Source organism: Haematobia irritans, chromosome 3 (genome assembly GCF_050003625.1).
Source record: "Haematobia irritans isolate KBUSLIRL chromosome 3, ASM5000362v1, whole genome shotgun sequence".
Classification (NCBI taxonomy): Eukaryota; Metazoa; Arthropoda; class Insecta; order Diptera; family Muscidae; genus Haematobia; species Haematobia irritans.
In genome coordinates this window covers 30,739,455-31,027,812 of record NC_134399.1, presented here as the reverse complement: position 1 = coordinate 31,027,812, position 288,358 = coordinate 30,739,455, and the positions used below count along the sequence as shown (strand labels likewise).

General features: G+C 29.3%; 4 protein-coding genes across 8 annotated transcripts in view; 3 read left to right on the top strand and 1 right to left on the bottom strand.

The window, feature by feature from the left end:
* Positions 1-14,107: 14,107 nt before the first annotated feature.
* LOC142230824 (uncharacterized) lies at positions 14,108-19,438 on the top strand. Its single transcript, XM_075301449.1, has 2 exons — positions 14,108-16,626; positions 16,687-19,438. Exons 1-2 carry the CDS (start codon positions 14,108-14,110, stop codon positions 19,436-19,438), a joined length of 5,271 nt encoding a protein of 1,756 aa, XP_075157564.1.
* Positions 19,439-62,984: 43,546 nt separating this feature from the next.
* LOC142230823 (uncharacterized) lies at positions 62,985-63,866 on the bottom strand. Its single transcript, XM_075301448.1, has one exon. The coding sequence runs from the start codon at positions 63,864-63,866 to the stop codon at positions 62,985-62,987; it is 882 nt and encodes a 293-aa protein (XP_075157563.1).
* Positions 63,867-65,711: 1,845 nt separating this feature from the next.
* On the top strand, positions 65,712-260,260 carry LOC142228986 (uncharacterized protein CG43867). 5 transcript variants are annotated; one of them, XM_075299518.1, is made up of 13 exons: positions 65,712-65,773; positions 209,616-210,830; positions 223,415-223,652; positions 229,608-230,152; positions 232,867-233,289; positions 233,360-233,639; positions 236,891-237,003; positions 237,084-237,293; positions 246,248-246,259; positions 247,133-247,193; positions 253,829-253,968; positions 254,138-254,479; positions 257,972-260,260. In XM_075299518.1, exons 2-13 carry the CDS (start codon positions 209,625-209,627, stop codon positions 259,280-259,282), a joined length of 4,881 nt encoding a protein of 1,626 aa, XP_075155633.1. In that variant the 5' UTR covers positions 65,712-65,773; positions 209,616-209,624; the 3' UTR covers positions 259,283-260,260. The 5 variants fall into 5 exon arrangements, with proteins under 5 accessions (XP_075155633.1, XP_075155632.1, XP_075155631.1 ...); XM_075299517.1 differs by lacking the exons at positions 246,248-246,259; positions 247,133-247,193; positions 253,829-253,968 and having other exon boundaries at positions 230,016-230,152; XM_075299516.1 differs by lacking the exons at positions 246,248-246,259; positions 247,133-247,193; positions 253,829-253,968 and having other exon boundaries at positions 229,653-230,152.
* A 21,761-nt stretch (positions 260,261-282,021) lies between these two features.
* The window catches only part of Ns3 (nucleostemin 3), a 15,546-nt gene continuing 9,209 nt past the window's right edge, over positions 282,022-288,358 (top strand). Inside the window, exons 1-4 of the mRNA XM_075299605.1 lie at positions 282,022-282,213; positions 282,279-283,520; positions 283,829-283,982; positions 284,045-284,250. Of these exons, the coding sequence (XP_075155720.1) occupies positions 282,115-282,213; positions 282,279-283,520; positions 283,829-283,982; positions 284,045-284,250 (1,701 nt within the window). The 5' untranslated portion in view covers positions 282,022-282,114. The remainder of the gene's footprint in view (positions 282,214-282,278; positions 283,521-283,828; positions 283,983-284,044; positions 284,251-288,358) is intronic.

The following is a 288,358-nucleotide window of genomic DNA, read 5'->3' as shown; positions in this document are numbered from 1 at the left end:
GGGACTATATATAATTATGGACCGATGTGGACCAATTTTTGCATGGTTGTTAGAGACCATATACTGACACCATGTACCAAATTTCAGCCGGATCGGATGAAATTGGCTTCTCTTAGGGGCCTCGCAAGCCAAATCGGGGGATCGGCTTATATGGGGGCTATATATAATTATGGACCGATGTGGACCAATTTTTGCATGGTTGTTAGAGACCATATACTAACACCATGTACCAAATTTCAGCCGGATCGGATGAAATTTGCTTCTCTTAGAGGCCTCGCAAGCCAAATCGGGGGGGTCGGTTTATATGGGGGCTATATATAATTATGGACCGATGTGGACCAATTTTTGCATGGTTGTTAGAGACCATATACTGACACCATGTACCAAATTTCAGCCGGATCGGATGAAATTTGCTTCTCTTAGGGGCCTCGCAAGCCAAATCGGGGGATCGGTTTATATGGGGGCTATATATAATTATGGACCGAAGTGGACCAATTTTTGCATGGTTAGTAGAGACCATATACTAACACCATGTACCAAATTTCAGCCGGATCGGATGAAATTTGCTTCTCTTAGACGCCTCGCAAGCCAAATTTTGGGGTCCGTTTATATGGGGGCTATACGTAAAAGTGGACCGATATGGCCCATTTGCAATACCATCCGACCTACATCAATAACAACTACTTATGGCAAGTTTCAAGTCGATAGCTTGTTTCGTTCGGAAGTTAGCGTGATTTCAACAGACGGACGGACGGACGGAAGGACGGACATGCTCAGATCGACTCAAAATTTCATCACGACCCAGAATATATATACTTTATGGGGTCTTAGAGCAATATTTCGATGTGTTACAAACGGAATGACAAAGCTAATATACCCCCCATCCTATGGTGGTGGGTATAAAAACATAGGAAGGGGGTATATTAACTTTGTCATTCCGTTTGTAACACATCGAAATATTGCTCTAAGACCCTATAAAGTATATATATTCTGGGTCGTGGTGAAATTCTGAGTCGATCTGAGCATGTCCGTCCGTCCGTCTGTTGAAATCACGCTAACTTCCGAACGAAACAAACTATCGACTTAAAACTTGGCACAAGTAGTTGTTATCGACGTAGGTCGGATGGTATTGCAAATGGGCCATATCGGTCCACTTTTACGTATAGCCCCCATATAAACGGACCCCCAAATTTTGCTTGCAGACCCTCTAAGAGAAGCAAATTTCATGCGATCCGGCTGAAATTTGGTACATGGTGTTGGTATATGGTATCTAACAACCATGCAAAAATTGGTCCACATCGGTCCATAATTATATATAGCCCCCATATAAACCGATCCCCAGATTTGGCTTTCGGAGCCTATAGGAGAAGCAAATTTCATCCGATCCGGCTGAAGTTTGGTACATAGTGTTCGTATATGGTCTTTAACAACCATGCAAAAATTGGTCCACATCGGTCCATAATTATATATAGCCGCCATATAAACCGATCCCCGGATTTGGCTTGCGGAGCCTCTAAGAGAAGCAAATTTCATCCGATCCGGCTGAAATTTGGTACATGGTGTAAGTATATGGTCTCCAATGACCATGTAAAAATTGGTCCACATCGGTACATAATTATATATAGCTCCATATAAACCGATCGCCAGATTTGACCTCCGGAGCCTCTTGGAAGACCAAAATTCATCTGATTCAGTTGATATTTGGTACGTGGTGTTAATATATGACCTTAAATACCCATGCAAAAATTCGTCGAAATCGGTCCATAATTATGTATAGCCCCCATATAAACCGATCCCCAGATTTGACCTCCGGAGCCCCTTGGAAGAGCAAAATTCATCGGATTCGGTTGAAATTTGGTACGTGATGTTAGTATATGGTATCCAACAACCATGCATGAATTGGTTCATATCAGTCCATAATTATATATAGCCCCCATATAAACCGATCCCCAGATTTGACCTCCGGGGCCTTGTGGAGAAGCAAAATTCATCCGATCTGATTGAAAATTGGTATGTGGTGGTAGTATATGATATTGAACAACCATGCCAAAAGTGGTCCATATCAGTCCATAATCATATATAGCCCCCATATAAACCGATCCAGAGATTTGGTTTTGGAGCCTCTTGGAGGAGTAAATTTCCTCTGAGTCAGTTTAAATTTGGTACATTGTGCTAGTATATGGCCGTTAACAACCATGCCTAACTAGGTCCATATCGTTATATATATAACCCTCAGATAAATCGATCCCCAATCACACAAAAATTGGTCCATATCAAGTTCATAATTGTATATAGCCCCCATATAAGCGACCCCCATATTTCAATTCTGGCTCCCTACGTAACGTGCAAAAGTCCATATTGATTCGTAATTATTTGTAGACTTACATACCTTTTTGTTTAATATATACCACGTGTAGAATAACTCACAATTTAGAAAACGATTTAAGATACCACAACCCAAGTAATTCGATTGTGTATAACAAGTCTTTCGTAGAAGTTTCTACGCAATCCATGGTGGAGGGTACATAAGATTCGGCCTGGCCGAACTTACGGCAGTTTATACTTGTTTTTTTTTCTAAATTAGTGTTTAAAACTCATTTCCACAATTTTTTATTTATATTTATTTTTTTTTTTGGGTTTAACCGGTTAACCGGGTTTGCCTTTCGAGTAGGCATCCTATCATTTCGATGCTAGTTCTAAGATAAATGTCTATCAACCTCTCCAGAGTCTTAAGAAGGAAATCCTTCACACGCTAGTGAAAGAATTTCCCTGCTTTAGGTATGAAATCGACTTTTGTCTCCTTTCCATTTCCTGGAATATATGCTAACTTGACATAGGCATAATATATTGGCGTAGAATATTTCTGTCGGTCCCTTTTTGCAGTTTCGACAGGTTCGGGGGAATTTAAATGGCCCAAAAATATTCAAACTTCTTTTTGTTCTAGATTCCGATATTATTGCCAAAGGAAATAACCGTTGAGTCTCTAGGGTACCACCATAGGACGATTCGGCCATCTGATTTCCTGCAAAATGTACGCTTGCTTTTTTCAAAATAAGTTTTACGTGCAAATTATTTCATTTTTTCCCAATTTTATTGAAAATAATTTTTTTACAACATTGATTGAAGCTATGACTTTGTTAAATTTCCTTTCCAATCATCTTCCCAGCCAAGATAAAAGCATAGCATTGAATCACTCTTTTACTCCCTCCCCTAATTGTTTTCGCCTTTGGCATTATTTTAAATGCCTACCGCCTTTTCTTATCGAAGAAGAAACAAAAAAACATTTCCTTCAATTCACTGGTACTTGATAAACATTGAAACAAAGACATTGAAACAAAGACATTTTGTATATATCTCCTTGAGGAAACCCCCATTAATTAACTTTCATTAGAAAAACAATACGCTGTTGTTAACATCATCTCACCATCCCCCTAACCAATCAACTCAAATCATTTTGGATTTTCCAAGGCACATTTGCCTTAGCCTTGGTGCTCTTAAACTACTTAAGATTTCCAGTTGATGACTTTGCTCTCGCTTTGTCATTTCATTCTTTTCCTCATTAAGTATGTATTTACTTCCTGTTTAAGGCGAATTTTTAGGAAATTAAGCCCGAAATTGTATTTCCTGTCATCGTGTGCCATTGCTGTGTCGTCTTCATCGTTTAGGATGTTACTTTGACAGTTACAAACGGATTTTCATTTATTCCACTTTTGTGGATACACTTCACTTAGTCCACAAGGGCTGATTGTGGGTGTTCGACATGGGTTAACAAACAATTGACAAACATCAACATACCTCAGCCCACAGCCCACTCGGCAACTCACTTGCCTGAGTTTTGTAATTGGGGTATAAACATGAGCATAAATAAGGCCAGCTAAATTCTTTTGAAAAAAAAAAAAAAACAAACTTCAGCCAAGTAGAAAACAAAAACAACGAAAAAACTCTCTCTCACACACACAAATAAAACAAAAGAACTAATCTTGGAAGTTTGTAGTTGCCACCCAATCTATTAGACATTTTGTTGTTACTACCACTGTTAATATAATCCATTAATTGTTTGACAAATGTAATCGCAGCCGTATAGACGCTTTGGCAGCTGACATTGGCAGTTACAATGCGTTTGTTAACATTTCCTTTCATTTATGCCCATGGGTGTATGTTTTGCTTTTGTGTGGTCTCTCCCTCCCCCTCTCTCTCTCATGTTTTTTATTAGTCTCTTGTAATAGCAAGTGTTGAATATTGTTTTCACTGGTCACTAAAACCAATAAAGGAAAAAAACATACACACTAACATAATATTACATTCATATACAATATACATTAATTATGGATAACATTGGCCACTGAAATGTGTGAAAGGATTATGTGATAGATACACAGAAAATAATATTTTTGCTTTTGGGGACAATTTCAAAAATAATTTGATGTAATTATTATTTCATAGAATCACAAATTTAAGGTTAATTGACTTTACTAAAAAGGTTATTGATTCAATAATAGCAATCATAGATTTTATTACAAATATGCTTTAAAAATTAATTATTATTAATTTTTTGGTACATTCTTTTTTTTTATTAATACAATTTTCAAAATTTAACATCCTTCATCAAAATGATAACGCGTAATTTAATTTCCGATTTAAAATGCATTTTAGTCGATTGTGAAATGGTAAATTTAAGTTATACTAATTCCACCATTTTATGAATTTTTAGTTTATACTACTTAGAAACAAATTAAATAAGAAAATAAACTCAATTTTGGTTCTCATTTTTGCTCACAAAGCAAATTATAGCGTCTTGAAATAAGTCGTAGTTAAAATGACGAAGGATGCCGTTTATGTGCAAAACTTAAGGATGACTTTCCAGGGTTAATAATTATACCCTCCACCATAGGATGGGGGTATATTAACTTTGTCATTCCGTTTGTAACACATCGAAATATTGCTCTAAGACCCCATAAAGTATATATATTCTGGGTCGTGGTGAAATTCTGAGTCGATCTGAGCATGTCCGTCCGTCCGTCCGTCCGTCTGTTGAAATCACGCTAACTTCCGAACGAAACAAGCTATCGACTTGAAACTTGGCACAAGTAGTTGTTATTGATGTAGGTCGGATGGTATTGCAAATGGGCCATATCGGTCCACTTTTACGTATAGCCCCCATATAAACGGACCCCCAAATTTGGTTGCGAGGCCTCTAAGAGAAGCAAATTTCATCTGATCCGGCTGAAATTTGGTACATGGTGTTGGTATATGTTCTCTAATGACCATGCAAAAATTGGTCCACATCGGCCCATAATTATATATAGCCCCCATATAAACCGATCCCCCGATTTGGCTTGTGGAGCCTCTAAGAGAAGCAAATTTCATCCGATCCGGCTGAAATTTGGTACATGGTGTTAGTATATGGTCTCTAACAACCATGCAAAAATTGGTCCAGATCGGTTCATAATTATATATAGCCCCCATATAAACCGATCACCAGATTTGACCTCGGGAGCCTCTTGGAAGACGAAAATTCATCTGATTCAGTTGAAATTTGGTACGTGATGTTAGTATATGGTATCCAACAACCATGCAGGAATTGGTTCCTATAAGTCCATAATTAAATATAGCTCCCATATAAACCGATCCCCAGATTTGACCTCCGGTGCCTTTTGGAGAAGCAAAATTCATCCGATCTGGTTGAAATTTTGTACGTGGTGGTAGTATATGATATTTAACAACCATGCCAAAAGTGGTCCATATCAGTCCATAATCATATATAGCCCCCATATAGACCGATCCCGAGATTTGGTTTTGGAGCCTCTTGGAGGAGCAAATTTCATCCGAGTCAGTTGAAATTTGGTACATTGTGCTAGTATATGGCCGTTAAGAACCATGCCTAACTAGGTCCATATCATACAAAAATTGATCCATATCAATAATCGTATATATCCCCCATAGGTTAGGTTAGGTTATGTGGCAGTCCGATGTATCAGGCTCACTTAGACTATTCAGTCCATTGTGATACCACAGTGGTGAACTTCTCTCTTATCACTGAGTGCTGCCCGATTCCATGTTAAGCTCAATGACAAGGGACCTCCTTTTTATAGCCGAGTCCGAACGGCGTTCCACATTCCAGTGAAACCACTTAGAGAAGCTCTCAGAAATGTCACCAGCATTACTGAAGTGGGATAATCCACCGCTGAAAAACTTTTTGGTGTTCGGTCGTAGTAGGAATCGAACCCACGACCTTGTGTATGCAAGGCGGGCATGCTAACCATTGCACTACGGTGGCTAACTTTTTTATCTAAATAAATTTTCAATTGTTATAATTATTTTAATTAAAAATATAAGAAAGTTGCAATCATTTCCTTAATTGACTTTGACATTAATTTAATAAAAAAAATGTTAATAGTATTAATTAGCAGATTTTAATTAATTTTTTTAACTAAATACGTTCAACTTTTAAATTAGAGATATTTAAATTATTTGTTAAAATTTTTATTTTAACAAATAAATTAATACTATCAGTAAATTAATGGAATGAATATTACTTTTAATCAATTTTTTATTTGATTGAATTTAAAATTTAAATAAATTTGATTGCAAAATCTTTTAATAGAGGTTTAATAAAATTAGTTTGTACAACTCAACTTATTATTATTATTAAAGAGAACTTAAATTTAATTTTTATTTTTTTTTTTAATTGATTTAACGAAAAAATGAATGAAATCATGAAAACCTTATTTGAAAATTACAAATTGTTAATTATATTTTCAGCTAAATATAATTGTTATTTATCTAAATATTTAATTATTATAAAAATTTTAATAGTATTTAAATATAAATAAGTAGTTTAATTAAATTAACATATTAATTAAGATTGTAAAAATTTTCAATCATTTCCTTAATTGATATTCTATATTAGATTAATTAAAAAAGTTTATAGTATTATTTAATTATTGAAAACGTTTGCAACTTCAATCAACTTTCTAATATTTTGGGTGAGAACAATTTTTTCCCACTCGTTGTACTCGAGGAGCCACAGGGACGCCCATTACAATTTATACACATAAATATTTTACTTGCTTTAAAGACAGGGTTTGTATCAATAATTAAAAAAAAATATTCATTGTATTGTAATCTAAACTTTTTATGTAGCAAATGGGGAAATGCCATAGTATTTCCAATTCGATTTAGTAGAATTTCGCCTATGCTATTTGACATCCCTCTTATGAATTGGTTGTATAAAATATTTGTCTAATAGAACTTCAACTTCTGTTTGTATCTAATATCAAGACCAGTCATATTACTTTTTTGTTCTTATAATTGTTTTTATTTTTACTATTAATAAATATTACTTTTCTCTTATATTTTTCAGGTACTTGAATTTTAATATGATGCCCCTTGAATTAAAAAAACAGGTATTATTTCGGCAAATAGCCCATACTAAAATCTATTACCCTAAACGCACATGTTAGGTGAAGTAAACCTGTGATGGAATTCAGATATTTATTTTACTTACGGCCATTTTCATGTAGCTCCGTTAGGCTTTAACTGGCTGTTAACAGAAAGCGAAATGGAAATATATTTTCTCCGGTTAACTTTAACTGAAAAATTTTCAGCAGTTAAGTTTCTAACTAGCATATGGAATATATACGCAAGATGACAGATATGTAGATATCACGGTTTAAAAGTTCGTTAGCTAACGTAGTACTAACGGAGCTTCATGAAAATGGGGTTTAATATGATATATACAAAAGTGAAAATGGGGAAAGGGAAAATACCCAAAATGGTGTTTGAATAGCTTATAGACTTGTATAGATTCAAAAACTAAAATCAACTGAATAATCTGAAATAAGATCAAGACGGTCAACATTAAAGCGTACAACAATATGGCTGGTAAACAAACGTATATACTTTATGGGGCCTTAAACCGCTATTTCACAACAGAATCAAAATGTTAGCAGTAGTGTAGGGTATACAAAGTCCAATACTTTACCACCATTGCGTATGGCTAACAAACAATCATACGCTTCTGTGTACAATAGAATATATATTACTCATACGATGAAAGTATATTCATACGTTTGCATCCTACAGGGTGGATACAGAGTTCATTTGATATTTTTTTTTTTAATTTATTGTTCAAGTGCTACAAATGTATTATTTTTCTAGACATTTTTTCCAAAGTTTCCTTATAAAAATTTTTCCAAAATTTTTTTATAAAATTTTTTCCCAAATTTCTTTATAGATTTTTTTCTTTCAAAATTTCTATAGTTTTGCTATTGTCGAATGGGTAAAATTGGCATATCTGTATTATTTAAAAAAGAAAAATCCCTCATCAAAGTGATATAGACTTTTTATAATCGTAATCGAAAACTGTAGATGCCTTTTAAATTAATTAGAAAATGTTCTCACTCCTTCCAATGATGGAGGATATAAAAATGTACCTTAGTTTTATCACACATATTATCCTTTTGTTCTCCAAATATGGTATAATTCAGTTCTGAATGAAAATAATTATTAATGTTCCCATATTGCGTATACAAATAATAAAATGTATTTATACGCTCTAGTGTACAACCGAATTAATATCACTTATACAACCCATGGACCCCATACATACATTCAAGAATTCGTACAAAATTGAAAATACATTGAAACTTCTGAAAGGTGGACACCCACAGCCGCTTAAATTTTGTCCACGTTTCAGAGATGTCCAGGTATGAGATGTTAACTTGAATGTGTTAATATAGCAAACATCCCCAGAAAACTGTCCATGTTTGGGAGGCGTCCAGTTTTCAGAGTGTCAAAGTTTGAGATGTTTCGAATTAATCACTGTATAAGCCTTTATTTTTCAATGTAAGAATTTATATATAACTTACAATACATATCGCCGGCATGATTTCGCCAAGATCAAAATTATTAGAAAACAATATAAATAAAACAAAAAAGATTGTTAAAAAATCTTCGACTTGCCCGTAGTCTAAAAAAACAACATTTTTTGTAACTGTTTAATTAAAAAAAAATAATAATAATCGGTATTCTTGCTACTGAAAGCTGGCGAATGACAGACATATCTGTATTATTTACAAAAATTTCCCTTATCAAAGTCATATATATTTTTTTAGGATTGGAATAGAAAACTGTAGATGCGTTTTCATTAAATTAACAAAATATTTATAACCGTTCATATAGTAATGGGTATATAAATTTATATTCGACTTAAAACTAAATAACCATTATTTTTCCCCTATTGCGTATAAGTAACAATTAACTAAATAAGCATTATTTTTCCCCTATTGCGTATAAGTAACAAATAATAAAATATATTCATACGCTCTAGTGTACAACTAAATTAATATAACTTATACGACCTAAGGCCTATACATAAATACATTTAAGAATTTCTACAAAATTGAAAATATATCTCTTTAGTTCTCTATGCAAAGCAATTGTAATCCCAAGCTCTTGGAATTCAAAATGTTCTTTAATGTATTGGCAAATAAATTTATAGAACATTGCCTTAATTATTCTAGCCCATCTAGCAAAATGTCTATTCCGGCTTAAGGTTTTATTAAATTTACACAAAACTCATTTGGTCCTATTCATTGCGTACCATTCCCATTATATGTATATACATATACGAGTATAGGGGATAACACATACATGACCATATAATGTACATGACAATGATAAATTATTACATGAGTTTGTTGATGTGTTTGAGAGAGAGAGAGAGGGGATCGATATGTTGATATACCTTTTCTATGTTTTACTTGTATGCTTGGAGTGAGGTAATAAATGGGATATATTTTGAGAAAAGTCTAGGATTACTTGTGGGATATTTAGTTTTGAGCTTGTGTTGCCTTTGTATTTGTGTGTTCATGGGACAGGTCATTTGTGCTTGTCTCTATCCTTATTGGATAACAGACAACTAATGATTTGCCATAAAATTTCGCAATTTGAAAAATCCTTATTTATTTTGTAGCAATGACAATTTAAATAGTTTATTGGAGTTTAAAAAGAAGAAACATATATTTTTTTTTTTGGAAGAAATAATATTTTTAATTTACCAAAAATAAATTAATAGTAAATTTCTTTAATAGTTGTTAATGTCATGGTTATATATAAATCTTCCAATATTATTGTTATTATTATGCAAAAGATTGCAAACTCTGCGACCACTCTATGCATCGCATGCATCCATTTTCACTGTGGCTGGCAATTTAATGCTGTCAATAATTTTAATTGCCATGACAACTGTTCTACAACTTTCATTTCACGAAAAGGCCATTTCCATGAAACAATGAACATGGCCGTAAAAAAAAAGCGTAAAATAACAATGGACACAAACCGACAGTCCTGCAAACAAGAGCTTCAACATTCCCAATCAACAATTACCACCAAGGATATGCAACACAACCGCTTCAACCACCACAATCCGGTATATCAGCAACATTGGCTGCTTCAACATGGCCCATCATAATCAGAACTTTATTGTCTCATAATAAAGCAACTCATGGTCATTTAATTTTTAATTAATCTTTGGTTTTTTGCGTGTTTTTGGTTTCCTCTTTTTGGCTGTGCATACATTCAACTTCCACCCACAATTAAAGAGACTTTATGTGAATATACATATTTTCCTTTGGTATCCTAGCAGGAAAAGGATATTTGGTTTTATAATATAAACCTTTAGGAAATTATCTTCTCCTCAGCCAGTATATGCATTATACTGGGAACTCTGGAAAAAAAATAATATTAACTGCGTATACAACAAAAAAAGCTAAAGGAAATGTATCATAATCAAAGGCAGTATATCATTAAGATATTAAATATACCCACAATTGTGGTTACAGACTTGGACATTATTGTCTTTACTATCCTTTTTTTTACAGATTTCTACGAAAATGGGTTCAATTTTATTTTTTCGGGAAGAAAAAATTAAAACAAATCCCAAATATACAACTATGATTGAAGACCATTTCAGAAGTATTTGTATCAAAAAGAATTTAATCTCCTTCATCCATTCCAAGTAATTAAAGTATGATTGACATTAATGAGACATTTATAAATTAGGCCAAGGATTGATATGAAATGTGAAGCATATAAGAGAAACAAAGAAACTTTTCTTTGCCTAAAAGGTATTCATACGCTCTAGTGTACAACCGAATTAATATAACTTATACAACCCATGGCCCCCATACATACATACATACATTCAAGAATTTGTACAAAATTGAAAATACATTGAAACTTCTGAAAGGTGGACACCCACAGTCGCTTAAATTTTGTCCACGTTTGAGAGTTGTGCAAGTATGATATGTAAATTTTAATATTTTAATATAGCAAACGTCCCCAGAAAAATGTCCATGTTTGGGAGGCGTCCAGTTTTCAAAGTGTCAAAGTTTGAGAGGTTTCGAATTAATCACTGTTTATGTCTTTATTTTTCATCGTAAGAATTTATATAAAATTTACAATACATATCGCCGGCATGATTTCGCCAAGATCAAAATTATTAGAAAACAATACAAATAAAAAAAGACTGTTAAAAAATCTTCCACTTGTCCGCAGTCGAAAAAACAACATTTTTTGTAACTGTTCAATAAAAAAAAAAAAAAACAATAAAATAAAAATCGGTTCAATTTTATTTTTTCCAGGAAGAAAAAATTAAAACAAATCCCAAATATACAACTAGCGTATGATGGAAGACCACTTCAGAAGTATTTGTATCAAAAAGAATTTATGATTTTTAGGAATATGACATGAGAACTCGAACCAAATATAATCTAACAAAGTTTGAAGAAAATTTTATTAAACAGCTACCAAATACAAAAAAAATATTTTGTGTTTGATCAAATTATTGTGGTTGTTTATAACAAATGTTTGAAATGAAATGAAATGTTTCTTCAAAAAAATTATTTTTTGATTACTTCTAATAGCGACGATTTATTTGCGTCTATAAATATACTTTGAATATATATTTCTATAGAAAATTTTGTCAAAGTTTTATTTCCAATGAAAATATTCTAAAAATTTTATCTCTATAGAAAATTTAGATAAAATTTTATTTCTATAGAAAATTTAGACAAAATTTTATATCTATAGCAAATTTTGGCAAAATTTTACTTTTATAGATAATTTTTTAAAAATTAACCCCCATATTCATAAAAGTTAACGTAAACTACTATTACTGTTTAAGTTCAAATTCGTAAGGTCAAAATTTATTCGTTAGATGGGGACTTAAAATCTTGTAAAATGACAATTTCCCCCTCGTTAGAAAATGTACCCTAAGCTCTGGATGCAGCTCTGTGCTTTCAGCACAATTCGTTACATTTTTCTAACGAGTCGCGCCATTACCGTCTTGCGGCGTCTAGCTGTTGTTATTATTCGTTTCTGGATTACGTCCGTCCAACGATTGTTTTGTAAAAGGTAAATAATAATCTCCCAAAAATTCAATAAAATTACGTTTTATTGAAACATCATTGAAAAGAAAAACTAAATCCCTTGTGTTTTTATTTATTTTATTTTTCGGTGCTACGCATTCATTGGTCCTTCGAGCCGGATACTTGCTTACAGCAATTAATAAAGGATTTTGTTTTGTCTTTTTTTCAAAGGAAAGTGCTGATATTGTGAAGCAACAACAAAAAAGCAGCCAGTTTGCAGCCATATTTGTGGAGAATTTAAATTGAAAATTTATTTAAATAATTATATATCAACACACAGGTGCGTATGTCAGTGTTTTATTAAAATAATTGAGCAAATCGCGAGTGTTTTAAATTTAAACCGCGGTCGTTTTACAACATTGATTCAATTATTTCGTTTTGCCGACGGCAAATTGCATTTCAATAAGCACATATTCGTTGCTACATACGTACGCACATTTCTTTCGTTTGTTTAATTTCGTTTTGTTAAATGATATTCAAGTGAAAGAATAATCAAAATAAAAAGTGAAGAATCTATTGTATATATTGGTGTTGTGTGGTGAATTTAAACGTTGACAGTGCTTATTTACTTCAAAACATTATTTGCAATTACGTTGCCTTTAACTTGAAGTAAATAAAACAATAACAAAATACACGCAGACTGCAAAGGCTCTGTTGGTCGTATTACTATTGTAAACAAACATCAATCGTCACTGCAGTCAACGTTTGAATTACATACCTACGTATGATCAGTGATACACACACGTATATACATACATATTTTTCTTGAGCTGTGTTTCTTTGGTTTATTTGTTAACCCTCACGGGGCCGCGAGTTGTAAATATTTTGAAGAAAATTATAAAAATTTTTGAAATTGAGTTTTTTGGGTTATCGTGTTGTATGACCCCTTAGCGTTACGCGCATTAGTAAAAATTATCGTTTTGGTCACTGTGCACCCTACAGGCGGTCCGGTACGATCGTATAATTTTTATTTTATCGTATATATTACGTATATATTTTTATTTCTATATTTTTTATTATTTGTGATTTTTAATTTTTTTTGGGAGATTATTTGGCGTGGAAGTGTAGAGGTGTATTTTACAGTCCGTGCACCCTACATTTGGTCTTACAGACATTTTTTTATAATTTCTTATAATTTGTTGAATTTTTTTGATCATCTGGTTTTCGTGTGTGAAGTTTTGATACAAATTGGCGGCAGTCAGTATTCTTCGGTACACTGAGCGTAATTTTCGTAAATTCATTCATACACTGAGAGAAATAGTTCGAAGATTTTAGTAGAATTTTGAGATTTTTAGAATTTGACTTGAATAATTTGCCTATTTTTTGTACAAGGGGAAAATATTTTGTGATTCGGTACACTGAACGAAAATTAATTGTTTCTACACTGAGAGAAAAATAGTCCAATAGTTTACAAATTGTTTGAAATTTTTGATTTTAAGTTTTGAAGTGGTTGTTTTACGAACAATTGTTTACACTTCAAGAAATTTTGTGGTAATTTTGGTGCAGTGTGAGAATTTGATACACTGAAAGAAAAATTTTGTAAATTTTTGTTTTTGCATTTTTGGGCATTTTGTGCAAATTTATTGATTTTTCGGCCAGTTTTCGCTGTCGATAAGTGCGTGTTCACATACTTTACGAGTTTTTGTGAATTTTTGTGACGCTAAATTATTTTCAATATGCCAGTTAATACATTCGCGCGATTCATTAGAGCCGCTGATGCGGTTGTGAAGTTTGGGACACGGGTTAGCTCTTTGAAGGAGGAGAATTTAGATGTTTATTCTCTAAGGGCTCAGGTCGAAGAGGCGAAATCACTCTGGGAGAAAGTGAAAGAGAGGTATGAGGAGTGTTTAGACGATCTTCAGGAGGATTCAGATAAGGGAAAGGTAGAATCTGCTGACGGCAAGTATGAGGCAACTTATGATGCCTATATTCGTATTGTTTCCTCTATCGAAAGGAAGATAGACGGTCTAAAAGCCGTTCATAGGGCGTCAACTCCTATACTGCAGGCCGATGTGGCGGATATTTCTGCTCGTTCTGGTAATGTGGATGTATCGGGAAATTCTCTTTTGTTAGGTGTTGACCATGGTGCGGTCCATAGTTTGGCTTTACCACCATGCGATATTGAGGTTTTCGATGGTGACTTTCAGTCTTGGCCAACATTTAGGGATTTGTTTACTGCTGTTTATGTAAAAAATTCCCGTCTGAGTGATATTGAGCGCTTGTGTCATTTGCTCAAAAAGACTAGTGGCGACGCCCGTGAAGTTGTAAGAAGATTTCCTCTCACTGATAGGAGTTTCGAGTTAGCTTGGAGGACGTTAAGGGAAACTTATGACAACTTGAGAATTTTAGTCAGCAATCAGTTGAAGCTTCTTTTTGACCTTCCGGTCTTAGACACTGAGACAAGTTCTGGGTTGAAGAACTTGCAACGTGGTATAAACGCATGTATTTCGGCGATGGCTGTGAATAACGTTCCTACGAACGATTGGGATCCGATTTTGATATATTTGTGTGTGCAACGTCTACCGAAGATTAGTGTTACTTTGTGGGAACAGGGTATAAGTGATAAGTCTGCGTTGTCGTCTTGGGTGGACATGGATCGTTTTCTTACGGAAAGGATTCAGACACTCACGTGTCTGCGCGATTTGAAGGGTATCGATGCTTCGAAGAGAACTGATGGCAGGAAACTGCGAACGCATTTTACGAATGCAGCTCCGAAATCTTCGCCATCTAGGTCGCGTAATTCGCAATACACTTCTCATTCTTCTAGAGATTCCGTCGATAAGATGTGTGTTCTTTGTCCACGACAAAGCCATCATCTTCGTGTTTGTCCGAAATTTAGGAATCTTTCTGTGAATGATCGGTTGACTGCTGTGAAACGGTACCGCTGTTGTTTCAATTGTCTATCTCGTAGACATGACGTTAACAACTGTGCTACATCTCGCAGTTGTGAGAAGTGTCAAGGAAGGCATCATACTTTGCTTCATCGCGATTTTTCCCATTCTACGAATGTGGCGACTACGTCTTCGACGGTTTCGGCCGCTCGTCCTACGGATTCTAGCGGTTTGATTGACCCGCAGCCTTCCACTTCGTCTGGAATCGTGTCTGGCACTTCGGCCAGGCAAGTATTTCATGTTTCCCAGAACAGGTCGGTACTATTAGGGACGGCTATGGTGAACATCGTTCATCAGGGTATGACGTACCCAGCTCGGGCTCTTATTGACCCAGCATCGGAAGCCTCCTTTATTACCGAAAAAATGCAAAAGTTGCTTAGGATTTCGATAACGAGTGCGACGTCTTCGATATCAGGCGTGAATCAATCGGTTTCGATAACTTCTCGCGGTATTTGCTCTCTGAGTATAGGGTCACCAATAGATGAGTCGGTCTTGGTAGAGGCGACTGCGTTGGTCCTGCCTAGGATTTCTGGGAATTTACCGTCTTTCCAAGTGAGTCGGAATTATATGTCACGTTTGCCAAATTTGCGTTTAGCTGATCCTAATCTGTTCGATAGTCGTCCGGTTGATCTATTGTTGGGGGCAGACGTGTATCCCAGAATTATATTACAGGGGGTTCGCTCCGGTATTTTAGGTTCGTTGATTGCTCAACAGACAGTCTTCGGTTGGCTCATTACTGGTTCAATTCCCACTTCCAGTGTGACAGTTTTTTCAACGACTGTAGAATTTATGGAGGAAGATGGTCTTGACAAGACTCTTCTTCGCTTTTGGGAATTAGAGGACTTACCAAGACGGGCAATTTGTTCTCCCGCAGATAAATTTTGTGAGGAAAATTTTAAGAATACCACATATAGGGATTCCGATGGAAGATACGTAGTGACTCTTCCGATAAAACCCGAATTAAAGGGACACGTCTTGCTTGGACATTCGCGGACAAGTTGTTTGAAGCAGTTTATTCGTGGTGAGGCTTCGCTTTTACGAAAGCCTGAAACAAAATTAATGTATGACGGGGTGATTAAAGAATATTTGGACTTGCAACATATGAGACCAGTGTTGTCGACTTCTCTTTCAGACCAAACTTTGTGTTACTTGCCTCACCACCCGGTAATCAATCCGGACAAATTGACGTCCAAACTTCGAGTTGTCTTTAATGCTTCGCATAAGACCACAAATGGTAAAAGTCTGAACGACATTCTTTATGTGGGACCCACATTACAATTGGAATTGGTTCATTTGATTTTGAGGTGGAGATTTTTCAAATATGTTTTTAATTGCGACATCACACAGATGTACCGCCAAATTAGGGTAAATTCGGCCCATACTTCTCTGCAGCGAATCGTCTTTAGGGACTCCCCACAAAAAGATGTACAAGACTATGAGCTGCAGACCGTGACATTTGGAGTGAATTGTGCTCCCTATTTAGCCATACGGACGTTATTGCAATTGGCCGATGACTCCGAAGATGACTATCCCCACGCGGCACATATTCTACGAAGGTGCATGTACGTGGATGATGTTTTGACAGGATACCATGACGTGGATACTGCTGTTGAATCTAGGGACCAATTGATTAGAGTACTATCATCGGCAAAGTTCGAACTGAGGAAGTGGACTTCTAATGAGCTAGCCATTTTAGAATCGCTTCCGGCTGACCATTTGGTTGACGCCAAATTACTGGAGTTTGTTGAGGCCAGTAGTTCGAAACCGTTGGGCATTAGGTGGAATGCGCAGTTAGACTTGTTTTATTTTGAGATGAAACCGATTGAGCAAAAATCTCGGTTTACGAAGAGAGAGGTTTTATCGGCTATAGCTAGGCTATTTGACCCTGTTGGCTGGCTGGGGCCAGTTATTATAGTGGCGAAGATAATTATGCAACAGGTTTGGTTGGATAAGATAGGATGGGACGAGTCTCTTCCGTTACAAACTGAGCGACAATGGCGAAAGTTTGTCGAGACCTATCAGGATGTGAATCACGTTCGTATTCCTCGATGGGTCAATTACTCCACAGACTGTGAGGTAGAATTACATGTTTTTTCCGACGCCTCGGAAAAAGCATACGCGGGGGTAGTATATGTTCGTGTGGTTACGCCGCAGGGACATTTGCTATCTTGTAAGACTAAGGTAGCCCCCATCAAATCTATATCTTTGCCACGTTTGGAGCTTTGTGGGGCAGTTTTGGCCTCAGAACTTTACAAGTCTATAGCCAGGGAGCTAGATATTGAGTTTCGCCGTGTTTATTGTTGGACGGATTCTACGATCGTCCGCTCTTGGCTTCGAAAGACGCCATCTGCGTGGTCTACTTTCGTTGCGAATCGCGTATGTAGGATTCAGGAGAATACTGGGGGACAGAATTGGTACCATGTTCGTTCTGAGGACAATCCGGCCGACTTGGGAAGTCGCGGAGTGTCGCCTGCAGAGTTGGCAGTTTCAACGCTTTGGTGGCATGGACCAGAGTGGCTGTGCTCAGCTAGTTCTCAGTGGGATATTAGTGATTTGACCCCTCTTGAGACTGACGTTGAGGTACGGGCGGTCAAGACTCACGCATCGTTTTTTACGAACTATGAGGACATTTTAGAGAGATTTTCTTCGTTAGATAGGGCTCTACGAGTCATCGCGTATATATTTAGGTTTTATCAAAGGACCCATTATTCACATGCTAGTCGAAATGTGTATCACGACACGACGTTGACGGCAACCGAATTAAAGGCAGTGAGATTACGTCTAGCTGTTCTTTCTCAAAGGGCTCATTATCCAGATGAGTACGGTTGTTTGATGGAAAAGAAACCGTTAGGTTCCAGGAGTTCGTTGTTGTCATTGAATCCATTCCTGGATGAGGAGGGGGTTATGAGGTTGAATGGTCGTTTGAGTAGGTGTCCTACCCTTTCGTATAGTGAGCGACATCCAATTATAGTGCCGTATAATAGTAGATTCGCTAGGTTACTGGTGAAATATGTTCACGACATATCTATTCACGGAGAAAACCAGTTGGTTCTACGTCTTATTCGGATTGAGTATTGGATTCCTCGTTTAACATCTTTGATTAGATCGACTATTAACCGGTGTAAACGGTGTCTGTTGGATAGGAAGAAGTCTTGTACGCAGATCATGGCGGCTCTCCCACCGGAGAGAACTGTACTTACCAGACCGTTTACTACGACTGGCGTTGATTTTGCGGGGCCTTTCGAAATTAAGTCATTTATAGGGCGCGCATGTAAGATAACAAAGGGTTATGTTTGCGTTTTTGTATGCTTTTCGACGAAGGCCATACACTTGGAAGCCACATCAGACTTGTCTACGACAACGTTTCTGGCCGCTTTTCACAGATTTATATCTCGACGCGGTTGTCCCAAGACCATTTTTTCGGATAATGGTACAAATTTTGTAGGCGCTTCACGCGAAATGGAAAAGGATTTGAGATGTGTTTTTAAGGAAGGACGTGATAAGGTGTGTTCCGCATACCAGTTTCAGCAGCTTTCCTGGCAGTTTATCCCTGCCGGGGCGCCACATATGGGTGGTCTCTGGGAGGCTGCTGTCAAAAGCTTCAAGACGCATTTTAGGAAGCATGCATCAGGATTCAAATTTACATTTGAAGAGTTTTCGACTGTTCTTTCGAGAATTGAGGCTTGTTTAAATTCTAGGCCGTTGTGCCCAATGAGTGAAAGTTCTCAAGAATTGGTAGCACTTACGCCTGGCCATTTCTTGGTAGGATCTCCGATCTTGGCGCCTCCTGAACAGTTAGAGGAGGAATCACCACTTCATTTGGTGCATCGATTTAGGAAAATGAAGGCGCTGTCGCAACAGTTCTGCTTACGGTGGAAAGATGAATATTTGAAAGGCTTACAGAAAAGGTATAAATGGAAATTTCCACAGCGTGATATCGAAGTAGGGGACTTGGTAGTAATTCGTGATGAGCAATTGCCTCCTACATCGTGGAAATTAGGTCGTGTGGATGACGTCCACCCAGGATCTGACGGTCGCGTTAGAGTTGCAGACGTGAGAACGGCAAACGGTGTTGTAAGACGACCGGTGGTAAAATTGGTCATACTGACCGAATAGTTTTCGATCGTTCATATAGTAAGCGTCATCTTTCTTTTCGCAGTACAATGGAAAGTATGAGGGAAATTGTTAAGACTCTCCCTGACTACGAAGATGACGTCCCGATGTCCGATGAGGAAAGAGAGATTATAGAAAGTGATGTTGCACCGGTTCTTCGCGAGCCGTTACCAGCCATCGAGCAGGTCCCTGACGTCGGGATGACCCCAGTCGTCGCCTCTTCACAAGAGGTAGTACCGACACAAAAAGTTGTCCCTCCGTCGGGGGCTGATACGGCTCCAGCTGAAGTATCTGCAACTAAGGCAGCAGAATCTTCGTCTTCCCCTACGGGGACTGCCCAAAGAAATTCGGACTCGAGCCCAAAGCTTCATTTGAACAATTGTGTGTTATGCAGGCGGAAGCATAATCTACGGTCGTGCCGCAGGTTCTTGAAAATGCGGTTGGAGCAAAGGCTGCGCACCGTAGTTCTTCATCGGGTGTGCTCCAACTGTCTGGGCAGGTCACACATGCGGTCGACCTGCAATAGTCGCGAAAGGTGTCGCGAATGCGGAGAGAGCCACCATACGCTTCTGCACTCCTTCGAACAGCAACAACGTCCTTCCGCTCCATCGTCCGATTTGTCTAAGAGAAAGTCAAATTCAAGTCCGTCCGTTAATTCGTCCGCGTACTGCATTACAAATGCAACCCCCATATTTAGTCCGTTGTTAGTTTTGCAACCAACTGTTACGCTTGGTCCCACTATTGTGTTGATACTCGTCTTGTCCGGTCGTCGAATTCCCGTCAGAGCTGTCCTCGACCCATGTGCGGGGTACAGTATGATATGCAGTAGTCTTGCCCAAAGCTTACGGCTTACTTCGGCAATGACAGCGCAGAACGCCTTTTGTCCGCTGATCGTCGTATCCCGGCACAACGCGGAAAATAAATTGATTTTTTCCGCCCGGGTGACAGATTTATCCCGTGTGGTCACCCCATCGGCGTCGGCTCCAGACTCCATACGAGAGCATTTTGAATGTCTCCAGCTGGCCGATCCAGTGTTTTATCGCCCTTCCGGGTGGGGTTGGTCCTGGGGCCCGACGTATACGCAAGGGTTATTAAGCCTCAAATGTTTTCGAGTCCGGGATTCCCCTTGGCGCAGCTGACGATATTCGGCTGGGTGATTTCAGGGCAATGTCAACCATGAATATGTGTCGTAGGTCATCCTGGCCAATAACCCAGACACTGCAGACCCTCCGGGTCAACGGCTCTACGAGCATTTAGTTAAGAATTCATGAAGTTTGAAAAAAAATTAAAAGAACTAATAAAAAAAAAAAAAAATTGCTCAATTTGAAAATGAAACTGACATCGCATTTTATATTTATTTTGATATTAAAATATTGTATGTAATGTCTATGTATTAATGAATTTCAATTACAACATAGCTGGATGTTGCAAGGCGGGCGGAATGTTTAAGTTCAAATTCGTAAGGTCAAAATTTATTCGTTAGATGGGGACTTAAAATCTTGTAAAATGACAATTTCCCCCTCGTTAGAAAATGTACCCTAAGCTCTGGATGCAGCTCTGTGCTTTCAGCACAATTCGTTACATTTTTCTAACGAGTCGCGCCATTACCGTCTTGCGGCGTCTAGCTGTTGTTATTATTCGTTTCTGGATTACGTCCGTCCAACGATTGTTTTGTAAAAGGTAAATAATAATCTCCCAAAAATTCAATAAAATTACGTTTTATTGAAACATCATTGAAAAGAAAAACTAAATCCCTTGTGTTTTTATTTATTTTATTTTTCGGTGCTACGCATTCAATTACCATACAAATTCCTTCGATAAACTGTCAGTAAAATATTATGAATATGGACATTAATATCTATAGAAAATTGTTATCTTAATATTTTTAAAATTTTATCAAAATTTTATTTTTATATACAATTCGGGCAAATTTTTATTTTTATAGAAATTTTATTTCTATCGACAATTTTCACAAAATTTTATTTTTTCAAAATATTATTTCTATAGAAAAATTTGTCAAAATGTTATTGCTATAGATTTTTTTTTTTCAAAATTTTATTTCTATAGAAAATTTTGTCACAATTTTATCTCTATAGAATTTTTTTTCAAAATTTTATTTCTATAGAAAATTTTGTCACAATTTCATCTCTATAGAAAATTTTTTCAAAATTTTATTTCTATAGAAAATTTTGTCACAATTTTATCTCTATAGAAAATTTTTTCAAAATTTTATTTCTATAGAAAATTTTGTAAAAATTTTATTTCGTTATTGTTGTTTTTTTGATCTCAGTTTAAAGCCATGCATTGACTAAACTACAAGTGTAGCTTAACCAACAGAGGAAAAGTATGCTTGTCAAATTTATTTGGGCAAAGCCCTATAGACTGCAAGATGGTTGGATGTACAGCTGTTTCGGAATTACCACATTCCTCATCAGCATCCTCTACTTGCAGCAAAACTATCAACCAATTATCAGAATAAATTCGGGTAATTCACTCAACCCAACGTGAACTACACTTGAACCTCCCGAAAAAGGGTTTGATAGTCGGCTACTGCCTAAACAAATTTGCCAGCATATCTCTTTTCCTTTGCCAAACTCAAATCATCGATTTGTATGTATTTGGCACGCTCAAAAACAAACCCAGCCAAATACATACAAATCGATGATTTGAGTTTGGCAAAGGAAAAGAGATATGCTGGCAAATTTGTTTAGGCAGTAGCCGACTATCAAACCCTTTTTCGGGAGGTTCAAGTGTAGTTCACGTTGGGTTGAGTGAATTACCCGAATTTATTCTGATAATTGGTTGATAGTTTTGCTGCAAGTAGAGGATGCTGATGAGGAATGTGGTAATTCCGAAACAGCTGTACATCCAACCATCTTGCAGTCTATAGGGCTTTGCCCAAATAAATTTGACAAGCATACTTTTCCTCTGTTGGTTAAGCTACACTTGTAGTTTAGTCAATGCATGGCTTTAAGCTGAGATCAAAAAAACAACAATAACGATTGAAGAGAAGCCAACAATAACAAACAAAACGAATGAAAATTTTATTTCTATAGAAGGGAGCCACCGTGGTGCAATGGTGAGCATGCCCGCCATGCGTACACAAGGTCGTGGGTTCGATTCCGGCTTCGGCCTAACACTAAAAAATTTTGCAGCGGTGGATTATCCCATCTCTGTAATGCTGCTGACTAGAGGTGTGCGCGTGACACGCGTGATTCACACGTGAATCACGTGACTCGTGAACAAAATCTGAAGAAACTTTCGTGAATGTGCGTGAATGGAAATAAAAGTAATATGTCGTGCGTGAGAAATAAAATAGGTTCGTGAATGTGCGTGAATAAAAATTCTGCAAAATCACGCCCACGAAAAAAAAATCAAGATTTAATTCTTTCTGATATGATAACTGAATTTTATTTAGCTGTCGAACTATATCCTATTTAGTAATTTTGTTACCTTTTCTCTTTCCCGGTTGAAAAATGTCGGGAGTCTCGTGAATTTGTAGCGAGTCACGTTAATTGTCGTGAATCGAGCGTCGTTAAAAGAAGTTCGTGCGTGAGCATACGTGAGTACCGATTTTGTTTTCGTGAACGTGCGTGAGTGTGAGTGGCTACCAAATGTATCGTGCGTGAATAAACAGTTTGCTTCGTGAATGGGCGTGAGTGTGAATGAACTTTCACTCAAGCGAACACCTCTATTGCTGACATTTCTGAGTGTTTCAAAGCTTCTCTAAGTGGTTTCACTGCAATGTGGAACGCCTTTCGGACGCGGCTATAAAAAGGAGGTCCCTTGTCATTGAGCTTAACATGGAATCGGACAGCACTCAGTGATAAGAGAGAAGTTCACAATCACAACGGACATAATAGTCTAAGTGAGCCTGATACATCTGGCTGCCACCTAACCAACCTAACCTATTTCTATAGAAAACTCTCTCACAATTTCATTTCTAACGAAAATTTCCTCAAAATTTTATCGCCATACACAATTTTCTCAAAAATTTACTTCTATAGAAAATTTTGTCAAAATTTTATTTCTATAGAAAATTATCTCACAATTTTATTTCTATAGAAACTTGTATTTCTAATGAAAATTTTCTCAAAATTTTATCTCCACAGACAATTTTTTCAAAATTTTATTTCTATAGAAAATTTTATCAAAATTTTATGTTTATAAGAATTTTGTCAAAATTTGATGTCTATAAAAATTTTGTTAAATTCTTTGCCTATAGAAAATGTTGTTAACATTTTATTTCTATAGAAAATTTTATTTCGAAAAAAATTTTAAAATGTATTATTTCTATAGAAAAAAAGTATTTCTACATTTATATAGAACATTTTGTCAAAACTTCAATTCTATAGAAAATTTTATGAAAATTTTATTTCTATAGAAAATTTTGTCAATATTTTATTTCTATGGAAAATTTTGTCAACATTTTATTTTTATAAAAAATGTTGTCAAGATTTTATTTTTATAGAATATTTTGTCAAAACTTCATTTCTATAGAACATTTTGTAAAAAATTTATTTCTGTTGAAAATTTTGTTAAAATTTTATTTTTATAGAAAATTTTGTCAAAATTTTATTTCTATAGAAAATTTGTTAAATTCTTTGCCTATAGAAAATGTTGTCAACATTTTATTTCTACAGAAAATTTTTTTTCGAAAAAAAAATTTAAATGTATTATTTCTATAGTAAAAATTATTTCTACTTTTATATAGAACATTTTGTCAAAACTTTATTTCTATAGAAAATTTTGTCAAAATTTTATTTCTATAGAAAATTTTGTCAAAATTTCATTTCTATAGAAAATTTTGTCAAAATTTTATTTCTATAGAAAATTTTGTTAAAATTTTATGTCTATAAAAATTTTGTTAAAATTTTATGTCTATAGACAATGTTTTCAAAATTTCATTTCTATAGAAAATTTTGTCAAAATGGTATGTTTATAAGAATTTAGTCAAAATTGTATGTCTATAAAAAATTTGTTAAATTCGTTGCCTATAGAAAATGTTGTCAACATTTTATTTCTATAGAAAATTTTATTTTGAAAAAAAAAAAAATTAAATGTATTATTTCTATAGTAAAAAATTATTTCTACTTTTATATGGAACATTTTGTCAAAACTTTATTTCTATAGAAAATTTTGTCAACATTTTATTTCTATGGAAAATTTTGTAAAAATTTTATTTTTATAGAAAATTTTGTCAAAATTTTATTTCTATAGAAAATATTGTCAAAATTGTATGTCTATAGAAAATTTTGTCAAAATTTTATTTTTATAGAAAATTTTGTCAAGATTTTATTTTTATAGAAAATTTTGTCAAAATTTTATTTCTATAGAACATTTTGTACAAATTTTGTCAAAATTTTATTTCTATAGAAAAAATTATTCATAATTTAATTTCTATAGAAAATTCTGTCAAAATTTCGGAATTTAGCTTGCTTCCGCACTAAACAGTTCCTGCGTCTGGACTGGTTTTTTGCAAGTAGATTGCTTCCGCTTCAAGTTCTTTGGCATTTAGATTGGTTGTGCTCTTATTACTTCGCCAGTTGGTATGTTTCTGGTTTGTCGGCAGTTAGCATGCTTCTGCATTTTGTGGGTCCCTAAAAGTAATCCTACACAGAAAAAAATAACACCAACATATTTCCAATTAAAAAGTTAATTGAAGTTAAATTTTTTTCAATTAATAAATTAATTGGTACAATTAACTTTTTAATCAAGATAGAAACATTAAGTTAATTAATTCAATGATTGAAAATTTTTAAATTTTTAATTAAAAAGTTAATTGATACAATAAACTTTTAATCAAATTTGGAAGACTAAGTCAGTTTATGATGATGATGAACATTTTTTTTAAATTTTTAATTACAATTTTTTTCAAACAATCAATTGTTAATCCAAATAAAAATTCTAAGCCAATTCAGAATGTAATTGAAAATAGTTACCTTTTTTAATTGATAAATTAATTGAGTTTTGCAATCAACATCAATTAAAATTTTAATTGAATCAATTAAAAAATTAATTGAAATTTGGCAATGCAATCAATTAATTTTTTAATCAAGAATTAAAACTGTGATTGATACTATCATTTTCGTGATTGAAGACATTTCAATTAAAAAATTAATTGGATCAATTAATTTCGTGATTGAATCAAAAAAATTTTTTTGTGTGTAGACGAACACAGGTTTTCCTCAGTCGACTACTAAACCATCTTAAAACATTACAATTTATTTATTTAACATTGTTCGTGCGTCCGTATTCTCAAAATATGATTTTTTTATATTACAAAAATGTTTGCACATATTTAAGCTGCTGCTGTTTGAAACTTATATCTTTTCATTTCAATAAATTACATGCAATCACAAACTTTCCACATCTGAATTATTTGATTTGCACTTCACCTGACTGCACTGACATACAAAAATTTCTACACACAAATGTGTGGTAATTTACAGCAATTGCATTGCCTTGTGATGAAAGGCAAAGTCGTTTAGATTGAATGTAAAACTATTTTATTTATAATAAATCATCGTCATCACCATCGTCATCAAACAAACGAATGCAACGTAATGACCTGGGAACTAGAAATGTTACTCAAATGCACCAAATTGGAATTCATTGAACAAATGAAAATAAATTTCAATCAAAGCCGCTATCAAATCAATGACAAAATCAATTTTTGGCCTTTTTAGTTCATTCAATCGAACCATCATCAAAAAAAAAAAAAAAAACAAGTAAACAAATGAAAAGCACCATGCATTAATGTTTAGAAGGGTAAAGCTAGTACATGTCAATGTTTTGGGTTCTGAGGAGGGGGTGTTAAAAACCATAAAAACTCACCTCACTCACCAATTGAAGAATTTAAATGCATGCCACTGCATTCATATTGAGAGTGGGTTGTAGTTGTGCTTGAGTATGTACATATATGTGTGCGTGAGTATATTTGAATACCCATGAAGTTTATGCAAAAACTCATTTGAGTGTGTTCAGGTGTGAGTATGCGTGATGTAAAACATATGACATCAACACAAACGTGGTGAGGGGAAAACGTATTAAAATTGCATTTGCAAGCCGCACAATTGAAAAAGACACATGTCGTATGTGAAAAATTACTTTAAAATGAATTGGTTACACACAGAGAGAGAGAGAGAGCGAGAGGGAATGGGTGAACAGGAAGAGTGAGTACGAGAAATGAAAAGAGAGAATCTACATATATGTGTGAATGTCAGAGTTTAGCAGAATATAGGCTGCCAGCATAAAGTGCTGAATGTCGATTAAACGCAAAAATGTTTCAATGGCAATTTCAAAACGACTGAGCATTTATCAAGAGCAATCCTTAATTGCAAACCGAAAACCAAACAACTTAGTATAAGTAAACACTTGATTATAAGCACAAAATGAATTTAACCAAGGTGGGCATCACATTGAGATAACAGGGGCCGAGAATAGAGAAATAAATCTGGAGCCAACCCCACATTAAATTGAGACAAATATAACATGTCAAAGTGTGGCTGGAAAGAAGCTTATACAATGTGGCTAATAGGAATTGCAACCAACTTCAGGTTGTTATAATTTCGCAACTGTTCGTCTGAGAGGGATTTACTGCAATTCTTTTTATTGTTTAAAAGCTTACAAAAGCATTCTCATCAACTGCATTCAGAAAAAAGTGTTTCGTGATGCAACTCAAGCATGATAGTGTGATTGCTTTAGACACAGAAAAAAGTAAACGGTTAACGGTATACAGAAAAAAGTAAACTGAAATAACACAAAAATTAAATTTTTTAATGATATAGAATTTATAGAAAAGTATCTAAATTTTTTATTTACATAGAAAATTTTGTCAAAATTTTACTTTTATAGTCAAAAAATTTTGTCAATTAATTCTATAGAAAATTTTGTCAAAATTTTATTTCATAAAAAATTTTGTCAAAATTTTATTTTGATAAAAAAGTTTGTCATAATTGTATTTCTATAAAAATGTTTCTCAAAATTTTATTTCTATAGCAAAATTTTGTCAAAATTGTATTTCTACAGAAATTACAGTCAACATTCTATTTCTTTAGAAAATTTTGTCAAAAATATAATTCTATAGAAAATTTTGTCAAAATTTTATTTCTATAGAAAATGTTCTCAAAATTTAATTTCTATAGAAAAATTTGTCAAAATTTTATTTCTATAGAAAATGTTCTCAAAATTTAATTTCTATAGAAAATTTTCTGAGTGGAATTTCTTTGTTTACATCATATGTCTCTGGAATAATCTACCTAATAATTTGCAGTAAACTAACAACACAATGAAATTTAAAAAAATAATAATTTTTGTTAATTTGTCTTTGCAAACTAATTAATCCAGTTATCAATCATTTACACATATTATATTTTAACTGTTTTGTTTTGTATTTTTTTTACTTGATACTAAAAATTTATTTATTTAATAATTAGCTTGTTATAAACACACAAATGTTCAAAACTTTTTTCAATTTATTAAACCTTTCAATTTAATTTTAATTTTAAACATATTTACATTTTTATCAAAATTTTGTAATCATCTCACTATGTTTTAATATAAATTATTATTATGATGATTCATTTTTGCTTTTTATAATTTATAATGCCTATTGTTTTTTTATTAAAAGTACAGTACTTTAATTATAAGAATTTAATATTGTTGTACAGGATATGATTAAATAAATAAATAAAAAATTTTATTTCTTTAGACATTTTTTGCAAAGTTTTATTTTTTATACAATTTTTTTCAAAATTTTATTTCTATGGTCAATTGTTTCAAAATTTTATTTCAATAGAATATTTTGTCAAACTTTTATTTCTATAAAAAAATTGCAAAAAATTTCTATAGAAAATCTTGTTAAAATTTTATTTCTATAGAAAATCTTGTTAAAATTTTATTCCTATAGACACTTTTTGCAAAATTTTATTCTTCATAAAAATTTTTTCAAAATTTTATTTCTATGGACAATTTTTTTCAAATTTTTATTTCAATACAAAATTTCGCCAAAATTTTTTCTCAATAAAAAATTTGCTAAAAATTTTACTTTTATAGAAAATCTCGTTTAAATTTTTTTTCTATAGAAAATCTTGTTAAAATTTTATTTTCTCTAGAAAATTTTGTCAATTTTTTTAGAAACTTTTGTCAAATTTTATTTATATCAAAATTTTGTCACAATTTTTCTATAAAAAAATTGGTAAAAATTTTACTACTGTGGAAAAATATTGTAAAAATTTCTATTAATATTAATATTAATAATATTTCTATAGAAAAATTTGTCAAAATTTTATTTCTATATAAAATTTTCTCAAAATTTTATTTCTGTAGAAAATTTTCTCAAAATTTTATTTTTATAGAAAATTTTGTCAAAATAGCATTTCTATAGACAATTTTTGCAAAATTTTATTTATAGGGACAATTTTTTCAAAATTTTATTTCAATAGAAAATTTTGTCAAAGTTTTATTTCTATAAAAAATTTGCTAAAAAATTATTTCTATAAAAAATCTTGTTAAAATTTTATTTCTATAGACACTTTTTGCAAAATTTTATTTTTTATAAAATTTTTTTCAAAATTTTATTCCTATGGACAATTTTTTCAAAATTTTATTTCAATAGAAAATTGTGCCAAACTTTTTTTTCTATAAAAAATTTGCTAAAAATTTTACTTCTATAGAAAATCTTGTTAAAATTTTATTTGTATAGAAAATCTTGTTAAAATTTTATTTGTATAGAAAATTTTGTCAAATTTTTTTTTATAGAAAATTTTGTCAAATTTTATTTCTATAAAAATTTTGTCACAATTTTTCTATAAAAAAAATGGTAAAAATTTTACTTTTGTGGAAAAATATTGTGAAAATTTTATTTCTATAGAAAATTTTGTCAAAATTTTATTTTTACAGAAAATTTTGTCAAATTTTTATTTCTATAGAAAAATTTGTCAAAATTTTATTTCTATAGAAAATTTTCGCAAAATTTTATTTGTGTAGAAAATTTTCACAAAATTGTATTTTTATAGAAAATTTTGTCAAAATGTTATTTCTATAGACAATTTTTGCAAAATTTTATTTTTATAAACTTTTTTTTTTCAAAATATTATTTCTATGGACAATTTTTTTCAAAATTTTATTTCAATAGAAAAATTTGTCAAAGTTTTATTTCTATAAAAAATTTGGTAAAAAATTTATTTCTATAAAAAATCTTGTTAAAATTTTATTTCTATAGAAAATCTTGTTAAAATTTATAGAAAACTTTATCAAATTTTATTTCTATAAAAAATTTTGTCAACATTTTTCTATAAAAAAAAATTGGTAAAAATTTTACTTCTGTGGCAAAATATTGGGAAAATTTTATTTCTATAGAAAATTTTGTCAACATTTTATTTCCATAGAAATTTTTTCGATAAAATATTTTATCTTCCGGTATTCATTGCATGAACCACCTTAAAGCTAGCAACGTTGTAAGAATTACAAGTTTGGACATTTCGGATAAGAATTTTTCATTTCCTCATTATAACCCCAAAAACTGTTCGTCTCTCAAGCCAGTTGTAAAGTTTCGGTGATTGCAATTAGCAAAGCAATCTATGCCAAAGACCAACAAGTTAATTTGCCCAAGTAAAGTAATGTGTTAACGCAATTTATCGTTACGAAATGGGGTAAAGCTTACCTGAAATGCTGATTGGAGTGCATCAAGGGTGGTAGCGAAAGTTTATTAGGTCTATATTGGAAGTAGCATAGAAGGATTGATTGAATAGCAATTAACCCTTATGCATTTTGTACTTTAAGATGATGGAAAAAATATTTTTTTTCCAATATTCCTAGCCACATAAACCAAAAGTCGAAAAAAATTCTGGAGTAAAGAAGTTTTAATGTAAATTAAATTTGGTTTTGACTTTTTCATAAAAAGTCAATGACATACCCATACGACAATTTTAGATCTCCTTTTTTTAATTTTTGTCTTTTTTTTCTTTAATATAATTAACAAATATAAATGTTTGTTTTGAACATTTTAAATGCACAATGTGAAAACTTTAAAATAGTGTTAAAATTATGTAAATATTCCGGAAAATAAAAAAGTTATCGAACAAATCTCAAACCAACTCCATAATTATTAATAATCATACGCACACTGGTACCTTAAAGTGATATTTTTCATTTCCTATGATAAGGTGAGTATTAAGTTTGAGTTTAGCCGCTAAAATCGGCATTTTTTCACTAAAGTGAAAACTTAATCAGTAAAACAAGGCATAAAATTATACATATTTGTTGCAGATTTCATTATAACTTGATGGGGAATAGGCCAAAGTAAATTTTCACAAAGTGTGTATTCCTTAAAAGGGATTATTAAAGAAAAGTAATCGTGAAAAAATGAAGATTTTAGCGGCTAAACTCGGACTAAATACCCACTTATATGGGGGAAGAAATTTCTTATTTTACAGTATGAGGTGTTAATTGAATTTCCATTAAATTACTTGGGAACAGAAATATTAAAAAAAATCTTTACTAACAAATAAACATTCATGAATTTATAATTATCTATATTAGAAAGTAAATTGGGAGAATTGTTATAGAAAATTTAGAGTTCTTCTCACATAAGCTACCATTGTTTTAAGTCTTTAAATAATTTCAGAAGTTAATAAATATTATTGTACATTAAAATTTGCCCATAACATTTTTATGATTTTGTCATTTTCTATAGAAATTCACAACTTTACAGTTCTATACTTCATAACATTCACCATTTTCCTTTAACATAATTAACAATTATAACTGTTTGCATTGCTTATTTTAATTACTCAATGTCCTTAATTTCAAATGGTGTTAAAATTATGTAAATATTCGAGAAAATAAAAAAGTTATCGAGCCAAACTCAAAACAACTGCATAATTATTAATAATCATACGCACAATGGTACCCCCTAAAGGGATAAATTGCCTACTTCATGGTTTGTGGTATTCATATTATTTTTATTTACAATAAATTACCATATTACATAGCAAATACATATGCAGCGATATAATACACATTTTATTAGGCCTAGTGTTTGTTTTGCTTTTTTTTCGTTGTGTGTTTCAAATAAATTGTTCCGTCATATGTAATTAAAATGTGATTATGATTAAAATGCATGGTGAACAAATGTCAGAATTCATTAGTGTTTAAAACAATCTCAGTCCCTTATGGCAAGTTGCTAAATGAACATATCGTTTATTTATATATTTGCATACATATGAGATTGTATGAGTAATTGCATATACATATACATGGAGTCTCATACACTTCCATATATGTCCCCATATGTGTTATATTGATTTGTGTTGTAAACATTAAATTGTTATTTAATTCACACTTTATATGTGGTATTCAAGTGTTTGTCCACAAATTTAAATACATTTAATTATTATGTAATGCAAACTGTATAGTAATTGTATAATGACCATTTTATTGTATGATTAATTTCTATATAAAACTTTTGAGTGTTACAACTGTATTAATTTATTGAATTATCAAATTATTAATTTATCACACAATACAGGTTTGCAGAACATCATAATTGTGATTGATTTTAAGGATAAAATGTAAACACATTATAATAAGCAACTTCAATGGCTAGAGATTTGTAATATGTACACATATCGGGGGGGGTATAAATACAGAAATATGATCATATATGAAGATGTGCTATTAAACATAGTTAATGGAATAGACCAGAAGGATTTAGACGTAATGGTGTCTCTCACCACAAGATGAAAACTAAGCCAAAAAGAATGCCTGCAGTACAGATTGACCCAAGAAAAATCAAATGATTTTCTTGGAATTTACTTAGATTTATTAGAATTTGTTGATTCGAATTTTTATATCCTTAAATTAAACTTTATATCCAATATTTTTTCAGTAATCAGTATTTTTGACTCCTATTAAACAAATTGAACTTTTTTCGGCATTCTTTTAATGGCCTATTTGCTTAAGAACTCAATTTTTCTTTTGTGGACCATGGTGCGGATAATTGATATAAATTATTGAGCCTTTCCATAAAAACCTCTATAACTTCCATAATTTTCAAGATATTTCAACGAATCAAAGTGATGTGATATAAGAACAAAATAGCCTTCAAGATACAACAAAGAAAAATTCTATATTTTCATCATTCTTTTGAATTTTATTGCTCCAATGCAAAAATTTTCAGAAATAAGTTTTAGAATCACTTTAGATTTGTTCGAATTGCCTTTTTTTGATACGAATTATGGCCTTCAAACTGCAGATAAAGCCATTACACGCAGTACGAATGTGGCTCTGCGCAATTTTTGCCCATTCCCGATGAAGCGCCGTCTTGAGTTAATCGGCACATTGGTGCAAAATTCCAACGAATTGAGATGGGATGATTTTGGTGGCCATTGTGAGGTAGAAATGAAGCGAGGAACTTCGTATTCAAGCTATTCTTGACAGTTGAATTTTCGTCAGCCTTGGGCTTCACTACTGTATTTGGGACATCTTCCCAATAATATTCAGTATTCACTATCACCCCAAGGGCGATGAATACGAGCGACCATAGGCCGTTCTGAGGGAGACTCGAAAGTGTTAAAGGTTAAAGTGGCAGCCCGATTAAGTTGCAGGCTCACTTAGATTATTCAGTCCATTGTGATAAGACTATACAGACTCGAAGGTATACATTTTCAGTTGATCTTTTTGGCTAGTAAACCCAATTTGGAATGTCTTCTCATCGGAGAGAACCAATTCAATGTCAATGGTGTACGGCAGCTACGCACTTTTTCCCAATAATATTCGGCAATTACTTTGAGCTCACAGTCGGTGAATAAGAGCGAGAAGAAATCATCCGATCACACCATTACCATCGGCTGGGCCACCGTGGTGCAATGGTTAACATGCCCGCATTGCATACACAAGGTCGTGGGTTCGATTCCTGCTTCGACCGAACACCAAAAGTTTTTCAGCAGTGGATTATCCGACCTCAGTAATGTTGGTGATATTTCTGAGGGTTTCAAAGCTTCTCTAAGTGGTTTCACTGCAATGTGGAACGCCGTTCGGCTATAAAAAGGAGGTCCCTTGTCATTAAGCTTAACATAGAATCGGGCAGCACTCAGTGATACGAGAGAAGTTCACCAATGTGGTATCACAATGGACTGAATAGTCTAAGTGAGCCTGATACATCGGGCTGCCACCTAACCTAACCAAACCTATCGGCTGGGTTTGGGTTCTGGAGGCCACTCCAGATTACCTCTTTGGAAAGTAAACCAAATTTGAATGGCGTAGAAATCAAAATTCGGCAACTGGTCACTTTTATGCAATCAACTCATCGGCTCTTTTCAGTCTGATCTTTTTTAGGCGACGGTGAGCTCTTGGAACTTCAATAGTTTTAGTCCAAGCTTATTTTCCGATATGTGTTTCATCCGTTCTGGCAATTTGTTCACCTCAAGAGCAAGTTTTCCACCACTACGGCATACGTTTCGTTCAAATCGGTTCTACAATTTTCGTATCATTTCTGGTGTCGTTATCGTTTTTATACCTTCCACCATAGGATGGGGGTATATTCACTTTGTCATTCCGTTTGTAACACATCGAAATATTGATCTAAGACCCCATAAAGTATATATATTCTGGGTCGTGGTGAAATTCTGAGTCGATCTGAGCATGTCCGTCCGTCTGTTGAAATTACGCTAACTTCCGAACGAAACAAGCTATCGACTTGAAATTTGGCACAAGTAGTTGTTATTGATGTAGGTCGGATGGTATTGCAAATGGGCCATATCGGTCCACTTTTACGTATAGCCCTCATATGGACGGACCCCCAAATTTGGCTTGCGAATCCTCTAAGAGAAGCAAATTTCATCCGATCCATATACCAACACCATGTGGGTTGGTATATAGTCTCTAACAACCATGCAAAAATTGGTCCACATCGGTCCATAATTATATATAGCCCCCATATAAACCGATCCCCCGATTTGGCTTTCGGAGCATCTAAGAGAAGCGAATTTCATCCGATCCGGCTGAAATTTGGTACATGGTGTTAGTATATAGTCTTTAACAATCATGCAATAACTGGTCCACATCGGTCCATAATTATATACAGCCCCCATATAAACCGATCCCAAGATTTGGCTTGCGGAGCCTCTAAGAGAAGAAAATGTCATCCGATCCGGCTGAAATTTAGTACATGGTGTTAGTATATGATCTCTAACATCTATGCAAAAATTGGTCCACATCGGTCAATAATTATATATAGCCCCCATACAAACCGATCCACCGATTTGGCTTGTGGAGCTTTTAAGAGAAGCAAATGTCATCCGATCCGGCTGAAATTTGGTACATGGTGTTAGTATATGGTCTTTAACAACCATGCAATAACTGGTCCACATCGGTCCATAATTATATATAGCCCCCATATAAACCGATCCCCAGATTTGGCCTGCGGAGCCTCTAAGGGAAGCAAATTTCATCCGATCCGGCCGAAATTTGGTACATGGTGTTAGTATATGGTCTCCAACAACCATGCCAAAATTGGTCCACATCGGTCCATAATTATATATAGCCCCCATATATAAACCTATTCTCCGATTTGGCTTGCGGAGCCTCTAAGAGAAGCAAATTTCATCCGATCCGGCTGAAATTTGGTACATGGTGTTAGTATATGGTCTATAATAACTGTGAAAAATTGGTCCAAATCGGTCCATAATTATATATAGCCCCCCATATAAACCGATCCCTAGATTTGACCTCCGGAGGAAGACCAAAATTCATCCGATCCGGCTGAAATTTGGTACATGGTGTTAGTATATATCTTTAACAACCATGCAATAACTGGTCCACATCGGTCCATAATTATATATAGCCCCCATATAAACCTATCCTCCGATTTGGCTTGCGGAGCCTCTAAGAGAAGCAAATTTCATCCGATCCGGCTGAAATTTGGTACATGGTGTTAGTATATGGTCTATAATAACTGTGCAAAAATTGGTCCACATCGGTCCATAATTATATATAGCCCCCCATATAAACCGATCCCTAGATTTGACCTCCGGAGGAAGACCAAAATTCATCCGATCCGGCTGAAATTTGGTACATGGTGTTAGTATATATCTTTAACAACCATGCAATAACTGGTCCACATCGGTCCATAATTATATATAGCCCCCATATAAACCTATCCTCCGATTTGGCTTGCGGAGCCTCTAAGAGAAGCAAATTTCATCCGATCCGGCTGAAATTTGGTACATGGTGTTAGTATATGGTCTCTAACAACCATGCAAAAATTGGTCCACATCGGTCCATAATTATATATAGCCCCCATATAAACCGATCCCAAGATTTGGCTTGCGGAGCCTCTAAGAGAAGAAAATGTCATCCGATCCGGCTGAAATTTAGTACATGGTGTTAGTATATGATCTCTAACAACCATTCAAAAATTGGTCCACATCGGTCCATAATTATATATAGGCCCCATATAAACCTATCCTCCGATTTGGCTTGCGGAGCCTCTAAGAGAAGCAAATTTCATCCGATCCGGCTGAAATTTGGTATATGGTGTTAGTATATGGTCTCTAATGACCATGCAAAAATTATATATAGCCCCCATATAAACCGATCACCAGATTTGACCTCCGGAGCCTCTTGGAAGACCAAAATTCATCTGATTCAGTTGAAATTTGGTACGTGGTGTTAATATATGGTTTCAACCACCCATGCAAAAATTGGTCGAAATCGGTCAATAATTATATATAGGCCCCATATAAACCGATCCCCAGATTTGACCTCCTGAGCGCCTTGGAAGAGCAAAATTCATCCGATTCGGTTGAAATTTGGTACGTGATGTTAGTATGTGGTATCCGCCAACCATGCAGGAATTGGTTCATATCAGTCCATAATTATATATAGCCCCCATATAAACCGATCCCCAGATTTGACCTCCGGTGCCTTTTGAAGAAACAAAATTCATCCGATATGGTTGAAATTTGGTACGTGGTGGTAGTATATGATATTTAACAACCATGCCAAAATTGGTCCATATCAGTCCATAATCATATATAGCCCCAATATAAACTGATCCCGAGATTTGGTTTTGGAGCCTCTTGGAGGAGCAAATTTCATCCGAGTGAGTTGAAATTTGGTACATTGTGCTAGTATATGGCCGTTAACAACCATGCCTAACTAGGTCCATATCGGTCTATAGTTATATATAGCCCTCAGATAAATCGATCCCCAATCACACAAAAATTGGTCCATATCAAGTTCATAATTGTATATAGCCCCCATATAAGCGACCCCCATATTTCAATTCTGGCTCTCCACGTACCGCGCAAAAGTCCATATCGATTCGTAATTATTTGTAGACTTACCTATACATAACTTTTTTGTCTAATATATACCACGTATGGACTAACTCACAATTTAGAAAACGATGTTAAGAAGAGTTAAGATACCTTGCCATCGGTAAGTATTTCCACAACCCAATTAATTCGATTGTGGATGACAGTATTTCGTAGAAGTTTCTACGCAATCCATGGTGGAGGGTACATTAGATTCTGCCTGGCCGAACTTACGGCCGTATATACTTGTTTTTATTTCTTTTCGTGTACTTTTTTGACACCATGCAAAACTGCCAGCATCACAGCAACTACCAATGGTACGGGAAACAAACGCTTTATGCACATATGAATGCTGAAGGTCTCTAACGATAGCCACTTGTGGTTTTCAAGCCACACTATCGACGCTTGAATTATATAACGAATAATTTTATGTCTGAATGCAATAGAACGAACTGCTTCTTTAAGCTCTTACTGGATTGACTCTGTCAGCTCTCAGACGAACTGTCAGCTCTAAACGAACTGAATTCGGTTGCAATACATATCAGCCACCCGGAAGAGTGGCTTTATAAGCCTTGGCCCTAGAAAGTTCAATCCAAGATTCGACCAAAACGTTTTTTCAGCGATGGATTAGGTTAGGTTAGGTGGCAGCCCGATGTATCAGGCTCACTAAGACTATTCAGTCCATTGTGATACCACACAGGTGAGCTTCTCTCTTATCACTGAGTGCTGCCCGATTCCATGTTAAGCTCAATGACAAGGGACCTACTTTTTATAGCCGAGTCAGAACGGCGTTCCACATTGCAGTGAAACCACTTAGAGAAGTTTGAAACCCTCAGAAATGTCACCCGTATTACTGAGGTGGGATAATCCAACGCTGAAAACCTTTTTGGTGGTCGGTCGAATCGAACCCAGGACCTTGTGTATGCAAGGCGGGCATGCTAACCATCTCACCACGGTGGATCCCCAGCGGTGGATTATTGCCTCTCAGTAATAATGGGACGTTTATGTGTTTTTCAAAACTTCTCCAAGTGATTTGACCTCAATGCGAAATGCCGTTTGGATCCGACTATAAATAGGAGGGGCCCTTGTCATTGAGCTAAACATGGAATCGGCCAGCTCAGTGATAAGAGAGAAATTCACCACTGTGATACCACAATGGACTGTATTGTCTAAGGGTATGGTCACACCCGGCAAATATTTGACTAAAATTAGTGTCAAACTTTTTTTCAGGATCACTTACTTCAAACTGGATACCGGTTTTCGGATAATACTCTTATCGCGATTCAATATGAGCTAAAAATTGTTATTGGTTCAACTATGGCGTTCACTCCTGTTTGTTTTGCGTCAAACATTTGCCTAAGTGAACCTAAAAATACGAATTGGTCTTAAACGAGAGTCTAATGTTCTCTTAGACCACCGAAAATATTGACTGTGGTTTTTGTGGGAGCATATATTGATGGATCTCTTAAATATATCAATCTTTCATTTTTTTAATATCGGGCACTCGCTAATTCACTAATATTTCGACCTGCAATTTTTTTTTATTGTGTTTTCATATTCTTATAATTATTGAAGAGCTTAATACCCCATCTATGGTTGAGTCTAACTTCACCCCCGTAAAACTGAACAAATTCTTAAGAATTCCTACATAATGCTCCATTTAAAGGCTTTATACTGACCTATTGTAAGTATGTTAGTTTCTTCAGAGAATTATTTCATTAAACCCTCTCTACTTTATGTGCAACCACAAAGTTTTCATTCCAATTGTTAAGCCACAAAGCAAACACTTTTGTAGATGCAGTGGAAACTGTGTTAAAATAAATCAATATTTGAACTCTTCTCTCTCTCCCTCGCTCACACACACACGCACATACTCTTTGCTTTCCTCCCCACACATTTATTACTTATATTAATACCACAAAGCACTCGAAAAATAGTTTCAAGTATGCGTTCAACAATGCGTATGATTGATATTAAATGAAAGCATCTCAATTAAAAATTCACCATAACTTCATATATCAAATGAAAATGGAATTCAGTAGAAACAAATCGAACTTCAACTTTACATACACAAGGCACTACATAAAATAAACCACAATATTACAAAGCTATTTTACCAGAAACAAATACAAAAAAAAAAACAAACAACATGATTGATGTTGTATGATAATCATCAACTTAAATGTCCATTTCTATATGACAAGGGAAATTGAGTTGAGGGAATGTTTGTAACTAGTTTGTAAACGTTGTATGTGGTCAGTAGATATTTTATTGCATATGACATCTATTAGAGTAAAATTTAAATTTTATTCCAGACAGATATTTGTGGTTGCATTGAGTTGTAGAGAAATTCCACAAGTGAGGAAAATTTTGATTCATACAAAAATAAAGTGGGTGCAAATCATAAATCTCCTTTACTAACTAAAATGGGTTCGACAAACTAAATTTTTACGCCAGGATGAGAAAAGTCATAACGTCTTGTGATCGTTTAACCCATCTGTGTATGATGAGGTCCCGTTAGACCTACCCACGGTTGGCACTCGAGCCATAAATAAACTACCAAAATTGGGAATAATTTCCAACATTTTTTCCCAAAATTTTATTTCCATAGAAAATTTTTTCTTAATTCCTAAAGAAAAAAATTGACAAAATTTTCTGCAAAAATAAAACTTTGACAAAATTTTCTATAGAAATTAAATTTAAAAAAAAAATTTTATAAAAATGAAATTTAAAAAAAATAAAATTTTGACAAAATTTTGCTAGAGAAATAAAATTTTGACAAAATTTTTCTATAGCAATAAAATTTTCTGCAGAAATAAAATTTTGGAAAAATTTTCTATAGAAAAAAAAATCTTGCAAAAATTTTCTATAGAAATAAAATTTTGACAAAAAATTTAATTTCTATAGAAAATTTTGTCATAATTTTATTTCTATAGAAAATTTTGTCAAACCTTATTTCTAAAGAAAAAATTGACAAAATTTTCTACAGAAATAAAATTTTGACAAAATTTTGTTATGGAAATAAAATTTTGGAAAAATTTTCTGTAGAAATAAAATTTTGCAAAAATTTTCTATATAAAAAACAACTATATACGGCCGTAACATATATATAACAATAGACCGATATGGACCTCGTTAGGCATGGTTGTTAACGGCCATATAATAGCACAATGTACCAAACTTCAACTGACTCGAATGAAATTTGCTCCTCCAAGTGGCTCCAAAACCAAATCTCGGGATCGGTTTATATGCGGGCTATATATGATTATGGACTGATATGGACCACTTTTGGCATGGTTGTTAAATATCCTATACTACCACCACGTACCAAATTTCAACCAGATCGGATGAATTTTGCTTCTCGGGGGCACCGGGGGTCAAATCTGGGGATCAGTTTATATGGGGGCTATATATATTTATGAACTGATATGAACCAATTCCTGCATGGTTGTTGGATACCATATACTAACATCACGTACCACATTTCAACCGAATCGGATGAATTTCGCTCTTCCAAGGGGCTCCGGAGGTCAAATCTGGGGATCGGTTTATATGGGGGCTATATATAATTATGGACCGATTTCGACCACTTTTTGCATTGGCGTTTGAAGCCACATATTAACACCACGTACCAAATTTAAACTGAATCAGATGAATTTTGGTCTTCCAAGAGGCTCCGGAGGTCAAATCTTATGATCGGTTTATACGGGGGCTATATATAATTATGGACCGATGTGGACCAATTTTTTCATGGTCATTAGAGACCATATACTAACACCATGTACCAAATTTCAGCCGGATCGAATGAAATTTGCTTCTCTTAGAGGCTCCGCAAGCCAAATCGGGGGATCGGTTTATATGGGGGCTATATGTTATATTATTATGGACCGATGTGGACCAATTTTTGTATGGTTGTTTGATATCATACGCTGACACCATGTCCCTAATTTCAACCGGATCGGATGAAATTAGCTTCTCTTAGAGGCTCCGCAAGCCAAATCGGGGGATCGGTTTATATGGGGGCTATATATAATTATGGACCGATGTGGACCAATTTTTGCATGGTTGATCGGATGAAATTTGCTTCTCTTAGAGGCCTCGCAAGCCAAATTTGGGGGTCCGTTTATATGGGGGCTATACGTAAAAGGGGACCGATATGGCCTATTTGCAATATCATCCGACCTACATCAATAACAACTTCTTGTGCTAAGTTTCAAGTCGATAGCTTGTTTCGTTCGGAAGTTAGCGTGATTTCAACAGACGGACGGACGTGCTCAGATCGACTCAGAATTTCACCACGACCCAGAATATATATACTTTATGGGGTCTTAGAGCAATATTTCGATGTGTTATAAACGGAATGACAAAGTTAATATACCCCCATCCTATGGTGGAGGGTATAAAAATCTTGCAAAAATTTTCTATAGAAATAAAATGTTGACAAAAATTTTTATTTTTATAAAAAATTTTGTCAAAATTTTATTTCTATAGAAAATTTTGTCAAACTTAATTTCTAAAAAAAAATTGACAAATTTTTCTACAGAAATAAAATTTTGACAAAATTTTCTATAGAAATAAAATTTTGACAAAATTTTCTATAGAAATAAAATTTGGACTACATTTTCTACAGAAATAAAATTTTGACAAAATTTTCTATAGAAATAAAATTATGACAAAATTTTGCTATTGAAATACAATTTTGACAAAATTTTGCTATTGAAATACAATTTTGACAAAATTTTATTTCTATAGAAATAAAATTTTGGAAAAATTTTCTATAGAAAAAAAAATTTGCAAATATTTCTATAGAAATAAAATTTTGTCAAAATTGTATTTCAATAGCAAAATTTTGTCAAAATTGTATTTCAATAGCAAAATTTTGTCATAATTTTATTTCTATAGAAAATTTTGTCAAAATTTTATTTCTGTAGAAAATGTAGTCAATTTTTTTTTTTCTTTAGAAATTAAGTTTGATAAAATTTTCTATAGAAATAAAATTATGACAAAATGTTCTACAGAAATAAAATTATGACAAAATTTTCTATAAAAATAAAAATTTTTGTCAAAATTTTATTTCCATAGAAAATTTTTGCTAATTTTTTTTTCTATAGAAAATTTTTGCTAAATTTTATTTCTACAGAAAATTTTTCCAAAATTTTATTTCTATAGCAAAATTTTGTCAAAATTTTATTTTTTAAAAATTTCATTTTTATAGAAATTTTTTTAAAAATATAATTTCTATAGAAAATTTTGTTAAAAATTTATTTCTGTAGAAAATTTTGTCAATTTTTTTTCTTTAGGAATTAAGACAAAATTTTCTAAAATTTTAACAAAATTTTCTATAGAAATAAAATTTAAAAAAAAAATCTATAAAAATGAAATTTTTAAAAAATAACATTTTTATAGAATTAAAATTTATAACATTTCTAGTTCTATTCCTCGCAAATATACGTATGTACTAAAATTTTCACATATAAACAGCACTTTTGAATCCACAAATTCAAGTTCAAAAACAAAAATATTTTGTAAAGTCTTTACAACATTTTGAACTACTACCCATAAAAAAAGCGTCGCCAAAAAAGTAATGAAAATGTTCTTTTTGGATCCGGAAGTGGTGCAAAATTGATGCAGAAGCGATGAATTTAACATGGGCTTGTCATAGGACGGAAATCCTTCATTTCAACAGCCGTTGCAATGAATTTGTATCACTTCGATGACCCGATTTCAATGTTTTGGATGTAAATTAAAACACTCTGTGATATTTTGTCAAATAAATAATTTTTATAATTTTTTATAATTTTTAATGGATTCTAACGCTTGTCGGAAATATTTTCAAATATTTTCAAAATTTTCAAAAATTCACAATTTTTTCAGATAGGATTTTGCATTTTTTTTCAACAAAATTTTAATAATTTGTACCATTTTATGAATTCTTAAGCTGTTTTTAACCAATTTGAAATAAAAAAAATTACCCATTAAAAATATGAAAAAAGCATGTTATAAAAAATTGAATGAAAAGAACTTTCTTTGTAGTTAAAATAAAGAACATCATTGGGAGTACATCTTCTGGAAGTGCTTTTGGATGAACTTCCAAATTTTGTTTTTGCTGGGTAAGCCTCCTCTTAGAATCTACATTTAAAAGTTTTCTTTATTCACTTTTATTGCGAAAAAATTAAGCCCGAAATTTTTTAATTTTTATTCGCCTTGATTACACGCAACTTGCATAAATTTTGGTAAACATTGGCAGCCTTTTTCTCCTGAACAGGGTTGCCAAGTTTTAAATTAACTTTCGATTTGTACTTTCCAAGATGTGCTATAGTAATTTTAATTGGAACATCCAATAATTTTTCATTTTGAAAATTTGACTTTTTGCCGCTGTTTTGCGATTTCTGCCCATAGTGCAGCGTATAAAAATATAAATTTTATCGCTTCTTTGAAAGTATCAATTTCTCTTTGTTTCAAAATAAACAAAAAATTAAATTTTAATTTAATGTCATTCAAATTGTTATGATATTAATCTGTTCATATAAGTGATCTGTACTGTAATTTATTAGACCTAGAGTCTTTTTGTGTGAGATGAAAATTAAATAAATGAAAAATGCAATATTTTCGTAAAAATAAATCGTAATACACATTGGAAGCTTTTTTTAAGTTTTCCCAAAGCCTTTTATAAAACCTATTTAGTATCATTGGAAGAGCATCTGCAAAGTGTTCGTTTTTAGGCTAACTAATTATGGAGTCATCCATAAGGTCTTGAGGAAAGTATTTTTCTTTGAGTGCAATACTACCGGGGGTTTCATGAAAGTGACTTAATTCTTAGGATATTCCTCCATTACTAGTATACAAATTAGTAATGTTAAGCCCTGATATCGCCATAGTTTTTGTCAAAATCTCAAAATTTTCCTTTAATTTTCCTCATCTAATTGTATTCTTACTTCTAAGTCCATTTCAAGATTTTATAGTCTTTCATTCTCTTTCTAAATAGAATTTTATTCCTTTACCTATATCACTTTTTATTTGCTATTCCCCACAAAAAAAATATGCTAATATATGGACTATATTTCTTTTGCCATTTCTTTATAAAAAGAAAAACCCCAATTGTCTTGAAATGAATTCCAGACTCATTGAAAGAAAACCTCAGCCGACAGCTAAAGTCTGTCGGCCATTATGTATTTGTAGCATATTTTTATTTTAACCTTTTTTTTGGTTTGCTCTCCATTCTGTGGTAGAGTATAAACGAAAACCCAGTTATCCATTAGGTTTTCAGCACATTCAGTTGGTGTTGTTGTTGTTGTCGGGAGAATATAATTTGCCTTATAGAGGTATACTTTACGCATTCTTAAACTCTCAACTAAAAATGAATATTTAATAAGATTCTCTATATATGGTCTTCACTTATATCTCTCACTCATTATCTCACTCTCGCTCTGGCTCTCCCTTGTCTATCTAACCAACAAAAGGAAACTCATACACAGAACTAAATATTTTAACCATATGGGGGATACATACGAGTGTGTGTTTTGCTGGAAAAAAATATTCATAACTCTGGCAGACAGACTAACTTCACGTTATACACATATGAGCTATATGAGATAAATATCAATTCTTCAAACAAAAGGAAACTAGGAAGAAAATCTTATGAATTATTCATTATTTGAAACTAATAGATCTTGATAATGTTCATACTACACTTACTACTAAACTTAAGGGCAAAGCGAAGTTGTTGTTGTTGAAATTTTACTTCTTACGGTTTTCTATGTATATTTTCATATAGGAGAAATTATTTAAAGATGTCATGTCGTAAAAGTTGGTGGAAAACATCTACATTTTTTTACATGAATTATTTATGAATTTAATAAAATTTTGTATGAAATACTTAGGTTTTATCACAGTCATCAGAAAATGCTTGAAGTATTTTTCTTTTGACTTCAATTTACATTCTACGTACCAAGGACATTCAGTTAAAGATTTAAAACTCAAGAAATATTAAATTTTGACAAAATTGTCTATAGAAAAAAAAATTGTTAAAACTTTCAATAGAAATAAAATTTTGACAAAACTTTTGCTATGGAAATACATGTTTGACAAAATTTTCTATAGCAAAACAAAAAAATCACAAAATTTTCTATAAAAATAAAATCTTGACAAAATTGTGAATAGAAATAAATTTTTACAAAATTTTCTAAAGAAAAAAATTTTTACAAAATTTTCTAAAGAAAAAAAATTTCGGCAAAATTTTCTAACGAAATAAAATTTTGACAAAACTTCCTATAAAAATAAAATTTCAAAATAAAAATTAAATTTTGACAAAAAAAATCTACAATTTTAACAAAATTTTCTATAGAAGCAACATTTTGACAAAATTTTGCTTTGGAAATAAAATTTGACAAGATTTTTCTATAAAAATAAAGTATTTTCACAATTTTCTATAAAAACAAGTAAGGAAAGTCTAAAGTCGGGGCCGACTATATTGTACCCTGCACCACTTTGTAGATCTAAATTTTCGATACCATATCACATACGTGTTGGGGGCTATATACAAAGGTTTGTCCCAAATACATACATTTAAATATCACTCGATCTGGACAGAATTTGATAGACTTCTACAAAATCTATAGACTCAAAATTTAAGTCGGCTAATGCACTAGGGTGGAACACAATTTTAGTAAAAAAATTTTGGGAAACATTTAAATCTGAAGCAATTTTAAGGAAACTTTGCAAAAGTTTTATGATTTATAGCTTGATATATATGTATTAGAAGTTTAGGAAAATTAGAGTCATTTTTACAACTTCTCGACTAAGCAGTGGCGATTTTACAAGGAAAATGTTGGTATTTTGACCATTTTTGTCGAAATCAGAAAAACATATATATATGGGAGCTATATCTAAATCTGAACCGATTTCAACCAAATTTGGCACGCATACACCCTCACAAAAAAATCGCTTCTGTAACATATACTCCCAAACATATTTTGCTTCAAGCATATACATTTTTGGGTATTGCCCAAACATTTATATGTTTGATCTCTTCCAATATATAATATGTTTGAAAGCATATTGGTCTAAACAATATATGTTTGGGTAGTCTAAGTTCCAAACATTTTGTATTTTTGCATCCAAATTCAATAATGTTGTCTTCCAAAAAAACAATATGTTATTATGTGAACATATAATATGTTTGGAAGCATTTTGCGCCCAAAAATATTATATGCTTAAAAAAATTCTCCCAAACAATATTGTGCTCAAAATTTTATTTATTTATTTATATATTTACAATCATAATGAATTATGAAAATAAACAGGTAATATAGGTGCTAACAACATAGGTTTTCGACCTGAATGCTCAAAATTTTGTTTCTGCCTAATTGTATATTCCCTCACATCTTTCTCACTTCCACGAGATTTTTTAGTTCTTAGCACCTTTTTCTGTAATACAAACATTGTAGAAGAAATTATTCAATTTTATGATTTTTTTTTATTGTAATTTTACCTTTTGCCGGACGGAAAAAAATGTTAATTTTGTAATAACAAGCAACAACCACCAACTTAATTCAATATCGCTCCCTGTTAAATAGCGCTCCAAGCTACTCAACACATATATGTTTATAGGCTATTTCTAAATTAATATATGTTTGCATCCAAGCATATTATATTTACAAACATTTTATGTCCCAAACATAATATGTTCTAACATATTAACATATATGTCCCAAACATGTTATGCTAGTTTATGAACATTATATGCTTGCACTCAAAAATATTGTGTTTAAAAATTTGTGTTCCAAACATATAATGTTTATAGCCAAACATATGAAAAACAGTCTTTTTCATCCGTGTAGCTACAATGCTAATTCTACTCCCTGTGCAAAATTTCAACTAAATCGGAGTTAAAAATTGGCCTCTGTGGTCATATGAGTGTAAATCGGGCGAACGATATATATGGGAGCTATATCTAAATCTGAACCGATTTCAATAAAATTTGGCACACTTGACTACACTAATAATTGTACTCCTAGTGCAAAATTTCAACCAAATTGTGGTAAAACTCTGGCTTCTGGGACCGTATTAGTCCATATCGGGCGAAAGATATATATGGGAGCTATATCTAAATCTGAACCGATTTCAACCAAATGTGGCACGCATAGCTACAATGCTAATTCTACTCCCTTTGCAAAAGTTCAACTAAATCGGAGTTAAAAATTGGCCTCTGTGGTCATATGAGTGTAAATCGGCCGATAGCTATATATGGGAGGTATATCTAAATCTGAACCGATATCAACCAAATTTGTCACGTATAGCTACAATGCTAATTCTACTCCCTGCCTAAAACTGCGACCTATACTTTGATTACAAAACTGTGTTCACGGACAGACGGACATGGCTATATCGACTCAGGAGCCCACCCTGAGCATTTTTGCCAAAGACACCATGTCGTCTCCTTCTGGGTGTTGCAAACATATGCACTAATTTATAATGCCCTGTTCCACAGTGTGGCGCATGGTATAATAAACTGTTGTAATAATTATCTGTAGAAATAAAATTTTGACAAAATTTTGCTATAGAAATAAAATTTTGACAACATTTTCTATAGAGGTTAAATTGTGACAAAATTTTTTATAGAAATAAAATTTTAACAAAAATTTCTATAGAAATAAAATGAAATCCCAAAAATGTCTCCGTTTAGTGCAGATTTTAGGTTAGATTAGGTTAGGTTAGGTGGCAGCCCGATGTATCAGGCTCACTTAGACTATTCAGTCCATCGTGATACCACATTGGTGAACTTCTCTCTTATCACTGAGCCCGATTCCATCTTAAGATCAATGACAAGGGACCTCCTTTTTATAGTCGAGTCCGAACGGCATTCCACATTGCAGTGAAACCACTTAGAGAAGCTTTGAAACCCTCAGAAATGTCACCAGCATTACTGAGGTGGGATAACCCACCGCTGAAAAACTTTTTGGTGTTCGGTCGAAGCAGGAATCGAACCCACGGCCTTGTGTATGCATATTCATATTTACCCAGAGAACACTGCCTATTCATCGACCAACGATTTTGTGGGAATGGTAAGGTAGAATCCGCTTTCGCTATTGCCGATAATAAAAGCAGGGCTGAAATAATATCGCTTTACTCACCGATTGAATTTTTTTATTACTTCTAAAATTAAGGAGATTTTTGAATTTTTCTATTGCTTCTAAAATTTAGGAGATTTTTTGTGAGGGTGTGAAGGAGCAGGCCTCACATAGCTGAAAGCCATAACACAAAGGACTTTCTAGCTAACCAAGTTAAATCACATAGTCAGATGTAAAATATCCATGCACAATTGTATCATTAACCTGAATCTTTTACAGTAGATACATAGAAAACCATCTAAAAATAGGAGACAATAAAGCACCCCATAGTTGTCACACAAAAAAAGTGTCAACAGTGGACACACTCTCATTTTAATATCCTTAAATAAACAACAGAGTTTTAGTTTAGATTTACATGCAATGGGAGGGTCGCCTAAATGTATGCTACACAAAAAACAGCACATATGCGAATCGCTCAAACATTTACACATACACTCAGTCACCTAAGAAGAACTATCACACTCAAAGCCTTAGGCCAAGTGCAATTTCTTATGAAATGAATGAACTATGGGCTCACTCGTCGTTGTTGTTGTTTTTTTTTTTTTACTTTTGGATGTTTATATGGAGAATGACATCCTTTTCTGGGCACTACCATACACGCATGGGGGATTGCTCAAAGAAACAAAAACAAAAAACGACAACAGCAACCTCCAACCCTAAAGCGGGGGGAGACAGAAGTGTAATGGTGTCAATTGTTTTGTGACTTGTTTGGCTCTGACATCTACATTTAGAGGGGGTACCCTATGCAAATGAAAAATAGTTGCTCATGTATAAAAAAAGAGGCTACAAAGGCTAAAAGAGAATTTTTGTATAAAATGACAGTTTTAAAGGTATTTAGAAAAAAATGGTAGAAAGTCAAAGTCGACTACTTGTGGGCACTACAAAGAAAGCTAAAATTTTGACAAAATTTTTATAGAAATAAAATGTTGACAAAATTTTCTATAGAAATAAAATTTTGACAAAATTTTCTATAGAAAGAAAATTTTGAAAAAATTTTCTATAGAAATAAAATTTAAAAAAAAAATTCTATAGAAATAAAGTTTTGACAAAATTTTCTTTAGAAACAAAATTTTGACCAAATGTTTTAAAGAAATAAAATGTTGACAAAATTTTCTGTAGAAATAAAATTTTGACAAAATTTCCTATAGAAATAAAGTTTTGACAAAATTTTCTATAAAAACAAAATTTTTACAAAATTTTCAATAGAAAAAAAAATTGAAAAAATTTTCTATGGAAATAAAATTTTGACATATTTTTCTATAGAAATAAAATTTTGACCAAATTTTCTACAGAAATAACATTTTGACAAAATTTTCTATAGAAATAAAATTTAAACAAAATTTTCTATAGAAATAAAATTAAGAGAAAATTTTCTATAGAAATAAAGTTTTGACAACATTTTCTTTAGAAATAAAATTTTGACCAAATTTTCTATAGAAAAAAAAAATTTACAAAATTTTCTTTAGAAATAAAGTTTTGACAAAATTTTCTATAGAAATAAAAATTTGAAAAAATTTTCTATAGAAATAAAATTTTGAAAAAATGTTCTATAGAAATAAAGTTTTGACAAAATTTTCGTAAGAAATAAAATTTTGACAAAATTTTTTATAGAAATAAAATTTTGACATCATTTTCTATAGAAATAAAATTTGGACAAAATTTTCTATAGAAATAAAATTTGGACAAAATTTTCTATAGAAATAAAATTTTGACAAAATTTTCTATAGAAATAAAATTATGACAAAATTTTCTATAGAAATAAAATTTTGACAAAATTTTCTATAAAAATAAAATTATGACAAAATTTTCTATAGAAAAAAAGTTTGACAAAATTTTCTATAAAAATAAAATTTTGACAAAATTTTCTATAGAAATAAAATTTTGACAAAATTTTCTGTAGAAATAAAATTTTGACAAAATTTTCTATAGAAATAAACTTCTCTATAGAAATAAAATTTTGACAAAATTTTCTATAGAAATAAAATTTGACAAAATTTTCTTTAAAAATGACACAATTTTCTATAGAAATAAATTTTTGACAAAATTTTCTATAAAAATAAAATTTTGACAAAATTTTCTATAGAATTAAAATTTCTATAGAAATAAAATTTTGACAAAATTTTCTGTAGAAATAAAATTTTGACAAAATCTTCTGTAGAAATAAACTTCTCTATAGAAATAAAATTTTGACAAAATTTTCTATAGAAATAAAATTTGACAAAATTTTCTATAAAAATAAAATTATGACAATATTTTCTATAGAAATAAAATTTTAACAAATTTTTCTATAGAAATAAAATTTTCACAAAATTCTCTATAGAAAGAAAATTTTACAAAATTTTCTATAAAAGGAAAATCTTGACAAAATTTTCTATAGAAAAAAAAATTTGACAAAATTTTCTATAAAAATAAAATTATGACACAATTTTCTATAGAAATAAAATTTTGACAAAATTTTCTATAGAAATAAAATTTTGACAAAATTTTCTATAAAAAAAGTTTTGACAAAATTTTCTATAGAAATAAAATTTTGACAAAATCTTCTATAGAAATAAAATTTGACAAAATTTTCTATAGAAATAAAATTTTGACAAAATTTTCTATAGAAATACAATTTTGACAAAATTTTCTATAGAAATAAAATTTTGACAAAATTTTCTATAGAAATAAAATTTAAACAAAATTTTCTATGGAAATAAAATTATGAAAAAATTTTCTATAGAAATAAAATTATGACAAAATTTTCTATAGAAATAAAATTATGACAACATTTTCTATAGAAATAAAATTTTGACAGCATTTTCTATAGAAATAAAATTTTGACAAAATCTTCTATAGAAATAAAATTTTGACAAAATTTTCTATAGAAATAAAATTTTGACAAATTTTTCTATAGGAAAAAACTTTGACAAAATTTTCTATAAAAATAAACACACAACACAATTCACAATTTTCTGTGGAAATACAATTTTGACAAAATTTTCTATAGAAATAAAATTATGACAAAATTATCTATAGAAATAAAATTATGACAAAATTTTCTATATAAATAAAGTTTTGATAAAATTTTCTATAGAAATAAAATTATGACACAATTTTCTATAGAAATAAAATTTTGACAAAATTTTCTATAAAAATAAAGTTTTGACAAAATTTTCTACAGAAATAAATTTAAACAAAATTTTCTATAGAAATAAAATTTTGACCAAATTTGTATAGAAATAAAATTTTGACTAAATTTTCTATAGAAAGAAAATTTGACAAAATTTTCTATAAAAAAAATCTTCACAAAATTTTCTATAGAAATAAAATGTTGACAAACTTTTCTATAGAAATAAAATTTTGACAACATTTTCTGTAGAAATAAAATTTTGACAAATTTTTCTTTGGAAATATAATTATGACAACATTTTCTATAGAAATAAAATTTTGATAAATTTTTCTTTAGAAATATAATTATGACAACATTTTCTATAGAAATAAAATTTTCCTAGTTTTAAAATTTTAAATAGTCGAAAACTCGATATGTCGACCTTTCCAAATTTAGAATAATTGAGAGAACTAAAAGACGCTTCTTTGATTTTGATTATAATCCCTCTATCTTTGATTTTGATTATAATCCTGAATAATTATTTTAGGTTTTTAATTTTTAATTTTTTGTGTAAGTCGGAATTTAAGGCAATATCTTCTAGAAATTTTTGTCTTAGTAAACTTTTCTAAACCTTGTTAAATCCAGAACATACAAACCCTCTAATATACCTAAAATACCAATTTCATAGAGTGTACTTCTTCATTCATTACCAACGTAGTTAAAGGCGTATGGCGTATATTTGTGTGAAGCCGCAACAAAATACTTGACAATTTTAAAAACATGTTTGTTTTAATTGAGGCTGCTTGTTTTGACTCATGACCGCTTGCCATAGCCAACATGTTGTTAATTTTTTTTGCTTTTGTATTTTATAAAAATGGTCGCTTGAAATATTTTATAAAAAGCTATGCGTTTTAGTTTTTCGTCTACTCGTAAAGCCTTGTACTATTTGCACAAAAGTAATAAACACTTGTAAGGGTAAGTCATAAAATACTATACGCGTTCTAATTACACTTTAAGTATGGTGTACTTCAGGTTTCGTGAAAAGTTTAAATATTAAAGCATACTTTTAGGGCATACAAAAATGTAAATGATAATAATTGCGATAGTTTAAAAATAAAATTTGTGGGAGAAATGTATGGTTTATCGTATACAAAAGCTTTCATTAGATTTTCCAACGAAAAACAAAAAATAAGAGACCAACGTAGACCAGAAAGACAATTTCTAAAATTTGTTTATGAATTATCAGGTCAAAAAATTTAAAAATTACTTATTTTCGAAAAACGAATAATACTTTCAAAAATAAAAGAGCCCTAATAGATACGAATTCAAGTGTCGTCTTTTACATATCGCAATTTGTCCTTAATATTTTGTGAATTCCGCATCCTAAAATTTATGTTGCGTAATCTTTAATATCACGTAAATATTTTTTTCAGTGTAGGTATTTTAAAAATAGAATTTGTGGGAAACAATGTATGCCCTGTTCCCCTCACTCAAAAATCCCTCCACAGTCAATTCAATTTTTTTTGTCCTCGAAATAATTATTTTTTATTTATATAAAAAATGTTGACAAAATTTTATTTCTATAGAAAATTTTCTCAAAATTTTTATTTATTAGAAAATATTGTCAAAATTTTATTTATTAGAAAATGGTGGCAAAATTTTATTCCTATAGGAGATTTATTCAAAAATTTATTTCCAAAAAAATTGTCAAAATATTATTTCTATAGAAAATTTTGTCAAATTTTTATTTCTATAGAAAATTTTGTCAAAATGTTATCTGTTAGATAATCTTGTTTCTATAGCAAATATTGTCAAAATTTAATTTCATTAGAAAATTTTTTCAACATTCAACATATTTCTATTGAAACATTTATCAAAAGTTTGTTTCTATTTTGTCAGAATTTTATTTCCAAAATTTTGTCAAATTTTTATTTCTATAGAAAATTTTGTCAAAATGTTATCTGTTAGATAATCTTGTTTCTATAGCAAATATTGTCAAAATTTAATTTCATTAGAAAATTTTTTCAACATTCAATATATTTCTATTGAAACATTTATCAAAAGTTTGTTTCTATTTTGTCAGAATTTTATTTCCAAATTGTCAAAATATTATTTTCATAGAAAATTTTGTCAAAATGTTATCTGTTAGATAATCTTGTTTCTATAGCAAATATTGTCAAAATTTAATTTCATTAGAAAATTTTTTCAACATTCAATATATTTCTATTGAAACATTTATCAAAAGTTTGTTTCTATTTTGTCAGAATTTTATTTCCAAATTGTCAAAATATTATTTTCATAGAAAATTTTGTCAAAATGTTATTTCTATAGAAAAATTTGTTAAAATTGTATTTCTATAGAAAATTCTCTCAAAATTTCTTTTCTATAGAAAATGTTCTCAGCATTTTTTTTCATAGATAATTTTCTCAAAATTTTATTTATTAGAAAATTTTGTTTCTATAGAAAATCTCTTCAAAATTCTATTTCTATAGAAAATTTTTCACAAAATGTTAGTTTTAAATAAATTGTCAAAATATTATTTCTATAGAAAATTTTATCAAAAATTTTTTTTCCAAGAAACAAAAACGTCAAAATATTGGTTCTATAGAAAATTTTGTTTCTATAGAAAATTTTATTTCAAATTTTATTCAAATTTTCTCAAAATTTTATTTCCAAAAAATTTTTTAAAATATTATTTTTATAGAAAATGTTATCAAAATTTTATTTCCAAGAAAAAAATGTCAAAATTTAATTTCTATAGAAAATTTTGTCAAAATTGTATTTCTATAGATTTTTTTTTTTCAAAATATTATTTCTATAAAAAAATTTCTCAAAATTTTATTTCTATGGAATTTTTTCTCAAAATTTTATTTCTATAGAATATATTATCAAAATTTTATTTCTATAGAAAAATTCTCAAAAAAAAATTTGTTTATATAAATTTTTCCCAAAATTTTATTTCTATAGAGATTTACAAAAAAAAAAAATACTATTTGTGGTAGAATTCTACCAACTGTGGCAACCGTGGTGTGGTGGTAATAAAAATTTTGTTTCTAGGTTATATACGTTGCATTTTCATGTTTTAAGATAATAAAGAACAATTTTTGTTTTGAAAAATTTGTTTAAATTTAACGAAAATATTGTAGGGAAAATTGTTTGGGAATGTATGGGAAAGTAGGGAACTTTTTTTGTCCTTGTAGGGTAAACCGAACATTTTCCCTGGCAACACTGAATATGAGCTATAGACAGATTGAGACAAAGCACCCATGCGGTTTATCTCCCAGACCTATATCAATGTTACCGCACAAAGCTTATGATTACTAATTCAGTAAGTGTGGTTTAGGGTATGATATAGTCGTCCCCGCCCGACTTTCTACTTTACTTACTTGTTTTGTATAGAAAATGTTCTCATAATTATATTTCTATAGATAATTTTCTCTTTATTTTATGTATTAGAAAATTTTTTTCTATAGGAAATCTCTTTACAATTCTATTTCTATAGAAAATTTTTTACAAAATGTTAGTTTTAAATAAATTGCCAAAATATTATTTCTATTGAAAAATTTATCAAAAAAAAAATTTTTTTCCAAGAAACAACAACGTCAAAATATTAATTCAATAGAAAATTTTGTTTCTGTAGAAAATTTTATTTCTATCGAAAATTTTCTCAAATTTTTATTTCTATAAAAAAAAAATTCTCCAAATTTTATTTCCAAAAAATCTATCTAAATATTATTTTTATAGAAAATGTTATTAAAATTTTATTTACAAGAATAAAACGTCCAAATATAATTCTATAGAAAAATTTTCCTATAGAAAACTTTCTTAAAATTTTATTTCTAAAAAAATATGTCAAAATATTAATTATAATAATATAGAAATTTTGTCAAAATTTTGGTTATATAGAAAATTGTATTTCTATCGAAAATTTGCTCAAAATTTTATTTCTATAGAAGATTTTGTCAAAATTTTAATTCAATTGAAAATGCTCTCAGAATTTTATTTCTATAGAAAATCTTCTCAAAATTTGTTTCCATAGAATATTTTCGCAAAATTTTATTTCCAAAAAAATTGTTAAAATATTTTTTCTATAGAAAATTTTAATTCTGTAGAAATTTTTCTCAAAATTTTATTTCTATAGAAGATTTTCTCAAAATTGTATTTTCTCAAAATTGAATTTTCTCAAAATTTTATTTCCAAAAAAAATGTCAAAATATTATTTCTATAGAAAAATTTAATTCTTTAGACATTTTTCTCAAAATAGTATTTCTTTAGAAAATTTTCTCAAAATAGTATTTCTTGAAAAAAATTCGCAAAATTTTATTTCTATAGAAGATTTTCTCAAAATTTTATTTCTATAAAAAAGATCTCAAAATTGTATTTCCAAAATATTATTTCAAAGAAAATTTTATCGAAATTTTATTTCCAAGAATAAAACGTCCACATATAATTCTATAGAATTTTTTTTCTATAGAAAAGCTTCTCAAAATTGTATTTCTAAAAACAAATATGTCAAATATTAATTCTATAGCAATTTTAACGAAATTTTATTTCTAATAATATGTCAAAATATTAATTCTAATAAAAAATATGTCAAAATATTAATTCTATGGCAATTTTGTCAACATTTTGGTTATATAGAAAATCTTTTTGGAAATAAAATTTTGAGAAAATATTCAATGAAACAAATTTTGAAAACATTTTCAATAGAACTAAAATTTTGAGAACATTTTCAATATAACTAAAATTTTAACAAAATTTTCTATAGAAATAAAATTTTGACAAAATTTTCTATAGAAATAAAATTTTGACAAAATTTTCTATAGAAATAAAATTTTGACAAAATTTTCTATAGAAATAAAATTTTGAAAAAATTTTCTATAGAAATAAAATTTTGACAAAATTTTCTATAGAAATACAATTTTAGTAGATTATTTTTGGCTCGAGTGGCAACCATGATTATGAACCGATATGGACCAATTTTTGTGTGATTGGGGATCGGCTATATATAACTATAGACCGATATGGACCAATTTTGGCATGGTTATTAGCGGCCTTATACTAACACCACGTTGCAAATTTCAACCGAATCGGATGAATTTTGCTCCTACAAGAGGCTCCGGAAGACAAATCTGGGGATCGATTTATATGGGGGCTATATAATAATGGACCGATATGGACCAATACTTGCATGGTTGTTAGAGACCATAAACTAACACCTCCTACCAAATTTCAACCGGATCGGATGAATTTTGCTCCTCGAAGAGGCTCCGGAGGTCAAATCTGGGGATCGGTTTATATGGGGGCTATATATAATTATGGGCCGATGTGGACCAATTTTTGCATGGTCATTAGAGAACATATACCAACACCATGTACCAAATTTCAGCCGGATCGGATGAAATTTGGTTCTCTTAGAGGCTCCGCAAGCCAAATCGGGGGATCGGTTTATGTGGGGGCTATATGTAATTATGGACCGATATGGACCAATTTTTGCACGGTTATTAGAGACCATATACTAACTCCATGTACCAAATTTCAGCCGGATCGGATGAAATTTGGTTCTCTTAGAGGCTCCGCAAGCCAAATCGGGGGATCGGTTTATATGGGGGCTATACGTAAAAGTGGACCGATATGGACCAATTTTTGCATGGTTGTTAGAGACCATATACTAACACCATGTACCAAATTTCAGCCAGATCGGATGAAATTTGCTTCTCTTAGAGCAATCGCAAGCCAAATTTGGCGGTCCGTTTATATGGGGGCTATACGTAAAAGTGTACCGATATGGCCCATTTGCAATACCATCCGACCTACATCAATAACAACTACTTGTGCCAAGTTTCAAGTCGATAGCTTGTTTCGTTCGGAAGTTAGCGTGATTTCAACAGACGGAAGGACGGACGGACGGACATGCTATAAAAATAAAATTAATAAAAATGTTTAAAATTCAATTAAAATTTTAATTGGAAATATTTGGTGATATTTTGTTTCCTTAACGTCTGGATTTTGCCTCATCCATAGATATTTGTATTTTTCACTATCAAGAGCCCCCTAAATGCATGCTACACAATATAAACTTTTTTTTTAGAAATTTAACTTTTACCGATAATGTATAAAATATTCTCTCTAAAATTGGAAATATCTTTTTAATTGTGTCAATTAAATTTTTAATTGACATTGGCACAATCGATACTATTATTTCTGTGGTTATAGAAATTTCACTAAAACATAACTCATTTTCCCTTGCGTTTTTCGAAGTTTTTTGCATATTTCAGCCAAAGTGTTAAAATTTAGTTGATCATGTCATACAATATGAGTATTGGCTGAAGTGTTTTATCTACAGAATAGTTTTGCCCTTAACGTCTAGCTTTTGACTTATCCACGGATAACAAAATTTTTGGATTTTTCTCTATCAAGGGCCCCTAAATGTATGCTACACAATCAAAACAATTTTTTTTTTGAAATTTAACATTTGTCTATAATTTATAAAAAGCTTCTCTCTTAAAATAGGCAATATTTTTACATAGAAATCAGCCTATTGCTATTGAGTTGAATTTATTTTACGAAATTGAATTTCACATTGCATTAACTTTTACCAATAAACCATAAAAATTCAATTATCTGTGAACTCCTTTCAAAACAAAAGTTAAACAATTTGAATATTTTGTCAATTCAAATGTTAAAATTTAAATGCCAAAGTTTATGGATCGCAAGTTTTTGGCCTATTTTCTTAGAATTCTTTTGTCTCTGAAAATTGGAACATTTCAGTTTCATGTGTAAATTCGTGGGAAATAAAATATCATGTTTTAGGTAAATAAAGTTGTGTTAAGTTTAAATTACATTTCCAGTTACAGGGGAGGTTTTTGTTTTAGTATCAAAAGGGGGGGGGGGGGGGGTTGAAACGAATTCAATTGATTTTGTGGATGACTTTTACAAATTGAATTTAAAAAAGTTTGTCAAACACACATTTGCATAGATAGGAAAAAATTTTATCTTAACCCCTCAGGTTTCAAGAAGCTAAGTTAGAGCCCAAAAGCCCATGGATATGTTACAAATATCCTGCCTATGATTTCAGATATCAGAAACTTAACAAATAAAGTGTTTCCTTCTAAAATAACCCGACAAGGAAAATATTTTCAAACGTAACGGAACTCTAAGAAAATGTTCGTTAAAGTTAATGTAGTCATCTTAAAAAAGTAGGTGTTTCTTATAACAAAAATTTGATTATATATCCTTGCTTTTGTGTTTTTGGTTTTCTTGAGTCAAGGACTTTGTTATCATGATGATTACCATTTGAGGTATACACTTTAATAATCTATCATTATTTTATTTTCTCTTTTTTTTTTTTGGTTGGAATATATTTTGTGCTAAATTGTGCCCATAACCTTTAATACGAAAGACTGCCTTATCATAAGTTGTCATAAAACACAAATATAATGGCATATTTTTAGGCTTATACATTGGCTTGCTAGCTAACACCATAAGTGTGGGCGTTTTAATACACAAGCCCCATCACCTCTCATATTGCCATCGATATGTATCAAAAGCGTTGATGTGAAAGCACATTCACCGTTTGAAACTCACGCAAATTGTAAAAAATATCCTCTGGTATGGGGTAAATTACTAGAGCGCGCCTTAAAGTAGTCTTTGCCTGGGGGTCTCGAAGCCAAAAACGTTTACATGCTTAGCTCAAATTTATTTTAATTTAAATTTCGTGTTCAACGCTTTCTTTATGGTTCCTAAGCATGTTTAACATACTTTTATTTAATCCTCTGTCTGGGCAATTGGAGGGTCGTTTCTTCGTCTTCTTCGTGTTCACATGACATGTCAGCTTTCGGTGCCTAAATGTCTGCTCTAATATTTTTCCATACCGAACTGACATAGATTTTTGCTGGTCATGTTATTTTTGTGTGGCGTTTTTGATGAAAGCTTTTTGGTTTTTGCGTTTTCCACCTCTTAGTTGGACTATTAACATGCCAATAAAGGAAATTCCAGTTTTTAATGGTTCTATGTCCCCCCTCCCACACACACACACAGTGACAAAGGGCCCATCAATATTGGCTCTTACCATTTTAAAAGTTGCTATCTATCATGGCAATGTGTTACCAGTGAAATTGCTTAAAGCAAAGCCATCAAATGCTATCAATTAATCACTCAAGTGCCAGTCACATGGAAAGTGTAACAATAACTAGCAAAATTTCGATGGAAATGCCTTAGGATGTGGGGAGGGATAGGGATTAGGATCACTTCTGTTGTGGCTTGAAGCATACATTGGGAATCTAAAATCATTTTGGCTGGAAAAAGGGAAGCAGTTTTGATTGTGGTTTTAAAGATGGCTTTAAATTTTCTACTAAAAGTATGCTATGATTTTTTGAATAACATTTTTACAAAATCAGGAATTGGGAAGGAACTTTTTTAAAGGATTTACTATATTTTTAACGGGATCACTCCCGTTGTGGCTTGAGGCAAACATTGGGAATCTGGAAGGATTTTTCTTTGCGGTTTTAAAGATGACTTTAAATTTGCCATTAAAAGTATGCTATGATTTTTTAAATAACATATTTACAAAATCAGGAATTGGGAATTGGGAAGAAACTTTTTTTAAGGATTTAATATATTTTTAATGGGATCACTCCCGTTGTGGCTTGAGGCAAACATTGGGAATCTGGAAGGATTTTTCTTTGCGGTTTTAAATAAGGTATGCTATGCTATGCTATGCTTAAAAGTATGCTGCACACAAAAAAAATTTTTCTGATTCAATCACGAAATTAATTGATCCAATTAATTTTTAATTGAAATGTTTTCAATCACAGAAATGATAGTATCAATTAAAAAGTTAATTGAGGGTCAATTAAAAAGTTAATTGATCCAATTAGAAAATTAATTGATACTGTTATTTTTGTGATTGATTTTTGTTTCAATTAAAAAATTTTTTGAATCAATTAAATTTTTAATTGAATATTTTTTAAAACTCAATTAAAATTTTAATTGGAAAAAATTTCGTGAAATTTTTGTGTGTGTGTGATTTTTTTAAATATAATATTTTACTAAATCAGAATTGGGGAGGAGATTTTAAAACGCTATCGAATTTTTTAAAAGTGAATAATATTACAAAATGGATTTACTATTTTTTAACGGGACCACTCCGGTTGTGGCTTTAGGTAAGCAGTTTGACTGGAGGGATATTTATTTTTTTTTTTTTGTTTTAAAGGAGGCTAACACAAACTTTAATTTTGCTACTAAAAGTATGCTATTATTTTTTTTAATAATATTTTTACAAAATCAGGAATTGGCAAGGAAATTTTAAAAATTATTATTGATTTTTTAAAGTGGATAATAAATATAACACAATGTATTTACTATATTTTTAAAGGGATCACTCCCTAGAGGTAAACACTGAGAATAGAAAATCAGTTTGACGGGAAAAAGGGTTTTAAAAAAGCCTTTAAATTTGTTACTAAAAGTATGCTATGTTTTTTTAAATAAAACGTTTACAAAATCAGGAATTGAGGAGGAGATTTTAAAAATTATTATTGAATTTTTTAAAAGTGGATAATAAATATTACAAAATAGATTTACTATATTTTTAACGGGATTACTCCCGTTGGAGCTTGGCGCTAGCAGTGGGAATCTTAAATCTGGTTGACTGAAAGAATTTTTGTTTGCGTTTTTAAGGAGGCTAAAAAATAAACATTAAATTTACTACTAAAACTATGCTATGATTCTTTAAAAATAATATTTTAGTAAATCAGGAAGTAGGGAGGAAATTGTAAGACTATTTCAATGTATGGCATTTTTTAAAGGTGGATAATAGATCCAAATTGAAATGTCTAATAATGCATCCTTTAAAAAATAATTAACCCTGGCGGGACACCAAGAATCCAAGATCAGTTTGGGACTTCAGTTTAGGAATTCTAATTAAGTTGGGAGTCACCCTAGTGCAATGGTTAGCATGCCCGCCTTGCATACACAAGGTCGTGGGTTCGATTCCTGCTTCGACAGAACACCAAACAATCTGGTTGTTTCAACAAAAAAAAAATAATAGAGAAGGTTCAGTGGTTAAAACTAGAAGTGTCCATATGTAATAGGTACTTTTAGTTAAATGTGGTATCACAATGGACTGAATAGTCTAAGTGAGTCTGAAACTTAATCGGGCTGCCACTTTAACCTAACGTAACCTATGACCAACTAAATTTGTGAGTGATGCTATCATTTATGTTATTTCCGACGTTTTGTGCATTTCAACAATATAATGTGAAAAAGTAAACCGCTTTCATTTGTTTCATTACATATCAGCCACCCTGTAAATATTATTTAGTTCAATATTTGTGTATGTATTGTATTTGTACTTATTTCAATTTCATTCACTATATTGGAGTACTAAACAATGCCACCTTGCGGCAGATAGTAACATTATACTAATCGGTTGTTGTTGTCTCCGCTATTGTCTATACGTAGCCATTTTTTTTTTCAAACACCGACAGTTGAACAACAGTTAGAACTCAACTCACTTTCAAATTATAACATTTGAAACTGTGTTGGAGGCAAGCCTTTTTCGTTTTTCTTTGAGAAAAACATGCGAACTGTTATACGGCAAATATTTAGTAAAAAGATTGATACACAATTTTAACTGGTTGGTATTAAGGAAGTTTTAAGTTATTCGGTTTTTACTATTTATCATGTTCGTGATTGAAGAATTTTATTTTTATAGAAAATTTTGTCAAAATTTTATTTCTATAGAAAATTTTGTCAAAATTTTATTTCTATAGAAAATTTTGTCATATTTTAGTTCTATAGAAAATTTTGTAAAAATTTTATTTCTATAGAAAATTTTGTCTACATTTTATTTCTATAGAAAATTTTGTCAAAATTTTATTTCTATAGAACATTTTGTCAAAATTTTATTTTTATAGAACATTTTGTCAAAATTTTGTTTTTATAGAACATTTTGTCAAAACTTTATTTCTATTGAAAATTTTGTCAAAATTTTATTTCTATGGAAAATTTTGTCAAAATTTTATTTTTTTTCTGATTATTAATTTTGTTCGGCTTGAGGTCATAGAAACAATCGATTATTGAATTGTTTTAATATTTATTTCCAATATTTCGGTTAGTGCCACTAACCATCTTCTGGGATTTTGTATCTACATAAAATACAAAAATTAAATTACTTTTAATGTTCACAAATCACAATATTATTTTAGATATAATATATTGGAAATAACTAACTTGAGTTCGTGTGATGCTGTTCGTTCTGCAAGTCGTTTGTGTCGATGCTTGTTTATGATGTGTCGATACATTCTCGCGCATTCTTCCGTGTCTTTTTTGAAATTCATTCTCTTGTCAGGAGAGAGATCTATTATATTAAGCATCTCAAGAGTGTATCTACGCCTATGATTATTCTCTTGAGCAAGTATCTCGACGTCTGTGAAGTTGGGCTTGTGTCCTGTTGTTGCACAGTGAGCTGCAAATGCTGTTTTTTGCTCTACTGATTTGTCTACAGCTTTAAGGTCTGATTTATGCGACGAAAGTCTTGTCTTAAGTTTGGTCATTGTAGTGCCAACATATGCCATTGGGCATATGTTGGACTTGTCTCCATTACATTTAATTTTGTACACTATATTACTCCTGTCCTCATTCTTTATTTTTGACTTTGTATTGCTGAATAATTCCTTTACTGTTCTCGATGTGCGTGAAGCAATTTGAATCTTGTCCTTGTTATATACGTCCGATTTCAAAAAAGGCTCTGAGAATCCTTCAACGTAAGTCATGGATTTGTATGACTTATCCTTTTTATGTTCCGGCTCTTCAATAGCCTTAGTTTTAATGTTTTCGTCAAGTGTTTTATTTTTAATGCGATTTATTAGTCTGCTTATTATTATATTTGGAAAATCGTTTGGGGTCAATATTTGTCTTATCTTTATTTCATTCTCCTTGTGGAATTCTGCATCACTTATCCTTAAGATTCGATCTATAAAATTGATTGCTGTCATATGGATTATACTTTAATTGTGTTTTGAATTATAATTTATTAGTCGTCCAGTTGCTGTTGGTTTTTGATACCAATTCAGCCTCAAACAATTATCATCTCTCAGTATGTTACAGTCTAAATATGGTAGCTTGTTATCCTTCTCTAACTCCATTGTAAATTGTATTTGACTGTGGAATGAGTTTAATGCGTCAAGAGTACTTTCCATGTCGGTTTTCTTTACTATCGCAAATATGTCGTCCACATATTTTGTTATAGTTCGAGGTTTCGGTATCTTGCTTAAGGACACGTCTAGTAGCTCTTCCATGATGATGTCAGCAATTATTGGAGATGCTGGAGATCCCATTGGCATTCCTTTCAATTGTTCATATGTTTTATCTTCATATTTGAAGTACCTACTGTCTTTGATACAAAATAGTGCTAGTTCCTTGAAAATATCACGAGGTATTTTTGTATGATTTTTGATTAAGTCCCATTTCTTCTCAATCATTGCAATGGCTAGGTTTGCCGGTATACTGGGAAACAGTGATACAACATCAAACGATATCAGGATTTCATCATCTGTTAGCCTTACATTCTTCATCTTTGTTTTAAAGTCAATCGCGTCTTTTACATTGTATTTTGAATCTTTGGTGACGTTCTTTAAGATACTAGATATATATCTGCACATCTTATACGATGGTGCATTGATCGATGAGCAAATTGGTCTCAATGGTGTTCCTTCCTTGTGTACCTTCGGAAGGCCGTAAATCCTTGGGGCTATGGCAGTTTTACTCGTCAATTTATTCTTTTCCTCGATGCTGATTAAGTTTTCTTTATATAATTTTTCCACTAATTTATTATTCTTGGTTTGAAATTTCGATGTTGGATCAATTTTTAACCGTTTGTAACTACACATGTCGTGTATTACCGCATGCATTTTGGATTTGTATTCTTTGCTGTCCATAGCAACAGTTTTTCCGCACTTAATATTAAAACATCCTTGTTGTCTTTCAAATATTTCTTCGTCTGAGCCACTGTACCTAGTATAAATTTATCTCTTTTGTTTACGTTTGTCTTGTGTAAATGGTCATCTATCAGTGTTGTGAACTTTGTTCTTGCTATTTCTTGCTCTTCTTTGTCATCTGTAGTTCTCACCAAGTTTTCTCCTTCTGCGATGACTTTCAGTAGAGGAAATTGAGCTCTCGTCAAAGGGAGCGAATACTTCGGGCCTAGTGAGAGAAGCCACTGCACATTTGTTGGTATGTGTTTGTTCGTTGTATTTACAAATCATTGCTCGTTGAACTTTATGTTGATCTCTTTGTTGTGCTGTTGTAGTAGATTCTCAATTTTCTTTCTGTGTGTGGTTTTGTTTTTGTTGATTTGACTGTTGAAAAGAGAAAGTTCGCTGTCGATAAATAGTTTAAGATCCTCATTGATCAAGAGGTCTCTCAATTGAGTATGTATTGATGTAATTTTCTCACTATTGAGCTTGATTTGTTTGTGTTTTTCTCAATACAAATCAAACAAATCAATACTCGATTGTTTCTATGACCTCAAGCCGAACAAAATTAATAATCAGAATGAACATAAAATAGGTCAACAACACTCAAAAATAATTTTATTTCTATAGAAAATTTTGTCAAAATAAACCCAGTCGACTGCACTCAAATCGATGATTTGACAGTGGCATAGGAAACGAGATATGTTTGTTTCGAATTTATTTCGGCATAAGCCGGCTATAATACAAAACCTTTTTTCGGAAGGTTCAAGTGTGGTTCATTGTTGGGTTTAATGAACTGCCTGAATTTATTCTGATAATTGGTTGATAGTTTTGCTGCAAGTAGAGGATGCTGATGAGGAATGTGGTAATTCCGAAACGTGCGTCCATCCAACCATCTTGCAGTCTATAGGGCTTTGCCCAAATAAATTTGACAAACATTATTTTCCTCTGTTGGTTAAACTACACTTGTAGTTTAGTCAATGTATGGTTTTAAGCTGGAATCAAAAAAACAACAACAATGCTTAAAATTTTATTTCTATAGAAAATTTTGTCAAAATTTTATTTCTATAGAAAATTTTGTCAAAATTTTATTTCTATAGAAAAATTTGTCAAAATTTTATTTCTATAGAAAATTTTGTCAAAATTTCATTTCTATAGAAAATTTTGTCACAATTTTATTTCTATAGAAAATTTTGTCAAAATTTTATTTCTATAGAAAATTTTGTCAAAATTTTATTTCTATAGAAAATTTATGAGATGAATATTTCCCAAAATCTATCAAAACATCAAGTATTCTACCGATCTACCAAACAAAAATAATCTGACATTTTTAATAGAATTCTACCAACTGTGGCAAACGCGCATATGATTTCAATAATAAAAAGTTTCTTAGTATTTATGAAATAGTTTCGTTAGCTTTATTTTAATGATAAATTTCCTTAATAATACAAAGGCTTTTCTATCAGTGTATTATTCTAGCCCTTAATCTTTATCATACATAGCTCGCTCAAACAATTTTGCTCTACCTTTTTTGTTTTTTTTTCGTCTTTAAAATTTCATTAATAAATTTCAGTCATAATTCTTTTGTAAGACGCCAACATATTCAATTATTAACAAGAATTTTATCTGAAAGTTTCCACATGACTTCCTAGCCTACCCATGAAAATCACTCATCATTAACATTAAGCTTTTTGTTCTCTGTTTTTCTCTTTTCTTCCCCAAAACATTTTTTTTTCTAAATACCATGCTTGCCTCTTTAGCTACTGGAGTTGGAACAAAGAGTGATAGAAGCCGAGGAACGAGCGGAAGAAGCTGAAGATAAGGTAAGTAAATTTAAAAATGGGGAAAACTGCACAAGAAAAAAAAAATAAAATTGAGGAAATATTTTAACCGAAACTTATGAGGATGAAAGGGGGAAACATAAAAATCCTGGCGTTAAAAGCAAGAGAAGTTTCAACTTCCGATAGTTAAGAGCAAATAACCCAGCATACATTGTAGTTAACGAAGTATGGTAAATTTTTGAAATTAAGTTGGAGTTTAATATAATCCAAGAAACTATATAAATACTATGTCTAGGGTAACAATTACCCATGTGATGTTTTAGTGGCTTAGAATTCAACCTGAAGTATTTCCATTCTCCTTCGGCATGAAATGTTTGGATTATCACCAACTTTTGTTCTATCTACAGGTTACTTTGGGTTATAGACTATGAAGCCAACCCTTAGAAGGAGGGTTTGGTTTCCAATTAGACCATGTTGATCCATTGTGTTTCCTCATAGTTGTTTTTTCTCTTATTCATCAGTCGTATTCGAGTTTCGAGACGAGTTCCAAAATGAGCTTTCTATGTCTTCTATTCCGAGGCCTTGATGAAGGCAAGTATATTCTTCAGATTGCACTTCCTTAAATCGTTAATATCCTGAAAGAAAAAGTGGCCCAGTATCTTGTTTCTTCAAAACGATAATTATGGGCATTGGCATAGAAAATGGTAAGAGTCTTCTTTTGCCTACGGGTCTAGACGGTTGCCACAGTTGGTAGAATTCTACTCAAAATGGTATATTTCTTACTGTTTGGTAGATTGATAGAATTCTTGAAGTTTTGGTAGATTTTGCAAAACATTCTTCTCCAACTAAGAGATACTTCAATTTTCTGTAGATATAATTTTCAGAAAATTTTCAATGGAAATAAAATGTTGACAACATTTTTTAAGAAACATTATTTGGACAAAATTGTCTACAGAAATAAAGTTTTGACAAAATTTTCTATAGAAATACGACTTTGAAAATTCTATTCAAGAAATAAAAAATTTTAATAGAAATAAAATTTTAAAAAAATTTTCTATATAAACAAAGAGAATTTCTATAAAAATAAAATTTTTAAGAAAATTGTTATACAAAATACAACTTTGATAAACAATTTTATAGAAATACAATTTTTGAAAAAAAATTTTCTATAGAAATCAAATTTTAACAAAATTTTCTACAGAAATAAAATTTTGAAAAAATTTTCTATACAAATAAAATTTTGACAAATTTTCTATAGAAATAAAATTTTGACAACATTTTCTATAGAAATAAAATTTTGACAAAATTTTCTATACAAATAAAACTTTGACAAAATTTTCTATAAAAAAAAAATTGACAAAATTTTCTATAGAAATAAAATTTTGACAAAATTTTCAATAGAAATAAATTTTGACAAAATTTTCTATCGAAATAAAATTTTAGCACAATTTTCTATAGAAATAAAATTTGGACAAAATTTTTTATAGAAATAAAATTTTGACAAAATTTTCTATAGAAATAAAATTTTAGCACAATTTTCTATAGAAATAAAATTTGGACAAAATTTTTTATAGAAATAAAATTTTGACAAAATTTTCTATAGAAATAAAATTTTGACAAAATAGAATTAAACAATTTGTCAACATTTGCTAAAAATTCTTTAAAACTTTTAATCTTCGTGTTAATTCGTTTCTATCAACCGAAGCAACGAGTTCCGTGTGCCGCGTTTCCAGGCTCTCCTATACAAATAAAATTTTGACAAAAATATCTATAGACGTAAAGTTTTGATAAAATTTTCTATATAAATAAAATTTTGACAAAATTTTCTATAGAAATAAAATTTTGACAAAATTTTCTATAGAAATAAAATTTTGACAAAATTTTCTATAGAAATAAAATTTTGACAAAATTTTTTATAGAAATAAAATTTTGACAAAATTTTCTATAGAAATAAAGTTTTGACAAAATTTTCTATAGAAATAAAATTGTGATAACATTTTCTATAGAAAGAAATGTTTGGACAAAATTTTCTATACAAATGAAATTTTGATAAAAATTTTCTATAGAAATAAATTTTGGACAAAATTTTTTATAGAAATAAACAATTTGTCAATATTCTTAAAAAAAAAATTAATTTTCGTGTTAGATCAGATTATCAACTGAAGCAACGAGTTCCGTGTGCATGAGTATCACCCCCGCTGTTTTCCTGATATGCAGATCAAGTGGGCAGATTTTATTAACACAGTAATAATTAGCAGGGGAGCCACCGTGGTGCAATGGTTAGCAAGCCCGCCTTGCATACACAAGGTCGTGGTTTCGATTCCTGCTACGACCGAACACCAAAAAGTTTTTCAGCGGTGGATTATCCCACCTCAGTAATGCTGGTGACATTTCTGAGGGTTTCAAAGCTTCTCTAAGTGGTTTCACTGGAATGTGGAACGCCGTTCGGACTCGGCTATATTTAAAAAGGAGGTCCGTTGTCATTGAGCTTAACATGGAATCGGGCAGCACTCAGTGATAAGAGAGAAGTTCACCACTGTGGTATCACAATGGACTGAATAGTCTAAGTGAGCCTGATACATCGGGCTGCCACATAACTAACCTAATAATTAGCAGAGAACAGTAGTGCCGTAGACTTTAAATTAAAATATTTTCTTGCTGATTCATCACTTTCGCCTTTTCTTTAAAGTTTCGCCAATAATAAAAAAATTTTGCTGGGATATTCTACCATAAAATCTACGTTCTTCTAAATATGACTTGCTAACAACTTCTCAATGTAGTTAATTTCTAGATTTTGTGGTTGTAGATTTTGAAACCTAAACAACAACAAAAAAGAAAAACTGTCTTCCCTTATGAGTTTATTTATGATGATGACAATACATCGCCTGCAATATAGATGCGAAAATTTGCCCAAACAGGGTTAATATACAACCACACAAGTAAGAACAAAATGGGGAAAAATGTAATAAAAATCAAGGACCAACACGTGGCGATAACATTAAAAAAATTCTTTTTTATTTTTTTCGGATGATTTCTCTTCTTTCGAATCCTTCTTCTGAAGTTAGTTATGTAAAAACCCAAATTTTAATCAGATTTCTTTAAAATGAAAAAAATAAATAAATAAAATATGTAAAAATATATCTAGATTATTAATATTAAGCTCTTTTCACTTTATATTCATAAAGGACTAAATAGAGTTTTTTATTTTATTTGAATTTTGTCTCGTCTTCTTAATACAGACATAAAGAAAACAGCAGGATAGTCTGGTCATTGGCATTTTGTGCCGAAATAAATTATAAAACTGTTGACAGCGCCACAATTTGCTGTAATTAGAATTTATGAGACGGTGTCCATTACTCAAATTATATGGGATTAATGACAAAGAATATGAGCAACAAATTTAAATTGTAATTGATTTTTAATAGAAGAAATAATAAATTATAAATGATTGAAATCATACCTTAGGTTAGGTTAGATATAATGGCAGAAGGCTCACTTCGACTAATCAGTCCATTGTGGTAGCACGGGTGATGAACTTTTCTCTCCAAAAAATTCGATTCGAAGTTCGAAGGGACAAAGCATTAGCAGAGTGCTTAAAATCATTGCTGCCTTTGAGAATTTCTAAAACGTGGCTTAATAACCCAGCAAAAAAGTGTCGGTAAAAAATAGTGAAAATGATCCGGAAGTGCTGCAAAATACTTCCTGTGGAATTAAAATAAATATCGTCTGCTTTTAAAGTTGTGCCTTGAGAACAAATTCCAATTTTTTGTTTGCGGAACACATATTTAAAAAAAAAAAGTGCCCAAGTTTTTATAATGAACAAATACGTATTATATAAGTTAATTTTTAAAAATTATAACGTCGGGCTTTTTCAAATTAGATCAAATAAACCCAACAAACGTTTTATTTCCATTTCATCGAAAATCAATGAGAGAATCCAGTTTACCTACTACAGGAAAATTTTCTTTGCATGTTTTCAGGCGTTTCAATCGTCCAGTTGATAACAAATTAGAGCATAAAAATCCACCAATTCCATTTCATCGAAAATCAATCCTTGAAATTAACAATTCACCTACTATAGCAAAATTTATCTGCATATTTTCAGGCGCCACAATTGTTCGTTTGATTACTCTATGATTTGGAGAAGGAAAAAGAGCTCGACTCTATAGTTTTGGACGTATTAGTTCGATTATATGTTAAGGCATCGATCACATACGTAATTTTAAAGGAATCCGGGACCAAAATTTACGACAACTATAGCACTTAAAACGGAATTAATTACAAAATGGCACAAAATAGTAAAGAGGTGGCACAATAAAATCCGGCACCAAAATTTGCGAAAACTATTGTAGTAAAAACGTAATTAATTAAAAAGTGGCTCGAAATAATAAAAAGATGGCACAATAATGTAAAAAGTAAGACATTTGGTGGCACATTTGTTTTTGTATATTTTGGTTGGTTATTGATATTATCATGTCCATAATCAAATCAACTTTTTTATAAATTTAAATAAATCAAATTAATTTCGTGATTGAAATAAAAAGAGTATTTTTTCCAGTACTCTTTTATTTTAATTGTGGCTCTAGTATTAGAGAATGACATTTTTGTGTTGGAAATCAAATGAATTTATAATCCAATAAAATTTTAATTAAATATTCAGTAATTAAATTCTTGAATTCAAGAGGATTACATTCGCATATTTCTAATGCTACTTCTCCATATCTCTATCTCGTGGAATTACATTCATATCAAAAACGAAAGAGTAAATCTAAGTAAATTTAATAAACAAATTCTCAATACTGCTAAAGAGGGAGAATTTTGAGAATGCAAACATGAAGCCAACTCCCCCTTCTTCAATAAATCGTTAAGCATTGTACATGTAAATAACCATAGATATCATCCGTATCATAAACCAACCACATTGTATGGATATATTCATCACCATCATCCTCATCATCATCCTACAAGCAATTGGCAAACTGCTCTTATCTTGTCCCTTTTATGTTTGTTTCACTGGAAGGGAAATGTCGAGGATAAAAACGAACAAAGGTTTGAACATATTTTAAATACTTTTAAATCATGCTGAAATTGAATTTGTTACGGTGGTTGTATGGACTCCAACTCAAACCAAAACATAACGCCTATGCCTCGGTTATACCACCCACTCATTCACTCACTCTCTCGTACGAAATGAAAGAGTCATTTAACAAAGCTAAGGCTTCATATCTGCCTGCGTTTAGATGACCGTGGTTGGCATTACGATTTTTACGATTAAATCATATCCTTAGAGCATACCACAGTGTTATCAAAATTAAAGAAAGAGGATATTTATTCCAATACACACATACACACAATCAAGGAAAAACAAAAATACACCCCCACTCTATAAAAAACAAGAGATTTTCAAAACATCTGCAACAACATCAAATGCCTTTTACTAAAGCCTTAAATCCACTCTTCTACTAACTCTCAGACCATTACTACATTAGCATTGCTACTACCCAACACACACCTACACTCTCTTCAACTACTAAATCTCAACCAAACAACTCCTAATAGAAGCATTACTCCCCAGTTTAGTTGTATGATTCACACAGCAACACTACTACACCTCTCCCATATATCCCACTTTAATACTTCACTTCTCTACTCATATCATGCTAAATATCCACCTCTCATCATTTTGCATAATTTGTTTGTGCGTGTGTGTTTAGTTCCGATGTGTTTTTCCATAGATGCTAGTGTTGTTGGTTGATTTTTGTTATTGCTGTTCACGTTGTGTATTTGTGCTGTGTTTGCTCAAAACATACCCTGGGGACGTGTTAATAAACGTAAGATACAAATTCATGTCCATACTCCTTCATCTCTCAGGGATTTGCAATGTTGTGTTTATTCTCCACAACAACGGCAACAAAAACAACATCACCTCCATTTCTCATATATCTCAGTATATGATATTCACAAAGGGGGATAGAGGATAAAAATGTGCGTGTGTCAATGTCTCTCTGTGCGTGACTTGTATTTGTGCAAACAAATGCAAGATTGAACATTAATGCTTGGGTGTTCTTTCATCTGCTCTTGCAAAAGTTTTAAAATCGTGTATTCGTGCGTTGAGCCTTTCGAGGGTGGGTGGTAATTGTGGTGATATGGATGTAGTTGTTTTTGTTTTTTTTTTTTTTTTAAATCTCCCAGCATTATGTCAGCCCACGTATCCTTAGCAACAATGGCAAAGCAACGGTAGCATCACCATCAGTTCAAATTCACTTTCATTTCATCGTTGCATGTTAACACCACATCAATTCCTCCTTATTTGATTGAAATTAATCTCCATCGGTTTTTCACAGTCATAGTAGTTGGTAGAGGACATGATAACTACTATTTCGGTTAGATCATGATGGATTTAAAGATGCCATTTTTGTGGGATTTATTTTACTTAAATCTGAAATGATTATAAGAGGAAAATAAAACTGCATTAGTTGGGAGATATTCTCACAAAATTAATAAAAACTAACTAATTTGGTTTTACAGAAACTGTAAATATTTCAATCTCTTTATTTTAATCAATTAAGTTTTTAACTGAATATATGAAAATTAAAAATTAATTTTATTGGAAATTTTTAACAAAGTTGGGTAAATGTTTAATTGTCTCAATTATAAATTTAATAAAAATCATTTTCATTATCAATTAATTTTTTAATTGAAAAACATAGAGATTAAATTTTTCGGTATACAATATCCTATTATATCTCTTCGACACTATGTCATAACCCAGCAAATTTGCCAGCAATGCCCCTTTCACACTATACTTTGCCTATCTCTCTCTCCAATAAGAGAGAGAGAGACATAGAGAGATCAAAATTAACAAATGAGCAATAGAGAAGTTTCATGCTTTTTCTTAGTAAAAACTTGCAAGATCTCGCACATAATTACCGGATATTTTATCTTAAAAACATCAAATGTGCAATATCATAATATCAATTAGAAGTGTAGTAACTAATATCAATATGTTTATTGTTTTAATTGGTTAAAAAGCCGTAAATTAGTTCATGGTAATTTAGTACTGCAATGTGTTCGCGTACATCTCTGCTAGTTTTAGAAAGGAAAGTAAAATCCATTCCTATGCTCTTGCAAGGGTTGAGCACAGAAACCTTATGTGTCAAGGTTTAAGATTTGTCTCCAATAAGATAAAAATCTATAAATGCGTAATCGATCACATGCACTCAAAGAAACAATGCTTTCATCCGGAACAAAAGTTTGGACAAACGAAATTCCCGTTTGAAGGCCAGTACTATGTACGGTTTTCGAGTTGATTAATATTTAATATTTCACGATTAATATTTCAAAAACAATTATATATATCAACATATTTCGAAATCTAGACAAAAAGAATGTGTGCACAGATTGAGTTACATTATTAGCTTTGATTCGAACTATTTGAATAATGAAAAACATCTCCTATTTATGAACGCTTTTGAGCTTTATAGTCAAGAAACAAAATGTCAATAAATTTAAAGACGATTTCACTAATTTTGAAAATTTTTTTTAGAATTATTAAAACCAAATCTACCTTAGCCAAACAAAAGTTTCTGTCATACCCATTTTTAAGTCGAGTTATAGGCAAATAAGGACAGAACTTCATTGAAACTTTATGTCAGTGAAATGCGCTTTCTATGCTAAGCAAAATTCACATTCGCATTTTATACACAAGAAATCTTTGGCCTTACGACAGTATTTTTTTCTGTGTGGGAAATCATGCAATAATTTTTATTTATTTTTATTTTTTTTGCTGTGGATGAAAACTTGGTTTGTCTAAAATTTCATTCCTCTGAAAACAAAACTCTTCTTTCAGTGTAGGTTAGCTGCAGTATCGAAAGTATTGGACAAATAAACGTACACTGAAAAAATATTTATTTAGATCAAAAGATTGTGATTTTTCTTTAAGGATTTTGATATTGATTCCGTGTCGCATCTACTTTTTAAAATAAAGCCATTTTTAGGGAGCTATTTAGCTTTTCATTGAGGCTGTATACAAGGTGGCAGATGTCTTTCTATAGACAATTTTGTCAAAATTTTGTTTCTATAGAAAATATTATTAAAATTTTATTTCTATAGAAAATATTGTCAAAAATGTATTTCTGTAAAAAATTTTCTTTCTATTGAATATTTTCTAAAAATTTTCTTTCTATTGAATATTTTGTCAAAATTTATGTCTATAGAAAATTTTGCCAAAATTTTATATCTATAGAAATTTTTGAAAAAAACTTTATTTATAAAGAAAATTTTGAAAAAAATTTTTTTTTTTAAAGAAAATTTTGTCAAAATTTTATTCCTACGCAAAAAATTTGTCAAAATTTTATTTCCATAGAAAATTTTGTCAATATTTTATATCTATAGAAAATTTTATCAAAATTTTATTTCTATAGAAAAATTTGTCAAAATTTTATTTCTATAGAAAAATTTTGTACAAAATTGTATTTCTTTAGACAATGTTGTCAAATTCTTATTTCCAAACAAAAATTTTGTCAAAATTTTATGTATTTAGAAAATTTTGCCAAAATTGTATGTCTATAGAAAAAATTTATTTCTATAGAAAATATTGTCAAAATTTCATTTCTATAGAAAATGTTGTCAAAATTTTATTTCTAAAGAAAATTTTGTCAAAATTTTATTTCTAAAGAAAATTTTGTCAAAATTTTATTTCTAAAAAAAATTTGTCTAATTTTTTTTTATAGAACATTTTGCCAAAATTCTATGTCTATAGAAAAATTTCATTTCTTAAGAAATTTTTTTCAAATCTTATTTCTATAGAAAATTTTGTCCAATTTTCTATAGAAAATTTTGTTAAAATTGTATTTCTATAGAAAATTTTATCAAAATTTTATTACTATAGATATTTTTGCAAACATTTCATTTGTGTAGGAAATTTTGTCCAAATTTTTTTGTCCATAGAAAAATTTGTCAAAACTGTATTTCTAAAGAAAATTTTATCAAAATTTTATTTCTACAGCAAATTTTGTCAAAATTTTATGTCTATAGAAAAATTTTGTACAAAAATTTATTTCTTTAGACAATTTTGTCAAATTCTTATTTCTATACAAAAATTTTGTCAAAATTTTATGTATATAGAAAATTTTGCCAAAAATTTTATGTCTATAGAAAAATTTTATTTCTATAGAAAATATTGTCAAAATTTCATTTCTATAGAAAATTGTGTCAAAATTTTATTTCTAAAGAAAATTTTGTCAATGTTTTATTTCTAAAGAAAATTTTGTCTATTTTTTTTATAGAAAATTTTTTCCAAATCTTATTTCTATAGAAAATTTTATCAAAATTTTACGTCTATAGATATTTCTGTAAGCATTTCACTTGTATAGGAAATTTTGTCAAAATTTAATTTCTATAGAAAATTTTGTCAAAATTTTATTTCTATAGAACATTTTGACAAAATTTTATTTCTATAGAAAATTTTGTCAAAATTTTATGTCTATGGAACAATTTTGTACAAAAATGTATTTATTTAGACAACTTTGTCAAATTCTTATTTCTATACAAAAATTTTGTCAAAATTTTATGTATATAGAAAATTTTGCCAAAATTTTATGTCTATAGAAAAATTTTATTTCTATAGAAAATATTGTCGAAATTTCATTTCTATAGAAAATTTTGTCAAAATTTTATTTCTAAAGAAAATTTTGTGTAAATTTTATTTCTAAAGAAAATTATGTCAAATTTTATTTCTAAAGAAAATTTTGTCTAAATTTTTTTTTATAGAAAATTTTGCCCAATTTTTTTCTCTATAGAAAATGTTATCAAAATTTTACGTCCACAGATTTTAACAAAAGTTTATTTCTATAGAAAATTTTATCAAAATTTTATGTCTATAGAAAAATTTTGTACAAAAATTTATTTCTTTAGACAATTTTGCCAAATTCTTATTTCTATACAAAAATTTTATGTATATAGAAAATTTTGTCAAAATTTTATTTCTAAAGAAAATTTTGTCAAAAATTTTATTTCTAAAGAAAATTTTGTCTAAATTTTTTTTATAGAAAATTTTTTCCAAATCATATTTCTATAGAAAATTTTGTCCAATTTTTTTCTATAGAAAATTTTGTTAAAATTGTATTTCTATAGAAATTTTTATCAAAATTTTACGCCTACAGATATTTTTGTAAACATTTCACTTGTATAGGAAAATTTGTCAAAATTTTATTTCTATAGAAAATTTGATCAAAATTTTATTTCTATAGAAAATTTTGTCAAAATTTTATTTCTATAGAAAATTTGTCAAAGTTTTATGTCTATAGAACATTTTGACAAAATTTTATGTCTATATAACATTTTGTCAAAATTTTATGTCTATCTCAAATTTTGTCAAAATTTTATTTCTATAGAAAATTTTGCCATCATTTTATTTGTAAAGAAAATTTTGTGAAAATTTTATTTCTAAAGAAAATGTTGTTAAAATGTTATTTCTATTTCGTCAGATGAGTGAATTAGAAATGATGGTGCAATGGTTAGCAAGGCCGACTTGCTTCCAAAAGGGTCAAGGTCGACCAGACACCTATAAATTCAGCAGTGGATTATTCCCTCTCACTAATGCTGGTAACATTTCTGGGTGTTTCAAATTGTCTCTAAGTGGTTTCACCGCAATGTGTAAGTCCCTTCGGACTCGGCTATGAAAAGGAAGTCCCTTTTCATTGAGCTAAACATGGAATCGGACAACACTCAGTGCTAAGAGAGAAATTCATCACAATGAACTGAATAGTCGAAGTGAGCCTGGCACAAAATCTAACCTAATCTATATTAACCTAACCTACACCCAGAGAAGGAATATGATCACCTCAAACATGTTTTAAGAGCAAAATATTATTTTTGGGTGGTGACCATGTAACATGGTTTTCGCAACCATGTTATTTTCTCGGAAATCATGTATCTGATTTCGGCAAGCAGGTTATATTTGACGAGAAAATAACATTTTAGTGACAAACATGTTACATGGTCTCCATACAAAAATAACATTTTGTTCTTAAAACATGTTTGAGGTGATCATATTCCCTCTCTGCGTGTAACTCATAAATCACTTCCCTTCATCAATCTCCCCAATCGTCTCTGGCAACAATATAATATTTCATTTAATTTCCTTTGAATATCAAATTTCCACTATAGTTTCGAGTACTTGGTGTCTCCAATTCGGAGACTAACTAAAAATACCCAAACAGTTATGGATGGCTCTCATAACATCAGCGACAAGGATATGGGGGACAATTTGCAGTTTAATGCTTACTTCCGGTTTGGCTTTCCTTAACAAACGAATGGCAAACAAATTCAGCTTAAACCATTAAGAGGTTACCAACGACTATAGAATGACAGAAAAAACGACATCTGCAAAACGGAAATGATGGCAAGTAATGCCATTAGCCAAAGGGTTGTTTTTACCCCAAAGGACGATGCAACAAAAACGACAATCCAGGATCCAGGATGCTGTGTCTATGGGAGTTATTAACATTGGCATATCAAAATCATCGCTATATGCAAACTCATCGCCAAGCATTGGCAACACAAAGCAAAGAGAGGGAGTTACACTCCCACCTAAGCTATTGACTTTTGTTATCCTTGCACACAATGTTTTTTGTACCATAAATAAAAACAACATAAACACTGAGAGACACACACACACAATGACAACCCTAGAGTAAATATTTTCATTTGCAGTCAACGATATCGTCATGTGTGTGTGTGGGCTGGTGTCTATAAAAAGGACCTTTGCTAATGACAAAAATAAGGAAAGGGTGTTAATGACTATGGCAACAAAGTGTCATAATGTTGGAGTATGTTTGAGATTTAAACCAAAGGATGTTAGGGGGGCACACCGGCATCGAACGTGATGATGGAAGCTACCAAATGATGATTACGATTATAATGATAATGGACCCGGCATTAGTGCACCCAAGTGAATATGCATGAGTCTGGGTGGATATTAACTTTCACTTGCAGGTTTCTTGTTTTGCATACCTGGGGAAAAGTTTAGAGACAAAAGACTAAAGGCCACAATGATGACTCTTTAATCACTGGCTGTGAAAAATAGAAAACAGAAACTTAAAAATATAACATTTCAATGTGGTCTCTTCAAGGTCTTCCTTCCACCCTTTCCCTTATTTTTTTTTTTAAATAAACAAAGACATAATCAATAGACCGAAAAAAACCATTTGGTCCTTTCGACCGCTTACCAATTGGTCTTGCAAAATAATTACTTTCTGTTTTCAATGGCCTTTTGTTTGGTCCTTTTCCATATTACAATTAAATACGCTTTTCTTTTTTTTTGTATTTTCTTACTTGAAGTTATTTATGTAAGATGTTTCCAAATCCCATAGAATAAACGTCATTATCAAAAACCCCTCTTTAGAATCATTCATCTGGGGGTTGTTTAAAATTCGCAATCATCTCAACTTCAAGAAGTCTTACAAAACAATTTTAATAAATGAAAAAGCAGCCAAACAAAAAAAAAACAAGACTAATTGAAATTTTAAAGAGAAAATAAGGATGAACCATAGACAGACTAATGGGCTAAGGAGATCTGTAATGACAAATTTTTCAATTTGTGCTTATAAAAAAGAAGAAACATTTTGGCAAAAAACGTTGAAAATTTTTCTCAATATAGTCTCCCTGTTATCATAATGCATTGAATAGTCTAAGTGAGCCTGAATCAAATCGGGCTGCTATTTTAACCTAACCTAGTCTCCCTTTTTATTAGGGAAATTCCTACTTTTGACTTTAAATCTATATAAAAAAGTCTAATCCGTATAATATACGATTCTGTAACTTTTTTGATCTCCTCTAGCGTATCTAAGGATTTTTTTTTTTAAAGTGGCAAAAAAAGTGTCATTCACAATAAAAGGTGTCACACAAATTTTAACAAGTATATACGGCCGTAAGTTAGGCCAGGCCGAATCTTATGTACCCTCCACCATGGATTGCATAGAAACTTGTACTAAAGACTGTCATCCACCAAAGAATTACTTGGGTTGCGGTAACACTTGCCGATGGCAAGGTATCTTAAAACTTCTTAACACCGTCTTCTCAATTGTAAGTTAGTCCACACGGTTTATAATTAAACAAAAAACAAAAAGCCGAATAAAAAATTTTCTATAGAAATAAAATTTTGACAAAATTTTCTATAGAAATAAAATTTTGACAAAATTTTCTATAGAAATAAAATTTTGACAAAATTTTCTATAGAAATAAAATTTTGACAAAATTTTCTATAGAAATAAAATTTTGTCAAAATTTTCCATTGAAATAAAATTTTGACAAATTTTTCTATAGACATAAAATTTTGACAAAATTTTCTATAGAAATAAAATTTTGACAAAATTTTCTATAGAAATAAAATTTTGACAAAATTTTCTATAGAAATAAAATTTTGACAAAATTTTCTATAGAAATAAAATTTTGACAAAATTTACTATAGAAATAAAATTTTGACAACATTTTCTATTGAAATTAAATTTTGACAAAATTTTCTATAGAAATAAAATTTTGACAAAATTTTCTATAGAAATAAAATTTTGACAAAATTTTCTATAGAAATAAAATTTTGACACCATTTTCTATAGAAATAAAATTTTGACAAAATTTTCTATAGAAATAAAATTTTGACAAAATTTTCTATAGAAATAAAATTTTGACAAAATTTTCTATAGAAATAAAATTTTGACAAAATTTTCTATAGAAATAAAATTTTGACAAAATTTTCTATAGAAATAAAATCTTGACAAAATTTTCTATAGAAATAAAATCTTGACAAAATTTTGAATAGTAATAAAATTTTGACAAAATTTTCTATAGAAATAAAATGTTCAAAAAATTTTCTATAGAAATAAAATCTTGACAAAATTTTGAAAAGTAATAAAATTTTGACAAAATTTTCTATAGAAATAAAATTTTGGTAGATTATTTTTGGGGATCGGCTATATATAACTATAGACCGATATGGACAAATTTTGGCATGGTTTTTAGCGATCATATACTAGCGCAATATACCAAATTTCATCACGTACTAAATTTCAACCGGATCGGATGAATTTTGCTCCTCCAAGAGCTCCGGAGGTCAAATCTGGGGATCGGTTTATATGGGGGCTATATATAATTATGGACCGATATGGACCAATTTTTGCATGGTTGTTAAAGACCATATAGTAACACAATGTACCAAATTTCAGCCGGATCGGATGAAATGTGCTTCTCTTAGAGGCTCCGAAATACAAATCTGGGGATCGGTTTATACGGGCGCTATATATAATTATTGACCGATATGGACCAATTCCTGCATGGTTGTTAGAGATCATATACAAACACCATATACCTAATTTCAGCCGGATCGGATGAAATATGCTTTTCTTAGAGGCTCCGAAAGACAAATCTGGGGATCGGTTTATATGGGCGCTATATATAATTATTGACCGATATGGACCAATTCCTGCATGGTTGTAAAGACAATATACCAACGTCACGTACAAAATTTCAACTGAATCGGATGAATTTTGCTCATCTATGGGGCTATAAATAATTATAGACCGATGTGGACCAATTTTTGCATATTTGTTAGAGATCATATACTTACACCATGTACCACATTTCAGCCGGATCGGATGAAATTTGCTTCTCTTAGAGGCTCCGCAAACCAAATCTGGGGATCGGTTATATGGGGGCTATATATAATTGTGGACCGATGTGGACAAATTTTTGCATGGTTGTTAGAGACCATATACTAACACCATGTACCAAATTTCAACCGGATCGGATGAATTTACCAACTACCAACATTTTATTTCTATAGAAAATTTTGTAAAAATTTTATTACAGGGAAAAAATTGTCAAGATTTTATTTCTATAGAAAATTTTGTCAAAATGTTACTTCTATAGAAAATTTTGTCAAAATTTTATTTCTATAGAAAATTTTGTCAAAATTTTATTTCTATAGAAAATTTTGTCAAAATTTTATTTCTATAGAAAATTTTGTCAAAAAAAATTTTGTATCTATAGAAAATTTTGTCAAAATTTTATTTTATAGAAAATTTTGTCAAAATTTCATTTCTATAGAAAATTTGATTTCTTTATCTTGTCAAAAAAAATTTCATTTCTATAGAAAATTTTGTCAAAATTTAATTTCTATAGAAAATTTTGTCAAAATTTTATTTCTATAGAAAATTTTGTCAATATTTTATTTCTATAGAAAATTTTGTCAAAATTTTATTTCCATAGAAAATTTTGTCAAAATTTTATTTCTATAGAAAATTTTGTCAAAATTTTATTTCTATAGAAAATTTTGTCAAAATTTTATTTCTATAGAAAATTTTTCAAAATTGTATTTCTTAGAGAATTTTGTCAAAATTTTATTTCTACCGAACATTTTGTCAAAATTTTATTTCTATAGAAAATGTTATCAAAATTTTGTCAAAATTGTTTTTCTATAGAAAATTTTTTCAAAAATTTATTTCCATAGAAAATTTTATGACAATTGTAGTTCTATAGAAAATTTTGTCAAAATTTTATTTCTATAGAAAATTTTGTCAATATTTTACTTCTATAGAAAATTTTGTCAAAATTATATATCTATAGAAAATGTTATCAAAATTTTAGTTGTATAGAAAATTTTGTCAAAATTTTATTTCTTAGAAAATGTTGTCAAAATTTTATTTCTTAGAAAATTTTGTCAAAATTTTATTTCTATAGAAAATTTTGTCAAAAAAATTTCTTTTCTATTGAAAATTTTGTCCAAATTTTATTTCTATAGAAAATTTTGTCAAAATTTTATTTCTATAAAAAATGTTGTGAAAATTTTATTTCTACAGAATATTTTCTCAACATTTTATTTCTATAGACAACCTTGTCAAAATTTTATTTCTATAGAAAATTTTGTCAAAATGTTATTTCTATAGAAAATTTTGTCAAAATTTTATTTCTATAGAAAATTTTGTCAAAATTTTATTTCTTTAGAAAATTTTGTCAAAATTTCATTTCTATAGAAAATTTTGTCAAAATTTCATTTCTATAGAAAATTTTGTCAAAAAAAAAAATTTATTTCTATAGAAAATTTTGTCAAAATTTTATTTCTATAGAAAATTTTGTCAAAATTATATTTCTACAGAAAATTTTGTCAAAATTATATTTCTACAGAAAATTTTGTCAAAAAATTATTTCTATAGAAATTTTATTTCTATAAAAAATTTTGTCAAAATTTTATTTCTTAGAAAATCTTGTCAAAATTATATTTCTATAGAAAATTTTGTCAAAATTTTACTTCTATAGAAAATTTTGTCAAAATTTTATTTCTATAGAAAATTTTGTCAAAATTTTATTTCTTAGAAAATGTTGTCAAAAAATTATTTCTATAGAAATTTTATTTCTATAAAAAAATTTGTCAAAGTTTTATTTCTTAGAAAATTTTGTCAAAATTATATTTCTATAGAAAATTTTGTCAAAATTTTATTTCTTAGAAAATTTTGTCAAAATTTTATTTCTATAGAAAATTTTGTCAAAATTTTATTTCTATAAAAAATGTTGTGAAAATTTTATTTCTACAGAATATTTTCTCAACATTTTATTTCTATAGACAACCTTGTTAAAATTTTATTTCTATAGAAAATTTTGTCAAAATGTTATTTCTATGGAAAATCTTGTCAAAATTATATTTCAATAGAAAATTTTGTCAAAATTATATTTCAATAGAAAATTTTGTCAAAATTTTATTTCTTTTTGTGGATGACAGTATTTCGTAGAAGTTTTTACGCAATCCATGGTGGAGGGTACATAAGATTCGGCATGGCCGAACTTACAGCCGTATATACTTGTTGTAATTAAATTAAAATTTTTCAATCAAATGCAACATTTTTATGTTGAAGTGACACATTATTCTAATCGGATGAAATTTTCTCTTAATCAAATTAAAAGTTTTTCAATTCAATTGCAACTTCTTCCTAAACATTTTGGCAAAAGCGTTGAATTATATTTAAATATAGTTTCCGATACTCTAGCTCTTGTGAAACTGCATTTAACTCATCCAGCATATTAATATATTTTTTAAGAAGTGGTAAAAAAGTGTCATTCGTAGTGAAAGGTGAAAGGAAAACCCATAAATATAATCTAATTATATTACTTTAAATGAAACCTTTTTCTAAACTCATAATATCTTTCTCTAATCAAATTAATATTTTTTTTAACCAAGGTGACACCCTTTCGTTTCAAGTGACACCCTATTCAACTCAAATACATTCGTTTGCGAATCAAATGAAACCTTATTCATTTCAGTGACGTTTCTGAGTGTTTGAGCTATGCAGGATATTGCCCAGGTAATCTTTGGAAATGCCTTCTACCTCAGCTATTTCGCACGCTTTAATTGGAAGTCTGCCAATACGAGATCGTTGTTTTTAGTCATGTGTGCCAGCATTATCTTTGAGATTTTCTCAAAAGTGGCACAAAAGTTTTCATTTGTAATAAACACGAACACGCTTTTTGTGAAGGGTGGTCGTTTTACTCTTCATAATAAAGAAGAGACCCTAATGGAGCCATGTTCGACTATACAACTTACGTACAAAGGGTCATGGGTTCAATACCAGTTTTGTCCGGTTACCAAAAAGTTTTTCAACTTTGGTTTATTTTTCTCAGTAAGGCTGCTGAAATTTCCGGGGGGTCACACTGTTCAGGATCAGGACCCACGTTATCTATGGAAATAGTTTCTATCTCAGTTATCTCACGATTTTCAATTGGCAATCTGCCAATACGAGATCGTGGATTTATGTCATATGGTAGCTAGTATACCGTTGAGAATTTCTGAAGAGTGGCACAAAAGGTTTCATTTGTAAATAACATGAACACGCTTATTTTGAAATGGTGATATAAAAAGTGGCACTCTTTATAATAAAGAGGAGACCATGGTGGTACCATGTTTGGCTATGCAACTTACCTACAAAAGGTCATGGGTTCAACGCCAGTTTTGTCCGGATGCCAAAAACTTTTTCAACTTTGGTTTATTTCTTCTCAGTAAGGCTGGTGAAATTTCTGAGGGTTCACACTGTTCAGGATCAGGACCCACGTAATCTATGGAAATGCTTTCTATCTCAGTTATATCGCGCTTTTCAATTGGCGATCTGCCAATACGAGATCGTAAATTAAGTCATATGGTAGCTAGTGATACCATTGAGAATTTCTGAAAAGTGGCACAAAAGGTTTCACATTTATTTGAAAAAAAAAATTGTCATAACAATGTGGCACTCTTATAATAAAGGGCAGACCATCGTAGACTCATGGTTAGATACTCGCACACACACAAAAAGTCGTGGGTTCAATGCCAGATTCGTTCGAACCCAAAAGAAGGTTTATATCGTCTCGGCAATGCTGTAGTCGATTTTTGAATATTTCAAATATACACGCCGTTTGGACCTGGCTATATGTTAAAAGGGGAGGTTCCTTGTCTATGAGCTAAATATAAATTTGACTGCACCCATTGAAGAGAGAAAAATTCATTGTTTGTGGCTTCTCTCTCTTTCTCTCTTAACCTAACCCAACATATTCAAAAATTTTTGGGAGCCACCATGATGCAATGGGTAGCATGCTGGTCTTGGATACATACCCAACAAAAAAAGCGTCGCCAAAAAAGTAGTGAAAATGTTCTTTTTGGATCCGGAAGTGATGCGAAATTGGCGCAGAAGCGGTGAATTTAACATGGACTTGTCATAGGACGGATGTTCACCATTTCAACAGTCATTGCACTGAATTTGCATCACTTCTTAAGGTGTGGTCCGAATTCTATGTTTCGGATGTGAATTATAAAATTGTGTATTAGTTTGCCAAATAAATAATTTTTAAAATTTTTTATAATTTTAAAGGCATTCTAACGCTTGTCTAAAACGTTTGATCTCAAACATTTTCAAAAATTTCCAATTTTTCTAGAATGGATTTAGAATGTTTTTCGACAAAATTTAAATAATTTGAGCCATTTTATTAATTCTTACTCTCTTTCTAACCTATTTGAAACAAAATAATTTAAAATTTCTTATTAAAAATATGAAAAAGCGAGTTTTAAAAAATTGAATCAAAAGAACTTCCTGTGTAGTTAAATAATGAACATCTTTGTGAGGTCATTTTTGGAAGTGCTTTTAAAGTAGTGCCTTTAGAAGAACTTCCAATTTTTTTTGCTGGGTAGCTATAATCCATAGTGTCAATCCCAGATTCGACCAAAAAGATTTTCAGCGTTGGATTATTCACTCTCAGCTATTCTGGTGATATTTCCGAGTATTTCAAAACTTCTCTAAATTGTTTCACAGAAATGGGGAACACCATTCGGACTCGGCTATAAAAAAGAGGTCCGATGTCATAGAATCAGGTAGAACTCAATAATAAGAGAGACTTTCACCACTATGGTATCACAAAGGACTGAGTAGTCTAAGTGAGCCTGAATTACCGAATTGCCACTAGACTTAAATCTAGTAAAAAATCTTCCAAAATGAAAACAGAATCTTTTCCTTTTTTGGAGGTTAGAAAAAAATCCTATATAAACCTTCCATGATTCTATGGAAAATGCATATAATTTTTAATATATTCCAAAATCTAAGGGTATGGCCGTTATTCATCACTAAAATATTTATGAAAAAGCAAACCACTGTTCCTGCCTTGTTATATCTAAATCTAAGTATCCACAAGTGGTTCATTATAATTGAGAAAATGTCCTAAGAATACAACTAGTAACCTGAACCGCTAAATTGAGAAAATTTCCCTTTGGGTTAAAGAGTAAAGCCAAACAAAAATCTCTTGAGTACAATAAACAAGTAAGAATCATTTATAATGAGTATAACATAATCTTCTCAACTCTCCTTCGCTCATATCATGGGGATATACAATCAGATTGAATAAGAATCCAAGAGAGTAACTGTAATTGTGTGTATATATTCATATGAGCTATATCCCAACCGAGACGTCTCTTCATCTCTCTCACTTGTTGTGTATGTCCTCTCTCATAAATGTCGTAGTATTAGTTCATGTAGTGATTTTGAGTATTTTCATTCATTAGTAGAGAACTTTAATATTGCAAATGCAGAGAAGTTATGAAAAAGGGAATGTGGGAAAAAATTGTTGTTTCTTGTTTCTCTCAACTTGTTTGAGAACCAAACAACAACAGATGAATTGTCCTGAAAGTATAAAGGATATGAAGTAAGGAATGTACTCATATGAAAACACAAATGGGGTGGTTTTTTTACTACTTCTCAAACAGGGAAGTAAAGTTCAATCCCAATATAATTTAGGGATAACAAGAAGGAATACCAAACTGAGGCAAATAAAAAAAAAAAACCAAAGAAGGAAGACCACGAAAAGGATATAGAAAAAGAAACTTAATAACAACAACAAAACCACCACACAAACAACTAGAACAGCGACAATCAAGAAATTACAGGATTTAAGGAAATTCAAGAAACAAATACCCACAAATGACAACGAACGATGTAGCGACGCGACGTGTTTGAATAGAAAAGTTTAGAGTTTTTAAAGACTATATAAATAAAAATTTTTTTGTACATAAAAATAATGCAATTAACAAACTAAAGTCCAATAAATCAATTTATAGAACAAAAAATATCTTAGAAAAATTATAGAAAACGGCAATTTATAAAATTAAAGAGAAAACCTCGTGAACTGCTTTTCGTAAGTGAAGTGTAGTGATTTTGTATTCTGCTGAAAAAAATCTCGAACAAGTGAATGAAATACTCCAAAGAAAATTTACCTACAAAAATCACAACGAATTTAAAAAAAAGTTCCTAACTAAAGCATTTGTTTTATGCCTAAAAGAAAATAATGCATTTAAATTGAAGTAGAAAAAATCATTTCATTCCAAAGGATTAGTTATCCACAAAAAAAAAAATAATACGAAACTTAAAAATTAAGATCCACAGTCCACATTATACGCTAACACAGTGGTTTTTATTTGTTTGTACGTAAACGGTGAGGTGACAGTTATATGGTTCCTGTCATTATAGCGCGCATGTCATAAAAGGTGTCATAAAGAATTTACTAAATAGTGGCTGGGTTAAACAAGCATTTCAATAGAGAACCCCAACACAAAAGAGCCGGCTCTGGCAGGCTGTCAAAACGAAAGGTTTACAATGTTGTTTTGTAATATACATTCGGTATAGGAAGAAAATGGTCCTGGAAATCTATTGTGGCATTCGTCTTAATGGGCCTTCAACGGCCTTATCCTTCATTGTGATTGTGATCACTGAAGGCTTAGTCTTAGTCTTCTCGATGGTTTGAACTGCCAACTCTGTTTACCGTGGATTCTCATTATCCCCTAAACTTTTTAAATATCCGAAAAATGAAGAAAGTGTTGTAATTTGTTTTTGAATAACCTCACTAATGGTAGATAGGATACCAAATTTGATACGATCATAACTCCCGTTTTGAATTCCTGTATCGAATAGAGAATCCTACGGAAGCAGTTTTTGATTGTCTTCATTGGGTGTCTTTGCAGTTTCCTAATAATTTCTCTTACTTATTCTTGGCACCGTGGTGCAATGGTTAGCATGCCCGCCTTACATACACAAGATCGTGGGTTCGATTCCTGCTTCGACCGAACACCAAAAAATTTTTCAGCGGTGGATTATCCACCTCAGTAATGCTGGTGACATTTCTGAGGGTTTCAAAGCTTCTCTAAGTGGTTTCACTGCAATGTGGAACGCCGTTCGGACTCGGCTATAAAAAGAAGGTTCCTTGTCATTGAGCTTAACATAGAATCGGGCAGCACTCAGTGAGAGAAGTTCACTAATGTGGTGTCACAATGGACTGAATAGTCTAAGCGAAACTGATACATCGGGCTGCCACCTAACCTAACCTAACCTACTTATTCTTGTTTCGTGAATCCTTCCTGGTTTTGCAAATCTATTTTGCCCTTATCCTTTATTGTGCTTGTGATCACGGAAGATTTCTTTATTTCTTCCTTGGGAGAATGGAGCCAGCCTTAGTCTTCTCGACTGTTTGAACCGCCAAATCTGCTTATCTGGATTCACTTTATCCCTCAAACTGTTTAAATATCCGGCATATGAAGAAATTGTACTAATTTGTGTTTGAATACCCTCACTAATGGTACATAATGGTAGAAACGCCAGTTGATGCGATCATAGCTCCTGCCTTTAATTCGAATCGAATCGAGTCGAATAGAGAATCGCAAGGGAGCAGCGTTTAATTTCCCCCTTTCACAATCCATCCTATTGAGATCCTTGTTTCTTTAAGAAGCACAATTGAATCGGCAGCGAGGAGTGAAAATCTGAAATTTGTCGCCGTAAGTTATACATTCAAGTCTTCATTTGGGTCAGTTTTTCAGTTTCCTAATAGACTCTCTTACTACCTTCCTTGTCGTGCCTGCATTCAGGTATTGGAACTCTATTGTGGCATTTGTTTTAATGGATTGTGCAGCGTATTTATCCTTCATTGTGTTTGTGATTATCTTGTGGGAGGTTTCTTAACTACCTCCTTCAGAACATTACTAAGATAACGAAGGCAGCCTTAGTTATCCGAACGGTTTTGAATTGCCTCATCTGATCTCCTTGGATTCACTTTATCCCTCAAACTTTTCATAACGTCGGCATAATTGTAATTTGTATATCATCCGGCATATGAAGAAAGTGTACAACTTTGTGTTTGGAATACCCTCACCAATGGTAGTTAGGATACCTCATTTGATACGATCATATTACCCCGTTTTTACTCCCACAGTCGAATTGAGAATCGATGCGGAAACAGTTTTTGATTTTATCCTTGTATTCCATATTACGATCCTTGTTTATTTAAGAAGCATATTGGTATCGATTTCTGGAAGCTAAACGAAGATCCACTTTTGTTCTCTGAAGTGTTTACAGTCGAATCTTCATTGGGTGTTTTCGTCAGTTTCCTAATAGACTCTCTTAATTCCCCTACCGTTGTGAGTACATCCAGGTCTTGGAACTGTATTGTGGAGTACGTTTTACTTGTTTGTATAATGGCCTCATTCTTCATTATACCTGTGTTATTTTAACGGAAGGTTTCTTAATTTCCTCCTTGGGAATATTACTGGGAGAACAAAGCCAGCCTTTGTCTTCCAAACGGTTTGAACTGCCATCTCTGCTTCCCTTGGATTCTCGTTATCCCTCAAACTTCTCAAAACATCAGCATAACTGTGCCTATCACGGGACTTTATAACGACACCATTAGGGGGTTATCTACGCCTCATTGGTCGTGGTTTCCTCTTTTGCGTCTGAAAGCTTTAGCTCGAAGCTTTATTTACTTCTGTAGATGCTTAAACGTCTTTCGATTTCTTTTAGAGATTCCTTCCTGTGTTTGTTTCTGCTGGAGTGGATGCATTTCGTTCTTAAGGATCTGAAGTGTTGGGGTATATGTCGCACGATCCTTCACGGTATGTCGAAAATGATTAGTTACAGTGAACTAGGTCCATCCGGAACTACCCAACTCTAATTTTCTTAAAAATAAACTCCTGTTTGTGCGTGCCCTAATTAAAAAAAAAACTTCTCACCGACTGAGGATCTTCTCCATTTTCTTTTTGATTGCCCGCAATTTCGTGTTCCTACAATAATCCTGCTAGCTCTTTACCTCCTACTATTCTATCAGTTGTATTATTTGTTGGAGTATTCATTTTTTATAGGTCCCAGTCGTTAACTGTATCCGATAATATAGTCACTCTAAGGGTCCCTATCCAGCATCGCGAGGGTTAGCACAAGACTTTATGGGTACTTGTGTTCAGAGCCACGGCGGACGTTTGTCTGGATGTCGGATCAACAGAACCTACATTAACAGGTTGGCTGATAAGTCCCCGGTCTAACAAAGAAAAACACAATTTTTTTTGTCAAAATTCGTTTTTATTATTCAACATAGTTCCTTCCAAGAGCGATACAACGATTATAACGACCTTCCAATCTTTTGATACCATTTTGGTAGTACTCCTTCGGTTTTGCCTCAAAATAGGCCTCAGTTTCGGCGATCACCTCTTCATTGCTGCCAAATTTTTTCCCTGCGAGCATCCTTTTGAGGTCTGAGAACAAGAAAAAGTCGCTGGGGACCAGATCTGGAGAATACGGTGGGTGGGGAAGCAATTCGAAGCCCAATTCATGAATTTTTGCCATCGTTCTCAATAACTTGTGACACAGTGCGTTGTCTTGGTGGAACAACACTTTTTTCTTCTTCATATGGGGCCGTTTTGCCGCGATTTCGACCTTCAAACGCTCCAATAACGCCATAAAATAGTCACTGTTGATGGTTTTTCCCTTCTCAACATAATCGATAAAAATTATTCCATGCCCATCCCAAAAAACAGAGGCCATTACTTTGCCAGCGGACTTTTGAGTCTTTCCACGCTTCGGAGACGGTTCACCGGTCGCTGTCCACTCAGCCGACTGTCGATTGGACTCAGGAGTGTAGTGATGGAGCCATGTTTCATCCATTGTCACATATCGACGGAAAAACTCGGGTGTAATACGAGTTAAGAGTTGCAAACACCGCTCAGAATCACCAACACGTTGTTGTTTTTGGCACCCATTTTGCACAGAGCTTCCGCATATCCAAATATTGATTAATGATATGACCAGCACGTTCCTTTGATATCTCTAAGGCCTCTGCTATCTCGATCAACTTCATTTTACGGTCATTCAAAATCATTTTGTGGATTTTTTTGATGTTTTCGTCGGTAACCACCTCTTTCGGGCGTCCACTGCGCTCACCGTCCTCCGTGCTCATTTCACCACGCTTGAATTTTGCATACCAATCAATTATTGTTGATTTCCCTAGGGCAGAGTCCGTATTTTTTCCCTTCAGAAAACAGTATTTTATCAAAACACGAAATTCCTTTTTTCCATTTTTTTCACAATAACAAAAGTTACTTCACAAAAGACGCTCTGTCTCACAAACTAATTGACTTACAGACGTCAAATTTTGACACGAATCATTTGAAGGTTGGTACTATATAAAAATAATATGCATTTAATACTAGCGACACCATCTATGTGTCAGACCGGGGACTTATCAGCAAACTTGTTACTAACTTAATGGGATTTGACGGTACGGGGCCAGTTGTGGCATTAGCCTGAAAGCCATTTCCCTGAGATCTCACTCCCTGATACTTAGGTAACAGTAACATAATTTTCGGCTCGTTGCTTTTCTTCCGTTCCATAGTTCAAATCAAAGTCTATATACGTGATTCCATGTCAATATCATTCTCATAGTCTCCTTGTTTGATTGGGGAGTCCACGGGGGCATCCTCCCTTTACTGCGCCTATCCACACATCCTTGTGGGAAGATACCTACTTAAATAGGACCATTCGATCGTCGATGTCGCAAAGACGACCTCGGATATACTCGTATAAAAATACACGTCCTCAATCTTCGTCGTTCATTCATTCAGTGTCTTGGAAGTAATGTTGCGTTGACTTTCGTATTATTACTGACTTATTTAAACAATCAAATCCATAGGTTAGGTTAGGTTAGGTGGCAGCCCGATGTATCAGGTTCACTTAGTCTATTCAGTCCATTGTGATACCACATTGGTGAACTTCTCTCAAATCCATAGCTGAACTAGTTTATATTTATACTGCATTCACACACATGTGAAGCAATAAGATTTCAAGCCTAGTGTGAACATAGTATTAGCTAAACTACATAAGGAAACGTTGGTCATATACTGCCCCAAAGTAATTCTCGTCCACTTCGGTTCAGCATATCACAAGAAAAGTCTAATGCGTCGTTCATAACATCAGTTTACCCGTACGGTTATGTTTTTGTAAAAAGTCTTACAGTGTGGTCAGACATTAAGATTGTCGGCGATAACTTAAAAATCGATAAATGCGTAGTTGATAACATTAATAAGCTGCAATTATGTCGTCAAACATAAATTCTGGTGTGGCCAATATCTGGCGTTTGTCTAGCAAAATTAGACACGGACATCAACGGATAAACTGATAGTATGAACGGCGCATAACATTATCAGATCCTTATTACCAAAATCCCATTAAGATCCATCCATTTTATATCACATATTCTTATACCCTTCACCACTACTGTGGTACAGGGTATAATATTTTTTATACCCTCCACCATAGGATGGGGGGTATATTAACTTTGTCATTCCGTTTGTAACACATCGAAATATTGCTCTAAGACCCCATAAAGTATATATATTCTGGGTCGTGGTGAAATTCTGAGTCGATCTAAGCATGTCCGTCCGTCTGTCCGTCCGTCTGTGGAAATCACGCTAACTTCCGAACGAAACTAGCTATCGACTTGAAACTTGGCACAAGTAGTTGTTATTGATGTAGGTCGGACGGTATTGAAAATGGGCCATATCGGCCCACGTTTACGTATAGCCCCCATATAAACCGATCCCCAAATTTGGCTTGCGGAGCCTTCCGGAGCAGCAAAATTCATCCGATCCGGTTGAAATTTGGTACGTGGTCTAAGTATACGGTCTCTAACAACCGTGCAAAAATTGGTCCATATCGGTCCATAATTATATATAGCGCCCATATAAACCGATCCCCATATTTGACCTCCGGAGCCTCTTGGAGGGGCAAAATTCATCCGATCCGGTTGAAATTTGGTACCTGATGTTAGTATACGGTCTCTAACAACCATGCAAAAATTGGTCCATATCGGTCCGTAAATATATATAGCTCCCATATAAACCGATCCCCAGATTTGACCTCCGGAGCCTCTTGGAGGAGCAAACTTCATCCTACCCGATTGAAATTTGGTACGTGGAGTTAGTATATGGTCTCTAACAACCATGCAAAAACTGGTCCATATCGGTCCATAATTATATATAGCTCCCATATAAACCGATCCCCAGATTTGACCTCCGGAGCCTCTTGGAGGGGCAAAATTCATCCGATCCGTTTGAAATTGGGTACCTGATGTTAGTATACGGTCTCTAACAAGCATGCAAAAATTGGTCCATATCGGTCCATAATTATATATAGCTCCCATATAAACCGATCCCCAGATTTGAACTCTGGAGCCTCTTGGATGAGCAAAATTCATCCGATCCAATTGAAATTTAGTACGTGGTGTTAGTATATGGTCTCTAACAACCATGCAAAAATTGGTCCATATCGGTCCATAATTATATATAGCTCCCATATAAACCGATCACCAGATTTGACCTCCGGAGCCTCTTGGAGGAGCAAAAGTCATCCGATGCGGTTGAAATTTGGTACATTTCGTTAGTATATGGCCTCTAACAGCCATGTAAAAATTGTCAAATTTTATTACTATAGAAAGTCTTGTCAAAATTTCATTTCTATAGAAAGTTTTGTAAAAAGTTTATTTCTATAGCAATGTTTGTCAACATTTTATTTCCATAGAAAATTTTGTCAAAATTCTATAGAAAATTTTGTAAAAAATTTATTTCTGTAGAAAATTTTGTCAACATTTTATTTCTATAGACAATTTGGTCAACATTTTATTTCTATAGAACATTTTGTCAACATTTTAACATTTTATTTCTATAGAAAATTTTGTCAAAATTTTATTGCTATAGAAAATTTTGTCAACATTTTACTTCCATAGAAAATTTTGTCAACATTTTATTTCTATAGAAAATTTTGTCAAGTTTTTATTTCTATAGAAAATTTTGTCAAAATTTTATTTCTATAGAAAATTTTGTCAAACTGAATTATATACGTATTTAATCGGCCTTTTTTTTGTTTAATATATACCCCTTATGGACTAACTTACAATTTAGAAGACAGTGTTAAAAAGTTTTACGATACCTTGCCATCGGCAAGTGTTATCGCAACCGAAGTAATTCGATTGTGGATGACAGCCTTTAGTAGAAGTTCCTACGCAATCCATGGTGGAGGGTACTTAAGATTCGGCCTGGCCGAACTTACGGCCGTATATACTTGTTTTTTTTAGTTTTTGTAACTCCATCTATGATGGTTAAATGCAATTGGCTACAAAATACGAAAAAATGGCTGACTGCTTATCATTCCTAACCTTGCCGCAAAACTTATCAACCAAATATAGCGTGCCAACAGGATGTGTTGTGGATATTAAGCAATTTTACTCAATTTACTTTGATAGGCCATGAAGGCAGAGGGGTGACAAAAAGGAAATAAAGTTTGACATTACATTCAACACAATGTATTGGGGGTATATACACGAACGCATACTACACATATAATACAAATAAAAGCAACAACGAGAGAGCGAGTGTGAATGAGAGCATATAAATTACTCTCACTCTCCCCTATAGGCCATATGAAAGTGTTATTTTGCCAGCCATAGAAAAAATGAGGGAAAGCAAATAAAACTAAAAGAAGAGGAAGAAAATGTTGACAGCTGTTTTTGACATTTCAATGAAAACAAGAAAATAAAGAATAAATGAAAAGATATTAAAGGGTTATTGTTTCATATTAAAATTCTTGTAAATAATTAAATTAAATTATATATTTTTTTTATAACACAGCAAACGATAGGGATTTTTTTTTAATTGTTACAATGTTTTAGTTTCTGTTGCTCTACTTCTTCTTCTTTCTCTCCTCACTTGTATGACATTTAGCGCATGCCTATTTACCATCTGCGATGACAGCCTTGCCAGTTTAGAATTTTATTTGCCTTCAACGAAATAAAACTAATGAATAGAAATTCTTCTTGACACCATTTACGCGAAACCCCAGTAGAGACGTCAATGAGTTTACAAAATCAAAAAATACCCACAAAACCTCTATAGTAATTTTGTATTTTCTTTGTATTTTAACATATAACAAAAACCAGCCATAAAATGTGTGCCCAACAAATGGAAAGCCTTTTGGCTTTAAATATTTCCTAAAATATCAATGCCATCCAAGAAAATCATTATGAAAAATTCAAAGGAAAAATGTGAACCTTGACAAACAAAAAAAAAAATAAAACAAGTCTCAGCAACTCCAAGATCCCTTAGAGTGTAACTATCCGAAAAAAATGCATTTGTAGTTGTGTATATAGGAAAAAAAGGCGCTTGTAAGCGTTTGGGTGAACGTAAATTTCCTTCACACTTTACGTTAAGCCATGTCCTGAAAGTGAGTGTGTATGTGAGCGTGTGTGTGTGTGAAACATGTGTAAAAGAATTTCTTTCAATGATACTTAAAATATTTTTGTTTTGAATTTTGTGTTTTTTTGGAAAAATAATTCAAAAACCAAAACAACAGCAACAACTAGCTACAGTCATTCCCAGAAAGTCAAGGAAATAGTATAAAAATGGATAACTACCGAAAAAAGGTGGGTATTTATATTAATTTCGCAAAATCTATAAAATGTTAAGAAAAAAAACTAAAGCCTACTTTAAGGCTGTTTCTATTTGAAAGCAAAACTATCCAATTTAAAGATATTTCTTTCCAAATTTCATTGCCTATTTTAAGGCTTTTTTAATATTTGTTTATATTTTAGTCCTTCCTTCCCTTTTCTTTATAACCCTCGGCTTGGCCATTTGTAATAGAAATATACACAAAAATACAAAAATGGCAAAAACAAAGTAGCCAATCGATCGATCAATAATTTTATTTGTGTGCTAAAGTTGAATGACACCGCAGTGAACTATGTATAATTTGTCATGGAATTACAATTGCCAACAATGTGCGACAGCAAAAAATACCAAGAATTCAATGAAAAAGAAAAAACAAAAAGTGAGACTTTCCATCGAAAATGGAAAGGGAAATTCAAATCCTTTTTTTTTGTGAGTAGATAAAAAGCTTAAATTTTTGGTTTAATTTCGTTAAAAATGAACAATTGGGAGGCCATTCTATAAAGCATCTATATGAAAGCCATTTGTGGATAGTATCACCATAAAACCAATCACATTTAAAGAGTTGAAATATATTATTGTCAAAGATTTAGGCTCAAAGACAGTGCCAGGATAATAACTGGAAAAATACGAAATCAAAACAATCACGAAATTAATTGATTCAATTAATTTTTAATTGAAATGTCTTCAATCACATAATAGTATCAATCACCAAGTCAATTAAAACAAGTATATACAGCACTAAGTTCGGCCGGGCCGAATCTTAAATACCCACCACCATGAACCAAATATTAGGGTTTCCTTTGAAATTTCAGGAGGGCTTGAGGACACTTCCCGAAGATAAATTTAAAGATTTCACCTATGAGGAGTATATCAGATTCTGGATTTATAAGAACCATTTTTGTTTGAGTTTTAGAGGAATCATTAACATCTCTTGTAAGTGTGTAAGAAAATTATAAAATAACGTCTTGATTTGAAATCTTAAATCTGTAGAAGTAAAATCTGGAAATTTTACATTGAGTTGCAAGCAATTTTCATGATCAGTGCGCCTTCTACATCCTCAAGAAGCGAAGTCGGTTTATATGGAGGCATTACCAAATGGACCGATAAAAACTTAACCCGATACACGTTTTTGTGAGCCTAAAATACCAGAATATTTACAATTTCAGACAAATCAGATAAAAACTACGGTTTCTAGAAACCCAAGGAGTTAAATCGGGAGATCGTTCTTATGGGGGCTATACTAAAATATGGACCGATACTCACCGTTTTCGGTACACCTCTTTATGACCCGAAAATACCTCTAGATTTCCAATTTCAGGCAAATAGGATAAAAACTTCGGATTCTAGAAGCCCAAGAAGTAAAATCGGGAAATCGGTCTATATTGGGGCTATACCAAAATATGGACCGATACTCACAATTTTCGGCACACCTCTTTATGGTCCTAATATACCTCTAGATTTCCAATTTCAGATAAATTGGATAAAGACTACGGTTTCTATAAGCCCAAGACCCCAAATCGGGAGGTCGTTTTATATGGGGACCATACCAAAACATGGACCGATACTCACAATTTTTGGCACACGTATTTGTGGTCCTACAATATCTCTAGATTTCCAATTTCAGGTAAATTGAATAAAAACTGCGGTTTCTATAAGCCCAAGAAGTAAAATCGGGAGATCGGTCTATATGGGGGCTATACCAAAATATTGACCGATACTCACAATTTTTGTCACACGTATTTGTGGTCCTACAATACCTCTAGATTTCCAATTTCAGGTAAATTGAATAAAAACTGCGGTTTCTATACGCCCAAGAAGTAAAATCGGGAGATCGGTCTATATGGGGCTATACCAAAACATGGACCGATACTCACCATTTTTGGCACACCTCTTTATGGTCCTAAAATACCTCTAGATTTCAAATTTCAGGCAAATTGGATAAAAACTACGATTTCTATAAGCCCAAGACCCCAAATCGGGAGGTCGGTTTATATGGGGACTATATCAAAACCTGGACCGATATAGCTCATCTTCGAACATGTCCTGCCTGAAGACAAAAGACGAGTTTGTGCAAAATTTCAGCACGATTGCTTCATTATTGAAGACTGTAGCGTGATTACAACAGACAGACAGACAGACGGGCATCGTTATATTGTCTTAGAATTTCTCCCTGATCAAGAATATATATACTTTATATAGTCGGAAATCGATATTTCGATGGGTTACAAACGGAATGACAAACTTGTTATACCCCCGTCACCATTCTATGGTGGTGGGTATAAAAATTATATTTGGTTTAATTACATTTTTTTTTTTTGAATCAATTTTTTAATTGAATATTTTTTGAAAACTCAATTAAAATTTTAATTGGAAATTTTTTCGTGATATTTTTTTCTGTGTGCCTTCAAGTAAACTATGTTCCATTCAAATGGAAAATAACCGAATTATTGTTTAAAAAAAGCCAGGTAACTTGACCATCATTTAACTTCTTACCGTCCGATTTTTTTAGGGAGCCACCGTGGTGCAATGGTTAGCATGCCCGCCTTGCATACACAAGTTCGTGGGTTCGATTCCTGCTTCGACCGAACACCAAAAAGTTTTCAGCGGTGGATTATCCTACCTCAGTAATGCTGGTGATATTTCTGAGGGTTTCAAAGCTTCTCTAAGTGATTTCACTGCAATGTTGAACGCCGTTCGGACTCGGCTATAAAAAGGAGGTCCCTTGTCATTGAGCTTAACATGAAATCGCGCAGCACTCAGTGATAAGAGAGAAGTTCACCAATGAGGTATCACAATGGACTGAATAGTCTAAGTGAGCCTGATACATCGGGCTGCCACCTAACCTAACCTAGGGTATAATATAGACGACCCACCCGACTTTAGACTGTCCTTACTTGTTAAATAAATGATTTATTAGGTGTAATATAACGTATTTCATGAATACAATCCCCACAACCCACAACTGTTTATATTTTAATCGTGAAATTAATTTGCGTTTTTATACCCTCCACCATAGGATGGGGGTATATTAACTTTGTCATTCCGTTTGTAACACATCGAAATATTGCTCTAAGACCCCATAAAGTATATATATTCTGGGTCGTGGTGAAATTCTGAGTCGATCTGAGCATGTCCGTCCGTCCGTCTGTTGAAATCACGCTAACTTCTGAACGAAACAAGCTATCGACTTGAAACTTGGCACAAGTAGTTGTTATTGATGTAGGTCGGATGGTATTGCAAATGGGCCATATCGGTCCACTTTTACGTATAGCCCCCATATAAACGGACCCCCAAATTTGGCTTGCGATGGCTCTAAGAGAAGCAAATTTTATCCGATCCGGCTGAAATTTGGTATATGGTGTTGGTATATGGTCTCTAACAACCGTGCGATCCCCCGATTTGGCTTGCGGAGCCTCTAAGAAACGAAAATTTCATCCGATCCGGCTGAAATTTGGTACATGGTGTTGGTATATGTTTTCTAATGACCATGCAAAAATTGGTCCATATCGGTCCACAATTATATATAGCCCCCATATAAATCGATTCCCAGATTTGTCCTCCGGAGCCTCTTGGAGGAGCAAAATTCATCCGATCCGGTAGAAATTTGGAACATGGTGTTAGAATGTCGTCTCTAACAAACACGCAAGAATTGGTCCATATCGGTCCATAATTATATATAGCCCCCATATAAACCGTTCCCCAGATTTGATCTCCGGAGCCTCTTGGAGGAGCAAAATTCATCCGATCCGGTTGAAATTAGCAACGTGGTTAGTATAAGGCCGCTAATATCCATGCCAAAAGTGGTCCATATCGGTCTATAGTTATATATAGCCGATCCCCAATCACACAAAAATTGGTCCACATCGGTTCATATTCATGGTTGCCACTCGAGCCAAAAATAATCTACCAAAATTTTATTTTTATGGAAAACATTTTCATTGTTATTTCTATAGAAAATTTTGTCAAAATTTTATTTCTATAGAAAATTTTGTAAGAATTTTATTTCTATAGAAAATTTTATGTCTATAGAAAATTTTTTTTCAAATTTTACTTCTATAGAAAATGTTGTCAAAATTTTATTTCTATAGAAACTTTAAACTTAATTATATACGTATTTAATCGGCCTTTTTTTTTGTTTAATATATACTACGTATGGACTACCTCGTAATTTAGAAGACGGTGTTAGAAAGTTTTAAGATACCTTGCCATCGGCAAGTGTTACCGCAACCCAAGTAATTCGATTGTGGATGACAGTCTTCAGTAGAAGTTTCTACGCAATCCATGGTGGAGGGTGCATAAGCTTCGGCCTGGCCGAACTTACGGCCGTATATACTTGTTTTATTGTTATTTCGAAAATGTTCTTTCTTACTCAAATAGCGTTCGTCTTACAGCATTAGGTTAGGTTAGGTATAGTGGCAGTCCGAACGGAGTTCCACATTGTAGTGAAGCTTTGAAACACTCAGAAATGTCACCAGCACTACTGAGGTTCGATAGTGTGACATATGAAAATCGTACCTTCACAGTAATCCCCTCCAAATAATATACATGTTTCGTCACCCACTTAACTTTAAATTACCCAAACAATTTAAAGTTTTGAAAATGTAGCACAATTGGCATTTAGTAGCAGAAATATGGCATCGATCGAAAAACGTGCAAATGTGCCACTAGAGTAGCATAACGGTAACACAGATTGTAGGTCTAACAACTATTGCTTTCAGCCACTCAAAAAGTCTTCAATGTAGTCCCAACTTTTTTCTTTCTTTAGCGAGCGATTTTTTTTTTACAGAAACACTCCAAAGTGCCCTCTTCACACGCCTTTAAATATTTTCCTTCCCAAAACTGGCAAAAATAAGTCTTTTTTACTTAAAGTCCACCACAATATGCAATGCTCTCTGGATGGAAACCTTTCGGACCTGATTGAGTTAATTTTTCCCTCTCAATAAAGACATGGCATTTCTCTGTATATCACCGACTAGCACTTGACAATTCTGCTAGGAAAAACAAAACAAAATACCACATAATAAACATTTGTTTGCTTTCATCATAATCGGCATATTACAAAAAATATGCCACAGCATTACTTAATATTTTATGTCACCAATAAAAAGAAAAGTTCATGCACTTTATGAAAATTCACCCATCTATCTAACATACCGGGCTATCGTTTCCATATCATTCTCAAATCTTAAGAAAATTAAGTTATGTGACACTATTTGTCCCCACATTTAGATGAGAAGCTGCACACGGGAGAAAAAAAAAACTTGAAATTGTCACCCATTTCTTCGTTAGTCAGCATAAAAGCAAATCTTCTCTCCATTCATACAATATGGTAATAATTCATTTGTGTGTTGTCATTCTATAAAGACGAAAATAGAATTAATTCTAAACTCACTCTCTCTCTCTCCCTCACTCTCACACACACTCTTTCTTTCAGTATTTTGGTCCCAGAGATGCACTTTGCATACCTTGAAGTTTTCTTGATGTCGTTTTGTTTTTGCTTCACTATTTGGTTGTTTTTAATGATGTGCTGCATTTCCTTAGAATCTCTTGGATCATTCTCCCTACTCTAAAATTAGAATTGTAGCAACAATAATAACGAAAAAATAAAACAGGAGAGCAGACAGGGAATGGCCCGAAAAACAAGCCATTATGGTTGTTGAAATTCCAAAATCGCATTTTATGAAGTGCATATCGTAAAATAGTCATTTCTGTAATTTTATTTTATGGCTAAAATGTTGAAGAGCTTCTTAATGGGGAAAAGGCTTATTTTGACTAAGAACATATCAGGGTACTGGTTGACAAGGTAGCATTTTTACAAATGTTTTAATTAAAAAAATGTTGTATTTTTTGGTTTTATTTACATTTTATGATTAAAAAAAAACAAATGTGTGTTTTTGGCCGATTTTTTCTATCAAGCGTATATTCCGGAAATCTTAATTAAAAACTTAATTGAAGTTCGTGACGAAAACAAATTTTGGAATGATAGAAATAATGAAATATCTTAAAAACTTAATAATAAAACAAGTATATACAGTAGTACGTTCGGCCGGGCCGAATCTTAAATACCCACCACCATGAATCAAATATAATACTTTCCTTTGAAAATTTCAGGGAGGTTTGATGACAGATATTCTCCCAATCAGAGCAGTTAATCTAGTACACTTTCCGAAGATACATTTAAAGACTAGATCAGATTCTGAATTTATAAGAACCATTTTTTGCTTGAGTTTAGAGGAATCATAAACATCTCTTGTAAGTGTGCAAGAAAATGATGAAATAACGCCTTAATTTGATACCTAAAATCTGTAGATTTTCATCCCAATTATTTAAATGATTACGAGAAGTAAAATCTGGAAATTTTGTATTCAGTTTCAAGCAATTTTCATGATCAGTGCGCCTTCTATAACATCAATAAGTGAAATCGGTCTATATGGAGGCCTTACCAAATGGACCGATAAAACTAAATCATATACACTTTGTTATGGGTCTAAAATGCCAGTATATTTTCAATTTGTGGCAAATCGGATAAAAACTAAAATTTCTGGAAACCCTAGGAGTTAAATCGGGAGTTCGGTGTAATGGGGGCTATACCAAAACGTGGAAGGATACACACAGTATTCAGCACATCTAATTTTTGTTCTAGAATCTAGACCCCAAATCGGAGGGCCGGTTTATAAGGGGGCTATATCAAAACCTGTACCGATATACAATATACTAGACACACCTCTTTATAGTTCTACAATACCTCTAGATTTCCAATTTCAGGCAAATTGGATAAAAAGTACGGATTCTAGAAGCCCAAGAAGTAAAATCGGGAGATCGGTCTATATGGGGGGCTATATCGAAATATGGTCCGATAATCACCATTTTGGGAACATATCTTTATTTTCCTAGAGTACCTCTACATTTCCAATTTCAAGCAAATTGGATAAAAACTACGGATTCTGGAAGCCCAAGAAATAAAATCGGGAGATCGGTTTATATGGGGGCTATATCAAAACATGGTCCGATAATCACCATTTTCGGCACATCTCTTTATTTTCCTAGAATACCTCTAGATTTCCAATTTCAGGCAAATCGGGTAGAAAATACACTTTCTAGACGCCCAATAAGCAAAATCGGGATATCGGTCCATATGGGGGCTATACCAAAACATGGACCGATAGGCCCCATTTTCGGTACACTTTTTATGGTCCTAAAATACCTCAAGATTTCCAATTTCAGGCAAATTGGACAAAAGCTACGGTTTTTATAAGCCCAAGACCCCAAATCGGGAGGTCGGTTTATATGGGGACTATATCAAAACTTGGACCGATATAGTCCATCTTCGCACTTGACCTGCCTGCAAACAAAAGACGAATCTGTGCCAAATTTCAGGACGATAGCACCATTATTGAAGGCTGTAGACAGACAGAGGGACAGACGGACATGCTTATATAGTCTTAGAATTTCTCCCTGATCAAGAATATATATATATATACTTTATATAGTCGGAAATCGATATTTCGATGTGTTACAAACGGAAAGACAAACTTATTATACCCCGTCACCATTCTATGATGGTGGGTATTTTCTATAGAAATATTTTTATACCCTCCATCATAGGATGGGGGTATATTAACTATGTCATTCCGTTTGTAACACATCGAAATATTGCTCTAAGACCCCATAAAGTATATATATTCTGGGTCGTGGTGAAATTCTGAGTCGATCTAAGCATGTCCGTCCGTCCGTCCGTCCGTCCGTCCGTCTGTTGAAATCACGCTAACTTCCGAACGAAACAAGCTATCGACTTGAAACTTGGCACAAGTAGTTGTTATCGATGTAGGTCGGATGGTATTGAAAATGGGCCATATCGGTCCATTTTTACGTATAGCCCCCATATAAAGGGACCCTCAGATTTGGCTTGTGGAGCCTCTAACAGAAGCATATTTCATCCGATCCAGCTGAAATTTGGTACATGGTGGTGGTATATAGTCTCTAACAACCATGCAAAAATTGGTCCACATCGGTCCATAATTATATATAGCGTCCATATAAACCGATCCCCAGATTTGGGTTGCGGAGCCTCAAAGAGAAGCAAATTTCAACCGATCCGCCTGAAATTTGGTACATGATATTGGTATATGGTCTCTAACAACCATGCAAAAATTGGTCCACATCGGTTCATAATTATATATAGCCCCCATATAAACCGATCCTCAGATTTGGCTTGCGAAGTCTCCAAGAGAAGCAAATTTCATCCAATCCGGTTGTAATTTGGAACATGGTGTCAGTATATGATCTTTAACAACCGTGCCAGAATTGGTCCATATCGGTTCATAATTATATATAGCCCCCATATAAAACGGTCTCCAGATTTGACCTCCGGAGCCTCTTGGAGGAGCAAAATTCATCCGATCCGGTTCAAATTAGGAACGTGGTGTTAGTATATGGTCGCTAACAACCATACCAAAATTGGTCCAATCACACAAAAATTGGTCCATATCGGTTCATAATCATGGTTGCCACTAAATAAAATAATCTACCAAAATTTTATTTCTATAGAAAATTTTGTCAAAATTTTATTTCTATAGAAAATTTTGTTCAAATTTTATTCGGTTCATAATCATGGTGGCCACTCGAGCCAAAAATAATCTACCAAGATTTTATTTCTATAGAAAATTTTGTCAAAAGTTTATTCCATAAAAAATTTTGTTAAAATTTTATTTCTGTAGAAATTTTTGTCAAAATTTTCTTTCTATAGAAAATTTTGTCAAAATTTTTATTTCTATAGAAAATTTTGTGAAAATTTTATTTCTATAGAAATTTTGTTAAAATTTTATTTCTGTAGAAAATTTTGTCAAAATTTTATGTATACTTTGTCAAACTGAATTATATACGTATTGGACCGATCCTTTTTGATTTAATATGTAGCACGTATGGACTTACATACAATTTAGAAGATGGTGTTAGGAGGTTTTCAGATACCTTGCCATCGGCAAGCGTTACCGCAACTTAAGTAATTCGATTCTGGATGGCAGTGTTTAGAAGAAATTTCTACGCAATCCATGATGGAGGGTACATAAGCTTCGGCCTGGCCGAACTTACGGCCGTATATACTTGTTTTTTTTTTTTTAAATTATTCTTTAAATTAAGTGATTTTGCGATTAAATAATATTGATTGTTTGGATTAAAGGTTAAAAAAGCTTCACATATAACATAGGCTTTTTTTTGTTTTTTAAATGACAAATATTTTTTATGAAAAAAAAAATAGAATGCAAATTCGGCAAATTAATTGGCTCTTCATTTAGAACATGTGTCTTAGAAATTTGCGTCCCTAAGTTATACTTGGGACTATAACTTAGGGACGCTTTGAACTAAGACAAATATTCCTTAAAGTAAACAAAAATGTTTTCGATTATAAAAATAATCTTTAAATTAAATGAGATATTTAAATATCTCATTTCTCAAAATTATCTATAGAAATAAAATTTTTACAACATTTTCTATAGAAATAAAATGTTGTAAAAATTTTCTATCGAAATAAAATTGTTACAAAATTTTCTATTAGAAATAAAATTTTCACAAAATTGTCTAAAGAAATAAAATTTTGTCAAAATTTTCCATAGAAATAAAATTTTTACAAAATTTTCTATAGAAATAAAATTTTTTCAAAATTTCCTATAGAAATAAAAATTTTACAAAATATTCTATGGAAATAAAATATTGACAAAATTTTCTATGGAGTTAAAATTTTGACAAAATTTCCTATAGCACTAAAACAAGTGACCGGTGACCTTCCATACGTCTTGACCAGAACTAGGATTTTCTAGTGGAAATAAAATATTTTCTATAGAAATAAAATTTCGACAAAATTTTCGTTAGAAATAATAATATTTTTTATATTTATTTTATTTATTTAATATTCAAAATTTTGACAAATGGCTGTCATGATCACATTTTATGACGACCATTTAATATGTTCAAAGCAACATAAAATAACGTGGTTGTAAGTTTCCGTTTGTGTCCGGCTAAAATCCCTTAAAGCAAGAGGTTTCCTAAATCCAACTTTCAATTAATCCACCATTAAAGTCTTAATGAAAAATAAAAGCTCATTTTAATCAAGATATTGTCCTGCAACTAAGTAAACCCCCAATCCCCCAAACATCCTGTGGTTTCACTTTAGTTTATGAATCCATTAACTAAACTCAATCACTCCACCAATCAACAGATGCCTGCAGCCCACCTCACCATCTATACGATTTTCCATTTCCCATCGAACATCAAACAATCAAACAGCCTACGCACATTTAATTCACTTCAAACTGTGGCCACTAGTGATGTCTATATATTGCCCCACTTTTTGGTCATTTTGGAGCAAGTTTTCTTTTTTAATTAACAATCAATCCAAACGGAGAATATCGTCAATGGCATCAACGACTGCACTTCTCATCACCAAGTGTTGAGTGATTATTGTTATTTATGACCCAGCCCGAGGTCCACCACAAACCCCACTGAATAGAACATCAGCATCATGACATGACTACCATCAATGATGGAAGTTTTAATCTCACAGCTTCTTGCATCACCGTGGAACTTTTGTATTGCTCACCCCCATCCCCATAGTGTATGTATGCAGAGTTATTCTATGTTTGTGTCTAAACATTGATGAGTTTGGGGCCAGTGTCCTTTGTATACGCCACTAGCGGTGGCTCTGCTGGGCCTGCGAATGCATTTCCATGATTGATTAGCACACTGCCACAGCGGCAATCGAACAAAAGACACCCCATTCTCATCAGCATCATCATAAAGGCCCGTCTATTGATTTGATAGCTAAACAAGTAAAGTGGGAAAAATGTATGAAAGCAAGTGCTTTGGTGCTTTGTTTTTGAAGAAATTAAATCAATTTTTAATGAAATATTATGAGAATGGCTGTTATTGTCATTCATTGTTTGAATTTGATTTGTTGTTGGATATTAATTTCATTTACTCATTAATAGCAACAATACATCATTTTTTTTATACATTCTTATTAGTATAAAAATTATAGATGATACACTTAAAAAAAAAAAAAAAAAAAAACAAATTCAAGCAAGCTAAACAATTATATGTCAAGTAGATGTCAGTTTAAAAATCCATTTTATAAAGGAAACTTCAAATTAAAAAGTTTTTTTTTATTAAAAAAAAAAAAAAAAAACTTTAAACCAAATATGTAGGATCCTCAAAATAAGGATTTGCTTATATTTAAGGCATTTTTATCTTTAATTAGGGATTCAACATCTTAGTTTATTTTGAAGATTATTTCTTTAAATTACAAATTTTCTTTTGTTTTTACTTTAAGTAAAATCTGCCTTAAAGATTTATAAGATTAACGGATTGACGCAAATTTTAAAAAGTCGTGTCCTAATTTTAAAGAATTTTAAAAAACTTTACTGTAATTAAAATTTCTTAATTTTATTGATATATAAAGTAAAAGAAACAAGTAAGGAAAGTCTAAAGTCGGGCGGGGCCGACTATATTATACCCTGCACCACTTTGTAGATCTAAATTTTCGATACCATATCACATCCACCAAATGTGTTGGGTGTTATATATAAAGGTTTGTCCCAAATACATACATTTAAATATCACTCGATCTGGACAGAATTTGATAGACTTCTACAAAATCTATAGACTCAAAATTTAAGTCGGCTAATGCACTAGGGTGGAACACAATTTTAGTAAAAACAAGTATATACAGCAGTAAGTTCGGCCGGGCCGAATCTTAAATACCCACCACCATGAACCAAATATTAGGGTTTCCTTTGAAATTTCAGGAGGGCTTGAGGACACTTCCGGAAGATAAATTTAAAGATTTCACCTATGAGGACTATATCAGGTTCTGGATTTATAAGAACAATTTTTGTTTGAGTTTTAGAGGAATTATTAACATCTCTTGTAAGTGTGCAAGAAAATTATAAAATAACGTCTTGATTTGAAATCTTAAATCTGTAGATTTTCACCCGGGAAGTAAAATTTGGAAATTTTACTTTGAGTTTCAAGCAATTTTCATGATCAGTTGGCCTTCTACACCCTCAAGAAGTGAAGTCGGTCTTTATGGAGGCATTACCAAATGGACCGATAAAAACTTAATCCGATACACGTTTTTCTGAGCCTCAAATACCAGAATATTTAGAATTTCAGGCAAATCAGATAAAAACTACGGTTTCTAGAAACCCAAGGAGTTAAATCTGGAAATCGTTCTTATGGGGGCTATACTAAAATATGGACCGATACTCACCGTTTTCGGCACACCTCTTTATGGCCCGAAAATACCTCTAGATTTCCAATTTCAGGCAAAATGGATAAAAACTTTGGATTCTAGAAGCCCAAGAAGTAAAATCGGGAAATCGGTCTATATGGGGGCTATACCAAAATATGGACCGATACTCATCATTTTCGGCACACCTATTTATGGTCCTAAAATACATCTAGATTTCCAATTTCAGGCAAATTGGATAAAAACTACGGTTTCTATAAGCCCAAGACCCCAAATCGGGAGGTCGGTTTATATGGGCACCATACCAAACCATGGACCGATGCTCACCATTTTTGGCACACCTCTTTACGGTTCTAAAGTACCTTTTGATTTCCAAATTCAGATAAATTGGATAAAAACTGCGGTTTCTATAAGCCCAAGAAGTAAAATCGGGAGATCGGTCTATATGGGGGCTATACCAAAACATAGACCGATACTCACCATTTTTGGCACACCTCTTTATGGTCATAAAATACCTCTAGATTTCAAATTTCAGGCAAATTAGATAAAAACTACGATTTCTATAAGCCCAAGACCCCAAATCGGGAGGTCGGTTTATATGGGGACTATATCAAAGCCTGGACCGATATAGCCCATCTTCGAACTTGACCTGCCTGCAGACAAAACACGAGTTTGTGCAAAATTTCAGCACGATTGCTTCATTATTGAAGACTGTAGCGTGATTACAACAGACAGACAGACAGACAGACGGACAGACGGACAGACGGACATCGTTATATCGTCTTAGAATTTCTCCCTGATCAAGAATATATATACTTTATATAGTCGGAAATCGATATTTCGATGTGTTACAAACGGAATGACAAACTTATTATACCCCCGTCACCATTCTATGGTGGTGGGTATAAAAATATGGGAAACATTTAAATCTGAAGCAATTTTAAGGAAACTTCGCAAAAGTCTATTTATGATTTATCGCTCGATTATTTTTGTATTAGAAGTTTAGGAAAATTAGAGTCATTTTTACAACTTTTCGACTAAGCAGTGACGATTTAACAAGGAAAATGTTGGTATTTTGATCATTTTTGTCGAAATCAGAAAAACATATATATGGGAGCTATATCTAAATCTGAACCGATTTCAATCAAATTTGGCACACATGACTATACTACCAATTGTACTCCTTGTGCAAAATTTCAAGCTAATCAGGATAAAACTCTGGCTTCTGGGTCCATATAAGTGCATATCGGGCGAAAGATATATATGGGAGCTATATCTAAATCTGAATCGATTTCAACCAAATTTGGCACGCATAGCTACAATGCTAAATCTACTCCCTGTGCAAAATTTCAACCAAATTGGGCCAAAACTCTGGCTTTTAGGATTTTAGGATCATATTAGTCCATATCGGGTGAAAGATATATATGGGAGCTATATCTAAATCTGAACCGATTTCAATCAAATTTTGCACACTTTACTATACGACTAAGTGTTATATTTGTACAAAATTTCAAGCAAATCGGTATAAAACTCTGGCTGCTAGGTCCATATTAGTGCATATCGGGCGAAAGATATATATGGGAGCTATATCTAAATCTGAACCGATTTCTTCCAAAATCAATAGGGTTCTATTCTGACCCAAATTAGGAACATGTGCCAAATTTGAAGGCGATTGGACTTAACTTGCGACCTAGACTTTGATCACAAAAATGTGTTCACAGACAGACGGACATGGTTATATCGACTCAGGGAACCACCCTGAGCATTATTGCCAAAGACACCATGTGTCTATCTCGTCTCCTTCTGGGTGTTACAAACATATGCACTAACTTATAATACCCTGTTCCACAGTGTGGCGCAGAGTATAAAAATACTTTACACCAAAGATGAAAAGTCTGAGTCCGTTTTTGAAGTTTTTTATACCCTTCACCATAGGATGGGAGGTATATTGACTTTGTCATTCCGTTTGTAACACATCGAAATATTGGTCTAAGGCCCCATAAAGTATATATATTGTGGGTCGTGGTGAAATTCTGAGTCGATCTAGCTATGTCCGTCCGACCATCTGTCCGTCCGTCTGTGGAAATCACGCTTCCGAATGAAACAAGATATCACCTTGAAACTTAGCATAAGTAGTTGTTATTGATGTAGGTCAGATGGTATTGCAAATGGGCCATATGGGACCACGTTTACATATAGCCCCCATATAAACCGATCGCAAGATTTGACCTCCGGAGCCTCTTGGAGGAGCAAATTTCATCCGATTCGGTGGAAATTTGGTACGAGCTCTAAGTATATGGTATCTAACAACCACGCAAAAATTGGTTCAAATCGGTCCATAAATACATATAGCCCCCATATAAACCGATCCCCAGATTTGACCTGCGGTCCCTCTTGGAGGAGCAAAATTCATCCGACCCTGATGAAATTTAGTCTTTGGGACTAATTTATCGTCCTAATCAATAGGTCGTCGTCGTGTAGAGAGAGAGAGCAATGGGAACGCTCGGGACTTTTCATTTTTGTGGAGCTTACTTACTTATTTATATTGTTTTAATCCTTCGACCACAATCAATAGATCTCACACCATATGTTGCCTTGAGCGAGGTTTAAAACATTCGACTAACCCATGCTGCCTTCAAATTTTATTTATATTTTACTGTGAGTAGTCTATGCGTAGTATCGTTTACTATTTATTGCAGAAGATTTTTCCTAAAACCTCATTAGTCTTAATAAGATTATATCACCATCTACATCTACTTTGTCATCAACATTATTGCATGTGTTTTTCTAAAACTTTGTAAGAAACCAACACATCCATCAGACACAAACCCAACACCAACAAAATGGAATTAAAATTTGAAAAAATAGCATCATTAAATTCAATTTCAACAAAACTTAATGAAGCATGCATCCGTCGTTGCGCTACAAATGAGTGTCTGAACGAATATCGGAAACTTGCGAGCGTGGAGAACTCATGGACAACTAACTAACTGACAGAGGGACGGACGGACGGACGAAGAAATGAATTTACATGCGATTACGAATAGAGTCATTACTCTATATAGGGGCGCCAAATAATCTAAATAGAAATTGAAATCGCACACTTTCAAGTGAATAGAAACAAAAGAAAAGTTAACATTGTTTTTGTTCCAAGGTATAAAATAAACATTAATTTTAATTTGTATTGACATAAGAAATTTTTAAACAATGAAATTTAGAATAATAGCTAATTGAATAAATTGATTGAATTTCTTTTGTGGAAGGGAAATTAAAAACGTAAAGAAAATGAGGTAGATAGCAAATGGCATGATTTATAATTAATTTTATAAACAAATTAAATTAAATAAAATTTAAAGTTGAATAACAATTTTTCAGTTTTCATCACATTTTTGGAGCAATACAAGGATTGCCTTTTATACTTCGACCAATCGACCGACAAACTTTCTATAGAAATAAAGTTCTATAGAAATCAAATTTTAAAAAAATTTTCTATAGAAATAAAATTTTGACAAAATTTTCTATAGAAATTAAGTTTTGACAAAATTTGCTATAGAAATAAATCTTTGACAAAAATTTCTAAAGAAATAAATTTTTGATAACATTTTTTATAGAAATCAAATTTAAAAAAAATTTTCTATAGAAATAAAATTTTGACAAAATTTTCTATAGAAATTATGTTTTTACAAAATTTGCTATAGAAATAAAATTTTGACAAAATTTGCTATAGGAATAAAATGTTGACTAAATTTGCTATAAAAAATTACTTTTGATAAAATTTTCTATAGAAATAAAATTTTGATAAAATTTTCTATAGAATAAAAACTTTGACAAAATTTTCTTTAGAAATAAAATTTTGATAAAATTTTCTATAGAAATAAAATTTTGACAAAATTTTCTATAGAAATAGAATTTTGTTGTTTTTTTATTTCAGTTTAAAACCATACATTGACTAAACTACAAGTGTAGCTTAACCAACAGAGGAAAATAATGTTTGTCAAATTTATTTGGGCAAAGCCCTATAGACTGCAAGATAGTTGGATGGACGCACGTTTCGGAATTACCACATTCCTCATCAGCATCCTCTACTTGCAGCAAAATTTTCTATAGAAATAAAATTTTCTTTAGAAATAAAATTTTGATAAAATCTTCTATAGAAATAAAATTCTGACAAAATTTTCTATAGAAATAAAATTTTGATAAACCCTTCTATAGAAATAAAATTGTGACAAATTTTTCTATAGACATAAAAATTTGACAAAATTTTCTATAGAAATAAAATTTAGACAAAATTTTCTATAGAAATAAAATTTGGACAACATTTTCTATAGAAATAAAATCTTCTATGGAAATAAAACTTTGACAAAATTTTCTATGCAAATAAAATTTTCATAAAATTTTCTAAAGAAATTAAATTTTGACAAAAATTTCTATAGAAATATAATTTTGGCAAAATTTTCTTTAGAAATAAAATTTTGTAAAATCTACTATAGAAATAAAATTTTGATAAAATTTTCTATAGAAATAAAATTTTGACAACATTTTCTATAGAAATGAAATCTTGACAAAATTTTCTGCAGAAATAAAATTTTGCCAAGATTTTCTATAGAAATAAAATTTTGACAAAAATTTCTATAGAAATAAAATGTTGACAAAATTTTCTATAGAAATAAAATTTTAACAAAATTTTTATAGAAATAAAACTTTGACAAAATTTCTATAGAAATAAAAGTTTAACAAAATTTTCTATAGAAATAAAATTTTGACAAAAATTTCTATAGAAATAAAATGTTGACAAAATTTTCTAAAGAAATAAAATTTTAACAAAATTTTCTATAGAAATTAAATTTTGACAACGTTTTCTATAGAAATAAAATTTTGTCAAAATTTTCTATAGAAATAAAATTTTGACAAAATTTTCTATAGAAATAATATTTTGACAAAATTTTCTATAGAAATAAAATTTTGACAAAATTTTCTATAGAAATAAAGTTGTGACAAAATTTTCTATTGGAAATAACATTTTGACAAAATTTTCTATAGAAATAAAATTTTGATAAACTTTTCTATAGAAATAAAATTTGATTTTCCTATAGAAATAAAATTTGGACAACATTTTCTATAGAAATGAAATTTTGACAAAATTTTCGATAGAAATATAATTTTCTATAGAAATAAAATTTTGACAAAATTTTCTATAGAAATAAAATTTTGACAAAATTTTCTTTGGAAATAAAATCTTGACAAAATTTTCTATACAAATAAAATTTTGACAACATTTGCAATAGAAATACAATTTTTAAAAATATTTTTTTTGAAGTTTTTGGTAAAATTTTCTCCCAATTTTGGTAGATTATTTTTGGCTCGAGTGGCAACCGTGATCCCTGTAGGTTAGGTTAGGTTATGTGGCAGCCCGATGTATCAGGCTCACTTAGACTATTCAGTGTATTGTGATACCACAGTGGTGAACTTCTCTCTTATCACTGAGTGCTGCCCGATTCCATGTTAAGCTCAATGACAAGGGACCTCCTTTTTATAGCCGAGTCCGAACGGCGTTCCACATTGCAGTTAAACCAATTAGAGAAGCTTTGAAACCCTCAGAAATGTCACCAGCATTACTGAGGTGGGATAATCCACCGCTGAAAAACTTTTTGGTGTTCGGTCGTTGCAGGAATCGAACCCACGACCTTGTGTATGCAAGGCGGGCATGCTAACCATTGCACCACGGTGATCACTGTACCTTTTGGAATCAGACAAACACTTTATTCACATTGAAATGCTAGGTTGCTCTAACGATTGTCACTTGTGGCTTTGCAGCCAAATAAAAAGCAATTACGATATAACGGTTGAATTACTTCATGAATAACTTTATTTCCAAATACAACAAAATGAACTACTAATGGAATAAATCTTTCAGCTGTCAGACCAGCGATTTAGAAATTATAACAACCTGAAGTTGGTAGCAAAACATATCAGCCACTCTGTAATTTATATTTTTTACTTATTGTAAGAAATTCCAACTCCAAGATAATTAAAAAATTAATTATTTGTTATTAAACACAATATCAAAAAAAAACTTTGCCTACTTTTAGGCTCAATTAAATTCAGTTTCTCTTTTATCAAAACTAAGTTTCCCAAAACTTATAAGAAAACTTATAATAACTTTTCTGCAAGTAATCTATGATTCATGCAGCCTTAATTGATTACATTATATTAAACAAATTAGAGCATGCTTTTAGACGCCAAACAAGAAAATTTTTCATGAATCATGCATGGAACTTACACATCTCTACATATATGAAATGGGCAAAGTCTGATTCGCCACTTTGGATTGGAAAACAAGAACTTTGAAGTTTATTTTGTTTTCTATATTTGTATTTTGCACTACCTTAATACCAACCAACTTTTCTTATTTTTTTTTTTCTCTTAAGCCAGACAATGACTGCACACTTCTAACGGTACACGCAATGACAAAAAGAATTTTCCAGTAAAATAGATTTGGTTTTTGCCCGAATGTGTCAGGGGGTTTCTTGCAAAGGAATGTAATTTTTCAAAAGATACAAAACAAAATGTTCTCTTGCTGAAATGGCATTGTCATTTTTCTTGTTTGCATTGACATGGGGCTGTGTATGAGGGTAACACATACGAAGGAAATAGGAAATTGCAATAAGGCGACTGAGGTATGTTATGAAAATTTGCAATAAATTCCTGCAAAAGACTTAGCTTTTTCGACGTACTTCTGTAACCATCCTCGTAGTTTTAGAAAAGTTCTTCGTTTCCAAAGAAGTGCGTGCAAAATTTTATATACACACTACATCTATGTATTTACTTTACGTGTGTATAAACTTAGGGGGGTTTTCTACGATTTGTTTATTTATATCATTCTCTTGTATGTCTACACATCATTCACTTGACAGTGTTTGTTATATCATTTATAACATTTCTTAATATTTAATTTATTTTATTTACTTCATCTGTCTATAAAACATAAATAAAATGTCTTCAGACAATAACATATATGTTTGCCATCTAAAATTTATATGCATTAAAATAATTAAATACAAAGACTTGCCAAAATCCATGACATGTCTTGCGAACGCAAGACATAGTGGAAAATGAGCTTGGACTAAAGCCATTGAAGTGCAAGAGCTCACCGATGCTCAAAAACAAGTTGCATTGGAAAGAGCCAAGGAGTTGCTTCGACAGTGTTTTGGCCAATGTTTGTTTTTTTTTTCAATGGGAAGATAAATATTATTTCTGTAGAAAATTTTGCCAAAATTTTATTTCTATAGAAAATTTTGTCAACATTTTATTTCTATAGAAAATTTTTTCAAAATTTTATTTCTATCGAAAAATTTCTTAAAATTTTATTTCTATAGAAAATTTTGTAAAAATTTTATTTCTACAGAAAATTTTGTAAATTTTTTTTTCTACAGAAAATTTTGTAAAAATTTTATTTCTACAGAAAATTTTGTAAAAACTTATTTCTACAGAAAATTTTGCCAAAATTTTATTTCTATGGAAATGTTGTCAAACTTTCATTTCTATAGAAACTTTTGTCAAACTTTTATTTCTATAGGAAATTTTGTCAAAATTTTATTTCTATAGGAAAGTTTGTAAAAATTTTATTTGTACATAAAATTCTGTAAAAATTTTATTTCTATAGAAAATTTTGTCAAAATTTTATTTCTATAGAAAATTTTGTCAAAATTTTATTTCTATAGAAAATTTTGTCAAAATTTTATTTCTATAGAAAATTTTGTCAAAATTTTATTTCTATAGAAAATTTTGTCAAAATTTTATTTCTATAGAAAATTTTGTCTAAATTTTATTTCTATAGAAAATTTTGTCAAAATTTTATTTCTATAGAAAATTTTGTCAAAATTTTATTTCTATAGAAAATTTTGTCAAAATTTTATTTCTATAGAAAATTTTGTCAAAATTTTATTTCTATAGAAAATTTTGTCAAAATTTTATTTCTATAGAAAATTTTGTCAAAATTTTATTTCTATAGAAAATTTTGTCTAAATTTTATTTCTATAGAAAATTTTGTCCAAATTTTATTTTTATAGAAAATTTTGTCAAAATTTTATTTCTATAGAAAATTTTGTCAAAATATTATTTCTATAGAAAATTTTGTCCAAATTTTATTTCTATAGAAAATTTTATTTCTATAGAATATTTTGTTAAAAATTTATTTCTATAGAAAATTTTGTAAAAATTTTATTTCTATAGAAAATTTTGAAAAAATTTTATTTCTATAGAAAATTTTGTTAAAATTTTATTTCGATAGAAAATTTTGTAAGCATATTATTTCTAAAGAAAATTTTGTCAAAAATTTATTTCTATAGAAAGTTTCGTCAATATTTTTTGTAAAAATGTTATTTCTATGGAAAAGTTTGTAAAAATTTTATTTCTATAGAAAATTTTGTCAAAGTTTTATTTCAATTGTAACGACCCGACATTAGCCATACCTTCTATGGACCTGGTGCTACCTTTCATTTTCCGGCCGTGCTCAGGGAGTTGGGGTGGTGATCTTGGCCTAGAAGGTATGTCAGGGCCTATTACAAAAACCAAAAATTTAGGTAGCAAAACCCTGAATAATAATGACTGCTTTACAACATAAAAAAAACAAGTATATACGGCCGTAAGTTCGGCCAGGCCGAAGCTTATGTACCCTCCATCATGGATTGCGTAGAAACTTCTTCTAAACACTGCCATCCAGAATCGAATTACTTAAGTTGCGGTAACGCTTGCCGATGGCAAGGTATCTTAAAACCTCCTAACACCATCTTCTAAATTGTATGTAAGTCCATACGTGGTATATATTAAATCAAAAAAGATCGATCCAATACGTATATAATTCAGTTTGACAAAGTAGACATAAAATTTTTACAAAATTTTCTACAGAAATAAAATTTTAACAAAATTTTCTATAGAAATAAAATTTTCACAAAATTTTCTATAGAAATAAAAATTTTGACAAAATTTTCTATAGAAAGAAAATTTTGACAAAAATTTCTACAGAAATAAAATTTTAACAAAATTTTCTATAGAAATAAACTTTTGACAAAATTTTCTATAGAAACAAAATCGTGGTAGATTATTTTTGGCTCGAGTGGCAACCATGATTATGAACCGAATAAAATTTGAACAAAATTTTCTATAGAAATAAAATTTTGACAAAATTTTCTATAGAAATAAAATTCTGACAATGATGAAAATTTTATTATGAACCGAATAAAATTTTGACAAAATTTTCTCTAGAAATAAAATTTTGACAAATTTTTCTATAGAAATAAAATTTTGGTAGATTATTTTTGGCTCTAGTGGCAACCATGATTATGAACCGATATGGACCAATTTTTGTGTGATTGGACCAATTTTGGTATGGTTGTTAGCGACCATATACTAACACCACGTTCTTAATTTGAACCGGATCGGATGAATTTTGCTCCACCAAGAGGCTCCGGAGGTCAAATCTGGATAACGTTTTATATGGGGGCTATATATAATTATGGACCGATATGGACCAATTCTGCCACGGTTGTTAAAGATCATATACTAACACCATGTTCCAAATTACAACAGGATTGGATGAAATTTGCTTCTCTTGGAGACTTCGCAAGTCAAATCTGGATATCGGTTTATATGGGCGCTATATATAATTATGGACCGATGTGGACCAATTTCTGCACGGTTGTTAGAGATCATATACCAATACCATGTACCAAAATTCAGCCGGATCGGATGCAATTTAATTCTCTTTGAGGCTTCGCAAGCCAAATCTGGAGATCGGTTTATATGGGGTCTATATATAATTATGGACCGATGTGGACCAATTTTTGCATGGTTGTTAAAGACCATATACCAACATCATGTACCAAATTTCAGCCGGATCCGATGAAATTTGCTTCTCTTTGAGGCTCCGCAAGCAAAATCTGGGGATCGGTTTATATGGGGGCTATATATAATTATGGACCGATGTGGACCAATTCTTGCATGGTTGTTAGAGACCATATACCAACATCATGTACCAAATTTCAGCCGGATCGGATGAAATTTTCTTCTCTTTGAGGCTCGGCAAGCCAAATCTGGGGATCGGTTTATATGGGGGCTATATATAATTATGGACCGATGTGAACCAATTTTTGCACGGTTGTTAGAGACCATATACTAACACCATGTATCAAATTTCAGCCGGATCGGATGAAATTTGCTTCTCTTTTAGGCTCCGCAAGCCAAATCTGGGGATCGGTTTATATGGGGGCTATATATAATTATGGACCGATGTGGACCAATTTTTGCATGGTTGTTGGAGACCATATACCAACACCATATACCAAATTTCAGCCGGATCGGATGAAATATGCTTCTGTTAGAGGCTCCACAAGCCAAATCTGAGGGTCCCTTTATATGGGGGCTATACGTAAAAGTGGACCGATATGGTCCATTTTCAATACCATCCGACCTATATCGATAACAACTACTTGTGCCAAGTTTCAAGTCGATAGCTTGTTTCGTTCGGAAGTTAGCGTGATTTCAACAGACGGACGGACGGACGGACGGACGGACGGACGGACATGCTTAGATCGACTCAGAATTTCACCACGACCCAGAATATATATACTTTATGGGGTCTTAGAGCAATATTTCGATGTGTTACAAACGGAATGACAAAGTTAATATACCCCCATCCTATGATGGAGGGTATAATAAAATATAAACAAAAGATGATTGGAAATATTCGAAGACTAGGGGTGGAAGATGTAATTTTCCCCTTATGTCTCTGCCCACCCTCCTATGTTATCACATTTAAATTTCATTAGATAACCCTTGATTGTGCTACCTCCGCTCTAAACCTTTCGTGGAAATAAATTTAACCTAATTCATTTTAAAAAGTAATTATATTTTAACAAAATTGAAAAGAACCATTAATATTAAAGTCAAAAAAAAATTAGTATATAAAAACAATAAATATTATCTATTGAAATTTAATTTTATAAATATTAGTTTTTTTTTTAGTATTGTTGATAATTAATATATTAATTCCATTAAGTATTAACAAAAACAAATAATTAATTTAATAATTAATTTTATGAAGAAAAATTAAGTTTTAAGAATTTACACAAACACGAAAGGAATGATATATTTTATTTTGGAAAAACAAAATGTTAAAATGAATATTAATAATTATGTGGAGTGGAAATTTTGATTTTCAGAAATTAAAATTAAAACTCACCTATTAGATCGTTGAAGATGACCGCAGGACTGTTGTCGTATCTTGATCCATGAGGCTAAAATTTCAACTCTATCAAATAGTAAAGCTAATACAAATAGTTATGTGTCTTGTGTATCCTTAAAGTATGGTTCTACATATGAATCCTTGAATAGTTCCGAAAATTAGAAAAATGGCATGGCGTCTTCGTTTTGTCAAAAATTTGATATCGCAATATTCATAGCCTTCGACTGTTGAATATAAATTTTTGTCGTCTTCGCAATTTTTTCTTCTAGTTAAAATCAGACATAACTCAAGCAAACCAATATTTCGTTGTATGTAAATTTTCCGTTTACACCAACTCGAAGCACACAAAGGTCGCTTCTGTCCGAGTTGCCAATTTGGCTCTATAACCAAAAAAATGGTGTTTGAACAGCAGAGTAGGTAAAATTTCAGGATATATAATGATTTCCTCATTTGTATATTGTATTCACAAAAAAAAAAAATATTGTCGTAGTAGATTCGTATTGAAATATTTATTTTTGTTTTAACAAAGTTCAACATAAATCCAATCGTTTAATTCGAAATTAAATTGTTTTTTTTCACAATTCACAGAAAAATTAGTTTAATCGTCTTTTTATTTTCAAATTATGTTTTTCTTCTTCCTCACAAGAAAAAATTTTATCCAATATTCAAATGTCTATCCCAAATTTTTTTCTTTTCTTTTTTTTCAAATTTTAAACTCTCAGTCATCGAAATATTTTTCATAGCCTCCCTTAATTCAAATTAGAATTTTTCTAGCAAGTTGATTCCTACACAAGTGCTAGCAGTCACACAATCGAAAATTTTGTCAAAGTTTTATTTCATAGAAAATTTTGTCAAAATTTTATTTCTATAGAAGATCTTATTTCTATAGAAAGTTTCGTCAATATTTTTTTTCTATCGAAACTTTTGTCAACATTTTATTTATATAGCAAATGTTGTCAAAATTTTATTTCAATAGAAAATTTTGTCAAAATTGTATTTCTATAGAAAATTTTGTCAAAATTTTATTTTTATCGAAAAATTTCTTAAAATTTTATTTCTACAGAAAATGTTCTCAAAATTTTATTTCTATAGAAAATTTTATAAAAATTTTATTTCTAAACACAATTTTGTCAAAATCTTATTTCCAATAGAAAATGTTGTCAAAATTTTATTTCTATAGAAAATTTTGTCAAAATTTTATTTATATAAAAAATTTCTTAAAATTTTATTTCTATAGAAAATTTTGTCAAAATTTTATTTCTATAGAAAATTTTCTCAAAATTTTATTTCCAATAGAAAATTTTGTCAAAATTTTATTTCCAATAGAAAATTTTGTCAAAATTTTATTTCTATACAAAACTCTGTCAAAATGTTATTTCTACAGAAAATTTTGTAAAAATTTTATTTGTCAGCAGGAGATTTTTTCAAAATGTTATTTCTATAGAAAATTTTGTCAAATTTTTATTTCTATAGGAAATTTTGTAAAAATGTTATTTCTATGGGAAAGTTTGTAAAAATTTTATTTCTGTAGAAAATTTTGTTAAAATTTTATTTCTATAGAAAGTTTCGTCAATATTTTTTTTATAGAAAAATTTTTGCAAAATTTTATTTTTATAGCAACCCAGCAAAAAAAAGCGTCGCCAAAAAAGCAATGAAAATGTTCTTTTTGGATGCGGAAGTGGTGCAATTGACGCAGAAGCGATGAATTTAACATGGGCTTGTCGTAGAACGGAAGTCCTCCATTTCAACAGCCGTTGCACTGAATTTGCATCACTTCTTTAGGTGTGATCCGAATTCAATGTTTTAGATCTAAATTAATAAATTCTGTGATATTTTAGCAGATAAATATTTTTTATAATTTTTTATCATTTTTAATGGATTTTAACGCTTGTCGGAACAGTTTGACCTCAAATATTTTCAAAAAATCACAATTTTTTTAGATTGGATTTTGCATTTTTTTCGACAAAATTTAAATGATTTGTACCATTTTATGAATTCTTACTCTGTTTTTAACCTTTTTAAAACAAAAAAAAAAGTTAAAATTACCCATTAAAAGTATGAACAAACCAAGTTATAAAAAATTGAATTAAAAGAACTTCCTGGGTAGTTAAAATAAAGAACATTATTGGAAGTGCATCTTCTGGAAGTGCTTTGTGTCTTTGGAAGAACTTCCAATTTTTTTGCTGGGAAGTTTTGTAAAAATTTTATTTCTTTAGAAAAGTTTGTCAAAGTTTTATTTCTTTTTTTTATTTCTCTAGAGAAGCATTTTTGGAAGTTCATCGAAAGTAATAAATAAGGAAACCTTCGGTTTTTGTTTGTTGCTCTTAATTTTTATATAAAATCCTGTTTTTAATTTTCTAATATATATGGTCACATACCCACATCTCCGTTATTTATCGTAAACTCGCCTCTGTCTGCTACTTGTAATTTTTCTTTATCACATAAAAAACAAAACCCAAAAGATTGACACTTCCCCTTTCTTTGGGCGTTTTATTGTCAATTTTTTTATTATTGGTCTGTATTGAAGCCAGACGCCTAGACTGGATGGCAGCCAATTGTCTGAATGGCATTTTAGCGAGTTAAAGCATCCTAGCAGCATCTGCACAGACAGACAGACAAACGATAACCCATGAGTTCCTTGCTCTTTTTTTCCGTTTTGGCATTTGCACCATAATCATCATGATGATTGCTATGAGCATTTTCGTTTTGTTTTTGCGATTATGACATGGCGTCTGGTATGTGAATATGGGATCATTACTTACGCATTCTTTAATATTTTTTCTACACTTTTTTGCACTGACAAAGCTATTATATGAATATTATTCAAATAATTATATTGTCATAATTTATCTTAGGATGTTTGAGAATTAATCTAAGCGTAGAAAATAAATTAAGTATGCCCTAAGAATTATGAATATGATAGAAATTTTTGTAAAGACATTTGGAATATAATTTATGGAGTTTGAATAAACAATAAAAAAATATGACAAAATTGTCTATAGTATTTATTCATTTAATAGACTTTGAAAAATGTAGCCTTATTGAATTATTCTACTAAACGATAATATTTTCTTTTTATTTCAGGTAATATAATTATAATTATAAATTGCAAAAAATGTTCGTACCAGGTTTGTAAACTAAAATAAAAGTTATAGAAATAAGATTTTGACAACATTTTCTATAGAAAAAAAATTTTGACAAAATTCTCTATAGAAGTAAAATTTTGAGAAATTTTTCTATAGAAATAAAATTTTGAGAAAACTTTCTATAGAATTATAGAAATAAAATAGAAATAAAATTTTTCAAAAAATTTCTATAGAAATAAAGTATTGACAAAATTTTCTATAGAAATAAAATTTTGAAATATTTTCTATAGAAGTAAAATTTTGCAAAAATTTTCTATAAAAATAAAATTTTGCAAACATTTTCTATAGAAATAAAGTATTGACAAAATTTTCTATAGAAATAAAATTTTGAAAAATTTTCTATAGAAATAAATTTTGACAAAATTTTCTATAGGAATAAATTTTCTATAGAAAAAACATTTTGATAAAACTTTTTATAGAAATAAATTTTTTACAAAATCTTCTATAGAAATAAAATGTTCACAAAATTTTATATAGCAATAAAATTTTGACAAAATTTTCTATAGAAATAAGATTTTGGCGAAATTTTATATAAAAATAAAATTTTAACAACATTTTCTATGGAAATAAAATTTTGATAAAAATTTCTATAGATATAAAATTTTGACAAAATTTTCTATAGATATAAAATTTTGAAAAAAATTTCTATCGCAAAAAGTTTTTGACAATATTTTCTATAGAAATAAAATTTTGAGAACATTTTCTATAGAAATAAAATTTTGAGAAATTTTTCTATAGAAATAAAATTTTGAGAAAACTTTCTATAGAAATAAAATTTTGACAAAATTTTAGATAAAAATGAAATTTTGAAAAAATTTTATATAAAAATAAAATTTTGACAAAATTTTATATAAAAATAAAATTTTAACAAAATTTTCAATAGAAATAAAATTTTAAGAAAATTTTCAATAGAAATAAAATATTGACAAAATTTTCTATAGAAATAAAATTTTGACAAAATTTTCTATAGAAATAAAATTTTGACAAATTTTTCTATAGAAATAAAATTTTGACAAAACTTTCTATAGAAATAAATTTTTAAAAAAATTTTCTATACATATAAAATTTTGACAAAATTTTCTATAGAAATAAATTTTTAAGAAAATTTTCTATAGAAATAAAATTTTGTGAAAATTTTCAATAGAAATTAAGTTTTGAGAAAATTTTCTATAGAAATAAAATTTTGAGAAAATTTTCTATAGAAATAAAATTTTAAGAAAATTTTCAATAGAAATTAAGTTTTGAGAAAATTTTCTATAGAAATAAATTTTTAAGAAAATTTTCTATAGAAATCAAATTTTGTGAAAATTTTCTATAGAAATAAAATTTTAAGAAAATTTTCAATAGAAATTAAGTTTTGAGAAAATTTTCTATAGAAATAAAATTTTGACAAAATTTTCTATAGAAATAAAATTTTGACAAAATTTTCTATAGAAATAAAATTTTGACAAAATTTTCTATAGCAATAAAATTTTGACAAATTTTTCTATAGAAATAAAATTTTGACAACATTTTCTATAGACATAAATTTTTAAGAAAATTTTCTATAGAAATAATATTTTGTGAAAATTGTCTATAGAAATAAAGTTTTGAGAAAATTGTCTATAGAAATAAAATTTTGAGAAAATTTTCTATAGAAATAAAATTTTGACAAAATTGTCAATAGAAATAAGATTTTCACAAAATTTTCTATAGAAATAAAATTTTGACAAAATTGTCCATAGGAATAAAATTTTCACAAAATTTTCTATAGAAAAAAAATTGATAAAATTTCTTATAGAAATAAAATGTTGACAAAATTTTCCATAGAAAAAATTTTGACAAAATTTTCCATAGAAAAAATTTTGATAAAATTTTCTATATATATAAAATTTTGACAAAATTTTCTATAGAAATAAAATTTTGACAAAATTTTTCCATAGAAATAAAATTTTTACAAAATTTTCTATAGAAAAAAATTGATAAAATTTCTTATAGAAATAAAATGTTGACAAAATTTTTTATCGAAATAAAATGTTGACAAAATTTTCTATAGAAATAAAATTTTGACAACATTTTCTATAGACATAAATTTTTAAGAAAATTTTCTATAGAAATAATATTTTGTGAAAATTGTCTATAGAAATAAAGTTTTGAGAAAATTGTCTATAGAAATAAAATTTTGAGAAAATTTTCTATAGAAATAAAATTTTGACAAAATTGTCAATAGAAATAAGATTTTCACAAAATTTTCTATAGAAATAAAATTTTGACAAAATTGTCAATAGAAATAAGATTTTCACAAAATTTTCTATAGAAATAAAATTTTGACAAAATTGTCCATAGGAATAAAATTTTCACAAAATTTTCTATAGAAAAAAAATTGATAAAATTTCTTATAGAAATAAAATGTTGACAAAATTTTCCATAGAAAAAATTTTGACAAAATTTTCCATAGAAAAAATTTTGATAAAATTTTCTATATATATAAAATTTTGACAAAATTTTCTATAGAAATAAAATTTTGACAAAATTTTTCCATAGAAATAAAATTTTTACAAAATATTCTATAGAAAAAAATTGATAAAATTTCTTATAGAAATAAAATGTTGACAAAATTTTTTATCGAAATAAAGTGTTGACAAAATTTTCTATAGAAATAAAATTTTGACAAAATTTTCTATAGAAATAAAATTTGGACAACATTTTCTATAGAAATAAGATTTTCACAAAATTTTCTATAGAAATAAAATTTTGACAAAATTGTCTATAGGAATAACATTTTCACAAAATTTTCTATAGAAATAAAATTTTAATAAAATTTTGTATAGAAATAAAATTTTGACAACATTTTCTATAGAAATAAAATTTTAAGAAAATTTTCTATAGAAAAAAAATTGATAAAATTTCTTATAGAAATAAAATGCTGACAAAATTTTCCATAGAAAAAAATTTGATAAAATTTTCCATAGAAAAATTTTTGATAAAATTTTCTATATATATAAAATTTTACAAAATTTTCTATAGAAATAAAATTTTGACAAAATTTTCTATAGAAATAAAATTTTGACAAAATTTTCTATAGAAATAAAATTCTGACAATGATGAAAATTTTATTATGAACCGAATAAAATTTTGAGAAAATTTTCTATAGAAATAAAATTTTGAGAAAACTTTCTATAGAAATAAAATTTTGAGAAAATTCTCTATAGAAATAAAATTTTGAGAAAATTTTCTATAGAAATAAAATTTTAAGAAAATGTTCTATAGAAATAAAATTTTGACAAAATTTTAGATAAAAATAAAATTTTGACAAAATTTTATATAAAAATAAAATTTTGACAAAATTTTATATAAAAATAAAATAAAATATATATATAATTCTATATATATAAAATTTTGACAAAATTTTCTATAGAAATAAAATTTTGACAAAATTTTTCCATAGAAATAAAATTTTTACAAAATATTCTATAGAAAAAAATTGATAAAATTTCTTATAGAAATAAAATGTTGACAAAATTTTTTATCGAAATAAAGTGTTGACAAAATTTTCTATAGAAATAAAATTTTGACAAAATTTTCTATAGAAATAAAATTTGGACAACATTTTCTATAGAAATAAGATTTTCACAAAATTTTCTATAGAAATAAAATTTTGACAAAATTGTCTATAGGAATAACATTTTCACAAAATTTTCTATAGAAATAAAATTTTAATAAAATTTTGTATAGAAATAAAATTTTGACAACATTTTCTATAGAAATAAAATTTTAAGAAAATTTTCTATAGAAAAAAAATTGATAAAATTTCTTATAGAAATAAAATGCTGACAAAATTTTCCATAGAAAAAAATTTGATAAAATTTTCCATAGAAAAATTTTTGATAAAATTTTCTATATATATAAAATTTTACAAAATTTTCTATAGAAATAAAATTTTGACAAAATTTTCTATAGAAATAAAATTTTGACAAAATTTTCTATAGAAATAAAATTCTGACAATGATGAAAATTTTATTATGAACCGAATAAAATTTTGAGAAAATTTTCTATAGAAATAAAATTTTGAGAAAACTTTCTATAGAAATAAAATTTTGAGAAAATTCTCTATAGAAATAAAATTTTGAGAAAATTTTCTATAGAAATAAAATTTTAAGAAAATGTTCTATAGAAATAAAATTTTGACAAAATTTTAGATAAAAATAAAATTTTGACAAAATTTTATATAAAAATAAAATTTTGACAAAATTTTATATAAAAATAAAATTTTAACAAAATTTTCAATAGAAATAAAATTTTGAGAAAATTGTCTTTAAAAATAAAATTTTGAGAAAATTTTCTATAGAAATAAAATTTTTCAAAAAATTTCTATAGAAATAAAGTATTGATAAAATTTTCTATAGAAATAAAATTTTGAAATATTTTCTATAGAAGTAAAATTTTGCAAAAATTTTCTATAAAAATAAAATTTTGCAAACATTTTCTATAGAAATAAAGTATTGACAAAATTTTCTATAGAAATAAAATTTTGAAAAATTTTCTATAGAAATAAATTTTGACAAAATTTTCTATAGGAATAAATTTTCTATAGAAAAAACATTTTGATAAAACTTTTTATAGAAATAAATTTTTTACAAAATCTTCTATAGAAATAAAATGTTCACAAAATTTTATATAGCAATAAAATTTTGACAAAATTTTCTATAGAAATAAGATTTTGGCGAAATTTTATATAAAAATAAAATTTTAACAACATTTTCTATGGAAATAAAATTTTGATAAAAATTTCTATAGATATAAAATTTTGACAAAATTTTCTATAGATATAAAATTTTGAAAAAAATTTCTATCGCAAAAAGTTTTTGACAATATTTTCTATAGAAATAAAATTTTGAGAACATTTTCTATAGAAATAAAATTTTGAGAAATTTTTCTATAGAAATAAAATTTTGAGAAAACTTTCTATAGAAATAAAATTTTGAGAAAATTCTCTATAGAAATACAATTTTGAGAAAATTTTCTATAGAAATAAAATTTTAAGAAAATGTTCTATAGAAATAAAACTTTGACAAAATTTTAGATAAAAATTAAATTTTGACAAAATTTTATATAAAAATAAAATTTTGACAAAATTTTATATAAAAATAAAATTTTAACAAAATTTTCAATAGAAATAAAATTTTAAGAAAATTTTCAATAGAAATAAAATATTGACAATATTTTCTATAGAAATAAAATTTTGACAAAATTTTCTATAGAAATAAAATTTTGACAAATTTTTCTATAGAAATAAAATTTTGACAAAACTTTCTATAGAAATAAATTTTTAAAAAAATTTTCTATACATATAAAATTTTGACAAAATTTTCTATAGAAATAAATTTTTAAGAAAATTTTCTATAGAAATAAAATTTTGTGAAAATTTTCAATAGAAATTAAGTTTTGAGAAAATTTTCTATAGAAATAAAATTTTGAGAAAATTTTCTATAGCAATAAAATTTTAAGAAAATTTTCAATAGAAATTAAGTTTTGAGAAAATTTTCTATAGAAATAAATTTTTAAGAAAATTTTCTATAGAAATCAAATTTTGTGAAAATTTTCTATAGAAATAAAATTTTAAAAAAATTTTCAATAGAAATTAAGTTTTGATAAAATTTTCTATAGAAATAAAATTTTGACAAAATTTTCTATAGAAATAAAATTTTGACAAAATTTTCTATAGAAATAAAATTTTGACAAAATTTTCTATAGAAATAAAATTTTGACAAATTTTTCTATAGAAATAAAATTTTGACAACATTTTCTATAGACATAAATTTTTAAGAAATTTTTCTATAGAAATAATATTTTGTGAAAATTGTCTATAGAAATAAAGTTTTGAGAAAATTGTCTATAGAAATAAAATTTTGAGAAAATTTTCTATAGAAATAAAATTTTGACAAAATTGTCAATAGAAATAAGATTTTCACAAAATTTTCTATAGAAATAAAATTTTGACAAAATTGTCCATAGGAATAAAATTTTCACAAAATTTTCTATAGAAAAAAAATTGATAAAATTTCTTATAGAAATAAAATGTTGACAAAATTTTCCATAGAAAAAATTTTGACAAAATTTTCCATAGAAAAAATTTTGATAAAATTTTCTATATATATAAAATTTTGACAAAATTTTCTATAGAAATAAAATTTTTACAAAATTTTTCCATAGAAATAAAATTTTTACAAAATTTTCTATAGAAAAAAATTGATAAAATTTCTTATAGAAATAAAATGTTGACAAAATTTTTTATCGAAATAAAATGTTGACAAAATTTTCTATAGAAATAAAATTTTGACAACATTTTCTATAGACATAAATTTTTAAGAAAATTTTCTATAGAAATAATATTTTGTGAAAATTGTCTATAGAAATAAAGTTTTGAGAAAATTGTCTATAGAAATAAAATTTTGAGAAAATTTTCTATAGAAATAAAATTTTGACAAAATTGTCAATAGAAATAAGATTTTCACAAAATTTTCTATAGAAATAAAATTTTGACAAAATTGTCAATAGAAATAAGATTTTCACAAAATTTTCTATAGAAATAAAATTTTGACAAAATTGTCCATAGGAATAAAATTTTCACAAAATTTTCTATAGAAAAAAAATTGATAAAATTTCTTATAGAAATAAAATGTTGACAAAATTTTCCATAGAAAAAATTTTGACAAAATTTTCCATAGAAAAAATTTTGATAAAATTTTCTATATATATAAAATTTTGACAAAATTTTCTATAGAAATAAAATTTTGACAAAATTTTTCCATAGAAATAAAATTTTTACAAAATATTCTATAGAAAAAAATTGATAAAATTTCTTATAGAAATAAAATGTTGACAAAATTTTTTATCGAAATAAAGTGTTGACAAAATTTTCTATAGAAATAAAATTTTGACAAAATTTTCTATAGAAATAAAATTTGGACAACATTTTCTATAGAAATAAGATTTTCACAAAATTTTCTATAGAAATAAAATTTTGACAAAATTGTCTATAGGAATAACATTTTCACAAAATTTTCTATAGAAATAAAATTTTAATAAAATTTTGTATAGAAATAAAATTTTGACAACATTTTCTATAGAAGTAAAATTTTAAGAAAATTTTCTATAGAAAAAAAATTGATAAAATTTCTTATAGAAATAAAATGCTGACAAAATTTTCCATAGAAAAAAATTTGATAAAATTTTCCATAGAAAAATTTTTGATAAAATTTTCTATATATATAAAATTTTACAAAATTTTCTATAGAAATAAAATTTTGACAAAATTTTCTATAGAAATAAAATTTTGACAAAATTTTCTATAGAAATAAAATTCTGACAATGATGAAAATTTTATTATGAACCGAATAAAATTTTGAGAAAATTTTCTATAGAAATAAAATTTTGAGAAAACTTTCTATAGAAATAAAATTTTGAGAAAATTCTCTATAGAAATAAAATTTTGAGAAAATTTTCTATAGAAATAAAATTTTAAGAAAATGTTCTATAGAAATAAAATTTTGACAAAATTTTAGATAAAAATAAAATTTTGACAAAATTTTATATAAAAATAAAATTTTGACAAAATTTTATATAAAAATAAAATTTTAACAAAATTTTCAATAGAAATAAAATTTTGAGAAAATTGTCTTTAAAAATAAAATTTTGAGAAAATTTTCTATAGAAATAAAATTTTAAGAAAATTTTCAATAGAAATAAAATGTTGACAAAATTTTCTATAGAAATAAAATTTTGACAACATTTTCTATAGAAATAAAATTTTGACAAAATTTTCTATAGAAATGAAATTTTGACAAATTTTTCTATAGCAATAAAATTTTGACAAAACTTTCTATAGAAATAAATTTTTAAAAAAAGTTTCTGTACATATACAATTTTGACAAAATTTTCTACAGAAATAAAATGTTGACAAAATTTTCTACAGAAATAAAATTTTGACAAAATTTTCTATAGAAATAAATTTTTAAGAAAATTTTCTATAGAAATAAAATTTTGTGAAAATTTTCAATAGAAATTAAGTTTTGAGAAAATTTTCTATAGAAATAAAATTTTGAGAAAATTTTCTATAGAAATAAAATTTTAAGAAAATTTTCAATAGAAATTAAGTTTTGAGAAAATTTTCTATAGAAATAAAATTTTGACAAAATTTTCTATAGAAATAAATTTTTAAGAAAATTTTCTATAGAAATAAAATTTTATGAAAATTTAAAAAAAATTAAGTTTTGAGAAAATTTTCTATAGAAATAAAATTTTGAGAAAATTTTCTATAGAAAATTAAGAAAATTTTCAATAGAAATTAAGTTTTGAGAAAATTTTCTATAGAAATAAAATTTTGACAAAATTTTCTATAGAAATAAAATTTTGACAAAGTTTTCTATAGAAATAAAATTTTTACAAAATTTCCTATAGAAATAAAATTTTGACAAATTTTTCTATAGAAATAAAATTTTGACAACATTTTCTATAGACATAAATTTTTAAGAAAATTTTCTATAGAAATAAAATTTTGTGAAAATTGTCTATAGAAATAAAGTTTTGAGAAAATTGTCTATAGAAATAAAATTTTGAGAAAATTGTCTATAGAAATAAAATTTTGACAAAATTGTCAATAGAAATAAGATTTTCACAAAATTTTCTATAGAAATAAAATTTTGACAAAATTGTCCATAGGAATAAAATTTTCACAAAATTTTCTATAGAAAAAAAATTGATAAAATTTCTTATAGAAATAAAATGTTGACAAAACTTTCCATAGAAAAAATTTTGACAAAATTTTCCATAGAAAAATTTTTGATAAAATTTTCTATATATATATAAAATTTTGACAAAATTTTCTATCGAAATAAAATTTTGACAAAATTTTCCCATAGAAATAAAATTTGTACAAAATTTTCTATAGAAAAAAATTGATAAAATTTCTTATAGAAATAAAATGTTGACAAAATTTTTATCGAAATAAAATGTTGACAAAATTTTCTATAGAAATAAAATTTTGAGAAAATTTTCTATAGAAATAAAATTTTGAGAAAATTCTCTATAGAAGTAAAATTTTGACAAAATTCTCCATTGCAGTAAAATTTTGCAAAACTTTCCTATGGATATAACATTTTGACAAAATTTTCTATAGAAATAAAATTTGGACAAAATTTTCTATAGAAATAAAATTTTCACAAAATTTTCTATAGAAATAAAATTTGGACAACATTTTCTATAGAAATAAAATTTTAAGAAAATTTTCTATAGAAAAAAAATTGATAAAATTTCTTAGAGAAATAAAATGTCGACAAAATTTTCCATAGAAAAAATTTTGATAAAATTTTCCATAGAAAAATTTTTGATAAAATTTTCTATATATATAAATTTTTGATAAAATTTTCTATATATATAAAATTTTGACAAAATTTTCTATAGAAATAAAATTTTGACAAAATTTTTCCATAGAAATAAAATTTTTACAAAATTTTCTATAGAAATAAAATTTTGAGAAAATTTTCTATAGAAATGAAATTTTGAGAAAATTTTCTATAGAAATAAAATTTTGAGAAAATTTCTATAGAAATAAAATTTTGAGAAAATTTTCTATAGAAATAAAATTTTGACAAAATTTTCTATAGAAATTAAATTTTGAGAAAATTTTCTATAGAAATAAAATTTTCACAAAATTTTCTATAGAAACAAAATTTTGACAAAATTGTCAAAAGAAATAAGATTTTGACAAAATTTTCTACAGAAATAAAATGTTGACAACATTTTCTATAGAAATAAAATGTTCTATAGAAAAATTTTCTATAGAAAATCAATCAAGAATTGAATTGGCTGATAACATATATGTAGGTATTTAATTTGTCTCCATATGGTTTAAGACAATGTGAACAAGTTTTAAGATACCTTGCCTTCGGCAAATGTTACCATAACCCAAGTATGCGATTGGAGATGACAGTCTTTAGTTACAATTTATACGCAATCTATGTTGGAAGGCACATAAGATTTAGCCTGGCTGAACTTACGGCTGTATATACTTGTTTTAATATTATATTTTAATACCTCGAAAATTGTAATACCTCTAAAATCCCTAAATATTACAATTCCCTTTTTAAACCAATCAACATCTTAATTTTGTATTATTAATGACTTTTAACTAAAAACTCTCTTATCAACTCTTTAGAAAACTTCATAATTCTCTTTTTTCAATGTAAATGAAAATCCAACTTAAATTCCAATAAGATAATCTTTCTCTCTTTCTCTATGAAGTATCTTAAAATCAAGCAAAAAAATCCCTTTAAAGGAGTTCTATATTAACATTGAGAAATAACTAAAATATAATTCTCTCTCGATGTTGTTGCCTTGTAATATCCCCCAAAGAAGAAATAATGTGCTCTTTTTTTTAGGGCTCCCATTTGGGAGAGCAAAAAAAAGCCTATAACACCTTGTCACCACCAACTACATTTTGACCCTGTGAGTAAGTGAGTGAATAAGTGACAAACAAACAAAAACCCACTCAATACTCACCGTCTGTGTATGGTACTCAAAGTTCAAATAAGGGACGAGCGTGTTTAAGATCTCTTCTATCCCATATTCACGATACTTCTCATTCATATTTTTCTAATTTTTTTTCTTTATAACGGGGGAAGTTGTAAGTTGTTCTGTTGGGTGGTGGTGTATACCATAAGGTATTGTTTGCATATGTGAGTGTGTGTATGCAATGCCGCTACCACTCTATGTATGTGCTTCAAAATTTTCATTCTATGCTGCTTATATCTCAAATGGGAAATTATAGAGTTTTCAGTATTAACTAAACGTTCGGATGATGCATAACGGTTGCCCTCTTCAATCGCCGGCTATATGTGGATTTTTCTTCATGGAAATATTGAAATTCTCTACTAAGAGAGTGTGTGAAATTGAAATTAATGAAGAATATTGAAAATTCAAAATAGAAGTATTCTAAAAATAACAATTCAAAGTGTTTATGGAGTTTAAGTGGTGAACGAAAATATACAGAAAATTTAAAGTGGATTTTATGAAATTAAAAGTGGAAATTTGAAACAAAAAATATTTTTGGATGTTTACTATTTTTGGAAATAATACCAAAGAGTGAATGATAGCCAAAAAATAAATAATGAGAAATGCTATGATTTCTTGATTTGAATTGATACAAATTGATTACATTTTAATTAAAAATTTTTATCAAAAAAATTAATGAGAAATACTATGATATATTGAGTTGAATTGCATTTGAATTGAATTGCTACAAATTGATTAAATTAAAAAAAAAAAAATATTAAAATATCTGATTGATATATAATTGCAAAAAAGTGCCAAATTAACACAATTAAAGTGCAGACCAAAATAATATATGCTCTAAAATTTTTCAAAGATTTTTACAGTTTTGAAACAACTATCGGAGGATATTTTTTTAAAAACCATTCACATCTAATTACCAAGGAGTTAAATAATTTCTCATCATGATGTAAGATAATAGCAGAATTTAATTTTATTTCATATATACAATACCGCTTACCAAATTCGCAACAGTTCGTATTGGAGTAATCGATTAATAATCGAATCCAATTAGAATTCAAAATATGGTTGAATAGTTGCTTGAGTTACTCTAATGATTGATGGATCACACAGAAAAAAATGTTATCTTGTTAATTGATCCCATTAATATTTAATTGAAATTTCTTTAATCATATAAAGATTTCAACATGTGGTTGAATAGGTCCCTTAGTTACTCTCATGATATGATGGTTCACAGAAAAAAAAAATTTTATTTAATTTTATTAAAATATCTGATTGATATAAAATTGCAAAAAGTGCCAAATTAACACAATAAAAGTGAAAAAATAAGCTCTAAAAATTTTCTAAGATTTTCCAAAACAGTTTTGAACCAAATATCGGAGTATATTAAAAAAGCACACATCTAATTACCAAGGAGTTAAATAAATTCTCATCATGATGTAAGATAACAACAGAATTTAATTTTGTAATATACAATATAGCGTGCCTAATTCCCAACAGTTCGTGTTGGAGAAATCGATAAATAATTGAATCCAATTAGATTTCAAAATGTGGTTGCATAGGTCCTTGAGTTATTCTCATGATTTTATGAATCACAGGAAAAAAATGTTGTCTTAAATTACCAAATTATTCAATTAATATTTGATTGAAATTTCTTCAATCATATAAATTCATTTCAAAATATGATTGAATAGGTCACCAAGTTTCTCTTATAATTGGATGATTCACAGAAAAATATATTGTTTATCCTTAAACACAAAATTAATTGATCCAACAAGTATATACGGCCGTAAGTTAGGCCAGGCCGAAGCTTATGTACCATCCACCATGGATTGCGTAGAAACTTCAACTGAAGCCGATGGCAAGGTATCTTAAAACTTCCTAACACCGTAATATATACCACATAGTCCATACGTGGTATATTAAACTTAAAAAGGCCGATTAAATACGTATATAATTAAGTTTAAAGTTTCTATAGAAATAAAAATTTGACAAAATAAAATTTTGACAACATTTTCTATAAAAGTAAAATTTTGACAAAATTTTCTATAGAAATAAAATTTTTGAAAAAAATTTTCTATAGAAATAAAATTTGGAAAAAATTTTCTATAGAAATAAGATTTCGATAAAATTTTCTATAGAAATAAAATTTTGTCAAAATTTTCTATAGAAATTAAATTTTGTGAAAATTTTCTATAGTAATAAAATTTTGACAAAATTTTCTATAGAAATAAAATTTTGACAAAATGTTCTATAGAAATAACATTTTGACAATGTTTTCTATAAAAATAAAATTTTGGTAGATTATTTTTGGCTCGAGTGGCAACCATGATTATGAACCGATATGGACAAATTTTTGTGTGATTGGGGATCGGCTATATAACTATATACCGATATGGACCAATTTTGGCATTGTTGTTAGCGGCCTTATACTAACACCACGTTGCAAATTTCAACCGGATCGGATGAAGTTTGCTCCTCCAAGAGGCTCCTGAGGACAAATCTGGGGATCGATTTATATGGGGGCTATATATAATTATGGACCGATATCGACCAATTCTTGCATGGTTGTTAGAGACCATATACTAACACCACGTACCAAATTTCAACCGGATCGGATGAATTTTGCTCCTCTAAGAGGCTCCGGAGGTCAAATCTGGGGATCGGCTTATATGGGGGCTATATATAATTATGGGTCGATGTGGACCAAATTTTGCATGGTCATTAGAGAACATATACCAACACCATGTACCAAATTTCAGCCGGATCGGATGAAATTTGCTTCTTTTAGTGCAATCGCAAGCCAAATTTGGGGGTCCGTTTATATGGGGGCTACACGGAAAAATGGACCGATATGGACCAATTTTTGCATGGTTGTTAGAGACTATATACTAACACCATGTACCAAATTTCAGCCGGATCGGATGAAATTTGCTTCTCTTAAAGCAATCGCAACCCAAACTTGGGGGTCCGTTTATATGGGGGCTATACGTAAAAGTGGACCTATATGGACCAATTTGTGCATGGTTGTTAGAGACTATATACTAACACCATGCACCAAATTTCAGCCGGGTGGGATGAAATTTGCTTCTCTAATTATGGACCGATATGGACCAATTCTTGCATGGTTGTTAGAGACCATATACTAACACCATGTACCAAATTTCAACCGGATCGGATGAATTTTGCTCCTCTAAGAGGCTCCGGAGGTCAAATCTGGGGATCGGCTTATATGGGGGCTATATATAATTATGGGTCGACGTGGACCAATTTTTGCATGGCCATTAGAGAACATATACTAACACCATGTACCAAATTTCAGACGGATCGGATGAAATTTGCTTCTCTTAAAGCAATCGCAAGCCAAATTTGGGGGTCCATTTATATGGGGGCTATACGTAAAAGTGGACCGATATGGCCCATTTGCAATACCACCCGACCTACATCAATAACAACTACTTGTGCCAAGTTTCAAGTCGATAGCTTGTTTCGTTCGGAAGTTAGCGTGATTTCAACAGACGAACGGACGGACATGCTCAGATCGACTCAGAATTTCACCACGACCCAGAATATATATACTTTATGGGGTCTTAGAGCAATATTTCGATGTGTTACAAACGGAATGACAAAGTTAATATACCCCCATCCTATGGTGGAGGGTATAATAAATTTTTAAATGAAATTTCTTCAATCCCAGATAATACAGATCAATTCCGTCAATTATCAAATTACGTCAATTATAAAAATTATTTAAAAATTAATTAATTGATCCTATTAAAGTAAAATTAATTGATAAAATTATTTTTTGTGACACATTTTTATTTTATATAAAAATTTAGTTAAATCTATTAAATTTTTAATTGAATATTTTTTAAATTTCAAAATTAAAATTTTAATTAAAAAATTTTTGGGTGATATTTTTTTGTCTGTGTTATTAAAAACTTTTCTTTCAAAATGACTCTAACAGCAAAATAAATCCAATAAAAATTTCATTAGAGTCATAAATTAAAAATGTTCAAAACTCATCATTACCCTTCGGAAAGTTGATGCAAACGTTTAAATATAATTTTAAAAGTTTTGCTTAAAAACAAAAATCAATTGATTTTTAAAAAACTATTTAATTACAAATTTTATTAGTTCAACAAAATTTTGAATTGAAACAGAAATCAATCACAAAAATTAATTGTATCAATTATTATTTTAAATTGGAACAATTAATTAATTAATTGGCCTTGGTGATTGATACTAGCATTTTTGCGATTGAAGAAGAATTAATTGGATAAATTAATTTCATGATTGAAGACAAAAAATATTTTTTGTGTAGTGGCAATTTTTCCAATTTTTGTCAAGCGTTGATACTTTTGTGACACTTTTTTGCTGTGTAATTAAATGCCAAGCTTTTGAGATTTTAGTGCCAACTTTTTGTCATAAATAATTTTACTTTTTAATTAAATAATTTAATTTTTTTTTACATTTTGATACCAAATCCCGTTGGGTTAGGTTAGGTATTCATTTCAACTATTCAATCCATTGTGATAGGTTTGGTTAGATATAGTGGCATCCCGATATTTCAGGCTTTACATGGAATCGGGCAGCACTCAGTGATAAGAGAGAAGTTCACCAATGTGGAATCACAATGGACTGAATAGTCTAAGTGAGCCTGATACATCGGGCTGCCACCTAACCTAACCTAACCTACTCAAAATATTCCAAACGCAAAAGTTCTATGGATTGAAATCCTTGGTTTTGATGACAATGGCCATTCTATTCTATTCTTTAGTGCCAACTTACTCTCAAAAATGCCTTTAATAAATAGTCCAATAGATTGAGATCCGTAGATTTTTCTCAACAAAATGCTCCAGACGCTGCCCAAAAGTGGGCTCTGCGGTATGTAGGCCCATTCCCAGGGATGAACCGTCTTAAGATGATCTACACATTGGTATTTTTTGGCGCCAACCTTACTTTCTAAAATTCCCCAGGCGCCAAGTCCCAAAGGATTGAGATTCGAAGATTTTTGTGGCCTTTGTGCGGTAGAAATGCAACGAGGAACCTACTTTTTAAGCCATTCGTAATCAACTTAAAGGGTTTCAATGCTGTCTTTAAGACATTTCCTCGATATTATTAAGCATTTATTTGACCCACGGTCGACGACCCACATCTTTTCCATCGGCGAAGCTTGATGTCTGGTGGCCAATCGAAGGTGTACATTTTCAACTAACCTCTTTGGCAAGTAAGCTCGCTTATTTTGTTTGTTCACAAACTGCTAAATTTGGAATTGATTCTTGTCGGAGAAAACAAATTTGTATAACTGGCCACTTTTGTACAAGCGAAGTAACTCCTTGGCTCTTTCCAGTCTAAACTTGTTTTTTGGGCATTGGTGAGCTCTTGCCCTTCATGGAACTTCAATAGCTTTAGTCCAAGCTCATTTTTATACCGTGAACAACTCTGTGGAACAGGGTTTTACAAGTTAGAGCATATGTTTGCAACTCCCAGAAAGAGACGAGATAGACGCACGGTGTCTTTGGCAATATTGCAACAGGGCCGGCCCCTAATTCGATCTAGCCATGTCCGTCCGTCTCTCTGTGACCACATTTTTGTGACTAAAGTTTAGGTCGCAATTGCAGTCCAATCGATTCAAATATGGCACAAATATGTGTTTTGGGTCAGAATAGAACCTTATTGATTTTGAAAGGAATCGGTTCAGATTTAGATATATATTTTCGCTCGATATGTACTTATGTGGCCCCAGAAGTCAGAGATTTATGTTACCCTGATATACTTCAAATATTGCACATAGAGAACAATGGATAGTGTCGCAAAGTGTGCCAAATTTTATTGAAATCGGTTAAAATTTAGATATAGCTCTCATATATATCTTCCGCCCGATTTAGACTTATATGACGACAGAGGCCACAGTTCTACCCCGATTAACGTAAAATTTTGCACAAAGAGTGGAATTAACATTCTTACTATACTTGCCAAATTTGGTTCAAATCGGTTGAAGACTCGTATGACCACCGGAAGTCATAATTTCACTCCGATTAACTTGAATTTTTTTTCACAAAATGTACAGGTAGTAACATTTTAGCAATGTGTACTAAATTTGGTTACATATTTGGAAAATTTGCGGCCCTTATCCGTTTGAAATTTGATACGTGGTGTTAGTATATGGTCTCTAACAACCATGCAAGTATTGGTTCATATCGGTCCATAATTATATATAGCCCCCATATAAACCGATCACCAGATTTGACCTCCGGAGCCTCGTGGAGGAGCAAAATTCATCCGATCCGTTTGAAATTTGATACGTGGTGTTAGTATATGGTCTCTAACAACCATGCAAGAATTGGTCCATATCGGTTCATAATTATATATGTTATAACCCCCATATAAACCGATCACCAGATTTTACCTCCGGAGCCTCGTGGAGGAGCAAAATTCATCCCATTCGGTTGAAATTTGGTACATAGCACTAGTATATGGCCGCTAACAGCCATGCAACAATTGTCCATATCGGTCTATAGTTATATATAGCACATCGCCAATCACACAAAAATTGGTCCATATCGCCAAAAATAATCTACCAAAATGTTATTTCTATAGAAAATTTTCTCAAAATTTTATTTCTAAAGAAAATGTTGTCAAAATTTTACTTCTATAAAAAAAATTGTCAAACTGAATTATATATGTATTGAATCAGCTTTTGTTTTTGTTTAATATACCCCGTAAGGACTAACTTACAATTTAGAAGACGGTGTTAAGAAGTTTTAAGATACCTTGCCATCGGCAAGTGTTACCGCAACCCAAGTAATTCGATTGTGGATGACAGTCTTTAGTAGAAGTTTGCTATGCAATCCATGGTGGAGGGTATATAAGATTCGGCCTGGCCGAACTTACGGCCGTATATACTTGTTTAACTTAATGTGCCATGTTTTGTATGAATGATACTTTTTGTGACACTTTTTAGATATTCTCAAAGGTAATGCTAAATGGTAAATACATATATATGTGGGAGCTATATCTAAATTAAAATTTAGCTTAACATAAATTTTAAATAGAAATCAATACTTTTGACTTCAAGCTTTTCCCTTTTACGGCCATTTTCATGTAGCTCGGTTAGGCTTTAACTCCCAGTTAACAGGAAGTAAATTGCAAATATCTTCTCTCCAGTTAACTTTTATTGAAAATAATTTTAGCGGTTAATGTCCTAACTGTCATATGAAATATATAGGCAAGATGACAGATATGTCCATAGTACGGTTTAAAATTTCGTTAGCTAACGTAGCACTAACGGAGCTTCATGAAAATGGGGGTTAGTCTCTGATATTTTTTTTGTTCTTTTTTTAAATTTCAAAATTAAATCCAAAATTTGAGCCAAGTATTTTTGGGCTATTAAAATTATCATTTTTAAAATTTTATCATTTTTTTATAAAACATCCTTCTAAATTATTAGAATCCTCAAAACTCTATAGACATTTTAAAACATTTGCCAATTTCATGATTCCACATTAATCATAACCAAGTTAAAATTAAAACTAAATTAAAAAGAAATCAATCTTGTAAGGATTTATATCTGTAGACTTAATAAATAAATAAATAAATCCTTTTGACTTCAAGCTTTTCCTTCTTTTAGTCTTTGATATGTGTTGTTCTATTTGGAAAGTTTCAAAATTAAATTCAAATTTTGAACCAAATATTTTTTATTTTAATTTAAATTATTAGAATCCTCAAAACTGCCTATATCTTAAAACTTTTGCTTATTCCATATTTCCACGTGAACCATAACCAACCTTACCATATTCTTAAATACCTAGCCCATCGTTGTAGTTTATTTTTTAATTTAATTGAATATCTCAAACACGTTCCTAAAACACACAACAATTCCAAAATAAATAGCAAAAAACCGACAGCAACCCTTCTTTGTGACATGCAGAAAAAAATGTAGGCTTTAAACACATGATTTGAGGAAAACAAGAAAACAAAACTAAATCAACCACCACCACCATAACCATCACCCCTAGGGACACGTTTTCCATAACCAGACAATGTCACAATCAGAAGACCAGAACCCAGTAAAGAAATAGACCCCATTAGTTTTATACTAAAAGAAATGGAATTTATTTAACTCCAACCCCCGGTTGATTTGGGCCAGGGGAAAGAGAATTCTTAGACCACAACACATTAGTCATATTGGAATTATGAACAAAGACTATGGTGCAGATATTCCTGATGACTTGAATCTTAAAACTACCCCCTCGCAGAATTTGTGGAAACATTGAACCTTTGAATTTGATACGAGCACATTCTACTCTTCTAATTGGAATTTGCTTATTCTAGTCTATATTTCGCATTTTTTCCATTCCGTCAATGAACAGTCTAATGGGGTGTTTAGATAAAAGGCGACAAATCTTATCAGATGAAAACTTGCAACAAGGGTTGATTTCGTTATTATTTTTTTTGTTTGTTAATACTCAAAATGTTAAACTATTGCAAAATTAAATTGGCTAGGGGAAATTTTTGACCTTATTTAGATGAGTAATTTTACAATTTGAGATTTGAATTGTTTTTCTCATTGGAAAATACCAGAAGAATTGTAAACTTCTGGCCTAGTACAAAAAAAGTTCCAAGAAACACGCATCGAATCCCCAACTTGTAACACAAATTTTTCTTGTCTCCCATGAATTTTATCCAGTCATAGGATCATAGGTCTTAGTTTTCTCTCTTATGGGCAATATGCCTGGGAATTTAGCTCACATTTGCTGGGCGCTTCGTCTATTGAAATCGGATACTAATACTCACAATTGTGATACATTTTTGGCAAGTTTGCCACTTTTCGATAGTCGATAGTTTTATGCGACTCTTTTGTTGTCGCACTAAATGCCATAATTTTTTACATTCTGTACCACCTTTTTATTCTGCTGTGCCACTTTTGAATCAAATCCTATTATATTTATATTTGAAATCAATTCCTCAATTCCTTCTTCAAAATAGCGAAACATTGGGGGATCACCGTCCATGAACTGAACTTTGACTATACTCGGTAGCGGTTAGACCTCGAATAATTTATGGTGGTCTCTTATCAATTGTCTCGCCAGGTGAACAAGACATCATAATATGCCTTAATGTCGTATTACACCTATTACTCTTAGACATATTGGCGATCTAATGAAGTGATAGAAAAAAGAGCACGGACACACTAAAGGTATGATAAGGCAAATCCTAATTTCCAATTTAAAAAAACATATTTATATAGTGGAAGGGAATTGCTCTTAATCGAGAAGATCAATCTACATTGGGCTATACAAAAATAAATACCAATATTAATGATATTTAGTGTCCCACTTAAAATTTACTTCTATGGAAAATTTTATTTCTATAGATTTTTTTTTCAAAATTTTATTTCTATCGAAAATTTTGTCAAAATTTTATTTCTATCGAAAATTTTGTCAAAATTTTATTTCTATAGAAAATTTTCTCAAAATTTTATTTTTATAGAAAATTTTCTCCAAATTTTATTTCTATAGATAAATTTCTAAAAATTTTATTTCTATAGACAATTTTTTCAAGATTTTATTCCATAGAAAATTTTCTCAAAATGTTATTTCTATATCAAATTTTCTCAAAGTTTTTTTTTCTATAGAGAATTTTCTTAAAATTTTATTTCTAAAGAAGATTTTGTCAAACTTTTATTTCCAAGTAGATTTCGTCAAAGATTTTTTCTATAGAAAATTTTCTTAAAATTTTATTTCTATAGAAAATTGTGTCAAAATTTTATTTCTATAGAAAATTTAGTCAAATTTTTATTTACATAGAAAAATTTGTCAAAATTTTAGTTCTATAGAAAATTTAGTCAAATTTTTATTTATATAGAAAAATTTGTCAAATTTTTATTTATATAGAATTTTTTTTCTATAGAAAATTTTCTCAAAAATTTATTTCAACAGAAAATTTTGTCGAAATTTTATTTCTATAGAAAATTTTGTCAAAATTTTATTTATATAGAAAATTTTGTCAATATTTTATTTATATAGAAAAATTTTTCAAAATTTTATTTATATAGAAAAATATGTCAAAATTTTATTTCTATAGAAAAAATTTGTCAAAATTTTATTTCAATAGAAAATTTTCTCAAAATTTTGTTTCAACAGAAAATTTTGTCGAAATTTTATTTCTATAGAAAATTTTGTCAAAATTTTATTTATATAGAAAATTTTGTCAAAATTTTATTTATATAGAAAATTTTGTCAATATTTTTTTATACAAACAAATTTGTCAAAATTTTATTTCTATAGAAAAATTTGTCAAAATTTTATTTAAATGGAACATTTTCAAATTTTTTTTCTATAGAAAATTTTCTCAAAATTTTATTTCAACAGCAAATTTTGTCGAAATTATATTTATATAGAAAAATTTGTCAAAATTTTATTTCTATAGAAAAATTTGTCAAAATTTTATTTCAATAGAAAATTTTGTCGAAATTTTCTTTCTATAGAAAATTTTGTAGCAATTTTATTTCTATAGAAAGTTTTGTAGCAATTTTATTTCTATAGAAAATTGTGTCAAAATTTTATTTCTATAGAAAATTTATCCAAATTTTTATTTATATAGAAAAATTTATCAAAATTTTATTTCTAAAGAAAAATTTGACAAAATTTTATTTATATAGAACATTTTGTCAAAATTTTTTTCCATTGGAAAATTTTCTCAAAATTTTATTTCAACAGAAAATTTTCTGAAAATTTTATTTCAACAGAAAATTTTGTCGAAATTTTATTTCTATAGAAAATTTTGTCAAAATTTTATTTATATAGAAAATTTTGTCAATATTTTATTTATATAGAAAAATTTGTCAAAATTTTATTTATATAGAAAAATTTGTCAAAATTTTATTTCTACAGAAAAATTTGTCAAAATTTTATTTCAACAGAAAATTTTGTCGAAATTTTATTTCTATAGAAAATTTTGTCAAAATTTTATTTGTATAGAAAATTTTGTCAAAATTTTATTTATATAGAAAATTTTGTCAATATTTTATTTATATAGAAAAATTTGTCAAACATTTTTTTCTTGGAAAATTTTCTCAAAATTCTATTTCAATAGAAAATTTTCTCAAAATTTTATTTCAACAGAAAATTTTGTCGAAATTTTATTTCTATAGAAATTTTGTCGAAATTTTATTTCTATAGAAAATTTTGTCAAAGTTTTATTTCTATAGAAAATTGTGTCAAAATTTTATTTCTATAGAAAATTTAGTCAAATTTTTATTTACATAGAAAAATTTGTCAAAATTTTAGTTCTATAGAAAATTTAGTCAAATTTTTATTTATATAGAAAAATTTGTCAAATTTTTATTTATATAGAATTTTTTTTCTATAGAAAATTTTCTCAAAAATTTATTTCAACAGAAAATTTTGTCGAAATTTTATTTCTATAGAAAATTTTGTCAATATTTTATTTATATAGAAAAATTTTTCAAAATTTTATTTATATAGAAAATATGTCAAAATTTTATTTCTATAGAAAAAATTTGTCAAAATTTTATTTCAATAGAAAATTTTCTCAAAATTTTGTTTCAACAGAAAATTTTGTCGAAATTTTATTTCTATAGAAAATTTTGTCAAAATTTTATTTATATAGAAAATTTTGTCAAAATTTTATTTATATAGAAAATTTTGTCAATATTTTTTTATACAAACAAATTTGTCAAAATTTTATTTCTATAGAAAAATTTGTCAAAATTTTATTTAAATGGAACATTTTCAAATTTTTTTTCTATAGAAAATTTTCTCAAAATTTTATTTCAACAGCAAATTTTGTCGAAATTATATTTATATAGAAAAATTTGTCAAAATTTTATTTCTATAGAAAAATTTGTCAAAATTTTATTTCAATAGAAAATTTTGTCGAAATTTTCTTTCTATAGAAAATTTTGTAGCAATTTTATTTCTATAGAAAATTTTGTAGCAATTTTATTTCTATAGAAAATTGTGTCAAAATTTTATTTCTATAGAAAATTTATCCAAATTTTTATTTATATAGAAAAATTTATCAAAATTTTATTTCTAAAGAAAAATTTGACAAAATTTTATTTATATAGAACATTTTGTCAAAATTTTTTTCCATTGGAAAATTTTCTCAAAATTTTATTTCAACAGAAAATTTTCTGAAAATTTTATTTCAACAGAAAATTTTCTGAAAATTTTATTTCAACAGAAAATTTTGTCGAAATTTTATTTCTATAGAAAATTTTGTCAAAATTTTATTTATATAGAAAATTTTGTCAATATTTTATTTATATAGAAAAATTTGTCAAAATTTTATTTATATAGAAAAATTTGTCAAAATTTTATTTCTACAGAAAAATTTGTCAAAATTTTATTTCAACAGAAAATTTTGTCGAAATTTTATTTCTATAGAAAATTTTGTCAAAATTTTATTTGTATAGAAAATTTTGTCAAAATTTTATTTATATAGAAAATTTTGTCAATATTTTATTTATATAGAAAAATTTGTCAAACATTTTTTTCTTGGAAAATTTTCTCAAAATTCTATTTCAATAGAAAATTTTCTCAAAATTTTATTTCAACAGAAAATTTTGTCGAAATTTTATTTCTATAGAAATTTTGTCGAAATTTTATTTCTATAGAAAATTTTGTCAAAGTTTTATTTATATAGAAAATTTTGTCAATATTTTATTTATATCGAAAAATGTGTCCAAATTTTATTTATATAGAAAAATTTGTCAAAATTTTATTTCTATAGAAAAATTTGTTAAAATTCTATTTAAATAGAAAATTTTCTCAAAATTTTATTTCAACAGAAAATTTTGTCGAAATTTTTTTTCTATAGAAAATTTTGTCGACATTTTATTTCTATAGAAAATTTTTGTCAGAATTTTATTTGTATAGAAAATTTTGTCAATATTTTATTTCTATAGAAAGTTTGTCAAAATTTTATTTCTATAGAAAGTATGTCAAAATTTTATTTATATAGAAAATTTTGTAAATTTTTTTTTCTATATAAAATTGTGCAAAATTTTATTTCTATACAAAATTGTGTCGAAATTTTATTTCTATAGAAAAATTTTGTCAGAATTTTATTTCTATAGAAACATATTTCAAAATTTGTTTCTATAGAAAATTTTATTTCTATGGGATTTTTGTTAAAATTTTTGTTTATATAGGAAATTTTGCCAAAATTTTTGTTGATATAGGAAATTTTGTCAAACTTTTATTTATATAGAAAATTTTGTCAAAATTGTATTTCTATAAAAGATTTTGTCAAAATTTGTATTGTAGTTTAGTCAATGCATGGTTTTAAGCTGAAATCAAAAACAACAATAATGATTGAAGAATAAACCAACAATTTATTTCTATAGAAAATTTTGTCAAAATTTTATTTCTATAGAAAATTTTCTCAAAATTTTATTCCTAAGTACATTTCGTCAAAATTTTATTCATAAACATGATTTTGTCAAAATTTTTTTCTATAGAAAAATTTGTCAAAATTTTATTTCAATAAAAAATTTTCTCAAAATTTTATTTCAACAGAAAATTTTGTCGAAATTTTATTTTTATAGAAAATTTTGTCAAAATTTTATTTCTATAGAAAAGTGTCAAAATTTTATTTCTATAGAAAATTTTTGCAAAATTTTATCTATTAATTTTTTTTTATTGAAAAATTGGTCAAAATTTTATTTTGTGTTTCCTCCAATGGCTTTTTATATTTTGGAAGCTTGGAATTATTTTTTATTTGGACTTCGTAGATTTTTCTCTATTCCATGACATTCTAGATCAAGTCGCCCTACAACTCAGTCTTCTAAATTACCTGGCCTAGGGTTAGGTCTATCAGCAATTCTGTTTATGGTAGCCACTGTCTCAATGCCTAATCAATTCTTCTATAAATAGATCATTCACCTCTATTCAAGTTCATAATTAAATATATTTTTAGCAGCTCGTATATATTAACCATCATTAAAGATAAACATAATTAAATAAGAAAAAACAAAAGCTTCAAAGCGTGCATGTAAACATTTCCATTTAAAATTACCTTGCAATGAGAATTTCCCTTGAATACAACCCACACGTTGGTGGTGTTCAAACATTTGACCACCTGCAGCAAACAAATTGATTCCAGACTCACAAGCACACACTCGAACGTGTAGAAAGAACATATTCGGGCTTTTGTTCATTTGGTAGCTATTAAGTAATAAAATTTCCAAATTTACATATTAATTAAGTGGCCGAATAAACTAAACAAATTATTCAAGTGCATGAATGAATTGAAAAACAATACGTAAATTATTTTTGAAATGGAATAAAAACATACGTACATATGTATACATAGTGAGAGGAAATGACAGGAAACGGAAATTCATGGGGTGGGGACATTTTCTAATTCCATTATATGGTATAGGAGATAATAATATCTCTAAGTGTGAGAACTTTTACGGAATGAAAACAAAGATAATAGAAATTGAGGAAGGCGCCACCGGGACAAAATCAATTTCTGAATTATTTTAATTAAAACAAGTATGCCTTTATATTTCAGGACTGAAAAACAACAAATTATATAGATAAACAATTTGGACAAAATTTTCTATAGAAATAAAATGTTGACAAAATTATTTTAGGCATAAAATTTAGAAAAAAAAAACTGACCAAAACTATAGAAAAGAAATTTTGGAAAAATTTTCTAAATTTTTCCAAAATCTAAATTTTAAGAAAATTTTTTATAGAAATAAAATTTTGACAAAATTTTCTATTGAAATAAAATTTTGAAAAAAAATTTTCTATCGAAATAAAATTTTGAGAAAAAATTTTCTATCGAAATAAAATGGGGTTTACACTGAGATCAAAACAACAAATATGATTGAATTACAAACCAACAATAACACAACAAAACGGATGAAGTAAGAGGAAGCACGCTCGAAATAAACCCAGCCAACTGCACTCAAATCGATGATTTGAAATTGGCAAAGGAAAAGAGAAATGTTTATACATATTTATTTCGGCAAAAGCCGACTATTATAGACCTTTTTTCGGAAGGTTCAAGTGTGGTTTACTTTGGGTTTGGTGAACTACCAGAATTTGTTCTGATAATTGTTTGATAGTTTTACTGCAAGTAGAGGATGCTGACAAGGAATGTGGTAATTCCGAAACGAGCGTCCATCCAACCATCTTGCAGTCTATAGGGCTTTGCCCAAATAAATTTGATAAACATTCTTTTCCTCTGTTGGTGAAGCTAATCAGTAGTTTAGTAAACGCAATGGTTTTTAAGCTGAGATCAAAACAACAAATATGATTGAAGTACAAACCAACAATAACAAAACAAAACGAATGAAATGAAATTTTGACAACATTTTCTATATAAATAAAATTATGACAAAATTTACTATAGAAATAAAATTTTGACAAAATTTTCTTTTTTGTTTCTATAGAAAAAAATAACATAGTTTTTTTTATGGAAATAAAATTTTGACAACATTTTCTACAGAAATAAAATTTTGACAAAACTTTCTATAGGAATAAAATTTAGAAAAAACTCTACAGAAATAAAATTTTGACAAAATTTTCTATAGAAATAAAATTTTGACAAAATTTTCTATAGAAATAAAATTTTGACAAAATTTTCTATAGAAATAAAATTTTGACAAAATTTTCTATAGAAATAAAATTTTGACAAAATTTTCTATAGAAATAAAATTTTGACAAAATTTTCTATTGAAATAAAATTTTGAAAAAAATTTTCTATAGAATTAAAATTTTGACAAAATTTTCTATAGAAATAAAATTTTGACAAAATTTTCTATATAAATAAAATTTTAACAAAATTTTCTATAGATATAAAATTTTGACAAAATTTTCTATAAAAATAAAATTTTGACAAAATTTTCTATTGAAATAAAATTTTGACGAAATTTTCTATTGAAATAAAATTTTGACACAATTTTCTATAGAAATAAAATTATGAGAAATAACATTTTATCAAAATTTTCTATGGAAATAAAAGTTTGAAAAAATTTTCTATACGAATAAAATTTTGACAAAATTTGTTATAGAAATAAAATGTTGACAAAATTTTCGGTACATATAAAATTTTGACAAATTTTTCTGTGGCAATAAAACTTTACCAAAATTTTCTATAGGAATAAACTTTTGACAACATTTTCTATAGAAATAAACTTATGAGAACATTTTCTAAGAAATAAAATTTTGGCAAAATTTTCCATAAAAATAAAATTGTGACAAAATTTTCTGTAGCAATAAAATTTTACCAAAATTGTCTATAGGAATAAAGTTTTGACAAAACTTCCTATAGAAATAGAGTTTTGACAAAGTTTTCTTTTGAAATAAAGTTTTGACAAAATTTTCTATAGAAGTAGAATCGTGACAAAATTTTCTTCAGAAATGAACTTTGACAAAACTTTTTATAGGATCAAAATTTAGAAAAAAAAAACTCTATAGAAATAAAATATTGACACAATTTTCTATAGAAATAAAATTTTCTATAGAAATAAAATTTTGACACAATTTTCTATAGAAATAAAATTTTGACAAAATTTTCTATAGAAAGAAAAGTTTGACAAAATTTTCTATAGAAATAAAATTTTGACAAAATTTTCTATAGAAATAAAATTTTGGCAAAGTTTTCTACAGAAATAAAATTTTGACAAAACTTTTTATAGAATCAAAATTTACAACAAAAAAACACTATAAAAATAAAATTTTGACAAAATTTTCTATAGAAATAAAATTTTGACAGAATTTTCTATAGAAATAAAATGTTGATAAAATTTTCAGTAGAACTAAAATTTTACCAACATTTTCTATAGGAATAATGTTTTGACAAAATTTTCTATTTTTTTTTTGTGACAAAAATTTCTATAGACATAAAATTTTGACAAAATTTTCTATTGAAATAAAATTTTGACAAAATTTTCTATTGAAATAAAATTTTGACAAAATTTTCTATAGAAATAAAATGTTGACACAATTTTCTATAGAAATAAAATGTTGACATAATTTTCTATAGAAATAAAATTTTGACAAAATTCTCTATAGGAATAAAGTTTTGTCAAAATTTTCTATAAAAGTAGAATCGTGACAAAATTTTCTTCAGAAATAAAATTTTGACAAAACTTTTTATAGGATCAAAATTTACAAAAAAAAACTCTATAGAAATAAAATTTTGACAAAATTTTCTATAGAAATAAAATTTTGACAAAATTTTCTATAGAAATAAAATTTTGACAAAATTTTCTATAGAAATAAAATTTTGACAAAATTTTCTATAGAAATAAAATGTTGACACATTTTTCTATAGAAATAAAATTTTGACAAAATTTTCAATAGAATTAAAATTTTACCAATATTTTCTATAAGAATAAAGTTTTGACAAAATTTTCTATTTTTTTTTTTTTTGACAAAAATGTCTATAGACATAAAGCTTTCACAAAATTTTTAATAGAAATAAAATTTTACCAACATTTTGTATAGGAATAATGTTTTGACAAAATTTTCTATTTTTATTGTGACAAAAATTTCTACTGAAATAAAATTTTGAAAAAATTTTCTATAGAAATAAAATTTTGACAAAATTTTCTATAGGAATAAAATTTTGACAAAATTGAAGGCACCAGTGGGACAAAATTAATTTCTGAATTATTTTAATAAAAAAAAAATTAAAAAAAAAATTATATAGAAATAAAATTTTGAAAAAAAATTTTGACAACTTTATCTATGGGAATAAAATTTTCCAAAAAAAATTTTAATAGAACTAACACTTGGACAAAGTTTTTCTTTCGCACTAAAATTTTAATAAAATTTTCTGTAGAAATCAAATTTTGACAAAATTTTCTATTGAAATAAAATTTTGACAAAATTTTCTTTTGAAATAAAATATTGACAAAATTTTCTATTGAAATAAAATTTTGACAAAATTTTCTATAGAAATAACATTTTGACAAAGATGTCTATAGAAATAAAATTTTGAAAAAGATGTCTATAGAAATAAAATTTTGACAAAATTTTCTATAGGAATAAAATTTTGACAAAATTTTCTATAGAATCTTGACAAAATTTTTCTAAAGAAATAAAATTTTGACAAAACTTGTTATAGGAATAAAATTTAGAAAAAAATTCTATAGAAATAAAATTGTGACAAAATTTTCTATAGAAATAAAATGTTGACAACATTTTTATAGAAATAAAATGTCAGAGCTACGTTATCTGTGTATGCTACAAATTTCATTCTTCCAAAGGTGATGAATGTTTCCGTTTCTTAAAGTGACTTGCATTTTATTGGTCCTTCGAGGACAAACCATTGATAGCAGCATACCAAACTACAGATGATGATACAAAATTCGCAATACAAATTTTTATTCAATCGTATTGAAGAATACCATCTTCTTTGACCATTTTAATTTGCATAAATATATCCTAACCTTATGCAAGATGACAATATTCATTTCTTAGTTTTTTTCTTCCAAGAATGCGTCAACCCATTTCAATTTCATCTTCAAGTAACCACATTCCTACTAGGCAATATATCAAATTCCAATTATTTGGTATTATTCCTATACACTCTGTTTACACATTACACGAGCGCCACTTTCCCAAAGTTCACATTTCAATGTCAATTTTCTGGTTGCATGGAGTTTCATATTACATTACATGACCATTTTGTCTTGGATAAGCCCACAGAAGATGCCAGATTCTATTTTCTCTGTAATGCGGTTATGTTTGCTACTCACATTATTTTCGTTTTTTTTTTTTTTTTGCAAATTGACATATTGGAAAATTGTATGCAACATTGTTGCAGCATTATAGCGAAAAGATGCAGATGCGGCTGAAACATGAGAAGGCAGCAAAAAAAAAACTACTCGCGATAGTGATAAGTGTTAATATCTGAGATTTTACATTTCATAGTTTATGCAAAAGAAAAAGCAATAACGAAAGGATTTGGATATCGATATTAAAATGATGGGGTAAAGGAAATTTATATAGTTAAAGTCAACAAAAATCTAAGATATTTAAATTTCAATACTAGTAAACCGAGAAAGCACGAAATGAAGCTGGTTTATTGTAGAATCTTCTTGATATTGATTGGTGAAATTGGGGAAGGAACTGCTTCAGATTTATATTCCGATTCTTAAGTAAGTCGAGTACGTTGTTGGCAGATCATTTGGAAATTTTCCATCTAGTCTCTCTAGGATTAATACAATTTTTCGCATAATGGATGAGCAATAGGAAAAGTCCCTTGGGGAAGGAAAAGGGTTATTTAATGGCTAGCATAGGGAAATGTCCCTTCTGACTCGCTGTGGTCCTTACTGACCTATAGGGTCCCTTCTGGCCCAATTGTAATATAGAATTATATTTAATTGAATTGTTATATTTTGTAATGTCCCGGCTGCTATTAGCCGTGTAAGTAAATAAATAAATAAATAAAAATGTCCTCCCTAGTCTCTATACGATTAGATTGGATACCATGATTACGACGGATGGTCTTCTTGTCGCTCCATCGTTTTTGGGATGCATGATAATGGCGCAATTTGTCGGATAGGTCATAGTCACAAGGTGACTAAACTCTTATCATCCCTTCTATTGAAGTTCGAGAGATCCTTAACAGTGGTCTTCAAATCACCAATACCTTAGTTTATGTTACATTATTTGAGGTTCTTTAACCCCGCTTATGTTTGCAGACTCTCTTTTTGATCTCAAGATTTAGTTCCCCGATTCTGGAATTCTGTAAATGTGGTTTCTGGGTTTCTGTTTTTTAGGTGCCTAAACCTCACGTTCTGCTTATATTTGCAGACTCTCGTTTTGATATCAACATTTAGTTCCCCGATTATGTAAAAGAATGGAAAGGATCCAGCTTCTGGGATTCTGAAATAGGGGATTCCGGGATATTGTAGTAGGTTTTTCTTAGGTGCTTAGGTTAGGTTAGGTTAGGTTAGGTGGCAGCCCGATGAATCAGGCTCACTTAGACTATTCAGTCCATTGTGATACCACATTGGTGAACTTCTCTCTTATCACTGAATGCTGTCCGACTCCATGTTAAGCTCAATGACAAGGGACCTCCTTTTTATAGCCGAGTCCGAACGGCGTTCCACATTGCAGTGAAACCACTTAGAGAAGCTGTGAAACCCTCAGAAATGTCACCAGCATTACTGAGGTGGGATAATCCACCGCTGAAAAACTTTTTGGTGTTTGGTCGAAACAAGAATCGAACCCACGACCTTTTGTATGCAAGGCGGGCATGCTAACCATTGCACCACGGTGGCTCTTAGGTGCTTACCCTATGTGTTCCGCTTATTTTTGTAAACTCTATTCTCGATCTCAGAGTCTAGTTTCTCAAATAGATTTTTTTAGGATCTTAAATTCTGTGATAGGTTCCTCTTAGCTACTTAAACCCTGCTTTCCGTTTATGATTGTATATAGAAAAAAAAATTCAAGAAAATTTTTCCAACATATTCAATTTAATTAAAAATTTAATTGATTCAACAATTTTTTTTTTAATTGAAACAAAAATCAATCAAAAAAATTAATAGTATCAATTAATTGTTTAATTGGACCAATTATTTTTTTAATTGGACCAATTAATTTTTTAATTGAACCAATTAATTTTTATACCCACCACCATAGGATGGGGGTATATTAACTTTGTCATTCCGTTTGTAACACATCGAAATATTGCTCTAAGACCCCATAAAGTATATATATTCTGGGTCGTGGTGACATTCTGAGTCGATCTGAGCATGTCCGTCCATCCGTCCGTCCGTCTGTTGAAATCACGCTAACTTCCGAACGAAAAAAGCTATCGACTTGAAACTTGGCACAAGTAGTTGTTATTGATGTAGGTCGGATGGTATTGCAAATGGGCCATATCGGCCCACTTTTACGTATAGCCCCCATATAAACGGACCCCCAAATTTGGCTTGCAGACCCTCTACGAGAAGCAAATTTCATCCGAAATTTGGTACATGGTGTTAGTATATGGTCTCTAACAACCATGCAAAAACTGGTCCACATCGGTTCATAATTATATATAGCCCCCATATAAACCGATCCCCAGATTTGGCTTGCGGAGCCTCTAAGAGAAGAAAGTTTCGTCCGATCCGGCTGAAATTTGGTACATGGTGTTAGTATATGGTCTCTAATGGCCATGCAAAAATCCATAATTATATATAGCCCCCATATAAACCGATTCCCAGATTTGGCTTGCGGAGCCTCAAAGAGAAACAAATTTCATCCGATCCGGCTGAAATTTGGTACATGGTGTTGGTATATGGTCTCTAACAACCGTGCTAAAATTGGTCCACATAGGTCCATAATTATATATAGCCCCCATATAAACCGATCCCCAGATTTGGCTTGCTTGGAGGAGCAAAATTCATCCGATCCGGTTAAATTTGGAACGTGGTGTTAGTATATGGCCGTTAACAACCATACCAAAATTGGTCCATATCGGTCTATAGTTATATAGCCGATCCCCAATCACACAAAAATTGGTCCATATCGGTTCATAATCATGGTTGCCGCTCGAGCCAAAAAAAAACTACCATAATTTTATTTCTATAGAAAATTTTGTCAAAATTTTATTTCTATAGAAAATTTTGTTAAAATTTCATTTCTATAGAAAATTTTATCAAAACTTTATTTCTATAAAAAATTTTGTCAATTTTTTGTTTCTCTAGAAAAATTTGTCAAAATTTTAGTTCTATAAAAAATTTTGTTAAAGTTTTATTTCTATATAAAATTTTGTCAAAATTTTATTTCTATAGAAAATTTTATCAAACTGAATTGTATACGTATTTAATCGGCCTTTTTTAATTTAATATATACCACGTATGGACTTACTTACAATTTATTTAGGAGGTTGGTTAACATGCCCGCCTTGCAAACACAAGGTCGTGGGTTCGATTCCTGCTTCGACCGAACACCCAAACGTTTTTCAGCGGTGGATTATCCCACCTCAGTAATGCTGGTGACATTTCTGAGGGTTTCAAAGCTTCTCTAAGTGGTTTCACTGCAATGTGGAACGTCGTTCGGACTCGGTTATAAAAGGGAGGTCCCTTGTCATTGAGCTTAACATGGAATCGGGCAGCACTCAGTCATAAGAGAGAAGTTCATCAATGTGGTATTACAGAGAAGTTCACCAATGTGGTATCAAGTTTCTACGCAATCCATGGTAGAGGGTACATAAGCTTCGGCCTGGCCGAACTTACGGCCGTATATACTTGCTTAATTAAAAACCGTAACTATTTTCAATTACTTTCTTAATAGACCTTGTATTTTTAGTTTGATTAAAAAATTGATTGTTTGAAATAATTACAAAAATCCAAAAATTTACAAAAATTCATCACGTTTTTTTTACTAATTTACTCTTCCGAGTTTGATTACAAAGATAATTGTATCAATTAATTTATTAATTGAAACATTTTTTAACTTCAATCAACATTTCAATTAGAAATGTTTTGGTGATATTTGTTTCTGTGTATTCAATTCATTATTTAGTTAAATTTTATTCCAATTTTCAATTAACTTTTTAATTAAATCAGTTAAACAATAAATTGAGTTTATAGACACTTTTCTTGATTTTAAGACTTAGGTTTGGGTTAAAGTGGCAGCCCGATTTATTTCAGGCTCACTTAGACTATTCAGCCCATTGTCATACCACATTAACTTACTCACTGCCACCGACATTTTGTGGGTAAGTTTGCAATACGAAAAAAGCCACATTTTGTGGGTAAGTTTGCAATACGAAAAAAGCCACCGGCTGCATTTCTCTGATAGGCACTCCTAGTTTTTTCCCTTTGTTCCAAAAATATTAGCAGACTGCTTAAGACTTATGGCGATTTCGATTGGGAAAAAAGGTGCAACATTCTTGAAATTGATTGCCAAATATAAAGGACACTGTCATAGATTTTGGATCCTGTATCCCTCACAATATTATGCCACTATTATTTGAGCGAAAATACAATGAGGGAAAAAGTAGTGTAACACCAGGGCAACATATTTTTTGCGAAACGAAAACGCCCTTAGTTCCACGATTCTGGGATTCTGTAATAAGTGTTTCTGGGATCTGGTTTTCCGTAATAGGTATTCAACAGGGGCTTAAATCACTAATTGCTCTTCTTTTGGTAGACTGTAATTTTTTTCGCTTAATGTGATATTATAAAAGGCTGCTACCGCGATGACCTATAATCTTATCTAATTTCAATATTATCTAATTTCAAAAATAATACAATATCTTTTTGATGCAACCATAAACAACTTTATTAACTATTTTAATTATTTTTTCTTTCATTTCAGGTAAGTTTCGTATTACGCTTATTGAACTTTTAGAATAAAGGAGTTTTGTGTGTATATTGCTGGTAAGAATAAATCAAAAAAATTTTAAATTCCTTGGTCCTTTTTCCGGAAAAAAAATCTAGCAAAAGCTATTATAGTTTTTGATCCATCACGTACGAAATTTGAAATCCTTTGATGTAGGGCAATTCCATACTTCCACCAGATCTATAGAAATATAAATCCCCATTAGTTTTTCCATTCCATAGCACACTTTATATTGGAATATGAGTAGCACTTTTTAACTACTTGGTAGTCATAGTTCATTGATCTCGAAAGAAAAGTCGTTCCTGTAGAAAAGATGAAATACATATTCTATAGTTTCCCTAGTAGTAGACAGTCTCACCCAATGAACAACTATTGCTTTGGACTTGGGAATACTTTTACTTAAGTGGGCGCCTTTGTAAACATGCTGCCGTTGTATTTCCATGCTCTTGGTACTTAAAATTTTTCTTACATTCTCATCCACTCTTTGGCGAACAATGTCATATTGTTTCAACAATATTAAGCGCCTGCTGATATTCTCCATATTTACCTTACTAGGGGAAAGGGAGAATGACGTTCATTTGACACTTTAGAAAATAAAATGAGATTGTTTTGCATACTTGGTGCGAATATTGTTGTATGTTTGGTATAGTGGAAGGGAACTCATGGCCTTTTAGAATACATTTAGTCGATTAGTTATGGGGGGGAGGAGGGTTTATTTGCAGTGTTGAGTTTTAACACTGAAGACATGTCGCCAAAAGTCCCCACATTGAATTCCCTGGCATTCTTTTCTAACAACTCCATGCAATTTAAATTTATGAATAGGGTAGAACCAACTTTGCCTGGCAATAGAGGCGTACATACCACCATATAGAATAAGCAAAGAATTAAAACTGAAAGCAAACCAAAAAAAAAAAAAGTTATGACAAAATGTGCATTCAAGTGTAAATTAAACATGACGCGACTCCCTAAGACATTTTATTTTATTTTGGAATACCGGGAGCCAAAGTAAAACAGTGCAATAGGTTTTTTTTTAAATATAAGCTTTAATGCACACATTTACTTAACAGTAAAATACCTTCAGTTTCGATGAGAGAAGTAACAAAACAACGAAGTTGATACATGTTGATGTACAACGGCGTTGAATTAGTTTTAGAATTTGTGATGAGTTCAGCCTCATCGAAACTCATATTCCGACCGAAGCCATTGTGTCGCAAAGATTAGCATTTTCGCCTTGCATACTCAATCTCAGTTTCAACCGAACAACTAAAAATTTCGGTGAATTGTCGTCCCATCGTAGTACTGCTGGTGGCATTTATGGTTGTTTGAAAGCTTCTCTGAGTGATTTCACTGCATTACAAAACGTCTTTCGAACACGGCTATAAAACTCCCTGTCAAGCTCCCTGGAATTCGGTAGCGCTCACTAATAAGAGAGAAGTTCTGGTATCCCAATAGACTCAATAATTTAAGTAAGTCTATAATAACGATCTTCCGCTATATTGAACTTAACCCAATATATCCTCCACCATAGATTGGTATCGTCAAATTTTTCTATCGACTTTTTTCTAAATTAAAGACCAACCTAACAAGTTTGCATACTAATGCGTTAATCCGTGCTTTGGATTGACTGATTATGGATGTGTGAGGAAAAGGTTCTCTTCAATTAGCGCACGCTGTGTAAATCTATCTGAAGTGGGGAATAGATGACAACATCCACAGAGGCTTTGAGAATACTACTGAAAATTAGGTTAGGTTAGGTAACAGGTTGGCTGATAAGTCCCCGGTCTGGCACATAGATGGCGCCGCTAGTATTATATGCATATTCTTTTTATATAGTACCAATCTTCAAATGATTCGTGTCAAAAAAGTTGACGTCTGTAAGTCAATTAGTTTGTGAGATAGAGCGTCTTTTGTGAAACAACTTTTGTTATTGTGAAAAAAAATGGAGAAAAAAAGGAATTTCGTGTTTTGATAAAATACTGTTTTCTGAAGGGAAAAAATACGGTGGAAGCAAAAACTTGGCTTGATAATGAGTTTCCGGACTCTGCCCCAGGGAATAATTGATTGGTATGCAAAATTCAAGCGTGGTGAAATGAGCACGGAGGACGGTGAACGCAGTGGACGCCCGAAAGAGGTGGTTACCGACGAAAACATCAAAAAAATCCACAAAATGATTTTGAATGACCGTAAAATGAAGTTGATCGAGATAGCAGAGGCCTTAAAGATATCAAAGGAACGTCTTGGTCATATCATTCATCAATATTTTGATATGCGGAAGCTCTGTGCAAAATGGGTACCGCGCGAGCTCACATTTGACCAAAAACAACAACGTGTTGATGATTCTGAGCGGTGTTTGCAGCCTTTAACTCGAAATACACCCGAGTTTTTCCGTCGATATGTGACAATGGATGAAACATGGCTCCATCACTACACTCCTGAGTCCAATCGACAGTCGGTGGGTGGACAGCGACCGGTGAACCGTCTCCGAAGCGTGAAAAGACTCAAAAGTCCGCTGGCAAAGTAATGGCTTCTGCTTTTTGGGATGCGCATGAAATAATTTTTATCGATTATCTTGAGAAGGGAAAAACCATCAACAGTGCCTATTATATGGCGTTATTGGAGCATTTGAATGTCGAAATCGCGGCAAAACGGCCCCATATGAAGAAGAAAAAAGTGTTGTTCCACCAAGACAACGCACCGTGCCACAAGTCATTGAGAACGATGGCAAAAATTCATGAATTGGGTTTCGAATTGCTTCCCCACCCACCGTATTCTCCAGATCTGGACCCCAGCGACTTTTTCTTGTTCTCAGACCTCAAAAGGATGCTCGCAGGGAAAAAATTTGGCAGGACTGAAGAGGTGATTGCCGAAACTGAGGCCTATTTTGAGGCAAAACCGAATGAGTACCACCAAAATGGTATCAAAAAATTGGAAGGTCGTTGTAATCGTTGTATCGCTCTTGAAGGGAACTATGTTGAATAATAAAAACTAATTTTGACAAAAAAAAATTGTTTTTCTGTGTTAGACCGGGGACTTATCAGCCAACCTGTTATAGTGGCAGTACGATATTTCATGCTCACTTAGATTATTCAGTCCATTGTGATACCACAGTGGTGAACTTCTCTCTGAGTGCTGGCCGATTCCATGGACCTCGTTTTTATAGCTATTAAACCTATAGATTTGCACCTCAAAAGTGAGATCATCATTCCACCTACTATATTAAAACGATGATAGAGTAGGTCGAAATAGGCCGGCAAGACGCTTTACTAATAGAGTAGTAGTTCCCTAACGGGAGAAGGTTAGGTTAGGTGGCAGCCCGATATTTCAGACTCACTTAGACTATTCAGTCCTTTGTGATACCACAGTGGTGAATTTCTTTCTTATCACTGAGTGCTGCCCAACTCCATGTTATCTCAATGACAAGGGATCTCCTTCCTACAGCCGAGTCCGAACGGCGTTTCACATTGCACTGAAACCACTTAGAGAAGGCTGGAAACACTCGGTAATGTTAACAGCTTTACTGATAGGGGATAATCCACCGCTGGAAAATTTTTCGGTGTTCGGTCGAAGCAGGGATCGAACCCACTACCATTTGTATGCAAGGCAGTCATGCTAACCATTGCACCACGGTGGCTCCTTGGAAGAAGGTTGTAGTACTCATAAAAAGTAACCGAAACCATGCAGTGATGGTAGCCATAATTTCCAAGCGTATGGTATTTCTGGGGGTCTTTCACAAATGCTCTTGGTAAGCAGTTTTTCCTCGCAACTGGTTACCAACTCAGCAAAAAAATTTTGAAGTTCTTCTAAAGGTACAACTTTAAAAGCACAAAAATGTCCTCCCTAAGATATTCTTTATTTTAACTGCACAGGAAGTATATTTGAGTAAATTTTTTATAACTCGCTTTTTTCTTATTTTTAATGGGAAATTTAAAATTTTATTGTTTCAAAAAGGTTAAAAGCAGAGTAAGCATTAATAAAATGGTACCAATTATTGAAATTTTGTGGAAAAAAATCTAAATCCATTCAAGAAATATTGCGAATTTTTCAAAATATTTTAATTCAAACGTTCCAGACAAGCGTTAAAAATAATAAAAATTGTTAAAAATTATTTATTCGTCAAAATATCACAAAATTTCTTAATGCACATCCAAAACATTGGATTCGCTTCGCACCTTAAGAAGTGATGCAAATTCATTGCAACGGCTGTTGAAATGGTGGACATCCGTCCTATGACAAGCCCATGTTAAATTCATCGCTTCTGCGTCAATTTTGCACCACTTCCGGATCCAAAAGGAACATTTTCACTGCTTTTTTGGCGACGCTTTTTTTGCTGGGTAATGCTGGCTGGGTATGTTTATATCGGTCGAAATAGAGCTGACTTACTTCTTTTGAACTAAACAAACCCTGAATTTCACGATGATTACCTGGCTTATGTGACGTAATCAGAAGACCTGTACCGTTTGAAGTGCACTATCATCTAGGGGTCACCACATAGGAACCACAACCACGGGACCACTTTAACATAGCATTACTTCAGAATGAGATTAATTTCCTGCAGTATCGCTTTTGTCTTCTCCCAAGTCCTAAAAACGCTCGTAACAGGGGTTTGAAGTTCGTAAAATTTTGAAATTTCAACATTTTGTCTCTACGGCAACAAAATTCTTGTAAAAAATTTCTCCAGTCGAAGATGTGTTCTTCTAGCCATAACGCAGATATTTCTTCCCTTGAGTTGGTCATAGAAACGCATCCCGCACTGTATATTTCACGTCATCTATTGAGTTATCAAAATTCTCATGGTCACCTCGGAAACGCTTTAGCATTACTCCTGGTTGGAATTTTTTTCTGCACCCGTCAATACACAGAAAATAATATTATAATTTTTGAGCTAACAATAAATTGTTGTTACAGAAAATTTTTAAGTTCAACAAAATTTTTGTTGATATAACAAAATTGGTTGCTAAAGTGACTAAAATCGTAATTGTATTTACAAATTATGTTGATAGCTCAAATTTAAACATAATTTTAATTGTATTGACAATCAAATTAATTGATATTTTTTTTGTGTGTACTCCTTTATCCATAACCGCAGTTCTTATATACGCTCGAGAAGATTTGGGGTTCGAAGATCGTAAATTTTGAAATTTTCTTTTCTTGTACTCGCTTTTTTCTTATTTTTATGTCGAAGAAGCTTTCTCCTGACCATAAGGCAGATATTTCGAGATGTTACATATTTTGGTCTCCGGATCTTGTATTTGTGCAGATAGTTACCAAAATTGCCATGACCATGGATAGAAATTTACATCACCATGAGGTCAATTTATCCAAATCTTTAAGTTCGAAATAATTTGGTATGGCCTTTTCTATGATTTTCGCTGATGGTTGAAAATGGTTGACCGTTCAGCAATGATGCCTTTTCATTAAATATCTCGGACCTTTCCGGATTTAATGTAGAGATCCGGATTTAATGTAGAGATCCGGAGAGGTAAGCATATATCACTTGGAGAGTATGCACTTTTTGCACCTTGGCATTTTCCTGAGGTCAACACTTTTTTCTAACGCTCTATTCAAAGCCGGAGTAACATAAAGTACTTGCGCGTAATCGGCAGTAGTTTTCCGATTGTCGGTCTAGGATCTCTCATATTTGGCATTATTTTTGCTACATTCGCCGTAGACGATAGAGCTTTGCCAGTTTGGGATCCAAAATGCTACTTCATAGTCAATTTGCTATCTAAGCAAATATTTAAGAATTTTTTAATGATGATTTCATGTCCACCCAATCCAATCCAATCCAATTTAGATTTTAATTAAAAAAAAAATTGGTTTTATATTTTTTCCGTGATGGTTGACATCTTAAAACCAAGTCCCAACTAAAGACAATAAGAAAATACTCTTCGTTTTAAACATTGGGAAGTAGAAAATTTTTGGATTTTCGCATTATTCTGAAGTTCAAAATTGGACATCCTTATGAAATTATTTTGTTTAAACCTTACTGTCAACCCAAGGTCCATTCATCGGTATTCATCAAACTCCACATATTTATAATGAACGCCGTTATTGTTACCATCTCTGAACTCTCCTGTCTTCATTTCGTATTCCCCCCTGACTAACTGAAGTTCTGGTAATGCAACAAAGTTTCCGGTTTCAATGTTATTTTCTCCAACCCTAAATACTTTCAGAGTTCTCATGAATGGGAACCAAAGTAAATGTCTAGAATGTAAAAGTAAACAAATAAAGCAAGAAAACTCGCAAGTTGAAAAAAAAAATAAAATTCAAAAGCGTAATAAGTATAAGCGGCTTTAAAAACAAAAAGTTATTAAAATTAATACGTCTCCCAACAAGCCCCCTACCGCACTCACAAAGTTGAGTTTATTTCACCAAGTTCAATGCCGAATTCTATGGCAACCAAAGTACAATGCTGTCAAGGAAACAATGAATTCGTTCTTTTTTTGTCAGCTCCACTCTTTCTTTTTTTGTACTTCCATGGTGGCCAGGCATTTAGTCATACAACGACCAAGCAAACTTAAATGTTTGGTACTTTTTTGTTTGAATTTTAATTTGGTTTTATGGTCTGCATTCTCTGAAGGGTTTCCCTTAGCTACCGGTTATACACTACTTGGTAGTCTTGAAAACGTGCTTAATTTTTTCCAAAACTCCAATTAACCATAACGAGACTATCTTTTGTCTTTTGTTTCAGAATTTTTTCTTCTTCGTATAAGGCCACCAAAATGTAATGATGACAAATGTCGAGGGCATCTTTATTACATTTAATATTGAATGGTTGATTTGTAATTGGAATTTTATTGTTTAACGTTTTCTGGGGTGGGAGGGGTTTATAAGATAGTTTTATTCATTGTGCAAGTAATCTTGTATAATTTTTTAGATTAAAAAAAATATTTGACTTCAAAGAGAAGAAATTTCTCGAGACACTTTTTAAAATTTTATTTCTAAAGAAAATTTTTTCAGAATTTTACTTTCATAAAGAAAAATATTTCTATTGAAAATTATGTCAGAATTTTATTTCTATAGAGTATCGTGTCACAATTTTATTTCTATGGAAAATTTTGTCAAAATTTTATTTCCAATAGAAAATTTTGTCAAAATTTCATTTTTGTAGAAAATGTTTGCAAAATTTTATTTCTATAGAAAATTATTGCAAAATTTTATTTCCAATAGAAAATTTTGTCAAAATTTTATTTCCAATTGAAAATTTTGTCAAAATTTTATTTCTATAAATTTTTTTTTTCAAAATTTTATTTCCAATAGAAATTTTTGCTAAATTTAATTTCCAATAGGAAATCTTGTCAAATTATTATATATAGACGTTTTTGTTAAAATTTTATTTCTATAAAAAATTTTGTCAAAATTTTATTTCTATTGAAAATGTTGTCAAAATTTTTTTTCGAATATTTTTTTTTTTAAATTTCATTTCTATAGAAAATTTTGTCACAATTTTTTTTGTCAAAATTTTAGTTCTATAGAAAATTTTGTCAAACATTTATTTCTATAGAATTTTTTTACAAAATATTAGAAAATTTTGTCAAGATTTTAGTCAATGCATGGTTTTAAGCTGAAATCAAAAACAATAATAATGATTGAAAAATAAACCAACAATAACATAACAAAACGAATGAAGTAAAAGGAAGCACACTCGAAATAAACCCAGCCAACTGCACTCATATCGATGATTTGATATTGGCAAAGTAAAAGAGAGATGTTTGTACAAAGATTTATTTCGGCAGAAACCGGCTATCGTGTAAACCTTTTTTCGGAAGGTTCACGTGTGGTTCACTTTTGGGTTTGATGAACTACCAGAATCTGTTCTGATAATTGGTTTTTAGTTTTGCTGCAAGTAGAGGATGCTGATGAGGAATGTGGTAATTTCGAAACGTGCGTCCATCCATTCTACAGAGAATTGTATCAATTCACACAATTCACATTTTTTTCTACAGAAAATATTGTCAACATTTTATTTCCAATCGAAAATTTTGTCAAATTTTATTTCTACAGAGAATTGTATCAAAATTTTATTTCTATGGAAAATTTTTTCACAATTTTATTTCTATAGAAAATTTTGTCAAAATTTTTTTCAATAGAAAATTTTGGCCAAATATTTATTTTTGTAGAAAATTTTTGCAAAATTGTATTTCCAATAGAAAATTTTGTCAAAATGTTATTTCTATAGAATATTTTTGCAAATTTTATTTCTATAGAAAATTTTTGCAAAATTTTATTTCTATAGAAAAGTTAGTAAAAATTTTATTTCTATAAAAAATGTTGTCAAAATTTTATTTGTATAGAATTTTTGTCAAAATTTTATTTCCAATAGAAATTTTGTGCCAATTTTTATTTCCAGTAGGAAATCTTGTCCAAATTTTATTTCTATAGACAATTTTGGTAAAATTTTATTTCTATAGAAAATTTTGTCAAAATTTTATTTTGTTTAGAAAATTTTGTTAAAATGTTATTTCTATAAATAATTTTGGTAAAATTTTATTTCTATAGAAAATTTTGTCACATTTTTTTTTTGTCAAAATCTTATTTCTATAGAAATTTTTTTTAAAAATTTCATTTCTATAGAAAATCTTGTCACAATTTTTCTTTGTCAAAATTTTATTTCTATAAAAACTTTTTGCAAAATTGTATTTCCAATAGAAAATTTTGTCAAAATTTTATTTCTATAGAAAATTTTTGCAAAATTGTATTTCCAATAGAAAATTTTGTCAAAATTTTATTTCTATAGAAAATTTTGTCACATTTTTTTTTTTTTTGTCAAAATCTTATTTCTATAGAAATTTTTTTTTTTAAATTTCATTTCTATAGAAAATCTTGTCACAATTTTTCTTTGTCAAAATTTTATTTCTATAAAAACTTTTTGCAAAATTGTATTTCCAATAGAAAATTTTGTCAAAATTTTATTTCTATAGAAAATTTTTGCAAAATTGTATTTCCAATAGCAAATTTTGTCAAAATTTTATTTCTATAGCAAATTTTGTCAAAATTTTATTTCTATAGCAAATTTCGTCAACATTTTATTTCTATAGAAAATTTTGTAAAAATTTTATTCCTATAGAATATTTTGTCAAAATTTTATTTCTATTGTTTTTTATTGCAGCTTAAAACCATAAATTGACTAAACTACAAGTGTAGCTTATCCAACAGAGGAAAAGAATGTTTGTCAAATTTATTTGGCCAAAACCCTATAGACTGCAAGATGGTTGGATGGACGCACGTTTCGGAATTACCACATTCCTCATCAGCATCCTCTACTTGCAGCAAAACTATCAACCAATTATCAGAATAAATTCAGGCAGTTCATTAAACCCAACAATGAACCACACTTGAACCTCCCGAAAAAAGGTTTTACATTGATAGCCGGCTTATGCCGAAATAAATTCAAAACAAACATATTTATTTCTATAGAATATTTTGTCAAAATTTTATTTCGAATAAACTTTTTTTTTTAAATTTCATTTCTATAGAAAATTTTGTCACAATATCTTTTCTATAAAAACTTTGTCAAAATTTTAGTTATATAGAAAATTTTGTCAAAATTTTGTTCCTATAGAAAATTTTGTCAAAATTTTATTTCTATAGAAAATTTTTATTTCTATAGAAATTTTTATAAAAATTGTATTTCTATAGGAAATTTTGTTTCTATAGGAAATTTTGTCAAAATTTGATTTCTAAAGAAAATCCTGTCAAAATTTTATTTCTATAGATAATTTTCTCACAATTTTATTTTTATAGAAAATTGTGTCAAAATTTTATTTCAATAATTTTTTTTTTTCAAAATTTTATTTCTCTAAAAAAATTTTTGCAAAATTTTATTTCTATAGAAAATTTTGTCAAAATTTTATTTCTTTTGAAAATGTTGTCAAACTTTTATTTCGAATAAATTTTTTTTAAATTTAATTTCTATAGAAAATGTTGTCACTTTATTTTCAAAATTTTATTTCTATAGAAAGATTTGTCACAATTTTTTTTTCTTCAAAATTTTATTTCTATAGAAAATTTTTTCACAACTTCTTTTCTATAGAAAATTTTGTCAAAATTTTACTTCCAATAGAAAATTTTGTCAAACTTTTATTTCCAATAGAGAATTGTGCCAAGATTTTATTTCTATTGAAAATGTTCTCAAAATTTTATTTCTATAGAAAATTTTGTCACAATATTATTTCTATAGAAAATTTTGTCAAAATTTTTTTATTTATTTATTTTTATTTCTATTGAAAATTTTGTCCAAATTTTATTTCGAATAACTTTTTTTTAAATTTAATTTCTATAGAAAATTTTTTTACACATTTTTCAAAATTTTATTTCTATAGAAAATTTTTTCACACCTTCTTTTCTATAAAAAATTTTGTCAAACTTTTATTTCCAATATAATATTGTGTCAAACTTTTATTTCCAATAGAGAATTGTGCCAACATTTTATTTGTATAGAAAATTTTGTCAAAATTTTATTTCTATAGAAAATTTTGTCAAAATTTTATTTCTATAGAAAGTTTTGTCACATTTTTTTTCAAAATTTTATTTCTATAGAAAATTTTTTCACAACTTCTTTTCTATAGAAAATTTTGTCAAAATTATATTTCCAATAGAAAATTTTGTCAAACTTTTATCTCCAATAGAGAATTGTGCCAACACTTTATTTCTAAAGAAAATTTTGTGAAAATTTTATTTCTATAGCAAATTTCGTCAAAATTTTATTTCTATAGAAATTTTTTGCAAAATTTTGTTTCTACAAAAAATTTTTTAAAAATTTTATTTCTATTGAAAAGTTTGTCAAAATTGTATTTCTATTGAAAATTTTGTCAGAATTTTATTTCCATAGGAAATTTTGTTACAAGTTTATTTCTGTAGAAAATTTTCTCAAAATTTTAGTTCTATAGAAAATTTTATTTCTATAGAAAATTATCATCAAAAATTCTACTAATCTACCAAACAGTAAAAAATCTCCCATTTTTGATAGAATTCTACCAATTGGAGTATCAGCTCGATGTACCTTTATCACCTTATGTGTATTGTTAAACCAACCCTGGATTTGTTTATTTAAAAATATCTTCCTTACTATTTGATTTTCTCTAGTTGTATAACTTCAATGATCATTTTTAATTATTTTTATTTATTTTATAGCCTTCCTCTTGATAAGCTCTTAAAATTTTTCCAATGTTGTTTCCCAGACTTCATTGAAAAACAAAGTTTTGTTTTTCTTTTGCTGGAATTCTTATTCATTTTCAATAGCAAGAGGTAACTTTTCTTTGCCTATGGTAGTTTGAAATGTAGTTTTCAATTAATTTATACTCATATAGAGGAGCTTAAATGAAATGGGATAATTTCTAAAGGCAGCTGTCTGTCCGTTTATTCATTCTCTTTATTTATCCTTTTGTCTGTCCTTCCTCATACCTTGAAGCTGTTTGCTTAGAAGCTTTTAATGTTGCGAATTGTTTCCCTTTAATTAACTTCGGTATTTTTTCTCCCCTGTGCTAGTGCTCTTTTTCGAATCTATCCATTCACAGCAGTATAACAGCTGCTGTTTAGAGGGCTTTCGCCAACCATAGCATATCCTATACGAAGGACAATATTATAGGCGTTCATGATGGTGGTGGAAGCTGTCATAGAAAAATCTTAGTCGAGCAGAAAATACTTGACTTTAATGCTGAAGAGGCCTCATATGTTGTCATTTTTTTGTTTATTCTTCTGTCAGGCTTACAAATATCCATTCTCATATCCCATACCCTGATCGACCCCCAGTCTCCCCAAATGCATCTTGTCACCTCTAGGTTTTATACTGGGTGTATTAAAACACCCCCCACCTAACTTTCCTCCATATCCACATGGAGTTTAAGCCATTTAAATGCACTGGTGAATATCCAAGGACGCCAATTTGTGTTCTCCATAAGCTTTGCCGTATTGCTTCCCATTTGCGGCTGATGTTGGGGTTTTGTGTCATGCTTAATTAATCCACTGACAGAGGACTCTTTTGGATGCTATTCACAGGATTCACAGAAATTAATGTGAAATTCATTTATTCTTCTTTAAACTTTGGCTCAAGGCTCTAATTAAATGATGACAGCTGGTTAAAGCGAAACACTTGCTGATGTCCTCTATTGGAAAAGATGGGAAGCAAAGCCCGAACCGAGGGCTCTGTCATTTTGTGGTTTAATAGTTTTGGTAAAGCTATTTAACGGCATTTAATACGAAAAAATTTAATTATCCAAGGCCATGTTGTGGCAGAAAAAGGATCCTTCTTCAATATATATGCAGGTGTAAGCGAAAAATGCTAACAATTGGAGTTTTTGCTTAAGATGTTGGAGAGAGAATTTGGCAAAATTCGGCCAATAAGCGTTTGGTGTATTATACAATTTCTTGAGGTATCAATAAAATTTCTTACAACTTTAATACTTTTCCAAAAGTCAACCTCTCGCCCCAGGCTCCAATTGATGATTAATAACATTTCAAAAACTAATTAGATACCATCTATGGAAAATTTCCCTGCAGGACAATATACCTCCATGCTGCTTCACGGTTTTCCCAAACTCTTACAATTCTCCAAAGTAAGCATTTCAATATTCAACTCCCATTCACATTATTTTCACAGCAAAATTAAATTGAGAATTTATAGCAAAGCACAGGGACTTGCGACACAATAGAAAATTTACACTTTAGAGCTTTAAGGCAGCATTTCCGAAATACATTGAATTGGCTAGAAATGATTCACAAGAGCAAATATTCCATCTAACGAGGACATGTGAAATAAATACCAAAAAAAAAGGATATACTCGTAAAATAAATATGTTGCCAAGTGTAAGCAAAAGCTACGTTATACCATATGGTTAGAAAGGACCTGGGAATCCAATCAGATACACACACCCACACACGCAATACTAAAGGACCCTGTAGAAGCTAACAAATCAGAATGGAACAATGACATTTGTTTCATACTTATTTTCGAGTACCATAGAGCTCTAAATGTGTTTCTGTTTTTTTTTCAATTTCTTGTGATGGCTTAAAGGTACAATAAAAATGTCAAAGGGATTTTCCATGTAGTCCGACTCTTTGTGTTAGGACAAGCTACAAATAATAGCTGGGAAAATGACAAATTTTATGGTCCAAAAGGAATTTCTAAAACAGCACACTTAACTGGAAATTTATAATAAATTGAACTCTTTGCTGGAAAATGGGCAAGGAGAAATGGGCAATGATGATGTTAAAGATGAAGATGACAAAAAGTAAAATATTGAAAATAGCCTAAATTGTATATAAACCCTGCCGTTTGCTTTTGCTTGGACTAATAGCCTAAGGAATTTTTGAAACATTTCTTTGGCTTTGGCAATTTTAACATTTTCATCAAGCCTAAAAGTATACTTCATCTAAATGTAAATAACTGAGTAGAATCTAAATTACCCTCAATAACTAATGGAAAGTGTTAATGGTAATGAGAGAGAGAGGGAGAGAGAGAGAGTGAGCAGAGTAAAAAAACCTTAAATGGTTTTCAAAGCCTTTTGTTATATTTCGGTATAACGAATTCTTTAAATTGTCACTGGGAAAATGTCTTAAAATTCTATATGCTTCACAAAAACTACATGCTACCTTCTATGTTTGATTTAGACCGCGTAGCTACATTGAAAAATTGTATTTTTTATTATAACTTTAACATAGCAAACAATCTCTTTTATTATTTTAATCTCGAAATTAATTGATCCAACCTGCCACTTCTACAAAAAACGAGAACTTACTCACCATGGGATACTATGACCTAACAAGAAAATTAAAATTTGAATTTAAATAAAATATTCAAAATTTTATTTCTATAGAAAATTTTCTCAAAACTTTATTTCCTATAGAAAATTTTGTCACAATTTTTATAACCTCAGAAAATTTTGTTAAAATTTTATTTCCACCATGGGACTTTGATACTATGACCTAACAAGAAAATTAATATATTGAATTTAAATAAAATTTTGTCAAAATTATATTTCTATAGAAAATTTTTTTCTATAGAAATTTTTGTCAAAATTTTATTTCTTTAAAAAATCTTATCAAAATTTACTTCCATAGAAAATTATGTCAAAATTTTATTTCTATATAAAATTTTATCAAACATTTTTTTTCTATAGAAAATTTTGCCAAAATTTTATTTCTATATAAAATTTTATCAATTTTTTTTCTATAGAAATTTTTGTCAAAACTTTATTTCTATAGAAAATTTTGTCAAAATTTTATTTCTATAGAAAATTTTGTCAAAATTTTATTTCTATAGAAAATTTTGTCAAAATTTTATTTCTATAGAAAATTTTGTCAAAATTTTATTTCTATAGAAAATTTTGTCAAAATTTTATTTCTATAGAAAATTTTGAAAAAATGTTATTTCTACATATAATTTTGTAAACACTTTCTTTCTATAAAAAATTTTCGCAAAGTTTTATTTGTATAGAAAATTTTCGCAAAATTTTTATTGGTATAGAAAATTTTGGCAAAATTTTATTTCTATAGAAAGCTTTTTCCAAATTTTAATTCTATAGAAAATTTTCTTAAAATTTTATTTCTACAGAAAATTTTGTCAAAATTTTATATCTATAGAAAATTTTGTCAACATTTTATATCTATAGAAAATTTTGTCAAAATTTTATTTCTATAAAAATTTTTGTCAATATTTTATTTCTATATAAAACTTGTTTCTATACAAAATTTTGTCAAAATTATATTTCTATAGAAAATTATCTCAAAATTTTATTTTAATAGAAAATTTAATTTTTATAGAAAATTTTATTACTAAATTTTGATTTTGTCAAAATTTTATTTCTTTAGAAAAGTTTGTCAAAATTTATTTCTATAGAAAATTTTGTAAACACTTTCTTTCTATAGAAAATTTTCGCAAATTTTTATTTGTGTAGACAATTTTCGCAAAATGTTTATTTGTATAGAAAATTTTGGCAAAATTTTATTTTTATAGAAAGCCTTTTCCAAATTTTATTTCTATAGAAAATTTTCTTAAAATTTTATTTCTGGAGAACATTTTGTCAAAGAACAATGACTCGTTTTTTCCAAATGTTTAAACAGTCGCAAAGCCGAACACTCTCTTTTCCCAAATAAAAAAATCAAAAGCTAAACATTTTCTCAAAATTCTATTTCTATAAAAAATTTTGTCAAAATTTTATTTCTATAGAAAATTTTGTCAAAATTTTATATCTATAGAAAATTTGGTCAAAATTTTATATCTATTGAAAATTCTGTCAAAATTTTATTTCTATAAAAAATTTTGTCAAAATTTTATTTCTATAGAAAATTTTGTCAAAATTTTATATCTATAGAAAATTTTGTCAAAATTTTATATCTATAGAAAATTTTGTCAAAATTTTATTTCTATAGAAAATTTTGTCAAAATTTTATTACTATAGAAAACTTTGTCAAAATTTTATTACTATAGAAAATTTTATCAAAAATTTATTACTATAGAAAATTTTGTCAAAATTTTATTTTTATAGAAAATTTTATTTCTATAGAAAATTTTCTCAAACCTTTATTTTTATAGAAAATTTTCTTAAAATGTTATTTCTATAGAAAGTTTTGTCAATATTTTATATTATAATTTTTTTATAATTTTCGTCAACATTTTTTTCTATAGAAAATTTTGTCAAAATTTTGATTTTGACAAAATGTTATTTCTATAGAAAATTTTGTCATTATTTTATTTCTATAGAAAAATTGCCAACATTTTATTTCTATAGAAAATTTTGTCAAAATTTTATTTCGTTCGTTTTGTTACTGTTGGTTTGTACTTCAATCATATTTGTTGTTTTGATCTCAGCTTAAAAACCATTGCGTTGACTAAACTACAACTGTAGCTTAACCAACAGAGGAATAGAATGTTTGTCAAATTTATTTGGGCAAAGCCCTATAGACTGCAAGATGGTTGGATGTACAGCTGTTTCGGAATTCCTCATCAGAATCTTCTACTTGCAGCAAAACTATCAACAATTATCAGAATAAATTCGGGTAATTCACTCAACGCAAAGTGAATTACACTTGAACCTTCCGAAAAAAGGTTTGATAGTTGGCTACTGCCTAAAAATTTAGTCAACATTTTATTTCTATAGAAAATTTTCTCAAAATTTCTATAGGAAATTTTGTCAAATTTTTATTTTCATTGAAAATTTTGTCAAAATTGTATTTCTATTAGGAAAATTTTGTCAAAAATTTATTTCCATAGAAAATTTTGTCAACATTTTATTTCTATAGAAAATTTTCTCAAAATTTTATTTCTATAGGAAATTTTGTCAAAATTGTAGTTTCATAGAAAATTTTGTCAAAATTTTATTTATATAGAAAATTTTGTCAAAATTTTATTTCTATGTAGAATATTTTCCAAAAATTTATTTCCATAGAAAATTTTGTCATTTCTTTACAAAATTTTGTCAAAATTTTATTTTCATAGAATATTTTGTCAAAATTTTACTTCCATAGAAAATTTTGTCAAAATTTTATTTCCATAGAAAATTTTGTCAAAATTTTATTTCTATATAGAAAATTTTGTCAAAATTTTATCAAAATGTTATTTCTTTAGAAAATTTTGTCAAAATTTTACTTCTAAATTTTGATTTTGACAAAATTTTATTTCTAAAGATATTTTTTTTTTTTCAAATTTGTATTTCTATAAATTTTTTATTTTCGAATTTTTATTTTTATAATAATTTTTGTCAAAATTTTATTTCTATAGAAAATTTCGTCAAAATTGTATTTCTATAGAAAATTTTGTCAAAATTTTATTTCCATAGAAAATTTTGTCAAAATTTTATTTCTATATAGAAAATTTTGTCAAAATTTTATTTCCATAGAAAATTTTTTCAAAATATTATTTCCATAGAAAATTTTGTCAAAATTTTATTTCCATAGAAAATTTTGTCAAAATTTTACTTCTATATAAAAAATTTTGTCAAAATTTTATTTCCCTAGAAAATTTTGTCAAAATTTTATTTCCATAGAAAATTTTGTCAAAAATTTATTTCCATAAAAAATTTTTTAAAAAATTTATTTCCATAAAAAATGTTGTCAACATTTTATTTCTATAGAAAATTTTCTCAAAATTTTATTTCTATAGGAAATTTTGTCAGAATTGTAGTTTCATAGAAAATTTTGTCAAAATTTTATTTCTATATAGAAAATTTTGACAAAAATTTGTTTCCATAGAAAATTTTGTCAATATCTCATTTCTATAGAAAATTTTGTTAAAATTTTATTTCTATACGAAATTTTGTCAAAATTTTATTTCTATAGAAAATTTTGTCAAAATTTTATTTCTATAGAAAATTTTGTCAAAATTTTATTTCTATAGAAAATCTTGTAAACACTTTATTTCTATAGAAAATTTTCGAAAAGTTTTATGTCTATAGAAAATTTTCGCAAAATTTCTATTTGTATAGGAAAGTTTTTCAAAATTTTATTTCTATACAAAATTTTGTCAAAATTTTGTTTTTATAGAAAATTTTCTCAAAATTTTATTTCTACAGAAATAGCAAAATTTTATTTCTATAGAAAATTTTGTCAAAATGTTGGTTCCAATAGAAAATTTCGTCGAAATTTTATTTCTATAGAAAATTTTGTCAAAATTTTATTTCTATAGAAAATTTTTCAAAATTTTATTTTTATAGAAATTTTTTTTTTCAAAATGTTATTTCTATAGAAAATTTTATCCAAGTATAGCACCCAACAAGTTTGAAGAATTTGAGATCGTATCGAAAATGGTGCAGGCTATAAAATAGTAGCCCACCTCGGCTTTAGACTTTCCTTACTTGTTTAAAATTAATTTAAAATTTTTTAGTGAAAAAGTATTTATGCTATTTCTCTTTTCGTATACCTTTTTTCTCTCCTTCGACATCATTAATTGAATCTTATTTTAGATTAGTTTCAAATAAAATTCATAGCGTAGCCCTAGAGGTAAATTTGAAAGTCATATAGCATACTTTTAGGATTGGGTATTTTTGAAATTGCTTTGAAGTGGACATTTATTACGTTTCTCTGATGTTAATTACACCATTAAGACGATTTATGTGACATCTTAGAAAATTAATTGATTTATTATCTCGACCAAAAGGTATATTGACAAAATTTGTCTATTACATACTATTAGGAGTTTTACAGTGGTATAGAAATCACCAATGTACTTTATAAAAACTTTGGGATATTTAAATAGTGACAAGTGTAGAAGGTTTTTGGTATCTCTAATTGTTTTAAGATTTTCTCCGGCCCTATTAAATTTTCTATATTCCAAGTACGTCGCAAAAGTTTTGTGAACTGAACTTAAGTATAAATTTCAATGACTCTTCAAAAAGGTCAATGCTAACTAAAGCAATAGACATTTTTCGTATAATTGTAAAAATAGTATGAATGAACTTCAGAATGATTAATATGGTAATGATTTGGTGCCAAATATTTGGACAAATGTGGACAAAATTTAGGCGGCCGTGGTTGTCCAGTGGTTTCACTGTATATATATCTTGAGATATTTGAAGTAACTTTTGAGATATCACTCTTCTGTAACGATAATGCAGTGGGTATCCATTAATTTCAGTTGTGGGGAATATGAATTTTGTAAATTGTTATGCTTCTTTTGTGTGTACAGTTTTTCTTTTTTAGTTCATTTAATTAAAGTCCACAAAAAATTATTAAATTAAAGGAAACTTACTCATATTGGGAAAATTTTAATTAAAAACAAATAATTTCCATGAACTAAAATAAATTTATATTTTCTTTAGAGCTCTAGTGGGTTCAATTTTTCTTGAGAGTATATACATCTTCCCCACTCCCCCATTCTGTAAAAATTTTTTTTTGGCATATGTCACATATTTTTAGGCATTATAATCACTCAATTTTCTTACCCTTGCCACATGGGAGTAAATTTAGCAATTAAAATAAATTCATTACAAGGGTAAATATTTACGCTTCTGTTCTAAGAAATTATTCAAATTTATAAACTACGTATTTCTCTAATCTACCCACAGTGGCCTTTACATTATTTCCCCATAATATGGACATTCATAATATGCGTAGCATACTTTTAGGCTGAAGACATTTAATAAGGGGTTGTTAGGTGAATAATGAAATTTTGGTAAGCACGCATTTCTGTATATATCAATCATTTGGTTTATGAATGTGAATATTAAATGATGTAATTGGCAACAGGCTCGTTATATAAATTGGCTACATATTTAATGCTCATTTTCCATTAGATCAAATATGTCTACTTTGAAACAAACATCACTAAAATATTTGCAAAAACTTGACTAAAGTTTAAAACGTAATCAGCAAAAAATTAACTGAGACAATTACTTTTTTTTTTGTCAAATTGAAATGTAATTAAAAATTTCGCTCGAAAATAATTAGTTTTGATACTTTACAATTTTGACTCACATCTAAAAAAAAATCCACCATAATCAGAAAATTCATAAGAAATTATCACCTCTTGATTATTATAAAAAATTATAAAAAATATTTGATCTAAAGCAAAAATATTTATAAATATATAAACACTAACACAACCAAAAATTCATTAAAAATTAATTGAGTTTACGGTCATATCGAAATATTTTTTCTTGTTTTTTTTGTTTTTTTGAAACGCCTAAAAATGTTTACTTGTTGTAGCATAAAATTGTTCTTCATTTTATTTTACTTTCAAATTTTGTTATAAAATCATTCAGGGTTATTTCTTCTAATATTATTTCGACAATTTATTCATTACAGAAAGCAATTTCAATAAACGAAAATGACTTATTACCTTTTTCCAATTGCGGGATATATTTTACCATAGCATACTTTGGGGATGAAGTAAAAATCATTTAATACATTACATAAAATGGCACTATGAATATGAAAATTACTGTGCAAAATGTATATTCTTTGTAAAATTCTTTACAGAGCCTAATAGAAAATTTTACAAAACCAATTCAGCCATAATTTTGATACCCTTCAAGGTATGCCACTCTTTTTTAAACCCCTGAGATATATACATTGAATATGAAAAATACTGTGCATCAATTAGATGCTTTGTAAAAGTCAATCGGAGGGAGCCACCGTGGTGCAATGGTTAGCATGCCCGCCTTGCATACACAAGATCGTGTGTTCGGTTCCTTCTTCGACCGAACACCAAAAAGTTTTGCAGCGGTGGATTGTCCCACTTCAGTAATGCTGGTGACATTTCTGAGGGTTTCAAAGCTTATCTAAGTGGTTTCACTGCAATGTGGAACGCCGTTCGGACTCGGCTATAAAAAGGAGGTCCTTTGTCATTGAGCTTAACATGGAATCAGGCAGCAATTAGAGGTGTGCGCGTAACACGAAATTATCGTGACACGCGTGATTCACGCGTGAATCACGTGAGTCGTGAATAAAATCTGAAGCAACTCTCGTGAATGTGCGTGAATGGGACTAAAACAAATATGTCGTGCGTGAGCGTGCGTGAGTAATAAATTCGATTCGTGAATGCGCGTGACTAAAATTTCTGTATAATCACGCTCACGAAAAAACTCAAGATTTAATTCTTACTCGTATGTTAACTGCAATTGATTCAGCTGTCGAACCATATTTTATTTATGAATTTTGTTACCCTTGCTCATACCCGATGGGAAAATGTCGTGAGTCTCGTGAATTTGTCGTGAGTCACATGAATTGTCGTGAATCGTGCGTGAGCGTGAGTCTGTAAAAGTACTTCGTGCGTGATCGTGCGTGATTATTGCTATTCATTTCGTGAATGTGCGTGACTGTGAGTGGCTACGACACTTACGTTGCGTGAGCGTGCGTGAATAAATATTTGGCTTCGTGAATGTTCGTGAGTGCGAGTGAAATTTCACTCACGCGCACACCTCTAGCAGCAATCAGTGATAAGAGAGAAATCCACCAATGTGGTATCACAATGGACTGAATAGTCTAAGTGAGCCTGAGCCGGGCTACCACCTAACCTAACCTAAAAGTCGATCGGAAAATTTTTTTCTAACGCCTAAAACTATGTTTACTTATTATAGCATAACATCAGGGGCACTAGAAAATTTTGTCACGATTTTAGTTTTATAGAAAATTTTGTCAAAATTTTATTTCTATACAAAATTATATACAAATTTTATTTCTATACAAAATTATGTCAAAATTTTATTTCTATAAAAAAAAATATATTTCTATAGAAAATTTTCTCAAAATTTTATTTCTATAGAAAATTCTTTCAAAATTTTATTTCTATAGAAAATTTTGTCAAAATTTTATTTCTATAAACAATTTTGACAAAATTTTATATCTATACAAAATTTTTCTAAACAAAATTATGTCAAAATTTTATTTCTATAAAAAAAATTATTTCTATAGAAAATTTTCTCAAAATTTTATTCCTATAGATAATTTTTTCAAATTTTTATTTCTATAAAAAATTTTGTCAGAATTTTATTTCTATAAACAATTTTGACAAAATTTTATTGCTATACAAATTTTGTAAAAATTTTATTTCTATAGACAATTTTTTCAATATTTTATTTCTATAGAAAATTTTGTCGAATTCTTGTTTCTACAGAAAATTTTGTTCAAAATTTTATTTCTATAGAAAATGTTGTCAATATATTCTTTGTATAGAAATTTTTTTAAAATTTTATTTCTAAAGAACATTTCAAAACTTTATTTCTATAGAATATTTTTTAAAAATTTTATTTCTATAGAAAATCTTGTCAAAATTTTATTTTTATAGAAATTTTTTTTGTTTGGTCAAAATTTTATTTATATAAAAAATTTTGTCAAAATTTTATTTTTATAGAAAATTTTGTAAAAATTTTAATTCTATAGAAAATTTTGTCAAAATGTTATTTCTATAGAAAATTTTGTCAAAATTTTATTTCTATAGAAAATTTTGTCAAAATTTTATTTCTGTAGAAAATTTTGTCAAAATTTTATTTCTGTAAAAAATTTTGTCAAAATTTTATTTCTGTAAAAAATTTTGTCAAATTCTTGTTTCTATTTTGTCAAAATTTTATTTCTATAGAAAATCTTGGTAAAATTTTATTTCTATAGAATTTTTTTTTCAAAATTTTATTTCTTTAGAAAATTTTGTCAAAATTTTATTTCTATAGAAAATTTCCTCAAAATTTTATTTCTATTGAAAATTTTCTCAAAATTCTATTTCTATAGAAAATTTTGTCAAAATTTTATTTCTGTAGAAAATGTTGTCAAAATTTTATTTCTGTAGAAAATTTTGTCAAAATTTTGTTGGTATAGAAAATTTTGCCAAAATTTTATTTCTATAGAAATAAAATTTTGCCAAAATTTTATTTCTATAGAAATAAAATTTTGTCAAAATTTTATTTCTATAGAAATAAAATTTTGGCAAAATTTTATTTCTATAGAAAATTTTGTGAAAATCTGATTGCAAGATATATTTTAGCATAGCATACTTTGGGGATGAAATAAAACTCATTTGATTCATTACGTAGAATGGCACCGTGAATATGAAAACTAATGTACAAAACAGCTTAACAGAAAATTTTACAAAAACAATTGTACCATAATTGTGATACCCCTCAAGGTATGCCACGCTTTTTTCATCCCCTAAGATGTATACTACACAAACAATTTTTTTTTTTGACAATTTGATTGATTGATAAATTGCTAGAACCAAATACCTAGACTAATTCTCAACAAATCCATCTGTCAGTTTTGTTGTCCCCATAAATATTGCGACAAACTAATTTATTTTGCAATTCTTGCAAATCCTTGCCATTTTCTTAAACAGATAAATCCTTCCATGAAATGTAAGCTCTTGTCTTTTTATCACAAAACCCATCACAGACATAATAAATTTGCAAATCCTCTATTCCGATATTGTCAATAGCAAATGCATTAATTGAACATAAGCAAAAAAAAGTTTAAGAATAAGAGAAGATGACGGTCATATATCTTATGTCAACAATGGGAACTTTTTCCCAAGCACATATGCAAACTTGTCTTTGGCACTCCATAAAATTGGCTAGACATTTGGTTTAACACAACTGTGTGGGACTCTATTGCCAGCTAAACACCGAATTTTTTGGCTTAGTTTCAACGAATTCTCATCGTTTGAGGGAGGAAAAAAAAAAACGGCGACTGTATGAGATATAATTATATGCACAAATGTATGCAATAATTCTTACTTAAAACGAAACGGAAAAGTTGTATTTTCCATGAGATCGTCGTTTTTTATCGTTACTTCTTTACTTCCCAAACAAAGGAAACTTAAGCTATTAGGGAAATTTGAAAATGCTATTAAAAATCACAAAAAGTTCTCACTTTTTTTTTGTTATTTTTGGGCATGGGCCAAAAGACCCAAGCAGAGAATCAAAGTATACAGTTAGGTGTCCACCTAGTATCCTCCTCTGAAATGTCGCCTCGTTTTCGTTCTTCAAACTTTGGTGACAAAAGTTTATTTTGTAGGTGTTTTTTAATGTTACTTTTCGCTTTAGTATATTTTAATGGCGATTTTTAAGTATGGTTTTAAGGAGTCATGTTTCTTTTTCTAAGAAAATCCAAACTTTTCTTGGGGTAATTTGTAGCATATGCTTAGGAGGTTTTCTAAGGATACATTTTTATGTGCCGAAATCAAAGATTATTCCGTAACTTTTGTTCAAAAGTATTTTTATGTTTATTTTATAGCATTTTGTTTACAGTAAATCGATTTGAATTTCTAAATTACAGAAATTTTGTTTCTTATACCTAAACTAGGAGTGTAATAAATTTGTATGATAGAACAAAAACATAGGCATAGTTTTAGGAATTAATGGAAAAACTTAAAGTCGAAAAAATATATAGCATATCTATAAGGCATTTTAGAATGGTAATCGGGAAAAATGTCTATTCAAATCAAAAGTAAATTTCAACCGCATTACAAAATGGTTTTAGTTGTGGATTATTACAGTTGCTCAATTTGTTGAGGCTTCCCAATCTATTTCACCTTCTGCCAACCTATCCCAGTTGCCGTTACATTCTCTCATTTTAAATTTAGTATATAATTTAAGTATATTTTAATGACCCTCATCGCTTGAAACAATTGACCACAAATAATGTTTGCTGTCACTCTTTATTGCTTTAAAGTAATAAATTTTATTGTGATACCAATTGCATTTACTGTTTTTCCCATCGGCTATGCTCAATCATTAAAAATCATAAATAATGATAATTTACACGAAAAACAAGTAGTCCAGAAAAAAATACCACAACCATGAATTTTTCTCCCTCTACCAATTGACATTCATAGCCATTTCATTCATAGAAAAAACACCGAATAATAAAATAAGAATAATTATTCATGATGATAAACGATAATATCCTAATGATGAGATTATGTGTTATGCTTACAGTCTGTCTGTCTTTTCGGAGAATTTCATAGAAAAATTCATATTAAAATCATATTTGAATACACCAACAAAGGTTTTGTGAATGAAACAAAATTTTCATGCAAAGGCACGTACTCTAAGAATGGTGGAGGGAGGGGAAAAACTCCGCAACAAATAAAATATGGACAACAAGTACTCCTTGACATTTGTAATAACCAATTTTTAAGAGAATTTTTAATGATAAGCTGTGAAAAGGAAATTTGCATACGGAATGCACTTTAAGGGGATTTTATTTTCTATAGAATTTATTTCATGACTTGAAATAAGTGAAAAAAGAAATTTTGGGACAGACAAAAGGCGTTTTGGTTAACAATTCAAACGAAATATAAGATATTGCAGATTAATTATTAGATTGTATAAAACTAAAAATAATTACCTATCCAAAAAAATATTGCATACTTTTTGGCATGGCTTAGGAATTTATTGCTAATTTTTTTGGCTAGGACACTTGATGTTTATTCTGTGTATGAGTATAAGCGAATATACACAATATATATCATTGGACCCGAAAAAAAACTTTTAGCTTTGGGTTAGTGTAGACAAAAAAAGTCTAAAGCATACTTTTGGGCTTACATAATAAAATTGGGCTTATATCATAAAAAGTGGCAAAAACCACTGTTCGATTAAATCGGGCGATAATGTGCAAAATTAACGATGTAGTTAAAGCATCGTTATCTCTTTTTGAACATAAAATGGGTGCTTGTGACACATCGATATATTGGTCTGAGGCCACATAAAGGCGCTCTATTAATTGTTTTCTGTCCGTCCATCTTTTGAAAACATGCCACAATCCAAAAGAAATGAAATATCTTTTTCTCATAGGACTTTTCGCAAGAAATTTATATTGCAGTAAGGTTAGGTTAAAGTGGCAGTCCGATTAAATTTCAGGCTCACTTAGACTATTCAGTCCTTTGTGATTATATTGCATATTGGTCTTGCTGGATCATTTTTATGTACAAGCTTCATATAAGTCACCCACCTCTATTATTATATAAAGTACCAACATAAAACGATTTGACCTGAGAAATTTGTACTCATTAAAATATAAAAATTTAAAAAATATGAAAACAATGTTTCTTATATAAAAATATAATTCAAAGGTTTTAATATTTTCTTGTAACTTATAAAATAAAGAATATATATGTAGAATTCAACATTTCATTCTATTTTAATATATTTTAAAATTTTTTAGATACTAATAAAATAAATCTTCGAGAATTCCATATTTATACTATGATATACTCTCTTTCTATTCACTCCAACTTGCCCACTATCAAATTGGTCATTTCCATCATATTAATTAATTATAAGACAATAAATAATATTTTATTAATCCCAAAAGTATGCTTTGCCCTTCGTAAATATAATTTATCACAAAAGTAAGAGTTTTGCCCCATGTGTATAACCTTCCCAGATATGGATTACAAGTTAAACGAGGAGTATAAGTTACTCTTATACCTAAAGTATTAAACAAAAACGTCATCTATTTCAAAGAGGGTATTTTATATGCAGCAGCCACCAAGGCTTCCGATTGGTTATAAATAATTAATCTAAAAATATATCCAAAAAGCAATTTAATATGAAAAGCTAATGGCACGTCCCAATCATAACTGGTATTCGTGTATTGGGTACTCATTATGTTAACCATCGCCACAAATAAAAGGAAATCAAATCATTACAGGTAAATGAATATTTTTCTGAAGGCAAATCTTAGTTAAGGTAAAGTTTTCCTAGAAGTAGGCAACAAATTATTCATATTATTATGTGTTCAATTCATGTAAAATTAAATAAATATAGTTTTGCGTTAATCTGTGGAGAAATAATAATGTGGCATTTAGGAAGAAGATAAATTGAACTAAAAACTGTAGATGATATAAATTTTTTTGATTAATTCCCAATATAAAAATAAAAAATATAAAAATAAAAATTATATTTTATTTTGAGAATTGAATTTTTATGGAATTTTTATTTATGTCTGATGAAAATTAAATTATCTTTATGTCATTTTGGGCTATCAAAGATATCAAAAATAGAAAAATTTTTTATATTATTTTTAAGAAGGAGATATATTGAACTAGAATCTTTACATGGAATAACTTTCTAATTTAGTTCCGAGTTTACAAATAAAAATTCCCAAACATAATTCACCTTATTAGTATTACTAAATACATATTCAGCTCCAACATTCCATGGAGAAAATTAAAATAAAACTATATCAAATTATTCCAGGTTAATAAATAAATTTTACTAAGCCTATACGTATATTTAAAAAAAAAGTTTTGCCTAAAAGTAGGCAACATATTATTTGCGAAATTTTTTCTGTATGCCCAACGAACTTTAAATGTCCTTAGTGTCATTTTAGGCTACTCTGTGATATTAGAAACAGAGAAAAGGAGATAAATTCAACAAGAACCTTTATATGCAACAAATTTCTTATATAATTCCGATTAAAAAAACTCCGCGAAAATAATTCCCCTTATTAGTATTACTAAATACATATTCAGCTCCAATATTCCATGGAGAAAATTATAATCAAATTATTCCAGGCTAAAATAAATGGTACTAAGCCCATATGTACATTTTAAAAAATAGTGCCTAAGAGTAGGCAACATATTATTTGCGAATTTTTTTCTGTATGTCCAACGAACTTTAAATGTCCATAGTGCCATTTAAGGTTATTCTGTGATATTAGAAACAGAGAAAGGGAGATAAATTCAACAAGAAACTTTATATGCAACAAATTTCTTATATAATTCCGATTTTAAAAATAAAAATCCATGAAAATAATTTCTCTTATTAGTAGTATTAAATAAATACTCAGCTTCAACATTCCATGGAGAAAATTTAGATCAAAATAAATCAAATTATTTCCGGCTAATAAATAAATTTTACTAAGCCCATATGTATATTTTAAAACATTTTGCCTAAGAGTAGGCAACAAATTATTTGCGAAATTTTTTTCTGTATGTCCAACGAACTTTAAATGTCCTTAGTGTAATTTTAGATTACTCTGTGATATTAGAAACAGAGAAAAGGAGATAAATTCAACAAGAAACTTTATATGCAACAAATTTCTTATATAATTCCGATTTTAAAAATAAAAATCCATCAAAATAATACCTCCTGTTAGTAGCATTAAATAAATATTCAGCTTCAACATTCCATGCAAAAAATTAAGATCAAAATAAACCACATTATTCCTGGCTGATAAATACATTTTGTAAAGCCCATATGTATATTAAAAAAAAATATTGCCTAAGAGTATGCCACAAATTATTTCCTTAATTTTTCTGTATATCTAATGTACATCAAATGAGCGTAATTTTTCAATACTCTGTGAAATTATAAATGGAGAAATATTCACGTTCCTTTCGAGTAGGAGATAAATTAAACAAAATAACATTATTTATATGCAATAAATTTGTAATTAAATTTCGACTTTAAAAATAAAAATTCTTTAAAATAATTATAACAATTTTTCGATCTTTTTTTTTAGAATAAAAAATTTACGGTTTTCAAATTCGAGGTCTTTTTAATAAGTTTATTTATTTTTCCCAATATTTGCCGATTACCATATTGTATCGCTTCCTAAGGGGTTTACATTCTAAAAATCTATTGTAGATATTTCCCCTGGATGTTTTAAATTTGCTTTATGTATATGTTTTAGCACAAACATTATATGAAGAAAAGGAATATCTAAGAAAATCAAAACATTACAGCCTAATGAATAATTTTTATTAAGCCTTGCTATTGTTTTGACAAAGTTTGCTCGAAAGTAGGCAACAACATATTTACTGAATATCTCTGTGTACTTTAAATGAACTGAGTGTTATTTCTGGCATATAAGCAGTTCATATTACTTTTGACAAGCCCAAATGTATGTTTTCGACAAACTCGGCCCAGAAGTAGGCAACAATTTATATATGTAGAAAATAAATTGTTATCTACTTCTGGGCTCAGTTTGGGCCCAACGGATGTTAATTTAATAGGAAAAATTAAATGTTCAAACAAAACAATTTATTAGACACAATATTTTTTCACTCTCGTAATTTGGAAAGGAAATGTCTTAAGCGCATTACGAAGTTCAAGGTGAATGTATTATTGGAAAAATTATAAAATTTCAAGAGGTTTTGAACTATTTAGCGGGGGAAAACCAAATTATCACCACACTGAAAAAAATATTGTCGTGAGGCCAAAGATTTCATGTCCTTAAAATGGGAATGCGAGTTCTGCTTAGCATAGAGGGCGCATTTCTCTCCTATAAAGTGCTTTCCTTGTTCAAAAGTCGATAAACTTTTCTATGAAGTCGTTTTGATCTTATAGTTAAGTGATCCGACTTAACCATTTGGTCAAAACGACTCGGTTTTAATAATTCAGAAAAAAAATTTAAATCAAAGAAATCGTCTTTAAATTTGTTGATTTTTTGTATCTTCGCTACAAAGCAAAAAGGCGTTCAAAAATAGAAGATGTTTTTCAATACGTAAAATAATGGAAGTAACCAATTGGCGCCTTAAAAATATATCCACATAAATAAAATTTCATTAATATTTTTTTCTACCAGTGTATGCCCTAAGGTGAAACATAATATGTTTGAATAATACAAACAATATATTGTTTGGACCAATCCTGAAAATGTATATGCTTGAAGCAAAATGTGTTTGAGGTATATGTTACAGAAGCGATTTTTTTTTTTTGAGGGTGCATTTGTTTATAATTTTATTTTCTCTTTTAGTTCATGTAATAAGTATTAATGTAAATGAATTGGGGAAATTTTAACTAAAACATAATAATTTACATGAAAGAAAATAAATATACAACCCTTTTTTGAGATTTGAGCTTCTATCATACAAATGAGTGCAGGTTTTTAATAACTTCCTCAATTCTACATATAGAGAGCGATAGAGGACATATTGATTTAAAAAAAATTACAAATTGCTATATTATATTGCCAAATAAATGGAGCAGTTATTGTATAATGGCAAAATAATTATCTTATTCTCTTCCGATTTAATATGAAACGTGTATCACACGCCTTAAGGTATGTTACAAATTTATTTGTTCATCCTCCACCAACTCCTTAGTTTTGCAAATACATGGATTTCATGAGATAAGCCCAAAAGTATACTTTATTTTTTGCACTTAAGACAATAAATTATAGTCTTAAGAATTTCTTGCTAATTTTTGATTGTATCATTTATATAAAAAAAGAGACTCAATAAATATAATTACAAAAATCTGTTTGTCAAAAAACTTTGCTTCATGAAAAGCACCCATTAAAAAAGGTGTAGAAAAATTCTAAATTTCTAAAATTCTATTAAAAATAGGAGGGACCTATCTATCATATAAATGAGTTTTGTTTTATTTTATATAGCAGTTTTATTTTATATAGAAAATTTCATTTCAATAGAAAATTTTCTACAGAAAGGAAATTATGACAAAATTTTCTATAGAAATAAAATTTTGACCAAATTTTCTATAGAAATAAAATTTTTCTGAAATTTCTTTAGAAATAAAATTTTGCCAAAATTTTTTATAGAAATAAAATTTTGACAAATTTTCTATAGAAATAACATTTTGACAAAATTTTATATACAAAAAAATTTGACAAAATTATATATAGAAATAAAATTTTGACAAAATTTTCTTTGGAAATAAAATTTTGCGAAAATTACCTATAGGGATAAAATTTTGACCAAATTTTCTATACAATTTTGACAAAACTTTATTTAGAAATAAAATTTTACAACAATTTTCTATAGAAAAAAATTTGACAAAACTATATACATATATATAATTTTGTCAAAATTTTCTTTGGAAATAAAATTTTGCAAAAATTTTCTATAGAAATAAAATTTTGCAACAATTTTCTAACGAAATAAAGTTTTGCAAAAATTTTCTATAGAAATACAAAATTTTCGATAGAAATAAAATTTTGACATAATTTTCTTTAGAAATAAAATTTTGACAAAATTTTTTTTAGAAATAAAATTTTGACAAAATTTTCTTTAGAAATAAAATTTTGACAAAATTTTCTTTAGAAACAAAATTGTGCAACAATTTTCTATAGAAAAAAAATTGACAAAATTATATATAGAAATAAAATTTTGACAAACTTTTCTTAGGAAATAAAATGTTGAGAAAAATTCCTATAGGGATAAAATTTTGACAAAATTTTCTTTAGAAGTAAAATTTTGCAAAAATTTTCTATAGAAATAAAATTTTGCAAAAATTTTCTACAGAAATAAAATTTTACAAAAATTTTCTATAGAAATAAAATTTTCTATAAAAATAAATTTTTTTATAGAAATAAAATTTTCTATGGAAAAAAAATTGACAAAATTCTCTATTGGAAAAAAAAATTTGCAAAAATTTTTAATAGAAATAAAATTTTGCAACAATTTTCTATAGAAATATAAAATTTTCTATGGAAATAAAATTTTGACAAAATTGCAAAAATCTTTAATAGAAATAAAATTTTGCAAAAATTTTCTATAGAAAAAAAATTGACAAAATTTTCTATAGAAAAAATTTTGACAAAATTTTATTTGGAAATAAAATTTTGAGAAAAAATTCTTTGGGGATAAATTTTTGACAAAATTTTCTTGTGAAATAAAATTTTGACAAAATTTTCTATAGAAATAAAATTTTGCTATAGAAATAAAATTTTGACAAAATTTTCCATAAAATTTTGACAAAATTTTTTAAGGGATAAAATTTGGACAAAATTCTCCATAGAAACGAAAATTGTATTAAATTTTCTACAGAATACAATTTTGGCAAAATTTTCTAAAGAAATAAAATTTTGACACAATTTTAACAAAATTTTCTATAGAAATATAGACCTGAATCCACTGTCTATCTCTCTGCACTCTCTACTCGTGGATTCATATAAAAGAGAGATAAAATATACACTTAAAATTATTTATTTGCTGCAGATGCTTAGCACAATATATACAATAGACTGCTTTTCCCTCTCAAAAAAAATCATCAGGAAAATGGTTGGAGAGAATACAAGAAGGGAAATTGTAAATTTTCTCAAAAAGGAGACATAATAAAATCACAGCACATTGATGCCAAAGAAAATTCTTATGATTATAAAAACAAAAACAAAAAATATGAAATAAAATTTGTATTTTTTCCTTTTTCTTACTGCTGAAGGTCTGCTAACTCAATTCGAACACTGTAAGATTCTTTTTATAGAGAGACAAGACATATTGCCAGTAATGATTCAAAATAATTCAAAAAGTTGCTATACCATATATTGCCATATAAAGTGAGCAATTATTGTATAATAGTAAAATATTTGTCTTCTTTTCTTCCGATTTAATACCGCATAAAGGCAATATATGCTAGAATTTTTATCTAATGTATGCCGTGTGTCACACGCCTAGAAGTATGCTATAAATTTGTTTGTTCCGCAATAAAACAAAAACAAATAAATGTATCATTATCATTACCACAACGCCTCCCCCCGTCACCCACCAATTTAGTGTTGCAAATATATCGTATATACATGGCTTTCATGGGATAAGCCCAAAAGTATACTTTAGTTTTTGTTTTTTTTTTTGTTCAATTGTCAGTCTATGCTAACATGGAAATCTATTTAAGCAAAAGATTTTCTTTCATGTTTCTCATGTTTGATGATTTATTTATTTGTGTAATATTAGCTTATCGCATATTACACGGAATAAACACCACCTGTCCTAGAGTAAAGAAGAAACAAAAACAAAACAACCACATCCATAATAAATTCATAAGCTCCCCCAAAAAGTATGCAATGCATAAGGTTAAATAATATTTCAAGTATACGCTTTACTCAAATTGAAATCAATTTTTAACATAAAAGCCACAATAAATCTACCTTAAATGTTTAACATTTGTTAGAAAAGCTAAAAGGGAAGAAAATTTGTTATATATACGGGACTATGAAGAGTAAAATAGTTTCATACCCAAGGGCCAAAAAAGCTAAATAATATATGAACTTTATTTTGGATTTTTCCCTAAGTACGGGGGAGGGGGCAGAGGTGGGTGGAAATGTTGAACATGTGATTACTTTAACAGTAAAATTGAAGTACATAAAACATATTATATACGCCAGAAGTTTCCAAGATATTATGCCCCTTTTTGTTGCTATACTCCATAAAATGATTATTTCCCCTTTTTTACAAATGGAAAAGGCAAGAGTAATGGACTACTTATGAAAGAACAAAAATAAATAGAAATCTCTGACAAAGACACACGCACCATTCTCAAAGACAAAAAACACTCTTGAATCTATTGTATGGTGTTTAACATCGAAAATGACAGAACGCGTGCCATTAATATCCACCAAGATGGCAGTGTGGAAAAAGCAATAACTTTTAAATGTATGAGTGTTGTGAATACAAAAGAACTTCATGCTAGGGCCATTAAATGCACACATGTTCCTAGAGGCACTCACACATCTGGCTGGCGTCACTTATACGAGCGTATACATTTGCGAGATGGACTGTGGTTTTGTGAATAATTCAAAATAAATTCTGAAAATTTAATAAATAACTCAGGAAATAATGTCAACATTTTCTATAGAAATAAAGTTTGGACAAAATTTTCCATAGAAATAAAATTTTGACAAAATTGCAAAAATTTTTAATAGAAATAAAATTTTGCAAAAATTTTCTATAGAAATAAAATTTTGCAACAATTTTCTATAGAAATAAAATTTTAACAAAATTTTCTATAGAAATAAAACTTTGACAAAAAATTTTTATAGAAATAAAATTTTGACAACAAATTTTTATAGAAATAAAATTTTGACAACATTTTCTTTAGAAATAAAATTTTGAGAAAATTTTCTATAGAAATAAAATTTTGACAAATTTTCTATAGAAATACAAATTTGACAAAGTTTTGTATAGAAAAAAATTTTGACAAAATTTTCTATAGAAATAATAATTTCAGAAAATTTTCTATAGAAATACAATTTTGACAAAATTTTCTATAGAAATAAAATGTTGACAAAATTTTCTATAGAAATAAAATTTTGACAAAAATTTTTATGGAAAAAAATTTTTGACAAAATTTTCGATAAAAATACAATTTTGACAAAATTTTCTATAGAAATAAAATGTTGACAAAATTTTCTATATAAATAAAATTTTGACAAAATTTTTTATAGAAAAAAAATTTTGACAAAATTTTCGATAAAAATACAATTTTAACAAAATTTTCTATAGAAATAAAATTTTGACAAAATTTTCTATAGAAATAAAATTTTGACAAAATTTCCTATAGAAATAAAATTTTGACAAAATTTTCTATAGAAATAAAATGTTGACAAAATTTTTGAAATTAAATTTAGACAAAATTTTCTATAGAAATAAAATTTTGACAAAATTTTTCTATGTATATCAGAATTTTAATTCTATAGAGTTTAAAAAAAAAGTTGAAAAAAATATTATATTCGAATAAAATTTTGAATAAATTTGCTATAGAAATAAAATTTTGACAAAATTTTCTATAGAAATAAAACTTTGACAAAAAATGTTTATAGAAATAAAATTTTGACAACATTTTCTTTAAAAATAAGATTTTGAGAAAATTTTCTATAGAAATGAAATCTTGACAAAATTTTCTAGAAAAATAAAATTTTGACCAAATTTTCTATAGAAATAAGATTTTGCTGAAATTTCTTTAGAAATAAAATTTTGCCAAAATTTTCTATAGAAATAAAATTTTGACAAATTTTCTATAAAAATAACATTTTGACAAAATTTTCTATAGAAAAAAATTTGACAAATTTTTCTATTGGAATACAAATTTGCAAAAATTTTCTTTAGAAATACAAACAAAATTTTGTGGAAAATTTCTATAGAGATGAAATGTTGACAAAGTTTTCTTTAGAAATAAAATTTTGACCAAATTTTCTATAGAAATAAAATTTTGCAAAAATTTTTTATAGAAATAAAATTTTCTATAGAAATAAAATTTTCTATAAAAAAAATGACAAAATTTACTATTGGAAAAAAATTTGCAAAAATTTTTAATAGAAATAAAATTTTGAAAAAATTTTCTATAGAAATACAAAATTTTCTATAGAAAAAAATTTGACAAAATTATATATAGAAATAAAATTTTGACAAAATTTTCTTTGGAAATAAAATTTTGAGAAAAAATCCTATAGGGATAAAATTTTGACCAAATTTTCTATAAAATTTTGACAAAATTTTCGTTAGAAATAAAATTTTGCAAAAATTTTCTATAGAAAAAAATTTGACAAAACTATATACATATAGAATTTTGACAAAATTTTCTTTGGAAATAAAATTTTGCCAAAATTTTCTATAGAAATAAAATTTTGACAAATTTTCTATAGAAATAACATTTTGACAAAATTTTCTATAGAAAAAAATTTGACAAATTTTTCTATTGGAATACAAATTTGCAAAAATTTTCTTTAGAAATACAAACAAAATTTTGTGGAAAATTTCTATAGAGATGAAATGTTGACAAAGTTTTCTTTAGAAATAAAATTTTGACCAAATTTTCTATAGAAATAAAATTTTGCAAAAATTTTTTATAGAAATAAAATTTTCTATAGAAATAAAATTTTCTATAAAAAAAAATGACAAAATTTACTATTGGAAAAAAATTTGCAAAAATTTTTAATAGAAATAAAATTTTGCAAAAATTGTCTATAGAAATACAAAATTTTCGATAGAAAAAAATTGACAAAATTATATATAGAAAAAAATTTTGACAAAATTTTCTTTGGAAATAAAATTTTGAGAAAAATTCCTATAGGGATAAAATTTTGACAAAAATTTCTTTAGAAATAAAATTTTGCAAAAATTTTCTATAGAAAAAAATATTAACAAAATTATATATAGAAATAAAATTTTGACAAAATTTTCTTTAGAAATAAAATTTTGCAAAAATTTTCTATAGAAAAAAAATTGACAAAATTATATATAGAAATAAATTTTGACAAAATTTTCTTTAGAAATAAAATTTTGCAAAAATTTTCTGTAGAAAAACAAATTTTGCAAAAATTTTCTATAGAAATAAAAATTTGCAAAAATTTTCTATAGAAATAAAATTTTACAAAAATTTTCTATAGAAATAACATTTTCAAAAATTATCTATACAAATAAAATTTTCTATAGAAAAAAAAAAAATTACAAAATTTTCTATTGGAAAAAATTTGCAAAAATGTTTAATAGAAATAAAATTTTGCAAAAAATTTCTATAGAAATACAAAATTTTCTATAGAAATAAAATTTTGACAAAATTGCAAAAATCTTTTATAGAAATAAAATTTTGCAAAAATTTTCTATAAAAAAATTCTTTGGGAATAAAGTTTTGAGAAAAATTTCTATAGGGATAAAATTTTGACAAAATTTTCTTTAGAAATAAAATTTTGACAAAATTTTCTATAAAATGTTAACAAAATTTTCTTTAGAAACAAAATTTTGTCAAAAATTTTCTATAGAAATAAAATTTTTTAATCATTGTTGAAAAGAATGTTTATCAAATTTATTTGGGCAAAGCCCTATAGCCTGCAAGATGGTTGGATGGATGCACGTTTCGGACTTACCACATTCCTCATCAGCATCCTCTACTTGCAGCAAAATTATCAACCAATTATCAGAATAAATTCAGGCAGTTCATTAAACCCAACAATGAACCACACTTGAACCTTCCGAAAAATGGTTTTACATGATATCCGGCTTATGCCGAAATAAATAAATCCAACCATCTTGCAGTCTATAAGCTTTGCCCAAATAAATTTGACAAACATTTAGTCAATGCATGGTTTTAAGCTGAAATCAAAAAAACAATAACAATGATTAAAGAAAAAAAAAACAACAATAACAAAACAAAACGAAATAAAATTTTGCAAAAATTTTCTAAAGAAATAAAATTTTGCAAAAATTTTCTATAGAAATAAAATTTTCAAAAATTTGACAAAATTTTCTATTGGAAAAAAAATTACAAAAATTTTTAATAGAAATAAAATTTTGCAAAAATTTTCTATAGAAATAAAATTTTGACAAGATTGCAAAAATCTTTAATAGAAATAAAATTTTGCAAAAATGTTCTATAGAAAAAAATTACAAAATTATCTATACAAATAAAATTTTGACAAAATTGTCTTTGGAAATACAATTTTGCGAAAACATTCTGTAGGGATAAAATTTTGACAAAATTTTCTTTTAAAATAAAATTTTGACAAAATTTTCTATAGAAATAAAATTGTTCTATAGAAATAAAAGTTTGAGAAAATTTTCCATAAAATTTTGACAAAATTTTCTATAGAAATAAAATTGAATAACATTTTCTAAAGAGAAAAATTTGGACAAAATTTTCTATAGAAATAAAATGTTGACAAAATTTTCTATAGAAATTTAGACCTCAATTCACTGTCTGCCTCTCTGCACTCTCTACTCATGGATTCATATAAAAGAGAGATAAAATATACACTTAAAATTATTTATTTGCTGCAGATGCTTAGCACAATATATACAATAGACTGCTTTTCCCTCTCAAAAAAAAAAATCTTCAGGAAAATGGTTGGAGAGAATACAAGAAGGGAAATTGTAAATTTTCTCGAAAAGGAGACATAATAAAATCACAGCATATACGATGCCAAAGAAAGAACTTATGATCATAAAAACAAAACAAAAAATATCAAATAAAATTTGTGTTTTTGCCAAGCAAAAGTTTGTGGAGCATGAAGTCTGTATATTCAAGAGAAGTTGAGTTTATACTACAAAAATTGTTGTTGTTTATTCTCGCCAATTAGCAAACTATTTCATTAACTTCAATCAATTGTATTTCTAGAGAAGTAATTCAGAGAGACTTTTGTAAGTTAATTGATTTTAAGAGATATGGTTGTCCCCATCAAAAAACAAAAAACACAAATAAACTCTAACAACTTTGAGCAAATGTCTAAAGTAATATTAGAAAAAAGTTGTTCTACAGGAAATGTTACAAAAATACAAAAATTTCTTGTGAAGCTTCAACAACCAACAAGGGGGGTGATGTCACGGCCAATCATCAAATGACATTTCAAATTAGTGGACAAGTGCTTTCAATTTTATTTTTGGAAATTAGAGCATGTTTTGTTGCATCTGACGTATATGCTTTCAGATAAATTATTTATATGAAAATTATTTATAGTATTGGCTCCCTCTGGCTTTCTTCATAGTCCTAGGGTAGGTTAGGCAGCCCGATGTATCAGGCTCACTTAGACTATTCAGTCCATTGTGATACCACATTGGTGAACTTCTCTCTTATCACTGAGTGCTGCCCGATTCCATGTTAAGCTCAATGACATAGTCCTAGAATAGGTTAGGTTATATTGACACCGAGGTATTCCAATCTTAGTTAACTAATTTAGTCTATTTCGTTACCACACGTTTTAAATTCTGTTCGAGTCTTTGCTTAACAAAGGTAGCGTTTGAATAGATTGGTTATAAGGCCAGCACGTTATATTAGGTTCACTTAAATTATTCAGCCCATCGGTTCTCTATGATCAGTAAGCACCTCTAGTAGCAACCTCTAGCCAAAAAATTACCAACATTTTGCGAAAATTTAACCAAACATTTCATTTTGCACAATTTTATTTCTACAGACAATTCTGTCAAAATTGTATTAATATAGAATTTTTTTCAAAATTTTATTTCTATAGAAAGTTTTGTTAAAATGTTATTTCTATAGAAAATTTTGTCAAAATTTTATTTCTGTAGAAAATTTCGTCAAGATTTTATTTCTGTAGAAAATTTTGTCAAGATTTTATTTCTATAGAAACTTTTGTCAAAATGTTATTTCTAAAGAAAATATTGTCAAAATTTTATTTCTATAGAAAGTTTTGTCAAAATTTTATTTCTATAGAAAATTTTGTCAAAATTTTATTTCTATAGACAATTTTGGCAAAATTTTATTTCTATAGACAATTTTGTCAAAATTTAATTTCTATAGAAAATTTTGGCAAAATGTTATTTCTATAAAATTTTGTCAAAATTTTATTTCTATAGAAAATTTTGTCAAAATTTTATTTCTATGGAAAATTTTGTCAAAATTTTTGTAAAAATTTATTTCTATAGAAAATTTGGTCAAAATTTTATTTCTATGGAAAATGTTGTAAAAATTTTATTTTTTATAGGAATATGTATCAAAATTTGTTCATCTATATAAAATTTTGTCAAAATTTTTTCATCTAAATAAAATTTTGTCAAAATGTTATTTCTATAAACATTTTTCTCAAAATTTTATTTCTATAGAAAATTTTGCCAAATTTTATTTCTATGGAAAATTTTGTAAAAATTTTATTTTATAGGATTTTTAATTAAAATTTTTTCTTCTATAGAAAATTTTGTCAAAATTTTATTTCCATCGAAAATTTTGTCAAAATTTTATTTCTATAGAAAATTTTGTCACAATTTTATTTCTATAGAAAATGTTGTCAAAATTTTATTTCCATCGAAAATTTTATTTCTATAGAAAATTTTGTCAATTTTTTTTTCTGTAGAAAATTTTGTCAAAACTTTATTTCTATAGAAAATTTTGTCAAAACTTTATTTCTACAGAAAATTTGGTCAAAATTTTATGTATACAGAAAATTTTGCCAAAATTTTATTTCTATAGAAAATTTTGTCAAAATTTTATTTCTATAGAAAATTTTGTCAAAATTTTATTTCTATAGAAAATTTTGTCAAAATTTTATTTCTATTGAAAATTTTGTCAAAATTTTATTTCTATAGAAAATTTTGTCAAAATGTTATTTCTATAAATTTTTGTCGAAATTTTATTTCTATAGAAAATCTTGTCAAAATTTTATTTCTATAGGAAGGAAATTATGTTGAAATTTTTGTTTCTATAGAAAATTTTTATAGAAAATTTTGTCAAAATTTTATTTCTATAGAAAATTTTGTCAAAATGTTATTTCTATAAAAAATTTGGCAAAAGTTTATTCCTATAGAAAATTTTGTCAATATTTTATTTCTATAGAAAATTTTGTTAAAATTTTATTTCTATAGAAAATTTTGTCAAAATTTTATTTCTATAGAAAATTTTGTTAAAATTTTATTTCTATAGAGGATTTTGTCAAAATTTTATTTCTATAGAAAATGCTCTCAAAATGTTTGTCGAAATTTTTTTTTTCTATAGAAAATGTTGTCAAAATTTTATTTCTATAGAAAATGTTGTCAAAATTTTATTTCTATAGAAAATGTTGTCAAAATTTTATTTTTAAAGAACATTTTGTCAAAATTTTATTTCTATACAAAATTTTGTTAAAATTTTATTTCCATAAAAAATTTTGTCAACATTTTATTTCTATAGAAAATTTTGCCAAAAATTTATTTCTATAGAAAATTTTGTCAAAATTTTATTTCTATAGAAAAATTTGTCAAAATTTTATTTCTATAGAAAATTTTGTCAAAATTTTATTTCTATAGAAAATTTTGTCAAAATTTTATTTCTATGGAAAATGTAGTCAAAATTTTATTTCTATAGAAAATTTTGTCAAAATTTTATTTCTATAGAGGATTTTGTCAAAATTTTATTTCTATAGAAAATGTTGTCAAAATGTTATTTCTATAAAATTTTGTCAAAATTTCATTTCTATAGAAAATTTTGTCAACATATTATTTCTATGGAAAATTTTGTAAAAATTTTATTTTTTATAGGAGTTTGTATCAAAATTAGTTCTTCTATATAAAATTTAGTCACAATTTTTTCTTCTAAATAAAATTTTGTCAAAATGTTATTTCTATAAAAATTTTTGTCAAAATTTTATTTCTATAGAAAATCTTCTCCAAATTTATTTCAATAGAAATTTTTCTCAACATTTTATTTGAACAGAAAATTTTGTCGAAATTTTATTTCAATAGAAAATTTTGTCGAAATTTTATTTCTATAGAAAATTTTGTTGAAATTTTATTTATAAAGAAATTTTTGTCAAAATTTAATTATTTTTTAGAATGTTATCAAATTTTTTCTCCTATAGAAAATAGTGTCAAATTTTATTGCTATAGAAAAGTTGTTCATCATTTTATAGAGAATTTTTGTCAAATTTTATTTCTTTATATAGAAAAGTGAAATACCTCTTAGGTGGAGAGGAGATTTTGCAAAATCTACCAAAACAAATCCTCTTTGCTTCCCTATTAATTGCTTCCCTATTAATTAGTAACAAATATGATCGAAATATGAACATTTTATTTCTATAGAAAATTTTGTTAAAATTTTATTTCTATAAAAAATTTTGTCAACATTTAATTTCTATAGAAAATTTTGCCAAAAATTTATGTCTATAGAAAATTTTGTCAAAATTTTATTTTTAAAGAACATTTTGTCAAAATTTTATTTCTATAGACAATTTTGTCAAAATTTTATTTCTATAGGAAATTATTTTGAAATTTTGTTTCTATGGAAAATTTTGTCAAAATTTTATTTCTATAAAAAATTTGGCAAAATTTTATTTCTATAGAAAATTTTGTCAAAATTTTATTTCTATAGAAAATTTTGTCAAAATGTTATTTCTATAGAAAATTTTGTTAATAGTTTATTTCTATGGAAAATGTTGTAAAAATTTTATTTTTTAGAAGAATTTATATCAAAATTTTTTCTTCTAAATAAAAGTTTGTCAAAATGTTATTTCTATAAAAATTTTTGTCGAAATTTTATTTCTAAAGAAAATTTTGCCAAATTTTATTTCTATGGAAAATTTTATAAAAATTTTATTTTTATAGGATTTTTATTCAAAATTTTTTTCTTCTATAGAAAATTTTGTCGAAATTTTATTTCTATAGAAAATGTTGTCAAAATGTTATTTCTATAGAAAATTTTGTTAATATTTTATTTCTATGGAAAATGTTGTAAAAATTTATGTATGGAAAATTTTGTAAAAATTTTATTTTTATAGGATTTTTATTCAAAATTTTTTTCTTCTATAGAAAATTTTGTCGAAATTTTATTTCTATTGAAAATTTTGTCAAAATTTTATTTCTATAGAAAATTTTTTAAAAATTTTATTTCTATGGAAAATTTTTTAAAAATTTTATTTCAATAGAAAATTTTGTAAAAATTTTATTTCTATAGAAAATTTTGTCGAAATTTTATTTCTATAGAAAATTTTGTCAAAATTTTATTTCTATAGAAAATTTTGTCAAAATTTTATTTCTATAGAAAATGTTGTCAAAATGTTATTTCTATAGAAAATTTTGTTAATATTTTATTTCTATGGAAAATGTTGTAAAAATTTATGTATGGAAAATTTTGTAAAAATTTTATTTTTATAGGATTTTTATTCAAAATTTTTTTTCTTCTATAGAAAATTTTGTCGAAATTTTATTTCTATTGAAAATTTTGTCAAAATTTTATTTCTATAGAAAATTTTTTAAAAATTTTATTTCTATGGAAAATTTTTTAAAAATTCTATTTCAATAGCAAATTTTGTAAAAATTTTATTTCTATAGAAAAGTTTGTCGAAATTTTATTTCTGTAGAAAATTTTGTCAAAATATAATTCAAAAAAAATTTTGTCAAAATTGAATTATTTTTTAGAAAATTTTGTCATCATTTTATAGAGAATTTTTGTCAAATTTTATTTCTATATATAGAAAATTTAAGTACCTCTTAGGTGCCAAGGAGATTTTTCAAAATCTACCAAAACATCAAGATTTGAATCCTCTTTGCTTGCCTATAAATTATTTACAAATATGATCGACTTTAAATGAAATATGTGTAGAGTATGGTTTATGCCAATAGTTCATTTCTTTTTGATAACGTTAGCAGGTTGTAAACTTCTCATGCCTATTAAGCTGACACAGTATTAATGTTTTTCGATAATTTTGCCATATTTTGTACATTTGCTAAAACCATTTCGTTTAATTTTATTGGTAGCTATTATGACCATATTTATATCTATATAGGGACACATGTACGTAAATAGAGTATAGGACAAGGTGGAGGAGCTATTATATTAGGTTTTTTATATGGCTAACTAAGATAGCTTCTATTTTGCTTTTTTATCCTTAAATGTCTTTTCGAACAAAATGTTCGGTTATTAAAGTTAACCCACACAGGAATGGCAAAATGAGATGAAGCGATTAGTAAACTGGTATTTTGAGCATTTTTTTCAGAACAACCCTTAGTGCAACATAATTTAAAAAAAAATTGAATAATTTTATTGGACTTTATTTATTTATTTATTATTTATTTATTAATTATTTATTATTTATTTATTAGTTAATATATATTATTTATACTATTTATTTAACTTAATGCCTTTACAAGTTTTTTCTGTATCGCCTTCCATACTTTTAGGAATATTTTCTTTTCCCTATTTTTAGGAAAAATATCCGAACGTTCTCCTTAAATGTTGAGTCTGAAAGGTTTTTTTTCAGTCTTACTCTTGATGTCGGATTTTCTCTTACATACTTCCAGGATAATTTCGTCTACGAGTTCTAATCTGTATATTCTCCCTTCAAAAATGTGGAATTTGAAATTTTTTTAGCAATAGTCCTTATTTTGGATTTGTCTTTCATATTTTCAGGATAATTTTGTCCACAATTTCTAACAATTTTCTCCTTAACGCATGAATCTGTTTTGTATTTCTTTTCTTACATAGTTAAGGTTAGAAGGAATAATGACCATTCTTCCATTTCCATACCTCACCAGATGTATAGAGAAAAAATCTATTTTTACGTTTATTACATTCTTTGGCAAAAGAACAGCTGAGATCAGCTTTTCTAGATTTTGTGTGGATGTGTATATTTTTTTTTTTTTCTTGGTAAGACAAAAAAAATCATGGAAACCCTAAACGGTATGTGATTGGAAATATTAAAATTTTTTATGATAACCAAAGAAGAAGAAAAGAACCACAAATGCTTCGAAAAGCAATTTTGGTATAATTTTTTCATGACCTTTATACTCTGTTAAAGTAGAGAGCAATAAATTGCCATTTTTCTAGCCACAATTTTATATTTAAACATTTTGTTCTTCTAGCCTTATACAAAAAAAAACTTATTTTATAGAAGGCTATAAAAAAATAAAATTTTTATAGATTAAAATAACGTTAACAAGATTGGTTTTAAAATGGTTAAAAGCTTAAGGAAGCCTAAAAGTATTCTTTATAAGTTTATTGTTTGATTTTCATTGTCTGAAATAGCCTCTCTATTTATTACCCTGGTATAATAAACCTAATTTATATGCAATAGTAAATTATTCCTAAAACCAACTTTAGTTCCCATCTTACCACCACAAAACAATTTCGTTGTTCTATAAATCATTCATCCCTAAAGCTATGCAATGAAATTGAATTTCTTTTAGTTACCGCTTATAAGGCCTATAAATTTCGAAGAGAAAAATCTAAACTTTTCAACAGCCTTATAGAAAGAGTAAACAAAAAAAAAGTTTAAAGTTTTCAACACCACTCAACCTCCCTAGCATGGTTGCCACTCGGGCCACAAATAAGCTATAAAAATGTGAAGAAATTTAAAAAAAAAACTGCCAAACAAAAATTTTTATTTTTTAAGAAAATTGTGTCAAAATTTTATTTCTATAGAAAATTTTGTCAAAATTTTAATTCTATACAAAATCTTGTCAAAATTTTATTTCTATTCAAAATTTTGCCAAAATTTTATTTCTATACAAAATTTAGTCAAAATTTTAGTTCAATAAAAAATTTTGTCAATTTTTTACAGAAAATTTCTCCCATTTTTTTATAAAAAATGGGAGTCACCGTGGTGCAATGGTTAGCATGCCCGCCTCGCATACACAAGGTCGTGGGTTCGATTCCTGCTTCGACCGAACACCAAAAAGTTTTTCAGCGGTGGATTAGCCCACCTCAGTAATGCTGGTGACATTTCTGAGGGTTTCAAAATTTCTCTAAGTGGTTTCACTGCAATGTGGAACGCCGTTCGGACTCGGCTATAAAAAGGAGGTCGCTTGTCATTGAGCTTAACATGGAATCGGGCAGCACTCAGTGATAAGAGAGAAGTTCACCAATGTGGTACCACAATGGACTGAATAGTCTAAGTGAGCCTGATAAATCGGGCTGCCACCTATCCTAATCTAACCTAACCTTTGTCAAAATTTTATTTCTATAGAAAATGTTGTCAAAATTTTATTTCTATAGAAAATTTTGTCAAAATTTTATTCCTACAGAAAATTTTGTCAAAATTTTATTTCTGCAGAAAATGTTGTGAACATTTTATTTCTATAAAGAATTTTGTCAAAATTTAATTTCTATAGAAAATTTTGTCAAAATTGTATTTCCATAGAAAATTTTGTCAAAATTTTATTTCCATAGAAAATTTTGTCAAAATTGTATTCCTATAGAAAATTTTGTCAAAATTTTATTTCGATCGAGAATTTTGTGAAAATTTTATTTCTATAGAAAATTTTGTCTAATTTTTATTTATATAGAAAGTTTTGTCTAAATTTTATTAATATAGAAAATGTTGTCACAATTTTATTTTTATAGAAATTTTTTTTTTTCTATAGAAGATTTTGTCAAAATTTTATTTCTATAGAAAATTTTGTAAAAACTTTATTTCTATAAAAATGTTGTCAAAATTTTATTTCTACAAAAAATTTTGTAAAATTTTTTTTTTCTATAGAGAATTTTGTCAAAATTTTATTTCTATAGAAAAGTTTTGTCAAAAGTTTATTTCTACAAAAAATTTTGTCCACTATTTATTTCTACAGAAAACTTTGTCAAAATTTTATTTCTATAGAAAATTTTGTCAAAATTGTATTTATATAGAAAATTTTGTCAAAATTTTATTTCTATAGAGAATTTTGTCAAAATTTAATTTCTATAGAGAATTTTGTCAAAATGTTTATTTCTGTAGAAAATTTTGTCAAAAATTTATTTCTACAAACAATTTTGTCAAAATTTTATTTCTATAAAAAGTTTTGTCAACATTTTATTTCTACAAAAAATTTTGTCAAAATTTTATTTCGATAGAAAATTTTGTCAAAATTTTATTTCTATAGAAAATGTTGTCAAAATTTTATTTCTATAGAAAATTTTGTCAAAATTTTATTTCTATAGAAAATTTTGTCAAAATTTTATTTCTACGGAAAATTTTGTGAAATTTTTATTTCTATAGAGAATTTTGTCAAAATTTAATTTCTATAGAAAATCTTGTCAAAATTTTATTTCTATAGAAAATTGATGTTCCTCCAACCAGTAAAAATTCTACCATGTTTGGTAGAATTCTACCAACTGTGGCAACCGTGCTCCCTAGTCATGCAATGTACCACACATTGACCCTATTTTATTTTATTTTTTTGTTTACCAAATAAAATCTTGAAAAAATCAGCTAGGCCATAAAAATTGCAGCAAATTTTATGGCCTACCCGAAAGGCTTACCGTAAATTTAAAATAATTTTTTCCAAAGAGTATAAAATACAAGATGAAAGCAAATTTGGGTTATTTTGAGGTCAGCCAATGCAGTATTCGAAATCAAGTCTAAAGGTGTTGGGAAAATAAGACTGAAATAAAAGAAAATACCAAACCAGGCACCATATAAACACAAACCTTTACATATTTTCTTCGCAGAAAAGTGTGTCAATTTTTAAGATACTTTGTTTTACTTTGAAGAATTTCTACAAAATGCTAAAGCAAAAAATATGTCATATGCAATAAAAGGTATCGCACTACTTTAAATAGAGTAGCGAAAAGAGTAGCAAACAAAGGCTCCTTGAAGAATGTCTCAGGGGAAATATTCTGACTTTAGAAATAGTGGCGCAAAAAGTGGCACACTTTTTAATAAAGAAAACATTCGTACTTATGTATCTTAGATTATCCTAAAAATTATTTAAAGGAGAATTCACATAAATATATTTGAATCTCATATATCTCGAATATTTTGAATCTTTTTCACCCAAACAAATCTTCTGACTTTAAAAAGAGTGGCGCAAAAGGTGGCAAACTTTACGCATGGAGAAAATACAAATTTTGACTTTTAAATTCTACTGAAAATTATTTACAAAAAATAATTTTTACAAACACATTTTACTTTCATCTTCTTTCTTCCAAGAATCTCTTTCCACCAGAATGTTTTATTAAATTTTTTCCACAATATTAGAATTTATTTACCATCTTCATTTTTCCCCGTTACCATCACTATAGAGAAAATAAAAAAAAAACAACAAATGGTTGATTACTATGCTACCTTGTGTTGAGAAACATTCCATGGCATACTTGATGAAAATTGAAATATTTGTGAAATTCATAGCATACCTTTAGGTGAATATGGACATAAACATTTTTCGAACATAGTATATATTCCGTCATAGTATCACTACGTTCCATGGAAATAAATAGAAGTAGGTTCTGTTTATTTTTGGCAAGTCATGTTGTCAACTCTTAATAGGAGATTCTATACTATGGGGTAATAGTGTTGAGTAATACTAACTAAATTATTTTTTATTATTTTAATATATTTACAAAACGTATGTAACATATTTAGTGCAAACAATTTTCATTGTATTAAAGCATGTCTTGGATTTTGTTTGTGAAAAATTTACTTCTAACAAATATTATATATAAACATGCAATTGTATGGGGGTGTATTCTAGGCAAGAGAAATTCAAACCATAATTTGTAGCATATTCTCAGGAGCTATATATAAACAATGTGCTTAACACGCAGACTTTGTTAATTTAAAAATTTAATTTTCGTTGCGAAAAATGTATATCATGTATACAGTTTTCTTCATTAAATTTTATGAAAATTAAAATATTTCAAAAAATTCTTGATTTTTTGTAAATTAATTTTAATAAATCTAAAAAATGTATGTAACACATATAAGGCAAACAATGTATATTGTATTAATGAAGGTCTTGGATTTTGTTTGTGATAACCAACAAATATTATACATAGTCATTCAATTGTATAGGGTGTTTTCTAGGCTATAATTTGTAGCATATTCTCAGGCGTTGCAATTATATGAGGGTGTATTTTGGGCAAAATCAATACAAACCATAATTTGTAGCATATTTTCAGGCGCTCAAGTAAAAATTGCTGCATAATAAACAATAAGGTATATGAATGAAGTAAGATTTCCCGTCGTAAAAGCTTCAAAATTAAATCTAGGTTTAAAAAAAAAATTAAATCCAATATACATTTTGCTTCATTAAATTTTAATGAATAATAACATATTAAAAAAAATATTTTTTTGTTCTTTAAAAACAAGTTTAAGCCTTTTTGTGTCTACACAATAATATTTAATATGCTACTTTCATAGTTTTAAACTATTTCCAAATTCATGGTTTCCCTCTAGTATGGTTTACCCCTACTTATGATTGCAAAACATGCACTCACTTATCCCATCCTACATTCCTACGGTAACCATATTACGTGTGGGGATTAATAATAATGCTAGGGGTTTCTCTCATCTTTACACCGGAAAAAAGCACTGACAAATAACCATTAACGTTTGTTATCTTTATACTTTACCGCATTTTACTTAACAAACTTTCGAGATGTCTAAGGATAACATTATAATTACGGTATCCATGCAGCGAAAACGAGATATTGCAAAAAGACTATAATAAAATGTTATGCTTTATGCACTTTAGTGCAGACAAAGGCGTTACTAACGCGGTGCCAGAAAAAAAAGCATAACTTAGGGAGACATTTCGTTTTTGTTTGCTGTGGCGAAAACAGATGAAAAGTTTCTGTTGAAGTACATCCTATTAAAGTTGAAAATTGCATTCCAGAAAATCACTAAATGCACAATGTACAACTCTGCACAATGTACAACTCTTGAAATATACGAAATGTCTAATTGCTTTTATTCTATGAAGTGGCTGCCACCTAAAAGTATGCAGTTGAGAACAAAAGAATAGTTAAACCAAAGTATAGAAAATCACATAACACCTTAATTTGGTGGTAAACCAAGGAGATAATTTGTATTAGGGATTGCAATGGGATTAAAAAATGGAAATTTTCAACTTTTTCAAAAATTTGGAAAAGACTACTTTTTCAACATTTAGGAAACTTTGGATTTTTTTTTAATTCGATTTTTTGATTTTCTTTTAATTTTGAAAAGGTCGACTCTCGATAAAAATTGATTTTATGACTTTTTAGAATATTGAAAAAAATAATTTTTCGACTTTTTATTTATTTGTAAAATGCTTTTTCGATTATTCGAATTTTATATTGCGACTTTCAATTTTTTATGAATTTTCAGCATAACATGGGCTAAGTCATGTTTTTGTCTTTTCGACATTTTCGAAAAAATTCGATTTTTCAACTTGGAAAAGTCAATGTTAAAAAATTGGAAATATCCAATTTTGACTTTTGGAATTATTGAAAAGCCTATTTTCAATGCCGAAAAATTTTGAGAAGGTCGACTCTCGATAAAAGTCGGCATTATGACATTTTAGAATATTGAAAAAAATGATTTTTCGACTTTTTACATATTTGTAAAATATTTTTGCATTTATTGAAAAGTCGATTTTTGACTTTTTTATGAATTTTCAGTATAAGAAGGGATAATCACATTTTTTCGTATTTCCGACTTTTTCGAAAATTAAAAAAAATCGATTTTTCAACTTGGAAAAGTCAACTTTCGAATTTTATGGTTATTGAAAAGTTGAATTTCGACGTCGAAACTTACCATGGTTTATTAAATTTTTCAGCTTAAGAGCAGCTTAATAATAATGTCGAATTTTTGCCATTTTCGAATATTGGAAAATTCGATTTATTAAAAAATTGGAAAAGTCCACTTTTGACTTTTGGAATTATTGAAAAGTCTATTTTCAATGCCGAAAAATTTTGAGAAGGTCGACTCCCGATAAAAGTCGGCTATATGACATTTTAGAATATTGAAAAAAAATGATTTTTCGACTTTTTACATATTTGTAAAATATTTTTGCAATTACTGACTTTCAACTTTCTTATGAATTTTCAGCATAAGAAGGGATAATCACATTTTCATTCATTGGACTCGATTTAGAAAAATAATAAAAGTCAATTTTGAAGATTACAAAAAGTCGACTTCAACTATTAGACTTTTTTTTAACCAAAATTCGATTTTCGGGTTTTGTATTCCTAACTTGTATAAGGAATAGAAGTTGAGGAAAGATATTTAACAAAACGAAAAGAGCAAACAAAAACCTGGAAGAGTTGAAGGAATTTCAAAAAATGAAGAGTTCGTGGAAAAGTTTAAATGGCAAACTTTTGTGCCTCTGATTAGACTCAAAATAAACTTAACAATTCACTTTATGCCATGACTAAATTAAGCGAATCTATATATTAAGAAAATAAAAGAAAATATTTAAATAATATTTTATCAACTCGTCAATAAAATAAAGTGCTCATTGTTTTAGACAAAGTAGCAATGTATTATTTAAGGAAAGTCACATATTTGTAGGTGGAATTATTAAAAAACTGTCTTGACTGGATTTGGAAGAAACTGTAAACACACTCTAAAGTTAGAAATAATCTAGAGTTAGCATGCTTCAAGAAAATTCATAAATTTAAGAAAATCGAAGTCTATTTTTAGGTGTTTTATATGAAATAATAATTATTGAAAGGATTCGAAATGCTGCTCACATAGAAGACTCTGCAATCAAATTTTTACAATATTCCCATACCCAATTGTATTTACAATTATTTCGCAACATACTTTAAGGAAGTTCATATATTTAAAAAATTCGAAGCCTATTTTTAGGTGAATAATATCATGGATCAGCTTTATGAAAAAAGTCAATATTCGAAGGATTCGAAATTCTGTTCACGGGGAAGATTTACTCCATCTCTATGTGATATCAATAATTGAATAAGTTTGAAGATACTATAGCTATCTCAATCCCAACTTTTAACAATCTTTCCACTCCTAATTATATTTAGAATTATTCCGTAGCATGATCCATGGAAAATCACATATTTAAATCACTTATTTTTAGGTGAACATATTTTGGACTTGTTTTATAAAAAAAATAATTATCCTCAATTTTGGACGAAACCCGTCCATTGGTTGAGATTACACAGAAACAAATATCACCAACAAATTTCCAATTCTAAATTTTCATTGAATATTAAAAAATATCACATGGAAAATTAAATGATTTAACTAATTTTATTTAACTACAACACTGTTATTAATTGTATGAATTATTTTTTTTAGTTCACTTTGTTTTTGGGAAATTCCCTTATTGAAGAAATTCGTAGCATATTTTTAGGTGAACACATTTTGGACCTGACTTACTCAATAAACTTCAGATTTTGGTACAAACTCTAGACCTAGGGAACTTAATCAAATGTCGACCGGGTCACGTCTAACGGTTGAGTTAAACTAACAAAAATGTCATCCAAATTTTTCTAATTAAAATTTTAACTGGATTTTGAAAAATGATAAATTAAAAATTTTAAAATATTAGATTAAATTTTGATTAATAAATTTGTTTTAGAAAACAAAATTCAATCGCCGTAATAAATTGTATCAATTATATATTTTTTTCACTTTGCTTTATGGAAATTCACATATTTAAGAAATATTACCCAAAATTATCCCATTCATATTTTAATTGAATTTTAAAAATATTACATTAAAATTATAAATTATTGCGTTATTTTTGTAATTAAAATAAACAATTCATAACAGTTATTAAGTGCAGCAATTATTTATTTATTCACTTTGCTTTATGGAAATTTAAAATTAAAAAATATTCGAAGCATATTTTTTAACATTTTGGACTTGATTTATAAAAAAAATCAATAATCTTCAGATTTTGGTACTAACTCTAGACTATAAAAATATCAATAAAATGTCGACCGGGTCACGTCTATCGATTGAGATTATACAGAAAAAATTTCACCACAATTTTTTTAGTTAAAAATTTAACTGAATTTTAAAAAATATTAAATCAAAAATTTAATCAAATTTTGAACAAATTTCCAAATTTGATTTTAAAAAATATTAAATTAAAATTTTTAAAAATGTAATCAAATTCTCAAGAAAATAAAAGTAAATCGCAGTAATTAATTGTAGCAATTATTTTTGTTTTTATTCACTTTGCTTTATGGAAATTCACATATTTAAGAAATATTACCAAAAAATTTCCTATAAACAATATTAAATTTAAAAAATTTAAAAAAGAAAATATTAAATTACAAATTTAATTGATCGAACTATTGTTTTAATTAAAATAAATTTCAATCAGAGTAAATAACTGTAGCAATTAATTACTAATTATGAAAATTCACATATTTAAGAAACTCGGAGCATATTTTTAAACAAACACGTTTTGGACTTGATTTATAAAAAATAAAAAAAAAAACAATAATGTTATGATTTTGGTAATTGACGTTGCTATTAATCACCAAATCAAATTACCTCAGCGTTACCGCTGAGAACTTATAAAAAGAGGAATTCGCAAGAAAAGGGGCACAAAAAGTAACACACTTCTCCATAAAGGAAAAATACAAACTAAAGATTACGATTCATTTAAAAATTATACAGAATTGTGAAATTGCCTTTTTAACTGTGAAAATTCGGTCCTTGAAGTTAAAATCTCGACAGATTAACCTGATTTACAAACTGTAGAAAAATTTATTTGTATGCTTTCAGGCGGTTCATGACTGCGCTTGAAAATACTTTTCTATAGAAATAAAATTGTCTATACAAATAAAATTTTGACAAAATTTTCTATAAAATAAAATGTTGACAAAATTTTCTATAAAATAAAATTTTGACCACATTTACTATAAAATAACATTTTGACAAAATTTTCTACAAAATAAAACTTTAACAAAATTTCAAAAAGGAAAACAGTTGCGACCAATTTTTCTATAGAAATAATATCTTGACAAACTTTTCTATAAATTTGATTTAGAAATACAATTTTCTATAGAAATAAAATTTTGACTTGACCTTTCTATACAAATAAAATTGTGACAAAATTTTTTATAAAATAAAATTTTGACAAAATTTTCTATAAAATAAAATTTTGACAAAATTTTCTATAAAACAAAATTTTGACAAAATTTTCTGTAAAAGTAAAATATTTGCAAAATTTTTTATAAAAATAAAATGTTGAAAAAATTTTCTATAGAAATAAAATTTTGACAAAATTTTCTATAGAATAATATTTTGACTAAATTTTCCATAGAAAAAAAATTGTGACAAAATTTTTTATAGAAATAAAATTTTTACAAAATTTTCCATAGGATTAAAATTTTGACAAAACTTTCTATAGAAATAAAATTTTGACATAAATTGACGTAGAAATAAAATTTTGGGAACATTTTCTACAGAAATAAAATTTTGGCCAAGAAACTTTTTATAGAAATAACATTTTGATAAAATTTACTATAGAACTAAAATTTTGACAAAATTTTCTATAGAAATCAAAATGACAAAACTTTCTATACAAATAACATTTTGACCAAATTTTTTTTAAAAATGTAACATATTTACCAAATTTTCTATTAAATACAATTTTGACAAAATTTTCTATAGAAATAAAATGTTGACAAAATTTTCTGTAGAAATAAAATCTTAACAAAATTTTCTACAAAAATCACAATGGACTGAATAGTCTAAGTGATCGAAACTTGATCGGGCTACCACTTTAACCTACAAAAATAAAATTTTGGCAAAATTTGATGTAGAATTAATATTGTGACTAAATTTTCTATAAAATAAAATTTTGACAAAATTTTCTATAAAATAAAACTTAAGCAGAATTTCAAACAGGAAAAAAAGTTGTGACAAAATTTTCTATAGAAATAAAATCCTGACAAACATTTCTATAAATTTGATTCAGAAATAAATTTTTGACAAAACTTTCTATACAAATAAAATACAATTTTGACAAAATTTTCTATAAAATAAAATTTTGACGGAATTTTCTATAAAACAAAATTTTGACGAAATTTTCTGTAAAAGTAAAATATTGCCAAAATTTTTTATACAAAATAAAATTTTGACAAAATTTTCTATAGAAAAAAAATTTGACAATATTTTCCATAGAAAAAAAATTGTGACAAAATTTTTTTATAGAAATAAAATTCTGACCAAATGTTCCATAGGATTAAAGTTTTGACAAAACTTCCATAGAAATAAAATTTTGATATAAATTGACGTAGAAATAAAATTTTGAGAACATTTTCTATAGAAATAAAAGTTTGGCCAAAAAAAAATTTATAAAAATAAATTTTTGATAAAATTTACTCTAGAACTAAAATTTTGATAAAATTTTCTATAAAAATAAAATTTGGAAAAAAATTTCTATAGAAATGCAATTTTGACAAAATTTACTGTAAAAATAAAATTTTGACAAAATTTTCTGTAGAAATAAGCACAAATATCCAAAAATCGAATAAAAAAATTTTATGATGCTAATTAGTGAAAAAGTGTTGTAATAAAGCAGCTGTTTCACTTCTTCCGCAACGTCTCTACACAAAATTTGTCGTTCGGAGGGAACATATGATAAAATGGATAGAAATTTTCGTAGAGATGCCAATACCCAGTTTTCGTATTAAAAGAGAATGTCAATTTGTTCACTATCTGGCTAAGCTTACTTTTCATTTACCAGTCTCAGAATTGCTTCTGGTGATATTCTTCTTAGACTTCTTCAACGTTAACTCCGAATTTTTAAATTTATTTTGATTACTTCTTCTAATCCTAATCTTCTCCTTCTGTTTTCGCCTCTTTTAGGTGCGGGCTATGGAACAAAGGTTGAGTGAATGGCCTAAACCACCAACCAACTCAGCCAACACCAATTCAATAAATCACCAACAAGGCCCAAATCAACAACAAAATCAGCAACAACAACAACCTCAAACTCCAGCCAATACACCACCAATAACTGCCAGTCAACAACAACAACAATCCACAAGTCTTCCACCACACCCCGAAGCCGAGAAGGTCATCACTTCTCTGGAAATTCAAGTCGAGGAACAACGTCAATTACGTCTCCAGGACGCCCGACAAATCGAAGCAAAGGCGGCCAAAATCAAAGAGTGGGTCAACAACAAGCTACGTGATTTGGAGGAACAAAATGAGCTATTGCGTGAGCAAAATCAAAAGTGCAATCAACAATTGGAACTGCTAAAGAACTACATAGCCAATCAATCGAATCGACACAGTGTCATTGGACCCGTGCGAAATAGTTTGAGTTTAGATGTCCAAGAGTTTGCGGCCTCCAAGGAAAATCGTAGACGCAGCGAAAGTCTAGATACCCAGGAGATTATAAATCGTCCACTCACCGCCTCCTATCCACATCACCAGCATCGCCGAAATCTTTCCATGGAGCCCACAGAGTTAGAGAGAAATCTGGTGGCGGCCGTGGATGGCCTAACCTTGGCCCCTTTAGCTAGCATATCAAAACAATCATCATCATCTTCCGGTGGAGCATTGAAAAATGGTCGACCCGATAGTTCAGATACGGATACGGCCCATGATTATGCGGAGATTTATACACCATCATGTGAAAAAATGCCCGCATGGATGAAAAATAATCCAGCGCTAATGGCTAGTGGTGGTACAAGTACTACAACGACAACAAGTGAAATTGGAGGAGTTCCTAGACCACCAACACCTCCACTACATCGTTTTCCCTCATGGGAAGCGAAAATCTATCAAGTGGCCAATGATGGTTTGGCTGGGGCCTCCGAGAATGGTACAACGAGTCGTGATAGTCACTCCAATACTCAACCGCCACCACCACCCGATATCCAAGAATCGACAAGTGGTGGTAATAGTCATTCGAATACCCTAAATAATGTTGGCTATCATGGACGACATACTCCTGCTTCGTTAAATAATGATGGTGCAACACCTGGAACACCACAAATGCCAACGAGACAACAACAAACAGCCAGTGGTGGCTTCTGTGATATATCGGTGCCCGTTTATGCTACCGTAAAGGGGGTAAGTTAATCGAGTATAGAATAGAGAGCCTAAAAGTAGACTATATTATTGGTAATACTCTTATAGAAATTAAGAGATAACAATCAAACTGTGTGCTTTGCATTTTGGAATATTTGAAATTTATTTAAATTTATTTGAATATAACAGTCATTCCTCTTGTTTTAGCGAAGGGTCTATTGAAAGAAATTCTTAATGCGCTAGGACGATTTCGACCCAATTTTTTTAAAATTGAATAAATGAAACTGCGCCATAACCTGGCATTTATAACAGAACTAGCTTTAATAATATATCATTTGAGTAGAATAAGAGAGTAGAGGGCTAGCTATAGGATTCTAAAGTATGTTAAAAATGTTCAAGGTATTCGCTTGAGATGACGACAAATCCTCAATTACGCCGAAAAGTATACTTTATAGTAATTTTCATATTATTAAGATTTCATACAAGTGATATCATAAAAAAACTGCCCATTTCACTTTTTGTTGAATTAAAATGATCAAATGTGTAATTTAGGATTACTTACACTGTTGCCACTCGGGCCAAAATCAACATTTGGAGAAAATGTTAACGACCAAACAAACAAATCTTATTTTGAAAAAATTTATTTCTATAGAAAATTTGTTCAAAATTTTATTCTTATAGAAATATGGAAAATTATTTCTACAGAAAATTTTGTCAAAATTTCACTTCCAATAGAAAATTTTGTCAAAATTTAATTTCTATAGAAAATTTTAGCAAAATTTTATTTCTATAGAAAATTTTGTCGAAATTTTATGTCTATAAAAAATGCTGTCAGATTTTTATTTCTATAGAAAATTTAGTCAAAATTTTATCTCTATAGAAAATTTTGTCAAAATTTTATCTCTATAGAAAATTTTGTCAAAATTTTATCTCTATAGAAAATTTTGTAAAAATTTTATCTCTATAGAAAATTTTGTCAAAATTTTATCTCTATAGAAAATTTTGTCAAAATTTTATCTTTATAGGAAATTTTGTCAAAATTTTATCTCTATAGAAAATTTTGTCAAAATTTTATCTCTATAGAAAATTTTGTAAAAATTTTATCTCTATAGAAAATTTTGTCAAAATTTTATCTCTATAGACAATTTTGTCAAAATTTTATCTCTATAGACAATTGTGTAAAAATTTTATCTCTATAGAAAATTTTGTAAAAATTTTATCTCTATAGAAAATTTTGTCAAAATTTTATTTCTATAGAAAATTTTGTCAAAATTTTATCTCTATAGAAAATTTTGTCAAAATTTTATCTCTATAGAAAATTTTGTCAAAATTTTATCTTTATAGGAAATTTTGTCAAAATTTTATCTCTATAGAAAATTTTGTCAAATTCTATCTCTATAGAAAATTTAGTCAAAATTTTATCTCTATAGAAAATTTTGTCAAAATGTTATCTCTATAGAAAATTTTGTCAAAATTTAATCTCTATAGAAAATTTTGTCAAAATTTTATCTCTATAGAAAATTTTGTCAAAATTTTATCTCTATAGAAAATTTTGTCAAAATTTTATCTCTATAGAAAATTTTGTCAAAATTTTATCTCTATAGAAAATTTTGTCAAAATTTTATCTCTATAGAAAACTATGTCAAAACTTTATCTCTATAAAAAATTTTGTCAAAATGTTATCTTTATAGGATATTTTATCAAAATTTTATCTCTATAGAAAATTTTGTCAAATTTTATCTCTATAGAAAATTTGGTTAAAATTTTATCTCTATAGGAAATTTTGTCAAAATTTTATCTCTATAGAAAATTTTATCAAAATTTTATCTCTATAGAAAATTTTGTCAAAATTTTATCACTATAGAAAATTTTGTTAAAATTTTATCTCTATGGAAAATTTTGCCCAAATTTTATCTCTATAGAAAATTTTGTCAAAATTTTATCTCTATAGGAAATTTTGTCAATATTTTATCTCTATAGGAAATTTTGTCAAAAATTTATCTCTATAGAAAATTTTGTCAAAATTTTATCTCTAAGGAAAATTTTGTCAAAATTTTATCTCTATAGAAAATTTTTCAAAATGTTATCTTTATAGGATATTTTATCAAAATTTTATCTCTATAGAAAATTTTGTCAAATTTTATCTCTATAGAAAATTTGGTTAAAATTTTATCTCTATCGAAAATTTTGTAAAAATTTTATCTCTATAGAAAATTTTATCTCTATAGAAATTGTTGTCAAAAATTTATCTCTATAGACAGTTTTGTAAAAATTTTATCCCTATAGAAAATTTTGTCAAAATTTTATGTCTATAGAAAATTTTGTCAAAATTTTATCTCTATAGAAAATTTTGTCAAAATTTTCATTTCATTTATTTATTTTCGAATAATCTGTAAGCCTGTTGTGACCAAATCGATTATAAGCATCAACATAATTTAGTCAACATTTTATCTCTATAGAAAATTTTGTCAAAATTTTATCTCTATAGGAAAGTTTGTCAAAATTTTAGCTCTATGGAGAATTTTGTCAAAATGTTATCTCTATTGAAAATTTTTTCTCTATAGGAAATTTTGTCAACATTTTGGTAGAATTCAACTATGGCGACCGTGATTATATCACAATTTTTTATGTTGTTTTGGGGTGTAACTGCATTTTATTTTTGGGGGACGTTTACATTATGAAAATAAACCCCAATATTTCAAATGAATATGAACCCCAACATCCGTTTTGGGAATATTTCTGGGATTTAACAATGTTGACAACTATACACTCGCTTTTGTTGAAGATAGCAAATAAATTGTTTTTTGTTTGACTTTGGGGTTCGGACTTTATTATCCATAGGAATAGGGAAGGTGAGGTGCAAGACATCCTCCTATAGATAGAGTGGGCTAAAGCGGACTCAAAATAATAAGGGTGGCCGCCCCTTGGTAGGGGTTACAGGTTTTGTCCTATGGACCGTCAATCGTGCCCTAACGCGATTCCAAAGTGACAGGCCTATGGATAGAGTGCAAATAGGGTATCGTAATTTCAAGGTCCAAAGTGTGCTAACCCGAACCAACTGTTAGGGTTAATTTTCACAAAGAGAAAAAGAGAAAATTAGCCCTTATTTTAGGGCTAGGGTTCTTTTTCATTACCTATGTACCGTCAATAGTGAGCTAACGCGATTCCAAAGTGACAGGTCTTTGGCAGTGGTTTAAGTCTTTTTCCTATGAATAGAGTGCAAAGTAGGACATCGCAATTTCAAGGTCCAAAGTGAGCTAACCCGAACCAACTGTTAGGGTTAATTTTCACACAGAGAAAAAAGAGAAAATTAGCCCTTATTTTAGGGCTAGGGTCCTTTTTCATTATGAAGCATCGTCCCTCTTTTAGGAACCTTTTGCATTTCGGTTTTGGGGCCAATTTTCACACCGCCAACGCTTCAATGAAGTATAGACTCAAAACTAAAATGAAATAAGTCCCCAAAATTAATTTTGACAAATTTTTGAAGATATGAAATAAAACCCCAAAACATGAAAAAACAGCCCCAAAATAAAGTAGGATCCCAAAAAATTATATGGAAAACAGCAACACCAATATTTTATGTTGTTGGTAATTAGCTTCATTTTATCCTTGGGCTCATTTACATTACGGAAATAAACCCCAATATTTAATTTCCTTTTTAGCATTGTGCTTCGTTTTTAAATGGAGCCTATTTTTGCTTTCTGGGATTTGACATACATACTATTCATTTCTTTAGGAAATATTTAAGACTTTCTCCTATACACAGAGTCCAAAGTGGGCTTAAATATGAGAAAATATCCCGAAAACATCAACATCAAAGTTTTATGTTTTTCTACAATAGGAAATAAAGCCCAATGTTTTAAATGAACCCCAATTTCTTTATTGGGATTGAGCTTCGTTTTCATTTCTGTATCGTATCAGAGATATTTACGACTTTCTTCACAAAATTAGGGTCTTATTTCTCAATGAAACAAACCCCCATTGTCTAAGATATAAAATAAAGCGCCAAACTATAAAAAAAACCCCGAATTCATATATAAAATGGCGCTATGAATATAGGCCCAGGAAAATTAGCCTCAAATGAAAAATGTTTGTGTATGTGGGAGCAATCAATCTGTTGGAGGGAGAATCTCATGAGCCAAAACAAAGTCCACAGCTATTTTGAATAGTAGTTGACTTTGTATGTTACTCCGATCGATATTATGAGTAAGAAAGAAACCAATATTCAGATGATGAAATGAAAAGAATAAAAACACAAATGGATTTCAGATGTGTGGAATGATATTGGATTTATTTTCTTATTAAGGGTCTTATCAGTATGGATCGTAATCGTAACAAGTATATACGGCCGTAAGTTCGGCCAGGCCGAAGCTTATGTACCCTTCACCATGGATTGCGTAGAAACTTCTACTGAAGCCGATAGCAAGGTATCTTAAAACTTCCCAACAACGTAATATATACCACATAGTCCATACGTGGTATATATTAAACTACAAAAGGGCCGATTAAATACGTATATAATTAAGTTTCTATAAAAATAAAATTTTGACAAAATGAAATTTTGACAACATTTTCTATAGAAGTACAATTTTGACACAATTTTCTATAGAAATAAAATTTTGACAAAATTTTCTATAGAAATAAAATTTTGACAAAATTTTCTATAGAAATAAAATTTTGACAAAATTTTCTATAGAAATAACATTTTGACAAAATTTTCTATAGAAATAAAATTTTGACAACATTTTCTATAGAAATAACATTTTGACAATGTTTTCTATAAAAATAAAATTTTGGTAGAATATTTTTGGTTCGAGTGGCAATCATGATTATGAACCGATATGGACCAATTTTGGCATGGTTATTAGCGGCCTTATACTAACACCACGTTGCAAATTTCAACCGGATCGGATGAATTTTGCTCCTCCAAGAGGCTCCGGAGATCAAATCTGGGGAAAGGTTTATATGGGGGCTATATATAATTATGGACCGATATGGACCAATTGCGTGTTTGACCATATACTAACACCACGTACCAAATTTCAACCGGATCGGATGAATTTTGCTCCTGAGATCAAATCTGGGGATAGGCTTATATGGGGGCTATATATAATTATGGGTCGATGTGGACCAATTTTTGCATGGTCAGTAGAGACCATATACTAACACCATGTACCGAATTTCAGCCGAATTGGATGAAATTTGGTTCTCTTAGAGGCTCCGCAAGCCAAATCGGGGGATCGGTTTATATGGGGGCTATATATAATTATGGACCGATGTGGACCAATTTTTGCATGGTTGTTAGAGACCATATACTAACACCATGTACCAAATTTCAGCCGGATCGGATGAAATTTGCTTCTCTTAGAGCAATCGCAAGCCAAATTTGGGGGTCCGTTTATATGGGGGCTATACGTAAAAGTGGACCGATATGGATCAATTTTTGCATGGTTGTTAGAGACCATATACTAATACCATGTACCAAATTTCAGCCGGATCGGATGAAATATGCTTCTCTTGGAGCCATCACAAGCCAAATTTGGGGGTCCGTTTATATGGGGGCTATACGTAAAAGTGGACCGATATGGACCAATTTTGGCATGGTTGTTAGAGACCATATACTAACACCATGTACCAAATTTCAGCCGGATCGGATGAAATTTGCTTCTCTTAAATCAATCGCAAGCTAAATTTGGGGGTCCGTTTATATGGGGGCTATACATAAAAGTGGACCGATATGGCCCATTTTCAATACCATCCGACCTACATCAATAACAACTACTTGTGCCAAGTTTCAAGTCGATAGCTTGTTTCGTTCGGAAGTTAGCGTGATTTCAACAGACGGACGGACGGACATGCTCAGATCGACTCAGAATTTCACCACGACCCAGAACTTTATTGGGTCTTAGAGCAATATTTCGATGTGTTACAAACGGAATGACAAAGTTAATATACCCCCATCCTATGGTGGAGGGTATAAAAAGAATTTTGGGGGACATTAACTCCTCTTATATTCTGACGGTGAAAACTATTGGATAGACGGTTCTGTATTTTTAACAACACAATTCTTGTAATTGTCTCTCAATTATAAATTTTTGGTAAAACTAAATAAGGGCCCAAAATTTTTTTTGGAATATTTAATTTGACGGTGTTATTTATTTATGACCTAATATCCCTATCGTAATATGAAAAAATCGATATATCGACATTTTCCATTTTTTATACTCCCAATTTAATTTTTTTTCTGCTCTTATTCGGTACAGTTATACCTCCAGCTATATGCAGAATTATTCCTTATGTATAGTGTTTCCATTCTTACTGTCATAACTCAATCTTGTCGCTGATAGAATATGCTTCCTGATATTAATGCAAATTTTCATTAAAATTTTCTATTTTAATTTTTTTGCTCCTAAAAGTATTCTTCATAAATAAGAAATTATCATTATGTTAAGATTTCCCCCCATTTCATTTCATATTGAATTTAAATTATCAAATATATATGGAAATTTATAACAAAAAAAAATCACTAAAAATAGGCGGAATTCTAAGTGCTGCCTACATCCTTTATTACTTCCTTATGCTCTCTTCAATTTTATTATTTTAATTTCCGTTTCCAGTACAGAAATTTTATTACTATGATTATGGCCATTAAAAATCCTCCATGTAGTTCAAACCATCGTATTCTGCCATTCCATGCGGAGATATGACGTCATTATATTTTAAAATAATACAGATTGTTAAGAGATTTACATTTTATTATTCACTTGAGTGAGTGACCATAAGTATGCTTATGTTTCGGGGATAAACTTTAAGATTGCCAAGGAATTTAAGGAATGTAAGGTTTTATTGCCGCCTATAAATATGTAACATTTTTGTAATATTAAAAAGCCAAAGGAATTTTTCCGTTTCCAACTTCACAGTTGAATGGCTAAGGTTAGTTAAGAAGCAGAGAGAGAGAGAAAGCAGAAGTTTATTACAAGTTTTAAAATGTTGAGATTTTTCAGATTATTTTAATATTCTTACCATGTGTTCTCATCGCCTAGCTTAAACGTATGCTATTCATACCCCCTACCACCAGAAAGAGGTCAGACCAAAATAAGTTTTTGATTTTGCCTTTGTTATGAATTCAATGAAGTCTATTTAAAATGCGTAAGTTTTAATAGGCAATGAATAGCAGAAAAGTTCTCTATTGACCTTTTCATATCGTATTTACAATCATTTTATAAAATTTGGAAAACGAATTACAAGAATTTTAAATGGTGCCTAAAAGTATGCTTTACAGAGATGGGGACACAGAAAAAAATTTCACCAAAAATTTTCCAATAAAAATTTTAATTGAGTTTTAAAAAATATTCAATTAAAAATTTAATTGATTCAACAAATGTTTTAATTGATACAAAAATTGATAGTATCAATTAATTTTTTAATTGGATCAATAAATTTTTCTCCAATTAATTTTTAATTGATACTATCAATTAATTTTTTATTGATACTATCATTTCTGTGATTGAAGACATTTCAATTGAAAAATTAATTGGATCAATTAATTTCGTGATTGAATCAGAAAAAAATTTTTTTTTTTGTGTGGACAGAGTTCTCCGAAAGCCATTTGAAGATATCATATAGAGAGAAAGAGAGAGGGAGAGAAATGGGCGCAGGAAATGGAATTCGAAAAAGTAAAGGAAAGATACTGAATACTAAAATAGTATCACATTAGAGTAAATGCAAAAATCAATACAGGGAATAGTTAAAAAGATGACTTCCGTCCAATGGCAAGCTCATGCTTTCGTTGATGTAACAGAGTATTGTGTGATCATCCATTTTAGTGTTGTGCTTTTGGTAACTCAGCTTGTATCCAGAGCGAGAACCTCTGCGACTAAGATAGGATTCGTCCAGAATTATCTGATGTTTAGTCGAAAAGGTGACGCGTGCCATGTGGGCCTTGATTACAGCTGAGACACACGTCAAATACACTGCTATTAATCACGGATAGGTAAGAATTGAGGCGGCAGCACTAGCCCGATGTTAGCTGGGCAAGTTAGATCTCGTAGGAGATCTCTTTCCTCCGGGACTATGGGCGATGGTCGGACTCCGAGAACAGGATTGATCTTGAAGTTTCAGTTGCATTATCTAGATGAATCCTGTTCAGACCTGTCTGGTATCCTGCCTGATCTAGAGGCTCTCTTTTGTAACCCTGGTTCTGACGCTATAAATAATGAAGATCAATCCTGGTAGTGGTTGCCTATCCATAAGATGGTGTTTTGGATGATTACTGCGATAAGAATCCAGGATATACTGCTCTGACAACATATAATTTGGTCTACACATGGAGAGGATCTTGCCTGATCTTAGTTGGGCCAAAACCCCCGGGGGAGATCTCTTTCCTCCGGTACTATGGTGTTTTGGATGATTACTGCGATAACAATCCAGGATATACTGCTCTGACAACATATAATTTGGTCTACACATGGAGAGGATCTTGCCTGATCTTAGTTGGGCCAAAACCCCCGGGGGAGATCTCTTTCCTCCGGTACTATGGGCGATGGTCGAACTCCGAGAACAGAATTTATCTTGTTTCAGCTATAGTATCACCATGAATCATGTTCAGACCTGTTTAGTATACTGCCTGATCAAGAGGCTCTCGTTTGTAACGCTTGATCTGGCGCTCAATCCTTATATTCCTAGATGGTGGTGGTTGTCTATCCAAAAGATGGTGGTTTGGATGATTACTGTGATAACAATCCAGAGATACTGCTTGGACAACATATAATCCGATCTACACACGGAGAGGATCTTAATCTTTGCAAAGACATCCTGTTGCAGTTCTAAAGGCAGCGCTCTGGCGAGTCTAGATTACCGGCCAATTTCTTTAAAGCTAGTCAAAAAGTTTTCTTTGCCTGCACCTTAAGTGCCCCGTGGCAACAAACTTGAACATCTTGTTTCTAAGGCACAGCTTATCACAAATTTTCAGTTGCGTGGGACGACTTAAAAAGGCTGTTGCATGTGACTCCGAGAATATTGGGGAAGTTTATACTCGAAATAATTTCACTATTGACTCCGACATTCAACTACCTGTGTACTTCTGGCGCCCGTGTTGTAAATAGTGTGTCTAAGGATTTGGTGGCGGATATCCTCAAATTTCTAGCAATGAATTAACTGGTAAGGTCAGTAATCGTCCGCATATGATACAACGTCGTCAGAAGTGGATGGAATAGAGGATAAGTAGAGGTTGAACTGTGGCGGAAATCCTCCTGTTTCACTCTACGGGGCCTTAGCTCCCTATCCCTAAATTCTACGAACGACTGGCGTTCGCACAGATAATTATTAACTCAAGACTTGGTTCCTGTCGATATGGACGTGGTTTCGATGTCCTCGAACAGACTGGCATGGCTGGCCGTATGGAATGCTTTTGATAGGTCAATCACCACGAGGGCCGTCCTGTTTTCAAAGGCTTAGGCTGGCTGAGTCCTCTGTCTATGTATGCTGAAATGGTTGATTGTATAGTCCATATAGTGAATAGTGTAGCTGAGGATTTGGTAGCGGATATACTTAAATTTCTAGCAGAAAAAGAACTGGTAAGATCAGCAAGGTACATTTTTAATCGATCGCAGATGTAATTACCAATAGATTCCATACAATACCAACGCAGAAGGGGATGGATTAGTGGATAAGTTGAGGTTGAACAGTGCCGGAACTCCCTCTGTTTCACTCTACCCCGAATTCCCATATCCCCAAATTCCACATACGGAACAGATAACTAAGAACCCAACGCTTTGTTCCTGGCGATAGGGCCGTGATTCCGACGTCTTGGAATGGCTGACCGTATTGAATACCGGCGATAGGTCAAGCGACACGAGGACCGACACGGCCTGGGCTGGCTGAGACAGTCGTGCTCATATGATGCAAACTCAACGTTGTCAGGAGGCGATGGAATAGAGGATAAGTAGAGGTTGAACAGTGCCGGAACTCCCCATTTTTCACTCTACGGGGTCTTAGATTCCCGCACAGATAATTAAGATCCCAACACTTGGTTCCTGCCGATAGAGACGTGGTTTCGATGTCTCCATATCGACAGATCATTAAACTGTATTTTTGCCGTCCATTTGTTCAATACAGTGGCTGAGGAATTTGTAGCGGATATCTTCAAATTTCTAGCTGTGAAGAAAGATAAGAAAGGTAGATGCTACATGCATGTGTAATTACCAGTGGGCCCGCGTGCCATGATTATACAGTCGTCCGCATATGATACAATCTCAACGCCGTCAGAAGTGGATGGAATAGAGCATAATGAGAGGTTGAACAGTGCCGGAACTCCCCCTGTTCCACTCCACGGGATCTTAACTTCCTATCCCCAAATTCCACAAACAACTGACGCCCGCTCATATAATTAAGAACCCAACCCTTGATTCCTGCCAGTAGGGACATGGCTTCGATGTCTTTGTATAGTTGGGCATGGCTGTCCAGATCGATTGCCATCGAACGGTCAAGCGCCACGAGGACCATCCTATGCCACGGCTTGAGCTGGTTGAACTCCCTATTTATGTATGCTGAAAGTGGCATGCAAAGCTGTTGTTGTGCTATGTACTTTACGGTATCCATGTTGATGGCTAAAAGCTGGAAAATTCTCCACGATGCTGGGGAGAAATAGTGCCTCAAGTGTCTCGGCCACTGTCAAAAGAAGAGAGATCGGTTTGTACGAATCTCCCTTACTCGAGTGTTTGCCTGGCTTCAGTAGTGGAATCACCCAAGCCGTTGCTGTGTTATATACGGTATATTCATGCTGATTGTTGGCAGCTGGAGAATTCTCCACAAGGCTGGGGAGGAATAGTGCCTAAAGTGCCTTGGAAACTGGCGAGAGAAGGTAGATTGGTCTGTACGAATCACCCTTACTCGAGATAAATCACAAATTCAGAAGTCTGGTCAAGTATACAATACCACGTCTTCCCAGATACTTCAGCGTTAGCATTGTAATACCGTCGGGGTCCTGCGCCTGGGACGCCTTTGCGTAGTTAATGACATTGTTAACTTCGGCTGGGTGGCTCGAAGACCACAGATGCGACGAATGAGTTTTCTTTTCGCTTGCATTCCTAGATGCTTCAGCATTAGCATATAAAAGCCGTCGGGGCCCCGCGCCTTGGTTGGTATTGCGCTGTTGATGATATTCATAACTAAGGCTGGCATAAACTTTGGTGACATGCAAACCATAGTTGCGGCGAATAGCCCTCCTTTTCGCTCTATCACTCGTGGATGCTCAATAGACTGTCGATTGGAAAACCTCGAGCATCTCTTCGGGTCAGTCACCGTCACGTCGGTTAGGTTAGGTTAGGCTAGGTGGCAGCCCGATGTATCAGGCTCACTTAGACTATTCAGTCCATTGTGATACCACATTGGTGAACTTCTCCCTTATCACTGAGTGCTGCCCGATTCCATGTTAAGCTCAATGACAAGGAACCTCCTTTTTATAGCCGAGTCCAAACGGCGTTCCACATTGCAGTGAAACCACTTAGAGAAGCTTTGAAACCTTCAGAAATGTCACCATTACTGAGGTGGGATAATCCATTGAAAAACGTTTTGGTGTGCGGTCGAAGCAGGAATCGAACCCACGAGCTTGTGTATGCAGGCGGACATGCTAACCATTGCACCACGGTGACTCCCCACGTCGGTTACTGAGATTCCATCGTCACTTGTAGGTGGGTTCGAGAGGGCTCTTACTGTTGACCAGAACTTACCTGGGCCAGTGCCTAGGTTACATTGCTTCTGTTTCTCTAACCATGTATTCCACTTCTGCTCGTCGACTATCTCGTATTCCCAGATGCTTCAGTTTTAGCTTAGAAACGTCGTCGGGGCCCAGCGCCTTGGATGGTATTGCGCTGTTGATGACATTGACGAATGACTCTCCTTTTCGCAATGACGAATGACTCTACTTTCCTCGCGCATCTCTTGGAATCAGTCGCCGCTACATCGCGAAAGATCCCAGCATCTCTTACGGTGGACCACAACTTACACGTGCCAGTGTCTAGGTCGGGGCCCAGCGCCTTGGATGGTATTGCGCTGTTGATGACATTGACGAATGACTCTCCTTTCCTCTCGCATCTCTTGGAATTAGTCACAGTTACATCGCCAAAGATCCCAGCATCTCTTACGGTAGACCACAACTTATACGTGCCAGTGTCTAGGTTACATTGTTTCATTACTGATTCTTAGACCAGCAGGCACCAGCAGGTACGACGACGTTCATTGCGCCGTAAGTTGGGCCTGACGAAGGCAATTCAACCAGCGGGTAAGAAGCAACGAATACACTCTGGGCAACATGACTATGGGAGGGGGTAGGAAGCTCACTGAAGTGGTTATCTCACTGCAGAGGTTAGCCATCCCAGTTGACTTTCTTTTGTTTGAAGAATGTCAACCGTTCAGCGATTATGAAATGGGAGGGTCGTTCAAAGGTGAGAATGATAGGCAGGTGGTTTGAACCCCGTAAAATGGTGGGTTGCCAGCTTGCGTCATTGGTCAGACCAGCTACGTAGGAGTTTTCCTCTTTTCATTTAGAATTACAATTTTATTATTAAACAATTTTCCATTGTCATAATATTTTAATTGAATTTATGTACGTCTTCTTTTCTTTACAGCGCGCTTCTCAAATACGTTCCATGCCTTTTACAGGCGATTCATCGGATGATTCAAGCGATGGTGAAGATCATGCTGTTATGCTCACCCACAATTCACATAATTCATCGAGTACCGACAATACGGAAACTTCAACTTCCGGTAGTGCTTCCAGTCCTTCAAAAAGTTGTAAAACCTCATCATCATTAAGTCCAGCAAAGCGAAGCGGTTCTGAGAGTCCTAAAAATACTAAAGCAAGAGGTATGTGTTACACTCTCTCTTAACTTTTGTTTTTCTTCTCCCCAAGGATATGTACATGTTCCCAATCCAAATATTGCTCTTGTACAATCATTCTATCTCTATTTCTCCAATTGTAATACATTTGTATCCAATAATTGCCTGCGTAGTTAATGATTTGTTGGTAGAGAACCCATACGTTTTTACGAAATATGACGTTATGTACCCATTTTGTACATACGTATAGACTGGATTATGGTATAAAGAATCAAATAATGATGAAATTAAAATTAAAACGAAAAAAACAAAACAAATCCCGAATGAAGTTTGTATAATTCTATATATCCTTCTAGTTTTCAATATTCCTACACCCAATGAAACAACAAATACTTTCCTCCCGAAAAAGTTTTGTTTTTCTGAGGAACGAAATTAAAGGCAAACAGAATTCCTCTTTGTTGAAATGTACAGTGTAACCTTTCAAACTTGGACACTCTGTAAATCGGACACCTCTCAAAAGTGAACAACTTTCTTGAGACGTTTGCTATATTATCACATTAAAGTGAACCTCTCATAAGTGGACAACTCCCAAATGTGGACAAAATTTAACACTTCTGAGAGGTTTCACTGCATTTTCTTTAAAAGAAAATAAACCCGAATTTATGGTAATAGTTACAAAAGTGGTCTTAAATATTTATTATTTGCCTTTAAAGAAAATTTGTTAGTGTCAACAGAAAAGTTCGTTTGTCGAAAATTTCGTTCCTCCGAAAGGAAACATCTTCTTTCTTCTCTTGTATTTGTCATTATTATTATTATTATTATTTTTAATATTAATTTTATTTTAGTAGTAGACTCCGTATATGATTTTGGTTTTTACTTAAATTTTGATACATTTCTACCTTAGTTATACTTTGCATGTGACATTTAAATGCTAGAACTAATAGCCGCCAAAAATTTAAAGCTTTTCACAAATTCGAATCTATTCCCACTTTTTCCATATTGTTAAGACATGCGCAGAAAATAATTAAAAAAAAGCATTTCATTCTAAAACTGCCCTCCAACAATTTTATCAAAATTATATTTCTATATAGAAAATTATATCAAAATTTTATTTCTATAGAAAATTTTATCAAAATTGTATTTCTATAGCAAATTTTGTCAAAATCTTATTTCTATTGAAAATTCTCTCAAAATTTTATTTCTATAGAAAATTTTGAAAACATTTTATTTCTTTGAAAAATTTTGTCAAAATTTTATTTCTTTAAAAAATTTTGTCAAAATTTTATTTCTTTAAAAAATTTTGTCAAAATTTTATTTCTATTAAAAATGTTGTCAACATTTTATTGCTTTAGAAAATTTTGTCAAAATTTTATTACCATAGAAAATTTTGTCAAAATTTTATTTCTATAGAAAATTTTGTTAAAATTTTATTTCTATAGAAAATTTTGTTAACATTTTATTTCTATAGAAAATTTTGTCAAAATTTTATTTATATAGAAAATTCTGTCAACATTTTATTTCTATAGAAAATTATTGATAAATTTTATTTCTATAAAAAATTTTTGCAAAATGTTATTTCTATAGAAAATTTTGCCAACATTTTATTTCTTTAGAAAATTTTGTCAAAATTTTATTTCTATTGAAAATGATGTCCAAACGTTATTTCTATAGTAAATTTTGTCAACATTTTATTACTATAGAAAATGTTGTCAACATTTTATTTCTATATAAAATTTTGTCAAAATTTTATTTCTATAGAAAATTTTGTCAAAATGTTATTTCTATAGAAAATTTTGTCATCATTTTATTACTATAGAAAATTTTGCCAAAATTTTATTTCTATAGAAAATTTTTGATAAATTTTATTTCTATAGAAAATTTTTGCAAAATGTTTTTTCTATAGAAAATTTTGTAAAAATTTATTTCTATAGAAAATTTTGTCAAAATTTTATTTCTATAGAAATTTTGTCAAAATTTTATTTCTATAGAAATTTTGTCAAAATTTTATTTCTATAGAAAATTTTGTCAATATTTTATTTCTTTAGAAAATTTTGTCAAAATTTTATTTCTTTAGAAAATTTTATCAAAATTGTATTTCTATAGAAAATTTTGTCAAAATTTTATTTCTATAGAAAATTTTATTTCTATAGAAAATTTTGTCAAAATTTTATTTCTACAGAAAATTTTGTCAACATTTTATTTCTATAGAAAATTTTATCAAAATTGTATTTCTATAGAAAATTTTGTTACAATTTTATTTCTATTGAAAATGTTGTCAAAATGTTATTTCTATAGTAAATTTTGTCAACATTTTATTACTATAGAAAATTTTGTTAACATTTTCTATAGAAAATTTTTGCAAAATGTTATTTCTATAGAAAATTTTGCCAAAATTTTATTTCTTTAGAAAATTTTGTCAAAATTTTATTTTTTTAGAAAATTTTGTCCAAATTTTATTTCTTTAGAAAATTTTGCCAAAATTTTATTTCTTAGAAAATTTTGTCAAAATTTTTTTATTTTAGAAAATTTTGTCAAAATTTTATTTCTATTGAAAATGTTGTCAAAATGTTTTTCTATAGTAAATTTTGTGAACATTTTATTACTATAGAAAATTTTGTCAAAATTTTATTTCTATAGAAAATTTTGTTAAAATTTTATTCCTATAGAAAATTTTGTCAACATTTTATTTCTATAGAAAATTATGTTAATATTTTATTTCTACAGAAAATTTTGTCAAAATTTTATTTATATAGAAAATTCTGTCAAAATTTTATTTCTATTGAAAATTTTCTCAAAATTTTATTTCTATAGAAAATTTGTCAAAATTTTATTTCTTTAGAAAATTTTGTCAATATTTTATTTCTTTAGAAAATTTTGTCAAAATATTATTTCTATAGAAAACTTTGTCAAAAATTTCTTTAGAAAATTTTATCAAAATTTTATTTCTATAGAAAATTTTGTTAACATTTTATTTCTATAGAATATTTTGTCAAAATTTTATTTCTATAGAATATTTTGCCAAAATTTTATTTCTTTAGAAAATTTTGTCAAAATTGTATTTTTTAGAAAATTTTGTCAAAATTTTATTTCTATTGAAAATGCTGTCAAAATGTTATTTCAATAGTAAATTTTGTCAACATTTTATTACTATAGAAAATGTAAACATTTTATTTCTATTGAAAATCTTCTCAAATTTTTATTTCTATAGAAAATTTTGTTAAAATTTTATTTCTATGAAAAATTTTGGTAAAATTTTATTTCTATAGAAAATTTTGTTAAAATTTTATTTCTATAGAAAATTTTGTTAACATTTTATTTCTATAGCAAATTTTTGCTAAATTTTATTTCTATAGAAAATTTTGCCAAAATTTTATTTCTTTAGAAAATTTTGTCAAAATTTTATTCCTATAGAAAATTTTGTTAACATTTTATTACTATAGAAAATTTTGTCAAAATTTTATTTCTATAGAAAATTTTGTTAATATTTATTTCTATAGAAAATTTTTGCTAAATTTTATTTCTATAGAAAATTTTTGCAAAATGTTATTTCTATAGAAAATTTTGCCAAAATTTTATTTCTTTAGAAAATTTTGTAAAAATTTTATTTTTTTAGAAAATTTTGTCAAAATTTTATTTCTATTGAAAATGCTGTCAAAATGTTATTTCTATAGTACATTTTGTCAACATTTTATTACTATAGAAAATTTAGTTAACATTTTATTTCTATAGCAAATTTTTGCTAAATTTTATTTCTATAGAAAATTTTGCCAAAATTTTATTTCTTTAGAAAATTTTGTCAACATTTTATTCCTATAGAAAATTTTGCTAACATTTTATTACTATAGAAAATTTTGTCAAAATTTTATTTCTATAGAAAATTTTGTTAATATTTATTTCTATAGAAAATTTTTGCTAAATTTTATTTCTATAGAAAATTTTTGCAAAATGTTATTTCTATAGAAAATTTTGCCAAAATTTTATTTCTTTAGAAAATTTTGTAAAAATTTTATTTGTTTAGAAAATTTTGTCAAAATTTTATTTCTATTGAAAATGCTGTCAAAATGTTATTTCTATAGTAAATTTTGTCAATATTTTATTACTATAGAAAATTTTGTTAACATTTTATTTCTATAGAAAATTTTTGCAAAATGTTATTTCTATAGAAAATTTTGCCAAAATTTTATTTCTTTAGAAAATTTTGTCAAAATTTTATTTTTTTAGAAAATTTTGTCAAAATTATATTTCTTTAGAAAATTTTGCCAAAATTTTATTTCTTTAGAAAATTTTGTCAAATTTTTTTTTTTAGAAAATTTTATTTCTATTTAAAATGTTGTCAAAATGTTTTTCTATAGTAAATTTTGTTAAAATTTTATTTCTATAGAAAATTTTGTCAACATTTTATTTCTATAGAAAATTATGTTAATATTTTATTTCTACAGAAAATTTTTTCAAAATTTTATTTATATAGAAAATTCGGTCAAAATTTTATTTCTATTGAAAATTTTCTCAAAATTTTATTTCTATAAAAATTTTTCTCAAAATTTTATTTCTTTAGAAAATTTTGTCAAAATTTTATTTCTTTAGAAAATTTTGTCAAAATTTTATTTCTATTGAAAATGATGTCAAAATGTTATTTCAATAGTAAATTTTGTCAACATTTTATTACTATAGAAAATGTAAACATTTTATTTCTATTAAAAATCTTCTCAAATTTTTATTTCTATAGAAAATTTTGTTAAAATTTTATTTCTATGAAAAATTTTGGTAAAATTTTATTTCTATAGAAAATTTTGTTAAAATTTTATTTCTATAGAAAATTTTGTTAACATTTTATTTCTATAGAAAATTTTGTCAAAATTTTATTAGTATAAAAAATTTTGTCAAAATTTTATTTCTATAAAAATTTTTTCAAAATTTTATTTCTTTAGAAAATTTTTGCAAAATTTCATTTCTGTAGAAAAATTTTGGCAAAATTTTATTTCTATAGAAAATTTTCTCAAGATTTTATTTCTATAGAAAATTTTCTCAAGATTTTATTTCTATAGAAACATTTTGGCAAAATTTTATTTCTATAGAAAATTTTGTCAAAATTTTATTTCTATAAAAAATTTTCTCAAAATTTAATTTTATAGAATTTTTTTTCAAAGCATACCACAAAGCATGTTTATTTATAGACCAGTGTGTAAAACCCACACAAGGACATTTAAAGAAACTTCGTTTAAAGATACAAAACTGTAACGAAAGAACACCGTTTTTCAAACGGTACACCAAAATGGCTCTGACGAGTTGTGGCCAATCCCGTCGAAGCGCCACAGCCCTCAATAGTGAACCTATCGTAGAAAAAATTTTGCACAGACTCATATTTTATTTGCAGGCAGGTTAAGTTCGAAGATGGGCTATATCGGCCCAGATTTTGATGTAGCCCCTATATAAACCGGTCTATTAAATTTTTACGACACCGACTCCACAGCCTTGATTAGAACATTATAAATAAATTATTTCCTGGTAAAAAGGCACCAGTTAAATTGAGTTAATATCATTTTCTAGATTTTTTGATTAGTATTTTTTCTTTCAGTGCATTTTCATGAAAAAAATGAGTTACATTTTTGTTAATTTTTTTTCGACCCATTTTTTGTTGTTTTTATGTGTAATACGTTTTTCTATAGACATAGTTCCAGTCACAATTCCCCTAGCTACTGTTTGCTTTTATCGCAACTATCCCAACCAACCAAGCTTCTTAAAAACTAAAATTAAACTAAAAACTACTCAAATACTAAACAAAACTATTTAAATTTTTACACTATACATTAAACGAAATTCATTTCCTTTACAATGCACTTCATTTTTTCTGTCACACCAAAATCTTTTTTTTTTTTTTCATTTACCCTTAACCCTTGTAATGCCATCACATTCATGGTGGTTACTTCCTACTCCAAATTTCCATATATATTTTTTTTTGGTTTGTAATTGCACTGTAAATAGTGAATCACAACACTCAATATCATCCTCAATATTACAAACATCCAGATCATCTGCGTCATGACAACCAACATCACCAACACCACCAACAACTTCATCAAAATCATCGTACTCAAAGTCCTAGTCCAAAACTCCAACAACGTAAACTTCAACAACACCTCCAAACACAAAATCCTAAAAATGTCCAACATCATCATCACACTATGCCCCTACCCCATAATCATCTAAGTCCCAATCATAATTCCCATTTGAATTCAAATTCGAATACTCCTGCGCTAATGCGTAAATCACCGTCACAAACCAATCCAGCACAATATCAGAGAATATCGTCGTCGTCTGCCAACAATCATCATCTACGTATCCCTCATCCAATGCGTGGCACAGTAATTTCAGATATTTCCTTTGAATCAGGCCTATCCGATGATTATGCCCTACCACCGGATGCTGTCTCGGAATCAACATGTCCCATGGATGCTAGTATGCCATCCCTGTTGATGCGTCAATCTTATGTGGATTCGCCTAGCAAGAAATTGGAATCTTTAGAGAAGGTAAGTGTTTACGATTTTCGATAAATCATCGATAACATAAGATGTTGGACAATATTAAATGCTTTTTATAATCTCGAAAAATTGTTCCACATTGGGGAAAACCCATAATACCGTATTCTTGTTCGTGGAGAAATTCTGAGTAGATCTAGCCCTTCGTTGACTTACGAGTATTGTTACCTTTAAATTCGATTAATTGATTTTTGATATCTCTCAAAATCGACCCAAATCGATTTATCGACTATTAGCCAAGATCCATCAATCGACCTTTTATACTGGCCGAATACTAATAATCGACTTTTTCTGCAGACCAAATTGGATTAATCGACTTTTGATATCACTTAAAATCGACTCAAATCGATTTATCGCCATGACATATTAGCCAAAATTAGTAAATCGATATTTTATACAGGTCTGACTCCAATAATCAACTTTTTTGTTGACCAAATTGGTTTTTACCATCTCTCAAAATCGATTTATCGCCACGAAATATTAGCCAAAATTAGTCAGTCGACATTGTATATTGGTCTAACTCTAATAATCGACTTTTTCTGCAGATCAAATTGGATTAATCGACTTTCGATATCTCTTAAAATCGACTCAAATCGATTTATCGCCATGACATATTAGCCAAAATTAGTAAATCGATATTTTATACTGGTCTGACTCCAATAATCGTCTTTTTTGTTGACCAAATTGGCTTTTACTATCTCTCAAAATCGATTTATCGCCATGACATATTAGCCAAAATTAGTCAGTCGACATTGTAAATTGGTCTAACTAAAATAATCGACTTTTTCTGCAGATCAACTTGGATTAATCGACTTTTGATTTCACTTAAAATCGACTCAAATCGATTTATCGCCATGACATATTAGCCAAAATTAGTAAGTCGATATTTTATACTTGTCTGACTCCAATAATCGACTTTTTTTGTTGACCAAATTGGCTTTTACTATTTCTCAAAATCGATTTATCGCCATAACATATTAGCCAAAATTAGTCAGTCGACAATGTATATTGGTCTAACTCTAATAATCGACTTTTTCTGCAGACCAAATTGGATAACTCTACTTTTGATATATCTTAAAATCGACTCAAATTGTGTCATCGCTATGTCATATTAGCCAAAATTCTTCAATTGAATTTTTTGAATCGTCGAAGACCACTAATCGATTTTTCTGCAGACTAAATTAGATTAATCGACTTTTCATATCTCTCAAAATTAATTTATCGAAATAACATATGAGCCAAAAACCCATCAATGGACTTATTAACTGGTCGAACACTACTAATCGATTATTTCTGAAGGCCAAAATCGAATAATCGACATTTGATATCTCTTAAAATCGACTCAAACTGATTTATCGATATGTTATATTGGCCAATTCTAATAATCTGCGAATTCTGCAGATCAAATTGAATTAATCGCCTTTGATATCTCTTAAAACCAATTTATCGACATATCATATGAGCCAAAAACCATCAATCGACTTTTTATACTGGTCGAACACTACTAATCGACTTTTGATTCTTCCTGCCAAAATACATTAATCGAGTTTTGATATCCCTTAAAATCAATTTAAATCGATTTATCGCTACGTCATATTAGCCATAATTCATCAATCGACTTTTCACTCTTTTAGGAAAAATCGATAAATTCATTTTTCATATTTGCCAAAATCGATTGTTCCAAATTTAAATTAAAAAAATCAACTTTCCAAAATCCGAATTTCTTTATTGAACTTGACAAAGAGGAGAAATTGATTTCAGATTTGATTGCTGAAATTTTGATATTTTTCAAAATCGTCTTTCATTTTGGCCAAAAAAGTACATGAAATTATTGTCAAATTCGATTTCTGAAATTTTAATATTTTTTTAATATTGAAAAATCGATAAATTCATTTTTCATATTTGCCAAAATCGATTGTTCCAAATTTAAATTAAAAAAATCAACTTTCCAAAATCCGAATTTCCTTATTATACTTGACAAAGAGGAGTAATTGATTTCAGATTTGATTGCTGAAATTTTGATATTTTTCAAAATCGTCTTTCATTTTGGCGAAAATAGTACTTGAAATTACTATTTTCAAATTCGATTACTGAAATTTTAATATTTTTCAAAATCGATTTTCAAATAAACCAAAATCGACTCTTTGCATTGATCGACCTCACTTGATAAAGAGGAGAAATTGATGTCGATCATCAGATTCGCTAATTGTTTTTCGATCTTTTTCAAAATCGATTTTCAAATCTATCGAATAGGTCAATGTATTAATATTGTATTGTAGTAAAGATCAATGAATTAATTTTTCATGAAAACCAAGCTCGACCTTTTATACTGGACAAATCCTAGAATCGATAACCGATCTATCAATCGACTTTTTATAAAGTCGGATTTAACTTTTTGTAGGAAAAATCGATTAATTAAGTTTTCACGTTAGCCAAAATCGAGTAATCGATTTTTAAGTCTTAAAGTTTAAAAATCGAAAGGTTGACATTCCAAAATTCGATTTTCGCTTAATAAATTAATATAGAGCAGAATTTGATGCCGACTCCCAACTGCATTTGGAAGCCGAAAATGCCTAAAACTTTTGTAATATTGTTCATGCATTATGCTCGAAATTTTTTATTATATATCGATATAATATATATTTATTTATTTATTTTATACATTATCAAAATTACCTATTAACCGCTCAATATTTTCCCCTCAGGTTGGTCATTTGGCAAAATTGGGTGGTAAACTGAAAACCTGGCGTAAACGTTGGTTTGTTTTGAAAAATGGAACTCTAACCTATTGGAAGAGTCAGCATGATATCAATCGTAAACCTCAAGGACAAATTATGCTCGATGAAGCCTGCCGCATTAATAAAGCTGAAGGAGCATCCACGTTTGAAATTGATACAGGTAAAAAGGTCTACTATCTCACTGCCGATTCAAATGCCACTATGGATGATTGGATCCGGGTATTACAAAACGTGCAAAGGAGAAATGCCACTAAATTGCTTTTGAGTAGAGAAGATCAAAAGCCCACACTACAAGGTTGGGTAACTAAAGTTAAAAATGGTCATGCCAAAAAATGTTGGTGTGTGCTATTGGGCAAAATGTTCTTGTATTTCAAGGCACCTAATGAAACGGTAAGATCAAGTTTTTTTTTTTAAATAATAGATTTTAAATTCATATTTTTCTTCTTTTTTCTCTCTTTAGAATCCATTGGGTCAAATTAATATGCGTGATGCTCGTGTAGAGGAAGTGGAACATGTTTCCGATTCCGATTCGGAGGAAAGAGAAGATCCCCAAAGTCAAGCCCATTTGACAGTGGCTATATATCCAGCCCACCAGGGTCCCACATATTTGATATTGCCAGGCAAAGCGGAACGTGATAATTGGTTGTATAATCTAACCGTTGTATCAGGTGGTGGACCCAGTGCGGGCACACAGTATGAACAATTGGTGCAAAAGCTCATGGAAACCGATGGAGATCCTAGTGAGTTTGAAAATTTTCATTTAAATATAGAAAAATTTTTGCATTAAGACAATGAATAAGTTCATTAATTGTATGAAATATATCGTAATTAACAAGAAATACATTGCTATTAGAAAATTTTGAAAAGATTTTCTAGAGAAAAAAAATTTTGACAAAATTTTCTATAGAAATAAAATTTTGATCAAATTTTCTATAGAAATAAAATTTTGACAAAATTTTCTATAGAAATAAAATTTTGACAAAATTTTCTATGGAAATAAAATATTGACAAAATTTTCTACACAAATTTCTATGAAATATAAAATTTTCACAAAATTTTTTAGAAAACAAATTTTGACAAAATTTTCTATAGAAATAAATTTTTGACAAAATTTTATAGAGAAATAAAATTTTGACAAAATTTTCTACAGAAAAAAAAATTTTGAAAAAATTTTCTATAGAAATAACATTTTACAAAATTTTCTATGGAAATAAAATTTTGACAAAACTTTCTATAGAAATAAAATTTTCACAAAATTTTCTAGACAAATAAAATTTTGACTAAATTTTCTACAGAAATAAAATTTTGACTAAATTTTCTATAGAAATAAAATTTCTACAAAATTTTCTATAGAAATAAAATTTTGACAAAATTTTTCAAAAGAAATAAAATTTTCTTCTTTTGAAATAAAAAAAAAATTCTTCTATAGAAATAAAATTTTGACAAAATTTTCTATAGAAATAAAATTTTAACAAAATTTTCTATAGAAATTAAATTTTGACAAAATTTTCTATAGATATAAAATTTTTTATAAAATTTTTATAGAAATAAAATTTTGACAAAATTTTCTATAGAAATAAAATTTTTGGCAAAATTTTCTATAGAAATAAAATTTTTACAAAATAGAAATAAAATTTTTACAAAATTTTCTACAGAAATAAAATCATGACTAAATTTTCTATAGAAATAAAATTTCTACAAAATTTTCTATAGAAATAAAATTTTTACAAAATTTTTCTAAAGAAATAAAATTTTGACAAAATTTTCTATAGAAATAAAATTTTGACAAAATTTTCTGTAGAAATAAAATTTTTATTGTTGTTTTTGATCTCAGCTTAAAACCATGCATTGACTAAACTACAAGTGTAGCTTAACCAACAGAGGAAAATTATGCTTGTCAAATTTATTTGGGCAAAGCCCTATAGACTGCAATATGGTTGGAAGTACAGCTGTTTCGGAATTACCACATTCCTCATGAGCATCCTCTACTTGCAGCAAAACTATCAACCAATTATCAGAATAAATTCGGGTAATTCACTCAACCCAAAGTGAACTACACTTGAACCTTCCGAAAAAAGGTTTGATAGTCGGCTACTGCCTAAACAAATTTGGAAGGTTCAAGTGTAGTTCACTTTGGGTTGAGTGAATTACCCGAATTTATTCTGATAATTGGTTGATAGTTTTGCTGCAAGTAGAGGAAATTTTGGGAAAATTTTGTATAGAAATAAAATTTTGACAAAATTTTCTAGAGAAATAAAATTTGGACATAATTTTTTATAGAAATAAAATTTTGACAAAATGCTTCTATCTATATCAGAATTTTAATTCTATAGAATGAAAAAAAATTGAAAAAAATATTCTATTTAAATACAATTTTGACAAAATTTTCTATAGAAATAAAATTTTGACAAAATTTTCTATAGAAATAAAATTTTGACAAAATTTTCTATAGAAATAAAATTTTGACAAAATTTTCTATAGAAATAAAATTTTGACAAAATTTTTGAAATTAAATTTAGACAAAATTTTTATCGAAATAAAATTTTGACAAAATGTTTCTATCTATATCAGAATTTTAATTCTATATAGTCAAAAAAAAATTGAAAAAAATATTCTATTGGAATAAAATTTTGACAAAATTTTCTATAGAAATAAAATTTTGACAAAATTTTCTATAGAAATAAAATTTTGACAAAATTTTCTATAGAAATAAAATTTTGACAACATTTTCTATAGAAATAAAATTTTGACAAAATTTTCTACAGAAATAAAATTTTGACAAAATTTTGACAAAATTTTCTATAGAAATAAAATTGTGACAAAATTTTCTATAGAAATAAAATTTTGACAACATTTTCTATAGAAATAAACTTTTGACAAAATTTTCTATAGAAATAAAATTTTGACAAAAGTTTCTATAAAAATAAAATTTTGGCAAAATTTTTCTATCTATAGAAAATTTTGTCCGAATTTTAATTCTATAGAATTTCGAAAAAAACATTGAAAAAATATTCTATTCGAATAAAATTTTGAATAAATTTGCTATAGAAATAAAATTTTGAGAAAATTTACCATAGAAATAAATTTTTGAGAAAATTTTATATAGAAATAAAATTTTGACAAAATTTTCTATAGAAATAAAATTTTGACAAAATTTCCTATAGAAATACAATTTTGACAAAATTTTTCTATCTATAGAAAATTATGTCCGAATTTTAATTCTATAGAATTTTGAAAAAAATTAAAATATATTCTATAAGAATAAAATTTTGAATAAATTTGCGATAAAAATAAAATTTTGAAAAAATTTACCATAGAAATTAATTTTTGAGAAAATTTTGTATAGAAATAAAATTTTGACAAAAGTTTCTTTAAAAATAAAATTTTGACAAAAGTTTCTATAGAAATAAAATTTTGACAAAATTTTCTATAGAAATAAAATTTTGACAAAATTTTCTATAGAAATAAAATTTTGACAAAATTTTCTATAGAAATAAAATTTTGACAAAATTTTCTATAGAAATAAAATTTTAACAAAATTTTCTATAGAAATAAAATTTTGACAAAATTTTTTATAGAAATAATATTTTGACAAAATTTTCTACAGAAATAAAATTTTTACAAAAGTTTGAACGAATAATTCAATATACGATTTTTTTTCAAATTTTGGTAAATTTTTTTTCAAACTGGAAAAATTAATAACTTATAAAAAGACAAAATTATTAAATAAATCATCCAACATATTAAAAAAATAAATTAAACTTTAAAGCTAAATTCGTATTTATATGGTATTTTTTATAATTTTTTAATATGGCCATTAAAAGTTTAATTGATTCAATTATTTTTTTTAATTTAAATAAATCAACTAATATTTAAATTGAATATTTTTAAAATTAAATAATAATCGCAATTGCAGAAATTATTTACAACATTTTTCCCCATCTAACTAAGGTTTATGGATACTAATTTTCTATATTTTTTTCTCTTGAAGATTGTGTTATTTGGCGTCATCCTATTTTACTACACACCAAAGATACCATTACCGCTCCCATGTGTACTTTACATACCGAAGCTATGCATCCGGAAGCCATTAAACTATTTAAGGTTAGTTATTTCATCTATTTCGCATTTGAGTACAAATAACCTTCTATTCTGTTTTTTCCAAACTCTGTTTTTCTTTTCAGAGCATTCAATTGTTCATGTCTGTGGCCGTCAATCAACCTGGCATCGATTATCATGTGGTCTTGGCCCAAAATGCTTTACAGCATTGCCTTGATATGCCCGAATTACATTCGGAAATGATTTGCATTTTAATCAAACAAACATCCCGGCACACGGGCCAAAAGCTTAGTGTTGGCGTCCAGGTAAACAAGAAACTGGGCAAGCAGACGCGCGTAAGTTTTTTAAGTTGCAAATTGCTTTTGGTTTTTAGTTAAATTTAGTTTGTTTTAGATTGTTTTTGTTTTTGTGTTGTGATGTTTTAGTTGAAGAAACAAAAAAAAAACTCACCCCAATTAGATTAGATTTTCGTTTTAGAGTAATCACACTTAGACACAACTCACCCCCAAAAACGCAACACACTAATAAACCTTGAAAATCAGGCGTATAGAACCTTTAACACTTTGCGATTTTTATACATTATCACTGGATATTGGGAAAAATGCTGAGATGAAGATTTTACTGTATTCCACGCTACCACCCTAATATACTCAAATAAAAATACTTTAAACTGAGTACTATGTTCAGTTTTCAAGCTGAAAAAATTTAGTGTTTTGATGAAAACCCCGAACATAGTACTCACCTTTAAGGGGTAGTTCACGCTTAATGATGAATTATTGGATTTTCCCCCCAAAGGACTAGGGGATAAGAAAGACTCCTTTGTACCTCAACTATCATACATTTTGAAATCTATTTTCTGATAATTTCATCCAAATCAGGATGTCCATATAATTATTGAAACCGAGGAGCATCTAAGATAACAAAACGAAAATGAATGAAATATTTTCTCGAATATACACTGAAAATGTAATTTTTACGTAGCATAGAAGATACAAAGATTTTTTACTGGACCAAAAGTCGACTTGTAAATGTTCTTAGAGTTAGTGTCGAATCGGAACGGAACGGCGTTCCACATTGCAGTGAAACCACTTAGAGAAGCTTTGAAACCCTCAGAAATGTCGCCAGCATTACTGAGGTGGGATAATCCACCTCTGAAAAACTTTTTGGTGTTCGGTCGAAGCAAGAATCGGACCCACGACCTTGTGTATGCAAGGCGGGCATGCTAACCATTGCACCACGGTGGCTCCCTAGCCCCCATATAAATCGATCCCAAGATTTGACCTCCGAAACCTCTTGGAAGAGCAAAATTCATCTGATTCGGTTGAAATTTGGCACATTGCGCTAGTATATGGCCGCTAACAGCCATGCAAAAATTGGTCCATATCGCCAAAAATAATCTACCAAAATTTTATTTCTATAGAAAATTTTGTCAAAATTTTATTACTATAGAAAGTTTTGTCAAAATTTTATTTCTGTGGAAAATTTTGACAAAATTTTATTTTTGTGGAAAATTTTGTCAAAATTTTATTTCTGTAGAAAATTTTGTCAAAATTTTATTTCTACAGAAAATTTTGTCAAAATTTGTCGAACTGAATTATATACGTATTTAATCGTCCTTTTTATTCCCTCCACCATAGGATGGGGGTATATTAACATTGTCATTCCGTTTGTAACACATCGAAATATTGCTCTAAGACCCCATAAAGTATATATATTCTGGGTCGTGGTGAAATTCTGAGTCGATCTGAGCATGTCCGTCCATCCGTCCGTCCGTCTGTTGAAATCACCCTAACTTCCGAACGAAACAAGCTATCCACTTGAAACTTGACACAAGTAGTTGTTATTGATGTAGGTCGGATGGTGTTGCAAATGGGCCATATCGGTCCACTTTTACATATAGCCCCCATATAAACCGATCCGCCGATTTGGCTTGCGGAGCCTCTAAGAGAACCAAATTTCATCCCATCCGGCTGCAATTTGGTACATGGTGTTGGTATATGGTCTCTAATGACCATGCAAAAATTGGTCCACATCGGCCCATAATTATATATAGCCCCCATATAAACCGATCCCCAGATTTGACCTCCGGAGCCTCTTAAAGGAGCAAAATTCATCCGATCCGGTTGAAATTTTGTACGTGGTGTTAATATATTGTCTCTAACAACCATGCCAAAATTGGTCCATATCGGTCAATAATTATATATAGCCCCCATATAAGCCGATCCCCAGATTTGTCCTCCGGAGCCTCTTGGAGGAGCAAAATTCTTCCGATCCGGTTGAAATTTGGAACGTGGTGTTAGTATAAGGCCGCTAATAACCATGCCATAATTGGTCCATATCGATATATGGCCGATCCCCAATCACACAAAAATTGGTCCATATCGGTTCATAATCATGGTTTCCACTCGAGCCAACAATAATCTACCAACATTTTATTTTTATAGAAAACATTGTCAAAATGTTATTTCTATAGAAAATTTTTGTCAAAATTTTATTTCAATAGAAAATTTTGTCAAAATTTTATTTCTATAGAAAATTTTGTCAAAATTATATTTCTATAGAAAATTTTTTCCAAATTTTATTTCTATAGAAAATTTTTTCCAAATTTTATTTCTATAGAAAATGTTGTCAAAATTTTATTTCTATAGAAACTTTAAACTTAATTATCTCGTATTTAATCGGCCTTTTTATACCCTCCACCATAGGATAGGGGTATATTAACTTTGTCATTCCGTTTGTAACACATCGAAATATTGCTCTAAGACCCCATAAAGTATATATATTCTGGGTCGTAGTGAAATTCTGAGTCGATCTGAGCATGTCCGTCCGTCCGTCCGTCTGTTGAAATCACGCTAACTTCCGAACGAAACAAGCTATCGACTTGAAACTTGGCACAAGTAGTTGTTATTGATGTAGGTCGGATGGTATTGCAAATGGGCCATATCGGTCCACTTTTACGTATAGCCCCCATATAAACGGACCCCCAAATTTGGCTTGCGATTGCTCTAAGAGAAGCAAATTTCATCCGATCCGGCTGAAATTTGGTACATGGTGTTAGTATATGGTCTCTAACAACCATGCAAAAATTGGTCAATATCGGTCCACTTTTACGTATAGCCCCCATATAAACGGACCCCCAAATTTGGCTTGCGATTGCTCTAAGAGAAGTAAATTTCATCCGATCCGGCTGAAATTTTGTACATGGTGTTAATATATGGTCTCTAACAACCATGCAAAAATTGGTCCATATCGGTCCATAATTATATATAGCCCCCATATAAACCGATCCCCAGATTTGAACTCCGGAGCCTCTTAGAGGATCAAAATTCATCCGATCCGGTTGAAATTTGGTACGTGGTGTTAGTGTATGGTCTCTAACAACCATGCAAAAATTGGTCCATATCGGTCCATAATTATATATAGCCCCCATACAAACCGATTCCCAGATTTGGTTTGCGGATCCTCTAAGAGAAGCAAATTTCATTCGATCCGGCTGAAATTTGGTACATGATATTAGTATATAGTCTCTAAGAACCATTCAAAAATTTGTCCATATCAGTCCATAATTATATATAGCCCCTATATAAATCGATCCCCAGATTTGAACTCCGGAGCCACTTGGACGAGCAAAATCCGATCCGGTGGTGTTAATATATGGCCGCCAAAATTGGTCTATATCGGTCTATAGTTATATATAGCCGATCCCCAATCACACAAAAATTGGTCCATATCGGTTCATAATCATGCTTGCCACTCGAGCAAAAATAATCCAGCAAAATTTGTCGAAATTTTATTCCTATAGAAAATTTTGTCAAATTTTATTTCTATACAAAATTTTGGCAAAATTTTATGTCTGTAGAAAATGTTGTCAAAATTTTAATTCTATAGAGAATGTTGTCAAAATTTTAAATCTTTTGAAAATTTAGTAAAAATTTTATTTCTATAGAAAATTTTGTCAAAATGTTATTTCTATAGAAAATTTTGTTAAAATCGTAATGTATTTTCAAGCGGAAAAAATTTAGTGTTTTGATGAAAACCCCGAACATAGTACTCACCTTTAAGGGGTAGTTCACGCTTAATGATGAATTATTGGATTTTCCCCCCAAAGGACTAGGGGATAAGAAAGACTCCTTTGTACCTCAACTATCATACATTTTGAAATCTATTTTCTGATAATTTCATCCAAATCAGGATGTCCATATAATTATTGAAACCGAGGAGCATCTAAGATAACAAAACGAAAATGAATGAAATATTTTCTCGAATATACACTGAAAATGTAATTTTTACGTAGCATAGAAGATACAAAGATTTTTTACTGGACCAAAAGTCGACTTGTAAATGTTCTTAGAGTTAGTGTCGAATCGGAACGGAACGGCGTTCCACATTGCAGTGAAACCACTTAGAGAAGCTTTGAAACCCTCAGAAATGTCGCCAGCATTACTGAGGTGGGATAATCCACCTCTGAAAAACTTTTTGGTGTTCGGTCGAAGCAAGAATCGGACCCACGACCTTGTGTATGCAAGGCGGGCATGCTAACCATTGCACCACGGTGGCTCCCTAGCCCCCATATAAATCGATCCCAAGATTTGACCTCCGAAACCTCTTGGAAGAGCAAAATTCATCTGATTCGGTTGAAATTTGGCACATTGCGCTAGTATATGGCCGCTAACAGCCATGCAAAAATTGGTCCATATCGCCAAAAATAATCTACCAAAATTTTATTTCTATAGAAAATTTTGTCAAAATTTTATTACTATAGAAAGTTTTGTCAAAATTTTATTTCTGTGGAAAATTTTGACAAAATTTTATTTTTGTGGAAAATTTTGTCAAAATTTTATTTCTGTAGAAAATTTTGTCAAAATTTTATTTCTACAGAAAATTTTGTCAAAATTTGTCGAACTGAATTATATACGTATTTAATCGTCCTTTTTATTCCCTCCACCATAGGATGGGGGTATATTAACATTGTCATTCCGTTTGTAACACATCGAAATATTGCTCTAAGACCCCATAAAGTATATATATTCTGGGTCGTGGTGAAATTCTGAGTCGATCTGAGCATGTCCGTCCATCCGTCCGTCCGTCTGTTGAAATCACCCTAACTTCCGAACGAAACAAGCTATCCACTTGAAACTTGACACAAGTAGTTGTTATTGATGTAGGTCGGATGGTGTTGCAAATGGGCCATATCGGTCCACTTTTACATATAGCCCCCATATAAACCGATCCGCCGATTTGGCTTGCGGAGCCTCTAAGAGAACCAAATTTCATCCCATCCGGCTGCAATTTGGTACATGGTGTTGGTATATGGTCTCTAATGACCATGCAAAAATTGGTCCACATCGGCCCATAATTATATATAGCCCCCATATAAACCGATCCCCAGATTTGACCTCCGGAGCCTCTTAAAGGAGCAAAATTCATCCGATCCGGTTGAAATTTTGTACGTGGTGTTAATATATTGTCTCTAACAACCATGCCAAAATTGGTCCATATCGGTCAATAATTATATATAGCCCCCATATAAGCCGATCCCCAGATTTGTCCTCCGGAGCCTCTTGGAGGAGCAAAATTCTTCCGATCCGGTTGAAATTTGGAACGTGGTGTTAGTATAAGGCCGCTAATAACCATGCCATAATTGGTCCATATCGATATATGGCCGATCCCCAATCACACAAAAATTGGTCCATATCGGTTCATAATCATGGTTTCCACTCGAGCCAACAATAATCTACCAACATTTTATTTTTATAGAAAACATTGTCAAAATGTTATTTCTATAGAAAATTTTTGTCAAAATTTTATTTCAATAGAAAATTTTGTCAAAATTTTATTTCTATAGAAAATTTTGTCAAAATTATATTTCTATAGAAAATTTTTTCCAAATTTTATTTCTATAGAAAATTTTTTCCAAATTTTATTTCTATAGAAAATGTTGTCAAAATTTTATTTCTATAGAAACTTTAAACTTAATTATCTCGTATTTAATCGGCCTTTTTATACCCTCCACCATAGGATAGGGGTATATTAACTTTGTCATTCCGTTTGTAACACATCGAAATATTGCTCTAAGACCCCATAAAGTATATATATTCTGGGTCGTAGTGAAATTCTGAGTCGATCTGAGCATGTCCGTCCGTCCGTCCGTCTGTTGAAATCACGCTAACTTCCGAACGAAACAAGCTATCGACTTGAAACTTGGCACAAGTAGTTGTTATTGATGTAGGTCGGATGGTATTGCAAATGGGCCATATCGGTCCACTTTTACGTATAGCCCCCATATAAACGGACCCCCAAATTTGGCTTGCGATTGCTCTAAGAGAAGCAAATTTCATCCGATCCGGCTGAAATTTGGTACATGGTGTTAGTATATGGTCTCTAACAACCATGCAAAAATTGGTCAATATCGGTCCACTTTTACGTATAGCCCCCATATAAACGGACCCCCAAATTTGGCTTGCGATTGCTCTAAGAGAAGTAAATTTCATCCGATCCGGCTGAAATTTTGTACATGGTGTTAATATATGGTCTCTAACAACCATGCAAAAATTGGTCCATATCGGTCCATAATTATATATAGCCCCCATATAAACCGATCCCCAGATTTGAACTCCGGAGCCTCTTAGAGGATCAAAATTCATCCGATCCGGTTGAAATTTGGTACGTGGTGTTAGTGTATGGTCTCTAACAACCATGCAAAAATTGGTCCATATCGGTCCATAATTATATATAGCCCCCATACAAACCGATTCCCAGATTTGGTTTGCGGATCCTCTAAGAGAAGCAAATTTCATTCGATCCGGCTGAAATTTGGTACATGATATTAGTATATAGTCTCTAAGAACCATTCAAAAATTTGTCCATATCAGTCCATAATTATATATAGCCCCTATATAAATCGATCCCCAGATTTGAACTCCGGAGCCACTTGGACGAGCAAAATCCGATCCGGTGGTGTTAATATATGGCCGCCAAAATTGGTCTATATCGGTCTATAGTTATATATAGCCGATCCCCAATCACACAAAAATTGGTCCATATCGGTTCATAATCATGCTTGCCACTCGAGCAAAAATAATCCAGCAAAATTTGTCGAAATTTTATTCCTATAGAAAATTTTGTCAAATTTTATTTCTATACAAAATTTTGGCAAAATTTTATGTCTGTAGAAAATGTTGTCAAAATTTTAATTCTATAGAGAATGTTGTCAAAATTTTAAATCTTTTGAAAATTTAGTAAAAATTTTATTTCTATAGAAAATTTTGTCAAAATGTTATTTCTATAGAAAATTTTGTTAAAATCGTAATGTATTTTCAAGCGGAAAAAATTTAGTGTTTTGATGAAAACCCCGAACATAGTACTCACCTTTAAGGGGTAGTTCACGCTTAATGATGAATTATTGGATTTTCCCCCCAAAGGACTAGGGGATAAGAAAGACTCCTTTGTACCTCAACTATCATACATTTTGAAATCTATTTTCTGATAATTTCATCCAAATCAGGATGTCCATATAATTATTGAAACCGAGGAGCATCTAAGATAACAAAACGAAAATGAATGAAATATTTTCTCGAATATACACTGAAAATGTAATTTTTACGTAGCATAGAAGATACAAAGATTTTTTACTGGACCAAAAGTCGACTTGTAAATGTTCTTAGAGTTAGTGTCGAATCGGAACGGAACGGCGTTCCACATTGCAGTGAAACCACTTAGAGAAGCTTTGAAACCCTCAGAAATGTCGCCAGCATTACTGAGGTGGGATAATCCACCTCTGAAAAACTTTTTGGTGTTCGGTCGAAGCAAGAATCGGACCCACGACCTTGTGTATGCAAGGCGGGCATGCTAACCATTGCACCACGGTGGCTCCCTAGCCCCCATATAAATCGATCCCAAGATTTGACCTCCGAATCCTCTTGGAAGAGCAAAATTCATCTGATTCGGTTGAAATTTGGCACATTGCGCTAGTATATGGCCGCTAACAGCCATGCAAAAATTGGTCCATATCGCCAAAAATAATCTACCAAAATTTTATTTCTATAGAAAATTTTGTCAAAATTTTATTACTATAGAAAGTTTTGTCAAAATTTTATTTCTGTGGAAAATTTTGACAAAATTTTATTTTTGTGGAAAATTTTGTCAAAATTTTATTTCTGTAGAAAATTTTGTCAAACTTAATTATATACGTATTTAATCGGCCATTTTAAGTTTAATATATACCACGTATGGACTACGTGGTATATATTACGGTATTAGGAAGTTTTAAGATACCTTGTCATCGGCAAAAGTTACCGCAACCCAAGTAATTCGATTGTGGATGACAGTCTTCAGTAGAAGTTTCTACGCAATCCATGGTGGAGGGTACATAAGCTTCGGCCTGGCCGAACTTACGGCCGTATATACTTGTTTAGTTTAATATATACCAAGTATGGACTATGTGGTATATATTACGGTGTTAGGAAGTTTGCCTTGCCTTGCCGTCGGCAAGTGTTACCGCAACCCAAGTAATTCGATTGTGGATGACAGTCTTCAGTAGAAGTTTCTACGCAATCCATGGTGGAGTGTCCACAAGATTCGGCCTGGCCGAGCTTACAGCCGAATATACTTGTTCCGCTTTTCCAATTTTTAAAAAAGTCGAAAACACGAAAATTCATGTTGGCTTTTCCAAATTTTAAAATAAACCCAAAAAAACTTTACTATATTGTGAAAAAGTGGGAAATTCGAAAAGGCAAGTTTTCCAATTTTCAAAACCAAATTCGATTTTTTTCTAAATTTAAAGAAAGTTGAAAACTCCAAAAGCCGACTTTTTCAAAAAATATCGAAAACTCGTAAAGTCAAAATTTGAAAAAGCCGAACATTTGATTTTTTGATTTTATTTACAATCCCTATGCAGAATCCCGACAAATGACACAGGAACTTCCGAAAATTTCAAAATTTGAAAAAAGACGAAAATTTGATTTTTTGATTTTATTTACAATCCCTATGCCGAATCCCGACAAATGTCACAGGAATTTCCTTGTATTACGCTTAAACATGGTCTCACAATTTCTCTGGTCCAACTTTCTCATGTCCAAAAATTACATTCAGAATATGACTTAAGCGATCTACAGACACAGCTATCTCACGCACCATCAATCGGTGGTCTATTAATATAAGTTTTATAAATTTCTAAAAAAACAAAACCGCTATTATAGGCCATTATATAAAAGAGAATCGTTAATTTAAAAATAATCTTGCGATGTTGCTTTTTCTTATTGTTTCAACTTTGCTTAGCTTCGAAGTGCAGCTTTATTCCTTTGTCTATTTGATAATTTTACACAAAACAATAAACAACACCTGTAATATTGTATTTTAGCATACTAGTGCATGTTACTAATCCCATACCTAAAAAGATGTATAAAATTAGAGAGTTATTCATAGTGGAATTTTAAGCATAAAACTACAATCGAATGTTGAACCAGGAGTAATATTTTGAAAATAAACTTTAAAATTGATATTATAATATGAAATTATTAAAATAATATTATAATAAAATTATAAAAAAAATCATTAAAATATATTATCACAATCAATTTCATATTATTCCTCAAATTAATTACAATAATTTGTTTTTGTGAATCGAGGAAACGTCACTTTATGAAAATCCGGTAACACCAGCGCGTTTTGCACTGATGAAATATTCTGGATGGCTCGTTCAAATGTTCCCTCTAGAAAGTGGTTTCACTAAAAGCTTCCCATTTAATTGAAGACCGAGTAATCAATCTCATTACCTACCGTCCTGATTACACACAAAACTTTGTCAAATTTTCCAAGGTCTCTGCCCTGATGGTGTCCTTTTTGAAAGCTTTATACCGGACATGCTATTTCCACAGGAAATTTGAAATCTTTTATATGTCAATCAAATCTCCATAGTTATTACAATCTGCTTTTGTACTGGCTAATAATAATTTATATTCTTATATATAAGTATATATGCTTTTTAATCCAAATAATTTATTTACCATACTTAAATAATACATCACCAATAATAATTTTAATACACACTCTCTAATAGAACACAATTTTAATTTACTGACATTTTTAACTTGTCTTTACCACTACCACCACATATATAAACTAACATAACATTGAAATTAACAAATTAATTTAAGTTACAAGAATTTTCTAGAAGAATAACAATAAAAAAATAATTTTTAAAATACAACTTACACGTACATACATGTATTTGCTGTAAATTTCAAAACTTCTTCTATTTAACCAAAAAGTGTAAATTAGCTTAGATATGTGAATGTATTTTTCTAAATATAAACAATCATAGGCAAAAAAAAATATTTATATTATGAACAGAGAATGAAGTCGTCTTATTTTCTTACAAATAAAATTTCTAGAGTCATGCAAAATAACCCTCCATGATGGAGATGGTCTCCTTATTCGAGTAATATTTATGCCCAGCAAGTGACATTTTTAAGATTGGAAAGAAACCAAGTCACAAGGGCCAAATCTGCATAATACAATGTTTAGGGTAGCAGCTGTGAGTTCTTACACAGAAAACATATCATCAATTTTTTCCAATAAAATAAAATTTTAATTGAATTTTAAAAAATGTTTAATTGAAAATTACATTAGTTGGTTTAATTAAAAATCAATCATAACAATTAAATTTTTAATTGGTTAAATTTATATTTAATTGACGTGGGCGATTGAACACTCCAAATGTCCGCCATTCCAAAATTTTACAAAGTCTGAAACCCGAAAAGTAACTTTCTCCAATTTCAAAAAAAAAAAATTAAAAACTCGAATGTTTTTTTCTAAATTTTAATTAAAAACAAAAGAACGATGGCTCGTTTTTTCCAAATGTTTAAACAGTCGCAAAGCCGAACACTCTCTTTTTCAAATAAAAAAATCAAAAGCTGAACATTTTCTCAAAATTTTATTTCTACCGAAAATTGTGTCAAAATTTTATTTATATAGAAAATTTTGTCAAAAATTTATTTCTATAGAAAATTTTGTCAAAATTTTATTTTCATAGAAAATTTTGCCAAATTTTATTTCTATAGAAAATGTTGTCAAAATTTTATTTCTATAGAAGATTTTATTTCTATAGAAATTTTTCTGAAATTGTTTTTTTAGAAAATTTTCTCAAAATTTTATTTCTACAGAAAATTTTCTCAAAATTTTATTTCTACAGAAAATTTTCTCAAAATGTTATTTCTGCAGAAAATTTTCTCAAAATTTTATTTCTACAGAAAATATTCTCAAAATTTTATTTCTATAGAAAATTTCGTCAAAATTTTATTTCTATAGAAAATGTTGTCAAAACTTTTTTTATAGAATATTTTGTCAAAATTTTATAGAAAATTTTCTAAAAATTTTATAGAAAATTTTCTAAAAATTTTATTTCTATAGAAAATTTTCTCAAAATTTTATTTCTACAGAAAATTTTCTCAAAATTTTATTTAAATTATTTGTCGAGCTTTATGGACAGATATAGATTAAGGAACATGTTTAATAGAGCCATTGAAAAGAAAACGCCAGATACAAATCTATACACGCCTGGGCTGTACATGTTTCGGTTCGGCCGAATGAACCTTTCCAGAGCCTTTAGCATAGATCTGGCTGGGAGAGATAACTTAATTTTGGGCCCTTTATGCTAACTCCTTATAGAGAAATCATTTGGGAATTTTTCCTCTTACAAATTGAATCATCTTTTCTCCCACTGTACATCATCCTTTCATATAACTTACAAGTCCCTTAATCTTATTTTTATTTCGTTTTGTTACATAGTAATGCAACAACACGAAATTTATTTATTTTTTTTTAGAAAGCTAATTTGTTAGAATTCACCTAAGTGGTGAACAGCCGAACAATGCTTATTGTTTCTACAGTCAACTACAACAACATGTGACAACTTACAGAAACTGGTTTCCAGGATACAACAAAAATTTTCTCAAAAATTTTATTTCTATAGAAAATTTTCTCAAAATTTTATTTCTACAGAAAATTTTCTCAAAATTTTATTTTTATAGAATATTTTATATTTATAATATTTTGTCAATTTTGTCAAAATTTTATTTCTCTAGAAAATTTTGTCAAAATTTTATTTCTCTAGCAAATTTTGTCAAAATTTTATTTATATGAAAATGTTGTCAAAATTTTATTTAAATATAAAATTTTGTCAAAATTTTATTTCTATCGAAAATTTTGTCAAACTTTTATTTCTATAGAATATTTTGTCAAAATTTTATTTCTCTAGAAAATTTTGTCAAAATTTTATTTCTCTAGAAAATTTTGTCAAAATTTTATTTCTCTAGAAAATTTTGTCAATATTTTATTTATATAGAAAATTTTGTCAAAATGTTATTTCTATAGAAAATTTTATCAAAATTTTATTTCTATAGAAAATTTTGTCAAAATTTTATTTCTATAGAAAATTTTGTCAAAATTTTATTTCTACAGAAAATTTTCTTAAAACTTAAATTTTATAGAAAATTTTGTCAAAATTTTATTTCTATAGAAAATTTGGTCAAAATTTTATTTCTATAGAAAATTTTGTCAAAATTTTATTTCTATAGAAAATTTTGTCAAAATTTTATTTCTATAGAAAATTTTGTCAAATTTTTATTTCTATAGAAAATTTTGTCAAAATTTTATTTCTATAGAAAAATTGTCACAGGAGCCTAGAAAAAAAATTTTATTTCTATAGAAAATTTTGTCAAAATTTTATTTCTACAGAAAATTTTCTTAAAACTTAAATTTTATAGAAAATTTTGTCAAAATTCTATTTCTACAGAAAATTTTCTTAAAACTTAAATTTTATAGAAAATTTTGTCAAAATTTTATTTCTATAGAAAATTTGGTCAAAATTTTATTTCTATAGAAAATTTGGTCAAAATTTTATTTCTACAGAAAATTTTCTTAAAACTTAAATTTTATAGAAAATTTTGTCAAAATTTTATTTCTATAGAAAATTTGGTCAAAATTTTATTTCTATAGAAAATTTTCTCAAAATTTTATTTCTATAGAAAATTTTCTCAAAATTTTATTTCTATAGAAAATTTTCTCAAAATTTTATTTCCATGGAAAATTTTGTCAAAATTTTATTTCTATAGAAAAAGTTGTCAAAACTTTATTTCTCTAGAAAATTTTCTCAAAATGTTATTTCTATAGAAAATTTTCTCAAAATTTTATTTCTATAGAAAATTTTCTCAAAATTTTATTTCTATAGAAAATGTTCTCAAAATTTTATTTCTATAGAAAATTTTCTCAAAAGTGTATTTCTATAGCAAATGTTGTCAACACTTTATTTCTCTAGAAAATTTTCTCAAAATTTTATTTCTATAGAAAATTTTATTAAAATTTTATTTCTATAGAAAATTTTGTCAAAATTGTATTTTTCTCTAGAAAATTTTCTCAAAATTTTATTTCTATAGAAAAATTTATTTCTATAGAAAATTTTGTCAAAATTTCATTTCTATAGAATATTTTCTCAAAACTTAAATTCTATAAAAAATTTTGTCAAAATTTTATTTCTATTGAAAATTTTGTCAAAATTTTATTTCTATAGAAAATTTTATTTCTATAGAAAATTTTGTCAAAATTTTATTTGTATAGAAAATTTTGTAAAAATTTTATTTCTATAGAAAATTTTGTCAAAATTTTATTTCTATAGAATATTTTCTCAAAACTTAAATTCTATAGAAAATTTGGTCACAATTTTATTTCTATAGAAAATTTTGTCAAAATTTTATTTCTATAGAAAATTTTGTCAAATTATAATTCTATAGAAAATTTTGTCAAAATTTTATTTCTATATAATATTTTCTCAAAACTTAAATTCTATAGAAAATTTTATCCATATTTTATTTCTATAGAAATTTTTCTCAAAATTTTATTTCTATAGAAAATTTTATTTCTATAGAATATTTTGTCAAAATTTTATTTCTATAGAAAATTTTCTCAAAAATTTTATTTCTATAGAAAATTTTCTCAAAATTTTATTTCTACATAAAATTTTCTCAAAATTTAATTTCTATAGAAAATTTTGTCAAAATTTTATTTCTCTAGAAAATTTTGTCAAATCTTTATTTCTCTAGAAAATTTTCTCAAAATTTTATTTCTACAGAAAATTTTCTCAGAATTTTATTTCTATAGAAAATTTTATCAAAATTTTATTTCTCTAGAAAATTTTGTCAAAAATTTGGTAATTTAGGCAATTTTATCACAATTTTATTTCTATAGAACATTTTGTTAAAATTTTATTTCTATAGAAGATTTTCTGAAAATTTTATTTCTACAGAAAATTTTCTCACAATTTTATTTCTACAGAAAATGTTCTCAACATTTTATTTCTATATAATATTTTCTCAAAACTTAAATTCTATAGAAAATTTTATCCATATTTTATTTCTATAGAAAATTTTCTCAAAATTTTATTTCTATAGAATATTTTATCAAAATTTTATTTCTATAGAAGGGAGCCTTGCATACACAAGGTCGTGGGTTCGATTCCTGCTACGACCGAACACCAAAAAGTTTTTCAGCGGTGGATTATCCCACCTCAGTAATGCTGGTGACATTTCTGAGGGTTTCAAAGCTTCTCCAAGTGGTTCCACTGGAATGTGGAACGCCGTTCGGACTCGGCTATAAAAAGGCGGTCCCTAGTCATTGAGCTTAACATGGAATCGGGCAGCAATCAGTAATAAGAGAGAAGTTCACCACTGTGGTATCCAATGGACTGAATAGTCTAAGTGAGCCTGATACATCGGGCTGCCACATAACCTAACATACTTCTATACAAAATGTTGTCAAAATGTTATTTCTCTAGAAAAATTTTGTCAAAACTTTATTTCTATAGAAAATGTTGCCAAAACTTTATTTCTATAGAATATGTTGTCAAAATTTATTTCTATAGGAAATCAACTCAAAATGTTATTTCTATAGAAATCTTTTTCAAAATTTTATTTCTGCAAAAAATGCTCCCAAAATTTTATGCCTATAGAAAATTTTCTCAAAATTTTATTTTGATAGAAAATTTTGTCAACATTTTATTTTGATAGAAATTTTTTTCTCAAAATTTATTTTTATAGAAAATTTTGTCAAAATTTCATTTCCATAGAAATGTTGTCACATTTTTATTTCTATAGAGTTTTTTTTGTCAAAATTTAACTTTTCTGGAAAATTATATCAAAATTTATTTTTTTCTAGAAAATTTGGTCAACATTTTATTTCTATAGAATATTTTGTCAAAATTTTATTTCCAATAGTAAATTTTGTAATTTTTTGTTCTCTAGAAAATTTTGTCAAAATTTTATTTCTATAGAAAATCTTCTCAACATTTTATTTCTATACAAAATTTTGTCAAAATTTATTTCTATAGAAATTTTTTTCAAAATTTTATGTCTATAGAAAATTTTCTAAAAAGTTTATTTTGATAGAAAATTTGTCAACATTTTATTTTGATAGAAATTTTTTCCTCAAAATTTTATTTTTACAGAAAATTTTGTCAAAAATTTCATTTCGATAGAAATTTTGTCACAATTTTATTTCTATAGAGAATTTTGTGAAAATTTAAATTTTTATGGAAAATTTTGTCAAAATTTATTTTTTCTAGAAAATTTTGTCAAAATTTATTTTTTCTAAAAAATTTTGTCAAAATTTTATTTCTATAGAATATTTTGTTAAAATTTTATTTCCAATAGTAAATTTTGTAATTTTTTTGTTCTCTAGAAAATTTTGTCAACATTTTATTTCTATAGAATATTTTCTCAAATTTTATTTCTATAGAAAATATTGTGAAAAATTTATTTCTATAAAAAATTTTGTAAGACTTTCTGTTTCTATAGAAAATTCGGACAAAATTTTATTTTTATAGATTTTTTTTTAATTTTATTTCTATAGAAAGTTTTGTCAAAATTTTATTTCTATAGAAAATTTTTTCAAAATTTTATTTCTTCAGAATTTTTTTTTTTCAAAATTTCATTTCTTCAGGAAATTTTCTCAAAATTGTATTTCTATAAAAAATTTGTCACAATTTTAATTCTATAGAAAATGTTCGCAAAACTTTTTTTCTCTAGAAAATTTTTTCAAAATTTTATTTCTATAGAAAATTTGTGATGTACCTCTTGTTGAAAAGGAATATTTGGAAAAATCTAGTAAAACATTGGGAATTATGTTATATTTGTTCAGGAAAAATAATTCCTAAATATTGCTGGCTTTAAAAATATGATAAAAGACGAGCTACGATATCGATTGGCGAAGAATCGTAGGCGTTTTTAGTCGATGGCTTCATTCTCTGGTATTGAAATGATAGAACTACAAGTCTCTTTTCCTCTATATATACATATAGTAAAAATTATATATATTTTTTTTTAATGAAACTCTAGACAAAGTTTTATCATATTCTCACAACACCAAATATTTATTACAGTTTTTTTAAATACGATAGATTCTTAAAAAATATATTTGTTCAGTGCATATTTTTATTATTATTATTTTTTTTTTTTAAATAAATTTTATTAACATTTTGGCGCTTTTTCTCAATTTTTGTTTTTGTATTATTTTTTTCCGTTCATATGTGAATATTGCATTTGTTGCAAATGTCAAACAAAACTGTGCCCAAATAAATATTGTCCAATAAGCGTTCGTCTAGCAAAATGTACACTGTAAAAAAACAACAAGTGTTATTCCAAATTTCCATTGAAACAAAATTTTAATGCACTTTTTCCCATTCTTTTTTTTTCATTTCTTTGGTGTGATCATGTTTTTTTCCAAAAAAAAAACTTTCGTGTCCAAATCGTGTAATAAAAAACCATCTCGAAATGAATGAAAAATTCTCCCTTTGTATGACATGACATGAAACCGTTCCAAAATCCAAAAAAAAAAAAAACAAAAAAACTTAATGAAAATTTACAGCAACTACTATTATGTGCCACGCAAAGTCTTTTTGCCTGTGATACTCAGCAAAGTGGTAATGCTCAAGCAAATGGCAGTTCACCAACATCCTTGCAGGTATTGAAAACAAAAAGGAGTTGAATTTAGTTTTTAAGTATTTTTCTAATCTAAGCTAACCCCTTTATTTATAAAAAAGCATGTTCGTTATGAATTTTTTTCTTTGTTTGTGTATTTTGCTTAAACAAATTCATGAGTGATTTTTATTTGTCCTTCTACTTTTTTCTAGGCTCCTGTACCTCCTCCCATAATAGACTGCAAATCCAATCCTCCCGCCTATTCCTTCGTCCAGGGCTGGCAACTTTTAGCCTTAGCCGTCTCTTTGTTTGTGCCCAAATCCAGCCGCTTATTGTGGTATTTAAAGTTACATTTATCTCGCAATGCTGATACAAAAACTGAAACAGGCAAATATGCCGCCTATTGTGAACGAGCTTTGGAGAGAACTCTTAAAAATGGTGGTCGCGAAACTAAACCCTCTCGCATGGAAGTGTTATCGATATTGCTAAAGAATCCTTATCATCATTCATTGCCACATGCCATACCTGTACATATGATGAATTCAACTTATCAGGTAAGTCCAATAATATAACAAGTACATAGTTAGGGTACACCCAAAAAAAAAGTTGTTAGTAAACTCCTCAACAAAATCTGCTAAAACAGAAAAAAGTTTGCTGCAAAGGAAAAACAGCCACTGTTTGCTGAAGTAGCTAACATTATTTGTTGATTTGTAAACTCGATTTTTTTCTGAGTGTAATTTCATTAATAGCTCCATAAACGATTTGCCTTAACGCTGTATTCAAAGAGCAGTTAGTGTTAAGAAGCAAATTTGTCATTGTAAAACTGAAGCAATAGAGGTCTCTGCCGACACAATGTCATTACGGTGCTCTCAAATGTCAGTGTCATCGTTTAGAATATCCAGAAAGTGGCATAAAAAGTCACTCGTGTGTAAAAATAAGAGGGAATAAGAAAAGTAAAGCTCCTACATCCATTTCGAGGAGGAAGCGAGCTGTCTTACTGAATGAATCCAGAGTGAAATAGGTGCCAGGTATGTTGAGTTTGCAGGATACGCAAAAGGATGTCTTGTGATATGCGGCGAATATGGACATGCAGCAGTATCGATTATGCCTGCGGACTTAACTTATAATGTGGTCAATATGTGGGATATTTTCGACACGAGTACGCATAACACTGCCTTTGTAAGAAAATATTGCCTTCTTCCGTGGGCAGGACCTATAATGCAGGCCTTACTCAGGGTCTTATTTCTTCTCCCAATATTGTTAGGAACCAATTCAACCAATTCCGCATGCTTGGAGGAAGCGAGCTGTCTTACTGAATGAATCCAGAGTGAAATAGGTGCCAAGTCTGTTGAGTTTGCAGGATACGCAAAGGGATGCCTCGTAATATGCGGCGAATATGCACACTTCGGGCATTCATCTTGAATCGCTGGGTTCAGAAGTGAAACGTAAATGCACTGGTACCTAGAGATGTCAGATCGTAGCTGCGACATCACCGATCTGGTCTCTCTATGAAGCCCTCTCTTGTCTTAGCCCGCAGATAGTGGATGAATTCGGAGTGAAGTAGCGGTCAGGTCTGTTGAGTTCACAGGCTACGCAAAGAGATGTCACGTGATATGAGGCGAATGTCCACACTTCGGGCTTTTATTTTGAATCGCTGGGTTCAGGAGTGAGAGGAAAATGCTAGATATACGAGATCGTAGTTGAGACATCACCCATCTAGTCTCTCTATGAAGCAGTATCTTGTTGTAGCTCGCAGATAGCGCTCTTCCACCCAGCACAACGTTGTCTTACTGTATGAATCCAGAGTGAAATAGGTGTCAGATCTTTTGGATTCGCGGGACACGCAAGAAATGCCTTGTTATATGGGGCGTATGTCGACACTTCGGGCATTCAGCTTGAATAGCTAGGTTCAGAACTTAGGGTTAAGTACTCGGGAAAATAGATATGCCAGATCGTAGCTGAGACATCACCGATCTGGTCTCTCTAGGTATCCGTCTCTCGCCGTACCGCGCAGATAGTGCTCTTCCACCCATCTCAACGCTGCCTTACTGGATGAATTCAGAGTGAAGTAGGAGTCAGGTCTGTTGGGTTCGCAGGATACGCAATATATAGGATACTGGATATGCCGGAGCGGAGTTGAGACATCACAGAACTGGTTTCCCTGTGAAGTAGTCTCTCGACTTATCTCGTACGCGGTGGTCTTCCAACCAGCACAATGCTGCGTGACTGGATGAAACCAGAGTGAAAGAGGTGTCAGGCCTGTTAGGTTCGCGGGACATGCAAAGGGATGTCCTGCGAGGTGAATATCGGGCTCAGAAGTTAGAGGCAAAAGCTCCGGTGCCTAGAGATACCAGGCAGGCGCCTCTCATGGTGGCCTTCTACCCACTGTAATGCGCTTTACTGGCTATCATTTATTCCGGACGGAATGTCGGTGCTTGTAAAGAATCTTACAGTGTGTCGAATCGATACGACTTGTCGGCGATGACTAAATAATCGGTAAATGTGTTATTGATCCCATAAACATGCAGCAGTATCGATTATGCCTTCGGAAAAAAATATTGCCTTCTGCCGTGGGCAGGACCTATTATGCAGGCCGTATTCAGGATCTTATTTTTACTCCCAACATTGTTGGGAACCAATTCCGCATGCTTGCCAAAGGTGAACATATTGCCTAACGTAATCGATATCGAGCTCCAGATTCTTCTTTTGGGCCCGCGACTGGCTGTATATTTCGAGGAGTTTCATATCTCCTGCTGACAAAGGAATCTCCCCTTGTGGCACACTTAGGCTAGGCTAAGATGTTTCCCTCTCATTTCCACTTACGATTGTCTTATAATTTGCCAATCATCTCTTACGATTATGGTGGAGAGAGCTTTCCCAAATATCCCTTAGAGAGTGGTATGGTTTACGGTATCAATGCTACGAGAATCAGAACTTTTATGCGACCTCTTGCTATTACTATTATACCTATGCTATGTTGGTTGTAAATTCACACCTCGTAGTAGTCGTACTTTTGCCGAAGCGGAAACCGAGCTGATATTTCACCAACATTGGGCGTTCCGTGAAGTACGGCAGTAGAATTGTTTTTAGAATCTTTGTAACAGGGGATAGAAGAATAATCGACCGGTCAAATACAAGATATCTGATAATTCAAGGTGGCTGAGGCAAACATTAAAGATGTGGGGAAGACGTGGCAGCATTATCTCTTATGTGTTCCAACAACCTCGTAACAAAACCATCTGGACCAATTGCGGTGGTGACATGCTGGTGGCCTTCATCGCCAGGAGCACACACTCCAGGCTGATGACGATATGGCGTAGTTTTGAGAGCACGGAAAATTCGCCTTTGTCTACAGTTTGGGGACGCTCGACAATTTCTCTACAGAAGGCATTCGGATTGCGGGTATCATCCTTCGGAGTTCTTCTGCCAAACGAAATGAAGATGTAGGCTTTTTGGTTAGAGAGGTTCCAAATTGTCGACCATAGCAGTTTGGATTCTAGATTGGTCTACTCCAGGTGATTGTGCCACATTTCTCGGCCGAGACTCGGGATCCTATATCAGCTGGGTTACCTTTTCGGGTCTCTTCCCTTTTATCTGCCAACCTTGATGTTTTAATGAGAAAATTTGGACGGATGTCAGGGATCCGCCATCCGTCCGACTGAAAATAAATCGGGCTGTTACTTTACCCTTTAACCTAACCAGGGATCCGATCTTATGGTATACATCTTTTGCACACCCTCCTCCCTCATGACCTTCTCTCTAGCCGTCGCTGGCAGTGGGGTAATGTCAAATTCATACTCCATTAGCGAGTCAATAGCTCCCAGTTATCTGTACTGAAATTCACAAACTTGAGAGCTCACTAAAGCGGCGATTGCTATACTCAGGGAACATGCAATTGCCTTTCTTCGTATTTTAGCCGGAATAACGACCTCTTATAGATGATCCTTGTTTTCCGAAACGTTATAGTCTTAATATATAGGCTTTATTTATTTTTTTCTCCCCAAGTTCCAGATCACTTTCTAATCGTTTTTCTCTATCTCTTCCAGGTTGTTTCATTTGATGGCTCCACAACCATTGAAGAATTCCAAAGTACTTTGGCTCAAGAAATCGGTACACGCGATGCATCTAATGGTTTCTGCCTATTCAGCGATGATCCTATTGAAAAAGACTTGGAACACTATCTTGACCCGATGGCCAAATTGTGTGATGTCATATCAAAATGGGAAACGGCCCTGCGTGAAAAAGGTTCGGGCAAATTTGAGAATACACGAGTCATTCAATTAACCTACAAAAATCGTCTCTACTGGAAACATACGGTGAAATTTGAAACGGATAAGGAACGCCTGCTGTTATGCTATCAAACAAACAGTCAAATTGTCCAGGGTCGTTTTCCACTATCGCGTGATTTAGCTTTGGAATTGGCTTCACTAATGGCCCAAATCGATATGGGCGATTATTCGCATGAAAAATCCAAGAGTGCCACCACAAATGTGGGCATCAAGGCATTGGATAAATTCTATCCATATCGCTATCGTGACGCTTTAAATCCCGAACAATTGAAGGATATACAAGAGTCTTTGATAACGAAATGGATATTGCTAAAGGGACGCAGCACTTTGGATTGTGTACGCATCTATTTGACCTGTTGTCGCAAATGGCCATATTTCGGTGCCAGCCTCTTTCAAGCTAAACCCAGGCACTCTGATCAAGCAATGGCTTGGTTGGCGGTCTCAGAGGATGCTTTAAATGTTTTGGAATTATCTACAATGGCTCCATTGGCAAGATATCCGTATACGACTGTGATGACTTTTGGAGGATGCCAGGATGACTTTATGTTGGTGGTATCGAATGAGGACACATTGGCTTCGTGTGGTTCGCAAGAGCAGAAGCTATTGTTTGCCATGTCTAAGCCTAAAATTTTGGAAATAACTTTACTCATAGCCGATTATATGAATGCTTTGGGTCATACGGTTCCTGGAACTCCACATATGAATTCACTAACACGCAATGGCTCCCACAGATCGTTGAGGTCAAGGCCTGCTGTAGGGACTGGAGCAACCACAGTGGGTGGAACTTTATGTGGAACTACCACGGCTGGAATGTCCACAAATGCCACTACCACAGCGCATAATACTTTGAATTCACATGCCACACACACTTTGAATTCCAATCATTCGCATACGTTAAGTTCCTCGCATTATAGTGGTGATCATGGCGGTGGTGGAACAAGATCACAGGGTGGTTCACATCAAGGTACTCTCAACTCAATGCACAGTCAAAATCATCATCATCAGCATCACAATCCCCATCAACCGGATATCTTAAAGAGTACACCCGACCATCAGAGGATTAAATAAAGAAGAAGGGATGAATTGTAAATAGGAGAAGGCGAAGTATTTTAAGAAAAAAAACGAGACTTTTTTGAAAAACAAAAACACAGATATGCCACGAAAAGAAGGCATGAAAAAACCATCACATTTTTTAGGACACTACGAAATATTTTTTTTATAAAGAAATTAAACAAAACCAAAAATCGAAGACACGAAACACACACGATAGACACTCTGTATATAAGTAGTTTGTAAGTAATTAAAAAGTGATTCAAGAAAACACTAAAGTCGAAATCTAAAAACTTAAAAAGAAAAACAACAACCCAGTATATACAAAAATTTGTGTTAGTTTATTATAATTAAATAACAAAGAAAGTTTGTTAATTAATACGAATACATAATATATTATTTTGTTTAAAAATAATATACAAATATATTTTTTTGTTTTTAACAGTTTTTCTAAAGCTTTGTTTTATGTTATTTATCAGATCCTTAAAGTATACTACACTTTTACTATTAAGGCCCCAATAAACACAAACATTGGAAAAGGTGTGAATTCAACATTAATTCTACAATCATCCATATTTGAAATAGAGTTGAATTCAAACATATTTCAAATGTTGGTGTTTAGTGGCAGTTTTTCTTTTTGTTTTTTTTTTTTTAATTACTATAGAAATTTAAAGAATGACCTATATTTTACTCATTTATACTCCAATATTTCTATGACAATTAACCCCAATTCTTTCTAATTATTGTATCTATATTTATTTTATGTAATGCTCAAAATTTATCATTGTATTTGATTTAAAAGAAGAGTCCTTATGATTTTCAAATTTATAATAAAATATAATTTTTTTTATAGTAACTTTTATTATTATTACTATTGTGGTTATATGATATAAACCCATCCCCATAAAGGAAGCAAGACCTTGCAAAATATAATTCACATGTAAATTTTAAAGAAAGTCTCCTACCGCCCCTTCCACTCAAAAAAAAAAAAACAAACCATTCACTCACCCACATATAGCTTAAAGCTTATTGAATATGTAATGAAACCAAAATAAGGAACGAAATACAAAATAAATAGAGAAAAGCTTACTCCAACTCTAAACCAAGGCAAAGCACCAAAAAGTAGGCTTTAGATTTTTTTTTGTAATTGTATTTACATATAAATATAGAAAGAAATACACAAACACAAAACATAAATAAATATACAGAAAAGAAATGTTAAGAATTTTTTCTAGATACCTAGCAAAAAAAACGGAAATGGTAATACCGCAAAGAACAATACATGTTAGACAAATGAAAGCAAGTGTAAAAAACCAATCTTAAGGTTTCAGTTGATTATTTATAAAAACAAAAAAAAACAATTCTTTAAAAGACATAACAAAAGTGGAATATCCAAAGAGATATTGTGCTACAATATATTATTTTTTGTTTCAAAAATTTCAAGGTCTAATTATTAATATTGAAATTAGTTTTTTGTGCCAATGAAATGCCAAAAACCAGCTGAGTTTTCAAACCAACATCAGCTGTTTTTTGGGATGACAGTTGCCCAAAAGCTTTGGTTGATGTGGGGAATTTATCGTAAGTCAATTTTAGCGATTAAAGATGAGAATTTTAATTGGCTAGTTAAATTTCAAAATCTCCACTGTTCCATTTTTGCCTGAAGCTTTTTAGGGACATTCTTTGAAATTATCATTTCTGAGCTCCATATGTATATGATAAAGAAAAATATTCAAGGAGATAATTTATTACAAATTTTCTTTTCTTTCGAAAATTTTAAAGGCTAATTTTTAATATTGAACTTAACATTTTTTGTGCCACTGAAATGTCAAAAACAGCTGAGTTTGTAAACCAACATCAGCTGTTGCCCAAAAGCGTTCATTAATATGGGAAATTAATCGTAAATCAATTTTACGGAATAGATAAGCATTTTAATTGAAACTAAAGGCTATCCGTGGCCATCATAATACCTAAAATTTACATCCTACAGCGATGTGGTCGTGCCGCCAGTTTAGTATACCGTGTATATGACAAAGAGGAATATCCAAATAAATAAGTTGCTACAAATTTTCTATTCTTTCGAAAATTTCAAGAGATAATTTTTAATATTGGACTTACATGTTCCTGTTCGGCAGAAATATCAGAGACAGCTGAGCTCGTAAACAAAATTCAGCTGATTGTGGAATGTCAGTTGCCCATATCAGCGTTCGTTGAGATGGGAAATTGATCATAAGTCAATTTTCGGTGAATAGATGAAAATTTTAATCGAAAATAAAGGCTAATTAAATGCCACTGTCGCCACTGTCGCCACTGCTCCATTTGCCTGATTCACTTTAGAGACAACATTGGAAATGATCGTTTCAGACATCCACTTTCCTTCACGGTTGCTACAGTTGGTAGAATTCTACCAGAAATGGTAGATTTTTTACTGTCTGATAGATTGGTAGAATGTTTAATGCTTTGGTAGATTTTGCAAATTATACCTCTCCAACGAGGGGTACTTCACAAAATTTTCTATAGAAATAAAATTTTGACAAAATTTTCTATAGAAATACAATTTTGACAAAATTTTCTATAGAAATAAAAGGTCAACAAAATTCGCTATAGAAATAAAATTTTGACAAAATTTTCTATAAAAATAAAATTTTGACAAAATTTTTTATAGAAATAAAAGGTAAACAGAATTTTCTATAGAAATAAAAATTTTACAAAATATTCTATAGAAATAAAATTTTTACAAAATATTCTATAGAAATAAAATTTTGACAAAATTTTCTATAGAAATAAAAGGTCAACAAAATTCTCTATAGAAATAAAATTTTGACAAAATTGTCTATAGAAATAAAATTGTATAAAATCTTATATAGAAATAAAATAAAAACAAAATGTTCTATAGAAATAAAATTTCAACCAAATTTTCTATAGAAATAAAATTTTTACAAAATTTTTTTATAGAAATGAAATTTTGACAAAATTTTCTATAGAAATAACATTTTGACATCATTTTCTATAGAAATAAAATTTTGACAAAATTTTCTATAGAAATAAAATTTCGACCAATTTTCTATAGAAATAAAATTTTGACAAAATTGTCTATAGAAATAAAATTTTGACAAAATTTTCTATAGAAATAAAATTTTGACAAAATTTTCTATAGAAATAAAATTTTGACAAAATTTTCTATAGAAATAAAATTTTGACAAAATTTTCTATAGAAATAAAAATTTCACAAAATTTTCAATAGAAATAAAAATTTGACAAAATTTTCTATAGAAATAAAAATTTGACAAAACTTTCTATAGACATAATTTCTAAAGAAATAAAATTTTGACAAAATTTTCTATAGAAATAAAATTTTGACAAAATTTTCTATAGAAATAAAATTTCGACAAAATTATCTATAGAAATAAAATTTTGACAAAATTTTCTATAGAAATAAAATTTTGACAAAATTTTCTATAGAAATAAAAATTTCACAAAATTTTCAATAGAAATAAAAATTTGACAAAATTTTCTATAGAAATAAAAATTTGACAAAACTTTCTATAGACATAAAATTATTCTAAAATTTCTAAAGAAATAAAATTTTGACAAAATTTTCAATAGAAATAAAAATTTGACAAAACTTTCTATAGACATAAAATTATTATAAAATTTCTAAAGAAATAAAATTTTGACAAAATATTCTATATAAATAAAATTTTGACAAAATTTTCTATAGAAATACATTTTTTACAAAATTTGCTATAGAAATGAAATTTTGACAAAATTTTCTATAACAGGTTGGTCTAACAAAGAAAAACATTTTTTTTGGTCAAAATTTTTATTATTCAACATAGTTCCCTTCAAGAGCGATACAACGATTATAAAGACCTTCCAATTTTTTGATACCATTTTGGTAGTAATCCTTCGGTTTTGCCTCTAAATAGGCCACAGTTTGCAGCCAAATTTTTTCCCTGCGAACATCGTTTTGAGATCTGAGAACAAGAAAAGGTCGCTGGGCGCCACGTCTGGAGAATACGGTAGGTAGGGAAGCAATTCGAAGCCCAATTCATGAATTTTTGCCATCGTTCTCAATGACTTGTGGCACGGTGCGTTGTCTTGGTGGAACAACACTTTTTTCTTCTTCATATGTGGCCGTTTTGCCGCGATTTCGACCTTCAAACGCTCCAATAACGCCATATAATAGTCATTGTTGATGGTTTTTCCCTTCTCAAGATAATCGATAAAAATTATTCCATGCGCATCCCAAAAAACAGAGGCCATTACTTTGCCAGCGGACTTTTGAGTCTGTTCACGCTTCGGAGACGGTTCACCGGTCGCTGTCCACTCAGCCGACTGTCGATTGGACTCAGGAGAGTAGTGATGGAGCCATGTTTCATCCATTGTCACATATCGACGGAAAAACTCGGGTGTATTACGAGTTAACAGCTGCAAACACCGCTCAGAATCATCAACACGTTGTTGTTTTTGGTCAAATGTGAGCTCGCGCGGCACCCATTTTGCACAGAGCTTCCGCATATCGAAATATTGATGAATGATATGACCAACACGTTCCTTTGATATCTTTAAGGCCTCTGCTATCTCGATCAACTTCATTTTACGGTCGTCGGCAACCACCTCTTTCGGTGGTCCACTGCGTTCACCGTCCTCCGTGCTCATTTCACCACGCTTGAATTTTGCATACCAATCAATTATTGTTGATTTCCCTGGGGCAGAGTCCGGAAACTCATTATCAAGCCAAGTTTTTGCTTCCACCGTATTTTTCCCCTTCAGAAAACAGTATTATATCAAAACACGAAATTCCTTTTTTTCCATTTTTTTCACAATAACAAAAGTTGCTTCACAAAAGACGCTCTATCTCACAAACTAATTGACTTACAGACGTCAAATTTTGACACGAATCATTTGAAGGTTGGTACTATATAAAAATAATATGCATTTAATGGCGTCGCTAGCGATCTATATGTCAGACCGGGGACTTATCAGCCAACCTGTTAGAAATAAAATGTTGACAAAATTTTCTATAGAAATAAAATTTTGACAAAATTTTCTATAGAAATAAAATTTTGACAAAATTTTCTATAGAAATAAAATTTTGACAACATTTTCTATAGAAATAAAATTTTGACAAAATTTTCTATAGAAATAAAATTTTGACAAAATTTTCTATAGAAATAAAATTTTGACAAAATTTTCTATAGAAATAAAAATTTGAGAAAATTTTCTACAGAAATAAAATTTTGAGAAAATTTTCGATAGAAATAAAATTTTGACAAATTTTTCGATAGAAATACAATTTTGAAAAAATTTTCTATAGAAATAAAATTTTGAGAAAATTTTCTATAGAAATAAAATGTTGACAAAATTTTCTATAGAAATAAAATTTGACCAAAATTTTCTATAGAAATAAAATTTTGACAAAATTTTCTATAGAAATACAATTTTGACAAAATTTTCTATAGAAATAAAATTTTGTCAAAATTTTCTATAGAAATAAAATTTTGGAAAAATTTTCTATAGAAATGAAATTTTGACAAAATTTTCTATAGAAATAAAATTTGACCAAAATTTTCTATCAAAATAAAATTTTGATAAAATTGTCCATAGAAATAAAATTTCGACAAATTTTCTATAGAAATAAAATTTTGGCAAAATTTTCTATAGAAATAAAATTTTGGCAAAATTTTCTATAGAAATAAAATTTTGGCAAAATTTTCTACAGAAATAAAATTTTGGCAAAATTTTCTATAGAAATAAAATTTTGACACATTTTCTATAGAAATAAAATTTTGGCAAAATTTTCTATAGAAATAAAAGGTCAACAGAATTTTCTATAGAAATAAAATTTCGACAAAATTTTATTTCTATAGAAAATTTTGACATATTTTCCTATAGAAATCAAATTTCGACAACATTTTCTATAAAAATAAAATTTTGACAAAATTTTCTATAGAAATAAAATTTTGACAAAATTTTCTATAGAAATAAAATTTTGACAAAATTTTCTATAGACATAAAATTATTCTAAAATTTCTACAGAAATAACATTTTGACAAAATATTCTACATAAATAAAATTTTGACAAAATTGTCTATAGAAATAAAATTTTTACAAAATTTGCAATAAAAATGAAATTTTGACAAAATTTTCAATAGAATTTCGACAAAAGTTTTTATAGAAATAAAATTTTGACAAAATTTTCTATAGAAATAAAATTTTCACAAAATTTTCTATAGAAATAAAATTTCGACAAAATTTTCTATAGAAATAAAATTTTGACAAAATTTTCTATAGAAATAAAAATTTCACAAAATTTTCAATAGAAATAAAAATTTGACAAAATTTTCTATAGAAATAAAAATTTGACAAAACTTTCTATAGACATAAAATTATTCTAAAATTCCTAAAGAAATAAAATTTTGACAAAATATTCTACATAAATAAAATTTGGACAAAATTTTCTATAGAAATAAAATTTTTACAAAATTTGCAATAGAAATGAAAGTTTGACAAAATTTTCTATAGAAATAAAATTTTGACAAAATTTTCTATAGAAATAAAAGGTCTACAAAATTCTCTATAGAAATAAAAGGTCAACAAAATTTTCTATAGAAATATAATTTTGACAAAATTTTCTATAGAAATAAAATTTCGACACACTTTTCTATAAAAATAAAATTTCGACAAAATTTTCTATAGAAACAAAATTTCGAAAAAAGTTGCTACAACAAAATTTTCTATAGAAATAAAATTTCAACAAAATTTTTTACAGAAATAAACTTTTTGAAATAAAATTTTTACAAAATTTTCTATAGAAATAAAATCTTTAAAAAAATATTCTATAGAAATAAAATTTTTACAAAATTTTCTATAGAAAATGCATTGACTAAACTACAAGTGTAGCTTAACCAACAGAGGAAAAGTATGCTTGTAAAATTTATTTGGGTAAAGTCCTATAGACTGCAAGATGGTTGGATGTACAGCTGTTTCGGAATTACCACATTCCTCATCAGCATCCTCTAATTGCAGCAAAACTACCAACCAATTATCAGAATAAATTCGGGTAATTCACTCAACCCAAAGTGAACTACACTTGAACCTTCCGAAAAAGGGTTTGATAGTCGGCTACTGCCTAAAATTTTTAGAAATAAAATTTTGACAAAATTTTCTATATATTAGAAATAAATTTTTGACAAAATTTTATGTAGAAATAAAATTTTGACAAAATTTTCTATAGAAATGAAATTTTGACAAAATTTTCTATAGAAATGAAATTTTGACAAAATTTTCTATAGAAATAAAATTTGACCAAAATTTTCTATCAAAATAAAATTTTGATAAAAATTTCCATAGAAATAAAATTTCGACAAAATTTTCTATAGAAATAAAATTTTGGCAAAATTTTCTATAGAAATAAAATGTTGGCAAAATTTTCTATAGAAATAAAATTTTGGCAAAATTTTCTATAGAAATAAAAGGTCAACAGAATTTTCTATAGAAATAAAATTCCTAAAGAAATAAAATTTTGACAAAATATTCTACATAAATAAAATTTTGACAAAATTTTCTATAGAAATAAAATTTTTACAAAATTTGCAATAGAAATGAAAGTTTGACAAAATTTTCTATAGAAATAAAATTTTGACAAAATTTTCTATAGAAATAAAAGGTCTACAAAATTCTCTATAGAAATAAAAGGTCAACAAAATTTTCTATAGAAATAAAATTTTGACAAAATTTTCTATAGAAATAAAATTTCGACACACTTTTTTATAAAAATAAAATTTCGATAAAATTTTCTATAGAAATAAAATTTTGGCAAAATTTTCTATAGAGATAAAATTTTGGCAAAATTTTCTATAGAAATAAAATTTTGGCAAAATTTTCTATAGAAATAAAATTTTGGCAAAATTTTCTATAGAAATAAAAGGTCAACAGAATTTTCTATAGAAATAAAATTTCGACAAAATTTTCTATAAAAATAAAATTTTGACATATTTTCCTATAGAAATAAAATTTCGACAACATTTTCTATATGAATCAAATGCTGGCAACATTTTCAATAAAAACAAAATTTTGACAAACTTTTTTTTTATAAATTCAATATTTTTAAAAGTTTTAATTTTCGGGGTAGGTCCTACTATCAAAGTCCATTATGTGTAAGTTCTTACTTTTTGTAGAAGAAGTAACTTAAATAAACAATAAAAAATATTAACCACAAAATTTTGATCAAAAACTTCAAAATAGAATTTGGTAGATTTTTGGTAAAATTTTCTTAAAATTTTTATTAGATTATTTTTGGCACGAGTGGCAACCGCGCTTCCTAGTCGAACGAAAGCATTCGTTTCGGTTGTGATTACTTTTTGTCTTATAATAATTTTTGTATCCATATGGGCAACTCTAGCCAAGCTTTTGAAATTTGATTACAATTTGTTGTTAATTTCATCATGCTACAAATGGATGTTTTTGTAATAGTGGCTGTACCTTTAGCAATTGTATCATTAACAATTCGTAGATATCCAAACACTATCATTTTTCAATTAGAAAACAACGCACAGAACGAAATTTAAAAGAACAAAAACACTACAAAACGATGTTCTAACAATAAAAACTACTTATAAGGCAAGCAATTATCGTAAAACAAGAAAACATTTTTTGATAAATTTACAAAGTAAAACTAAAACAAAAAAAAAACACAACCAAAAAACCGAAGAAAAATTATTTTATCCGTAAAAAGAAATGCTGAATTTAGACAGAAACCAATAACAAAATATATCAGGTAGAAAAAAAGAAAACAAAATCTAAATTGAAATTAATATAAACCCAAATTTTTCATAATTTGAAAATATTGATAGTAAATTAAATTTCGCTTTGAAACCTAAAGCAAGCAAGCACACAACCGAAATGCAATAAAAACTCATTAAACAATCACTTTAAAGATTCCTATTTATTTAAAACAATAAACAACTAATTTTGCTTAAATGATGAAAAATATATATTGAAGAAAAATAAAAATCAAAAGTTTTCACATCCATACCCCATCCACCCAAAATATAAGAAAAATTCAATATAATCGTCGTTAAAAATAAAAGGCTTTAAAATTATTTGTGTAAACTATTGTAAATTATTTTTCCTGATTAGTAAGCAAATATCTCATATATGAAGTGATGGCTTTGGGCCAATTGAAATTATCAAAACAGCTGATTTAAAAAATCTAACATTTGAAACAGCTGATTTATTGTGTATAACAGAAATAGCTGACTGTTATAAAATCAGCTGTTTTTGACCCAAAGCATTCCTTTCGGAATGAGATATTTAGCCTTAGATTTTTGATAATTATTTTTTTTTTTATAATTCTTCGTTTGCCCTTTTTCAATTGTTATTATTTTTTTAATTTTTAAGTTTTGTTTGATAGAATCCTAGTGATATAAATGTTGTATGTGTCTGTCTCTTTCTATCTGTCTCTCCATCTATCAATCTATATATCTCTTAACATTTTCCCTATATATGCCTAAATATAAGTTTATATATTTATGATATATTTAGAATATATATAATGTTTATACAATTTACTTATTATATACTCATTATAGCAACTAAAAAATATTATTATTATTACTATTATAAAAAATAAAATCTCGTCAAGGAACAGATTGAACAAACAAAGAACTAAGAAGAACAACGCCACATATTTTTTTTTTCTTATTTTGTAGGCAATAAATTAAATAAAAATGAATATGAAATTATACACAATTCATAACAAAAATAAAACCAAAAATAAGTGAAAAGGAAAAAGATCGTAATAAAGAAAAAATGAATAATATAAAACAAAATACAAAATAAGCATTTTTAATTATTTAAATATAATTTGGAAAGTGAGGAGGTATTTTAGAAACTTCTTAGGGAACCACCGTGATGCAATGGTAAGCATGACCGTCTTGCACCCAAAGGGTTCAGGTATTAATACCAGTGTCTTGTTTCTTCCAAAAGAAGATGCTGGCAGTACCTTTTGGATTTGATAAATGCCAGACATATAGTTTTAGATTTTGATAATACCGCCATAACTATGTACCGATTAATTTTAATAAGAACATATAATAGAAGGGCGACGGATCAGTCAAATCGATGATGTTTAGGATTATCTCCCCGATTTACCAAATATTCCCCAAATTCAAATGCCACAGTTCACTTATTCATCATCTCTACGATAGACTCTTAAGTGACACTATACCAATCGCTAACAGTGATGGGAAATGTATCAAAAAAGAATTGAAAGTTTTTTGTCATCATTATTGTTGGCGGAAACATTTTAATATTTTGGAAAATAAAACAAATGCTGAATGAAAAACCAATGGAAAATGGTTTCTTATTAATTTTTTCAAGGAAACGTAAAAATCAGCGATGAAAACATTGATATTAGGCATAAAAATGTGATTAATATATTGATGACAAATCTCCGAAATTCAAAATGGATTAAAGGTGATATTTTTTCAAATATTTTGTCCAAACCTGCTGTCTCTGTCAAGGACAAACACACTGGCTGGCATCACTAGTAAAACGAAAATAGCTGCCAGCATTTCAAAGTTCGATTTCATTACCATCGTTACAAAAGACTCGCAAGTGGCACTACAACAAACGCCAACTGTAATGGGGAAATGTACCAAAAAGTACGAAATGTACATGAAAGTAGTTTGCCGTCACTATTGTTACAAGAGCCATATAGTTTTTATACCCTCCACCATAGGATGGGGGTATATTAACTTTGTCATTCCGTTTGTAACACATCGAAATATTGCTCTAAGACCCCGTAAAGTATATATATTCTGGGTCGTGGTGAAATTCTGAGTCGATCTGTGCATGTCCGTCCGTCCGTCCGTCCGTCTGTTGAAATCACGCTAACTTCTGAACGAAACAAGCTATCGACTTGAAACTTGGCACAAGTAGTTGTTATTGATGTAGGTCGGATGGTATTGCAAATGGGCCATATCGGTCCACTTTTACGTATACACCCATATAAACGGACCCCCAAATTTGGCTTGCGAGGCCTCTAAGAGAAGCAAATTTCATCCGATCCGGCTGAAATTTGGTACATGGTGTTAGTATATGGTCTCTAACAACCATGCAAAAATTGGTCCCCATCGGTCCATAATTATATATAGCCCCCATATAAACCGATCCCCCGATTTGGCTTGCGAGGCCTCTAAGAGAAGCAAATTTCATCCGATTCGGCTGAAATTTGGTACATGGTGTTAGTATATAGCCTCAAACTCCCATGCAAAAATTGGTCCCCATCGGTCCATAATTATATATAGCCCCCATATAAACCGATCCCCCGATTTGGCTTGCGAGGCCTCTAAGAGAAGCAAATTTCATCCGATTCGGCTGAAATTTGGTACATGGTGTTAGTATATAGCCTCAAACTCCCATGCAAAAATTGGTCCCCATCGGTCCATAATTATATATAGCCCCCATATAAACGGACCCCCAAATTTGACCTCCGGAGCCCCATGGAAGAGCAAAATTCATCCGATTCGGTTGAAATTTGGTACGTGATGTTAGTATATGGTATCCAACAACCATGCAGTATATGGTATCCAACAATCATGTCAGTCCATAATTATATATAGCACCCATATAAACCGATCCCCAGATTTGACCTCCGGTGCCTTTTGGAGAAGTAAAATTCATCCGATCTGGTTGAAATTTTGTACGTGGTGGTAGTATATGATATTTAACAACCATGCCAAAAGTGGTCCATATCAGTCCACAATTATATACAGCCCCCATATAAACCGATCCCGAGATTTGGTTTTGGAGCCTCTTGTCATCCGAGTCAGTTGAAATTGTGCTAGTATATGGCCGTTAACAACCATGCCTAACTAGGTCCATATCGGTCTATAGTTATATATAGCCCTCAGATAAATCGATCCCCAATCACACAAAAATTGGTCCATATCAATAATTGTATATAGCCCCCATATAAGCGACCCCTATATTTCAATTCTGGCTCCCTACGTACCGTGCAAAAGTCCATATCGATTCGTAATTATTTGTAGACTTACTTACACATATTTTTTTTTGTCTAATGTATGGACTAACTCACAATTTAGAAAACGATTTAAGATACCACAACCCAAGTAATTCGATTGTGGATGACAGTCTTTCGTAGAAGTTTCTACGCAATCCATGATGGAGGGTACATAAGATTCGGCCTGGCCGAACTTACGGCCGTTTATACTTGTTTATATATAAAATAAAAATTAAGTGCTGAAAACATATTTATTACGCTTAAAATGTTCGACACTCCAAATGGAATAAAGTGATATTTTTCTAGACATGCTGCCTCGATCGAGGATAAACACATATTCTCCCTAGCAGATGGGTTCAAATGGCAATCTTCTCGAAGGTATATATAAAGATTCCACTTATGGACAGACAACATCACAATCTGGATTTATAAGAACCAGTTTTGTTTGAGTTTTAGAGGAATTCCTTTCGGATATAATACTGTGCACGAAAATCCGATAGATTTCGAAAATCCGATAGATAAATCCTTTCATAAGATTTGCACGGGGAGTAAACTCGGGAAATCTTGCTTCTAGTTTCGTGCAATTTAGATGCACCTTCTATCCCCTCAAGAAGTTAAATTGGGAGACCGGTGTATATTAGATTATATAGATTTACAAATTCACGACGATCGGATAAAAATTGTGGTGTCTAGATGCTCAAGAATTCATAACGGGAGATCGGTCTATATGAAAGCCAAACCAAATTATATATATATAATGATCCGTCTATATGTGGTCTAGACAAAAACATGAACCCTATTAGGCACACTTCTTTGTGGACCTTAAGAATTTCTAGATTTCTAATCTCAGGCAAATAACATGAAAATTTCGGTGTGTAGGCGCTCAAGATCCCAAATCGGGGCAAATCGGATAAAAATATCGGTGTTGAGAAGTCCAAGAAGTCAAATCAAGAAATCGGTCTATATGGGGGTTATACCAAAACGTGAACAACTACACACACGGTTGCCACTTAGGTTAGGTTAGGTTAGGTTAGGTTAGGTTAGGTTAGGTTAGGTTAGGTTAGGTGGCAGCCCGATGTATCAGGCTCACTTAGACTATTCAGTCCATTGTGATACCACATTGGTGAACTTCTCTCTTATCACTGAGTGCTGCCCGATTCCATGTTAAGCTCAATGACAAGGGACCTCCTTTTTATAGCCGAGTCCGAACGGCGTTCCACCTAGCAGTGAAACCACTTAGAGAAGCTTGAAACCCTCAGAAATATCACCAGCATTACTGAGGTGGGATAATCCACCGCTGGAAAACTTTTTTTGGTGTTCGGTCGAAGCAGGAATCGAACCCACGACCTTGTGTATGCAAGGCGGGCATACTAACCATTGCACCACGGTTGCCACTTGAGCCCAAACTAATCTACAACAATTTGGAGAAAATTTTACAAAAAACTACCAAACAAAATAATCTTTTTTTGCAAAATTTTATTTCTATAGAAAAATTTGTCAAAATTTTATTTCTATAGAAAATGTTGTCAAGATTTTTTTCTATAGAAAATATAAAAAATTTTGTCAACAAAGTTTTATAGAAAATAGAAATAAAATTTTGACAAAATTTTCTATAGAAATAAAATGTTGATAAAATTTTCTATAGAAATAAAATTTTGGCACATTTGTCTATAGAAATACAATTTTCACAAAATTTTCTGTAGGAATACAATTTTCACAAAATTTTCAATAGAAATAAAATGTTGACAAAATTTTTTATAGAAATAAAATTTTGACAAAATTTTCTATAGAAATAAAATTTTTACAAAATTTTCTGTAGGAATACAATTTTGACAAAATTTTCAATAGAAATAAAATTTTGACAAAATTTTCAATAGAAATAAAATTTTGACAAAATTTTCTATAGAAATTAAATTTTGACAAAATTTTCTATAGAAATAAAATTTTGACAAAATTTTCTATAGAAATAAAATTTGAGAAATTTTCTATAGAAATAAAATTTTGACAAAATTTTCTATAGAAATAAAATTTTGACAAAATTTTCTATAGAAGTAAAATGTTGATAAAATTTCCTATAGAAATAGAAGTTGAGAAATTTTCTATAGAAATAAAATTTTGATAAAACCACAACTCTTTGTGGACCTAAAATACCTTTACATTTTGAATTTCAGGCAAATTAAATGAAAATTGGCGTGTCTAGACCCTCAAGAAGTCAAATCGGGAAATCGGTCTATATGGGAGTTATACCAAAACACGATACACGTCATATTCGCCACAACTCTTTGTGGACCTAAAATATTGCTACATTTCCTATTTCAGGATAATCGCATGCAATTTGCGGTGTATAGGTGATCAAGTCCCAAAATTGGGGGATCGGTTTAAATGAGAGTTATATCAAAACCTAGACCGATATAGTCCATCTTCGAACTTGGCGTGCCGAAGAAAGACGAATTTGTGCCAAATTTCATGACGATAGCGCCTTTATTGAAGGCTGTAGCGTGATTACAACGTGCAGACATGCGGACATGCTTATATCGTCTTACAGTTTCTCCCTGATCAAGAATGTATATACTTTATATAGTCGGAAATCGATATTTCAATGGGTTACAAACGGAATGACAAACATATTATACCCACATTTCCATTCTTTGGTGGTAGATATAAAACAGGATTCGTTTTTTTGTTTTTAATATTTTAGAAGTTGAAATATTTAATGCGCAAATAGTTATTGATGCCGTTCGTGATTATAAGCAAAGATAATAATAATGATAATATTGCATTCAGCACAGTTTGTATACCCTAAACCACATAGTGGTCAGGGTATAATAAGTTTGATCTGCCAAAAATTGTGTCTACCAGAAATATTTAGATAAAATATATACCGATCGACTCAGAATCACCTCCTGAGTCGATCTAGCGCTTGGTGTCCGTCCGTCCGTCTGTCCATGTATTTGTTGTTCACAGGATTCCGGTCGCAATTATTAGCCGATTTTGATGAAATTTGGTACATGGAGTTTTTTGGGCACAAGGACGAACGCTATTGAATTTGGAAGAAATCTAATCAAATTTAGATATAGATCCCATATATCTGTATCGCCCGATTTCGACAAATGGGGTTATGTTGCACTTTTTTACAAACGGATCATTGAGTAAGATCGGTTGATAAATAAGGATTTGGATGAAATTTTGCAGACTTCAAGGGCGATGAAAAAGATTATTTTTTGCCAAATATGGTGACGATTTATTTATTTTTTTTTTATTTTTTTTTTTTATTTTTTTTATTTATTTATGTCTTTGTTAAACCAACACAACAAGAGTAAATCTTGGAATTGACTACAATGGTTAATGAAGGCTTTAGAGATCGTTTACAGACTGATGTCATTTATACTGATTTTAGTAAGGCGTTTGACAAAGTAAACCATTCACTTTTACTGTACAAACTGCATCGCATGGGCTTCAGTGAATTAATGGTATCCTGGTTTGAAAGTTATCTAAAGAATCGTACACAATTTGTAGTATTTGATAACATTATTTCAAAATCAATACATGTGCCTTCTGGTGTTCCACAAGGCAGTCATCTTGGCCCTCTATTGTTCTGCTTATTTATAAATGACCTTCCATCAGCCATTAAATATGGTGACACTCTCATGTATGCTGACGATGTTAAAATTATAAAGGTTATTCGGAATAGTGATGACCAATCCTTACTCCAATCTGATCTGAATAGCATGTACAGATGGTGCTCATCAAATATGGAACTGAACATAAGGAAATGCAAGCATATCTCTTTTTATAGATTAAATTATATCGACACGAATTATAACTTGAATGGCACAACGCTTGAAACTGTTGAATCCTTTAAAGATCTTGGAATACTTTTGGATCGCAGGCTAAATTTTAGATCTCACATTTCTATGACTGTAAATAATGCCTATGGATCATTTGGATTTGTCAAGCGCTGGAGTAAGGAATGTTCTGACCCATTTGATACAAGAAACTTATATACTTCACTTGTGCGTCCTATCCTGGAATATGGATCTGTAATTTGGGACCCACAGTACCAAATTCATTGCAATCGTATTGAATCTGTTCAGAAACAATTTTTACTGTTTTGTTTACGTCGGAATAACTTGACACCTCAAACCTTGCCGTCTTACAAAGAAAGACTATCGCTCATCAAATTACCTACACTGAAATGTAGACGTACCATGCTGAATATCTGTTTTATGGTTGATTTAATTAACGGAAGATTTAAATCTGACTTCCTTATTAACAGCATATCATTCAATGTACCCTTTAGACCTACACTGAAAAAACAGTGAACCCTTTTCCATTGCAAAATGAACTAAACTGTAGTAATATTGACCATGATTTAGCCCTTAAGATTTTTTTCAACTTGTCTAGTTTATAATTCTCTTAAATTTTAGTTAATCTATAACATTGTATTTTAGTTCATTTTTACAACACCATATGATTTATATACCCCTACCAAGTTAAAAAGTCTGTATTATTTTGGTTTACCTGCTTATTTTTTGGGAAACCCGATAATAAAAAGTGGTTAACAGTCTTCTTAAAATGTCAACGACTAAACTATTTTTAAACCAATCATTCCACAGTACAGAGAAATTAAATAATTAAAGGAACAACAACCCGTTTTACTATTATGAACATTTTCATACATTAAAATTCAACTTTCTTTAAGCAAAAGTACTTTATTATAAAAACTTATGATGAGAGTTCTTAATACAATGTTTTTGTGAATAAAAATTATGACCACGTGGAACAAGAAAGTAGTTTATTTTAACTCGCTATTTGGACATTTTGACTTTTCCTTAGTTTTTTATTCATCGTTAGTATATTCACATATCTTGCTGAAAACAATGGAAGAAATAATGAAAATTGTTAAAAATTAACATGTAATAAAATATAATTTTTAATCTCTTTAAATTAGCTTGTAACTTACCATATTTGGGGGCATTTTATTAAATAGTGTAAGGAATTCAACTTTTCTTAGATAAACGTACCTCATAAAGTTTGTACCTGAAACAATTAGAGAAATAATGAATTAAGTAATATATTAACTCATAAAACTGTGTTGTTATCGATGTGAAGGACATAATACAATAAATATTCTTGTCAAAAGAAAGCCAAAGTTTTAATATAAAACTTACCAATTCTCTATTAAATTGTACGCTGAGGTTAAAAAGTTATCGAAATTCATTTGGGGATACTCTGAAATTAAATATTTATTTTTTACATTAAATAGAAAACATTAAATTGGTTTCCAAAAAATCTAATTAAAGAAATAATATGCATAAAAAAACTAAATATTCTGGTTAAAAGAATGTTTAAGAAAGCTTACCAATTCATAAAAATGTTTCCAAATTGTTATTCTGAAATTAAATATTTGTTTTTTACAATAAAAATATTAAATTTGTTTCCAAAAATATTTGATTATTGTAATACTAAAATAAGGTATTAAAAACATATAATTTTGATAATAAAAAGGTCATAAAAATTCAAATATTCTAGTGAAAAGAAAGCCAAATTTTAAAAGAAAACTTACCACTTCTCTATTAAATTATACGCTGAGGAGGAATATAAAAATATGCCCGAATCCATATTGGGGTTGCTATGAAATTAAATATTTTTTTACAACAAAGAAAAACATTAAACTAGTTTCAAAAAAAAAAATAATAATAATTAGCAAATAATGATATAAATGAAAAATATCCTTTTTAAAAGAAAACCACATTTAAAAAAAAATACTTACCAATTTATGATTAAACTATATGCTGAGGTGTAACAAAAATTTTCCAAAAATATTTGATTAAAGTATACTAAAATAAGGTATTAAAACCTGTAATTTTTGACAATAAAAATGTCATTAAAACGTAAATATTCTAGTGAGAAGAAAGCCAATTTTTAAAAGAAAACTTACCACTTCTCTATTAAATTATACGCTGAGGAGAAATATAAAAATTTGCCCGAATCCATCTGGGGTTGCTCTTAACTTAGATATTTTTTTACAACAAAGAAAAACATGAAACTTGTTAAAAAAATATTAATAATAATAATAATTAGCAAATAATGATATACATAAAGAATATTATTTTTTAAAAGAAAACCTCATTGAAAAAGAACTCTTATCTCTTTATCATTAAACTATACGCTGAGGTGTAACAAACAATTTTCCAAATTCATCTGGAGTTACTCTGAAATTGAATATTTATTTTTTACATTGAATAATAAAAATTAAATTAGTTAAAACAATTTCAATATACTTTCCAATTCAGCATTTTTTCCTAAATATTGAACATTCTTAATAACTTTTTTCTAAGCTACCGATCATCACTTCGCCATCGTACATCTCATCGCTAAAATATTAATAACTTTCATTTCAAAGTTTTAATAAACAAACACCAATATATGTCTAAAAAAACCAAAATATTCCATACCTTTATATTCCCTTGTTACATACTGGCTAAACAGATGCAACAGCCCACGCCAACGCCAACTATATAAATGAAGCATGCCAAACAAAACCAAGCAAAACCAAAACATTCCTACAACAACAAAAACACATGTGCCTTCATTGAAAACAACACCTCATCCCGACAAATAAACCATTCGCCAATAATAAACACACACACAAACCACTGAAAGAACAAAAACAACCCCACGCTCAGATATACACAACATCCCCTTCACTCGCTACCATTTCTCATTATTGCATTGCATGCTCTCACTCTCAAAAAAATTCAAGTAACATCATCTTTACATTAAACATATTCCACTTTGACGAGAAAGATCTCTGTACTATGCATTAGTTCATCGCATCTGTCCACAATTTACTCTAAAAACAATACTCTTAAATGCATATCAGTATAAGAACGATGAAACGTTTAACTTAAAATTAGCAAAAACTTCATGAAATGATAACTACCCATTTTTGACGAAAATGTCTATAAATTTAATTACATGTGAACTAAAAATATTTCATTGGGAAATTTTTTACCAACAATTATTAACCATAGGAATTGTCAGTAAGAAATTGCTATCCACTTTCAAATTCATTTTTCGTAAAAAAATATTTTCTCATACAAAAAAATCTTATGGTAAATTGCACTTATTATTTAGAAAATACTTTACATTTCACAAGTAGTTTTATAGCATGACAAACGAATTTTTAACTACCAGTTAAGAAATTTTTTAAGGAAATTTCCATCGTATTTTGTAGGCCATGAACTAAACGATTGCTACTTAGAATTTGTAAAATTTCCTTTCGAGTAGTTAATTTTCGTTGAAGATACGAAAAATGAACTAAAATTCTGGAAAATTCTTGTAATAAATTATTGTAAAAATCTTCTTAAATTTACGAGACACTTTTTTTTCTGTGTACCCGCAATTTTGAACTGCTCCACATTGAATACTTTCGAACGAACTTTGAAAACAACGATCCACTTCGCCGTCTTTGTAAAGAATTCAATAAATTTTATTATTATCTTGATTTGTCAGAAGAGAAATACAATGTAAAGAAAAAGATAACATTATTATTAAATACACACAGAAAACAAATTTGTTGGGACAACCAATTATTTTGCCAACCGAATTATTTGGTTGCATCTACTATCATAATAAAACCGACATAATTGGTTGTGATAACCAGTTGACAATTATATTGGTAATCACAACCAATAGAATTTCATTCGCTAGTTGGCGTAACTACCTGATAATTTAACGGAACAACCAATATTTTGCTATCGGTACCATTTGTGAAATAAGAATAACGAGCAAATTTCAGTTTAGTTTATTTTTATTTGAATAAAGATATACGTGTAACCATTGGAAATATTAAATATACGACATATTAATTGTACATGGTACTATAACACAGAAAGGCAGCCACTCAGGAATGTCAATGCCATGGACGTGCAAAGCTGCAACAAATAACAAATAATTATTGCAAATATTCACTTTATTTTTAGTTGTACCTATCTCAAAAGTTGCGTTCACGCAGCATACCATGTCAGGTTTTCATCATATTTGAGTAGATATCTCTTGATATATAGCATCTATATAAAATTGGAGAAAAATTAAAAACTGTCGTGAGAAGTAAAAATGTAATTTCATATTTATACTTACTTGTCTCTTGAGAATGGAACTGCAGAATTAGAAACAAGCTTATAATTCACATCGCACATCATCACTTGAGTTAAATTAAACATTGGCTTAAATAAACTTTATTCTATAAAAATTCTCAATAACGAAACAAAAAAACTTATTTGTTGTCTAAATATTAGTAGTCCATAGCAACCATTTCACTTTATAACTATCAAATCGGTAAGCCCAACCAATTATTTGCTAGACTGACTTTCAATCAGGTTTGGTGATAGATTGGAAAAATAAATCAGTTACCACAACAGGGAGGAATAAATAGAAATGGTTGCTTACTTCAATTTATAAATAACGACCAATATTTGATCGTGTGTACCAACTTTTGGTCACACTGCTATTTTATTGGTTATATAAAGCATCAAATAATAGAAATGACTAACAATTATTCCACACAATTAAAAATTGTGGGTCTCCACTATTAAATTGCTGTCGTACTCGAATTCCAACCAATCATTTCTATGGGTGTACTTGATATATTAACAAACGATATGTATATAATGTAATATATTACTGTTAGTCTTTAAGGGTTTAATCCATAGATGAAAATAATAAAAAAAAATAAATAAAATAAAAAAAAATAAATCGTCACCAAAATTGGCAAAAAATAATCTTTTTCATCGCCCTTGAAGTCTGCAAAATTTCATCCAAATCCTTATTTATCAACCGATCTTACTCAATGTTGGCTAAATGTAATCTTCTATAGCACTAACTATATGTGCAAAAAATCATCGAAATCGGTTAAGATTTAGCTATAGCTCCCATATATATGTACCGCCCGATTTTTCTAAATTTGGCCATAAAACCCTTATTTATCAACCGATCTTACTCAAAGTTGGCTAGATCCAGTCCTCTATAGTACTAACGGTATGTGCAAAATTTCATTGAAATCGGTTCAGATTGAGATTGAGATATCTATGCCCGATTTTCCCAAATTTGGCCATAAACCCCTTATTTATTAACCGATCGTACTCAAAGTTGGCTAGATCCAGTCCTCTATAGTACTAACGGTATGTGCAAAATTTCATCGAAATCGATTCAGATGTAGATATAGCTCCCATATATGTATCGCCCGATTTTGAAAAATTTGCCCCTAATAACCTTATGTTTGACCATAGAGGCCTCATTTCTTAACAGATCTTACTCAAATTTTGCACAAGGTAACCTTTTGTGGTATTAATCAAACCCGCAGAATATTATGCAAATTGTTTCAGATTTACATATAGCTTCCATATATATACATCGCTCAATTTTCCCAAATTTGGCCATAATACTCTTATTTATTAACCAATGTTACTCAAATTTCAAATTTTGATGTACTAGCCGATCGTATTTATACGTACTTGTAGCTTTTACATAAGAATATTGCTCGATTTTTACAAATTAGGATTTATTACCCACACTAATTGAGCGATTTTCTCTTTTTTAATAATGGGCTCAATATTAGTGGCATACTAACCCCGTAGGTGCAATACCAACTACAGCCAGTGTTGTTAGAAGTAGGGGAAATTCCCATATGTAGGTTTTTTTCTAATATTTAGCGTCTTGTAGGGACCTAGGGACATTTTCACTCAACACAATTTGTAATAATTTTTACATTTTGGTGGCTCTAGAGGAGAAAATTAGAAGCCGGCAAAGCTTGATCTTTAGCAATGCGTGGTAACAACAGTTACCACTAGTGCAAAAAAAAAAAAAACAAACAAAATTTCAAGATTACTACAAATCTACCAAACAAATATTTCTATAGAAATTTTTGTGAAAACTTCCTGTAGAAAATTTTGTCAACATTTTATTTCTATAGAAAATTTTGTCAAAATTTTTTTCAAAATATTATTTCTATAAAAAGATTTCTCAAAACTTTATTTCTATGGAATTTTTTCTCAATGTTTTATTTATATAGAATTTATTATCAAAATTTTATTTCTATAAAAAAAATTCTCAAAAAAAAATTGTTTATAGAAACTTTTTCAAAAATTATATTTCTATAGAGATTAAAAAAATACTATTTTTGGAATTCTACCAACTGTGGCAACCGTGGTGGTAATACAAATTTATTTTCTACGTTATATACGTTGCATTTTCAAGTTTTAAGATAATAAAGTACTTACAACCATTTTTATTTTGTAAAACTTGTTTAATAATAACGAATAATATTGTAGGGAAAATTGTTTGGGAATATATGGGAAAGTAGGGAACTTTTTTGTCCTTGTAGAGTAAACCCAACATTTACCCTGACAACACTGACCATGAGCTATAGTCAGATTGAGACAAAGCACCCATAAACATGTACCCCTTTAATTTTCTTAAATATGCAACTGCGGTTTACCTCCCAGACCTATATCAATGTTACCCCACAAATGCTTATGATTACTAATTCAGTAAGGGTGGTTTGTTGGCCCATCCCGACTTTCTACTTTACTTACTTGGTGAATGTATAACAGTTAATTCTCATGCTTTGCCGTTAAATTTGTATACGACCCACTCTATTGTTTAATCTTCTGATATGGCAACACAAGATGTCAATAACATCAGCTGAGATTGTTTGACGTTTGTGTTTAATAGCGACACACGTGTGGGTAACATTGCAGCAATTAACAAATCCTAAAATTTACAAGAATCAGGTGAAGAAAGTGATAAATCTACAAATATGAGTAAGAAAAATAAAGGTGGAAGTAATTTGGGGCGAACTTTAATCAAAGATCGTTTTGGTCACACACCTAGAAGGAAAGTGGACAATGATTCTATGGTGAGTACTAAACACCAAACACAGGTTTTTTGGAAAACTCACTAATTCCACTACGTTAATTGTAGCTGCACACCACAGAAATCCAAGATGGTTACGATTGGGGACGTTTAAATCTAAGTTCAGTTACCGAGGAATCATCTTTCCAAGAGTTTTTAAGGACAGCAGAATTGGCTGGTACAGAATTTCAAGCAGAAAAGCTGAACATTACCTTCATCAATCCCAAACAAGGTGTCGGTCTGCTATCGCGCACAGAAAGATTAAATATTGAGAAAAAACACAAAGATAATAAACAATTGTTGAAAATTCCTCGTAGACCCAAATGGACAGCGGAAACATCGGCCGAAGAGTTACAGCAAGCAGAGCGTGACAATTTTCTAGATTGGAGACGTAATCTTGCATTGCTGCAAGAAGATGAAGATATCATAATGACACCATATGAAAAAAATTTGGAATTCTGGCGTCAATTGTGGCGTGTTGTTGAACGATCCGATGTAGTGGTCCAAATTGTGGATGCTCGCAATCCCCTTCTATTTCGTAGTGATGATTTGGAAAAATATGTCAAAGAAGTTAATCCACAAAAGATGAATATGATTTTGGTTAATAAATCGGATTTATTGACCGACGAACAGAGGAAATATTGGGCTGAATATTTTGATGAGCAAGGTATAAGAACTGCATTCTTTTCAGCTGCCTTGGCCACCGAGGAGTTAAAGGAGGAAGCCAAACGTAAAGAAGAAAAACTGGCAAAAACAGAAATAAAGGAAATGAAGGCTAAGGAAGACGAAGAAGATGCGCTACAGCAAATACATAATGGAAACCCCTCTGATAGTGATGAAGAAGAAGAAACACCTGCCGATTTATCGCTCAAAGAACTTAAACAGGCTGCCTCAGAAATTAACAATACTCTTGACAAATTGGAAGAGAAATTAGAGAAAATTGAACAAAAATTGCCCACACCACAAGAGGAATCCGGAGAAAAACAATTCATTAAAAATAGTTCTAAATTGCTATCACGCGAAGAACTCATTGAACTTTTCAAAAATGTCTATCAAGGACCAAAATATACAGAAAATGTAACCACTATTGGTTTAGTGGGCTATCCCAATGTGGGTAAAAGTAGTACCATAAATGCCCTTATGATAGAGAAAAAAGTATCGGTGTCAGCCACACCGGGTAAAACAAAACATTTTCAGACTTTATTCTTGGACAAAGATTTATTGCTATGCGATTGTCCTGGTTTAGTAATGCCAAGTTTTGTACTAACAAAAGCCGATATGATACTGAATGGAATATTGCCCATTGATCAGGTAGGGGTGAACTAATAGAAAGTGAAAACTCTAAGAAGTGCGCGCACACATTCGCCTGTGTTTTGGCCATAAATGGGAGTGTCCGCGATTAAAACTCTCAGTAGTACACATTTACAATCACCTAGTAGTGCACATTTCCATAATCCGGAGGTCTGTACTTATGAAAGGTTAATTTTGATGCGTTAACGTATCTCAAGAAAATTGTCCACTTTTGAGGGTTATTCACTTTTCATAATGTACCATTTCAGAGAGATTTAACTGTAGTTTAATTTAAAAATAAAAATTAAATAAATACACATTTTTTTCAGATGCGTGATCATGTACCAGCTGTAAATCTCTTGTGTTCCCGTATACCCAGACATGTTTTAGAGGATAAATATGGCATTATTATTGCCAAGCCTTTAGAGGGAGAGGATCCAAATCGTTGTCCACACTCGGAGGAATTGTTGCTCGCTTATGGATGTATGTCAAAATTTTATTTTATTCTAATATTTCTTCATTGCTAATATTCAAAAAATTTCCAGATAATCGTGGTTTTATGACTTCAAATGGCCAACCTGATCAATCGAGATCAGCCCGTTACGTGTGTAAAGATTATGTCAATGGCAAACTTTTATATTGTGTTGCTCCACCAACAGTAGAACAATCTGTATATCACACGTTTCCAGAACGTTCCCGTAAAGAGGTTCACGAGGCCTCTCTGCCTGATCAACAACAAAGAGCTATGCGGGTATGTTTAAGGGAATATATAAGAATGGATATAACAAAAAAGAGGTTCTGAGAATTACATCGAATATCGAAGGGGTAAAAAACAAAAAACGTTTACCTCAATTTTTTTTTGGAAGATTAATGACCTGTTCCCGTAAATCTTACAAAATTCCATTTGAGATATAAGCAGCCGTTCGAACTCGATTTTCGATTTTGGGGTTACTATTTTTGTATGGTCGTTCCGATTATATGAGAAATGCATTGATTTCCAAAGCAGAGTATTTTTAAATTTCTGTCCTGAGATTTCATTCCAATTCTGAAAATATATTTTTACTTCGTTTTTTGAAACATATTGCATGCGTTCAACTCCACAGCAAAATATGAATTGGCTTGCGTTTCGAAATAGAAAATTATAAAAATTTCTTTCGTTTCAAATATGAATAAAAGCTTTCGATTGAGATAGGAGAATAGTGCCAGAGATGTTGGCTTTTGTCTCCAAAATTGGGGTGCTTTCGTCCCCCAAAATCCCCATTTTAAATTAAAATTTATCATAAAAATCTCCAATAAATTTCTGACCAATTTTTATGAAAATACAATAAAGAAATAAGCTCTGCTGAGAAAAATCAGTAATAATTTAAAAAATAAGAAAGTGTTGTCATACGAACTGCAATAAGGTCAAAATTTCCCACAAACACACAACCAGGAGGGCAGTGATTGTCTTCCAAACACGGCTGCCACAGTTGGTAGAATTCTACAAAAAATGGTAGATATTTTACAGTTTGGTAGATTGGTAGAATTATCGATGTTTTGGTAGATTTTACAAAAATTCCTCTTCAACTAAGAGGCATTTCACAAATTTTTAATAGCAATAAAATTATGACAAATTTTTCTATAGAAATAAAATTTTGACAAAATTTTCTATAGAAATAAAATTTTAACAAAACTTTCTATAGAAATAAAATTTTGACAAAATTTTCCACATAAATTAAATTTTGACAAAATGTTCTTTATAAATAAAATTTTGACAAAATTTTCAATATAAATAAAATTTTTACAAAATTTTGACAAAATTTTCTATATAAATAAAATTTTGACAAAATTTTCTATATAAATAAAATTTTGACAAAATTTTCTATATAAATAAAATTTTGACAAAATTTTCTATAGAAATAAAATTTTGACAAAAATTTCTTTAGAAAAAAAATTTTGACAAAATTTCCTATAGAAATATTATATTGACAAAATTTTCCATATAAATTAAATTTTCACAAAATTTTCTATATAAATAAAATTTTGACAAAATTTTCTATAGAAATAGAATTTTGACAAATGTTCTATATAAATAAAATTTTAACAAAACTTTCAACATAAATAAAATTTTGACAAAATGTTCTATATAAATAAAATTTTGACAAAATTTTCTATAGAAATAAAATTTTGACAAAATTTTCTATAGAAATAAAATTTTAAGAAAAATTTTTATAGAAATAAAATTTTTACAAAATGTTCTATAGAAATAAAATTTTGACAACATTTTCTATAGAATAAAATTTTGACAAAATGTTCTATAGAAATAAAATTTTCACAAAATTTTCTATATAAATTAAATTTTCAGTAAATTTTCTATATAAATAAAATTTTGACAAAATTTTCAATAGAAATAAAATTTTTGACAAAATTTTCTATAGAAATAGAATTTTGACAAAATGTTCTATATAAATAAAATTTTAACAAAACTTTCAATATAAATAAAGGGTGATTTGTTAAGAGCTTGATAACTTTTTTTTTTAAAAAAACGCCTAAAATTTGCAAAATCTCATCGGTTCTTTATTTGAAACGTTAGATTGGTCCATGACATTTACTTTTTGAAGATAATTTCATTTAAATGTTGACCGCGGCTGCGTCTTAGGTGGTCCATTCGGAAAGTCCAATTTTGTGCAACTTTTTCGAGCATTTCGGCCGGAATAGCCCGAATTTCTTCGGAAATGTTGTCTTCCAAAGCTGGAATAGTTGCTGGCTTATTTCTGTAGACTTTAGACTTGACGTAGCCCCACAAAAAATAGTCTAAAGGCGTCAAATCGCATGATCTTGGTGGCCAACTTACCGGTCCATTTCTTGAGATGAATTGTTCTCCGAAGTTTTCCCTCAAAATGGCCATAGAATCGCGAGCTGTGTGGCATGTAGCGCCATCTTGTTGAAACCACATGTCAACCAAGTTCAGTTCTTCCATTTTTGGCAACAAAAAGTTTGTTAGCATCGAACGATAGCGATCGCCATTCACCGTAACGTTGCGTCCAACAGCATCTTTGAAAAAATACGGTCCAATGATTCCACCAGCGTACAAACCACACCAAACAGTGCATTTTTCGGGATGCATGGGCAGTTCTTGAACGGCTTCTGGTTGCTCTTCACTCCAAATGCGGCAATTTTGCTTATTTACGTAGCCATTCAACCAGAAATGAGCCTCATCGCTGAACAAAATTTGTCGATAAAAAAGCGGATTTTCTGCCAACTTTTCTAGGGCCCATTCACTGAAAATTCGACGTTGTGGCAGATCGTAAGTCTATTCATGATGAAATGTCAAAGCATACTGAGCATCTTTCTCTTTGACACCATGTCTGAAATCCCACGTGATCTGTCAAATACTAATGCATGAAAATCCTAACCTCAAAAGAATCACCCTTTAAAATTTTGACAAAATTTTCTATATAAATAAAATTTTGACAAAATTTTCTATATAAATAAAATTTTGACAAAATTTTCTATATAAATAAAATTTTGACAAAATTTTCTATAGAAATAAAATTTTGACAAAATTTTCTATAGAAATAAAATTTTAAGAAAAATTTTTATAGAAATAAAATTTTGACAAAATGTTCCATAGAAATAAAATTGTGACAACATTTTCTATAGAATAAAATTTTGACAAAATTTTCTATAGAAATAAAATTTTGACAAAATTTTCTATATAAATTAAATTTTCAGTAAATTTTCTATATAAATAAAATTTTGACAAAATTTTCAATAGAAATAAAATTTTAAGAAAAATTTTTATAGAAATAAAATTTTGACAAAATGTTCTATAGAAATAAAATTTTGACAAAATGTTCTATATAAATAAAATTTTAACAAACTTTCCTATATAAATAAAATTTTGACAAAATTTTCTATATAAATAAAATTTTGACAAAATTTTCTATATAAATAAAATTTTGACAAAATTTTCTATATAAATAAAATTTTGACAAAATTTTCTATAGAAATAAAATTTTGACAAAATTTTCTATAGAAATAAAATTTTAAGAAAAATTTTTATAGAAATAAAATTTTGACAAAATGTTCTATAGAAATAAAATTTTGACAAATTTTTCTATAGAAATAAATTTTTGACAAAATTTCCTATAGAAATAAAATTTTGACAAAATTTTCCACATAAATTAAATTTTGACAAAATGTTCTTTATAAATAAAATTTTGACAAAATTTTCAATATAAATAAAATTTTTACAAAATTTTCCACATATTTTTTTCTATAGAAAAAATAAAATTTTGACAAAATTTTCTATAGAAATAAAATTTTAACAAAACTTTCTATAGAAATAAAATTTTGACAAAATTTTCCACATAAATTAAATTTTGACAAAATGTTCTTTATAAATAAAATTTTGACAAAATTTTCAATATAAATAAAATTTTTACAAAATTTTGACAAAATTTTCTATATAAATAAAATTTTGACAAAATTTTCTATATAAATAAAATTTTGACAAAATTTTCTATATAAATAAAATTTTGACAAAATTTTCTATAGAAATAAAATTTTGACAAAAATTTCTTTAGAAAAAAAATTTTGACAAAATTTCCTATAGAAATATTATATTGACAAAATTTTCCATATAAATTAAATTTTCACAAAATTTTCTATATAAATAAAATTTTGACAAAATTTTCAACAGAAATAAAATTTTGACAAAATTTTCTATAGAAATAGAATTTTGACAAATGTTCTATATAAATAAAATTTTAACAAAACTTTCAACATAAATAAAATTTTGACAAAATGTTCTATATAAATAAAATTTTGACAAAATTTTCTATAGAAATAAAATTTTAAGAAAAATTTTTATGGAA

Excerpts from the sequence above, each read along its gene's own strand:
- LOC142230824 (XM_075301449.1), top strand. The coding sequence starts at position 14,108 with ATGCCAGTTAATACATTCGCGCGATTCATTAGAGCCGCTGATGCGGTT. Across the intron at positions 16,627-16,686 it reads TTGGTTCATTTGATTTTGAG|GGTAAATTCGGCCCATACTT; the intron begins GTGGAGATTTTT and ends CCGCCAAATTAG.
- LOC142230823 (XM_075301448.1), bottom strand. The coding sequence starts at position 63,866 with ATGTGTAGTTACAAACGGTTAAAAATTGATCCAACATCGAAATTTCAA.
- LOC142228986 (XM_075299518.1), top strand. The coding sequence starts at position 209,625 with ATGGAACAAAGGTTGAGTGAATGGCCTAAACCACCAACCAACTCAGCC. Across the intron at positions 230,153-232,866 it reads AATTGGAATCTTTAGAGAAG|GTTGGTCATTTGGCAAAATT; the intron begins GTAAGTGTTTAC and ends TTTTCCCCTCAG. Across the intron at positions 253,969-254,137 it reads GTTCACCAACATCCTTGCAG|GCTCCTGTACCTCCTCCCAT; the intron begins GTATTGAAAACA and ends ACTTTTTTCTAG.